General features: G+C 39.6%; 2 protein-coding genes and 1 pseudogene across 7 annotated transcripts; 1 reads left to right on the top strand and 2 right to left on the bottom strand.

The window, feature by feature from the left end:
* The first annotated feature begins 30,998 nt into the window (after positions 1-30,998).
* LOC101126096 (C-terminal-binding protein 2-like) lies at positions 30,999-33,975 on the top strand (annotated as a pseudogene).
* Positions 33,976-74,632: 40,657 nt separating this feature from the next.
* HELLS (helicase, lymphoid specific) lies at positions 74,633-130,569 on the bottom strand. 3 transcript variants are annotated; one of them, XM_004049811.5, is made up of 23 exons: positions 129,944-130,130; positions 129,399-129,520; positions 121,690-121,812; positions 117,808-117,864; positions 113,709-113,745; positions 113,560-113,624; positions 104,851-104,889; positions 102,098-102,325; positions 101,547-101,729; positions 99,506-99,649; positions 95,144-95,340; positions 93,607-93,703; positions 92,547-92,684; positions 88,331-88,492; positions 86,182-86,321; positions 85,958-86,096; positions 84,425-84,508; positions 84,223-84,342; positions 83,120-83,236; positions 81,875-82,034; positions 79,756-79,852; positions 79,601-79,677; positions 74,633-75,202 (listed from the first exon to the last, which is right to left on the bottom strand). In XM_004049811.5, the coding sequence occupies exons 1-23, from the start codon at positions 129,972-129,974 to the stop codon at positions 75,108-75,110; spliced, it is 2,652 nt and encodes an 883-aa protein (XP_004049859.2). In that variant the 5' UTR covers positions 129,975-130,130; the 3' UTR covers positions 74,633-75,107. The 3 variants fall into 3 exon arrangements, with proteins under 3 accessions (XP_004049859.2, XP_004049857.2, XP_055208499.2); XM_004049809.5 differs by lacking the exon at positions 92,547-92,684 and having other exon boundaries at positions 129,944-130,569; XM_055352524.2 differs by lacking the exon at positions 92,547-92,684 and having other exon boundaries at positions 83,195-83,236.
* A 9,418-nt stretch (positions 130,570-139,987) lies between these two features.
* TBC1D12 (TBC1 domain family member 12) lies at positions 139,988-271,031 on the bottom strand. 4 transcript variants are annotated; one of them, XM_055352519.2, is made up of 14 exons: positions 269,844-271,030; positions 231,485-231,608; positions 200,769-200,884; positions 182,291-182,373; positions 178,567-178,684; positions 175,409-175,515; positions 168,119-168,199; positions 165,295-165,383; positions 163,814-163,885; positions 159,876-159,953; positions 153,683-153,811; positions 153,309-153,418; positions 144,244-144,502; positions 139,988-142,894 (listed from the first exon to the last, which is right to left on the bottom strand). In XM_055352519.2, exons 1-14 carry the CDS (start codon positions 271,025-271,027, stop codon positions 142,826-142,828), a joined length of 2,619 nt encoding a protein of 872 aa, XP_055208494.2. In that variant the 5' UTR covers positions 271,028-271,030; the 3' UTR covers positions 139,988-142,825. The 4 variants fall into 4 exon arrangements, with proteins under 4 accessions (XP_055208494.2, XP_030871515.3, XP_055208496.1 ...); XM_031015655.3 differs by lacking the exon at positions 159,876-159,953 and having other exon boundaries at positions 269,844-271,031; XM_055352521.2 differs by lacking the exons at positions 159,876-159,953; positions 231,485-231,608; positions 269,844-271,030 and adding an exon at positions 230,082-230,172.
* Positions 271,032-284,344: the final 13,313 nt, after the last annotated feature.

Raw genomic sequence — 284,344 nt, 5'->3', positions numbered from 1 at the left:
AGTCCCAGTGATATTCATTGTATTCATTTCAGAATCCAGTTTAGAATCCTGAATCACATTTTGCAACTAGTTGTCATGTCTCCTTAGTCAACCACAGCCTGACACAGTTCCTCAGTCTTTCCTCAACCTCCTTGACCTTGTCACTTTTGAAAAGCATAGGTTGGGAGTTTTTAAAATTTCTCTCAATTTGGGATTATATGATGTTTCTTCATAATCAGATCCTGGCTATGCAGATTTGGCAGGAATATCACAGATGATGCTTTGACTTCTCATTGCATCATATCTGGTGACAAATAATTCCAATCTGTTCCATTATGGGTGATGTTTACTTTGATTTTTGATTATAGTGTCTGGTGGTATCCTCCACCATAATGTCATTCTTCCTGCATTTGTAATTAAGAAATATGGGAGGCTGAGGCAGGAGAATCGCTTGAACCCGGGAGGCGGAGGTTACAGTGAGCCGAGATCGCACCATTGCACTCCAGCCTGGGTGACAAGAGCGAGACTTCATCTCAAAAAAAAAAGAAATACTTTGTGGGTAGATTCTTGATACTACATAACTATATATTCCTCATCAAGTTTTTATTAATGTATTCATGTATTTATTTATATCATTACGGAATCACGAATTCAGTTGTGTTCAATGGGTTATAATCCATTATAACATTATTTACTTTGGTGCTCAAATTATCTTCTAATGACTGGATTCTGCGTCCTTTTGTCATGTCCCCCTCAATCCTTAAGCAATTCCTTACTTCCTGGCACAGCAAGATATTCCAGGCTCATCTTTTCCTTTTTTTTTTTTTTTTTTTTTTTTTGAGACAGAGTCTCACTCGGTCACCCAGGCTGGAATGCAGTGGCGAGATCTTTGCTCATTGCAACCTCTGCCTCCTGGGTTCAAGCAATCCTCCTGCCTCAGCTGGGATTACAAGCACCTACTGAGGATTCTCACTAAAGAGGGAGGAAGACTTAGATTTGTGACTCTTTGCCTCTATTCCAACTCATCAGGAGACCTGATGGCCACTGGGGCCCTCAAACTCTTCATAAGAAAAATGATCCTATCCCAATATCACCTCCTTGCCAAAATGCTGTCTTTGGGCTTCACCTGCTAATGTTATCATTGGCATCTTCCACAAAAGCTTGGGTGTGGGACTTTGCTGCTTGAGGACAAAGTACAGAGGTAGTTCTGCTCAGCAGCCACAGGGGGCAAAAACAGAGTTAAGCAGATCCCCAGGGTTGGCATGTGGAAAGGTGTGGGAGAAAAAAGCACAGCTGAGGAATTCAGGCAACAAGTCCTGGGTCTGAGGCTCAGACTCTTCTTACACTACAAATGACAGATGAGGTTGTACTGATTCTGAGCCTGGTCCAGAGCCACAAACATTTTCAGCAAAGCAGCTGTCAGACTTCTCAGCAGAACTGTGTCACAGATCCTTGGTGTCAGCCAGATCAAAGTTTGTAATGAGACTGTAGAAACTGCAGACTGTTTGACCACCACAGAGTCTCAGGTTTCCTACCTGTATGTGGATGCAACATAGTAGTAGGCAGTTCTTCCATTGCCATAAAGAAATACCTGAGGCTGCGTGAGGTGGCTCACATCTGTAATCTCAGCACTTTGGGAGGCCAAGGCAGGTGGATTGCTTGAGTCCAACAGTTCAAGACCAGCCTGGGCAACTTGGCGAGACCCCATATCTACTAAAATACAAAAAATTAGCCAGGCATGGTGGCACGTGCCTGTAATTCCAGCTCCTTGGGAGTCTGAGGCATGAGAATCACTTGGACCCTGGAAGCAGAGGTTGCAGTGAGCCAAGATGGCACCACTTTACTCCAGGCTGGGTGACAAAGTAAGAACCTGTCTCAAAAAAAAAAAAAAAAGAAAAGAAAGAAAGAAATGCATGAGACTGGGTAATTTATAAAGAAAAGAGGTTTAATTGGCTCACAGCTCTTCAGGCTGTCCAGGAAGCATGGCGCCAGCATCTGCTTGGCTTCTGGGGAGGCCTCAGGAAGCTTTCAATCACGGCAGAGGGCAAAAGGAGGATCTGGCGTCTCACAGGGTGAAAATGAGAACAGAAGGGAGAGTGGGAGTTGGGGGGCTTGCCACACATTGTAAAACAACCAGACCTCACACAAACTCACTCACTATCACAAAGACAACACCAAGCCCGAAGCCATAAGGGATCTACCCCCATTACCCAAACATCTCCCACCAGGCCCCATCCCCAATATTAGGGATTACATTTCAACATGAGATTTGGGTGGGACAAATATCCAAATCATATCAATGCCTATCAGAGGGCTTGGGAAGCTTCCAATATAAATAGTCTTTGGAATTAGCGGCAGAGCTGCCCAGCCTAATTCCCAGTGACTCATTTAAGGGCAGACTCTTTGGTGCTGTTGAGCAAAAAGGGTGTTGTAGGCAAGAGGGGCCCTCTCATTTCTGTTCACTGATAACAGTATAAGAGTTTCACTTTCTAATAATGGTGCCGTCACTAGTCCAGCCTCACTTTCACACAGATAACAATTATTAAATCTGAACAACTCATTCATCAGAAAATAGTTCACAGAACGCATTCAAAAGCCACTCAAATCAAGCAGATCTTAGAGGGGATTACCTGAGAAGCAGAAACTACAAGAAGTGAGTTCTCTACATGTACAGCTTTTCAACTGAGGACAGGCCACAAGATGCATTAAGTATTAAACTCCACACAAATGACACAGGATAACATAGGAAATCTGAAAGCAATGTTGGTTAAAGAAACTGATTTTATAATCAAAATTGACCACACAAAGTCAACTTCAGCTTTAGATGAGTTTCCTCACAAATTCTATCAAATTGAAGGAAGTAAAAACACCAGCCTTACAACTCTCTCAGAAAGAGGAGGAAGAAAGAACACTTCCTGATTTGTTGTAGAACACCATTCCCACCCTGACACCAAACATGGCAAAGGCATCATATGAAATAACATACCAGTATGTCTCAAGAGCATGTTTATACAAATTGTTAACAAAAGGTACATATATTGATCCAGCAATATATGACAAGAACAAGACAACATAACCAATGGTATTTATCAACAGAAAGGCATGTTAAGTTTTTAAAATCCATATTTGAAGTCCACCTTTGTTAACTAAATGATAAATTTAAGCATAAATTCACCTCAATACACTCAAGAAAATCATTTGAAAAAATTCATCACCATTTCATTATGGGGGAAAAACTCTCAGCAAAATTAAAATAGAAGGGGATTTCCTGTATGTAATAAAGTTTATCTATAAAGAGTCTGAACTAGCTTTATCTTTAATGGTGAAGGATAGAAAAATTTCCCAACAGTTTTAAGAACAAGGTAAGCTCTCATCACTTCTACTCTACATTAGATGGAGGACTTAGTAAGTGCAACATGACAAAGAAAAGAGAAAACAAATCAGAATATTGGAAAGGAAGAAGTAAAATTTTCCCTCTTCACAAAGGCTTGAACTTACATGTAGAAAACTTAACCCATTTGTTCTTAAAAACTACTTGCAATAAAATGTGCCTGAGATTGGTTTTAATCAGGTATGGTAGGACACACAGACACAGAAACTCTTTTCATGAAGGAAGAGGTTTTTACTCACCATTCCCTACAAACAAGATTCCCCACATGATGCAGGCCACATGGGAAGCACCCATGTTGGTCAGGAGCCAGAAGAGGGGCATAGGAGAAGCAGGAGCAAAAGCCTTTGTTGCAGTTTCTGTGGGAAGGAACGGGCAAGACCAAGTAGGTAAGCTGAGTAAGTTTAGGACTGGCTAGTTTGAATTATCTCAGCAGGCTCTGGGGTGTAGGAACTGACCCTAGCTGCCCTGGGATGATTAGGACAGGAATATTGCGTCTTGGAGTGTAAGAGCCGGATAGAGAAGATGGGTGAGAGTATGGACTCAGGATTGCTTGGTCTGCATGGCATGCTCACAGGAAAGTCATTTACTATCTCTAGGAATTAGTTAACCCCGAGAGGGAGAAGCAATCTCTCCCTGGTCAGTGAGGACCCAGATGTTAAAACTTTGTAAAACATAAAAAATTAAAAGCACAATTAGAATGATTTGTCCTCTGATGGTTTGACATCACATTAAGGGAACTTTAAGGTGATAATAGTGGGGACTTTTAAAAAGTAGGGCATATGTTGCTCTCAACAGCACAGAAAATATTGTGTTATGACAGTAGAAAGGAGCAATACAACTAGAGGTATAAGGAGTCCTAAGTTCCCACTTATATGGCATTAGTCAATAAAATGGGTCTAAAATTTTGGGGGGTTTCTAACAACATCTTTGTGGAGCTGTAAAGTGAAAATATGAGTTTGACAATAATATCTCATTGTATTTCTCAAGTTTAGGTGGCAGGTCCAGCAGTTATATTGTTGGAGAGTATGAACCAGTAAGTCAGTAAAGTATATGTAAAGTGATGTGGTTGTTGTGTGTAACTAAGGGGAAAAGGGGGTTATAGTTAGAGATGCAGGGCAGAAGGCCATGGTGAAAGCTGGAGAAGTGCTAATGGGAGAAGGCATGGAGGAGTGCATGGTTCTCTCTCCAGGGACCAAGGGGTTAACTGAGATGAGGCAGGTGCTCCCTGGGGAAAGCCATAATCTCCTCTAATTTTTAGAATGGCAGATAGTACTAACCCTGTCTTAGTCCATTTGGGCTACTATAACAAAAATGCCTTAGACCAGATGAGTTATAAACAATGGAAATTTATTTCTCACAGCACTTGAGGCAGGGAAATCCAAGATCAGGGTGCTGGCAGATTCAGCATCTGCTGTGGGGCCATTTTCTGATTCATAGATGGCTACTTCTTGCTGTGTTCACACATAACAGGAGGGACAAAGGAGCTCTCTGGAGCCTCTTTTATCAGGGCATTATCCCATTCACCTCCAAGAGGCCCCACCTTCAAATACCATCACACTGGGGATTAGGTTTCAACATATGAATTTTGGAGGGACACAAACATTCAGTCAATAGCAAACCTCTACCTGATTTTCCTTTAGGCATAGGAGTGTTAAGGATGTACATTTTGGCAGACAGCAAGGAGAATACCAGTATCATAGGCTAAACAGTCAACAAGCTCAGAAACATAATAGGACCTCTAATACCAGAGAAAGAAAAGCGATAAATGTCCTGTGTTCAATTTGTGCCTTGAGAAAGATAATCCATGGGTGTTGCTGGGGCAGAGGTTTTAGTATCTAGGATGAAATCATCCCTGATAAAAGGGTGAAGTCATCTCCAATGATTAGGTCTTGGACTTGAGTGATGTCATCTGAGGTGATGTAATCTCCAGCAGTGAACTCCTGGGCCAAGGTGATGTCATCTGGGATGTGGGATCGTGGTGTCCCTTCTAAGGGCATACACATTTGAGAGAATATGGGTCTTCATATTTACCATGCTTGGTTGAAACAATGGCCTATGGCCAGGTGTAGTGGCTCACACCTGCAATCCCAGCACCTTGGGGGGCCAAAGCAGGCGGATTGCTTGAGCCCAGGAGTTAGAGACCAGCTTGGGCAACATAGTGAAACCCTGTCTCTACTAAAAATACAAAAATTTTCTGGGTATGGTGGCATGCACATGTGGACCCAACTACTCAGGAGGCTGAGATGGAAGGATCGCTTGAGCCTGGGAGGTCGAGACTGCAGTGAGCTATGATCATGCCACTGCGCTCCAGCCTGGGTGACAAAGCAAGATCTTATCTCAAAAAAAAAAAAAAAGAAGAAGAAGAAAAGAAAAAGGTAACAATGTCTTATTTGAAGAGCTCCATAATAGGCCCTTATAATAGGGCTCCATTTATAAACCAATGAAAGCACCCAGACTACTAGTAATAAGGCCAACAGTCACCAGAATCATATGTAGCTGCACTAGACAGGTTTTTGTTTCTTAGTTTTTCTGTAGTTTTTTTGTGAAAGTTTATGCTCAAATGGGTCCCCTATGAGATGAGCAGCTGCCCGGCCCGTGGGACAGTCTATGTTTTTTTCTTCATAAGTATTTCTATAATCTATATATTTATTTTTAGCGTAAAATACTTTCTTATATGAGTGGTTTTACTTTGTTCACTTTGCATTTTTCAAAAATGGAGTGCTGGAAAATTCCGTGTCTGGTGAGGGTTCACTTTCTGGTTCATACATGGCTCCTTCTCTCTGTGTTCACACATAACAGAAGGGACAAGGGGACTTTCCTCACTTTGCACTTTTTTTAATTAAAAAAATTTCTTAATTTTTTTTAAAAAATGCAAAGTGAAGAAAGTAAAACCACTCATAAAAGTATTTAAATGACAAATAATAATTGCATATATTTATGAGGTGCAATGCAATATTTTTATATATGTATTTGACATATATGTATATTGTGGAATGATTAAATCAAGCTAATTAACATATCCATCACCTCACCTACTTATTTTTGTATGGTGTGAATATTTAAAAATCTACTCTTGCAGCAATTTTGAAATATCCTGAATGTAATATAATTTTTAGGATAGTAATAGTAAATCAATATTATTTTAAGTTATTCTCATTTGTGATGGTTAACTTGATGCATCAACTTGTTTAGGCTGTAGTACCCAGGTTATTCAATCTAGCAGTAATGTGGTATTGCTGTAGAGGTATTTTGTAGATATAGTTAACATCTATAGTCACTCCATTTTCAGCAAAAGAGATTATCCTTGATCATGTGGACAAGGCTAATCCTATTAATTGAAAGGCCTTTAAGAGCAAAACCTGCCACCTTAACTTGAGAAATACAATGAGATATTATTGTCAAACTCATATTTTCACTTTACAGCTCCACAAAGATATTGTTAGAAATCCCCCAAAATTTTAGACCCATTTTATTGACTAATGCCATATAAGTGGGAACTTAGGACTCCTTATACATCTAGTTGTGTTGCTCCTTTCTACAGAAGTAGAAGGAATTCCACCTAGGAACTACAGCATCGTGTTTTTGCCGAAGAGTTTCCAGCCTCCATGGTTGCCCTATAGATTTTGGACTTGTCAGCCCATACAAACAGGTAAGCCAATCCGTGTGTGTGTGTGTGTGTGTGTGTGTGTGTGTGTGTGTGTGTGTGTGTGTGTGTTTCCTATTGGTTCTGTTTCTCTGAAGAAACCTCAATAACACAGATTTTAGTATGTAGAGTGGTTCTAAAGGAACAGAATCTTAAGGATGAGTTTTCTAAATTGGTTCTGGTCTGTCTGAAATTGGTTCTCTTATCTGATTAGATTTAAAGGCACTAATGACTTTATTTCCAGTGATAATGAAATCATTGGTCATGGCATAATGTGGCAATAGAAATATGCAAGATACTGCCATTGGATACTCATAATTAAATATTTATAAAGGGCAAGGTCTGAGTGCCACATATTTGATACCTTAGGACATGTTAGTAAAAATAATGAATATAATGACTGGCTGGCTGCTCCTAACTGCTCTGGAGAAAGTGGGGATAGAAAAGGATGATCTCAGGGCTTCAAATTCTCAACTCAGGGCTTCAATTTCCACATAAGCTCCACATAAATGACCCGAAAGTGTCTATGTCTGCCTTGAAAGAAATGCTTAAGGCAGGGTGCAGTAGCTCACGGCTGTAATTCCAGCAATTTGGAAGGCCAAGTAGGGTGTATCGCTTGAGCCCAGGAGTTTGAGACTAGCCTGAGCAACATGGCAAAACCTCATCTCTACAAAATATATATATATATATATATATATATTAGCCAGTTGTGGTGGAGTGTGCTACAGTACCAGCTACTCAGGAGGTTGAGGTGAGAGGATAACTTGAGCCCAGGAGGTTGAGGCTGCAGCGGGTTGTGATCGCACCACTGCCCTCCAGCCTGGGCAACAGAAGTGAGACTCCATCTCAAAAAAAAAAGAGAAAGAAATCTTTATCTCCTGTAGCTACAAGACTAAGATTGCTGAAAATCAAACCCAGACTTTCATCCTGTAAGTGGCAAAATTACAACACAAATTGAATTCCAAACATTTCAGGGTGTCTTCTGCTAAAGTGAGGGCCTGGACTTGGAAGGAATGGAATTGTGAACATTGGAATAGGAGAATACAGAGCAGATCCCAATGCAGCTGGGGAGACTGAACCTTAAAATCTGTTGTGTCTCCTTTGCCAGTAGAAGCAGCCCTTCAGCCCTGTCTGTGGAGGTTATTGTTGTTTTGCCTGAAGAACCTGTAATGGCCTCCCTTGAGGCCTTGTATGGCACTGGAGGGCCCCAACCAACCTTCTTTGCTTCTAGACCTACAATTAGACTCAGGCCCCAGCAGGCCTGGAAGGGTAACCCATGAAGGGGTAGCCTAAACACCAAAATGATTGCATGATATTTCCAATTCATGCAGATAGTAATCTGGGGAATATGTGTAAGAGTGGAAACTAAGAGTGTGGGATAATGGTGAATGGAATACAAAGTTAGATCAGGCCAGTTTATTGACATGAGTTCACTAAGCAGAAATTCCAAATTCAATGTTGTAGCTTGATGGGCTAGAAAAAGCCTAACAGTTTGTTTGGTTGGTGGTTGCTTGGCTGAAATACAGAATAAGAAATGGCCTAAACTAAACAAAGTTAATGTGCCAGAACTGCTTGGTACACTGTAGAGGAAGGGATTCAAAGACTTAGACTCAAATGTCAGAATGAATTTATCTTATCAGAACTGCTCACACATCCCCAGTGGGGTCCAGTGGATCACCATTCAGCACAGCTATGAGAAATAAATTTGTAAAGCGATCCCCAGCATCCTTGAAGAACTCTGTGGTTTTTCTTCTCTATAAGTCAGAAATTACAATGCGAACTGAACCAGAATCCTTCAATGCAATGAGGATAATTGAATCCCAGGTTAACAAGGGCCAAATTGTAGCACTTAGCCACCAAAGACAAAACGTTCGTAGTTATCACAATGGACAGTGGAGTTAAAGCAAGAATCAGAATAATCTGACTCTTATCTACTTATGGCACTGGTCACAGTGTCCCTACAAGAGGAATGGATGACCGGTCTACCAAATTCTCAGCTGGTCTGTATAGACAATAGGAGAGTTCTAGAGTGAGTGAACAGAAGTCTAACTTGAATCACCCAAACATTGAGTCATGACCCCTCAATCTATTCCCAGATTTGAGACAGTTTGCAGACCTAGAACCCGTTGAAGAGGCATCCAGTTCCCCTTAAAGAATTGCCCTGCTAAATTCCCAAAAATGTATACTGTAAATCTTTCTTCCAGACTTTCCCAAAGTCTGATGTTTTACCACAGTGAATGAAGTTACTGTAACTGGATCTAAATTGACAGTAATTCTGAGTGACCCCAAATACCACTTTGATCCACCAGTCAGAGTAAAGTCTTATGGAAGTCAGGTGATCAATGGAGGTTTAGCTCAGGTCTGTCTCCCAGTGAGCCCAGTAGGGTTTCAAAATCATCTTGTGTTTATTTCCCCTGTTCCAGAATGCATAATGTAAATAAATGTACTCAGCAACTGGTAGGATTCCCAAATTGTTTCCCCAAGCTATATAGTGGCAGCTATTATGGTAGGAAAGACCAAGTAGAAGTCCCTAGAACTTCCTCTACCTAGGAAAATGGAAACTAAAAGCAATACCACATTCCTGGAAGGATTGCAGTGATTATTTTCACCATCAGGAATTGAAAGATGCAGGGATGGTGATTCCCACCACATCCTCACTCAACTCACCTATTTGGCCTATGAAGAAAACAAATGGATCTGGAGAATGACAGTGAATTATCACAATCTTAACCAGGTGGCAACTCCATCTAAAGCCATTGTTCCAGATATGATTTCATTGTTTGAGCAAAATTAAGACATCCTCTGATAACTGGTATGCAGCTATTGACCTGGCAAATACTTTTTTTGATACATGTTAGTAAATACCACCAGAATCAGTTTGCTTTAAGCTGGGAAAGCCAGTACCAGCCCTTTCACTCTCCTACTTCAGGAGTCTATCAATTTTCCAAACTTGGGTCATAATTTAATCCATAGGTACTTCGATCACCTTTCCCTTCTCTAAGGCATCACACTGGTCATTACATTGATGATATTACATTGCCTGGACCTACATGAAGAAGTGGCCCAAATGCCCATTGTCCCCACTCCGGATACATTACCTTCTCTCTTCCAGCTTACTATGGCCTCACAGAGAGTTTCCTATGATCAGGTAACTAAGGAAGAGAAAACTTGGGCCTGGTTTACAGGTAGTTCAGCATGGCATGCAGGCGTCACCTGAAAGTGGACAGCTGAAGCACTACAACACCTTTCTGGAACATCCCTGAAGGTCAGTGATGAGGCAACATGCTCCAGGTAGGTAGAACTTCAAGCAGTGCACCTACTTGTTCATTTTGCTTGGAAGGCCAGAGGTACAACTCTATACCATTTCATGAGTTGTGGCCGGTGGTTTTACTGGGTAGACAAGGGTTTGGAAGAAAAATGTCTAGAAAATTAGTAACTAGGAGAGCTGGGGCTGAAGTATCTGGAAAGAACTCTCTGAATGGAAAAAGAGTAAGAAGATATTTGTGCCCGCATGTCAGTGCTCACTACAAGGTGACCTTGGCAGGGAAGGATTTTAATCATCGGGTGGATACAACGACCCTTTTGGTGAATACTAGTTAGTCTCTCCTCAGCTACTCCTGCTATTGCTTAATTGGCTCATGAAGAAAGTAGCTACAGTGGCAGGGACAGAGGTTATGCACGGGCTCAGCAACATGGACTTCCACTAACCAAGGCCAACCTGGCTACAGCCACTGCTGAGTGTTCAACTTGCCAACAGAGACCAACACTGAGCCTCAGCATGGCACCATTCCTCAGGGTGATCAGCCAGACATCTAGTAGCAGGTTGATTATACTGAACCACATTCATCGTGGAAAGAGCAGCATTTTGTTCTTACGATAACAAACACTTACTCTGGATACAATGCATCTGCCAAAGCACCATCTGTAAACTTACAGAATAGAGTGTCTTATCCACCCATCATGGTAATCCACAAAGCATTACTTCTGATCAAGGAACTCACTTCACTACAAATGAAGTGCAATGATGGGTCCATGCTTACAGAATTCATTGGTCTTACCATGTTCCCCATCATCTTGAAACAGTTGGCATGATAGAATGCTGGAATGGCCTTTGGAAGAAACCTACAGTGCCAAGTTGGTGACAATATCTTGCATGACTGGAGCAGTGTCCTCCAGGAGGATGTATGTGCTCTAAATCAGCATTCAACATACAGAGCTGTTTCTTCCCTAGCCAGGATTAATGGGTCCAGAAATCAAGGTATGAAAATGAGAATGGCATCACTCACTATTCCCCCTAGTGATCCACTAGCAAAATTTTTTATTCCTGTTTTTATAAACTTATGCTCTGCTAGTCTACAGACCTTAGTTTTAGACAAAATTGTTCCCACCAGGAGACACAACAATAATTCCATTAAACTATAAGTTAAAATTCCCACTCAGCCACTTTGGGCTCTACATGCTTCTGAATCAACAGGCAAAAAAGGAAGATACTACACTGGCTGAAGTGACTGATCCTGATTACCAAAGAGAAATTGAGCTGCTACTACACAATGAAGTTAGGAAAAACATGTATGGAATACAGAGGGTTCTTTTAGAGTGTCTCTTAGTACTACCATGATGAAAGTCAATGAAAAACTACAAAAGACCAATTCAGGCAAGACTCCCTATGGCTCAGACTGTTTAGGAATACAGGTTTGGGTCACTCCACTAGGCAAAGAAACACTGTCATTTGAGGTGCTTGCTGAAGGCAAATATGAGATGGATAGTCGAAGGAGGTAGTCATAAATACCAGTTATGACCATATAACAATTTGCAAAACTAAGGACTATAATTATGAGTGTTTTTTCCTTATTTTATCAAAAACTTTATATATACAAGTATTACTGTTTTTATTTTCTTCTCTCTCATTCCTTTATCATCTAACATAAGACATTTTTATAATAGTTCACTTTGTATCACAGTATTTAAGTTACAGAATATTAAAGAAGAGCGAACATCATTCAAATACATGTATCGTTCTCTGGGTGATGAATTAGCATGTTTACAGTTGTACACAGGATAGCTATGTCATGTTAGGTGGAAGTATGACTTGGTTGTTGTTATTATTTAGAGATTAGGTATGATTTAAGATGTGTATAGGTGCCAAGTTGATAAGGAGTGAACTGCAATAAAACTGAGATTTATGGGTCAATTTGGCTAGGCTATAGTACCGAGTTATGTAATCAAACACTAATCTAGATGTTGCTGTGAAGGTATTTTGTAGATAGGATAAATGTCTATAATCAGTTGACCTTAAGTAAAGATGTATTTCCTTGATAATGTGTTTGGACTTTATCCAATTCGTTGAAAGACCTTAAGAACAAAACTGAGGTTTGCCTGAGGAAGAAATTCTATTGTGGACTGTGGTGTCAGCTCCTGCCCAAAAGTTTCCAGCCTGTGAGCCTGCCCTACAAATTTTGGACTTACCTAGCCAGGTTGCACAATAATGTAAGCCAACTTCTTGCAATAATCACTCTCTCTCTCTCTCTCTCACACACTCTCTAGCTCTCTCTCTCTCTCAGTCTCTTTCTCTCTTTCCCCTCCTGGCCTCCCACTCACTCTCTATCTCTCAGTAGGAGATATGTATAATCTTCTACTGGTTCTTGGTTCTTTTTCTCAGGTAGAATCCTGACTGATAGAGAATATGTCAGTTCTCTAAAAAAAGGTAATACCACAAATGGATAAATTTATGGAAAATAATTAACCTTAATGCCTACCTCACACCAAATACCAAAATTAATATTAGGTTTAGACATGAATGTTAAATTTATGCATTTCCTAGAAGAAAACTAATAATATATCTTCATAATCTTGAGGCAAAAATGTCTTTAAAAGTTTATTGCATAGAAAGATCCTATTTAAAAAATGAAAATATAAGTCATAGTAGGCTGGGAGAAAATATTCCCAAGACATATATCCAACAAAGGACTTATATCCAGAATACATACAAAGAATCTTTTTTTTTTTTTTGAGATGGAGTCTTGCTCTGTTGCCAGGCTGGAGTACACAGGCACGTTCTTGGCTCACTACAACCTCCACATCCCAGGTTCAAGCAATTCCCCTGCCTCAGCCTCCCAAGTAGATGGGACTACAGGTGCATGCCACCACGTCCAGCTAATTTTTTTGTATTTTAGTAGAGATGGGGTTTCACCATATTGGCCAGGCTGGTATTGAACTCCTGACCTTGTGATCCTCCTGCCTTGGCCTCCCAAAGTGCTGGGATTACAGGTGTGAGCCACCACACTCAGCCAAGAATTTTAGTAAATCAATAGTGAAGAGACAAACCATCCAATTTAAAAATGGACAAAAGAAACAGATGCTTCACAAAAGAGGATATATGAATGGCCAATACGCACAAGAAAACGTCATCAACAGCACAGATTAATTTCAAAAATATACTGCTTAGCAAAAAAGGTCGTATACCTAGGATACATACTATATTATTTCACATAAATTTCAAGAAATAAAAATTTTAATTTATGGTAATATAAATCAGACAAGTATTCCTTTAGGACAACTGGGGACAGCAATTGACTAGAGGGAACACAATAGAACTTTCAGAGGTAATGAATGGTAATGTCCTCTATCTTGATTTGGGTGGTTGTTACATGAGTGCAGACACTTTTTGAAACTGATCAAATTGTACACAAGATATGTACATTTTCAGGAAAAGGAGAGTATCTTCAATAAATGGTGTTGGGAAAACTGGATTTTCACATGCAGAAAAATAAAATTGGACCCTTATCTCACACTATAAACAAAAATCAACTCAACATGGATTAAATACTTAAAAAAGACCAGAAACTCTAAAACTACTAGAAGAAAACATAAAAGAGTTTGAGACCAGCCTGGGCAACATAGCAAAATCCCATCTCTACAAAAACAATATAAAAATTAGCCAGGTATAGTGGGGTGCACCTATAGTCTCAGCTACTCAGGGGGCTGAGGTAGAAGGATCACTTAAGCCCCGGAGTTCATGGCTGCAGCGAACTGTGATGATGCCACTGCACTCCAGCCTATGCAACAGAACAAGACTCTGTCTTGAAAAAAAAGAAAGAAAGAAAAAGAAAGAAAGAAAGAAAAAGAAAGAAAGAAAGAAAGAAAGAAAGAAAGAAAGAAAGAAAGAAAGAAAGAAAGAAAGAAAGAAAAACAAACCTGAGGCATCCAGTTTCTCACAAGGACTCACTAGGCAGATGGCTAGACCCATGAAAAGTGAGGAAAGCAGGATGGGGTGACAGCCCACCCAGGAGTGGCATGGAGCCAGGGGAGCCCCCACTCCCAGCCAAGGGAGGCAGCGAGTGACTGTGCAACCTTGCCCAGGAAACCATTCTTTTCCTAGGGATCTTTGAGACCCAACAGAGCAGGAGATCCCCTCATGAGCCCACATCACGAAGACCTTGGGTCCAAAGCACAGAGCTGTGCGGCATCTCAGCAGAGTAGCCATTCATTCATTCAGCATGCAGAGAACCCCAGAAGTTTTGCATATTCCAGCCCCAGGAATTCTGACAAGGCAGGAGATCTCATGCACGCCCCTAGGAAGGAGCTGAATCCAGGGAGCCAAGTGCCATCATTCTGTGGGCCCAACTCCCATGGCATCTCACAAATCAAGGCCCACTGGCTTGAAATTCCAGCCAGCCAGTGGCAGCAGGCTGGAGATGGCCTGACATGGACTGAGTTTATGGGAGTGGGGAGAGGTGGCTGCCATATCTGTGGTTGGAGTTGGCCACTCTAGCCTGCCAGTATGGGGGTGCTGGGAGAAATTCCCCACAATGCAGCACAGCTGCTGTACCTGATAGCGGGCACTCTGCTTCTTTAAGTGGGACCTCGATCCATCCTTCTTCACTGGGTGGGGCCTCCCTGCAGGAATTTCAGCAACTCCAGCCAGGGTTATACAAAGAGAACTCTGATGTCTCCCTGAAACAAGAGTTCCCAGGGGGAGGGGCAGCTGCTCTCTCTGCAATTCAGCAGACTTAGTCTTTCCAGACTGCTGGCTCTGGAGAAACTGGAGGTCAGCACAGCACACTTGCTCTGCCAAGGGGCAGTCAGACTGTTTCTTTAAGTGGATCCCCAAGTCTGTTTCTCATGTCTGTGTGAGACCACCTCCTACAGGAGCATTCTAGCCAGCAACAGGTTGGTGCCCCAGGGACAGAGCTCCCAGAGGAAGGAACAGGCTGTCATCTTTGCTGTTTCACAGGCTTTACCAGTGATACCTCCAGGTGCAGGAGGGTCCAAGGTGACTAGGGTCTGGAGTGGACCACTACCTAGGAAACTGCAGCAGTCCCACAGAAGAGTGGCCTAACAGTTAAAACACACACAGTAGGTGGGTTCCAAGATGGCTGAATAGCAACAGCTCCAGTCTACAGCTCCCAGTGTGAGTGACACAGAAGACGGGTGATTTCTGCATTTCCAACTGAGGTACCAGGTTCACCTCACTGGGGCTTGTCAGACAGTGGGTGCAGGACAGTGGGTGCAGCCCACCAAGCAAGAGCTGAACAAGGGTGAGGCATCACCTCACCTGAGAAGCACAACGGGTCAGGGAATTCCCTTTCCTAGCCAAGGGAAGCTGTGACAGACAGCACCTGGAAAATTGGGTCACTCCCACCCTAATACTGCACTTTTCCAATGGTCTTAGCAAACAGCACACCAGGAGATAATATCCCGCGCCTGGCTCAGAGGGTCCCACACTTATGGAGCCTTGCTCATTGCTAGCACAGCAGTCTGAGATCGAACTGCAAGGCAGCAGCAAGCCTGGGGGAGGGGTGCAAACCATTGCTGAGGCTTGAGTAGGTAAACAAAGAGGCCAGGAAGCTCAAACTGTGTGGAGCCCACTGCAGCTCCAGGAGGCCTGCCTGCCTCTGTAGACTCCACCTCTGGGGGCAAGACAGCTGAACAAAAGGCAGCAGAAACTTCTGCAGACCTAAATGACCCTGTCTGACAGATTAGAAGAGAGTAGTGGTTCTCCCAGCATGGAATATGAGATCTGAGAACTGACAGACTGCCTCCTCAAGTGGGTCCCTGACCCCCGAGTAGCCTAACTGGGCGGCACATCCCAGTAGGGGCAGACTGACACCTCACACGACCAGATGCCACTCTGAGATGAAGCTTCCAGAGGAACGATCAGGCAGCAACATTTGCTGTTCTGCAATACTCGCTGTTCTGCAGCCTCCACTGCTGATACCAAGGCAAACAGGGTCTGGAGTGGACCTCCAGCAAACTCCAACAGACCTGCAGCTGAGGGTCCTGACTGTTAGAAGGAAAACTAACAAACAGAAAGGACATCCACACCCCATCTGAACGTCACCATTATAAAAGACCAAAAGTAGATAAAACCACAAAGATGGGGAGAAACCAGAGCAGAAAAGCTGAAAAATTCTAAAAACCAGAGCACCTCTTCTCCTCCAAAGGAATGCAGCTCCTTGCCAGCAATAGAACAAAGCTGGAAGGAGAATGATTTTGACAAGTGGGGAGACGAAGGCTTCAGACAATCAAAATTCTCTGAGCTAAAGGAGGATGTCCCTTTGAACCCACTGCAAAGAAGCTAAAAACCTTCAAAAACGATTAGATGAATGGCTAACTAGAATAACCAGTGGAGAGAAGTTCTTAAATGACCGGATGGATCTGAAAACCATGGCACAAGAACCATGTGACACATGCACAAGCTTCAATAGCCAATTCAATCAACTGGAAGAAAGGGTATCAGTGATTGAAGATCAAATGAATGAAATGAAGCGAGAAGACAAGTTTAGAGAAAAAAGAGTAAAAAGAAATGAACAAAGCCTCCAAGAAATATGGGACTATGTGAAAAGACAAAATCTACATCTGATTGGTGTACCTGAAAGTGATGGGGAGAATGGAACCAAGTTGGAAAACACTCTGCAGGATATTATCCAGGAGAACTTCCCCAACCTAGCAAGGCAGGCCAATATTCAAATTCAGGAAATACAGAGAATGCCACAAAGATACTCCTCGAGAAGAGCAACTCCAAGACACATAATTGTCAGATTCACCAAAGTTGAAATAAAGGAAAAAATGTTAAGGACAGCCAGAGAAAAGGTCGGGTTACCCATAAAGGGATGCCCATCAGACTAAGAGCAGATCTCTCGGCAGAAACTCTACAAGCCAGAGGAGAGTCAGGGTCGATATTCAACATTCTTAAAGAAAAGAATTTTCAACCCAGAATTTCATATCCAGCCAAACTAAGCTTCATAAGTGAAGGAGAAATAAAATCCTTTACAGACAAGCAAATGCTGAGAGATTTTGTCACCACCAGGCCTGCCCTACAAGAGTTCCTGAAGGAAGCACTAAACATGGAAAGGAAAAACTGGTACCAGCCACTGCAAACACATGCTAAGTTGTAAAGACCATCGATGCTAGGAAGAAACTGCATCAACTAATGAGCAAAATAACCAGCTAACATCATAATGACAGGATCAAATTCACACACAATATTAACCTTAAATGTAAATGGGTTAAATGCTCCAATTAAAAGACACAGACTGGCAAATTGGATAAAGAGTCAAGACCCATCAGTGTGCTGTATTCAGGAGACCCATCTCACGTGCAGAGACACACATAGGCTCAAAATAAAGGGAAGGAGGAAGATCTACCAAGCAAATGGAAAACAAAAAAAACAGCAGGGGTTGCAATCCTAGTCTCTGATAAAACAGACCTTAAACCAACAAAGATCAAAAGAGACAAAGAAGGCCATTACATAATGCTAAAGGGATCAATTCAACAAGAAGAGCTAACTATCCTAAATATATATACACCCAATACAGGAGCACCCAGATTCATAAAGCAAGTCCTTAGAGACCTACAAAGAGACTTAGACTCCCACACAATAATAATGGGAGACTTTAACACCCCACTGTCAACATTAGATAGATCAACAAGACAGAAAGTTAACAAGGATATCCAGGAATTGAACTCAGCTATGCACCAAGCGGACCTAATAGACATCCACAGAACTCTCCAACACAAATCAACAGAATATACATTCTTCTCAGCACCACACCACACCTATTCCAAAATTGACCACATAATTGGAAGTAAAGCACTCCTCAGCAAATGTAAAAGAACAGAAATTATAACAAACTGTCTCTCAGACCACAGTGCAATCAAACTAGAACTCAGGATTAAGAAACTCATTCAAAACCACTCAAGTACATGGAAACTGAACAACCTGCTTCTGAATGACTACTGGGTACATAATGAAATGAAGGCAGAAATAAAGATGTTCTTTGAAACCAATGAGAACAAACACACAACGTACCAGAATCTCTAGGACACATTTAAAGCAGGGTGTAGAGGGAAATTTATAACACTAAATGCCCACAAGAGAAAGCAGGAAAGATCTAAAATTTACACCCTAACATCACAATTAAAAGAACTAGAGAAGCAACAGCAAACACATTCAAAAGCCAGCAGAAGGCAAGAAATAACTAAGATCAGAGCAGAACTGAAGGAGATAGAGACACAAAAAACCCTTCAAAAAATCAATGAATCCAGGAGCTGGTTTTTTGAAAAGATCAACAAAATTGATAGACCATTAGCAAGATTAATAAAAAAGAAAAGAGAGACAAATCAAATAGTTGCAATAAAAAATGATAAAGGGGTTATCACCATCGATCCCACAGAAAAACAAACTACCATCACAGAATACTGTAAACACCCTATGCAAATAAACTAGAAAATCTAGAAGAAATGGATAAATTCCTGGACACATACACCCTCCCAAGATTAAGCTGGGAAGCAGTTGAATCCCTGAATAGACAAATAACAGGCTCTGAAATTGAGGCAATAATTAATAGCTTACCAACCAAAAAAGGTCCAGGACCAGACAGATTCACAGCCAAATTCTACCAGAGGTATAAGGAGGAAATGGTACCATTCCTTCTGAAACTATTCCAATCTATAGAAAAAAGAGGGAATCCTCCCTAACTCATTTTATGAGGCCTGCATCATCCTGATACCAAAGCCTGGCAGAGAGACTACAAAAAAAGATAATTTTGGACCATTATCCCTGATGAACATCGATACAAAAATCCTCAATAAAATACCTGCAAACCGAATCCAGCAGCACATCAAAAAGGTTATCCCATTGGTAGAAAGCTGAAACTGGATCCCTTCCTTACACCTTATACAAAAATTAATTCAAGATTGATTAAAGACTTAAATGTTAGACCTAAAACTATAAAAACCCTAGAAGAAAACCTAGGCAATACCATTCAGGACATAGGCAAGGGCAAGGACTTCATGTCTAAAACACCAAAAGCAATGGCAACAAAAGCCAAAATTGACAAATGGGATTTAATTAAACTAAAGAGCTTCTGCAAAGCAAAAGAAACTACCATCAGAGTGAATAGGCAACCTACAGAATGGGAGAAAAGTTTTGCAATCTACTCATCTGACACAGGGCTAATACACAGAATCTGCAAAGAACTCAAACAAATTTACAAGAAAAAAAAACAACCCCATCGAAAAGTGGCTGAAGGATATGAACAGACACTTCTCAAAAGAAGACATTTATACAGCCAACAGACACATGAAAAAATGCTCATCATCACTGGCCATCAGAGAAATGCAACTCAAAGCCACAATGAGATATCATCTCACACCAGTTAGAATGGCGATCATTAAAAAGTCAGGAAACAACAGGTGCTGGAGAGAATGTGAGAAATAGGAACACTTTTACACTGTTGGTGGGACTGTAAACTAGTTCAACCATTGTGGAAGACTGTGTGGCGATTCCTCAGGGATCTAGAACCAGAAATACCATTTGACCCAGTCATCCCATTACTGGGTATATACCCAAAGGATTATAAATCATGCTGCCATAAAGACACATGCACATGTATGTTTATTGTGGCATTATTCACAATAGCAAAGACTTGGAACCAACCTAAATGTCCATCAATGATAGACTGGATTAAGAAGATGTGGCACATATACACCATAGAATACTATGCAGCCATAAAAGAGGATGAGTTCATGTCCTTTGTAGGGACATGGATGAAGCTGGAAGCCATCATTCTCAGCAAACTATCGCAAGGACAGAAAACCAAACACCACATGTTCTCACTCGTAGGTGGAAATTGAACAATGAGAACACTTCGACATGGGAAGGGGAACATCACACAACCAGGGCCTGTTGTGGGGTGGGGGATAGGGGGGAGGGATAGCATTAGGAGATATACCTAACGTAAATGATGAGTTAATGGGTGCAGCACACCAACATGGCACATGCATACATATGTAACAAACCTGCACATTGTGCACATATACCCTAGAACTTAAAGTATAATTAAGTAAAAATACAGAAAAAGAAGGATAAAAAAAGCTTATCCACCATGATCAAGTGGGCTTCATCCCTGGGATGCAAGGCTGGTTCAACAAAGGAAAATCAATAAACATAATCCAGCATATAAACAGAACCAAAGACAAAAACCACATGATTATTTCAATAGATGTAGAAAAGTCCTTTGACAAAATCCAGCAGCCCTTCATGCTAAAAACTCTCAATAAATTAGGTATTGATGGGGCATATCTCAAAATAATAAGAGCTATTTATGACAAACCCACAGCCAATATCATACTGAATGGGCACAAACTGGAAGCATTCCCTTTGAAAACTGGCACAAGACAGGGATGCCCTCTCTCACCACTCCTATTCAACATAGTGTTGGAAGTTCTGGACAGGGCAATCAGGCAGGAGAAAGAAATAAGGGGTATTCAATTAGGAAAAGAGGAAGTCAAATTGTCCCTGTTTGCAGATGGCATGATTGTATATTTAGAAACCCCCATTGTCTCAGCCCAAAATCTCTTTAAGCTGATGAGCAACTTCAGCAAAGTCTCAGGATACAAAATCAATGTGCAAAAATCACAAGCATTCCTATACACCAATAACAGACAGAGAGCCAAATCATGAGTGAACTCCCATTCACAACTGCTTCAAAGAGAATAAAATACCTAGGAATCCAACTTACAAGGGATGTGAAGGACCTCTTCAAGGAGAACTACAAACCACTGCTCAACGAAATAAAACAGGACACAAACAAATGGAAGAACATTCCATGCTCATGGATAGGAAGAATCAATATCATGAAAATGACCATACTGTCCAAGGTAATTTATAGATTCAATACCATCCCCATCAAGCTACCAATGACTTTCTTCACAGAATTGGAAAAAACTATTTTAAAGCTCATATGGAACCATAAAAGAGCCTGCATTGCTAAGACAATCCTAAGCAAAAAAGAACAAAGCTGGAGGCATCATGCTACCTGACTTCAAACTATACTACAAGGCTACAGTAACCAAAACAGCGTGGTACTGGTACCAAAACAGAGATATAGACCAATGGAACAGAACAGAGCCCTCAGAAATAATACCACACATCTACAACCATCTGATCTTTGACAAACCTGACAAAAATAAGAAATGGGGAAAGGATTCCCTATTTAATAAATGGTGTTGGGAAAACTGGCTAGCCATAGGTAGAAGGCTGAAACTGGATCCCTTCCTTACACGTTATACAAAAATTAATTCAAGATGGATTAAAGACTTAAATGTTAGACATAAAACCATAAAAACCCTAGAAGAAAACCTAGGCAATACCATTCAGGACATAGGCATGGGCAAGGACTTCATGTCTAAAACACCAAAAGCAATGGCAACAAAAGCCAAAATTGACAAGTGGGATCTAACTAAACTAAAGAGCTTCCACACAGCAGAAGAAACTGCCATCAGAGTGAACAGGCAACCTAGTTCAACCATTGTGGAAGACAGTGTGGTGATTCCTCAAGGATCTAGAACTAGAAATACCATTTGACCCAGCCATCTCATTACTGGGTATATACCCAAAGGATTATAAATCATGCTGCTATAAAGACACATGCACACATATGTTTATTGTGGCACTATTCACAATAGCAAAGACTTGGAACCAACCCAAATGTCCATCAATGATAGACTGGATTAAAAAAATGTGGCACATATACACCATGGAATACTATGCAGCCATAAAAGAGGATGAGTTCATGTCCTTTGTAGGGACATGGATGAAGGTGGAAACCATCATTGTCAGCAAACTATCACAAGGGAAGAAAACCAAACACCACATGTTCTCACTCATAGGTGGGAATTGAACAGTAAGAACACTTCAACAAGAGAAGGGGAATATCACACACTGGGGCCTGTCGTGCAGTGGGGGAGGGGGAAGGATAGCATTAGGAGATATACCTGATGTAAATGATGAGTTAATGGGTGCAGCACACCAACATGGCACATGTATACACATGTAACAAACCTGCACATTGTGCACATTTACCCTAGAACTTAAAGTATAATAATAATAATAAATAAATAAATACACAAACACACACACACACACACACAAACCAGAAAGCAACAACAACATCAATAGAAAAGACCCCTCAAAAATCCCATTCAAAAGTCAGCAACCTCAAAGACTGAAGGTAGATAAGCCCACAAAATGAAAAAGAATCAATGCAAAAATGTTGAAAACTAAAAAAGCCAGAGTGCCTCTTTTCCTCCGAGTGACCACAACACCTCCCCAGCAAGGGCACAGAACTGGGCTGAGTCTGGGATGGCTGAACTGACAGAAATAGGTTTCAGAAGGTGTGTAATAACGAATTTCACTCAGCGAAGGAAGCATGTTCTAATCAAATGCAAAGAAGCTAAGAATCATGATAAAACATTACAGAAGCTGATAACCAGAATAGCCAGTTGAGAGAGGAACATAAATGACCTGATGGAACTGAAAAACACAACATGTGAACTTCACAATGCAATCCCAAGTATCAATAGCCGAATAGACCAAGCCAAGAAAAGAATCTCAGAGCTTGAAGAATATCATTCTGAAATAAGGCAGGCAGAAAATAAAACAGAAAAAGGAATGTAAAGGAATAAACAAAACCTCTGAGAAATCTGTGATTATGTAAAATGACTGACCCTGTGACTGATTGGGGTACCTGAAAGAGACAGGGAGAATGGAACCAAGTTGCAAAACACTCTGCAGGATATTGTCCAGGAGAATTTCCCCAACCTAGCAAGACAGGCCAACATTCAAATTCAGGAAATTCAGAGAACCCCAATAAGATACTCCATGAGAAGATCAACCCCAAGACATATAATCATCAGGTTCTTGAAGATGGCAATGAAAGAAAAAATGTTAAGGGCAGCCAGAGAGAAAGGAAAGTGGAAACCTTATAAGCCAGAAGATTTTGGGGGACAATATTCAACATTCTTAAAGAAAAGAATTTCCAACTCAGAATTTCATATATGGCCAAACTAAGCTTCATAAGGGAAAGAGAAATAAGATCCTTTTCAGACAAGCAAATGCTGATGAAATAAGTCACCATCAGGCTGTGCTTTGTAAGAGTTGCTGAAGGAAGCACTAAACATGAAAGAGAAAAACTGTTACCAGCCACTACAAAAGCATGCTGAAGTACACAGACCAGTGACACAATGAAGCAACCACATAAACAAGTATGCAAAATAACCAATTATCATCATGATGATAGGATCAAATTCACACATAACAATATTAATCTTAAATGTAAATAGGCTAAATGCCCCAATTAAAAGACACAGAATGACAAGCTGGATAAAGATTCAAGCCCCATTGGTATGCTGTCTTCAAGAGACCCATCTCATGTGCAAAGACACACATAAGCTCAAAATAAAGGGATGGAGGAAAAATTACCAAGCAAATGGAAAACAGAAAAAAGCAGGGGTTGCAATCCTAGTTTCTGACAAAACAGTGAGAAATAGACACTTACTATAGATATGAGTTTGCCTATTCTCTGCCCTTTTCATGATGCTCTTACTCCGGATATGGATTTGCCAGACCTCTGCCCTTTTCATGATGGAAGAGGTCTGATATAATCAACCAGTCACCAGGTAGCTGGCTGATCACCCCGAGGAATGGTGCCATATCAAGGGCTCAGTGTTGGTCTCTGGTGCTGGCAAATTGGGCACTCAGCTAATCTCCATCCCTGCCACCATGGCCACTTTGTTTATGGGCTCATTGGGTGATGACAGGTGTGGCTGGGGAAAGAGGCTGAGTGGTATCCACAGAACGGGTCATCCTATTTACTTGATTATTAAACTCCTCCTCTGCTAATGTCACCCATTGGTGAGCGCTCACATGGAATACAAATATCTTCACAGTTTTTCACCACTAAGAGAGGCACATCCACATACCTCTTCCCCAAACTTCTTTGTCACCAATTTTTCAATCATGCTTCCTCCCTGACCACCCAGCCAAACCATTGGCTACAGCCCGTGAATCAGTATATAATTGCATATCTGGCCATTTTTCCTTCCAAGTAAGGTGCACAACCAGGTGCACTGCTCAAACTTCTACCCACTGGGAAGATTTCCCTTCACCATTGTCCTTCAGGGATGTCCTAGAAAGGGGCTATAGTGCTGCAGCTGTACACTTTTGGGTGGTGCCTGCATATCGTGCAGAATCATCTGTAAACCAGGCCCTACTCTTCTCTTCCTCTATCAACTGATCATAGAGAACACCCCATGAGGCCATCAGTGCAGGCTGGAGGAAAGAAGGCAGGGTGGCAGGAGTGGAGACCCATGGGCCTTTGAGCTACTTCCTCATGTAACTTACTTGTGCCTTCAGGAACTTCTTGAGCCTGGTCACATATATACCACTTTTATTTGATGATGGAATGCTGCTGTGCATGACCCACTTTAAGGCTAGATTGGTCAGAAAGCACCCAGTTCATGATAGGTAGTTCAGGTCACATTCATGTTGACTTGATGACCCATAGTCAAACGTTCAGTTTCCACCAAAGCCAAGTAACAGTCCAAGAGCTGTCTCTCAAAAGGAGAGTAATTGTTTACAGAAGATGGCGGGACCTTGCTCCAAAATCCTAGAGGCCTCTGCTGTTATTCACCTATAGGAGCCTACCAAAGGCTCCAAACAGCATCCCTATCTGCCACTGACACCTCAAGCACCATTGGATCCGCTGGGTCATATGGCCCAAGTGGCAGAGCAGCTTGCACAGCAGCCTAGACCTGTTACAGAGCCTTCTCCTGTTCTGGACACCACTCAAAACTGGCAGCCTTTCAGGTCACTCAATAAATGGGCTGGAGTAACACACCCAAATGAGGAATGTGTTGCCTCCAAAATCCAAATAGGCCCACCAGGCATTGTGTCTCTTTCTTGGTTGTAGGAGGGGCCAAATGCAGCAACTCACCCTTCACTTTAGAAGGAATATCTCAATAGGCCACACACCACTGGACCCCTTGAAATTTTACAGAGGCAGAAGATACCTGAATTTTAGTCAGATTTATTTCCCATCCTCTGGCACACAAATGTCTCACCAATAAGTCCAGTGTGTTTGCTACTTCTTACTCATTGGATCCAATTAACATAATGTCATCAATGTAATGGACCAGTGTGATATCTGTGGAAGCAAAAAGCTATCAAGTTCTCTTCTAATAAGACTATGGCACAAAGCCAGAGAGTTGATATACCCCTGAGATAGGACAGTAAAGGTATATTGCTGGCCTTGCCAGCTGAAGGCAAATTGCTTCTGGTGGGCCTTATGAACAGGAAGGGAGAAAAGAGCATTTGCCAAGTCAATGGCTGCATACCAGGTACCATGAGATGTGTTAATTTGCTCAAGCAATGAAACCACATCTGGTACAGGAGCTGCAATTAGAGTCACCACTTGGCTAAGCTTAAGATAATCCACTGTCATTCTTTAAGATCCATCTGTCTTCTGCACAGGCCAAATAGGAGAGTTGAATGGGGACGTGGTCGGAATCACCACCACTGGGTCTTTCAGGTCCTTGGTGGTGGCACTAATCTCTGCAATCCCTCTAGGGAAGTGATGTTGGTTTTTATTTACTATTTTTCTAGGTAGAGGCAGCTCTAATGGCTTCCATTTGGCCTTTCCCACCATAATAGCCCTCAACCTACCAGTCAGGGAGCCTATGTGGGGGTTCTGCAGACTGCTAAGTATGTCTACGCCAATTGTGCATTCTGGCACTGGGGAAATGACCATGGGATGAGTCCAGGGACCCACTGTAAGTCAGACCTCAGCTAAAACTCCACTAATTACCTGACTTCCATAAGCCCCTACTTTAACTGGAGGACCACAATGATATTTTGGGTCCCCTGGAATCAATGTCAACTCAGAGCCAGTGTCCAGTAGTCCCTGAAATGTCTGATCATTTCCCTTTCCCCAGTGGACAGTTACTCTAGTAAAAGGCTGGAGGTCTCCTTGGGGAAGGATGGGAGAAAGATCAATAGCATAAATTGTTGATAGTGAAGTGGGGCCCTTCCTCAAGAAGACCCAGGCTTCCGTTCATTCAAGGGGTTCTGGGTCTGTAAACTGGCTCAAGTCTGGAAGTTGATTGAGGCGCCATGATTCTCTGTTTTATAATTCAAATTAGTCTTTTGTCTATTTGACCTGGAAGTTTTCTGCTTATATAAATTAAGTAGGAATGGAGAAGGCTTCCTATCAATTTCACATCTAGGAACCATGATTAATTAGCCAGTGCCAGAGTGCTACATGAGTCAGATTATTCTGATTGCTGTTTTGCTTCTGCTGTCCATTACAGTAACTACACCCACCTTGCCTTTGATGCTCGAGTGCCACAACTTAGCCCCTGCCACCTCAGAATCTCATTATTTCCATTGTATTTAACTTTTGTAGTTGAGTGACTGTGATTCTCACTGTTAGATCTGACATACAGAGAAGAGCAATTACAGGGCTCTTCAAAGAGGCAGGTGCTGCCCTCACAAATCTATTTCACAAAGCACTGGTCAAGGGTATATTTTCTGCACCCTCCCAGCTGGGATGAGTATGTCTAAAGTAACTAATCCACTCCACCATCCCAATCTCCCTAAGCCTTTGGATCCCTTCCTTTACATTAAAGCAAGGAAGATCAGGCATGTCCAGCTTGCTCACAGTGGGCCATCTTTTAATCCATGTTTCAGCTAACCAAGCAAGTAAACTATTAAAATCTTTTTAACTTCCTGAGCCGCAACATTAAAATCAGAATCTCTATTTAGTGGGCCCAAATCAATAAATTCAGCCTGATCCAACTCTATGTTTCTTCCACCATTATCCTACACCCTTAATATCCATTCCCATGACTGTTCTCCAGATATCTGCTTATATAAATTTGAAAAGCCAAGCAGTTCTTTTCTATTGTAACACACCTCCTCATGGGCCACACTCTGAACCTGACTTCTAGGGGCCCACCAGAACTTTAGTCTAGTTATAGGTCTTGAAGCAAACAGGAGTATTGGGGGTGGCTACTGAGGAGAATCAACATTATCTTGCCCGGCCTCAGGGGAGGCCATCACTACTGCCTCAGACAGCACAGGGTTTATCTACTCAGACAAAGGAGGAAAGGCTGATGGCAGCATGGGTCACAGAGGGGATGTTGCCACTACTGGGAACAGAAGCTGTTTCTTGTGGCAAAAAAGACTTATCAGAGTTTACAAGCTTAGTGTCCCCAGCTTCATCAGGGTCCTCCCACACATCCCCATTCCAAATTGCAGGGTCCCATTCTTTTCCAATCAATGCCCTCACTTTAACAGTAAACCCCTGGCAAGGCTGTTCATTCACCTTTCATTGCAGGTTAGCCACTTGTATAAGAGCTTGTGTCTTTTTTTCCACAATTTCAGCTCTTTCTCTACAAGAGACAAGATTCCCACTCAGGGCAATCTTAGCAGATTTGAGGTTCAGTATCCACTTCTGAAGCTGGGAGTTAGAATCCCTGAGTTCATCATTTTGTTTCATCACTTTGTCTAGTGAACTTAGGAGCAACCAACCAACTTCATTATCTTCCTTGGTTCTCCACATGTAGTCAAAAGTATTATGTATAGAGTCACTAAACTCCTTGCATCTCACAAGCAGTGAATCAGGACTGTCAAATGCATCTATTTTGCATAACCCTCTAAACAGTTCACACCAAAGACTATCGGTGTTCTCCATACTATTAGAAGTAGAGTCATTAGCATTTTTGGGTCAAATCATATTAAGCAGTCAACTCCAGAAACCCCAAAACCAATGAAAGAACTCCATGCTTAATATTCTGTTCATCTAGAACCACTCCTGGTACCAAAATCTGTATCAGTCAGGGCTCTCTAGAGGGACAGAACTAATATATATATAAATGGAGTTTATTAAGTAGTATTAACACACACGATCACAAGGTCCCACAATAGGCCATCTGCAAACTGAGGAGCAAGGAAGCCAGTCCAAGACTCAAAGCTGAAAAACATGGAGTTCAATGTTCAAGGGCAGGAGGCATCCAGCACAGGAGAAAGATGTAGGCTAGGAGGCTAAGCCAGTCTAGCCTTTTCACATTTTTTTTTCCTGCTTTACATTCTGGCCTCACTGAGAGCTTATTAGATGGTGCCCACCCAGATTAAGGGTGGGTCTGCCTTTCCCAGCCCACTGACCCAAATGTTAATCTCCTTTGGCAACACCCTCATAGACACACCTAGGATCAATATTTTGCATCCTTCAATACGGTCAAGATTGGATTGTGTCTGAGTATCAGAATAGGGAGTGTCAACTTGATTGGATTGTGATTAACCATCACACCATCTGACAAAGGTCTGATATCCAGAGCCTACATGGAACTCAAACAAAATTACAAGAAAAAAAAAACCCATTAAAAAGTCGGCAAAAGACATGAACAGACACTTCTCAAATGAAGACATTCATGAGGCCAACAAATACATGAAAAAAAGTCCAACATTCCTGATTATTAGAGAAACACAAATCAAAACCACAATGAGACACCATCTCACTCCAGTCAGAATGGTGATTATTAAAAAGTCAAGAAACAACAATTGCTGGCAAGATTGTGGAGAAAAGGAACGCTTTTATACTGTTGGTGGAAGTATAAGTTAGTTCAACCACTGTGGAAGACAGTGTGGTGATTCCTCAAAGACCTAGTGCCAGAAATACCATTTGACCCAGCAATCCCAGTACTGAGTATTTACCCAAAGGAACATAAATCATTCTATTATAAAAATACATGCACATGTATGTTCATTGCATCACTATTCACAATAGCAAAGATATGGAATCAACCCAAATGCCCATCAATGATAGGCTGGATAAGGAAAATGTGGCACAAATACACCATGGAATACTGTGCAACCATAAAAAGGAATGAGATCATGTCCTTTGCAGGGACATGGATGGAGCTGGAAGCTGTTATCCTCAGCAAACTAATGCAAGAACAGAAAACCAAACACCACATTTCTCACTTATAAATGGGAGCTGAACAATGAGAACACATGGACACATTGCGGGGGAACACCACACAGTGAGGCCTGTTGGGAGGGGGCACAAGGAGGAGGGAGAGCATCAGGAAGAATAGCTAGTGGGTACCTAACAACAGGGTGATGGGTTGATCTGTGCCGCAAATAACCACAGCACACATTTACCTGTGTAACAAACTTAATCATTAGGGAAATACAATTAAAATTACAATGAGATACTTCACACCTGTCATAATAGTTTTTATCAAAAAGATAAGAGATAACAAGTATTGGGGAGGATATAGAGGAAAGGAACCCTGTACACTGTTAGTGGGAATGTAAATTAGTATAGCCATTACGGAAAACAGTATGGAGCTTCCTCAAAAAACTAAAAACAGAATTACCATATGATCCAGCAGTTTGGGTATCCACTTCTGGGTATTTCTCCAAAAGAGCTGAAATCAATATGCCGAAGAGACGACTGCACCCAGTGTTCTTTATTAGCACTATTCACAATAGCCAAGTTATGGAATCATTCTAAGTGTCCATGAACAGATAGATTTTTTTGAGACAGGGTCTTGCTCTGTTACCCAGGCTGAATGAAGTGCAGTGACACCATCATAGCTCACTGCAGCATTGACCTGCCTGGCTCAAGCAATCCTTCAGTCTTAGCCTCCCAAGTAGCTGGGACTACAGGTTGGGCCACCATGCCTGGCTTAGATTTTGTTAGTGTGGTATATACACACAATGCAATGCGATACTATTCAAACTTTAAAAAAGAAGGGAATTCTGTCATTTGTGACAACATGGATAGAATTGGAGAACATCATGCTAACTGAAATAAGTCAGGCACAGAAAGATAAATACTGAATGAACTCACTCATATGTGGAATCTAAAATGATTGAACTCGTAGAGACAGTAGAATGGTGGTTACAGAGGCTGGGGGATGGGAGGAATGGGGAGATAATAGTCAAAGGATACAAAATCTCAGACGGGAGGAATATCTTTTTTCATTTTTTGAGTTCTATTGCACAGCATAGTGAATAGTTCATAATAGAGTATCATACATTTCAAAATTGCTAAGAGAGTACATTTCAAGTGTTCATCATTAAAAATGCTAAGGATTTGAGGTGATGGGTATGTTAACCAGCTTCATTTAATTATTCTACATTGTTAATAAACTATAATTTCACTTTGTACCCCATAAATTTATACAATTGTAAATTGTCAACTTACAGTTAAAAGGTACATTTTCCTGTGCTAAATTTTATCTCAATAAAAAAGAAAGTAGGTGCTAGGTGGGCCAGCTCGGGCCAAGGTGGGGGTCTGACCCAGCAGGGCCTCACACCAGCTAGGTCGCTGGCGCCCCGCACGTTTGCAGGGCCTGGCAGAGGAGAAGCCACAAGACCACAAGATATTGGGGTGGACCCCTAGCCTGCGACCAAGGCTTAGAGAAGCAGCAAGTACCTGGCAGGACTGTGTATGAGCCGCCTCCACTGCCAGTGATTGCAGATTTGGGGTGCTAAACACCTGGAGTCATGGTGTTCCTGGCCCCTCTAGTGGACTCTCAAGGAGGTTTGCTGATTATGCAATGGTAGCAGAGTTGCAAGGAAACAGGTTTTGAACCAATGAAGCTGTATTTACTTAAAAAGACGGACCACCCATCATGCGACCTACAGCATTCGTGGACAGATTTACATTGGGTTCATTGTGCCATCAGGCATGCAGGTTCAGCCAAGTTTCCCTAAGCTCTCAGAGGGTTGCTTTAACTTTTGAATCTGAGTTGCAAAGTTCAATAAATAATGGCCCTATGGATAAGCACAAAGTCAAGAGACAGCGATTGAACAGAATTTGTGAAGGGTGAAGGTATCCGCTTTCAGACCGTGAACAGGCCCTTTGCACCCCAGCATCCCCCAGCCCCCAGTGGCACTGCTGGACTGAGGCCACTGCACCGTGGAGATGCCTATCCTGAAAAACAGCCACCGTGGCCTTCTGTGACACGCAGTCCACACAGGAGATCCAAGAGTAGGTTTAAACGAAGCGGTAGGCACCATGAGGCACCACACCACCACCCTCAACAGGGAGGACTTGGAGAGGTTAAAAGCCCTGAGAGTGACCGTGCAGATAGGCAGCAGCTACAACTATGAGAACATCAGGGCTGCCAGCAAGCTCAGGATCGCTGTGTGCAGCATCCTGTCCATAGCAGTGGAACAGATAGTCAATTCCACTTCCATCTGTACCGGAAGAACAGGTGGCTGTACCAGACGCTGCGGGAAGCGACGCGGGTACAGAGTATGGAGCAGATCCGCGAGGTCAACTCGGGAGGAGCCTACATCTTAGGGAGATGGTGGGCTCATCGGCTGCAATTGCAGGGGGCAGGCAGTTGCTGTTCTATCCAAGGCCTTTGGATTGAGTGTCATATTTTATGACCCCTACTTGCAGGATGGGACAGAATGGTTCCTGGGCCTGCAGAGGACCTACACCCTGCAGGATTTGTTGTATCAGAGACACTGCGTCTCCTTGCACTGTAATCTCAATGAACATCACCACCACCTCTTTGATGGTGATGGTGACTTTACTATAAAGTAGATGAGGCAAGAGGCATTCCTTGCAAATGTAGCCTGGGGCATCGTGTTGGATAAGAAAGCCTTAGCTCAGGGCCCTCAAGGAGGGCAGGAAAGCAGAGGCAGCCCTCCAAGTACATGAATAGGAGCCCTTCAGCTGTGTTCCTGGTCCATTGAAAGATGCACCAAATTCTATCTGTACTCCCCACACCGCCTGGTATAGTGAGCAAACATCACTAGAGACAAGGAAGACAGCTGTCACCAAGATCCGCGAAGCCTTCACATCCCAGAAAGCTTAAGAAACTGTGAAGGGCTGGGCGTCATGGCACAGCCCAGTAATCCCAGCACTTCGGGAGGCCAAAATGGGTAGATTACTTGAGCTCAGGAGTTCAAGACCAGGCTGGCCAACATGGTGAAACCCCGTCTTTACAAAATATACAAAAATTAGCTGGGCATGTTGGTGTGTTCTGGTAATCCCAGCTACTCCGGAGGCTGAGGCATGAGAATCGTTTGAATCTGGTAGGCGGAGGTTGCAGTGAGCTAAGATTGCACCACTAAAACAAAAAAAAAAAAAAAGAAAAAAAGAGAAAAAAGAAAGAAAACTGTGAACAAGGAATTCTTTGTCATATGAGCACCTTGGTCAGTAATAAACCAGCAAGCAATTTATCTCGAGCTCAATGGTGTGCATGCAGATATCGGCCAAACACGGTGGATCTGGCTCCAGGGGACTTCCTGCCACCATGGGAGGGATCATCCCTGGAGGCATTCCAGTGATTCACTATCTCCCCACCGCGGCACACCCTTCCCAAGCTCCCTCTCCCAACCAGCCCATAAAACATGGGGACAATCAAGAACACCCCAACGAGGCCAGGCGGTGGCTTACCCCTCTAATTCCAGCACTTTGGGAGGCTGAAGCAGGCAGATCACTGAGGAAAGAGTTCGAGACCAGCCTGAACAAAATGGCAAAACCCTGTCTCTACCAAAAACATACAAAAATTAGCTGGGTGTGGTAGCGGGCGCCTGTAGTCCCAGCTACTCGGGAGGCCAAGGCACGAGAATCGCTTGAACTTGGGAGGCGGAGGTTGCAGATAGTGCCACTGCACTCCAGCCTGGGCTATAGAGGGAGACTCTGTCTCAAAAAAAATTAAATAACACCTCAACAAGCAATAGCAGAGAATGCCGAAAGATAATCATTCAGATAAACTTGAGACCAACAGACAGTAAAAAATTAATGAAGAGAAAAGGAATTTGATGGTCTTTTTAAACTGATTCTGGATATATGCATCATTAATGTTGCAGTGTTAAAACTAGCTGGAAAGTTGAAGATGTCCTCTGCTTACAGAAGAGCTGAAAGACTATGATGTTATTTATTAATGACCAGCTGCTGTTATTGTATGTTAAGTTTTTCATCTGTGCATCAAGCCATAAAGAATAGAGATTTTTCCTTTATCAGTCCTTTGGGCACAGCAGGTCCTGAACATTCTGCTCTAAAATGTTACATCAGGAGTTTCAAACATCAAAATAAAAAATGTTAGGAGGAAATCCCCATTTTAAGACTCTAGTCCCTTCAGGCTACAGAGGCTGATTATCTCTTTTTGCTAATAGGAACATTACATTACTACAAAATGGAGACAAAATTGTTTGCCTGTGTTAGACATCTGCATGCATAGGATTGGAGACAGCACAGACTCCTGTACAGAGAACTGTCTTTCACATCTGAACTGCATACTGAATGGGCAAGTTGGTTTTAAGTTCAGTAAAACCTTCTGATGATGGGGAAAAATAGTATTAAGTTTCACAACCTGTTTTTACTCAAATATATTTTCTCAGTCTCAGATCCTCTGCTATTTTATTAAGTGGAAAGTCATTAACTAAAAGAGTTCAAGAAGATAATGTTGCATTTCCTTATATCTCAGGGAACACGTTTTATGATAACTTGTCAGATTTTCTATGAACAAACCCACTTTTTTAGACATTGATAAAGTCTTCTTTTCTTCCCATGACATTTTATACAGGTACACTCCAGATGTATTAGATATGACTAATTTTAACAAATCCTATCAGATTTGTATCAACTAGTTACATGCTTTATTCATAGTCTTTGTGAATCATTGCCTTTTTGTTTAAAAAGATGGCCTATTCTGAGCCTTTGTATAAGTATATTCTTGTTTTTGTGATGAAAGAAAAACTTAAAAACTGTTCCAAATAGAAAAATAATGGCTATCAGAAGTATGTTTTGTTTCAGTGTGAGTTACCATTACTATATTTGTTTATTGTAAAGGTGGACATTTAGCATTCAGTGCAATTCACAATAAAAAATTTTCTGTTAAGTTCTGAAATTCAGTTACATCTCACTAATGTAAAAGTTCTCTACTTGAGATGTTTAAGGCAACTGCATTGTCAATTAGCCAATTTCCAACCCTTGTTACTCCAGGGTTCTATCTGCCTAATACCATAACCAGACTCAAGAACACTGAAAATTACCTCATGTGATAGAAAGATAAATTAAAAATTAAAACCTCACACAAGTCCATCATTATCAAATCATGCCATCCTTAAGATATAATAGTGAGTTAGAGCTAAGTCAATTCAAAAAAACAAAGTTGCTCAACTTTTAGAGTTTTGATTTTAATTTAACCCAAAGCAAAATTACCTGGCTCAAGGGAGGGAAGTTGAAACTCTTTTGCCAATAACCAAACAATTGTGACATTTACAAAGAGGTGCTATAAAATAATTTACATCAGCCATTTCCATAGGTTAAGAACATTAAGTTAATTTCATGGATCTTCCTTTTTAAATAGCATTAAACCTTTTACTAAAAACAAAAGTATGTTTCTCCCTTGTATTTTTATATCAGCAGCAGCAAGCAAAAAATGTTTTCATTTTTTGCTGTTGTTTATTTTTTCAGTGGCCAGTTCTATAATTTATTTTTTTAAATTTTTTTGTTGAAAACAATGTTTTGTTTTGTTTTTGAGATGGAATCTTGCTCTGTCGCCCATACTAGAGTGCAATGGCGCGATCTTAGCTCACTGCAACCTCTGCCTCAAGCGATTCTCCTGCCTCAGCCTCCTGAGTAGCTGGGATTACAGGCACCCATCCGCTAATTTTTGTATTTTTAGTAGAGATGGTGTTTCACCATCTTGGCCAGGCTGGTCTCAAACTCCTGACCTCGTGATCTACCTGCCTTGGCCTCCCAAAGTGCTAGGATTACAGGCATGAGCCACCATGCCCGGCCTGGTTTGTTTTGTTTTTGAGACAGGGTCTGCTCTGTTGCCCAGGATTGAGTACAGTGGCACCATCATGGCTCACTGCAGCCTTGACTTCCTGGGATCAATCCGTGTTTCTCCCTCAGCCTCCTGAGTAGCTGGGACTGCAGGCGCATGCCACTGCACCCAGCTAATTTTTGTAGAGATGAGGTTTTTGCCCAGGCTGGTCTCTAACTCCTGGACTTAAGCAATCTGCCTACCTCAGCTTCTCAAAATGTTGAGATTACAGGCATGAGCCTGGCCAAAAATGAAATTTTTAAACTGTCATTTATAATGTCAAAAAATTATGTACCCATTAATCTAAGACATTACATGCAAAAATTCTCCAAAAAACTATAACACTTTATTGAGAGGCATTTGAGAAAATGAATAAACGAAGGGATATACCAAGTCCATTGATTGGATGACTCAATACTATAAATTCTCAATTCTTATTATAGATGGTTAATTCTCTCCAAACTTACCAGTAGATTCGGTGCAACTTCAATCAAAACCCTAACAGGCTTTTTTTCTTTTCCTTTTTGTTTTATTTTAGTTTGGGTTTTGAGACAGGGTCTCACTCTTTCACCCAGGCTGGAGTGCAGTAGTGCCATCACAGCTCATTGCAGCCTTGACCTCCTGGACTGAAGCAATCCTCCCACCTCACTCTCCCAAGTAGCTGGGACTACAGGAGCCCACAATCATGCCTGGCTAATTTTTTAATTTTTCTGTAGAGACAGGGGTCTCACTATGTTGCCCAGACTGGTCTAAAACTCCTGGGCTCAAGCCATCCTCCCACCTTGGCATCCCAAAGTGATGGAAGTACAGGCATGAGCCACCATGTCTGGCTTTTTTCCTTTTTGTAATATTTGACAAGCTGACTCCAAAATGTATTTGAAAATGCAAAGACAAGTAATAGGAGGAGGAGGAGGAGAAAAAGGAAGAGGAAAAGAAGAAAGAAAGTTTTACTCTGCCAGAAATCAAGACTTGTTATAAAACTAAGTAATAGGTGATAGACACCGTGACAGAACAGACTATGTGGATTCTTGATTTATGAAAATGGCAGCATAGTCTCTTCAATGAATAGTGCGGGGAAAATTGTTAAATATGTATCATTATAAAAAATGAAATGGGCTGGGTGTGGTGGCTCACACCTGTAATCTCAGCACTTTGGGAGGCTGAGGCGGGCAGTTCACAAGGTCAGGAGTTTGAGACCAGCCTGGCCTATATGATGAAACCCTGTCTCTACTAAAAATACAAAAATTAGCCAGGTGTGGTGACAGGCCCCTGTAATCCCAGCTACTCAGGAGGCTGAGGCAGGAGAACTGCTTGAACCCAGGAGGTGGAGGTTGCAGTGAGCTGAGATCACTCCACTGCACTCCAGCCTGGGTGACAGAGTAATACTCCATCTCAAAAAAAAAAAAAAATGAAATGGACTACTACGTGCTACCATACACAAAAATCACCTTCAGATTTATTATAGGCCAAATATAAAAGGCCAAATTATAAAGTTTTTAATAACATAGAAGAAAATCTTAATAATTTTAAGAAAGGGAAGAATTTTTTTACATAAGCTATGAAAAGCATTAACCATAAAGGGAAAGAAGGGCAAATTTGATTGTACTAAAATTAAAAATGTGTATATGTGTGTACGTGCATGTGTACCAGGGTAAATGCATAATTATTTTTATAGCGTCATTGTTCCCAACAGCCAAAAGCTAGAAATAACCCACATGTGTATCAACAGTAATATAAAGAAATTTTTATATGCTCATACAATGAAATACTGTATAGGAATGAAAATCAATAAACTTGAGATACATGAAACAACTTAGAAGAATTCTAAAGACAAAATGCTGATGTAAAAAGTCAGACACAAGGACATACAGACTGAATTATTCTATTTCTATAAAGTTTGTTATGGGCTGAATTGTGCCTTCCAAAATTCACATGTTGAAGTTCCAACCCCCAATACCTCAGAATGTAAACATTTTTATCATGCCTTTACTGCTACTCATACCCATGCTACTCTGCTATTTTATCAGATTCAAAACTGTCATCCAGAACTCAGATTCAACCAGTTGCCTCTGTTAATTACACCCAATGTTGGACATACCTTCCATGCCCATTCATGTGGATCCAGCCAACCTCTTTATCCGCACTATTCTTCTGTGTCCCTGGCCCAGGATTCCCTGGATTGTCTGTGATCGTCAGTCTCTCATTCAAAGTTAACATTTCCTCGGGTGATTTCTTTGATGAATCCTTTCCAGATTCTAATCAGCCCAATCTAATCACATTTGTTAACCTAATCAGCCGAATCTAATCACAATCTTCTGTGATGACTCATTTAAATATGACAGCACATTGCTTATCATTATCGTGTGTGTGTGTGTTCTGTCTAGCATCAAAGTATAGGCTTTTATGTATCAGGAATCATAACTTCTAAATATTTTATTTTTAAATTTTTAATGCTTATAAAGCATGAAAATCACATGTAGTTCTTAGGTATTTAAACATCTTTCAGATATCACGTTTGTGGCACACCGAAATATCAGTGGGAGAAACAATCAGCCAGTGCCTTACATAAGCAGTGAGAACCAAGCAGCCACTCAATGGGTCACATTCTACCTGTACCCTACTGATCAGGAAACAGCCAATGAACTATATATACATAACATATATTTACATATCCCTGCCACTAAAAAATATATAATCTGCATGAAACATAATACTTTATTTCAAACATATTAAGCTTAGCATTTAAGGTAAGAGCTTAGAAAGATAATCAAAGGTAATATTCATCTTTTATATTATATTCCATTTTACTGTTTTAAAAGCATTTCAGTAGTACCTCGATCCAGTTTGTTTTCTCACCATATGCCTCCACGGAAATCCAGACACATATTTCTGCAATTTCTATTTTTCAGCAGAGGAAATGACAGTTAAAAAATGTCAGTCTGATTTTCTGGCAAGATAGCCAAATAGGAACAGCTCCAGTCTGCAGCTCCCAGCAAGATTGATGCAGAAGGCAGGTGATTTCTGCATTTCCAAATGAGGTATCTGGTTCATGTCATTGGGACTGGTTGGGCAGTGAGTGCAGCCCAAGGACAGTGAGCTGAAGCAGGGTAAGGTGTCGCTTTACCCAGGAAGCACAAGGGGTGGAAGAACTCCCTCTCCTAGCCAAGAGAAGCCATTAGGGACTGTACCGTGCACTCTGGCCTAGACACTTTTCCCACAGCTTTCGCAACCCACAGACCAGGAGATTGCTTCCAGTGCCTACAACACCAGGGCCCTGGGTTTCCAGCACAAAATTGGGTGGCCATTTGAGCAGACACTGAGCTGGCCTCAGGAGTTTTTTTTTTGTACCCCAGTGGCACCTGGAACACCAGCAATACAGAACTGTTCACTCCCCTGGAAAGGGGGCTGAAGCCAGGGAGCCAAGTGGTATGTCTTAACAGGTCCCACTCCCATGGAGCACAGCAAACTAAGATCCACTGCCTTGAAATTCTTGTGCCAGCACCGCAGTCTAAGCTCAACCTGGGACACTCGAGATTGGTGGGGCGAAGGGTGTCTGCCATTGCTGAGGCTTGAGTAGGCGGTTTTACCCTCATAGTGCAAACAAAGCTCCAGGAAGTTTGAACTGGGTGGAGCCCCCTGCAGCTCAGCAAGGCCGCTACAACCAAACTGCCTCTCTAGATTCCCTCCTCTCTGGGTAGGGCATCTCTGAAAAAAAGGCAGCAGCCCCAGCCAGGGACTTACAGATAAAACCACCACCTCTCTGAGACAGAGCACCTGGGGGAAGGTGCAGTGGTGGGCACAGCTTCAGCAGCCTTAAACATACCTACCTGATAGCTCTGAAGAGAGCAGTGGATCTCCCAGCACAGCATTCAAGATCTGAGAAGGGACAGCCTGCTTCTTCAAGTGGGTCACTGACCCCCGTGTATCCTGGCTGGAAGACACCTCCCAGTAGGGACTGACAGATATCTCATACAAGAGAGCTCTGGCTGGCATCTGGCAGGTGCCCCTCTGGGACAAAGCTTCCAGAGGGAAAAACAGGCAGCAATCTTTGCTGTTCTGCAGCCTCTGCCAGAGATACCCAGGCAAACAGGGTCGGGAGCAGACCTCCAGCAAACTCCTGCAGACCTGCAGCAGACGGGCCTGACTGTTAGAGGGAAAACTAACAAAAAAGGAATAGTATCAACATCAATAAAAAGGACGTCCACTCAGAGACCCCATCCAAAGGTCACTGACTTCAAAGACCAAAGGTAGATAATTCCACAAAGATGGGGAGAAATCAGTGCAAAAAGCCTGAAAATTCCAAAAACCAGAATGCCTCTTCTCCTCCAAAGAATCAGAACTCCTCACCAGCAAGGGAACAAAACTGGATGGAGAAGTAGTTCAATTAATTGATGGAAGTAGGCTTCAGAAGGTAGGTAATAACAAACTCCTCCAAGCTAAAGAAGCATGTTCTAACCCAATGCAAGGAAGCTAAGAACCTTGAAAAAAGGTTAGACTAATTGCTAACTAGAATAACCAGTTTAGAGAAGAAAATAAATGACCTGATGGAGCTGAAAAACACAGCCCAAGAACTTCGTGAAGCATACACAAGTATCAATGGTTGAATCAATCAAGCAGAAGAAAGGATATCAGAGATTGAAGATTAACTCAGTGAAATAAAGCAAGAAGACAAAATTAGAGGGAAAAGAGTGAAAAGAAATGAACAAAGCTTCCAAGAAATATGGGACTATATGAAAAGACCAAATTGACGTGTGATTTGTGTACCTGAAAGTGATGGGAGAATGGAACCAAGTTGGAAACACTCTCCAGGATATTATCCAGGAGAACTTCCCCAACCTAGCACGGCAGGCCAACGTTCAAATTCAGGAAATACAAGGACCATGACAAAGATAATCTGCAAGAACAGCAACCCCAAGACACATAATCATCAGATTCATCAAGGTTGAATGAAGGGAAAAATGTTACGGGCAGCCAGAGAGAAAGGTCAGGTTACCCACAAAGGGAAGCCCATCAGACTAACAGCAGATTTCTCTGTAGAAAACCTACAAGCCAGAAGAAAGTGGGGGCCAATATTCAACATTCTTAAAGAAAAGAATTTTCAACCCAGAATTTCATACCCAGCCAAACTAGGCTTCGTAAGTGAAGGAGAAATAAAATCCTTTATGGACATGGAAACGCTGAAAGATTTTGTCACCACCAGGCCTGCCCTACAAGAGCTCCTGAAGGAAGCACTAAACATGGAAAGGAACAACCGGTGCCACCCACTGCAAAAACATGCCAAATTGCAAAGACAATTGACGCTATGAAGAAACTGCATCGACTAATGGGCAAAATAACCAGCTAACATCATAATGTCAGGATCAAATTCACACATAAAAATATTAACCTAAAATGTAAATGGGCTAAATGCCCCAATTAAAAGACACAATTGGCAAACTGGATAAAGAGTCAAGACTCATCAGTGTGCTGCATGCAGGAGACCCATCTCACATGCAAAGACACACATAGACTCAAAATAAAGAGATGGAGGAATATTTACCAAGTAAATGGAAAGTAAAAAAAAAAGGGTTGTAATCATGGTCTCTGAAAAAACAGACTTTAAACCAGCAAAGATTAAAAGAGGCAAAAAAGAGCATTACATAATGTTAAAAAGATCAATGCAATGAGAAGAGCTAACTATCCCAAATATATATGCACCCAATACAGGAGCACCCAGATTAATAAAGCAAGTCCTTACAGACCTACAAAGAGACTTAGACTCCCACACAATAATAATGGGAGACTTTAACACCCCACAGTCAATATTAGATCAATGAGACAGAAGGTTAACAAGGATATCCAGGACTTGAACTCAGCTCTGCACCAAGTGGACCTAACAGACATCTACAGAACTCTCCACCCTTAATCAACAGAATATACATTCCTCTCAGCACCACATCACACTTATTCCAAAATTGACCACATAGTTGGAAGTAAAGCACTCCTCAGCAAATGTAAAAGAATAGGAATCAAAACAAACTATCTCTCAGACCACAGTGTAATCAAATCAGAACTCAGGATTAAGAAATTCACTCAAAACTGCACAACTACATGGAAACTGAACAACCTGCTCCTGAATGACTACTCAGTAAAAATGAAATAAAGGCAGAAATAAAGAGGTTCTTTGAAACCAATGAGAACAAACACACAACATACCAGAATCTGGAACACACTTAAAGCAGTGTGTAGAGAGAAATTTATAGCACTAAATGCCCACAAGAGAAAGGAGGAAAGATCTAAAATCAACACCCTAACATCACGATTAAAAGAACTAGAGAAGCAAGAGCAAACACATTCAAAAGCTAGCAAAAGGCAAGAAATAACTAAGATCAGAGCAGAACTGAAGGAGACAGAGACACAAAAAACCCTTCAAAAAATCAATGAACCAAGGAGCTGCTTTTTGAAAAGATCAACAAAATTTATAGACTACTAGCAAGACTAATAAAAAAGAAAAGAGTGAAGAATCAAATAGACGCAATAAAAAATGATAAAGGGGATATTACCACCCACTGATCCCACAGAAATACAAACTACCATCACAGAATAAACAGCTCTTTGCAAATAAACTAGAAAATCTAGAAGAAATGGATAAATTCCTGGACACATACACCCTCCCAAGACTAAACCAGGAAGAAGTTGAATCTCTGAATAGACCAATAACAGGCTCTGAAATTTAGGCAATAATTAATAGCCTACCAACCAAAAAAAGTCCAGGACCAGACAGATTCACAGCCGAATTCTATCAGAGGTACAAGGAGGAGCTGGCACCATTCCTTCTGAAACTACTCCAAACAATAGAAAAAGAGGGAATCCTCCCTAACTCATCTTATGAGGCCAGCATCATCCTGATACCAAAGTCTGGCAGAGACACAACAAAAAAAGAGAATTTTAGACCAATATCCCTGATGAACATCGATGCAAAAATCCTCAATAAAATACTGGCAAACTGAATTCAGCAGCACATCAAAAAGCTTATCAACCAGGATCAAGTCAGCATCATTCCTGAGATGCAAGGCTGGTTCAACATATGCAAATCAATAAACGTAATCCATCCCATAAACAGAACCATCGACAAAAACCACAATTATCTCAAAAGATGCAGAAAAGGTCTTTGACAAAATTCAACAGTTCTTCATGCTAAAAACTCTCAATAAACTAGGTATTGATGGAACGTATCTCAAAATAATAAGAGCTATTTATGACAAACCCACAGCCAATACCATACTGCATGTGCAAAAACTGGAAGCATTCCCCTTGAAAACCAGCACAAGGCAGAGATGCTGTCTCTCACCACCCCTATTCAACACAGTGTTGGAAGTTCTGGCCAGGTCAATCAGGCAAGAGAAATAAATACAGGGTATTCAATTAGGAAAAGAGGAAGTCAAATTGTCCCTGTTTGTGGATGACATGACTGAATAGAAAACCCCATCGTCTCTGCCTCAAATCTCTTTAAGCTGATAAGTAACTTCAGCAAAGTCTCAGGATACAAAATCAATGTGCAAAAATCACAAGCATTCCTATACACCAATAGAGAGCCAAATCATGAGTGAACTCCCATTCACAATTGCTTCAAAGAGAATAAAATACCTAGGAATCCAACTTACAAGGGATGTGAAGGACCTCCTCAAGGAGAAATACAAACCACTGCTCAATGAAATAAAAGAGGACACAAACAAATGGAAGAACATTCCATGCTCATGGATAGGAAGAATCAATATCATGAAAATGGCCATACTGCCCAAGGTAATTTACAGATTCAATGCCATCCCCATCAAGCTACCAATGACTTTCTTCACAGAATTGGAAAAAACTATTTTAAAGTTCATATGGAACCAAAAAAGAGCCCGCATTGCCAAGACAATCCTAAGCCAAAAGAACAAAGCTGGAGGCATCATTCTACCTGACTTCAAACTATATTACAAGGCTACAGTAACCAAAACATCATGGTACTGGTACCAAAACATCATGGTACTGGTACCAAAACAGATATATAGACCAATGGAACAGAACATAGGCCTCAGAAATAACACCACACATCTACAACCATCTGATCTTTGACAAACCTGAGAAAAACAAGAAATGGGGAAAGGACTCCTTATTTAATAAATGGTGCTGGTAAAACTGGCTAGCCATATGGAGAAAGCTGAAACTGGATCCCTTCCTTATACCTTATACATAAATTAATTCAAGATGGATTAAAGACTTAAATGTTAGACCTAAAACCAGTAAAAGCCTAGAAGAGGACGTAGGCAATACCATTCAGGATACAGGCATGGGCAATGACTTCATGACTAAAACACCTAAAGCAATGGCAACAAAAGCCAAAATTGACAAATGGGATCTAATTAAACTAAAGAGCTTCTGCATAGCAAAAGAAACTACCGTCAGAGTGAACAGGCAACCTACAGAATGGGAGAAAATGTTTGCAATCTACCTATCTGACAAAGGGCTAATATCCAAAATCTACGAAGAACTTAAACAAATTTACAAGAAAAAATCAAACAACCCCATCAAAAAGTGGGCAAAGGATATGAACAGACACTTCTCAAAAGAAGACATTTATGCAGCCAACAGACACATGAAAAAATGTTCATCATCACTGGTCATTAGAGAAATGCAAATCAAAACCACAATGAGATACCATCTCACACCAGTTAGAATGGCGATCATTAAAAAGTCAGGAAACAACAGACGCTGGAGAGGATGTGGAGAAATAGGAACACTTTTATACTGTTGGTGGGACTATAAACTAGTTCAATCATTGTGGAAGACAGTGTGGTGATTCCTCAAGGATCTAGAGCTAGAAATATCATTTGACCCAGCAATCCCATTACTGGGTATATACCCAAAGGATTATAAATCTTGCTACTATAAAGACACATGCACACGTATGTTTATTGCAGCTCTAATCACAATAGCAAAGACTTGGAATCAACCCACATGTCCATCAATGATAGACTGGATTAAGATAATGTGGTACATATACACCATGGAATACTATGCAGCCATAAAAAAGGATGAGTTCATGTCCTTTGCAAGGACATGGATGAAGCTGGAAACTATCATTCTGAGCAAACTATCACAAGGACAGAAAACCAAACACTGCATGTTATCACTCATAGGTGGGAATTGAACAATGAGAACACTTGGACATAGGGTGGGGAACATCACACCCTTGGGCCTGTCTTGGCATGGAAAGCAGGGGGAAGGATAGCATTAGGAGAAATACCTTAATGTAAATGACAAGTTAATGGGTGCAGCAAACCAACATGGCATATGTATACCTATGTAACAAACCTGCATGTTGTGCACATGTACCTTAGAACTTAAAGTATAATAAATAAATAAATAAATAAATAAGAAAACTTACAATCATGGTGGAAGGGGAAGCAGGCACATTTTCACATGGTAGAGCAGGAGATAAAGCAAGAGCTGGAGGAAGTGCTACACACTTTTGCAACAACCAGATCTCATGAGAACTCACTCACTATCATGAGAACAGCATGCAGTAAGGCTGCCCCCAAGATTCAATCACCTCCCACCAGACCCCTCCTGCAACACTGTAGATTACAATTCAACATGAGATTTGGGTGGGGCCACAGAGCCAAATAATTTCATTCTGCCTCTAGCCCCTCCCAAATCTCATGTCCTTCTCACATTTCAAAACACAATCATGCCTTCCCAACAGTCCCCCAAAATGTTAACTCATTCCAGCATTAACTCAAAGGTCCAAGTCCAAAGCATCATCTGAGACAAGGCAAGTCCCTTCCACCTATGAGCCTGTAAAATCAAAAACAAATTAGTTACTTCCAAGACATAATGGGGATATAGGCACTGGATAAATGCTCCCATTCCAAAAGGGAGAAATCAGCCAAAACAAAGGGGCTACAGGTCCCATGCAAGTCCAAAACCCAGCAGGGCAGTCATTAAATCTTAAAGCTCCAAAATAATCTCCTTTGACTCCATGTCTCACATCCAGGCCACACTGACACAGGGGGTGGGCTCCCAAAGCCCTAGGCAGCTCTGCCTCTGTAGCTTTGCATGGTACAGCCCCCTTGGCTGCTTTCATGGCTGGCACTGAGTGCCTGCAGCTTTTCCAGATGCATGGGGCAAGCTGTCAGTGGATCTACCATTCTGGGGTCTGGAGAACAGAGGCCCTTTTCTCACAGCTCCACTAGGCAGCCCCAGTGGAAACTCTGTGTGAAGGCTCCAACCCCACATTTCCCCTCCACCCTTCCCTAGTAGAGGTTCCCCATGAGGACTCCACCCCTGCAGCAGACTTCTGCCTGGAAATCCAGGCATTTCCATACATCCTCTGAAATCTAGGCAGAGGTTCCCAAGCTTCAATTCTTGCCCTCAGCCAACCCACAGACTTAACACCACATGGAGGCTGCCAAGGTTTGGGACTTGCACCCTCTGAATCAATGGCCTGAGCTGTACTTTGGACCCTTTTAGCCACAGCTGGAGCTGGAGTCACCAAGATGCACGGCACTGTCCTGAGATGTCCTGAAGCTGCACAGAGCAGCGAAGCCCTGGTCTACAAAATCATTTTTCCCTCCTAGACCTCTAGGCCTGTAATGGGAGGGGCTGCTGTGAAGGTCTCTGAAATGCCTTGGAGGCATTTTCCCCACTGTCTTGGCTATTATCATTTGGCTCCTCTTTACTTATGCAAGTTTCTGCAGCAGGCTTGAATTCCTCCCCAGAAAATGGATTTTTCTTTTCTACCATATGATCAGGCTGCAAATTTTCCAAACATCTATGCTCTGCTTCCTTTTTAAATATGAGTTCCAGGCTGGGCGTGGTGGCTCACACCTATAAGCCCAGCACAATGGGAGGCCAAGGTGGGCAGATTGCCTAAGGTCAGGAGTTCGAGAACAGTCTGGCCAACACGGTGAAACCCTGTCTCTACTAAAATTATAAAAAAATTAGCCAGAAGTGGTGGCCTGCACCTGTAATCCCAGCTACTCAGGAGGCTGAGGCAGGGGAATTGTTTGAACCAGGGAGGTGGAGGTTGCAGTGAGCTGAGATGGCACCACTGCACTCCAGCCTGGTTGACAAGAGAGAGACTCCATCTCAAAAAATATATATATGTATATATATACACACACACACATATTTATATATATATTCCAGTTTCAGATAATCTCTTTGGGCATGCATATGAGTGTATGCTGTTAGAAGCAGCCAGGTCCCTTCTTGAATGCTTTGCTGCTTAGAATCTTCTTATCTCCGGCTCCTAATAAGTTCCTCATCTCCAGCTGAGACCTCCTCAGACTGAACTTCATTTTCCATATCACTATCAGCATTTTGGTCACAACCATTCAACAAGTCTCTAGAATGTTCCAAACTTGCCTTCATCTTCCTGTCTTCTTCTAAGCCTTCCAAACTGTTCCAAATTCTGTTCATTACCCAGTTCTGAAGGTGCTTCCACATTTTCAGGTATCTTTGTAGCAATGCCCCACTTCTCTGGTATCAATTTTCTATGTTAGTCTGTCCTCACATTGCCATAAAGAACTACCTGAGGCCAGGTGTGGTGGCTGACGCCTGTAATCCCAGCACTTTGGGAGGCCGAGGCAGGCGGATTACAAGGTCAGGAGTTCAAGACCACCAGGGCCAACATAGTGAAACCTCATCTCTACTAAAAATACAAAAATTAGCCAGGCATGGTGGCGGGCACTGGTAGTCCCAGCTACTTGGGAGGCTGAGGCAGGAGAATCACTTGAACCTGGTAGTCAGAGGTTGCAGTGAGCCGAGATTGCACCACTGCATTCCACCCTGGGTGACACAGTGAGACTCTATCTCAAAAAAAAAAAAAAAAAAAAAAAAGAACTACCTGAGACTGGGTAATTTATAAAGAACTACCTGAGACTGGGTAATTTATGAAGAAAAGAGGTTAAGTTAACTCATAGTTCCGCAGGCTGTACAGGAAGCTTGGCTGGGAGGCCTCAGGAAACACAATCACAGCAGAAGGGGAAGCAAGCACATCTTCACACTGTGGAGCAGGAGACAGAAAAAGAGATGGGGGAGGTGCTCCACACTTTTACGACAATGAGATCTCATGAGAACTCACTCACCAAACAAGAACAGCAAAGGCGAAGTCAGCCTCCATGATTTAATCACCACCCACCAGGCCCCTCCTCCAACACTGGAGATTACAATTTGACATGAGATTTGGGTGGGGACACATAACCAAAGTGCACCCATGTTCATCACAGCATGAATCACAATAGCCACAATATGGATGTATATTATTCAACCTTAACAAAGAAGGAAATTCATAAAAAATAATACTAATATACTAAATATAAATATTTATGTGAATAAATATATTTATATATTATATATTTTCTTATATACATTATTCTATTATATATATCATAAATACATATTTATATTATATATTATATTGATATCAATATAATATATATTTATATTATATATTATATTTATAATATCAATATAATATATATTTATATTATATATTATATTTATAATATCAATATAATATATATTTATATTATATATTATATTTATAATATCAATATAATATATATTTATATTATATATTATATTTATAATATCAATATAATATATATTTATAAATAAAAATATACTAAAATAATACAATTAAAAATAATACATAATAAAAACAAATTATTTAAAAAGAAGGAAATCCTGCCATTTGCCACAACATGGATAAACCTAGAGGACATTATGCTAAGTGAATAGTGAATGAAATAAATCAGACACAGATAGAAAATACTGCACGATTTCACTTATACATGGAAACTTAAAAAAAAAAAAAACTCGAATACATAGAAATAGTAGAAAGGTGGTTGCCAAAGGTGAGCGAGAGGGAGATGGAGAAATGGAGGTCAAAAAGTACAAAATTTCAGTTATGTAAGATAAATAGCCCTAGAGATATAAAGCACAGCATGAGGAATACAGTTCATAATACATATTGTATTGTATACCAGAAATTAGCAAAAAGAGTAGCTTTTAGGTACTTTACCACATACAAACAAATGTAACTGGCTAGGTGCAGTGGCTCACTCCTCTAATTCCAGTACTTTGGGAGGCTGAGGCAGGAGGATTGCCTGAGTCCATGAGTTCGAGACCAGCCTGGCAACCTAGTGAGACCCTCATCTGTACAAAAAATAAATTTGAAAAAAATAGCAAGCATAGACATGCTTGTAGTTCTAACTACTTGGTAGGCTGAGGTGGGAGGATCACTTGAGCCCAGGAGATAAGAGGTTGCCATGAACCATGATCAGGCCACTGCACTCCAGCCTGAGACAGAGCTAGACCTTGTCTAAAAAAAAAAAAAAAAAAAAAAAAAAAAAAAAAAAAAAAAGTAACCATGTGAGATGAATCTGTTAATTTGCTTGGCGGAAATCATTTCACTATGAACATGTATATGAAAACATTATGTTGTACACCTTAAATATATAAAATTTAAAATATATATGTAATAGAAGAATTTAAAATTTTCCCTTCCTGCTACAGGTACAGAAGTTAGTAAATTGTTGTTTTTTCTCTTTTCCAACAGGAGAAACAAAATAAATAAAATTGAAATCTTGCCCTGTAAAGTCAAAAGACTAGAGGAAATCCAATTTGGAACCCTGTAAGTCAGTTTTAATGAGGAAATTATGCCACCTCGTGGTAATTTAGTATATTGCCACATATAACCGTTTTCAGGATACAGTATTACTAAATTTTGAGATTGTTCTCCAGCTTGCAAGTAGAGGACCTCCTATGATTTCATGTCAACTTACTTGAGGGAAAGAAAAGTGTTGCCTATTAAAGGAGATAGTTATCATCTGATCTTTGACGAACCTGACAAAAACAAGCAATGGAGACAGGATTCACTAATAAATGGTACTGGGACAACTGGCTAATCATATGCAGAAAATTGAAACTGGACCCCTTCCTTACACCTTACACAAAGATTAACTCAAGATCACTTAAAGATTTAAATGTAAAACCCAAAACTATAAAAATTCTAGAAGAAAATCTAGGCCATTGGCACAGGCAAATACTTCATGAAGAAAATACCAAAAGCAATTGCAACAAAGACAAAAACTGACAAATGGGACCTAACTAAATTAAGGAGCTTCTGCACAGCAAAAGAAACTATCATCAGAGTGAACAGACAACCTACAGAATGGGAGAAAATTTTGCTATCTATCCATCTGACAAAAGTCTAATATCCAGAGTCTACAAAAGATTTAAACAAATTTACAAGAAAAAAATAAACAACCCCATTAAAAAGTGGGCAAAGGATATGAACAGACACTTCTCAAAAGAAGACATTCATGTGGCCAACAAACATATGAAGAAAAGCTCAGCATCACTGATCATTAGAGAAATGCATATCAAAACCACAATGAGATAGCACCTCACACCAGTCAGAATGGCAGTTACAAAAAGTCAAAAAACAACAGATGCTGGTGAGGTTGCAGAGAAAAAAGAACACTTTTACACTGTTGGTGGGAGTGTAAATTAGTTCCACCATTGTGGAAGACAGTCTGGTGATTCCTCAAAGATCTAGAAGCAGAAATAACATTTGACCCAGCAATCCCACTACTGGGTATATACCCAGAGGAATATAAATCTTTCTATTATAAAGATACACACACATGTATGCTCATTGCAGCACATTTCACAATAGCAAAGACATGGACCTTTGTCCTCCCACCATGATTCTGGGCTTGCCCCTGTGACTTTCTTTAGCCATGGGAAATTAGCTGGGATGCAAGTAGAGGCTTGAAAAGTACTTATTCAATTTCACTTACTTTTGCGTCTCTGCCTTTGTCATGAGAAGATCATGTCTGAGCTAGCTCTTTAGTGGCAGAAGGATGAGAAAACCTTCTCAGCAGTCTCCTCAACCCCATTGAGTCTAAATCAACTGAATACCAGCTGGCCACAGATGTGAGTCTAACCAAGGCCAGCTGAGCCAATCATTCAAGCCCTGCCTAGACCAGCTGACCACAGCCAACTCACAAACTCAGAAATAATAAGCATTTTAAGCCACTGAGCTTTGAGGGTGGTTTTGTACCTGGCAGTGGCTAACTAGTACATTCCATAATTACTAGGGCATTTTGCTTATTTTATTCTTGTTCCATCTTCTTGGTCAAAAAATGACTTTTATTCTGATTTATAAAATATGTTTTTGAGATCAAGATAGCTGACTGAATGCCCTTGTTTACTTCTTCTCCCTCCCAATATCTTCTTTTAAATGACAAAATAAATATAAAAATTAATCTATAGCAGCATCGAAAATCCAGGAGGTGAATAACAGATCATAAAATTGAGAAACTTCTAGAAGACTAAGTATATGGAAATAAATTGCCAACAAAATACAACCAACCTAAATTTCAAAACATCAGATATGAAAAAAGAGATTTCTTTAAAAAATAAGGGTTTGGCAAGGTGTGGGGGCTCACTCCTGTAATCTTAACACTTTGGGAGGCCAAGGTAGGCAGATCACTTAAGCCCAGGAATTTAAAACCAACCTGGGCAACATGGAAAAACCCCCTCTTTATAAAAAATACTTTAAAAAATATAGCTGGGTGTAGTGGCACACACCTATAGTCCCAGCTACTCGGGAGGCTGAGGTGGAGGATCACTTGCCCAGGAAGTGGAGGTTTCAGTGAGCCAAGATGGTGCCACCGCACTCCAGCCTGGGTGACAGAGCAAAACTTTGTCTTAAAAAGAAAAAAAAGATCTAGTTGGGCATAGTGGCACATGCCTGTGGTCCCAGCTACTTGGGAAGGATCACTTGAGCCCAGGAGACTGAGACTGCAGTAGGCCATGATCATGCCACTGTACTCCAGCCTGGGCAACAGAGCAAAACCCAGGCTCAAAAAAATAAAATAAAATAAAATAACTGGACTACTAAATTTAAATATATTTGTTTATGCATGATGCTCTACTATCACTGTTGTGCTTCAAATACACCTTTAAAGTCCTCTGACCATAATTCCAATTTGGGGACAGGTGGAAAATATGTGTAACTTCATGATGACAAAAGCTGGGCAAGCAGAAAAAAATATAGAATGTCTTGTTAAGAGGGAGACTGTTCTAAGTGTCAAAGACTACAGGTACAAGCCCTATTATCATAGATAGTTGTGTGATAACCTTCCTGTGAGTATCTTCTTGTCAGCCTCCCCCATCTCCAACTGAATCTTTGACAATCAACTTCCAGGCAAAGACACAAATAAGACCCACAGACAGGTTCTTCCTACTATATGATATAGCAGCGTACCTGGAGTTAGACTAACTAAAAAGTGAGGGCACAATTCTCCAGACTGCAAGCCTTCTGACACCAACTATAAGTTTTGAGTTTCCCAAAATCACCCTCAGATTCAATAACTTGCTTGCAAGATTCATAGTACTGAAAGCTTGTATATTCTCAGTAACCAGCCAAAGGAAGAGATGCATCGGGTGGAGTTGTGGAGGGGTCCAAATGAAATAGGAGAGTTCCTTGACCCCCTCTCAGGACGTGCAACAGGGGTGTGGCTCACCTGTTTGGTGCTCAAATCCTTGACAGGTGGGGGAGCATGCAGACAGGGAGGTGGAGTACCTAGGGTGAGTGATGTGGACTCCGGCCCCATAGTAGTCTCTAGGGGTGGGTGCCTGCGGCCCCAGTGTCACAATGCTCTTTTAACCTTGCCTTCCTCAGATGGCTTAAGTGTTAACCAGCTCAATGGGCCCTCTGCCTTTTCACAAGAGCAGAGGGCTAGTGTGACAGCTTTCTGTATCCTGAGCTCTTGCCCAGTGTCCTGAAAGAATTGGGTCACACACGGGCTTGAAGGATGAATGCAGAGGTTTTAATGAGTGGTGGAGGTGGCTCTCAGCAGGATGGATGGGGAGCTGGAAGTGGGGATGGAGTGGGAAGATGATCTTCCCCTGGAGTTTGGTCATCCAGCAGCTGAACATCTCTCGGACTGCCCCCAGCCGAACTCCTCTTGGTGTTCAGACATTCCTTCTCTTCTTTCTCTGCTGTGCCATTCTGCCATTTGCCTCCTTATCTCCTTGTCTCTTTGTCTCCTCATCTGCTTCTGGAGCCTGAGGTTCGGGGTTTATTTGGGTACAGGATACAGGGGCAAGGCAAACCAAAAGGCAACTTATGGGGCACAAAAACAGAAGTGCCTGTTCTCAGTTAGGGCCATGGGTCTCCAGGCTTGAGAATAGGGCCTTTGCTAGGGAAACACCCTTCTTCTACCCAGTATTTCCCTGTCTCCTGTCCACATCGCAAATGTTGAGCTTTCCGTTAACCTCTACCCATGGATCCATGGCCAGTGTTACTTCCTCCCAGCCACAGTGGGCTACAATACCTGTACAAGGCAAAGCTCATCCTACTGTCTATGTCCAGGGGTTTTATTCAGGCTTAATGGTTAACTCATTGGCCACAGGTTAAATGTAGGCATCAGCTCTCCCTTCTTCCCAGGAGGTCAGTCTGACATCATGGGGGCCCACTATTACACACCTTATTTTATTTTAAGATAGGGTGTCACTCCTTCATCCAGGCTAGAGTGCAGTGGTGCCATCATAACTCACAACAGCCTCAACCTCCTGGGCTCAAGCAATCCTCCCACCTCAGCTTCCCAAGTAGCTGGGATCACAGACACATGCTGCCATGCCTGGCTAATTTTTTTTTATTATTATTTTTAGAGATGGGGTCTCATCACATCAGCCAAGTTGGTCTCCAACTCGTGGGCTCAAGCTATCCTCCCACTTCAGCCTCCCAAAGTGCTAGGATTAGGGGCATAAACCACAGCACTCAGTCCATGAATCACCTTATTAGCACTAACTAGCCTTGTGGTCTGAGAGGCCCACCAAGAATAACAAAGACATTCCTATCACTTAGGAAATTCCAATAGCTTAGAGATTACCTCCTAGGAGCCAAGACAAAGGCCAGGTCTCTCCTTGGATGAGGCCAGATTCTTTAAGAAGAAACTTCTCTGTTGACCAGAAAAGGTTCTGTGATTCTTATTGGGGAAGTAGGGTAAATATATGGTAAACAAAAGGCCAATATAATGATCTGCAGTCATGAGTTAACTGAGGGATATCCTTGTTATCTACAACAAGTGATAATAATGTAAGGAAGAAAAAATAATTTTCTCTACCATTCATAGTTCTTCACTGGGACTCCCTGTAACAAAAGATAAGTTAACAGGAGAAAAAGTTTATTAACATGTATATTTTCATATATACAAGAAAGACATGTAAGGAATAAGTAATTTTTTAGAGTACAGAGAAAAAGACCGTGGGGAAAAAGCCTGGTTAAGATGAGACAGCCAGGAAAAGCACCTTACACAAAGGTAAGATTTGTTATCTGAGGGCACCTTCTCCATTTAGTCATCCCTCTCTTCTTTGTGCAAAGAAGATATCCTTACTGAGGAGAGGAAAGATCACCTCGGCCATCAAGCAGACCATCTGGAGGCAAAGCCCCTCATCTGAGGAATTCAAGAAGTAATTACACTTCCCTATTATCTTGTGAAAGGAAAATAAATCTCAGGACCCCAAAATCACAAGTCAAGGGAAAAGTCAAGCAGGGAACTACAAACCTGCCTCCCATTTTATTCCAAAATAAGATAGCTAAAAAGATAAAAGAGCTACATACCTCCCTCACAATTTGCCCACAAGGAAATTCCTTGTGGGCCTCAAGATCTTTACCCTAAAGGAGTTCTGTTGAATTTCACTCTGACAATAAACTGATAGCTTATCTTCACAGGTGCAGCACAGAAAGTCATCCCTCTGCTACCTGAGACAAATGCATATCTGATTGCTTCCTCTGCCCTATTGTTTATGTAAAAATACAGATTCATTGAGCCATATTAAATTGTGTATTCTGTGGAAGGCTGATCAAGGACTCAAAAGAATGCAACATTTTGTCTGTTATTTACTTATGACCTGGAAGCCCCCCCATGCCCTCCCCTCTTTCAAGTTGTCCCACCTTTCCCAACCAAACCAATGTACATCTTATACATATTGATGATACATATATATATGTATAAAATGTATAAAAGCAAGCTGTAACCCAAACACTTTGGGCACATGTCATTAGGACCTCCTGAGGCTGCATCACAGGTGCATCCTTAACGCTGGCCAAATAAACTTTCTAAATTGGTTGAGACCCATCTCAGATATTTTGGGTGCACAATCTAAAACACGCTTGTCCAGCCCACAGTTCACAGGCTGCACGTGGCCTGGGACAGGTTTGCATGCAGCCCAACACAAATTCATGAGCTTTCTTAAAACATTATAAGAGATTTTTTGTGACTTTTTTAAAGCTAATCAGCTATCATTAGTGTTAGTGTATTTTGTGTGGCCCAACACAATTCTTCTTCTAATGTGGCCCAAGGCAGGCAAAATATTGGACAACGCTAATTGAATATCCGTTATTTCTTTCTTTTGCCTGATTGCCCTGGCCAGAACTTCCAATACTATGTTGAATAGGAGTGGTAAGAGAGGGCCTCCTTGTCTTGTGCCAGTTTTCAAAGGGAATGTTTCCAGTTTTTGCCCATTCAGTATGATATTAGCTGTGGGTTTGTCATAAACAGCTCTTATTATTTTGAGATACGTTCCATCAATGCCTAGTTTATTGAGAGTTTTTAGCATGAAGAACTGTTGAATTTTGTTGAAGGCCTTTTCTGCATCTATTGAGATAATCATGTGGTTTTTGTCATTGGTTCTCTTTATGGGATGGACTACGTTTATTGACTTGCGTATGTTGAACCAGCCTTGCATCCCAGGGAAGAAGCCGACTTGATCGTGGTGGATAAGTTTTTGATGTGCTGCTGAATTCGGTTTGCCAGTATTTTATTGGGGATTTTCGCATCAATGTTCATCAGGGATACTGGCCTGAAATTTTCCTATTTGTTGTGTCTCTGTCAGGTTTTGGTATTAGGATGATGCTGGCCTCATAAAATGAGTTAGGAAGAATTTCCTCTTTTTCTATTGTTTGGAATAGTTCCAGAAGGAATGGTACCAGCCCCTTTTTGTACCTCTGGTAGAATTCGGCTGTGAATCTGTCAGGTCCTGGATTTTTTTGTTGGTAGGCTATTAATTACTGCCCCAATTTCAGAATTTGTTATTGGTCTATTCAGGGATTCGACTTCTTCCTGGTTTAGGAAAAGAAGTCAAATTGTCTCTGTTTGCAGATGACATGATTGTATATTTAGAAAACCCCATCGTCTCAGCCCAAAATCTCCTTAAGCTGATAAGTAACTTCAGCAAAGTCTCAGGATACAAAACCAATGTGCAAAAATCACAAGCATTCTTATACACCAATAACAGACAAACAGAGAGCCAAATCATGAGTGAATTCCCATTCACAATTGCTACAAAGAGAATAAAATACCTAGGAATCCAACTTAAAAGGGATGTGAATGAACTCTTCAAGGAGAACTACAAACCACTGCTCAATGAAATAAGAGAGAACACAAATAAATGGAAAAACATTCCATCCTCATGGATAGGAAGAATCAATATTGTGAAAATGGCCACACTGTCTAAAATAATTTATAGATTCAGTGCTATCCCCATCAAGCTAACATTGACTTTCTTCACAGAACTGGAAAAAACTACTTTAAAGTTCATAGGGAACCAAAAAAGAGCCCACATTGCCAAGACAATCCTAAGCAAAATGAACAAGGCTGGAGGCATCACGCTACCTGACTTCAAACTACACTACAAGGCTTCAGTAACCAAAACAGCATGGTACTTGTAACAAAACAGATACATAGACCAAAGGAACATAACGGAGGCCTCAGAAATAACACCACACATCTACAACCATCTGATCTTTCACAAACCTGACAAAAACAAACAATGGGGAAAGGATTCCCTATTTAATAAATGGTGTTGGGAAAACTGGCTAGCCATATGCAGAAAGCTGAGACTGGTTCCCTTCCTTATACCTTATACAAAAATTAACTGAAAATGGATTAAAGATTTAAACATAAGACCTAAAACCATAAAAAGCCTAGAAGAAAACCTAGGCAATACCATTCAGGACATAGGCATGGGCAAGGACTTCATGACTAAAACACCAAAAGCAATGGCAACAAAAGCCAAAATTGAATAATGGGATGTGATTAAGCTAAAGAGCTTCTGCACAGCAAAAGAAACTATCATCAGAGTGAACAGGCAACCTACAGAATGGGAGAAAAATTTTGCAATCTATCCATCTGACAAAGGGCTAATATCCAGAATCTACAAGGAACTTAAACAAATTTACCAAAAAAAAAAAAAAAACCCATCAAAAAGTGGGCAAAGGATATGAGAACAGACACTTCTCAAAGGAAGCCATTTATGCAGCCAACAAACATATGAAAAAAAGCTCATCGTCACTGGTCATTAGAGAAATGCAAATCAAAACCACAATGAGATAACACCTCATACCAGTTAGAATGGTGATCATTAAAAAGTCAGGAAACAACAGATGGTGGAGAGGATGAGGAGAAATAGGAATGCTTTTACACTGTTGGTGGGAGTGTAATTTAGTTCAACCACTGTGGAAGACAATGTGGCGATTCCTCAAGGATCTAGAACTAGAAATACCATTTGACCCAGCAATCCCATTACTGGGTATATACCCAAAGGATTATAAATCATTCTACTATAAAGACACATGCACACGTATGTTTACTGGGGCACCGTTCACAATAGCAAAGACTTGGAACCAACCCAAATGCCCATCAATGATACACTGGATTAAGAAAATGTGGCACATATACACCATGGAATACTATGCAGCCATAAAAAACGAAGAGTTCATGTCCTTCGCAGGGACATGGATGAAGCTGGAAACCATCATTTTCAGCAAATTAACACAAGAATAGAAAACCAAACACTGCATGCTCTCACTCGTAAGTGGGAGCTGAACAATGAGAACACTTGGACACAGGGAGGGGAACATCACACACCAGGGCCTGTTGGTGGGAAGGATAGCATTAGGAGAAATACCTAATGTAGATGACGGATTGACGGGTGCAGCAAACCACCATGGCACATGTATACCCATGTAACAAACCTGCACATGCTGCACATGTACCCCAGAACTTAAAGTATAAAAATATATATATATTGGACACCTCTGACTAAAGCCACATCTGGTATCAGGCCTCTTTCCCAAAAATGTATAAGTAACAAGAATTTCAATACATCTCCAGAATGCACACATGTTGAAACCCATTGTGCAAACTTCGCTGACATCAAGGCACCAAAATGTCTACACATGTAACCATTTATCATGACCTACATTACTAATATGGTCCAAAGTACCCTTAAGCTCCTGCTTTAAGGTCCATAAATACCCCTAAGGAAAATCCACAACTACACACTCAGTCCTCTCTTGCTGAAGTGTCCCAGTACACTCTGCTGCAGTGTTCTTTCTAATAAAACTTTCCTTTTCAAACCTATACTATTGTTGGTAAATTCTTTTACCAGCAGGGAGCCAACCAGTCTTCACTGCCCGGGCTTTGACACCTTGCCTGGCACTTAAAAGTGGAGATTTCCTGTGTAAATTTATCTTACAAATGGGCACCTTTTCAGAACTACTCCTGCATCTGCAGTTTCTTAAAATAAGCAGTTCAAAATAATCAATTCATCAAAGAGGCATATTTTGGGGTGGTATATTACGGTCTCCTGCAGTCATAGAGACTTTGGGGTGATGTGGCCTGATCCCAAACAATGACTAGATTCATAATACAAATATTAAATTACTAGTATGTCAAGTTACATTATAAAATCATTCCATCTTTCATAAAGCAAAACTTTGTTTATGGAATTTTTGTTTTCCAGCAAGGAACCAAGAAGACTACTTAACCTCTCTAGCAGAATTTCTTAGCCTGGGCAACATAGCAAGACCCGGTCTCTACGAAAATTTAAAAATAAAAAAATTAGTTGGGTGTGGTGGCACACAGCTGTGGTCCCAGCTACTTCGGAGGCTGAGGCAGGAGGATCACATGAGCCAAGGAGGTTGAGACTATAGTGAGCTATGTTTGCACTACTGAACTCTAGCCTGGGAAACAGTGAGACCCTCTCTCAAAAATAATAATAATAATAATAATAATAATAATAATTTCTTGAGGTTTTGAAGAATGAATAAATGAAAGGAAAATCATTGAATATTTGTAGGGGACAGTATTCCAGGCTTATTCAGCATTCTTCCCTACCTACTTTTTCCTTCCTAACAGAGTAATACCAATGTAATTCAGTTATCCACCCATTTCCCCAGGCAGCTAAATACCTTGGTGGAAGCTGATCCAACCCCTACATCCAGGGAGCAGCAAAACATAATTTTGCATATATTGCCAGAGATTGCCTCAGGAATTTGACACAAAGATTCAGGATGGGAACTCTCATGGCAAGTTTTGAGGGAGTTATCTTGTTCCTAGGAGAGCACCAAAAATGTAGTCTCTCTTCATCCTCTGGATGTGGTTGTTTCTGGGTGTGATGCCTGGAAACACTTGCTACCAGTATGAGAATGAAGCTGCCACTGAAGAAAAGCATGATGAGAGCTAGAAATACCTGCATGACGTCACTGAACCAGAGTCAAACAGCTCTGAAGCATGTCCAAATGTAGACTTCCTATTGTTACAGTAGGTAGCTAGACAGGCATAAGTGGGGCAGGAGAGGGTTCCCCCCACATCCCAGGTGGCCATCAGGTGATGATCAGGTGGTTAACTGTCTCCATAAAATAACTGGTCACAGCCAACACCAGGGAAAGGCAGTCTCCCAACATATAGGAAACACCTAAGACTAGTGATCAGCAGCTTCCTGATAAGATCTCAGGAGTTGGGCGAGTAACCTCAAGCATGCACATTAACAGGCAAAACGGCAGAGTTTAACTGGTATATTACCTTTCAGAGGCATTCCACCAGAAAAGCAATGCAAGATGCCAGATGTAGGCCAGCATATAAAACCCTAAGTCCAAGGTCAAATAGTGCACTTGACCGCCAAGATATTCACTTGGCCCTCTTCCAAGTGTACTTTACTTCCTTTCATTTCCTGCTCTACAACTTTGTAATAAATTTTCACTCCTCCTCTAATATTTGCCTCAGTCTCTTCTTTTGCCTTAAGAGGCAAGAATTGAGGTTGCTGCAGAACTGTATGGATTCACCACCAGTAACATATTTGGGCCAACAGGAATTGTTCTGGGGGTTGGTAAGCAAAAGGGGAAAAAACCATATATGGGGGTTGAACACCTCCAGACAAAGAAGGTGAGGCATAGAGATTTCTTACCACTAGGGAACATATCTGAGCCACATGGCTATTGTAACACTATTATGTGAAGTAGTAAATTATCCCTTTATTTAATTAATTTATTTTTTTGAGACAGAGTCTTGTTCTGTCGCCCGGGCTGGAGGGCAGTGATGCGATCTCGGCTCACTACAACTTCCGACCCTGGGTTCAAGCGATTCTCCTGCCTTAGCCTCCCAAGTAGCTGGGAATATAGGCATGCACTAGCATGCCCAGCTAATTTTTTATTTTTTTATTTTTTGAGACAGAGTCTCGCGCTGTCACCCAGGCTGGAGGGCAGTGGCGCAACCTCGGCTCACTGCAACCTCCACCTCCCAGGTTCAAGCAATTCTCCTGCCTTAGCTTCCCGAATAGCTGGGACTACAGGTGCCCACCACCACGCCCAGTTTTTTTATTTTTAGTAGAGACAGGATTTCGCCATGTTGGCCAGGTTGGTCTTGAATTCCTGACCTCAGATGATCCACCCACTTCGGCCTCCCAAAGTGCTGGGATTACCGGCGTGAGCCACCGTGCCTGGACCAATTTTTGTGTTTTTAGTAGGGATGGGGTTTCACCATGTTGGCCAGGCTGGTTTTGAACTCCTGACCTCAAGTGACCCACCCAACTCGGCCTCCCAAAGTGCTGGTATTACAGGCATGAGCCACTGACCCTATTGTTTTTATTTTATTATCCCTGCCTAGAGTAAGTGCTGAAATTTCCCTATTTTTTAAACCAGCCTGAGTTGAGGCTCTCCCAATCAAAATCATCTTAGTTGATAATAGCAATGAATAGAGATGAAGAAAAAAATCTCATAGAACTCCAACAAAAGGAAAATCTGAGCCACAAGAGTGAAAAATATAAGTCATGAGAAATCTATAAATCTTCTTGTTAAAACTAAAATAATGCTGTTTATAACAGATGTAACTAAACAAAAGTACTGAAAATTAAGAAATGAAAAAATATATTTCTGATAAAAACTAACAAAGTGAAAATGGGATAACAATACTACTATTAAGCAAATTAAAATGAATAACATTAACAAGGCCTGAGAGAACTATGGCTAGAGATTGTTTTCTCAATTAAATTATATAACAATTATGTGCCTTAAAGCATCTGACAGCATGACTTCAACATACAAAAAGCAAAAAACTGACAAAATAAAAATTTTATAAATCCATAATCATGATAAAATATTTTTAAAACCTCCCTCAAAATTAAGCAGTTCACATAAGAAATGATATAAAGGATTTGAGTAAGTTTGAACGTGTGCGTGTGCATATGTGTGTGTGTGTGTGTGTGTGTGGATCAGGCAGGCTTGGTCCACATAGAGGATCTCTAGAAGAGAAAAAAAGATCAGCAGTGTTTTTGGCTGCTTCTGAGTCTGGCATGACACATTTAAACTTTGACAAACCCCTAATACATATAGTTTTCTCCACAGGACATTTGCTGAATTCTGTGGCTACAAATGAAAAGGTGAGTAGACTGGTGGCCTCTAAAAAGAGTGAAATTTCCCATAATCTCAAATTACTTAGAAAACAAGATTCTACTAAGAGTCCTCCACCTCAAGACACTTGCCAGATTTTGAAGCTGCAGGGGAACCTGAGGCTCAAGAGCCAATTAGATCAAAACCTCTAAACGGCAAAACTAAATTAGTCCTTCAGGGATAAGGAGCCAGAGACTCACAAGACTATAAATCAAAAGCCAAGGAGAACCATGCTCATAGAAGACATAAACTAGGCCGGGCACGGTGGCTCACGCCTGTAATCCCAGTACTTTGGGAGGCCGAGGCAGGCGGATCACAAGGTCAGGAGATCAAGACCATCCTGGCTAACGCAGTGAAACCCCCCCTCTACTAAAAAATACATAACATTAGCCGGGCGTGGTGGCGGGCGCCTGTAGTCCCAGCTACTTGGGAGGCTGATGCACAATGGCGTGAACCCGGAAGGCGGAGCTTGCCGTGAACCGAGATCGCGCCACTGCACTCCAGCCTGGGCGACAGAGTGAGACTCCGTCTCAAAAAAACAAAAAGAGAAACTAGAGGTGAACTAAGGTTTACCAAGATTTCAACATAGCCCAAACCCAATAACCCTGATGGGATTGAAGAGACCAACCCCTCGTGATTAATATGTTGTTTAAAAAAAGAGGGAAAGGAATTAAAAGATAAACAATTTCAGCTGGTAATATTACAACGAATTAAATAAGCATTCTGGAACTGAACAATGCAGCATCTGAAATTAAGAACTCGCTGAATGGATTTTACCAACAAACTGGAAGATTATATAACTCCCAGTTATATATGAGACTAGAAAACTCAAGACGGGTCAAAAATCTCAAACTGAGCACAGAGAAAAAAAAATAATGAGAAGACTAAAGTAGTGAATGAAACATGTGGGATATATCCAAAAGATCTAAAGTTAGAATCTCTGAAAGAAAGGAGACAGAGAATGGGGTATGTGGCAAACAGACTTGAAGACGGCCTCCGTGATTCGCACCTCCTTTGTTCACACCTTTCTGTGACCTCAAACGATCCTGTTGGACTGCATCATTCTTTGTTGTAAGGGGTTGTCCTGTGCTTTATGTTTAGCATCTCCAGCATCTACCCACTGGATTACAATAGCACTCTACAGTTTTAACAACCAAATGTCTCCTGATCTTGACAAATGTCCTCTGGAGGACAAAATCACCCAACTGAGAATCACTGATCTATACTGGGGGAAAAGAATCCCATCAGTGGCTGCTCCTGAAGCTGGAGGTGGGGCAGGGATTGACTAGGCTATAACACAAGGAAACAACTGGAGATAACAGAAATGATCTGTATCTAGGTTTTATCAGTCGTTATACAAACATATATACATATGTAAATATAAATTATAGGTAGCTTATAGACATTTTATATATAAGTAAAATTACAAGTAACGTAGATATAAAAAACTGTCAAAATTCATGTAATTGTACACTTAAAATGCACTTATTGAGGGCTGGAGGGGGTGATGGTCTCCTATGACATCAGGAACAGGAGGTTGTCTGGGGAGGGGACCTCTGGGACTTGAGTCCCACAACTCAAGACTCAAGCAGGATTTCAGGACACAGAAGTTCAGGACAGAGCCCAAAGACCCAGGAAGTACCGTGGGGTCTTTTGGGGCCTGAATCTATCCCTGACTCTGGTGCCCAAAGAAAGAAAAGCTTCAATGATGCGTCCACCTGCACATGAGCAACTGTTTAAGGATGGAGGGTTGGACCCAAGTGATGGATGAGCCAGCTCTACTTTCTCTATACGTCGCCCATTACTAAAAAGACCTTAAAATGAGCAAATACCAGGTAACAGTTGTGTACAGAAATATGGAGTCTTTAACACATATATTTCTCAAAAATAACCGAGCAGTCAAAACATAAGCACATAGCTACACATTTATTAAACAGGAAAACATATATAGAGAAATTTACCCTCAATAATGAGAAAATATACATTCTTTTCAAGTACAACTGGAAGCATTCACTAAATTAACTATGTACTAGGCCACAAAGATGCAACAATATACTCCAAAAAGTTAATATCATGCAAATCATGTTCTCTGACAATAATCCAATACAGAAAGAAATGAGACAATTTTAAAATATACCAGCAAACTAAATATCTAAGAAAACCTTCAGTTAAAAGGAAATCATGAAAGAAGTTAAAAAACACAAAATTAAATAACAATGAAAACAGTACCAGTCAAAACTTATGAGAAAAGTCTAATAGAGCATTTAGGGAAAAAATTATATCTTTAAATACCTTATTAGAGAATAAACATCGAAAGCAAATCAAGCATTTAAGATGTTGCTTATTTTATAGCGAACACAAATTAACAACAAAGAAATGTTTAAGATGAAAGCAGGAATCAACGAAACATGTCAGAGATTTAACAAAACTAAAAGCTGATTCTGGGAGATTAATATAATAGGCAGAACTGGCAAAGCTAACCAAAAGAAAAGCAGAGATGCAAAAAAATAAAATGGAAGAAATGCAAAATTGAACAATTGCCACATTATGAGAATGGCAAAAATTAGGCAAATGAAGTACTGGCAAGGATGTGAGGAAATGGGTACTCAACTCAGTCCTGCTGGTAGGGGTGTAAACTCATACAATCGTTCTGAAAAGTACGTAAGTACTTAGTGAAATTTACCAGAGAAATTCTTGCATAGTTCTGTAAGTGAGTAAGTTAAATGTGGTGGATACACACTGAAGAATTAAATGTACACAGAGCAATATGAACAAATCTCCAAAATATAGTAGTGAGTGAAAACTAAGTAACAGCATGGAATATTAGAGGTAGCACATCCTACATACCAAGTTGTCAAATATACAATCCCTGTACACCTTTATTTTTTGAGATAGTCTCACTGTCGCCCAGGCTAGAGTGCAGTGGCACAATCTTGGCTCACTGCAACCTGTCTTCTGGGTTCAAGTGATTCTCATGCCTCAGCCACCAAAGTAGCTGGGATTACAGGCATGTGTGCCACCACATCCAGAAAACTTTTTGTTTTAGTGGAGACGGGGTTTCACCATGTTGACCAGACTAGTTGCAAACTCCTGGCCTCAAGTGATCCGTTCGCCTCGGCCTTCCAAAATGCTGGGATTACAGGCATGAGCCTCTGAGCCTGACCCCACCCCCTTTACATTTTTAAAAATGTCTGAGGTCCTCAAATAACTTTTACTTATGAGGATTACACTGATCGAAGAAATTGGAACTAAAAATTTCTGAATATACAAGCACACATTCTATTACCCATCAGTGATGTCATGACATTATGTAGCTTCTGGAAAACTCCACTGTTCACTTGTGAATATGAGGAAAAGGCAAATAACATCATAGTGTCAGTATAAAAATTTTGATCTCACATATTCCCTGAAAAGGATCTTGAAGGTTCAAGACCACATCTTGATGGTGATCAAGAGATACATTAACTTCCTTTTTTCTGTCTGTGACTCTTGGTTAGGGCAAATTTCAAATCCATTATAATATATACATTTCAGCAACACTGAGTTTCTTATAATAGGTACTATCCAAAGCTTTCTTTTTTTTACATGTATCACTTAATCCTCACAACCACCTGAGGATTAATACCATTTACCTGTTTTACAGATAAGGAAAACAATCATTTTTCAATTATGACTATGCCCCCAAACACTGGTTTGGATGGAGCCTTCATTGGTATAGAGAATGACCTTCCTCCCCTAGACTAGACTCTGGCTATAATAAAGGATGGTTTAATCATCCCCTGAAGCAATGCATGAGATAATCTGCAATGTATCTTCACATACTGTACTTTGATAGGCAAGAGACCCATAAAGGAAGCTGAGCATGGATTATCAGCTTCATCACAAATTTGAAGAAACTGACATTTATGTTATGTTGCCTTACCCAAGTTGGGACATCAGACAGAGCAGCAACTAAAATCCAGGTCTTCTTCCTATTACATGCCGTAAAAGGTATTGTTTCTTTCCCTCCCCTCAAAATTTTCAGTCAAATGTCAGCTTTTAGGAAGAGCCAATCACTCTGAACTAGAATTGTTCACTTCACTTAAAATTTCTCAAGCCTAACTTCTTTTTGGGTCCTACAAGCCGGGAAAATACCTCAGAATTGGAACCACATGTTTACAGTATAAGAAATGAAACAAGTGTGACTTGGGCAAAAAGAGGATACCTTTCCCCTTCAGAGAAATAATCCCTTTATCCAAGGCCTGGAGATTAGTGTTTGAGGTAGAATAAAAGCACAGTAAAATGATTCTATGGTTTGAATTTTGGCTCTTCTGCTCAAGTACTTTCTTTGGTAGTATACTAATTACCATTGAATTACTAATTATTAATTATTAATTACTAATAAAAGTAAAATGTAGTAGTGGTGGTGGTCTCTTTGACTTATTGAACATTAAGTAGCAAACATTACATGAAGTACTTTATGTACACTCTTTCACTTACCATGTCCGTGAGATGATTATGACTAAATTTAATAAATGTCCTTTTGTGCATTAACTCATTTAAACCCCACATCCTTGAGATAGGAATAACTATCACTTCCCGCACTTGCAGAACAGTTTATAACTGCTACAGCCAGGCCTTAGCTACTATGCAATATTATAAAACTAAGAGTACAAAAACATGAAGAAATCATGAAAGTCCCTTCAGTACAGCCAGAAAAGAACACTTCTAATTACTCAGAGAAATACATGTTGTGCCAGTCGCTTTATCTCCTTTAGCGAGGGAAATCTTCTAAGGTCTTCAATGACATAATGTCACTGAAACTATTCCCTCACACTTAAATAATGTACATGAAGATAAAATTCTAGGCTGTAATTTTCTTCCTTCGACACACTGGAAATTTTACTTTTTATCTTACTATTAAAACATCTGTTATCGGCCAGGTGCAGTGGCTCACACCCTGTAATCACAGCACTTTGGGAGGCCGAGGCAGGCTGATCACCTGAGTTCAGGAGTTCGAGCCTAGCCTGGCCAACATGGCGAAACCCCGTCTCTACTAATTAAAATACAAAAATTCTGGGCATGGTAGTGGGAGCCTGTAATCCCAGCTACTTGGGAGGCTAAGGCTGGAGAATTGCTTGAGCCTGGGAAGCGGAGATTGCAGTGAGCCAAGATCGCGCCATTGCACTCCAGTCTGGGTGACAAGAGCAGAACTCCATCTGAAAAAAAAAAATCTATTATCTGATCGATGTTCCTTTGTAGGTGACCTTTCTCTGAAAGATTTCTAAGATTGTCTTTGATGCTCTTATTTGCTCTATAATGCATACAGGTATAGGGAATTTCTTGTTTTCTGTTTAACAGTTAACAAATGAGGTCTTTTTTTTTTTTTTTTAAGTAAGAAACAAGGTATCGCTCTGTTGCTAGACTGGAGTGCAGTGACGCGATCTCGGCCACATGATCCACTAGCCTCAGCCTCCCAAAGTGCTGGGATTACAGGCGCCACCTCACCCGGCCTCATTTATTTCTTTAATTCTAGGAAACAGTATTTTTTTTAATCCAGTGTATTCGCTTGGTTTTTCTAGCTTTATTACTGCTTTGTTTCCAACATGCTGTTATATAGTGGTGACAAAACAAACAAGATGCTCAATCTCATGTAAATTATGAGCCAGACAGATTAGCAACAGTGGGATATTTTGTAGGGGAGAGATCATACATTCTAGGTGAAATGTGAGCTAAGACCAAATTAGCAAGCAGCTATCATGCACATATCTGAGTGAGGAACACAGCTAAACGTCAATTCCAAACAATAACGAATTGATCAATGATGAATTTAATCTCAGAGTTGCTGGATGCCTCTCTTCAGGTCTGCTCAGACCTCAATTTTCCAATCTTGTCCCCCAAGAAAAAGATTAAACCTCTCTTGTGCTGAGTAGTGTATGGCTTCTCTTGCGCCCTAGTACTAGTACGAAATCAATGAAAAATGTAGAAACAAGTTTGAGTACAATAGGAACAGGACAAAGCAAAGCTTCTTGCCACCCCATGCTCCCAAATGTGCCTGTGTCTGATTCTCAGCACTAACTACTCATGTGAGACATCTCAACTTGATAAAACATTAAAATGGATTTTTGTCTCATACCATTCAAATACCCAGACAGAATAATTTTAGTGTTCAGTGGCACTTCCAAATCCTAACTCAAGTACAGTAATAAATGGTAGAGACTTAAGAGAGGCAAGATATACATGTAACTGATCTGATCTCACGAGGGATTCTCTTACGATGTATTTCATCTACAGTAAGAGAAATCATCTTATTAACATTCCCCAAACTTCATTACTTAACACACCTATCATAGTTTTTGCTAAGCAGAATTAACCCATGGTAATACGGATTATGAAAGTGAATCACCCTGAGATGGGGTTATTAACTAAAAGGGCAAAGAGAAGCTTATGAAATGCTAACGTGGATGGTAAAGTGGTGGATATATACTGGACGCAGTGGCTCATGCCTGTAATCCCAGCACTTTGGGAGGCCAAGGCGGGTGGATCACCTGAGGTCAGGAGTTCGAGACCAGCCCGACCAACATGGAGAAACCTCGTCTCTACTAAAAATACAAAACTCGCCGGGCGTGGTGGCACATGCCTGTAATGCCACCTACTCGGAAGATGGAGGCAGGAGAATCGCTTGAACCTGGGAGATGGAAGTTGCAGTGAGCCAAGATCACACCATTGCACTCCAGCATGGGCAACAAGAGCGAAACTCCATCTCAAAAAAAAAAAAAAAAAAAAGAGGTGAATACAGACAAAAAGTGTAAATCAAGCTAGCGCTTGCAAGATGTTTGTATTGTACTGAAAGAAAATTATGGGCTGGGTGTGGTAGCTTATGCTATTGCGAGGCCAAGGCAGGAAGATTGCTTGAGGCCAGAAGTTGGAGCCGCCTGGGCAACAGTTTGCAAACAAGGCTTTAAAACAATTAAAAAAAACACCTCAATTCTACAAAAAATTTTAAAAATTAGCCAGGAGTACTGGCACACGTTTGCAGTCCCAGCTGCTCAGAAGGCTCAGTGGGAGGATCCCTCAAACCCAGGAGTTGGAGGCTGCAGCGAATTATAATCACGCTACTGCCTGGATGACATAGCGAAGAAAAAGAAAAAAAAAAACTAAAAAACTGCCATATCTGTGTTATGACTATACTGTTTTACAAATAACATTTCTTTTTAAAGTGAAAAAAGAAATGAAAGAGACCTTTCTTTGACCACTTTAATTGTATGAGTTGTGGTAGACAGTATTTAGCATGACAACCACTCATATATTATTTTAAAAATGTCCTAAAATACCTTAGAGAAGAGCAACAGTTCACATGCTACTCTTTTAGGGTGCTGTAAGAAAGACAGTGAAGGATATAGTAGAATTTAAAGTGCTGAGACTCAAGAAGACATAAAAGATACAGTGACATGCTTGCAGGGCCAATCTATAGATTCATTAGGCTAAAGGATATGTAAGATTTCTAAAAAGGACAATAGGAAAAATTATTAACAAGTTCATACTGTCTTTAGACCTCATTTATCCTCAAACTGGAAACTGTGGAATAAGTTTTAAGAATACATTTCAACCAAATGTAAATAAATTTATAAACATATTCTAGACTAATTTAAATAGAAATTCAGAACGAAATAATTCTTTGAAATAAAGACTACGGAACTTAAAACTATCAGAAGCACTTAATGTTCTTAATGTAAAAATTAGGGCTTTGTAGGCTTCTTATAAAATCTTACCTCAGGCCACGCACAGTGGCTCACGCTTGTAATCCCAGCACTTTGGGAGGCCGAGGTGGGCGGATCACCTGAGATCAGGAGTTCGGGACCAGCCAGGCCAAGATGGTGAAACCCTGTCTCTACTAAAAATACAAAAATCAGTCGGGTGTGGTGGCGTGCACCTGTAATCCCAACTACCCAGGAGGCTGACGCAGGAGAATCGCTGGACCCCGCTCGGAGGCAGAGGTTGCAGTGAGCCGAGATCACGCCACTACACTCTAGCCTAGGCAACAGAGCAAGATTCCGTCTCAAAAAAACAAGACAAAAAAAAAAAACTTATCTAAAATTGCTAAGACTAAAAAAATCATATACCATTGCTAAGACATTGATGAAAGATTTCATCACACGTTTGCTTGGAAATGTTCAAGTACCACCTTTACCATACCTCTTAATTAACACCTTCAAAATATGGAATAGTGACTCACTAAAGAAATAAAGCTAAAAAGTATTTTTTATACTTTGATCAGGTTCTCAAAGACAAGGCCTCGTTTAAGAATAATTTTTCATGTAAGACAAGACAGGGAGTATTTGTTTCTACATCATGAAATGAGTCCATCTATTCCCCTCTGTCCCTTACTAAAATCTGGAAACTAAAATGACTGTAAAAAATGAAACAGGTGTTAAACACCCCCAGACAATAAAACAGAAGCAATGGCAAAGCAAAATTTTGGGAACTGAAAAATAAATGGATCAGTGTTAACTGACTCAATAGACAACAGAAATGAAAGTATCAGTGTTAGATAGAGGTTTTCACTAAAAAACCCAGAAGTGGTTGAAAGAAGAGTCAAACACCATGGCCCCATACCTCCCTGTAAAGTAATTACCACTCCCCCTCACAATGTAAGAAATGTCATGACTAACTCCCTGAAAAGGGTGAATCAGTCTGGAATAGGGGAATCCACATATAGACAGGGTAGAGTATTTTACTGAAAACTGAGGAAGTCTACATTTTGAACAGTAAAATCTCTAATACACTGTCCCTCCTCCTCACCCCAAAAGAAAACTGGCAAAGTACATATATTCACACAGGACAAGTGATTAGAGAATTTATCTCAGATATATATGTACATATTCTCTCTCATATACATATACTGACAATTGGGTGACCCTCAAATAAATGGTCTAGTGAAATCACATTGGAGTAAAATCCACCTGTTGAGAACCCTCATGCATGGAGCTTAGAGAGATTTCTTCTAGCTCTTAAATTTGAGGAACAGTAAATGATCCCAAGGCATTTGAAGAAGCATCAAAATACAGACTAAACTTTAAAAAGGGAAGAATAATTTAATGAAACAGACTATGCAGATGGGGGAAAGAAATTTTGTTACGAGTTTTAGGCAGAAGTGCTAGTGGTGGTGGCTCATACATATAATACCAATGCTTTGGGAAGCAAACATAGGAGGATCCTCTGAGGACAGGAATTCAAGACGAGCCTGGGCAACATAGCAAGACCCTGTCTCAAGAAAAAAAATTTTTTTTTTAAATTATCTGGGCATAGTGTCACATGCCTGTAGCCACAGATATTCTGAAAGCTGAGATGGGAAGATGGCTTGAGCCCAGAAATTCAAGAATGTAGTGAGCTATGGTTGCACCACTGCTCTCCAACCTGGACAACAGCAAGACCATATCTCATTCAAAAAAAAAAAAGTTCTAGGCAGAGAAGGGACCACACATTCAAAAGACAAAACCCTCCAAGAAGTCATTCTTAAAAATCCCCATGAATTAAAAGATTTTCAGACTGAGCTGACTCAAGAGTAAAACAAAACAAAGATACACAACATAAAGATGGGCATGGTGTCACATGAGTGTAGTCCACATTACTTGAGTGACATAAGGGGAAAGATAACTTGAAACCAGGAATTCACATCAAGTCTGTGCAACATAGGAGTCTCTTTAAAAATGAAAAAAAAAGAAAAAAAAAAAAGACCCATACCAAGACACATCACTGTGTTATTAATTTAGAATACAAAAGACAAAGAAACACTGGAAGCTCACATTAACAAAAGGCTGGTTCCCCCCACCTTCAACAGACTGGAAATCAAAGTGGCATTCGGGCCAGGTGCAGGAGCTCACACCTGTAATCTCAGCCCTTTGGGAGGCCAAGCCAGGGGGGAATTGCTGGAGCCCAGGAGTTCAGGACCAGCCTGGGCAACATGGTGAGACCCTGTCTCTACAAAAAATTAAAAATTTAGCAGGGCATTTGGTGCATGGCTGTGGTCCAAACTAAATTGGTGGCTGAGGCAGGAGGATCACTTGAGCCCGGGAGGTCAAGGCTGCAGTGAGCTGTATTCATGCCTGGATGACAGAATGAGACCCTGTCTCAAAAAAAAAAAAAAGTACCATTAATTTTCTCTCCCACAACACTGGAAGTTCTGAGACAACACAACAACTTTCGAAATTCTGAGAAGATAATAATTCCTACTCTAAAATCCCACACCAGAACTATCCATCAAATGTAGGAATCCAACAAAAATACAGCCAGATATGCGAGTTCTCAAAAAATTCATTTCCCTTGAATTCTTTTCTTGGGAAAACACAAGACAACATAATCCATCAAAGTGAGCAAGTAAACCAAGGAGGAAAAAAAGTTAGATCCAGCCAGGCGCAGTGGCTCACACCTGTAATATCAACACTTTGGGAGGCCGAGGAGGGTGGATCACCTGAGGTCAGGAGTTCGAGACCAGCCTGGCCAACATGGTGAAACCCTGTCCCTACTAAAAATACAAAAATTAGCTGGGCATGGTGGTGGGCGCTTGTAATTCTAGCTACTCAGGAGGCTGAGGCAGGAGAATAGCTTGAACCCGGGAGGCAGAGGTTGCAGTGAGCCGAGATCAAGCCATTGCACTCCAGCCTGGGCAACAAGAGTGAAACTCTGTCTTAAAGGAAAAAAAAAAAGAGGGGGGAAGACACAAGACACAGTAAACAGTAATTCCAAAACATGAAACAGCCAACAGGAATACCCAAGAGTATGGTAAAGGAAGGTTCCAGATGGAATCAGTTCTACAGTACAAACTAGAAGAATGTAGAAGAATGTTCCAGGGAGTAGAGGTGATGGGATTATATTTGGAGGGGGAGGTTTATTACTGAATCATGAGATCTGTTTTAATATACTGAGGGGCTTATACTTCCAGAGTGATTAGATATAAATTACTGGTAGGTAAAAAACAGTTAAGTATTAACTTCAGGGAGAAAAAAAAAGCTGCACAAGAATGAAAATAAAATCACAGCATATTCCATGGCTTATCTAAAGTTTTAATAATACTTACACAGCCATAATAAAAGTAATTATTGAGCCAATCAAAAATTATATAACTACACTAAAAAGATGTAAGGGATCATTTCATGTTGAAGTGGTGAGAGGTGGTAGGAATGCAGGCTTTTGAAGAAGGTATTTCTAAGAATTTTTAAGCATTTGCTCTTAAATATGAGGAACAGTAAATGATCCCAAGGCATCTGAAGAAACATCAAAATAAAACACTAAACTAAGGGAAAAATCAAATGAAACAGACTATGTGGGGGGCGGCGGGGGGGCGCGGGGGGTGGGGGCAGAGACATGACGACTTTTATAGAAAGTAGGCTGGGCGCATTGGCTCAGGCCTGTAATCCCAGCACTTAGTCCGAGGCAGATGATCAATTGAGGTAAGGAGTTCGAGACCAGCCTGGCCAACATGGTAAAACCACGTTTCTACTAAAAATAAGAAAATTAGCCAGGCGTGGTGGCGCACACCTCTAGTCCCAGCTACTCAGGAGGCCAAGGAATGAGAATCACTTAAACCCGGGGGGCAGATGTTGCAGTGAGCCAAGATCACGCCACTGTACTTCAGCCCAGGTGACGAAGTGAAACTGTCTATATTAAAAAAAAATAAAAAATAAAAAAAATAAAAAGCCAGATGTGGTGGCTCACGCCTGTAATCCCAGCACTTTGGGAGGCCAAGGCGGGCAGATCACGAGGTCAGGAGTTGGAGACCAGCCTTACCAACATGGTGAAACCCAGTCTCTACTAAAAATATAAAAATTTGCCAGGCATGTTGGCATGCGCCTGTAACCCCAGCTGCTCAGGAGGCTGAGGTAGGAGAATCGCTTGAACCTGGGACACAGAGATTGCAGTCAGCTGAGATTGCACTACTGCACTCCAGCCTGGGCGACAGCACGAGACTCAAAAAAAGGAAAAAAAAAGAAAGAAAGAAAAAGTACAGGCAACAAGATTTCCTTTAGAATCAGACATGAAATATGAGGGAAGGAAGAGAAGAATGACTCTAAGATTTTTGGTTTAAACAACTGGAAGAATAAAGTTGTCATTTATTGAACCAAGGAAAATGCAAAAGTAAATTTGGATTAATACAAGATGAAAAGTACAGATATAGTTATCAAGCACCTAGTAAACAGTCGGATATGTGAATCTGGAATTCAGGAGAAAGGTTCTGGCTGGAGATATAAATTTGAGTCACCAGCACAGTTCCCATTAAAGAAATGAAGACCATCAAGGGAATCCCAAACTAGGCTTAGGATATTCCAATGTTTAGAGGATAGAAAAGGAAACAGCAAAGGAAACTGAGAAGACAGTCAGAGAAATAGGAAGAAAAAGCAGGAAAATATGTTTGCTAGAAGCCAAATAAAGTAAGTGTTTTAATGGAGAAGAGTCAACAACTGTATGAAATGCTGCTAATAGATCAAGTAAAATGAGGTCACTGACGTCACGAGACCTTAAAAATACCAGCTCCAATGGAAATGAATATCTGATTGGAATGGGTTCAGAAAAAACAGAACAAACTAAAAACAATGAATACAGGCAAGGAGTTTTGCTATAATAGAACTCTTTTTCAAGGAGCTTTGCTATAAAAGAAATGAGACATTGCAATTGGCTCAAGCTAGGACAAACAATATATCCACAGTATATAATAAAGGGCAGATGGGGACAGATGGGCACAGATGCTAGGTTTACAGATGCAACGGTGACAACTTTTAAAGATTCTTTTCTGATTGCATCTATTTTCTCAGGGCAACAGGGAGCAAAGTGAGAGGGAGGAGATATGAGACGTGCAATGACAGAGTAAAACTATGAAACCAGTCATTTAGGACAATGTAACAGGAAAGACTGGGTCACTAAGGACAAGATCACGAGTTTCAAGCAAGCCTAGGTCAGCATGCTTATGTAATGGGTTAACATTTTGACTTAAAAAACAAATAAACCTGCTCTATAGTCTTTTATTTAACCAAATGTTCTATCTGAAGTTTTTCTTCACCACCAAAGAACTTATCCATGTAACCAAAACCCACCTGTACCCCAAAACGATTAAAATAAAAATTTAAAAGAAAAGACCTGTGCCAATAGGACATAGGAAAAAAAAAATTAAGTTTTTCTTAAGTGACGGTTCCATTATCCTTAACAGATCATCTGATCTGCATTTGAATATACATGGCAACAGCAATATTTTTCCATGAAATAAACACTAACACAGAAATGTATGGCTTATGGAGTACGTCCCCTCTCCAGGGTACATTCAGGATTTCTCTTCCTCATTGTGTGATATCCTTTCACACAGGGTCTAAATTGTGCCCCTTTTGGCCTTTATGCTGCTGTTCTATTACAGATTGTGCATTACTTACATATTCCTAAGGCCTATTCTCTTATATTTGGTTCTAGTTAACCCACTACTATAAATTTTCAGGGTCTGTCTTGTTTTGCATGATACACTACCATTTCCAATTTCTAGTCATTTCTCAAGACCCTAAAGTTTCATTCAGAAACTTCTCTTGTGCTAACACAATGTCCACTTGAAATCTCTATGACACACTCCTATAGTACTAGTGAATGAAACCAAGAAAACAAAATAACCAAATCCTACCGACAGCCAAGTCTTTTGCTATTATTGCACCTAAGCTATTCCTGAAGAAATAATTTAATGAGATCATCTTATAAGGAACATTTATTTGGTAAACTATCTCATAGAAATAGACTCTAAAATCAAACAATTTCTTAAACAACAGAGAGCATAATCCCAATCTCTCCCCATGAAAAGCCTACTTCATAACCGAAGTACCTAAAGCCCATAACTGCATTACTAGAAGAAAGGAGGGAAAAAGACATTTACTAAACTTCCACAGGAAGACTGTATAAATCTGGAAGTGGTTAAGTACACATCAGCCTGTATCCAAGAATCTACTCAGTCTCAAAAATTAACTGAAAATCTAAACTTAATATGGATACTTCTTTGTTCTTGGTAAGGTTCAGAAAATTACCATCTATTTAAGTACGCATGGTACTAGTTACATGTCAACTGATATAATAAAAAAGGTGAAGTGGACAATCAGTATTTCAAACCCAATACAGGGAAATCACTAGACGTAAACAAGAACTTTTAAAAGCTATTCTTGAGCTCCAGTTTAAAACAAACATTCAGGACTGGAATCTTCAGAATTTTCTAATATCTTGAATATCCCCGTCTTCTCTTTAATTGGTCCTGAAGCATTCATTTGATCTAAGGGAAAAACATTAAAACAGGTACATTTTAGAAGTATAAGAAGAAGAAATATCGTAAAAGAAACATCCAATATGATGTTACGAGAAGTGATTCATCTGTCCAAAATTATAAAACTCACAGTAATACAGGGCACTCTCTTCCTTAATCACCAAGATTTAATAGCAGTGAAAGCAAAAAGGTACACTATTCTTAATACAACAACTAGAATCAGACTCTTGGGAGCATACAATCTAAAGCATCAGTTTGCTAGTCAAAATCGCTTTTGCTGAATTTAAGGTAAGATAAACAAGTCAAAGAGCAATAAATAACATCAATTTGAATCATGTTGTCAGAAATGTTTTAAAAAGAGGCCCAATCACGGTTCGTTTAAGAGCTGAAAACACACCACAAAAAGCTTACCTTGAGAAACATTTTGAATCAATGACAATATGTAGTCTCCTAAATTTTTATCAACATGACAGCTGTGAAATGAAATCTGATTTTAATTTATATTACTGATTTCTAATCATCCTTGTCTGTTCATTAGACATTTCTTTCTCTCTTGGTAATAGCCTGCTCTTATCCGTTTTCATTATCAACTTTTATTTACTTGCATATCCTAAACACTTCCTGTTATATGTTGCAAATATTATTTGTGGTTTGTCTCTTATCTCTTTATGGTGTCATCTGTCTTACAGTAGTCTTTCCTATTAATGTAATTAAAATCTATGAAACCTATCATATAATTTGTGATTTCTGTATTATAAAGAATTCTAATTCTAAAATCATAAATATATTTTCCTGTCTTTTTAGGTTAAAATTCTACCTTTAATATTTAGGTTTTGAACACATGGATTGTTAATTTATCTGAAGTTTGTAAGTGCAGTGTGAGGAAAGGAGAATCTAAGTTAATTTTTCCCCTATTAATTACTATTTCCCCAGATCATCTATTGATTAATAGGAATTTCCTATCAGTGGTTTGAAGTTCCATTTCACATTTATTAGCTTTTTGTGAACGTTGTCTTTCTAGATTCACCATATTGTACTTCTAGCCAATATATCACACCATGTGCTAATTCTACCATCTTGATTATTATGACTTTTAAATTTTTAATAAGACTTTATACCTGGTATAGAATATCTTGTGCTTCAAAACTGTCTTGGTTCTGGTCCTTTATTACTCTCTCATATAAATTTTAACAACAGTCTGTTTTACAAAAAGTCATTCTGGGATTTTTTTTTTTTTTTTTTTTTAAGAGACAGAGTCTCACTCTGTCACCCAGGCTGGAGTGCAATGGCACAATCTCCATTCACTGCAACCTCCACCTGCCGGGTTCTAGCAATTCTCCTGCCTCAGCCTTCCGAGTAGCTGGGATTACAGGCACATGCCTCCATGCCCCGCTAATTTTTTCTATTTTAGTAGAGACAGGGTTTCACCGTGTTGCCCAGGCTGGTCTCGAACTCCTGAGCTCAGGCAATCCACCTGCCTCAGCCTCCCAAAGTGATAGGATTATAGGCGTGAGCCACCACACCCAGCCATCATTCTGGGATTTTAATTAGAAGAAAAATTCAAGAATATAAGTTAGTTTTGGGGAACACTGACTTACACTTTGTAGTAACCATTCATATCCACAAATACAGCTAAATCTGCATGTTTACTCAGTCTATTAACGTCCTGCAATGTTTCATAATTCTGTCCTTATATAAACATGTTTAAAATTGTTAAACTTTAATTGTAGGCATGATAATTTTGTAGCTGTTGTAAAAACCTTCATTATTAAACAATTATTGCTGTTACACATATTATTAATAAGCAATCTTCTTAAATTCTATTTTAAAAGATTCTGGATTCCCTTGGACTTCCTATGAAGATGATCAAACCAGACCACTTGCAAATAAAAGCAATTTTGATAATGCCAGCACTTTAGGAGGACGAGGCAGACAGATCACTTGAGCCCAGGAGTGTGAGACCAGCTTGAGCAACATGGCAAACCCCTGTCTCTACAAAATACACAAAACAGAATTAGCAGGACACAGTAATCACACCTGCAGTCCCAGCAACTTGGGAGGCTGAGGTGTGGGGATTGATTGAGCCCAGCAGGTTAAAGCTGCAGTGAGCCATGATCACACCACTGAACTCCAGCCTCGGTGACAGAACGAGACTTTGTCTCAAATAAAAAAAAATTATGAAGATGATTATGATATTATGGCAAGTTGGTTTTTGGTATCTAATTAGGTGATCATCTAGTTCTCCATTATTTAATTAATATGAATTATATTATCAGATGTTAAACAGTCCTTACATGCCTCACATAATGTTGTTTTTTAATATAGTTAAGATTTGACCATGATGCTGTATTTCTCATATTTCTCCCTAAACTATTTCAAAGTTAAAATTCAAATAAACATGCAAATAATCCAGAATATCTAAAACAATTTTGAAAAAGAACAAAACTAGAGAAAGTACACTTCCCATAAAGCTACCTTAATTAAATCAGTGCGATACTGGCATAGGAATACCACAGAGATCAATGGGACAGAATTGAGAATACAGAAATAAACCCTTATATTTATGATCAAATGATTTTCATCAAGGATGACAAGGCAATCCAATAGAAAAAGGATCATCTTTTTAACAAATGAATATTGACATGCAAAAAGATGAAAATTCATTGAAAATAGATCATAGATCTAAATGTAAGAGCAAAAACTATAAAACTATTAAAAGAAAATATCAACACCTTGAATTAGGCAAAGAGTAGTTAGAGATGACACAAAAATCATGAGTGACAGAAAAAATTTGTTAAAATTGGAATTCATTAAAATTTAAAACTTTTGCTCTTCAGAAGATACTAAGTAAGTAAGTGAAGAGACAGGCCAGAGTAGAAGAAAATGTTTGGAAAATACATCTGATTAAAAAAAACTTTCAACCACATATATTTTATTTTGATTCAATAAGACACAGAATTGAATTTTAAAATGAACAACATATTTGAAAATAAGATATCATGACACTGTAGCCAGTGCCACGCAGGTAAATGTTTAACAATTGGGTCTCAAAAAAAACAAAAACCGAGGCACAATGGCTCATGCCTATAATCCCAGCTTACTCCAAAGGCTGAGGCTGGAGGATCCCTTGAGCCCAGGACTTTTAGGCTGCAATGAGCTATAGTCGCACTCCTGCATTCTAGCCAGGAATACAAAGCAAGACCCTTTTTTGTTAAAAACAAAGACTGGGGTTTCTAGTTTCTGCCTGTATCCGTGATATGAATGTTACTGCCATCACCAATTTCAAAAGACCAAAATGTCACGGAATACAGTTGGGAAAAAAAGATTATACAGTATCTCCACCATACAGATGCAACAGACAAATAATCAATAGCCTAGACAACAGTAATATGTTGTAAAATAATTAGGAAATTATGAAGTACAAAATATTATTTTTGTGTTCAAAATAATTCATGGTCATCACTGTAGGCATCAGATCATAAGGTGGTATTCTAAAAAACTGATTAAAAAAAAAAGAAGCAATATATCCTGGCTCTCTTCTATCTCAGGGAAACTGTAAGGGAAAGTTCTTAAATAACCCAGCTAATAAAAGAATGACAGAACAAGAAAAATCACCATTTTGCAATGATTAAGTTAATAATGGTTCTAATCAGCCACTTTCAAGGGATACTAAAAATCACCACGTTAGGCTTGGTGCAGTGGCTCATGCCTGTAATCCCAGTGCTTTGGGAGGCTGGGGTGGGCAGATCACCTGAGATCAGGAGTTCAAGACCAGCCTGGCCAACATGGCGAAACCCTGTCTCTACTAAAGATACAAAAATTAGCCAGGCGTGGTGGCAGGCGACTGTAAGACTAGCTACTAGGGAGGCTGAGGCAGGAGAATCCCTTGAACCCAGGAGGCTGAGGTTGCAGTGAGCTGAGATCGTGTCAGCGCACTCCAGCCTGGGCGAAAGAGCAAGACTCTGTTTCCAAAAAATAAAATAAAATAAAATAAATCATCGTGTTAAGTAAAGGATGAAGGCTGACAAGACACTTTATAATATTATCTTGATTAATCTTAGCTCACTGGAAATAAGAAATCCACACATGATGTGCCTCCTGGTATGACGAAAAATATGAGAACAAAGCACTGGTATTCTCAACTAAGACAGGAACTTGAATATATTCATTTACAAGTGTTATTTACCAGTTTACAGAAAATATCTGAATTATGGAAGAAGTTAAAGATAATGACATTTATGGGCAAAATGTCATGTCTGAGATTTGATTTTAATACTCTAAGAAGAAAAATGACAATAAAACAAGATTTGATACATGTGGCTGAATGAATTGCACAAGGGGTTCATTACATTATGCTAATTAAGTGTATGTTTCGAAGCTTCCATTAAAAAAAAGCATAATACTTACCAATAAGATCACTTCGATCTAACAACAACTCTAGATCTTTATCACTAATGACCTTCTCTCTTGATCCTTTTATTTCCCTATAGAAAACAAAATATTCAAGTCTATGTGAATAATTCAAAGCTACAAATTAAATCTTTCTAAAATTAAAAACTCACCTTTCATAATCTCTAGATTTTAATAATTCCATTAATTCCTTAGGATCTAAGAAATTCTTAGACAGATTTAATCCAGACTGACCACCTTTGAAATGATCTAAAAAAAAAGAGAAATTAAAAACATTAAAATTCCTTTTAAAATTACAATACAACATATTACAAACCAATCACAATGGCCTGCATTAAGAAGGACGGCAAAAAACAAGTGTTGATAAAAAATAAAAGCAAATGAAGCTCTCAGGCTTCGCTAGTAGGAGTGGAAAATGATATGTCCACTTTGGAAAAGGCTGGTAGTTGCCAGTAGTTAAACACGCACCCTCCCTAAGATCAAGAACCAAAAAATGCATTATGTCCACAAAGACTTGTACAGGACCAACTTATTCATAATAACCAGAATCTAGAAATAATTTAAATGTCGACCAACAGGAGAATGGAAAAAACAAACTATTCACCAATTAAAAGAAAAACATTCTACTAAAAACAACACAGATGACTCTGTGTTGAAAAAATATATTCAACAAAATAGCTAAACAAAAAAAAGACTCATCAATGTGACAAAAATCAGAATACTGGATGCTTCCTAGTGATGGTAAGGGGAGCATAGGAATTACTGGAAAGGGTGAACAAAGAAAATTTCTTGGATGATGAAAATGCTACCTTGATCTCGATGATAGTTACATAGGAGTACATAAATCTGGTCAAACTTCATTAACCTGTACATTTAAGATCTGTGCATTTTGCTGTATGTATGTAATAACTCAACTGAAAAATGTCAGCATTTAAAAAATCCCTTCAAAATTTTCTACAAAATTAATCTACTAAAAAATCGAAAATAGGGCTGAGCACAGTGGCTCACACCTATAAGCCCAACACTTGAAGAGGCTAAGGCAGGAGGATCACTTGAGTCCAGGTGTTCGAGAACAACCTGGGTAAAAAGTTAAACGGTCTCTTAAAAAAAAAATTATGCTTTTTCCCCAATGCAAGTTCCAATTACAATCTAAATGTTTCACCAAATTAATTTTGTCTAAACCTTAATACACTCTTACCTCAAAACCCAGAGAAAGTATTTACAAGTGGAAAAGGAGTATAAAATAAATTATTAGTGATTTCCAACATTACTTTTCACATTAACATTATCATGTTCCCATTTCTCTAGGCTTGATGATTTACATAAATGATTTTCAACATTTCTTCAGGTAGCTATCAAGCCATTTATTCAAAGAAAATTTTATGGTGAATGGATAGAAGTATAACTTCTCTAAGGAATCTCAGGAACAAAACTTTTTCACCTATGTCAGTTCCCCACCTCCTCAGAATTTTTTCTAGATTAAAAAGCATTGTTGAGACCCATCTGGCTATGATAAGGAAATGAAAAATGAAAAAAAAGTGTCCAAAACTATAAAAAGGGCATTCTGCAGTGAAATATTCTGTGAAACAGTGCGTTCAATAAATAAATAGATTTTTATAACACTTAAATACACTTAATATTTTAATACATGGAACTTGCAAAATATTTATCTTAAAACTTTTAGCAAGCCAATCTGTTATCAGGAACATGTAATTATCCTTGACCCCTTTTCTCTGCCCATCTGCTCTTCATCTACATATCTACATACTCGCTAACATTCTTTCTTTTATGTCTATGGTGACCAACTTAGTTTAGGCTCCCAAATTCCCCACTGCTTATTTAAATCCTGTCATATCAGGCTGTTAATATTTTTTTTTTTTTGGAGACAGAGTCTTGTTCTGTCACCCAGGCTAGAGTGCAGTGGCACGATCTCGGCTCACTGCAACCTCCTCCTCCCGGGTTCAAGCGATTCTCCTGCCTCAGCTTCCTGAGTAGCTGGGATTACAGGCGCCCGCCACCACGCCTGGCTAATTTTTGTATTGTTAGTAGAGACGCGGTTTCACCATCTTGGCCAGCCTGGTCTCGAACTCCTGACCTCGTGACCTCCTGATGTCGTGATCCACCCACCTTGGCATCCCAAAGTACTAGGATTACAGGTGTGAGACACAGAACCCGGCCCAGGCTGTAATATTTTATAAAGAAAATAAAAACAAAATCCACAACACACAAAGCACAATTTAAACAATAAAGCACTACATAAGTGTTATTTACTTTTATGGATGATCAACTTTTCCAGTTTCCTTTTAGCAGCTGCTCTTTCCACAATTTTCTGATCGATAGTATTTGCTGTAACAAGGCGATAAACAACAACTGGCTTTGTCTGACCAATTCTATGACATCTATCCTGGGCCTGAAGATCCGACTGGGGGTTCTTAAAGTTAAAAAGAAAAATAATATTTAACGGTATTAGGTTAAAATTAACATAAACTCATGTGGATAAAGTCAACATGAATGATCTAGCCAGGAACTTTTAAATAGTGGTGTCTTAATTTAAACTTCCAGAGTGGCTTCATAGACAAAATTATCATTCCACAGATCCTTGACAATATTAACAAAAAAGTTTAAATACCCTAAAGAAAACATTTCAGGATGGGCACGATGACTCACTCCTGTAATCTCAGCATTTTGGGAGGCCAAGGCAGGAGGATCATATGAGGATAAAAGCTCAAGACCAGCCTGGGCAAACAGTGAGACGTGGTCTCACTAATTTTTACATTTTTTGTGGGCATGGTAGCACACCCATAGACCCAGCTACTCGAGAGGATGAGGTGGGAGGATCACTTGAATCCAAAAGGTCAAGGCTACTGAGCTGTGATGGTGCCCCTGCACTCAAGCCTGGGTGACAGTGAGACCCTGTCACTAAAAACAAAAGTAAAAAAAAAAATTTTCAATTTTTACTTGCAAAAAACTTTATGAAGAAATAACTCTTAACTGAAAATGGGTATCTTTTCAAAATAGATAAGTAAATTTGTAACATGTACCATTAAAAATTAAAAATTCAGAATAGCCGGGCGCAGTGGCTCATGCTGGTAATCCCAGCACTTAATCCCAGCCTGGGCAACAAGAGCGAAACTCCTTCTCAAAAAAAAAAAAAAAAAAATCAGAATGGAGGCTGGGTGTGGTGGCTCAAGCCTCTAATGCCAGCACTTTGGGAGGCCGAGGTGGGCGGATCACCTGAGGTCAGGATTCAAGGCAGCCTGGCCAACATGGCAAAACCCCGTCTCTACTAAAAACACAAAAATTAGCCAGGCATCGTGGCACACACCTATAGTCACAGCTACTCAGGGGGCTGAGGCAAGAGAATCACTTGAACCCAGGAGGTGAAGGCTGCAGTGAGCCGAGATCGTGCCACTGCACTCCAGCCTGGGCAACAGAGTGAGACTCCATTTCAAAAAAAAAAAAAAAATTCAAAATGGAAATATAATCAGCATATTCCTTGCTATACTTCCAACTTACCCAATCACTATCATAAATGATAACTGTATCTGCTGCAGTCAGATTAATGCCCAGGCCACCAGCTCGTGTACTCACTAAGAAGATAAACACCTCTGGATCCGTGTTGAAGCTGTGCATCTAAAAGCAAAAAGGATGTAAATACAACAGATTAAAATAAATTAACCAACAAGTTTGAAGGAGAAAAATGTTTTCAATTACAACTATTAAAGACTTAAACAAAGGAGGCCAAACAAATCATTCAGATCTATAAAACAATTATGTTAACAAAACCTGTGCTGTTACCTTTATCATCCAAGCACCTATATTAAAGAGATCTTAATTTTGTTAAAAACCATGTATCACAACAATGTTTAAATAAGAAAAGCTAATATCAAAAAATGATGAAAAAATTGTAGTTGTTGTCTAACACATGGGGTGGGTGGGAGGGAGAATTGACTAGAAGGGGGCACAGGAAACTTTCTGGGCTGATGGGAACATTCTATATCTTAATAGGGGTTAGGTATAAATTTACATATGCATTTGTCAGAAAGATTCAGCAAATGTATACATTATTTGCTTCAGTATGTGTAAATTTTACCCCAAAAGATAAAATATGCTGAAGTCATTATGGAAAAGGGTAGTATCATCTATATTTTATTTTTAAATGCACCAAAAAACCAGGATTAAATGCCGAATGGATACAGCAAGGCTGCTATTACAGGAAATGTGTTTTCAAAAAGGTATAGTCAAATGTTAGCAGCAGATTGTAGGCGGATTTACAGTTGCTTTTTTTTTTTCAACTTTGCCATATAGTTGATATTTTCATAATAGAAAGTTGAGGACAGGGCAAAAAGGCAAAAAATTTCCTGCTATCCCAATATTCTTACAGTGATGGTTAAGTAGGATATTATTAATAAGATTGTGCCAGAAGATATATATATTTGTGAATCAAAAATTAAGACTTCTTAGTACTAAATCAAAATGTTTGTTTTTGATAAAATCACAGGGTTTCTGGCCATTTCTATCTTTTTATCAATTTGTGGGTCTATTTGGAATATTACTTCAGAAATCAAGATAGGAATTATAAAAGAATAGTTTGGTATGTATGACATAAGTAGTCTTACGTTTTTTTCTCTCTCTGAGTAAGACATGGACCCATCAAGCCTGCTGAAGTTGAAATCTCTGAGATGGCAGTAATCCATCAAAATGTCCAACATGCTTGTCATTTGTGAAAAAAGCAGCACCTGAAATTAAACATATCTTAATATTTCTAATGATTGATAAAAAAATAATTGAACAATCCAAAATTCCAATCAAAAGTACCACCTTGTGACCTCTTTTTTTTAGTTCTGGCAGCATTCGATCCAAAATCAAGAACTTCCCAGAATTTGTTACCAATTCTTCATCGATCTTAAGAAGGGGCAAAGGAAGAAAAAATAGAGAGAAAACTGTTATTTGCTTTGTTAAAACAAAAGCCATTTGGAAAGTTCAATTTTCAAAGCCAAGTCACTTAAAAAACTTAAAAACTGACCTGTTATTCAATCTTTGTAAAATCAGAAGATAGTTATTACTCAAAGACATACTCTAGAATGTAAAACCCGCAATTTCACAAAAACAAAGTACAAATATAACTTTGATCTAACCTCAACACTCCTCTCTCAAAGTCATTGTGAAAGAAAACAATTATGTCAAACTTAATGGGTACATACTCAGGTTTATTCTTTATAAGTGAGTTATTTCCAATCAAATGTATACGTAAACTACTGCTAGAATTCTTACCAGAAATTAAGAGAAAATACAGGAGCTGATAAGTAATCTAAATATTGTGGACAAAGACTTTTTCACCTTCTGGTGAAATTACCTCATGAGAGAGCTACTTTCATTTGAGTGGGAAAGTTTTGTCTTCTTTCTTACTCTAATAAAGATGTAAAGCAGTGCCTCTCAAATGGGGACAATTTTGCCCTCCACCTATCCCCAGGGTATATTTGGCAGCGGCAGCAAACTTTTTAGTTGTCATAACTGAGGGAAGTGAATACTAGTGGCATCTAATGGGTAGAAGACAGGGATGCTGCTAAATGTCCTAAGTGCACAGAACATTACCTCCTAAGAAAGAATTATCTGGCCCAAAATGTCAAATTGCCAGGAGTGGAAAAGCCTATTGTAAACTACCTTGAAACAACTGTGACTGAGGGTTACTAAGAATTTATTTCTATTGATATTATGCTATCATTCTATCAACTACCCAAGAAAGCAACTTCATTTACTTAATTTGAAAACCTCCAAATCAAAATTAGTTTTATTCTATGGCAACCTGCTGATCTTTAAGCAATGAGCAACCAGGCTGATTTTGATAAGCCAACTATTAATGATAAAAGAAATAGTGAAAAGACCACTCTCTCTAAAATATAACAAGTAAACATGCAGAGTACAAATCAATTACTAAATTTAGAATTCTTAGCTGTTCACATAAAATATGTAAATAAAAATATTAGTTGCATAGAGGCCAGGTGTGGTGGCTCTTGCCTGTAATCCTAGCACTCTGGGAAGCTGAGGCAGGATGGCCTGAGAAACCAGGAAGTTTGAGACCAGCCTGAGAAACATAGTAAGACCCTGTCTCTATAAAAAATAAAAAAATTTAAAAAACTAGTTGCTCATAGAAAGTGACCATTTTTCTAACCCTGATAAGGTTCTCTGAAATTTCGGAAAGAAGACTGTCTCAGCTTACTGAAGGATTACAATCTTCATGACAAATAGCACCATACTTATTTTTAATAATTATAATCAAAACAAAGTAACACTTTTCGCCAATATAAAAGTAATAGAAATCAAAACAGTAAATTAGAATTAAACAGTATTCACCTTAAACTCTTGTGTAACAGGGTCTATAGGATACTCAATCAAATATGGATGATTACAACATTTACGAAGTAGCATCATTATATTCTGCAGCTTCAGATTAACTTCAGATTCTACAGGGATATTCACTTCCACAACAGTTCTACCAAAACAAATAATGCATATATGGGAAATGCAAAAAATGGTCACAGTTTAAAGAATACTTAAATTCACTTTTGAATTCAAACCTTTCTCGGTCCACCTCTGGCTGTATTTGACTGATCAGTTTTTCCAATTCATTAGGGAAATCATCTATTTTGCTGTAATTTATTGATTTTCTAGTTCGTCGTTTTGGTCGACCAGTAGGACTTAACTCAATTGTTTCTTTCTAAAAGGGAATGAATTAAAAGAAATTCAGGTTATAAAGCTATGTCCTTAGGTTCTAAATGTAAACAAAATAAGGCATATTTTATGTACAAAATGACAATCTATAGACAAATACGAATGTTGTAGGAAATTAGTTTAATTTTAACATGGACGACAATATCTGAAAGTAAGAGGAAGGGCCTTCATATCTCAATAGGTAAAAATGAAGGGTGTATAAAACTACTTTGAACTTACACAAAAGGATTTAATACCTTAAAGTTGAAATATGGCTCCGGAAATTTGCAGTACAGAGGATATTTCTTCAGACTGGTGTAACACTGCATGAAACTGCTCATTATGAAATTGCTCATTAACAGACAAATAATGTAAATTTGTAAATGGCTAGACCCTTCCTTTAATTATAATTAATTATTAAAAAGGGAGAAGAGGCCGGGCACGGTGGCTCACGCCTGTAATCCCAGCACTTTCGGAGGCCGAGGCGGGCAGATCACAAGGTCAGGAGATCGAGACCATCCTGGCTACCATGGTGAAACCCCGTCTCTACTCAAATATAGAAACAATTAGCCAAGCGTGGTGGCCGGCGACTGTAGTCCCAGCTACTCGGGAGGCTGAGGCAGGAGAATGGCATGAACCCGGGAGGCGGAGCTTGCAGTGAGCCAAGATCATGCCACTACACTCCAGCCTGGGCAACACAGCGAGACTCTGTCTCAAAAAAAAAAAAAAAAAAAAAAAAAAGTGGGGGGGAGAAGAGAGTCTGGTGGTCCTATTGTTAAAAAATGCATGACAATAAATATTTTGAAAAGAAAATACATAGGTTTATAGTGTACAATAAAAAACCTGGACAGTTAAACAAAACTTAAGGGTCTCCTTCAGTTACATGATAATAACATCCCACCTCTATCTCCTATAATATGGTGGGTGATGAATAATAATCATCAAATTGATTATTAATCCTTTTGGTTATCAATAACCTTCTGTAAGGAAACTGTACAGGTTGAACATCCCTAACGGGAAAATACAAATGCTCCAATAAGCATTTCCTTTTAGTGTCATATCAGCACTCAAAGTTTCAAATTTTGGAGCAACTCAGATTTTGGATGCTCAATCTGTATATCTGGAGATTAGTCTAGTTGCCAAGTCCTTAGTACAGGGATTCTCAAATACCTGTGTGCTTGTTAAAAATGCATTTCCAAGTTCATGATTAGAGTTAATCTGTACGGAAATATAAATTTTTATTTTATTTATTTTTTTTTGAGACGGAGTTTCGCTCTTGTTGCCCAGGCTGGAGTGCAAAGGCACAATCTCGGCTCACCACAACCTCCGCCTCCCGGGTTCAAGTGATTCTCCTGCCTCAGCCTTCCTGAGTAGCTAGGATTACAGGCATGAGCCACCACGCCTAGCTAATTTTGTGTTTTTAGTAGAGACAGGGTTTTCTCCATGTTGGTCAGACTGGTCTCGAACTCCCGACCTCAGGTGATCCATCCGCCTCGGCCTCTCAAAGTGCTGGGATTACAGGCACGAGCCACCGCGCCTGGCCTAAATTTTTAGTAAGTATTCCAGATGACTGTAAAGCAATTAATACAAAGATTATCACTTACATTTTAGCAGGACTCCAGATACTAGGAAACAACTTTTGCCACTAAGCCTTATGCCTTATACCCCAGTTAGAAATTCACCCAAGTCCTAAAAATGAACAAGGGGACATTAAAACTGGAATTTAGGCCAGGCGCAATTGCTAACACCTGGAATCCCAGCACTTTGGGAGGCCAAGGTGGGCGGACTGCTTAAGCCCAGGAGTCTGAGACCAACCTGGGAAACATGGCAAAATGCCAGTCTCTATAAAAAAATACAAAAAATTTAGCCAGGCAGGTAAAGGCTGCAGTGAGCAGTGATTGTGCCACTGCACCACAGCCTGGGTGACAGAGCGACACCTTCTCTCAAAAAAAAAGGGAAAAAAGAGAAATTTTATATGTCAAGTTTCATTTACAGTACATTTCAAAACCACCATACCTCACTGGATCCAAACATGTTTGCAATTGTACGGTTCACAATGGCTGTATAAAAGATCTCCTGCTTCTTTGAAAGTGGAGCATAAACGACTACTTCTCGTTTAGGAGGAACTTCAAGAGCAACATCAGACTTCAGTCTTCTCAATAAGAAAGGTGTTAAAATCTAAAATTAAAACATGAACAGAAAAATATGAGTATTAAACATTCTTTTTTTTCAAGGAATACTGTCCCCATATACTCCTTTAGCTTATCTTTTTACTTCCTATATAAATATCAAATCTCAAAAGGTGAAAATATCTTGAGATTTTCCCAGACCAGACCAAATGATAAACTCACAGTTGTCCGCAGCATTTCAGAATTTATTGTTCTTTTAAAAACTGTAAGAATCTATCTCAAATAATTTTAAAAGTAAAAATATAAAGGTAGCATTTGTATTTCTTAGGGTTGAAGTTTCAGTTATATTATAGCCCACAACTTTTAGAATGAGATGTTATCAGCACCATACAAAAGGGGAAATAATAAAAATGAATAAAAATTAAAAATATTTGAAATAATGAGTACAAAAAGTAGAAATAATAAGACCTAGTATTTGGTAGCACAACACGGTGACTACAGTCAATAATAATTTAACTTTTACATTTTAAAATATAAAGAAGAGTATAACTAGAGGCCAGGTGTGGTGGCTCACACTTGTAATCCCAGCACTTTGGGAGGCCGAGGCGGGTGAATCACCTGGGTCAAGAGTTTGAGACCAGCCTGGTGAACATGGTGAAACCCCATCTCCACTAAAAATACAAAAATTAGCTGGGCGTGCTGGCGGGTACCTGTAATCCCAGCTACTCAAGAGGCTGAGGCAGGAGAATTGTTTGAACCTGGGAGGCAGAGGTTGCAGTGAGCCAGGACTGTGCCACTGCACTCCAGCCTGGGTGACAGAGCAAGACTCTGTCTCCACACACACACACACAAAAGTGTGTAACTGGATCATTTGTAACACAAAGGATAACAAATGCTTGAAGGGATGGATACCCCATTCTCCATGATATGATTATTATGCATTGCATTTCTGTATCAATATCAAAACATACACCTCATAAATATATACATCTACTATGTACCCAAAAAACTAAAAATTTTTTTAAAAATTAAAAATTTTTTAATAGAATGAGGTTTTAAGACTCAGTAAAAAGCCAGCTGACCTAGGGATGCAGACATACAAGTTTCCTTCTATAAGTTCTAAAGTTTCAGGCTTAAAATTATTCTCTTTCATTAGCTGGGGTGGTTACAAATGATTATCACATTTATAAAGAGAACACAGAAGCAACAGACAATAATTATGCATTAAAATATTCGGGTCACTAAAAGAACACAAATACTTGTTTAAAATCATTGTATACTCTAGGTCGGACGCAGTAGCTCACACCTGTAATCCCAGCAGTTTGGGAAGCCGAGGCGGGTAGATCACCTGAGGTCAGAAGTTTGAGACTAGCCTGGCCACCATGGTGAAATCCCGTCTCTACTAAAAAAACAAAAAAATTTAGTCAGGCGTGGTGGCGGGATTACAGAATCCCAGCTACTCGGAAGGCTGAGGCAGGAGAATGGCTTGAACTTGGGAGACGCAGGTTGCAGTGAGCCAAGATCGTGCCACTGCACCCTAGCCTGGGCGACAGAGACGTTGACTCAAAAAAAATACTACTACTAATAATAATAAATAATTGTATACTCTTTATACCCCTGCCATTAAATACTGACAATGGTTTACATATAGTAATCATATATAATAAAGCTCATTTTCAGGACTCTGGACTTAAATACCCAACAAGTATAGAGCTAATCATAGACAGACTATTACCAAAGATAGTAAACACATTACCAGTGTTGGTATCTACCAACCCAAAAACAAATATGCCGACAGGCAATCAGGAAAAATATGTAAATGTTTCATAAACATGTTAAAACATGTCCGGCCGGGCGCGGTGGCTCACGCCTGTAATCCCAGCACTTTGGGAGGCCAAGGCAGGCGGATCACAAGGTCAGGAGATCGAGACCATCCCGGCTAACACAGTAAAACCCCGTCTCTACTAAAAAATAGAAAAAATTGGCCAGGCGTAGTGGCAGGCGCCTGTAGTCCCAGCTACTCGGGAGGCTGAGGCAGGACAATGGCGTGAACCCGGGAGGCGCAGCTTGCAGTGAGCCGAGATTGTGCCACGGCACTCCAGCCTGGGCGACAGAGCAAGATTCTGTCTCAAAAAAATAAAAATAAATAAATAAAATTTAAAAAAACATGTCCATGTCTGTAAGGAAAACATGAAATAACCAGATATTTTTCTACCACATGCACTGACAAATGTTATAGTTTGATGTTAACTGAAACGGCAAATATGTGGAAGAAGAGGCACACTATATCGCTGAAACACATATATAAAAAAGGTATTTATATATGTTTTTCCTACTAAACAAGCTTTCAAAGCAGACAAAAACAAGAGTTATACCAGACCCATCTACCAAAAATTAGCTGGACCTGGTGGCATGCACCTTTGGTTCCAGCAACTCAGAAGGCTGAGGCAGGAGGATCACTTGAACCCAAGAGTATGAGTTGGAGGCTGCAGATAACAACCCAATAACCAACGATGGCACCACTACTCTCCTGCCTGGATGTCATAGTAGGACATTGTCTCTTAAAAAAAAAAAAAAAAATCTGTTTCCCGGGTGCAGTGGCTCACACCTGTAATCCCAGCACTTTGGGAGGACGAGGCGGGCAGATCACTTGAGGTCAGGAGTTTAAGACCAGCCTGGCCAACATGGTGAAACCTCGTCGCCACTAAAAATACAAAAAAATTAGCCAAGTGTGGTGGCACACACCTGTAATCCCAGCTGCTCAGGAGGCTAAGGCAGGAAAATTGCTTGAACCTGGGAGGCAGACGCTCACTGCACTCCAGGCCTGGGCAACAGAGTGAGACTCTGTCTCAAAAAAAACAAAACAAAACAAAAAAACTATTAGTTATACTTTGGAGATAAGAAAGGAAGTGCAGAAGGAAAACAGAAATTTTTACTTCTTACTTTTTATTTTCTAAATTTTTATAACATTTAAAAATATCTTACAGTGTACGCATAATTTTAAAATAAAAAATTTTAAATAAATAATTTGTAAAGGTTATACTGCTTTTGGCCTTCAATATGGGGTGGAAATAGAAAAGCAGCAAGCTTAGAGAACTTTAAACGGAAAGTAAAAAAAATTTTTTTTACTATGCAATGTTTATGCAAACATTGCATAAAAAAAAGGAAAGGAATTCTTTCATATAGAAAATAGTTAAGAAAATATACTAGCGATTTAAAACAATCTCCATCTAATCTGAATTCATTTTGAATGAAAACTTTTTCCTGTAGTAATGCATTAAAACATAATTAGGACAAAGCATAAAAGTAATACAAACTCAAATTTAAGTACAGTATTACAGAGAATATTCTTATTGCTAGAACATTCAAAACTGCCCCTATTTTTGATAAACTGTTGAATTTGGATATAATAAAAGTTCATTATCATATCTTAATATTAATGGAAATCTGAAGTTATCTATAGTAAAACAATTCCAGTGAGCCCTCTTATGGAATTATCAACTATGACAATTACTACAAATGTTCAATCAAAAGGCAGATGATCATTTCTAAGGAATATCTATCTAACTGTATACACTGTGAGGTAACGTGTAAGAGACAAATTCTATAAATATTCATTGTCTTGACTCTCTAATTAAATTTCCTAAGAACAGAAACTTAATCCTTTGCTACACTATATGGATGTATACACTACTGACGAGGATGTGATGTCCAAACACATCTCTTCCTAAATAAGTCATTTACTCCAATAATTCAGACTGGGACATTTAAAAGCTTCTATAATTATTGGCGCATTGAAATTTCTGTCATTGCCCAGAGTCACAGTGGGAAAAAAAGAAAATTTTAAATATAAACACACACGCTTGTGCACATGAACACACACAAAGACAAAAGACACCATAAACAAATCCCAAAAAGTGAGGGGAAAGAAATTATTTGCAACGTTAAGTTATTTTTAACATATAGTTATTATAAACCATTAAGAAATAAATATTCCAACACATGTTGGAATATGGTCACAAGGAACTACCAATAGTCAATAAACATCTCAATTCAGCAATAATCATCTTTTAATCTCTGCAACACTGAAAAGGACTTCTAACCTCAAAATTGGTATGAAGCTTGAGTAAATAAGTATTTTCATATGGACGTATATCATATAAATCTTTTCTGGAGGGCAATTTGCCTTCAAAGAAGCCCTCATCTGTAAACTCTGACACATACATTCTAGGAATTCTTTCCTAAGGAAATAGCCAGAAATGGGCAAAGGTGTAGTTTTAAAGTACAGATACTACAACCTTGTTTATATTGTAGAAAATTTTGAAAAGAGGAAGAGATAGATATTATTAATTATAGTAGAACAGGACAATGGGATAATAAGCAGCTATTAAAAACTGATTTAAATCAACATGTAGTAAAAGGAAAATAATTTTCTGATAACTGTTTAAAAGACTATCTTAAGGAACAATTTTATTTTTAAAATCCTTTTCTTCATAAAATATAGATAAAACACACGTGTTTACACAAAGAAAAGAGTTTGGATTGTCATATAACACAACATCATTCCACATACACTGCTAGGAAATACAATTTTAAGAGGAAGCGATATTTTTACTTTTCACTTCTCTCCTGCTTCACGTTTTTCTCATGAACATGCATAAACTTTAATATCAGAAAAAACGATAAAGACTTTGAATAAAATTGCTAAACCACAACTGAGAAGCTTTTCAGGCCCATATGACTAGATTACCTTTGAAAGATAATGGTTCTCTAAATTAAAGATAGGTAGGATGGGGTAGGAATTACAGGAAGCAATAAAAATAGATGAGACAGCAGCCATGCAAGGATGTAAATTATAAAAGTATTATTGGCAAGCATTCCATAAAAACCACATACTTCTGTTTTGTGCTTGACAAACTTATCAGTAACCATTAGGGGTAAAATGAGTATACTATCTGAAAAGGACAAAACTTAGGTAAGCACTTGAGTTCTGTCATAAAACCACGTGACCTCTGGGAGAAGAAAGGACAAAGGAGTCATTTAAATGTAGGAGGATCTTCATTTTTCAAATCTCTACTACAAAGGGTTAGACAGGTGATCTCCAGAGTTCCTTTTATACTCTATCGAGCCTATGGTTAAGCAGAATAAGAAAACATGGAAAACCTGGTGCAGCATATGCAATACATTCTGTTCTCTTTCTTTAGCAATAATATCTTCAGCAGTTTCAGAAAGACTAGTGATGTCAAACCAAGACTCAAAGCTGGAAGAGAAAAATGTTTAAGTTAACCATCACATAAATTCAATTATGTCAACATGATACATGATTTATCATTTACAGTAATAATCTGTGATACTGAAACGTGGTATTGTTGCATCAAATCCTTAGGTGCAATTTTTAAAATTTATAATGGAAAAGAACACATTCCAACAACAAAGATAAACTGATTGCATTTTTGAACCATCAAGAACTGTGAGCTTAAAGGGAACACTTTTCTGATTTATAAATAGATTAACAATTGTACAGTAGTATAAAAATCAAAAATAAGATTAAGGTATACATTTATAATTTTACATTACAAAAGTGAGATCTCTGAAAACCAAAACCGTATGATTTTTCTCCATCAGTCTAAGTATGGCCCACTACAATAAATATTTTAAAATTCAACATATACGTAACTTGACAATAATATACATGCTTATTCCTTCCCAATGTTAAAAATATATATATTACAATGAGCAATTAAGTATGAGCATGCAGATTAATAATATAGAATAGGTAACATTATACCCAATTCTGGAAAATGCTAGTAACATTTATGCAGTAGACTAGAAGTTCCCAAACTTGGATCACCAGAAGCATGTTCAAAAAACTCAGATTCTCAACTCCTACCTTGACACTGTAACTCAGTATGTCTGCATAGGACCTGGAATTCTTGTCTTTCAATAAAAGCGCCCAGAGTCACAATAAGGTAGCCTGCCTTGAGCCACCATTCGGTAACCAGATTTGAAATAAATTCCCAAAATTTAAAATTATTTTTCCACATCCAATTAGCTTACTTCCTTCACTGATGCCAAAACAAGTATAAATTATTTTTTGCCCAAGTTATATTTCCATTGTAATCAGTTTTAAATTATGTCAACATTACCTCCTCCTCCATTCTGAAGCTACTACTTTCTGAAAACTACTTTTATGTCTGATTTTATTATATAAGCTAAGATTCAAACATAGTTTCCAGAATTAAAACACTATGTTTACATTGGGAGACCATGGTTTTAACTTTGGCTCTGGTGCTAACTAACTAGTCTTATCTTGTAACAACTATACACCTAGGTTTTCTTTTATGTGAGATAGGAAATAATTTAACAACTCTATTGTCCCTGGTTGTTTAATGAGGATATAGTGAGAAAAATCCATCTTAAAATGTTTTACAAAGGTAACACATAAAAGAAGCTTAATATAAAAATATTATCTTAAAGTAGCATTCAGCAGTCTTCCTTTAATCAATGCAAGTAAGTTTTAAATAATCTTTTCTTAATCTGCTCTCACATAATTTGTGGCAGGAGTAGAACATACAATATACACCACAAAGAACTTGCCAAATATTTGGCGTTTTAATTCAGTTACTGAAAAGAAAGTAATTTTAACTAACAGCACAGATTTTTGAGGTTAAATCATTAAATAAATAACTGGCTTACCCACCTTTTCAAGTCATCAAATACATCTGGCAACAAAAAGTTTAGCAATGACCAAAGTTCTGATAAATTGTTTTGCAAGGGAGTACCAGTCAAAAGAAGTTTGTTATCAGCATTGAATCGTTTTAACTCCCTGATTAGACGGCACTTCATATTCTTAATCCTGTGTCCTTCATCTACTATTAAGTATTTCCAATAGCAATGCTAGAAAATGAATTGAGGAAAAATATTTTTAAACAATGATCTCACAATTTTTCTAACAAGAATTCTAAAAATAAAACCTCTATTACGAGGGATGGATGTTGAATTTTATCAAATGTAATTTCAGTAACTACTGAAATGATCATGTTTTCATTTGATCCACTTACGAGGATTCCTAAAACTGGTAGATATTTCTGTTCCTGGAAGAGACCTACTAAAATATGCAATAAAGTTTGAACTCCACCTATTTTGAATTTAAGATTTCCCTATTCACACCTTAGTCAATGCAGTTGTAGTTTTCTTTTCTAATATTTTCCCAAGTTTTGATATTAATGTTACACTAGACTACTAAAAATTGAGAGCTTTTATTAGTTCCATATGTGCTGAAACATCAAATAGCACTAAATCCCTTATTTAAGCAATTTATATTTTCACAGAAAGTCACCCACTCACTTTCATAAAGTTATCAAGGAAATTGTTTTAACTTTCTCATTTTAATATCTGTGATTTCTCATATATCTTAATCAGGAAAATTTATAATTAATCTAATTTATATTAACATACAGAAATATGAAGTATTTCTGGAAATATAAATAACAATCTGAAAAATATAACTATCCTTAAAAAAATGGGACTGACAAATTGAGGAAAAAGTATAGAGAACGTTTTGCATTTTGCTTTATACATCCCAAAAGAATGAAAAAAGTTTATAGTACTGTATCTTCTTTATTAAAATAACCAAGAAGGGATTTATTTTCCTGGCAATATGGTAAACCAAAAAACCTGAATTCTCTCTCACTGTAAGACAGCTATCTAAAAATCCAGATAAAAATATAAAATATCCTTGGCCGGGCGCAGTGGCTCAGGCCTGTAATCCCAGCACTTTGGGAGGCCGAGGCAGACGCATTACCTGAGGTCAGGAGTTTGAGACCAGCCTGGCCAACTTGGTGAAACCCCGTCTCTACTAAAAATACAAAAATTAGCTGGACGTAGTGGCACATGCCTGTAATCCCAGCTACTCAGGAGGCGAGGCAGGAGAATTGCTTGAGCCTGGGAGACAGAGGTTGCAGTGAGCCGAGATCGTGCCACTGCACTCCAGCCTGGGTGACAGAGTGAGACTGTCTCAAAAAAAAAAAAAAAGTGTGTGTGTGTGTATATATATATATATATATATATATATACCTTTATAATGGGTATGTGAGAGAAAAGAAAACAAGGAAATAAATGATGAGGAATCTGAAAGCCAAATTAGCAAGTGAACTCAGTCACTTCCACTTGCACTCAGCAACAAAAGTCCTGGAACCTCACACTCCGTTACCAGGGTAAGCTAAGATCCTTGAAATGATAACATAAGCTCACTTAAAGGGAAAAAGTCAAAAGTTTCTAGCCACTGGCAAAGGACATGGACAAGGAAGCTTAACTATTTCATTACAGGAAGGGTCTTCATGTTATACTACTGAGTAGAAAACACAAGTTGCAAAAGTGAATGCAGGCCGGAAGCGGTGGCTCACACCTGTACTCCCAGCACTTTGGGAGGCCTAGGCAGTTGGATGGTTTGAGACACCCTGTTCCTACAAAAAAATACAAGAATCAGTCAGGTGTGATGACGGACGCCTGTAGTCCCGGCTACTCAGGAGACAGAGGTAGGAGAATCACTTGAGCCCAGGAGGTTCAGGCTACAGTGAGCTGAGATCGTGCCACAGGACTCCAGCCTGGGCGACAAAGTGAGACCCTGTCTCGGACCAAAAAAAAAAAAAAAACTGAATGCATAGTATGATCATATGTGTAAATTATACCTACATGTTAGCTATAATTATTTAGTATAAAAGTAGTAGTTCTCTGGGAGGCTGAGGCGGGCGGATCACGAGGGCAGGAGATCGAGATCATCCTGGCTAACACAGAGAAACCCCATCTCTACTAGAAATACAAAAAAATTAGCCGGGCATGGTGGCAGGCACCTATAGTCCCAGCTACTCGGGAGGCTGAGGAAGGAGAATGGCGTGAACCTGGGAGGTGGAGCTTGCAGTGAGCCAAGATTGCGCCACTGCACTCCAGCCTGGGCAACAGAGCAAGACTCTGCCTCAAAAAAAAAAAAAAAAAAAAGTAGTAGTTCTCAGGTAGAATTACAGGTGCTTTTACATCTTCCTGTACACTACCCTTTAAAAAAAATTGGTATATGTTACTTTTACTGTAAAGAAATGCTTTAAATCAGGAGTCCCCAACCCCCAGGTCACAGACCTGTAGGGGTCCATGGCACGTTAGGAACCAGGCCACACAGCAGGAGGTAAGCAGCTGTGAGCGAGGGAAGCCTCATCTGTATTTACAGAAAAGGGAAGCTTCATCTGTATTTACAGCCACTCCCCACTGCTCATATTATGGCCTGAGCTCTGCCTCCCGTCAGATCAGGAGACATTATATTCTCATAGGAGCATGAACACTATTGTGAACTGCACATCCAAGGGATCTGGGTTGTCTGGGTTGTGCGCTCCTTATAAAAATCTAATGGTGGATGATTTGTCACTGTCTCCCATCATCCCTAGATGGAAAACAAGCTCAGGGCTACCACTGACTCTACGTTATGGTGAGTTGTAAAATTATTATTATTATTATTTTGAGACACAGTCTCACTTGGTTGCCCAGCCAACCAAACGGCACGATCTCAGCTCACTGCAACATCCGCCTCCCGGGTTCAAGCAATTATCCTGCCTTAGCCTCCCAAGGAGCTAGGCCACTATGCCCAGGTAATTTTTGTATTTTTGTAGAGATGTGGTTTCACCATGTTGGCCACCATCTTGGCCAGGATGGTCTCAAACTCCTCACCTCAAGTGATCTGCCTGCCTAAGCTTCCCAAAGTGTTGGGATTACAGGGGTGAGCCACTACGGCTGGCCCTATTATTTCATTATATATGACAATTTTATAATAATAAAAATAAAGTGCACAATAATTATAATGCACTTGAATCATTCTGAAACCATCCCCCACCCATGGTCCATGGAAAACTTGTCTTCCACAAAACCGGTTCCTGGTGCCAAAACGTTGGGGACTGCTGGTTTAAATTTTTTTTTCTTTTTGAGACAGACTCTCACTGTAGCACAGGCTAGAGTGCAGTGGCGCAATCTCAGCTCACTGCTACCTCCACCTCCTGGGTTTAAGCAATCCTTGTGCCATTAAACATGTGCACCACCACACCCAGCTAATTTTTGTATTTTTAGTGGAGACAGGGTTTCGTCATGTTGGCCAGGCTGGTCTGGAACTCCTGGCCTCAAGGGATCTGCCCGCCTCAGACTCCCAAGTGCTGGAATTACTGGCATAAGCCTTCACGCCCGGCCTGGTTAAATACTTTTTAATGCTGTACACATTCATAAACTTTGCTAAACTCCTAAACTGAGATTTCTGCAAATCATATTCCAAAGTTTTACCAGCAGACACATAAAACCTGACAATACTGGTCATAATTATGCAAGTCATAATTATTCTATTTATGACTTATGTGTTTTGATTTTATGTTGAAACCATTAAATACTTTCCTATTTCCAAGCAAGCAAGATAAACCTAAGGGGACTGCACTAAGAGGGTTCTCACATGGCCAGAGAAAGGAAAAAAAAAGCAGTCAAGAATTATAAATGAATGAGGTAGAGCAGTGAGGAAGAAGTTCGAAACACCAATAAATGAAAACAGAAGGCACGAAAGAAAAAAGGTCAATCTTTCAATTCTGTTATGCTAACTGGAAATTATTTAAATAAGTAGCTAGAACATCAAGAAAACAGAAACGAAAATGCTACCAAATAGTCCAATAAGATACTCTAAAAATAACTTGTCTTCAAATACTCTTATTTGATTAAAACACGATAAGTAAATTCCATATATTCAAAGTACCTGTCACAAATATATCTGTAATACATTCAGAGATTAGGTCTATTTCTGGATGATTCTAAGCCATAGGTTAAACTGCCATAAGCTTTAATTATATTGTTACAAATGATGGCCTTCATCCCAATCATTCTGTTAATAAAAGTTTCCAGCTTCTACAGGTATATGCACAATATAATCTATTATTTCGACAACAAAAAAAAATTAGACAAATGCTCCCAGATGGTGAGAAAGTGATATAAATGAAGAAAAACATGTTTTATGTATTACAAAGAAACCAATGAAGATCATTTGTACCTGTAACGCATTTCGGTCTCTCATGGCTATTTCAAATGACGTGATTACCACAGGATGAATCTGCAAAGTCCCTTTCCGTTTGTAAATATTTCTTACCAATTTTTGACGTTCCTCCTGGGTTCCATGATATAACATTGTAGGGATCTGAAAAATTTTATATTGATTTTTATCAGACTTAAGAACAAAATGTAAATATTGACTATTTAGAAAATATAAATCATTTTGAGGGAAAAATATAATTTTTAAAAATTTTATTTCTATTTTTCTATAGCAAAAAAAGCCAAGCAATTCTAACAAATCATTGAACTATTATGGGAGAAAATGAAAAAAAAAAAAAAAAAAAAACAAAGTCAGGCCCAGCACAATGGCTCACACCTATAATCTCAACACTTCGGGAAGCCAAGGCAAGCTGATCTCTAAAGTCCAGTAGTTCAAGATCAACCTGAGCAACATGGAGAAATCCCATCTCTACAAAAAACACAAAAATTAGCTGGTGTGGTGGTACGCACCCGTAGTGCCAGCTACTCACCCAGTGGAGTGAGATGGGAGGTTCACATGAGCTACTCAGGCGTGTGAGATAGCAGGCTCACATGAGCCTGGGAGGTGAAGGCCACAGTGAGCCAGAATGGCGCCACTGCACTCCAGCCTGAGCAACAGAGCAACATCCTGTCTGAAGAAAAAAAAAAAGGCATAAAAACAAATACACGGGCCAGGCAGGATGGCTCATACCTGTAATCCCCAGCACTTTGGGAAGCTGAGGCGGGCAGACCCCCTGAGGTCGGGAGTTCCAGACCAGCCTGACCAACATGGAGAAACCCCGTCACTACTAAAAATACAAAATTAGCCAGGCTTGGTGGCGCATGCCCGTAATCCCAGCTACTTGGGAGGCTGAGACAGGAGAATCGCTTGAACCTGGGAGGCGGAGGTTGCAGTGAGCCGAGATCGTGCCATTGCACTCCAGCCTGGGCAACAACAGCAAAACTCTGTCATACACACACACACACACAAACACAACCCCCCCCCCCAAAAAAAAACCTACAAATACATAAAACACATATAGGCTGGGTGCAGTGGCTCACACCTGTAATCCCACCACTGTGGGAGGCCGAGGTGGGCGGATCACAAGGTCAGGAGATAGAGGCCATCTTGGCCAACATGGTGAAATCCTGTCTCTACTAAAATACAAAAAATTAGCCTGGCCTTGTGGTGTGCGCCTGTAGTCCCAGCTACTACACTCCAGCATGGTGACAGAGACAGACTCCATTTCAAAATAAATAAATAAATAATATATATATAAAAATATATAAAATGAGACAGATGGTGATACTACGTCTAGAATATACATATTTCTCATAAGGCAAAAATGTGCAGAAGGGCTGGGCCCGGGGAGTACAGTGGCTCATGTCTATAATCCCAGTACTTTGAGAGGCCAAAGTGGGCAGATCTCTTCAGGCCAGGAGTTCAAGACCAGCCTGGCCAACATGGCAAGACATCGTCTCTACTAAAAACATAAAATTAGCTGGGCATGGTGGCACATGCTTGTAATCCCAGCTACTCCGGTGGCTGAGGCACAAGAATTGCTTCAACATGGGAGGCAGAAATTGCAGTGAACCAAGACTGCATCACTGCCCTCCAGCCTGGGCAACACAGGCTCCATTTCAAAAAAAAAAAAAAAATTGCAGAAGGTAACGTGTATAGAAAAAACAGAAAACTCTCTTCTCAGCCTTTTGGCAAAGATCAAGTGAAGAACAAGCAGAATTTTTAATAAAATCTCTACCTAAGTCTGTCTCAGTCAAATCAAATTAACCAATGCACTGAAAATCATTCAGGAATATTTTAGGAAAGATGTCAGGGATTTCCAAAACCTATACTATATATAAATTTAAATTAGGGTATTGTGCAGATTGAGTAAGTCAAATCAGACAAAGTATTTATACAGGAACCAATATAATTATAGGAGTTCTACAATTTAATTCCTACTACAACAAAGCATAAGAAAACATGCAAAATTATAATTTTAACATAAGGAAGCATGTCTTACATCTGGTGTAAATCTTTTGAATTCAGCCATCCAGTTAGGAAGTGTAGACAAAGGGCCACAGACAAGAAAAGGTCCTGGTACTCCTCTCTGAATCATCAATGCAATAGTAGCAATGCACTGAACTGTCTTACCCAATCCCATTTCATCTGCTAAAATGCCATTAATTCCATTTTCCCAAAGCATCTGGACAAAATAATAGATACTGTATTTAAACTTGGATATAAACAACTACAGGGTTACAATATTTTATTTCTTCTCTTTAAAAAATCATACCCAAAGATGAAAATTACGTTAAAGCTGATATATTCACACCATAAATTATAACAACACTGTGGAAAGTCCTTTATCAAAGCCATAAAAGTGCTGGAAGCCATTAACAAGGTAATTTCCACTTCTAAAAATTCAGGGTAAAGAAATCAGAAAGCAAGTATCCACATACAAATGTATAATAGTGAAACATGATAGAAATGACTCAAGTTGTGGTACCTCAAATCATTAGGCTACTATAGAAATAAAACCAGTATCTTGTATTAAAAATTCCAATTCATTACCCTAAGCCATTCCATGCCTTCTACTTGGTACCATCGCATCACTCCTCCAGTGAAGTGCTTTGGTTGTTGAAAAGGTACTGGCTGACCATTACACTTCCGGACTGGGTCAAAAAAGAATTTAGTATTCTGCCTAACCGTTTCAGACAATCTATCTTTAATTATACTATTCGAATCTTTATTTTTCTGAAGATCTTCCACACAGAGATTAGTAGAGGAGGAGTTTTCATCCTGTAGAGAAAAAAAGTTTAATAAGATGTGTTATATAAAATGCTGCTGTATGCCACCATTTATCAGAAAATGCAACTAACAAAATCTACCGAGTCCTATAATCATTAAGTATAGATGACTAAGATCACACCTGGATTAAAAAACTGGAGACATCGCCATCCCTCTACAAATGAAAAGCTACTAAAAAAATAAATAAACAACAGGCTGCAACAGTGGCTAATCCTACAATCACAGCACTTTGGGAAGCTGAGGCAGGAGGATCACCTGAGTCCAGGTGTCCAAGACAACCCTGGACAACATGGCGAAACCCTGTGTCTACTAAAAATACAAAAAATTAGCTGGGTGTGGTTGCACGCAACTGCCTGCATCCCAGCTACTTGGGAGGCTGAGGATCACTTGAACCCAGGAAGTCAAGGCTGCAGTGAGCCATGAACACAGCCACTGCACTCCAGCCTGGGTGACAGGAGACTCCGCCTCAAAAAATAAAATAAAATAAAATATAAAAATCTGAGAATAACCCTTACAAATTAAAATCAGGCACATACTTTTGAAAAGATCATTAGAATTGTCTCTCTCTTCCAAACTTCTAATATTGTGATACTCAATAATTTATTAAACTGTTACACAGGAAATACAGTACGCATAAATAAGACGGGCAAAAGATATTAACGATACTTTACAAAAGAAAACATATAGTCCGGGCATAGCGGCTCACGCCTGTAATCCCAGCACTTTGGGAGGCCAAGGCGGGCAGATCACGAGGTCAAGAAATCAAAACCATCCTGGCCAAAATGGTGACACATTGTCTCTACTAAAAATACAAAAATTAGCTGAACATGGTAGCATGAGCCTGTTGTCCCAGCTACTTGGGAGGCTGAGGCAGGAGAATCGCTTGAACCTGGGAGGCGGAGTTTACAGTGAGCCGAGATCGTGCCATTGCACTCCAGCCTGGGCGACAGAGTGAGACTCCATCTCAAAAAAGAAAAAAGAAAGAAAGAAAACATAGTTATCAAAGAACATAAAAATATACTCTACTTCAGTAGTAATTAGGAAAACGCAAGTTAAAAACCACACAAGTTACCATTTCTCACCTAATAAAATGGCTGAAATTAAAAAGACTATCAAATACTGACAATAATGTAAGCTGGAATTTTCAAACATTGCTGGCGAGAGAATAAAATGATGTGTTTACTTTGGGGGGGAAAATCTGTACTTCTTATGAACATACATTTGCCACGTAACACAATACCATTCCCAGGTACACAGGCAGAAAGTATGAAAACATGTCTACACATGGACTTGTATGCAAATTATCATAGCAACCTTACTCATAAAAGTCACAAACTGCAAACAACCCAAATGCCCATCAATAAGGGGATGGATGAGAAGTTGTAACATTCCTTCAACAGAATACTAGTCAACAATAAGAAGAAACCAGTTACTAATATGCTCAACAACATAAATGAGTATCACAGACATGTTGAGTGGAAAGGAAATAATAAGCCGTCCTATAAAAGGTGTACAAAGTGGCCTCCTCTGGGTTTGGGGGTGGAAAGACATAGAAGAGATCCCTTTACAATGGAAATGTTCTATACCTTGATTTGGATGGTGGTTACACAAGTGTATGCAAGTGTCGAAATTCATTAAAATACCATACTTAACAACTATTTCTTACTGACTGACTGTAAGTTATAAAATGAAGCCAAAATCCCATAGTAAATTACAGAAGATTACATCTAGACTTCATCTTAAAAATCCAACTAAATGTTTATCTAACTAAATCTTTAAAAATCCAACTAAACTGCACCCATAAACCAGTCCTTATACTTAACAAAGAATAAAAATCAAGACACTTTTACAATATAAATTTTGGACAAAATTATATGACCAAATAGATTATCTCTCATTTTATAAACATAACATTAATTTCCCAAAGGCCTAAAAATCTTTAATATGTAAATTAACTACCTGAAGTTCATATCCATTCATGAATATTTTCATGTCATCATTATTTTGCTTCCCTAGGCAACCTTGTAATTTTAAGTACTTGAACAATAAAAAGTCAGGTAACAAGGAACCTCTCTACATGAAATGGGGTAAGTGAAGAGGTGGCTCGGAAATCAAGCCTTCTCAAACAGAACTTTTAAGAAACTTAAAAAATCTTTAAGGTCTGAAGCAAGATTAAGGCATCCCTCACAGCTTCCATAAGATGACTGACGGTTTATATCCACATGGTTACGAGCACTTGTATCACTGCCAGATTCACAAGTTAAAAGCAACATTGCTAGACCCATAAATTAACATTTATACATCAAGAATCATGCAATAAAACACCTAACTAAAGTTGATACATAAAAAAGAAGAATGTTGGATATGGAAGAAGTGAATACATAGGTATTTTTTTTTAAAGCAAAGAAACAGGATAAATAGTGAGAAGAACGTATACTGCTGATTAAAGAAAAAGGACTAGTAACTGAGGAGTAAATATGACTTCTAAACTTAATCTTACATTATAAATTTCTTACCTCATTCTTTTTATTTTTTTTAGCCACAGACAAAATCTCCTAGTAGTTTGAGAAAACAAAAACAAATTAATAATGTATGAGGTTCATTTATTTATTTATTCAACAAGCATTTATTCTGTGCTCATTTTGCCAGGAAATGAGGATGAGATTCTCAAGATAAAACTAGTAGCCTTCAGGCAGAAATAAGCCTATAGACATTACTGGCTCATAATATTTCATAACATTCTAGGCTAATTTGGGAACACTTATACAATGGGATATTTCATCAAATACAGTGATTTTCCAGCTTTTCTTTCTTTTAATCTGAGTAGATTAAAAGTACAAATTCACACATGGCAACAAACCTCTAGTCCTGGGGTCAGCAAACTACAGCCTGTAGACCAACTCCAGCTAAGTGAATACATAGGTATTTTTTTAAAAGCAAAGAAATGGGATAAATTGGAACAAAGTCAGCCTCACTTGTTTACGGTTTGTCTATGGCTGCTTTCAAGCAACAACAGCAGAGTACAGGGTTGAGTAGTTGCCCACAAAACTACTCAAAAGCTAAAAATATTTACTATCTGGCTATTTACAGAAAAAGTTTGCCAAACCATGTTACAGCCCACTTTAGGCCTCTGTGGATAGACATCTGAGTTTGCATTCCTGGGTAAGAGGCAAAGACAGAAAAAAATAAAAATACAGAATAAAGTGCTCTGATTTTGAAGTACCTACTAGATGCTGATGGTAGGGAGACAAACAATACCCGAGTGTGTCACTGGATGACTTAGCAAATAATTATCTTACATAAAATTATCTAAAAAGTTGTCACCAGGCTTCATCATTCAAGATAGAGAGGATAGATTTTAAGCAGAAAGAATATAGAAGGCGTAGGGGATGAAGTAGATTCAAAACAGCAATATCAAATTTAAGATTCATAGAAGAGTAACAGGACATGTAAGTGGCTGACACACACACATATATATACACGGGAATATATGTCTATCGTGTGTGTATGAAGTATTATGTATGTATAGATATTCATATTATAAGGCTGAGGCTAAAAGGATTTTATACCAGGAACTGATAAAAGCTGTCCTGTAAAATGACTAGATAAAATGAAACTTTTGAAAGAACAATTTGGAAATAAAATCTATAAATACCACCAATGAAGTATTCTTATTAAAAATCAAGCATGGGCAACATGGTGAGATCCCATCTCTACAAAAAATATAAATGTTGGCTGGGCTTGGTGGTGCACGCCTGTAGTCCCAGCTACTCAGGAGGATGAGGTGGGAGGATTGTTTGAGCCCAGGAATCAGAGGTTCAATGAGCCGAGATGGCACCACTGCACTCCACCCTGGGCAACAGAGAAAGACCTTGTCTTCCAAAAAAAAAAACAAAAATAAAAAAACACCTTAATCACAAACTTCCGTATTTAACTTATAGTTACTATAGTTAACAGGAAACACAAGAGGCAGAGAAATCATGGGGATACAATCAGTAAAGTCTAGAATGTGGGGAATTCTACAGAATTACTCATTTTCTTCAACAAATAATGTTTCTTTAAAAAGATGAGAGACACTCTAGATCTAAAAGAGACCCAAGATACACATTAATCAAACACAATTTATGTAACTTTTTCGGATCCTGATTTGAACCAACTATTTTTTTAAAATGTATGAGCTAAGCAGATCACAGCGGGAAGTGCCTATAGTCCCTGCACTACTACTCGGGACACTGAGGCAGGAGGATCATGTGAGCCCAGGTGTTTGAGGTGTAGTCACTATGACAATACTCAGGAATAGCCACTGCACTCCAGTCTCGTCAATACAGCAAGCCCCCATCCCTAAAAATAAAAATTAGCCTATTGAGAAATTTAAATATTAAGGAATTCCCATCGACTTTCAAAAGTGTGGTAACTGTATTGTGGTTATGGTTCTAAAAAATAGTCTTAGCCGGGCATGGTGGCTCAAGCCTGTAATCCCAGCACTTTGGGAGGCCAAGTCAGGCAAATCACAAGGTCAGGAGTTTGAGACCAGCCTGGCCAACATGGTGAAACCCTGTCTCTACTAAAAATACAAAAAAGTAGCTGGGTGTGGTGGTGGGCACTTGTAATCCCAGCTACTTGGGAGGCTGAGACAGGAGACTCACTTGAACCCAGGAGGCAAAGGTTGTAGTGAGCCGAGATCACGCCACTGCACTCCAGCCCAGGTGACAGTGCGAGACTCCACCTTAAGAAAAAAAGTCTTGCTGAGCTTTTTCTTAAAATATCCCAGAATTAAAAAGCAATTGGCTGGGCGCGGTGGCTTATGCCTCTAATCCCAGCACTTTGGGAGGCTGAGGCAGGCGGGTCACCTGAGGTCAGGAGTGCAAGACCAGCCTGACCAACATGGAGAAACCCCGTCTCTAATAAAACTAAAAATTAGCCGAGCATGATGGCGCATGCCTGTAATCCCAGCTACTCGGGAGGCTGAGGCAGGAGAATCGCTTGAACCTGAGAGGCGGATGTTGCTGTGAGCCAAGATCATGCCACTGCACTCCAGCCTGGGCAACAAGAGTGAAACTCTGTCTCAAAAAAGAAAAAAAAAAAAGTGATAAAGGTGGACATTCAATTTACTATCCTCTAAACATTTGTAATTTTTGAGATTTTCCATAATACAAAGAAAAAGAATATACATATACCAAAATGTTAGTGATTATCTGTGTGACAGCTTTTCAGGTGATTTTCTTGCATTTTGTTTACTCTCAAATTTTTCTACAAGAAAATGCAATTCCTTGTGAAACCATAAAAAGTAATGGAGGTTATGAGTAATTATATTTGAGTTTCAGAAAAACCAATCTGGTACTCTTGACAATGAGAGTTAGACTAGGATTATAAAAATCAATTAAGAAACTACCATAAATAGGGCAGAGTAAGGGCATAAACACCAGAGTAGCAGCAAATGAAATGACTCACAGAAATCGATAAAAATCTAGATATATATGGAAATTCAGATAACCTCCTAAATTGTTTTAGATGACACAGTAGATACCGGTTCTGATATTAACACCAAAAAAAGAGAAAACTAAAGAGCAAGATTCGGAAGAGAGGAAAAGATAAATTGTTTGCTTTGTGCTAGGTATCAATTTCAAAGATACCAATAAATTCAACTGGTAGGCGTAAAACTGCTCGACTGCATAATGTGTAAGGAAATATGTACAGGCTACTCTTTAAAAAAAAAAAAAAGGGCCGGGCGCGGTGGCTCATGCCTGTAATCCCAGCCCTTTGGGAGGCCAAGGCAGATGGATCACGAGGTCAAGAGATCTAGACCATCCGGGCCAAAATGGTGAAACCCCATCTCTACTAAAAACACAAAAATTAGCTGGGCGTGGTGACGTGTGCCTGTAGTCCCAGCTACTCAGGATGCTGAGGCAGGAGAATCACTTGAACCCAGGAGGCGGAGGTTGCAGTGAGTCAAGATCGCAGCACTGCACTCCAGCCTGGCAACAGAGCGAGACTCTGTCTCCAAAAAAAAAAAAAACCAGGGTTTCATTCTCTTGCCCATGCTGCAGTGCAGTGGCGCAATCTCACCTCACTGCAGCCTTGACCTCCCCAGGCTCAGGTGATCCTCTCACCTCAGCCTCCTGTGTAGCTGGGACCAAAGTCATGCGCCACCACACCTGGCTATTTCTGTATTTCTTTTTGTAGAGACAGGATTTCGCCATGTTGCCCAAACTAGTCTTAAACTCCTGGGCTTAAGTGATCCTCCCACCTTGGCCTCCCAAAGTGCTGGGATAACAGGTGTCAGGCATCATGTCCAGTCCAGCCTACTCTTAAAAAGCTTGGAAATAGGCCGGCGCAGTGGCTCATGCGGCTATTTCTGTATTTCTTTTTGTAGAGACAGGATTTCGCCATGTTGCCCAAACTAGTCTTAAACTCCTGGGCTTAAGTGATCCTCCCACCTTGGCCTCCCAAAGTGCTGGGATAACAGATGTCAGGCATCATGACCAGTCCAGCCTACTCTTAAAAAGCTTGGAAATAGGCCGGCGCAGTGGCTCATGCCTGTAATCTCAGCACTTTGGGGGCCAAGGTGGGTGGATCACCTGAGATCGGGAGTTCGAGACCAGCCTGACCAACATGGAGAAACCCCGTCTCTACTAAAAATACAAAATTTGCCAGGCGTGGTGGCGCATGCCTGTAATCCTAGCTACTCGGAAGGCTGAGGCAGGAGAATCACTTGAACCTGGGAGCCGGAGGTTGCAATGAGCCGAGATGGCGCCATTGCACTCCAGCCTGGGCAACAAGAGCAAAACTCTGTCTCAAAAAAAAACTTGGAAATAAAGAATAGAAAACAGGGCAATCTGGAAAGACTGGTTCAAAAATTTTTGTTCTGCAGACAGGAAAACACAATGTATCTATAATTGAAAGGCAAAGACCCAGTGACGAAGGAAAAGGTGAAGAAACAGAAGGGATAATTTGGAGGAGCAGGGTCCACAGTGGCAGAACACTAAATTGGGTTATACCTCTCCAAATGCATTCACAGATTTAGAGATTCTTCAGCAAGTAAGGTGAGAATGAAACAATGGAAAGAATTTAGTTAGGCAAAGAGGAAAAGAGAGCAGGAAATTCAGTAAATATACAGAAGAAAGAAGTAACAGTAAATGAAAGAATAACTGGTATGGGGCCAAGCATGGTGGCTCACACCTGTAATCCCAGCACTTTGGAAGGCAGAGACAAGCAGATCACTTTGGGTCAGGAGTTTGAGACCAGCCTGGCCAAGATGGTGAAACCACCTCTCTACCAAAAAATACAAAAACAGCCAGGCGTGGTGGCACGTGCCTGTAGTCCCAGGCGCTGGACTACTCAGGGAGCTGAGGTGAAAGAATTGCTTGAACTGGGAGACGGAGGTTGCAGTGAGCCGAGATCGCACCACTGCACTCCAGCCTGGGCCACACAGTGAAACTCTGTCTTAAAAAAAAAAAAGAAAGAAAGAAAGAAAAACTACTATGCCCACGGATCTCTGAATACACTAGCCAAGTGATTTACCAAAATGGAAATTTGCTTAAAATCTTTCAATAGCTTCCTACTTTACTTACGGCAGCCTTAAACTCCTGACCATGCTTACATCGACAGCTTCATCCTTCCTTCATCACTCTTTTCACTTATATACAAATTGGAGGCAAATATAATTTACTTCAAGTTTTTTGAAACTGCCAGTCTCTCTTGACCCTGGATATTTGTTCAATGCTATTATTTCTTCCTAAAACACCTCCCCCACTATCTTCCCTGTACTTTACTCTTTCCCTATTAATCCCACCTTTAAATAATTTAACTTTTATCCTTCAAGTCACAACACAGATATCATTTCCTTTTCATAGATGAAAAGGTTCAGGAACTGCATGCCAGAGTGAAGAGCCCCTCTAATATGGTGTATAAACATCCAATTCCCAACCGGACACAGTGGCTCAGACCTGTAATCCCAGTACTTTGGGAGGCCGAGGCAGGAGCCCAAAAATTCAAGACCAGCCTAGACAACATGACAAAACCCCATCTCTACAAAAAAATACAAAAATCAGCCAGGCCTGGTGGCACAGGCATGTAGTCCCTGCTACTGGGGAGTGTGAGATACGAGGATCACTTGAGTCTGGGAGGTTGAGGCTGCAGTGAGCTGAGACTGTGCCAGCTGCATTCGAGCCAGGGTAATAGAAACATTGTCTCAAAAAAAAAAAAAACTCAATTTCATTGACTACTTACTCCTATATCTCTCTCTGTATGTAGGCTAAGGTGAAGACAGCGTTTACCTTTCTTTACTAATGGATTTCATCCACCTATGACAAAGTTTGCCCAAAACCGATATTCCACAACCATTTAACAAATTAAATAAACAGCTGTATGACTGGTTAAACTTCAGTATGGCATATTAAAAGTGGTTTTTCTTTTTCGAGATGGAGTTTCACTCTTGTTGCCCAGGCTGGAGTGCAATGGTGCCATCTCAGCTCACTGCAACCTCCGCCTCCGGGGTTCAAGCGATTCTCCTGCCTCAGCCTGTCCAAGTAGCTGGGATTATAGGCATGTGCCACCAAGCCCAGCTAATTTTGTATTTTTAGTAGAGATGGGGTTTCTCCATGTTGGTCAGGGTGGCCTCGAACTCTTGACATCAGGTGATCCTCCCACCTTGGCCTCCCAAAGTGCCGGGGTTTACAGGTATGAGCCACCACGCCCAGCCTAAAAGTGTTTTAAACTGCAAGTTGAATGGATACCATAATGAATTTCAGTGGGCCCTAAGTTTTTTTTTTTTTTTTTTGAGACAGAGTCTTGCTCTGTTGCCCAGGCTGGAGTGCAGTGGCATGATCTCAGCTCACTGCAACCTCTGCCTCCCAGGTTCGTGATTCTCCTGCCTCAGCCTCCTGGGTAGCTAGGACTACAGGCGCAAGCCACCATTCCCAGCTAATTTTTATATTTTTAGTAGAGACGGGGTTTCACCATGTTGGCCAGACAGGTTTCCAACTCCTGGCCTCACGGGATCCACCCGCCTCAGCCTCCCAAAATGCTAGGATTACAGGCGTGAGCCACTGCTCCCAGCCCCCTGACGATTATTTTTCAATGAAAAACTATCATTGCATCCCTAGAGAAAAGGAAAACTATTATGTAAATTTTTCTTCTGAAGAGCTAAAGTTTGAACTTCAGGTAAAAGAACAACAGTAGACAATAGAGTTGTGCTTTTTTTTTTTAAATATAAGAATGTGGCCGGGAGTGGTGCCTCATGCCTGTAATCGCAGCACTTTGGGAGATAAAGGCGTGAGGATCACCTGAGGTCAGTAGTTCAAGACCATCCTGGCCAACATGGCAAAACCCTGCCTCTGCTAAAAATACAAATAGGTGCCTGTAATCCCAGCTTCTCAGAGGCTGAGACCTAACAATCGCTTGAATATGGGAGGTGGAGCTTGTAGCAGTGAGCCGAGATCGCGCCACTGCACTCTAGCCTGAGGGACAGAGCAAGACTCTCCAAGAAAAAAAAAGGAAGAATGTGACACATTAAAAACATGCTAAGGAACTGGTTTGTCAGAACTGAAGATGCTCTAATTCATTCATTTTTAAGTAAAAAGTGAGAAATGAAAAAAAGAAGCTGGTTTTAGAAAAGCGCATATGATTTCAGTTTCGTAAAAGTCTTCAAAAAAGAACAAGAATAAAGTTCTTAAGACAAGGTTAGGGGTTACAAAGTTAAATTATAGTGACAATTTCTGACTAGGCCAGGCTCAGACTCCTTTAACAAAGAGCTGGTACCATCTTTTTCCCTAAAATACTTCTCTGCTCTGGTCAGACAGTGTCTTTACTACCCTACCCTTTCCCCCCAACTCTCCGCAACATATATGTAATTTTAAGCTCTATGCCCATGCCTGTTGTTTCCACAGTTCTTTGCAAAATGCTATACAAGTCCACTAGGTACTTAACAAGCACAAGACAACAGGTAGCGTCAAAGCTATTACTGTTATCTGTAATAACCCAAATAAGAAAACCAGCAAAGGCCGGTTGCAATGGCTCACGCCTGTAATCCCAGCACTTCTGGAGGCCAAGGCGGGTGGATCCCCTGACGTCAGGAGTTCAAGATCAGCCTGGGCAACACAGTGAAACCCCATCTCCACTAAAAATACAAAATTAGCCGGGTGTTGTGGCACATGCCTGTAATCCCAGCTACTCAGGAGGCTGAGGCAGGAGAATCGCTTGAACCTGGGAAGCAGAGGATGCAGTGAGCCTAGATCGCGCCATTGCACTCCAGCCTGGGCAGCAAGAGTAAATCTCCGTCTCATCAAACAAAAAAAAAAAAACCCAACAAAAAGCTGGGCACACTGGCTCACACTTGTACTCTCAGCAGTTTGGGAGGCTGCAGCAAAAAGATCATTTGAACCCAGGAGTTCAAGAGCAGCCTAGGCAACATATGACATCTCATCGCTACAAAAAATTTAAAAATTAGCCAGCAGTGCATGGTGTCACACACCTGTAGTCCCAGCTACTCAGGGGGCTGAGGTAGGAGGATCACTTGAGCCCATGAGGTCGAGGCTGCAGTGAGCCATGATTGTGCCACTGCACTCCAGCTTGAGTCACAGAGTGATACCCTGCCTCAAAAAAAGAAAAGAAGAAAAAAAAGAAAGAAGCTAGAAAGGAAGGAAACGAAAGAAAGAAAAGAAAACCAGAACAACCTAAAGGTGTAAGCCTATTTGCCACTTAAGTGAGGATGGGCGCGATGGCTCACGCCTGTAATGTGGCATTTTAGGAGACCGAGGCAGGCGGATCACCTTAAGTCAGGAGTTCAAGACCAGCCTGGCCAACATGGTGAAACCCCATCTCTACTGAAAATACAAAAATTAGCCAGGCGTGGTGGTTGGCAACTTTTATCCCAGCTACCTGGGAGGCTAAGACAGGAGAATCGCTTGAACCCGGGAGGTGGAGGTTGCAGTGAGCAGATATAGTGACACTGCAAGGCAGCATGGACCACAGAGCTCCATCTCAAAAAAAAAAAAAAAGTCTATGAAGGTGAGATGACATTAGTTTCAGACTACTCTCACGTCTACTGTAAGTTGGTAGATAGCTTCAAACATTTTGGCAGCTTCACCTATAAATGATATATAATATTAAATTCAAAACATATTTCATGTGATATTGAATATTCAATCTTTACAGATTTAAGGTGGTTTAAAAGCTACATTTTACTCAACATCAAATGTTAGGTCCCCTCTCCCTTTTATTTTTACCTCTTTTGACATGACCTCTGAAATACTGTATGATTCATCTTCTCTTCCTCTTTTTTTCCTCATAACTATAAAAAAAAATTTTATTTTTGATAGCAATTAAAATAGAAATATAAACGCATATTCTTCAAAACTAGAATAAGGATATTTACCTGGCTTCTCTTCACTTGCATCAATTGAATTTTTACCCTACAAAACAAGGATTCAGAATATTGATTTTACTAAGGACCTTTATAGTATTATACATTAAAAGGCACTGATTAACTTGAGAAAAAATGTTTCCTGCAATTGAGCCACATCCACAATTTTTCACTATTATACTTACCTACATGTAATATTTTTCTGTATATAATACAGTGGCTCAAGCCTGTAATCCCAGCACTTTGGGAGGCAGAGGCGGGCAGATCATGAGGTCAGGAGATGGCGACATCCTGGCTAACATGGTGAAACCCTGTCTTTACTAAAAATACAAAAATAGGTATTTTTGTAGGGTAGGGTATTGAAGGAATACCCTTCAATAGGTAGGGTATTGAAGGAATACCCTTCAATAGGTAGGGTATTGAAGGAATATTCATTGTGAATGAAATTCATACATTAAATATAACCCAAAGCAGAAATAAAAGAAAATACTAATGGAAAATTATTAGTGAGGAAGGTAAGGGAAATGAGATGTTAAGAAACAGTTTCTGGCCAGGTGCAGTGGCTCACACCTATAATCCCAGCACTTTAGGAGGACTAGGTAGTAGGATTGCTTGAAGCCAGGAGTACAAGACCAGCTTGGGCAACAAAGCAAGATCCCCACCTCTATAAAAAATGTAAAAATTAGCTGAGCATGGTGGTGTGCACCTGTAGTCCCAGTTACTCAGGAGGCTGAGGTGGGACGATGGCTTGACCCCAGGAGTTCAAAGCTGTAGTGAGCTACTATGGTGCTACTGGACTCTAGCCTGGGCTACTGAGACATCACCTCTAAAAAAATTTTTTAAGTTTCAAAATAGTTGACGCCTTTATGAAAAAAGCAGAGGGGAAAAAAATCAAAACCCTGGTATAAAAAGTTAGGTGGAATAAAGTGAAGGATATATTAACAGGTTAAAGAGCAGGCAATAAATGACTAAGCCAGTAAAATTGTCATATAAATAAAAACATGTTCTTCAAAACCCCTAGGTAAGGCCAGTTGTGCTAGCTCACGCCTGTAATCCCAGCACTTTTGGAGGCCAAGGTATGGGTGTGGGTGTGGGGATAGCTTAAGCCCAGGAGTTCGAGACCAGCCTGGGCAACATAGTGAAGCTCTGTCTCTATGAAAATAAAAATCTGAAAAGCCCTAGGTAAGTCTCTGAAATTAGCAAGTGAGTCAAGGATCAGAGAGGTTTTTTCTTGTTTTTTTGTTTTGTTTTGTTTTTTTGAGACAGAGTCTTGCTCTGTCACCCAGGCTGGAGTCCAGTAGCACGATCTCAGCTCGCTGCAACCTCGGCCTCCCGGGTTCAAGCAATTCTCCTGTGTCAGCCTCCCAAGTAGCTGGGATTACAGGTACCCGCCATCACGCCCGGCTAATTTTTGTATTTTTAGTAGAGACTGGGTTTCACCATGTTGGCCAGGTTGGTCTCCAGCTCTTGACCTCAGATGATCGGCCCACCTTGGCCTCCCAAAGTGCTGGGATTGCAGGCGTGAGCCACCGTGCCTGGCCCATTTTTATTTTTATTTTTTAATATTCTCTCTCAGTGACTCAGTATTACCAGTTTTATGTATTTATTTATTTATTTATTTAGGAACAGAGTCTCCCTCTGTGGCCCAGACTAGAGTGTGGTGACACAATCCTGGCCCACTGCAACCTCTGCCTACCGTGGTTCAAGTGATACTCGTGCCTCAACCTCCCAAGTAGCTGGGACTACAGGCACACACCACCACGCCCAGCTGATTTTTTGTATTTTTAGCAGAGACAGGGTCTCATCATGTTGACCAGACTGGTCTCGAACTCCTTGCATCAAGGAATCCATCTGCCTCAGCCTCCCGAAGTGTTGGGATTTTAGGCATGAGCCACCACACCTAGCAGTATTACCAGTTTTAAATAACGGGTTTTGTTGCAAAATAGTCTGCAAAATACTTTATCAGGCATTTTAACATCACCATTAACTAGTCTAAGAATCAAATAACTGGACTTAATCTCAGCACTTTGGGTGGCCAAAGCGAGTGGATCACAAGATCAGGAGTTCAAGACCAGCCTGGCCAAGATGGTGAAACCTTGTCTCTACTAAAAATACAAAAAATTAGCCGGGTGTGCTGGCAGGTGCTTGTAATCCCAGCTACTTGGGAGGCTGAGGCAGAGAGTTGCTTCAACCCGGGAGACAGAGGTTGCGGTGAGCCAAAATCACGCCACTGCATTCCAGCCTGGGTGACAGAACGAGACTCCGTCTCAAAAAATAAATAAATAAAAGGCAGTTTAGCACAGAAGCTAAGTAGAAGCTCTTAAACTAATCCTGGATTCAAATCCGTAATTTTCAGCAAATTAGAGTCAGCTCTCATTATCTGCAGTACACATCGTGGTTCGATAAAATCACTATGACTATTGACTTATTGCCCCCAGGAAAAATACAAGCTTGGGTCTCTGACTCTGGTTATGACATTTTCAACCAAACGATACACAACCCTGTTTTATTTGTGTTTCTGTTTTTAAAGATATCTTATTTAATATATATGTTGATTAATATTGAACTCAGGGCCAGCTGGGTGTGGTGGCTCTCGCCGGTAATCCTAGCACTTTGGGAGGCTGAGGTGGGCGGATCACGAGGTCAGGAATTCAAAACCAGCCCGCCCAATATGGTGAAACCCTGTCTCTACTAAAAATACAAAAATTAGCCAGGCATGGTGGCGCGCACCTGTAGTCCCAGCTACTCGGGAGGCTGAGGCAGAAGAATTGCTTGAACCCAGGAGGTGGAGGTAGCAGTGAGCTAAGATTGCACCACTGCACTCCAGCCTGGGCGACAGAGCAAGACTCTGTCTCAAAAAAATAAAATAAAATAAAATAAATAAATAAATATCGAACTCAGGGCCAACAGCACTGTACCTCATGCCTCAATGAAGCTTACCCAAGACACACTTTCTCCATATGGCACAGCTTTTTTGTACTTAGAAACACTAGACAGCACTTTGGTACAATAGTTGGGGGCCATTTTAACAGCAAAATCACCAGGAAAAAGCACAAAAAAATGCAAAAATTATGGTGCTAAATAAAGACCATGAAAAGGATATATGCTTGACATACATATGGTAGCTGAAAACAAAGCACAGCAACCCATGTTTGAGCTGAGCTTGGAACATATGTATTGGAGGACTAAAATTCTTTGCTGCTCTGAACATAAACATATCCAAAAATGACCATGACAGTGTCAGGAATCTTGACTCTGGAGTTACAAATAAATGTAAGTAGGCGAATTCACAAATATAGAATCTTCGAATATGATTGTTCTTTATCTCCTTGCATCAGCCTATTTATGTAAAATGGGGGAAAAAAGTACCTCTACCTAAAAAGAACTGTTGTGAGAGTAAGGGAAAACAGGCTGGGTGTGGTGGCTCATGCCTGTAATCTGAGCACTTTGGGAGGCCGAGATGGGCAGATCACAAGGTCAGGAGATGGAGACCATCGTGGCTAACACAGTGAAACTCTGTCTCTACTGAAAATACAAAAAATTAGCCAGGCGTGGTGGCGGGCACCTGTAGTCCCAGCTACTCGGGAGGCTGAGACAGGAGAATGGCATGAACCCGGGAGGCAGAGCTTGCAGTGAGCCGAGATTGCGCCACTGCACTCCAGCCTGGGTGACAGAACGAGTCCCCGTCTCAAAAAAGAAAAAAAAATAGAGTAAGAGAAGACATGATAGCACACCTGACACACAGTATGTATTCAATAAATTATTTCTCTTTTCACTAGCACAACTTCATTACAGGTTTCAAAGAAGGTGGCCACTTATAAAAATGCCTTGAAGTTTAAATTTGCAGATTCTTTCCAATTAAAGTCAAATTTTGCCAACGTCCAAAATAATCCATAGAATAAGAAACTAAAGTGGACCATACTTTGGCTCTTTTTCCATTTCTTAAATAGTGAGGAACAGACTTTACATGTTTCTGCATTGCTTGTAACAAAGTTAGGTTTATCACTAAAGAAAGTTAAAATTAAACAGATGATCAAAAAAGTCAGAAGAATACAAAAGTATTTCTTCAATATTTAAATGACATAAAAAATATTCTGGCTGGCTATATTACCTTTTTAACTTTTAAAGACTCCTTTTTTCTCTCCAATTTTTCTTTCTTCTTCTGTTCCTGTAAGACAATTTTTCTTATGTCACAAGTGGGAAGTGCAACATTAAAAAAAAAAAACGCATATCAATTCTCAAATAACTTATGTTTACAATGAGAAACTAAGGTCTATCATAATTAAAAAACAGGGCGGAACTTGTACTTCAAGCCTTTATGGACTAATGGGACAGATTTAGCCTCCTGCCTTAAACAACTAAAATCCAGATAAAATTTATTAAACAATGGTTTTCAGACAACATGCAGTAATGGACTGTAAACACTGACAAAAGGGAAACAAGGTTAATCTTCTGACTGCCCAGCTTACTGCCTGATACAATTTTTAAGTACAAATAATGGAGAAAAATCCAAACAGAGCCCAACAGTATCTTTGTGTTGAGGAGACAGAATCCAAAACTTAAGAGCGGTAGCATTCCCAGGGTCAAGTACCAGAGAGGACAAAGCTGCACAAAGGCAGCTGTTATCTCTCTCTCAGGCTGAGTACTGGTAAGTGCATGGTAACCAAGGCCAGGAGAAGAGTCACCAGAAAGAAGCAGGTGGAACCTCTCATGTTCCAAGGGGTCAGGCATAATAAGGTATACCTCACATTCTCTCAGCCAAAGTAGAAAGTCCTCTTAATATAAAGGGCATCAAGTAGAGTGCCCAGAAAAGGGATCAACCTATTCCTAGACTAAAAGCTATTCTAGACATACTCTTACAAATTTTTTAAAGACACCAAAAATTCAAACCATTTCCAAGAGGTGATGAAAGGGGTAGATGCTGTGTAACTCATTAAGTTGAATATTTGTTTTTCCATTTGTTTTACTTTACCATAAAAAAATAATAAAAGGGTTTCAAACAAAGGAAAAAGGAGATTTGACAAATACAGCAAAATTTAAAAATGGATAATTTTTAAATGTGGGTGATGGGGACACCGGGACTTACTGTATTCTTTCAATTTGCACAAGTTTTTAAATCTTCATAACAGTCTAGTGGAAAGACAAACAATAAATACAATAAATGATGTATATCAGATGAAAAGTGCAATGGGAAGAACAGAACAAGGTAAAGAGAATCAGGTGTGTTAGCAACTTTCTTAAAATTGTGAGGGCAGGTCTCATCTAGAAACCATTTAAGTCAAGGCTTGAAGATGAAGTTAAGCCATGCAGTTATTTAGAGGAAGAAGGTTCCAGGCATAAAATAGCAAGGGCAAAAGCCCAAGACAGGAAACACACCTGCAGACAGGTCTGAAAGGTAATGGGATTGAGGGAGGCAGTCAAATTGCTTACAGACATATAGACATTATCAGGACTTTCACTTTTCAGAAACAACATAAGCTAGGAGACAATGAAACATCTTTAAAGTACTCCAAGAAATAAAGTACTAAAGAAAAAAAATTCTTTACCCAGTAAAAACGTATTTCAAAAACGAAGGTAAGTGAAGACATTCAGACATATGAAAGCTAAAAGAACCCATCACCAACAGAAAATGCAAATGAACCTATAATAACAGAAAACAGATCAACTGGCTATCTGTGGATAGAACATGGGGTAGGGATGGGCGAGAAGAATTATAAATAAGCAGAAAGAATTCTTTGGAATCAGTGGGTATGTCCACTATCATGATTGTTATGTCTTCACAAGTATATCCATACATCAAAACTTAGGGAATTGTACATTTTAAATATGTGCAGTTTAGTGTATGTCAATTAGACCCCAAAAACGACATTTCTTAATGGAATCCTTCTCAGGAATAAAAAAAATAACCTACAGAAAAACATGACATGAATGAATCTCAAAAATACACTGAGCAAAAGTAACAAGACAAAGAGTGCATATGTGCAAGAATATTGAGAAAAAAACAAACTCAGTTTCTCCCTACACACTCAACAATCAACACAAATGACTTCCGTGACCCAATGTGTGGGGGTTTTCCCTATACACCAAACAAGCATTTCTGCAGTGACACCAGCTGGGTGTCCTCTATTGTAATTCAATTCTGACACTATCTACGGGGTGAAAGCACCATACCCCATAGGTTGAGGGTTCAGTCCCCAAGACTTTTAACTACCAGTTCCAGATGCCAATCGCAAGGCCCAAGTCGCCTTACCTGTGCTTCTTACTGAATAGCTATAAATCAGGGTTCCCACAAGCCCCTCTTTGGGTTTGACTAATTTGCTAGAGGAGCTTACAGAACTCAAAGAAACACTAAAGTTTATTGGTTTATTATAAAGAATATGACAGTCCAGGCGCAGTGGCTCACCCCTGTAATCCCAGCCCTTTGGGAGGCCAGGGTAAGCAGATCACTTGAGCCCAGGAGTTCCAGACAAGCCTCGGCAACATGGCAAAACTGCCTCTACAAAAAATACAAAAATAAGACAGACATAATGGTGTGCTCCTGTAGTCCCAGCTACTTGGGAGGCCAAGGTGGGAGGGCTGCTTGAACCCAGGAGTCAGTGGTTGCAGTGAGCTGAGATGGTGCACTGCACTCCAGCCTGGGCAACAGAGTAAGACTCTGTCTCCAAAAAAAAGAAAGAAAGAAAGAAAGATTACAACATATTCAGAGGAACACCAGAGAAAGAGATGTATAGAACAAGGTATGGAGAAAGAAGCGCAGAGCTTCCATGCCTTTTCTGGATGTGCCACCCTCTCCAGGAACCTGCATGTGTTCAGCTATCCAGAAGTTCTTCAAACCCTGTCCCCTTTTGGGTTTTTATTTATTTATTTATTTATTTTTGAGGCAGGGTCTCACTCTGTCATCCAGGCTGGAGTCCAGTGGTGCAATCTCGGCTCACTGCAACCTCCGCCTCCCGGGTTCAAGCGATCCTCCTGCCTCAGCCTCCCGAGTAGCTGGGCTTACAGGCACACACCACCATGACCGGCTAATTTTTATATTTTTGGTAGAGACGGGTTTTCACTATGTTACTCAGGCTGGTGTCGAACTCCTGGGCTCAAGTGATCAGGGTCTTGCTCTGTCACCCAGGCTAGAATGCAGTGGTGCCATCACAGTTCATTGCAGCCTCGATCTCCTTGGCTCAAGCCAACCCTCCTGCCTCAGCCTCCCAAGTAGCTGGGACTAGAGGCACATGCCACCTTATCTAGCTAATTTTTCTATTAGAGATAGGGTTTTGCCATGTTACCCAGCCTGGTCTCAAACTTCTAGGCTCAAGCAATCTACCCACCTAGGCTTCCCAAAGTGCTGGGATTACAGATGTGAGCCACACCCAGCCCTTTTTGGTTTTTAATGAAGACCTCATAACATAGACATGATTGATTCAATCATGACCACTGGTGAACAAGTTAACTTTCAGTCTCTTTTCTTTTCCTCAAAGTTGAGGGTGAGGCTAAATCCCAATCCTCTAATCCAGGTTTTGTCTTTCTTAGGCTCCCATCCTGAAGCTGCCTAAGGGCAGCTAGCCATTGATCATTAGCATTAAAAAAAAACAAAAACAAAAAACAAAACACTATTACTTTGAAGATTCCAAGGATTTCAAGAGTTGTATACCAGGAAATGGTGATGAAGACCAACTATTTACTCACTAGCACAATACCATGATTTCATTTATACAATTTTCTAGGAAAAAACAATACTGGTCTATAGTGACAGCAAATCAGTGGTTGCTGGACACCAGCCATGGGGATTACTGTCAGCACAAGACAATTTTTTGGAGTTCATGGAAGTGCACTGTATCTTGATTGTGCTGGTGGTTACACAGATCTATATATTTACTAGTCAAACTCAGCAAACTGTACACTTAAAATCTGTCCATTTTACTGTATATAATATACACTTCAATAAAGCTATTTTTAAAGTTTTTTAAGCTTTCACTTGTAGTCAATTACATATACATACCTCTAATTGTTGCTGTTCCATTTTCGTCAATAAAAATTTGGAGTAGATATTGCTTTTTTCAAGCAAATGTTGAAGTCTACGGTACCGAATTTCTGTCGACTCTCTATCCCAAGACATGCGAGCCTATCCAAAGAGAAAATTTCCATAATTATGAACACTTTCTGACATACCTTAATTTTTTTGGCATAAAGTTTAATAAAAATGGCTAAAATAACATTTTGTAAACCAAAAACTTTTTCAAACCAAAAACTGGAATAACTAAAAAAAAAAAAAGTTTTTGGGTTTAACAGGCAATCTGATAGATGCAGTTCGTATATCAAAATATTATAATTTCAAATATTGAACACATGGTTTCTGGCACTACTGAGTTGGAAGGTCCATTTAAAAAACAATTGAAGGCCGGGTGCGGTGGCTCACACCTGTAATCCCAGCACTTTGGGAGGCCAAAGTGGGCGGATCACCTGAGGTCAGGAGTTCGAGACCAGCCGGACCAACATGGAGAAACCCCATCTCTACTAAAAATACAAAATTAGCCAGGCGTGGTGGTGCATGCCTGTAATCCCAGCTACTTGGGAGGCTGAGGCAGGAGAATCGCTTGAACCCAGGGGAGGCAGAGGTTGCAGTGAGCCGAGATCATGCCATTGCACTCCAAACAAGAGCAAAACTCCGTATCAAAAAAAAAAAAAAAAAAATTGGGGCCGGGCACGGTGGCTCACCTGAGGTCAGGAGTTTGAGACCATCCTGGCCAAAACGGTGAAACCCCATCTCTACTAAAAATATAAAAATTAGCAGGACGTGGTGGCGCATGCCTGTAGTCCCAGCTACTCAGGAGACTGAGGCAGGAGAATTGCTTAAACCCGGGAAGTGGAGGTTGCAGTGAGCTGAGATGGCACCACTGCACTCCAGCCTGGGTGACAGAGTGAGACTCCATCCGGAAAAAAAAAAAAAGGTATGTGTAATTTGCTAAAACATTGATGTTGTGGTTCCGTGTTATTATATTACCTTGTTATGTACAGATAAGGAAAATTTTTGATTAATTTTGCACTTGACCCTCATAAAAAGTGATTGCCTAGGTGACACTAGAAAATTCTAAGACAAGTTTTCAGAGTCTCTCCCTATTTGAGATTAATAAACAAGCTGATTTGGATAGAACATTTTAGAAAAATACTACCAACACAATTCATCCTAACAATCAAAACAGACATCTAGCCAAGATTAACACCCCCACCTCCTGTTTTTTAAGGCATGGTCTCATGCGGTAATTGGTGCAATTGTGGCTTACTGCAGCCTCAAAATCCCGGGCTCAAACCACCCTCCCACCTCAGCCTCCCAAGTAGCTGGGACTCTAGGCAGATGCCACCATGCCCTGTTAATTTTTTGTATTTTTTTTTTTTGTAAAGACAGGGTTTCACCATATTGCTAAGGCAGGTCTCCAACTCCTAAACTCAAGAGATTCGTCTGCCTTGTCCTCCCAAAGTACTGGGATTACAGGCATGTGCCACCATGCCCAACCAAGATTACCAATTCTGTAACATGAATCCAGCCTAGTAAATCAACAAACATGTACCGCAACAATTATATAAATTACGTAACTGGTAGAAGACAGAAAGTCTGATTTATACTACAGATGAGACATTAGTGTAATATCTGAAAACAACAAGTATTAAAGACATATACATAGCAGTAAACTGTACAGTACTATCTAAATCCTGAAAAATTGTAAGAATTACTAAAATTGGAGAAGTCAGATTTCAGGAAATAGATGACATCTGAGGGGTCTGAAGGATGGATAAATGAGAGCAGAAAAACTCAAGTTTTGTCAATTACTGTAGAAGTTCCTGCATTAAGCAACACTGGCCTCAGCAACAGCACTAAAAATCACACTTAAGTTAACTTTAGAATTAAAAAGACTTTTATAGATTAGATAGTAGATATGTTTCATTTTATACAGTCTAGACAAACTCTTGACTTAAAAAGTCTAGTGGCAGATTTTTCAGTATTTTGTTTTCTCAACTAAACCAATTCCTCTACTTTTCAACAAGGATTAGTAAAAACACAAAGTCAACCAATAAAATCTAACTGCCCCTTTCCCCAGTAATTGGTGGTTTCAACTTAAGAGGAAAGTAACTGAGCATTGTTTACAGCGTGTTTGAAATGGGGGATATGAGGCCGGGCGCGGTGGCTCACGCCTGTAATCCCAGCACTTTGGGAGGCTGAGGCGGGCGGATCCCGAGGTCAGGAGATTGAGACTGTCCTGGCTAACACGGTGAAACCCCGTCTCTACTAAAAATACAAAAAGTTAGCCGCGTGTGATTGCAGGCGCCTGTAGTCCAAGCTACTTGGGAGGCTGAGGCAGGAGAATGGCGTGAACCCGGAAGGCAGAGCTTGCAGTGAGCTGAGATCGCGCCACTGCACTTCAGCCTGGGCAACAGAGCGAGACTCCATTTCAAAAAAAAAAAAAAAGAAAAGAAATGGGGGTATGAATTCATTTTTATACTCTAAATAATGCCCTAGCACTTGGATAGTTTTGCTGCTCCAGCTTATCAATATCTCTAAGATATCATTTTATATTGCCTTACATTTTCCTAGCTATTACATCATCACTATAGCTTTCTTTCAAAATATATTTCTTTTTCTTTTTTGAGATGGAGTCTCACTCTGTTGCCCAGGCTGGAGTGCAGTGGCACAATCCTGGCTCACCTCTGCCTCCGCCTCCCGGGTTCAAGCAATTCTCTGCCTCAGCCTCCCCAGTATAGCTGGGACTAGAGGCGCCTGCCACCACGCCCCGCTAATTTTTGTATTTTTAGTAGAGACGGGCTTTCACCATCTTGGCCACGCTGCTCTTGAACTGACCTCGTGGTCCACCTGCCTAGGCCTCTCAAAGTGCTGGGATTATAGGCGTCAGCCACCGCACCCGGCATCAAAATATATTTCTATTATAAAATAAGTGACTACAGTAAGATTCTAAGAATGGACCTAACAAAAGTAATGCATACTCATTACAGAAAAACTAAATGTCAAAAAATATATAAATCACCCATAATCCCACCTACACAGATAATTCTTAATATCTTGAACTCAATTTTCAGTTCTTTTAGGACAGCATTTCTTTTACTATTACCAATATACTACTGTGGTTACAATACACAACTAGTGAGGTGAATATGAAAACAGGGAGATGAAAATTATTTACACAATATATGGATTCTTAAATTTTTAACTTTTAAAATTTAAGTTCAGTTAAAATAACGTGGGTTTAACTTAGATATAGTTGATACCTTAAATCCTGTACAGAATTAGCACTTTTCTTTTTTCTGAGACAGGGTCTCGCTCTATCACCCAGGCTGGAGTGCAGTGGTGAGATCTCGGCTCAATGCAACCTGCGCCTCCCAGGCTCAAGCGATAATCCTCCTGCCTCACCCTCTTCAGTAGCTAGGACTATAGGCGCGTGCCACCATGCCGGCTAGTTTTTTAATTTTTTGTAGAGATGGGGTTTCACCCTGTTACCCAGGCTGGTCTTAACCCCTGGGCTCAAGCGATCTGCCCCACCTCAGCCTCCCAAAGTGCTGGGATTACAGGCATGAGCCACCGCGCCGGGCCAGCACATATTTTTAAAACAACTAAATACAGCCAGGCATGGTGGCTCACGCCTGTAATCCCGGCACTTTGGGAGGTCGAGGAAGGCAGATCACGACGTCAGGAGTTCGAGACCAGGCCGGCCAATATGTTGAAACCCCGTCTTTACTAAAAATACAAAAAAAATTAGCCGGGCTTGGTGGCACGCGCCTGTAGTCCTAGCTACTTGGGAGGCTGAGGCAGAAGAATCGCTTAAACCCGGCAGGTGAAGGTCGCAGTGAGCCAAGATCACGCCACTGCACTCCAGCCTGGGTGACAGAGGGAGACTCCGTCTCAAAACAAACAAACAAGCAAAAAAAACCTAAATACTTGCCTGGTGGCCCTGGAAAAATTTTTCTTAAAAAAAAAAAAAAATCGGCTGGGCATGGTGGCTAATGCCTGTAATCCCAGCACTTTAAGAGGTCAAGACGGGCGGATCACCTGAGGTTGGGAGTTCGAGACCAGCCTGACCAACATGGAGAAACCCCATCTCTACTAAAAATACAAAATTAGCCAGGCTTGGCGGCACATGCCTGTAATCCCAACTACTCAGGAGGCTGAGGCAGGAGAATTGCTTGAACCCCAGAGGCAGAGGTTGCAGTGAGCCGAGACTGCGCCATTGCACTCTAGCCTGGGCAACAAGAGTGAAACTCTGTCTCAAAAAAATAAAAATAAAAATAAAAATCACTAAAGCTTTAAGATGCCATCATGGAACAAATAATATACAATTAATATTAAAATAATACCATGTAAGTGGTTAATCCTTAAACCTGGTCTTCTGTATTTCAAATCTTCCTATCACTGTTTTTTCTTTATTTATCAATTTCATTATTATATTACAGTAAATTGCAACTCCATCTATTAAAAGCACTGAGTGCCTGGCAGGAAACAACTCTGGGTAACTACAGTACAGAGTATGCCAATGGACACCGAAGGCAGAAATTCCTCATTATCTACCCCATTATCTCTCCCAACACCAATCCCAGATTTTTTATTGGGGGGTGGGAGGAGTTCTATTTTAGCCTACACATATTATGATCCTTTTACCTCTCCAAGAAATCTCCTGACTCCAACTATTCCCCCTCCTCCACTTCACAGGCATTATCAGTACTCAAATCTCCTAGACTAACAATGACCTCTTTTAAAGGTAAATACATGTGAAAAGTCAAAGAAAATAACTGTAGCCAATGAATGTCAAAGTCATTTTCTAGGTTCCTCACAAACCTTAGGATTTCCTAAAGCCAAATGCTTCTCATTAAGGAGCTTAAGCTAGCTCTTCCTCTGTTAAGTACTTCTAAATACATGCCCATACAGACTGTATTCTCCCAAAAGAAAAGGAATCTCTACCTGTGTATAGTGAATTGTTTGGCCTCCAAAGACATGTTTATTAATCTCAAGTAGGTAGAGACTCTGAAAACTTTTCTTAGAATTTTCTAGTGTCATCTAGGCAATCACTTTTTATGAGGGTCAAGTGCAAAAAATAATCAAAAACTTTCCTTATCTGTACATAACAAGACAATGTAATACGAAACCACAACACTAATGGTTTAGCAAATTACACACTTATATTAAGATTGAAAACGGCTACATACTTTTTTTTGAGACGGAATCTTGCTCTGTCACCCAGGCTGGAGTGCAGTGATGCCATCTCGGCTCACTGCAACCTCCGCCTCCTGGGTTCAAGCAATTCTCCTGCCTCAGCCTCCTGAGTAGTTGGGACTGCAGGTATGCGCCACCACATCTGGCTAATTTTTGTATTTTTAGTAGAGACGGGGTTTCACCACGTTGGCCAAGCTGGTCTCGAACTCCTGACCTCAGGTGATCCACCCGCCTCGGCCTCCCAAAGTGCTGGGATTACAAGCGTGAGCCACCATGCCAGGCCATGAAAACAGCCATATACTTTTTTAATGGAAGGATTAAAAATTACTCTTTAGATTCTATGATGCATAATTATTAAATTTAGGACTAACTGCAAAATGTTTGTTCATAAGCTTAAAAATGTCATTAAAAGTAGCAGGTCATTTGACCTCAGCAAATATATAAAATACTACATATTTGACTTATCTTTTTTAAATGTAAAGTGTTTCTTCCCTTGAATGAATAATACCTTCTGAAAATGTACTGTTGTCATATCTCAGTCATATCTTTCTTTAAATGCTATTTCCCTACCCAACACTCATGATGGGTATATGAAGAAACAAGATAAAACTGAAGATACATTACTCAAGACAAAATTATCACATCCCTCTTAGACTTCTTCAGTTGATTCCATTCTGGGCACTTGCCCCAGAATTTATACTTTATAATTCATCTGGCTATATAGCTAATAAGTATATTTAGTATATGTATATAATCTTGTATATTATAAAATACCATTTTATCATCGTTAGCTATTCAATAAGCATTTACTGATTGCCTACTATATGCCAGGTGCAAAGCCTACAAAAACAAAACAGCAAGTGATGCACCCTCAAGAAACAAAGTGAGAAAGAATCAAAAAGTAGTATGAAGTATTTATCATTACTTATTTGGTCATGGTAAATTCTGTGTAATAAAGTACTATGAAAATTCAAAGAATGAGAAAAGGTGGTTCAGGTCAGACCTCTCAATTCTATTAATTCACATCTACCCTGAAGCAAAAAGTATTGATGTTACTTAAAGAAAATTTGTTAATATATTACCTTAACTGGTTATAGTCAACCAGAGATCATCAGTAATAACAGAAGTATTACTGGAGTGAAACTATAGCATGGTAGTTAAAAAATGTGCATTCTAGAACCACATGGCCTACACTGGAATGTTAGCTCTGCCATTTACTAACTGTGGCACCCAAACAACCTCTATGTGCCTCAGTTTCCTCATCTGTAAAATAAGATGACTAATAAAACCTATTTGGTTGTGTAGTTCAATAATAGCAATTGTTTATACTAGTAATTAAACTAGTAAGTTTAATAGCAGTAATAGTAATAATGAACATCTACTTTACAGAATAGTTGAGGAGTCAATGAGTAAATACATATAAAGCATTCAAAACAATGCATGACTCCTAATAAATGTTCATGAAGTATTAACAATGCTGACAAAAATATTATTGTTGACATAACAGGGAACCAACGGCCTCATTACTCGTTTTTGGAATGCATTATTTTCCAACTTAAGTAGTTTTATAATCATAAGTTAATTCACTATTATTAAGGACAGAAATTCTGCAGGCAGCCTGAGTTGAAATTTGACTTCAACACTTACTATGTGCCTTTCTCCCTCAGTTTCTTCATTTGTAAATGAAGATAACAAAAAATAACCTATATCATAATATCGGTAGAGTTTAATAAATTAATAAAGCACAAGAAAACCACGTACTAGGCAGTACTTAAGAGTCAACTATCATTCTTTTTCTTGCATATGAATCAAGCAGCAGGGTGGGGCTTTAGAATAAACAAGAATTTTTCAGGTTAAAAACTGTTTTTAGTAACTTACAAAATGCTCTCTACAAGAAAACTACAGCAACTTGTCATTGAAAAAATACAGCACATTTTTAGCTAAAGAATCTTATGTAGCAATACACAGGCCATGAAACCAAAAGGAAAACAAACAGCAAGTTGATCACTTAGGTGGAAAACAGCACTACAGTAAAAGGAAATCATTAGACTTGGATTCCAGCCCAGCCTTTGATTGATGCTAACTTCTCCTGCCCTCAGTCTAGTACATTACTTCTGCAGGTTTTAGCGATTCCTGTTTGCCATCAGACATACATTTAAGGTAATTTTTAAAGGAAATAAGGATGACAAACGAAAAACTCACTATCGACTTTGAAAGACTTTTCATGGCTAAACAAGCAATCTGAAATGCTCATTTAAAAGTGATGGGACTACCAAGACTACATCTCATAGAAACACACCATTCAAAGCACGTGCAAAAGGATTCTCAAAGGCAATATCTGTAAACATACAAAAAGGACAAGTAATAAAGCTGTTTTCTTTCAAGTTTATTAAAAAGCCCACTAAATAGGAAAGCAAAGACCACAAACCACACCTCCGGGTTAAAGCCGAGGTTACCACAGGCTTTCACGACGACGAACCTGATGCCTAAATTACCTTTTCCAGCATCTTCCGCTCTCTCTCTAGTCCAGCAGCTTCAAGCTGTTCTTCCTCTTCTAGCATGGCCGGGGTAATCACAGCAGTGTCCAGTTGTTCAACCATTGCTGGAGCCTCCGAGCCTGACGGGGGAGAAAGCTTTCAAATTGCAGTTTTAAAAAAATTACCAACTACTCAACTCCAACAAGAAACAGCCTTTCTCCCACCCGAGATGCACTGGAGCAAAAGCTGAAGACCCAGGGGACGCCAGCATCACCTCTCAGAAGACACCGTAAGTCTTCACAATGTCTACAAGTTGCCTGGACCACAGTTTACAACTCGGGATGCTCGGGAAAATGCAGTTGCCTATGTGAAATCTTCACCGGCATGCTAATACGTGCGATTCCGGGGTGTCCTCCCCTCACCGTTGCAGTTTCCCAACCCTCTTTTCCTCCTCAGTCCTTGCCCGGGTCGGCTCCCTCCCCCAAACTCCGCCGCAGCCTCCATGCTTGCCCACCTCAGCCCCGCAGGCTGCCACCCGCGCCCGAAAGGTTTTCCTCACTCACCGCCGCTGCCCGCAGGCCGTTCCGCTGGCATGCCTGGACACTCACCCGGGAACCGGGTCCCCTCCACTCAGAGCCTGCAATGCCGCGACCTAACTCCTCACAGCCGCTGCCGGCCCAGCCTTCTAGCCAAATCCCCCGCCAGGGAAAAAAGCGCGCTTCTCCTTCGCGGGAAAATCTTGTCATCTCGCGATACCTTACATTCCCCACCCGCCCTCCCGCCCCGCTGCGCGAGATTTGGCGCAGCTTGCGGTTTTCGTCAGGATCGACCTGTGGCAACCGTAAACCTTTACCTGGACCTCACTCAGGAGGAAACTGGGTCCCGCTGCCGAACTCAGCCTGTAACTATCCTGTGAGATTGGGCGAGGTGGCCGATCGTGGAGGACCCAGTTTCCTCACATATCTGGTTCCGAACTACGCAATTAAAGTTTGATAGTGCTGTTAATACTTTGCAAGGCGCCTTCCAACGCTGGCTGCTGTGATTGAGCACCCCCTAGCCCATGATCCTGTAGGTAGAGACGTCTGCGTATCTGCACGAGGATGTCAGAAACAGAAACATTTTTATAGGGCCAGCCTCGCCGCACCCGCAGCGCGCGGCTCACATCTTAAGTGAAAAATCCCCCAAAATGACAAAGAGGAGGGCTTTTTTGTGGGTGGGACGGGAGAGAGAAGGAACAGGAAATTAAGATTATGACTGGGTTAAAGAAAGCTGTTTAGGATAAGGGCAAGCTGAAAGCAGTGATGGACCAAGCGGAGTGGCCAGCAGAAGGAAGATTCAGGAAACCAAACAGGATTGATTCATTCGAGTGGGCAGTGAAGGAAGGAGCGGAGCTTTTCTTGTCCCTGGTTTTCACTTCAGCTTTCAATTCCTCCTTTTCTTGTTTGCATTCCTTTTCAACTATTTCCTTTGTCTCCCTCTCCAGGGCTCCCTTTCCCACCTCCAATTTCTTAAGATGTATGGCATTAAATATACCTGGCATGTAACCACCCGTTTCCTTCATTTTGACTCCCACAACTTGTATGATTGTGTCTATACAAAATTTAAGAGTTTACAAGCCGGGTGCGGTGACTCACGCCTGTAATCCCAGCACTTTCGGAGCCCAAGGCGGCTGGACCACGAGGTCAGGAGTTCAAGACCAGCCTGGCCAAGATGGTGAAACCCTGTCTCTACTAAAAATACAAAACAGCCGGGCACGGTGGCAGGCGCCTGTAGTCCCAGCTACTCGGGAGGCTGAGGCAGGAGAATCGCTTGAACCTGGGCGGCAGAGGTTGCAGTGAGCAGAGATCGCACCATTGCACTCCAGCCTGGGCAACAGGGAGAGACTCCGTCTCATAAAAAATAGAAACGAAACCTAGTCTCTGTATTTTATTTTATTAAGATAGGGTCTCACTCTGTCGTCCAGGCAGGAGTGCAATGGCACGATCTCTGCTCACTGCAATCTCCACCTCCTGGGCTCAGTTGATTCTCCACCTCCTGGGCTCAGTTGATCCTCCCACCTCAGCCTAGCAAGTAGCTGAGACTACAGGTGCGCGCCACCACGCCAGGACATTTTAGTGTTGGACATTAGCCCACACCAGGCTAATTTTTGTTGGTTTGGGGTTTTTGTGTTTTTGTTTTTTGGTAGAGACGGTTTTTCGCCATGTTATCTAGACTGGTCTCGAACTCCTAGGTTCAAGGGATCCTCCCAACTCGGCCTCCGGAAGTGCTGAGAGTGCAGGCGTGACACATTGTGCCTGGCCCCTACAAACATTTCCAAAATTAGCCGGCTGTGGCGGCACATGCCCGTGGTTCTAGTACTTGGGAGGCTGAGGTGGGAGAATCACTTGATCCCAGGTGGTCAAGGCTGCAGTGAGCCGCGATTGTAACACTGCACTCCAGCCTGGGTGATAAAGCTACAATTTGTCTCAAAAAAAAAAAAAAAAAAAAAAAAAACCATGGGAATAAAGGGAAATCTTGAGTTGCTTCAAGGGAAATTCCAGGAACCTAGCTAGCCCTGACAAGTAAATAAGCAACTTGATAAGGAAGAAGGTAATGGTAGCCTAAAACAATAGCCCAGGAAGTTAGATTCAGGAGATGTTTGGTTCCTTTATAAAAACTAGAGATAATATCTTAACACATGTCTCTGAGTTGTTTTTTAGAAACCCCAAGCCCCACCAAACACATGTGCTGGCACTCTGCTGCCTCATTTGTTCTAAATTTATTCCTAGGGGCCTGGAGGAGGTCACACACACAAGCAGAGCTAGCATTCTTTTCTGCTGATCCCAAATTTTTATTTTTTATTTTTTAAAAATTGACATGGAGTCTCATTATATTGCCTAGGCTGGTCTCAAACTCCTGGGCTCAAGCCATCCTCCCACTCAGCCTCCCAAGTCAAAGGGAAAGAAATTTTGGGATTACGGGCACACTCTACCACACCCAGCTCCCCAAATTTTTAGACAAAGCTTCACCTCCTGAACCAACTGCAAATCATAAAACCTTTTAATCCATCTATGACCTACCTTTTAATCCACCTTTTGACCTACCTACCCTTTGAGATGGCGGTCGAAACAATACATAGACTCCACGTATTAATCAATGACTTTGCCTGTAATTTCTGCTTTCTTGAAATTTACCCCTGCCTTTAAAAATCCTTACCTGCAAGCCATCAGGGAGTTTGGGTCTTAAGCATGAGCTGCCCCAATTCCTACAGCTGCAAAAGCTCAGTGTGGAAGTCTTGTCTTCCTGAGCCAGGCAAGTGGACCACAGTTCAGTTCTATAACAGTACCTTACGTTAAATGGTACAATTTGAAGCCCTCCAATCAGACCCTGCCAAGCCAACATTCCTAAATCTTTTCCCTTGCTCTCTGATCCCTTAAAATTTGCCGTAGACCTGGCCGGGCACGGTGGCTCACGCCTGTAATCCCAGTACTTTGGAAGGCCGAGGTGGGCGGATCACGAGGTCAGATTGAGACCATCCTGGCTAACGTAGTGAAACCCTGTCTCTACTAAAAAATACAAAAAATTAGCCGGGCGTGGTGGCACGCGCCTGTAGTCCCAGCTACTCGGGAGGCTGAGGCAGGAGAATGGCGTGAACCCGGAAGGCGGAGCTTGCAGTGAGCCGAGATCGCGCCACTGCACTCCAGCGTGGGCGACAGAGCGAGACTCCGTCTCAAAAAAAAAAAAAAAAAAAATTGCCCTAGACCCTAAATCAGGGAGACAGACTTGAGCCCACTCCTGTCTCCTTGCTGACCACTTGCAATAAAGCCTTTCTTTTGTCAAAGGCAGGTGCCATAGTTATTGGCTTTAGTGTGTAACGGGCAGTGAGCCCATTTGCTTGATAACATTTTTACTCCTAGTTCATTCAATATTATTTCAGGATAAAATGTAGCCTCTGTTAATAGCTACTCTTAAATCCTATCTCCTAATCGAAAACTTAGCTGTCAGTTTCATTCTACTTAAGATTTGCTTTTTGTTGTGTTTTGAGACAGGGTCTTGCTCTGTTGCCCAGGCTAGAGTGCAGTGGCACAATCATAGCTCACTGCAACCTCAAATTCCTGGGCTCAAGTGATCCTCCCACATCAGCCTCCTGAGCAGCTAAGTCTACAGGTGCATACCACTACACCCAGCTAATTTTTAAAAATTTTCTGTAGAGACAGGGTTTTGCTATGTTGCTCAGGCTGGTCTTGAACTCCTGGGCTCAAGGGATCCTCCCACCTTGACCTCCCAGAGTATGAAATTACAGGCATGCCAGAGCATGAGCCACTTTACCCGCCACCCTCACTCTACTTAAGGTTTTTGGGGCTGGGTGCAGTGGTTCATGTCTGTAATCCCAGCACTTTGGGAGGCCGAGGTGGGTGGATCATGAGGTCAAGAGATTGAGACCATCCTGGCCAACATGATGAAGCCCATCTCTACTAAAAATACAAAAATTAGCTGGGTGTGGTGGCACACACCTGTAATCTTAGCTACTAGGGTAGCTGGGGCAGGAGAATCACTTGAACCTGGAAGGCAGAGGTTGTAGTGAGCGAAGATCATGCCACTGCACTCCAGCCTGGCGACAGAGCAAGACTCCATCTCAAAAAAAAAAAAAAAAAAAAGATTTTTGACCTTTACCAACCTATCCTCCAAAATTTCTTTCCCTTTGACTTCTGAAACACTTTTTATGGGGGTTTTCCCTAATGTACTGAAAAATCTTTCCTTGTTCCTTCTTTTGAATTCTGATATGGTTTGGCTGTGTCCCCACCCAAATCTCATCTTGAATTGCAGCTTCCATAATTCCCACACGTTGTGGGAGGGACCCGGTGGGAGATAATTGAATTATGGCAGCAGTTTCCCCCATACTGTTCTTGTGGTAGTGAATAAGTCTCACGAGATCAAGATGAGATGGTTCTATAAGGGGAAACCCCTTTCGCTTGGTTCTCATTCTCTCTCTTGCCTGCCACCAAGTAAGACATGCTTTTCATCTTCTGCCTTCTGCCATGATTGTGAGGCCTTCCCAGCCATGTGGAACTGTAAGTCCATTAAGCCTTTTTCTTTATAAATTACCCAGTCTTGAGTATGTCTTTATCAGCAGCGTGAAAATGTACTAATACAAATTCAACTGTGGCCCACCTCCCCAAATCTTTCCTCCATTCATTGTTTTTCTCTAGAAACTTTGTTCCTTGGACCTTCTGCTCCACGGGCAAGAGAGAGAATTTGTCCAAATACACGAAATGGAGCTCAAGAAAATTTCATCTGATTCTCAAAGAACACACATCTCAACTGACATCTGGCCCCACACTTGGTAATAAAAGTGCATTGGTGCATTTCCTGGCACGTCTTTGCCATTGTGCAAACGCTCCCTTCAAAGTGGCTGTGAACACTCTTGTTCATTCACTTTTATTTAAGGGTCTACATTTATTTTGTTTTTTCTTTTTTTTTTAATGCCTCCTGGTTAGAAAGAATGAATAACACCTACTATTGATTGCCTAACAGGGTTACTATAGTCAATAATAATTGTACATTTTTAAATAACTTAAGGAGTATAATTGGATGGTTTGTAACTCAAAGGATAAATGCTTAAGGGGATGGGTACCCCATTTTCCATGATGTGCTTATTTCACAGTGTATGCCTATATCAAAACATCTCATGTACCCCATAAACATATACACCTACTGTGTACCCACAAAAATTAAAAATTAAATTAAAATGCCTCCTGGATACCAGGAACTATCACAGGAGCTGTACAGCAATGAACCAGACAGACTACGTCCCTGTTGATATGGAACTTACATTCCAGGAGTTGGGGTGAAAAGGGGGAAATTGTGAAATATTAGAATAGGGTGGCATGAGAGTGACTGGATAGTTATTTTAGATTGGGTAATCGGGTGTCTGAAGAAGTGATAGGCACTTTTGTGTGTGTGTGTGTGTGTGTGGGATGAAGTTTCACTCTTGTTGCCCAGGCTGGAGTGCAATGGCGCAATCTTGGCTCACCGCAACCTCCGCCTCCCGGGTTCAAGCAATTCTCCTGCCTCAGCCTCCCGAGTACCTGGGATTATAAGCATACGCCACCAAGCCTGGCTAATTTTGTATTTTTAGTAGAAACGGGGTTTCTCCATGTTGGTGAGGCTGGTCTTGAACTCCCGACCTCAGGTGATCCACCCGCCACTGCCTCCCAAAGTGCTGGGATTACAGGCATGAGCCACCACACCCGGCCGAAGTGATAGGCACTTTAAGCACAGAACCAAATGCCAAGAAGCTAGCCAGCCTGGGGGAAGAGCAATCCAAGCAGAAACTACACGTGTACAGAGAGTAAAGCAGGAATACACTTGGGCATGTTTGAGTATCAGAGAGAAGGCCAGTATCACTGAAGCCGAATTGGCAAGGGGGAATGGCACAAAAAGTCAGAGGCAGACCCTCCAGATGAGGCACTGGGGATTTTCTTCTAAGTATGATGTCACAAGTAATTTTTCCCTACCCACACAAAATGTCTTCCTCTTACAGAATCCTTTTCATATTAATGTGCATAACCATCCATCCAATCATAGAAGTTAAAACAAAAGAAAACCCCGGCTCCCTCCTGTTACAGTAGATGGCCCCACTTCTGGCCTACCTAACAAAGGAAACAATAGCTACAAGACAGAATTCCCCGTTCAGCTTACCAACATCAAATTTACAAACCCATCTGCATCCTGAATACCTTTCTCACTCTCTCATCTTGTGCTCTGGATCCAACTCCCTGCTGCTTATTCAGAAATTATTTTAGATTAGAAATCATTATTCCCTCTTTTTAAAAGATAAAATCTCACTCTGTCACCCAGGCTGGAGTGCAGTGGTACCATCATAGCTCACTGTAACCTTTAATTCCTGAACTCAAGGAATCCTCCCACCTTAGGCTCCAAGTAGCTGGGATTACAGGTGCAAGCCACTGCACCCAGCTGGAACCTCCTATTTCCCTACCAACTATTATCAGTTCTCTCTTCCCCTTTAAAGCTTAGTTTTATAATTATCTACACTAGCAATGTTTAATTCCTTGCCTCCCACTGATTCTTCAACCCTCTGTCTCATGGCAACATTCAGCATACATCAAAGTAGCCCACTAAGGTTTAATGACTTCAATGTTGCTAAGTTTAATGGACATTCTCAGTTCTTATTTGAACCTCATTGCAACATAACACTGTTAATCACTCCTTTATGGAAACACTCTTGTCCGTTGTCTTTTCTGACCCCACATTCTCTTGATATTCCTATTCCTGACTTTTACTAGTTCATTCTCTTCTACCCAACCTTTAAATGTTTAACTTTCCGAGTGAACCAGAAACTATTTGAGTTTCTGGTCAACTGCATAATATCTATAATAGAAAAAAATTTAAATGAAAAGGTAAGTGCAGTGAGGAATGGACCAAAATAAAAACAATCCAGTCATCCATATCCACCATAGGTTAGTGCCATGCACTATTTTGGGTACTAGCGCTTCAGTAGTAAATAAGACAATGTTTTTGACCTCAGAGTTTACACTGTAGTGGAAACAATAGACAGCACTATAAAACAGTGTCAGTTGGTGATATATAATAGAAATTATAAAGAAATATGAAGCAGGGTAAGGTCATGAGAATAGTGGATACATGTTTATAGAGAAAAGTCCTCTGAGGAAGTGACCTTAAGCAGCGGTATAAAGTATAAGCCATACAAAGACCTAGACAAAAAACACTTCAGAGGGAAGAAAGACCTCAGGTAGATAGAAGGTTGACAAATTGAAAAATGGCAGTAAGTCCACTGTGTCTACAGGCAGAATGTTTATAAATTGCAGCTGAAATTGGAAAGATGCACAGTGACCAGATCAATTAGGACCATGGAGACTAGGATAAAGAGTGTGGATTTTTATTATGAGGAATGCCATTAGAGGATCTTGAGAAAAAAATGATAGAAATTAATTTACTTTTTTTTTTTTTTTTTTTTGAGACGGAGTCTTGCTCTGTCGCCCAGGCTGGAGTGCAATGGTGTGATCTCGGCTCACTGCAACCTCCGCCTCTTGGGTTCAAGCGATTCTCCTGCCTCAGCCTCCGAAGTAGCTGGGATTACAGACACCTACCACCATGCCCAGCTAATTTTTGTACTTTTAGTAGTGACAGGGTTTCACTATGTTGGTCAGGCTGGTCTCAACTCCTGACCTCAAGTGATCCGCCCACCTCAGCTTCCTAAGGTGCTGGGATGGCAGGTGCGAGCCACCGTGCCCAGTTGATTTACACTGTTAAAAGGTAATAAAACATGTAATCTAATTAAAAATTTCATAAGATGTGTTTGCTTTTCAAGGGCTCACATAAGAGGCTTTTTTGTTGCCTAACTTACCCCATTTTTTTTTTAAGATGGAGTCTCGCTCTGTCACCCAGGCTGGAGTGCAGCGGGCGATCTTGGGTCACTGCAAGCTCCACCTCCCGGGTTCACGCCATTCTCTTGCCTCAGCCTGCCAAGTAGCTGGGATTACAGGAATACCCCACCAAGCCTGGCTAATTTTGTATTTTTAGTAGAAACGGGGTTTCTCCATGTTGGTAAGGCTGGTCCCGAACTCCTGACCTCAGGTAATCTGCCTGCCTTGGCCTCCCAAAGTGCTGGAATTAAAGGCATGAGCCACCGTGCCCAGCCCAATTTTTTTTTAAACGTTTTTGAGAAAGTGTCTCACTCTGTTACACAGGCTGGAGTCCAGTGGTGTGATCAGTGTAGCCTCAACCTCCCAGGCTCAGGCAATCCTCCTACCTCAGCCTTCCAAGTAGCTGAGACTACAGGCACATGCTACCATGCCCAGCTAATTTTCAAATGTTTTGTAGAGATGGTCTCACTATGTTGCCCAGGCTAATCTGGAGCTCCTCAGATCAAGTGGTGCTCCTGCCTCAGCCTCCCAAAGTGCTAGGATCACAGACATGAGCCACCGTGCTCAGCTGTGACCAGAATTTGAAGCTTCACTTTCTGCTTTTATACCATTGTGTATAGCATTATGCCTGAGGATGAAAAATGAGAACATATATACCCCATTGTTGTCAATTTTATATACTCCTTCAAGTCTATATTCATTTATCATTTACATATTTATTATAAAAATGATTTTTCAAATACATTGCAATAATACAAAAGTCATTTTACTTTAAATTTAATAAAGTCATTATTGTTTACGTAAATGTTCAAATGAAACACTTTCATAATGTAATTTTAGTCAAATTTCCTTCCTGGTGTTTACTAGAAAATAAATTGAATCTACAAAATAAAATGCACATAAGCAAATTCTCATTAATTGAGATCAAGGGATGATCACTATGAACAGCAGAATATCTGGAAAGAAAGGCAATTTTGGAATTTCCCAAACCTTAAAACTTTATGTAGCCTAACAAAATATTAAGAGGCAGTGCTTGGCAATAATCAGGGCTTAAGACATATAAGTGTATTAATTCAAATTTCCCCATGTTTGCAATTACACTCTTACCAAGCAAACAATATTTTTAAAGAGCAGGGCTTTCTCTGGAGTGGTTAGTTTCCCTGAAATCCTGGATTTCATTTTAGTTTTTACATGTTGTAAAGCAGTGACATTCTAGTTAATGAGGTTTTATTAGAGTTGATAATTCATATTTTAGACAATGCTTGTCAAACAGCAAAATAATACGATTCCATACAAAAATAACATTTTTTTCCTCTCAGAAGACTGTTTTCTGACCCTATCAATTAGTCATGACAAATTTTAATTTTAATGTAACTTACTGTCCAATGCTACCTTACACTTTTTTGACTCTTTTTTATACTAGTCCCTGCTGTCTGAATACACTCTTGGAATATAAAATAATTTTATCTTACCCAAACAAAAACATAAAATGAAAAATAAAAATAAATCATATGACATTATGAAGTAAGATAAATTATTTCATGATTATCTGCTTTAGAATTATACCCTTCAGTAGTGTAGACTCTAAAGAGTTGACTGGCCTAGGTCAAAATAACATTAGTTCCTAAGCTGCAAGGAACGCTATTATCTTGAAGTCAGAGATTTTGAAAATGTCAATATCATTTTGCAAATGCTACCTAACTATAAAGTCAGACAAATATACTCAAAGGTCACATATGCAAAAGACATCAGCAAAAGCTGACTATAGAAAACTATGCGAGTTACTGGAGTCTTCTAACAGCATTTTTTTTTCTAACAGCATTTAAATAAGGCATTGTAGACCTGGACTAAAGGAACATTAAGTAAGAAATATATATATTGAGTAGACAAACAAATGAAACACCATATTAAATTTCACATTATTTTGAGTATTTTAGGAAAAGTTTTTTTTTAATTGAAAATATACTGTAACAACAACAACAAAAACTGCCATATACTGACCATGTGAATTATCACATATTTCCTACATACTGGGCTCAAGAGAAGATACAGTACAATATTTTAGCTGCCAGTACTGCCAGTCTAAAAAGACTGAAGGCTTAGTGCATTCCTTGGAAGACAAATTTGGCAAACAAAAACAAAGATTATTTCCTTTGTTTCCTTGAGATGCAGTTAAATAAAACAGATATCCCCAAAGTAATGAAGACTCATTTCAAGTAATTACTCTGCTTACCAGTTTTATTTACACAGTAATTGTTATGAGTGGTTTTTAGTGAATTCTTTGTATTTACATTTTATATACACATTTATACTTGAAAGGTAAAGAAACTGTACAATAATAAAAAAATAAGAAAAACAAATACAGTAACTTAGGTCCAACTGAGGAAACAAATACATGAAAGTATGATTAAATTTAGTCAGGTAGTATAACCTGAATGAGATTACTGCCAGAGGTTATATTCCCTCTATCAAGGATACCAATACCAAGGAAGTAGTTACTGGAGTTAAAAGGTCATTCTAAAACCTGCTAAGACCATGGCCACTCCTTCAATATTTTATTATATTTCCAGTCTCCAATAAGTAAGTCCCTATAATAGCAATTACCTTTTGAGGGTTCTACTAGTAGTCCTTAGACTAGAATGACCCATGGGGTAAAAATATATGGGCACCCTAGGGCCCCATACTCCTAAAGAGGCAGTCACTACACTAACAAGGATCGCAGGCTTGTTAGTTTGAAAACTATATACACTAACAGAAATAGCGTGCTTAAGTGTTGTTTCAAACTAAACTGCAACATAAAAACACACTGTAAATCTAACCAAACAGCATGTTATATAGCCATCACTCATAACACTCAAGTGATTTAGTTTAGGTTCAAATTTAAACATAATAGGACCATAGCAATATGTCATTAGAGATCAGAGATCTCTGTCAATCAGATATAGCCTTGCCGCCACCTAAAGATGCGTTCGCTCCCTCATGTATGTCTCTAGTAGCAGTTCCGAAAGCCAATGCATTCACTCTTGGAAAGACAATGTCAATTGTTCTGACATTGCTGTTGGCTACATTTAACTAATTCTATGATATGGTACTAGAGCTCAGGAAATACATCAAGCCAGATCACTCTTTTGAGACCTCCCAAGGGAAACATGTTCCCTGGACAGCACCTGACTGGGAAAAGACTGTTAATGTTGCTATAAAATGCAAAACAGTAAAAGCAGCATTTTCCCCAATTTACTATTCAGTGAGAAAGCCAAGCAGAAACCCAATGCAGCACATTGTGAAGAGTTTCAATGCTCTATTTTCAGCAGTTAAGCCAGGCATACCACCTCCTTCATCTGACCTGGATCCTGCTCTGGACTTCAAGGAAACACACAACTGATTAGCAGTTCAAGAACTCGACATAAAAATAATTCATGCTATGTTTCAATTGGAGGGTCATGACACTGTTGGGCCCACAGGCAAAGCATTCATAAGTCAATTTAATTTAAGCTCATATCTACCTTTTTGGAAATGACTCCCTATGTTACAATGAAAGAATTCATCAAAGAATGATTCAATCATGCAGCACTACTTCCTAGAGTTGGCAGGGAAATCATGCATTTCTTGGCGGTTGAGAGAAGGCTGATCCAAAAACACAGTGAAGAGATGTTCCCATTCCTCAAAGTATTTCACCTCCATGGGCATGATGATTTAAAACCTGCTAAGTTCCCGAACCTATGCAAAGTGGCCAGTGTGAGGAAGCAGAAGTTGGATAACTCATTCAGAGGCTACCAATCTTCCAAAGAGTCACTATCTAGACTAGCAGATAGTGAGGTAGACGAGGCAGTATCAAGACCTTCCTTGAAGAAAGCAATGATGAGTAAAGAAGACGAGGATGGGTTATAGGCAGCATTTAGTGTACCATGTGAAGAGATTAAGATGGCACTGACACACAAAGGAATCAATAACAAGACTAATCTCCTTACACAGCTTCTTCAGGCAACTGAATCAAGAGATAGGATGTAGACTTAGAAAAAAAATTAACTTTACCTTTTTCTTTTATTCTTATTTCCACTGATTAGGAAAAATTATGCATAGAGTTTTACAAGTCACAGATTTAGCTACATATTAGATTTCAAATTTCAAACTGGAGTTAAACAGTGGAAGAATTGTAACTAAAAAATATGAAGTCTTGCCAAGTAGCATGCTGTTTAAGAACTCTCAGGATTCATTACTTTTTACTCTTATCACTGAGAAACATCATATATGTTTTTGGACTTACTCTCAAAGTCAAGTCTTCAATCCACTAAAGTGCAAAGAACTTTCCTTCTACCAGTTATTTATAGCTTTCTTAATGTCAAATTATTAGATGAATAATTTGTTAGACTAGAACCAGAATGGCTAAAATTCTCTGAGTGATAGGAATTCCTTAAGGAAGACAAAAAATTTCCCTTAAAAAACGAATGGACACAATACTATGGAAAAACATCTAAACAAACAATAAACAATCTCCCACCAACATTTCCAGTTCCTAGGTAACTCGAATTTGCCCCAACTTGTGAATGAAAATAAATGACATCTTCAGTGACTTAAATAATTTACAACCAAATTTGTTCATTACTGGTCTATAATATCTTCAAAAGGTCAGAACTGGAAACAATGTCTGTACTATAGTACTTCGGAGGTTAACAGTAGTATTTAACAATCCTACTCTAGCCTCCAGAGTATCTCTGTGGTAACTGTTACAAAAGAAAAGATGTAAAAATTTGAAGTATCTTCAAAGCTATTTTAAAAATTTATTGCATTTTGTTTACTCCAAATTGTGGAGTATAAACTCACCATTTAAACTTTTTCCTTTGAAAAATGACTCTACCTACAAAATAATAGTTTATTAATACTGTCAGTAAGTTACTTATTTCATTTACTTCAGTCATAAAATGTAAAATCAGCAGTTTTCCACCTCTTGATTCTTTTAGGTATCTCCAACATTTTCTTCCACACCTTTTACATAGGAAACAAAAAACCTTTATCCAAAAACCACTTTTTCTATGTCAGTTAGTCTGTCAATTTTGAAGACTAGCTTTTCAAAGCAGGACTACTGTTCTTGTCTCCTTCTTTAATATCCTTCATTACAGATGCAAAGACCTGAAAATTATATGAAATAAAGATTAATCCTCAAAAACTACCACCCAGATTAAAGAGATTTAAATAACTATAGTTCATAAACATGAAAAAGCTTTATTATACTTAACTCTGTCCCCAAAAGTGTGCCATTCTCAAATCCCCTTTATTTTTTTCTGATCATGAAATATGATTAGATTCCAATTTTTACCAATTGCCAACTATTCTGAAATTACTATTTGGTAACATAACATTTTCTGAACCAATAAGACTGTGAATTTAATAATGCCAATTGTTTATATCATTCATGGATTGAGTGATACTGCTATCCTTTTATGTCACTTAACTTAGATTGCCAATGCTTTTACTTTCCTAACAAGACTAAGCATCTAAAAGCCAGGACCATACATTATATATTCTTTCAACTACAAACCCTAGTACACAGTAGGTATTTAATATAATAAAATTGTTGTCTATTTGAAATACCAAAGTAATAACTACTCTGGCAAATAAATGACTACTGTGGGTTGTACTTCACTAAATTGATATTATTGGACTTAAATAAAATAAAGCCCAGCCAGGTGCAGTGGCTCATGCCTGTAATCACAGCACTTTGGGAGGCTGAGGCGGGCAGATCACAAGGTCAGGAGATCAAGACCATCCTGGCTAACATGGTGAAACCCCGTCTCTACTAAAAATACAAAAAATTAGCTGGGCGTGGTGGCACGTGCCTGTAATCCCAGCTACTCGGGAGACTGAGGCAAAAGAATTGCTTGAACCCGGGAGACGGCGGTTGTAGTGAGCCAAGATCACACCACTGCACTCCAGCCTGGGCGACAGAGTAAGATTCCGTCTCAAAATAAAATAAAATAGGCCAGGCGCGGTGGCTGATGCCTGTAATCCCAACACTTTGGGAGGCCAAGACAGGTGGATCACAAGGTCAGGAGATTGAGACAATCCTGGCTAACACAGTGAAACCCCATCTCTACTAAAAATACAAAAAATTAGCCGGGCGTGGTGGCGGGCACCTGTAGTCCCAGCTACTTGGGAGGCTGAGGCAGGAGAATGGTGTGAACCTAGGAGGTGGAGCTTGCAGTGAGCCGAGATCACACCACTGCACTCCAGCCTGGGTGACAGAGTGAGATTCCGTCTCAAATAAAATAAAATAAAATAAAATAAAATAAAATAAAATAAGCCCTATGTTTGGATAGCTGCAAAGTGGGCAATTTGATTTAACCTCTTGCTTCTCAGAAGTCAAAAATTAGTTTTAAAAGACATATTTTTAAGTACTAACTTTTAAGAAATACCTAACTTTTTTACAATAAGTCAACTGCTTTAACACGTCTATTAAAGATAAGAAAATGTCACTCTACCTGAGCCCATTTTTTGGTGCTATTCTGCATCTGAATGGCTGCAATACAACTGAACAGCTTTTCCGATGTGATATCTTCTGGCAATTTAGTTAGAAACTGTGCTATATGAATAAAGTCCATCTGCAGGAGAATATCTTCATATAATCGGAGGATTCCTAATCCAGTCCTAAATAAAAATTCTTCCCCATCTCTGCAAAATACATCCCAGACTCGACAGGCCAGATCAAGTGGTAGTGATTTGCTATATAGTGTGAAGATCCTAAAATTAGAGGGAAAAATGGTCACTGAAATTTTTCATTCATTGACTCATTTACTCAGTAAGCATCTCTATAAAAAAAGAACAGTGCTTAATTAGGGATAAGAAGGCAAATAACATATGGCTTTCCCATCCTGGCCAACATGGTGAAACCCTGTCTCTACTAAAAATACAAAAATTAGCTGGGCATGGTGGCACACACCTATAGTCCCAGCTACGTGGGAGGCTGAGGCAGGAGAATCGCTCGAACCCAGGAGGCGGAGGTTGCAGTGAGCCGAGATCATGCCACTGCACTCCAGCCTGGTGATAGAGTGAGACTCCATCTCAAAAAAAAAAAAAAAAAAAAAAAGGCTTCCTCCCTCAAACTTGAGTAGTGGGAAATTAAATAATAAATAACAAAATTATGTGAATTTACAACTTTATGTAGAGGAAAGGCCTAATATATACTAGAGTGGTAGAACAGTCTGGTAGTTAAGGGTATGAGCTATGAAACCAGAATGCCTGAATTTGAATCCTGAATTTGCCACTTATTAGTTGTGTTACCTTGAGCAGGATAGTTGTCTTTACTGTGCCTCAGTTTCTTAATTAGTAAACTATAAGAAAACTACCTACCTCTTAGGATTGTTTTAAAAATTATAGTAGTTAATAAACGTAAAAGTGTTTACATCAGCGTTTGGCATGTAAGAAATGCTAAATAACAATTATTATTATTGTATGAAGAACTCAAATATCATCTTTTAGTAACCTAATATAAACTCAAAGTCTGACTTCTCTCTTTTCTCTTCCCCTTGCACAAACATCCATTGTTTTGTTTTGTCTTTTTCCTCCACCCAGCTTTATTTACTACTTCTTTTGAAGCATGTATACCTTCCAATAGAATCACCAAAATGGTTTTTCCCAACCTTTCTGACAATGTCTGACCATGTAATTCTTTATCCAGTGGTTCTCTGGGAGCCATTCTGGTTGGGGGAAGTGGGGAGAGTAAGTATTACAGGACTTGTCTTGAAGTTGCCTTGGCAAAGAAAGTATACAATTGTTTACACTGATTGTGTGTTTATTTGAGGTAGTGCTGATGGGGTTTGAGGAAGGGAACTAAAAGCTTCCTCGCCAAAATAATTTTTTAAAAAATCCTTTTGCACTGCCACTTATTCATTCCTATCCCACAAAAATGTCTCTGGGATTTGTATATAATAAACTCAACAGAGACATGAAACAAAAGTCCATCCCTACCTCTTAAATTACAAACACGTATTTAATCATATGACAAAAACCACTTTTGGTAGTATAAAACTCACTGTTCAAAATGAGAAGTGCCTAGGCTCAGGTTCTAGTATACAGTACTTACTCTTTATTAGTTCTCTCCTGTCCGCCACATCAGTTGTGATCCTGCTATCCCCCATGCTCACACTTCTCAAGACTGACAATGGAGGATTTTTTTTTCCTTCTTAATGGAATTAGTATTTAAACTTGGATCTCAGTCCCATAATATTAAAAAACCCTTCTCCCATTTTCTTGGGTCCTTCCCTGAGTAACTCTAATGTTCTTGGGGGACGGGAAGAGAATACATTGAAAAATAACTTAAATTTTTTTTTTTTTTAATGGAGTTTTGCTCTTGTTGCTCAGGCTGGAGTGCAATGGCAAAATCTCAGCTCACCGCAACCTCCACCTCCCGGGTTCAAGCGATTCTCCTGCCTCAGCCTCCCGAGTAGCTGGGATTACAGGTATGGACGACCACGCCCGGCTAATTTTGTATTTTTAGTAGAGACGGCGTTTCTCCATGTTGGTCAGGCTGGTCTCGAATTCTCGACCTGAGGTGATCTGCCTGCCTTGGACTCCCAAAGTGCTGGGATTACAGGCATGAGCCACTGTGCCCAGCCAATAACTTAATTTTTAAAAAAGCCTAAATCAGTCGGGTCTGGTGGCTCACGCCTGTAATCTCAGCCTTTGGGAGGCCAATGTGGGAGGATTGCTTGCATCCAGGAGTTCAAGGCCAGCCTGGGCAACATAGTGAGACCCCATCTCTATAAAATAGCAAAAATTAGTTGGGTGTAGTGGTTTGCCTGTAGCCCCAGATACTCGAGAGGCTGAGGTGGGCAGACTGCTTAAGCCTGGGATTTTGAGGCTGCAGTGAGCTGTGATCATGCCACTGCACTCAGCCTGGGTGACAGAGTGGGAGCCTGTCTCAAAAAAATTAAAAAAAAAAAAAATCCTGAACCAAAGAAGACCTGAGAAGACACATTTGACCAATGCCATTATTTATTTTTCTACATTAAAGCTTAATACCATTTACGTGAAACCCACTGGTTGTGAATTGTTAAGAATTAAAGTTTAAATATGTCATCTGTACTCTTCCCCCCTCCTCAAATTATCATGTGAATTCTTTTTTTTTTTTTTTTTTTTTTGGAGACACAGTCTTGCTCTATTTCCCAGGCTACAGTGAAGTGGCAGGATCTCGGCTCACTGCAACCTCTGCCTCCTGGGTTCAAGAGATTCTCATGCCTCAGCCTCCCGAGTAGCTGGGATTACAGGTGCCTGACACCACACCTGGCTAATTTTTGTATTTTTAGTAGAGACAGGGTTTCACCATATTGTCCAGGCTGGTCTTGAACTCCTGACCTCAGAAGATCCACCCGCCTCGGCCTCCCAAAGTGCTGGGATTACAGGTATGAGCCACCTGTAACAGGATTACAGGTGTGAGCCTCTGCACCCATGTGTATTCTTAACAACAACCTGTCTTAAGATCAACTGCTCCATCTCTTTGGCAAAATTCACCCACCATTCTATAATCTACTGGGTATTGCTTGAAAGGCAAACTCTCCAAGTTAAAACAAAAGATTTTCAACAGAAAAGATGATAAAAGACATTAGTGCCTAAATAAGGCATCATTCTTCTATCAGAAAACTGGATACATTAATAATAGGTACAAAAATAATAAGGAGTAAACTTAGGAGTAAATTTAACCAAGGAGGTGAAAGACCTCTACAAGGAAAACACTGATGAAAGAAATTGAAGAGGATACAAACAAATGGAAAGACATCCCATGTTCATAGATTGGAAGAATTAATATTGTTCAAATGACAATACTACCCAATATAATCTATAGATTCCATAAAATCCCTATCAAAATACCAATGACACTCTTCACAGAAATAAAAAAAACCATCCTAACATTTATATAAAACCTCAAAAGACTTCAAACAACAAAAGTAATCTTGAGAAAAGAAGAAAAAAAAAAGCTGGAGGCATTAGACTACCAGATCTCAAAATACACTACAAAGCCATAGTAACCCAAACAGAATAGTACTGGCATAAAAACAGATACATAGAAAAATGGCACAGAATAGAGAACCCAGAAGTTAATCCACACTATCTATAGCCAACTGATTTTTGACAAAGATGCCAAGAACACTAATTCAGGAAAGGACAGTCTCTTCAATAAATGGTGCTGGGGGAAAAGCTGGATATGCATATGAAAATTAAACAAAACAAAACTAGACCCCCACTTCTCACCCTATACAAAAGTCAACTGAAGATGGATCAAAGACCTAAATGTAAGACACAAAACTGTAAAACTATCAGAAGAAAACATAGGGGAAATGCTTCAGGACATTAGTCTTGGAAAAAATGTTATTAGTAAGATCTCAGAAGTATAGGCACCAAAACCAAAAATAAACAAATTCCCATTTTTAGATTATATCAAACTAAAAAGCTTCTGCACACCAAATAAAGCAATCAATAGCATTAAAAAAAACCCACAGAATGGGAAAAAATATCTGCAAACTATTCATCTGACAGGAAATTAATAGGCAAAATATATGAGGAACTTAAACATCTCAACAGCAAAAGAAAAAAAAAAAAAAAAAAAAGGCCAGGCACCATGGCTCATGCCTGTAATCCCAGCATTTTGGGAAGCTGAGACGGTGGATCACTTGAGGTCAGGAGTTCCAGACCAGCCTGGCCAACATGGTGAAATCCCATCTCTACTAAAAATACAAAAATTAGCCAGGTCTGGTGCACACCTGTAGTCCCAGCTACTTGGGTGGCTGAAGCACAAGAATCACTTGAACCCTGAAGGTGGAGGTTGCAGTGAGCCAAGATCGCCCCACTGCACTCCAGCCTGGGCGACAGAGAGCAGAGAATGACTCCGTTACACACACACACACACACACACACACAATCAATCCAGCTAAAAAATGGGCAAATGATCTGAACAGACATTGCTCAAAAGAAGACACACAAATGACCAACAGATATATTTTAAAATGCTCAACATAATTAAGCATCAGGGAAATGCAAATCAAAAGCATAATGAGGTATCCTCTTACCCCAGTTAGGATAGCTATTATCAAAAAGACAAAAAATAACAAATGCTGGCAAGGATGCAAAGAAAAGGGAACTCTTATACACTGTTGTTGTGAATGTAAAGTACAGCCACTATGGAGAACAGTATGGCGATTCCTCAGAAAACTACAAATAGAACGACCATATGATCCAGCAATGACACTACTGGGTATACACCCAAAGGAATTGAAATCAGTATGTTTAAGATAGGTCTGCACTCCCATGTTTACTGCAGCACTATTCACAATAGCCAAGATATGGAATCAACCTGAGTATCCAACAACAGATGAATGGATAAAGAAAATGTGGTACATACACACAATGGAATGCTACTAAGCCACAAAAAAGAATGAAATCCTGTCATTTGTGGCAACATGGATAGAACCAGAGGACACTATGTTAAGTGAAATACTGCATGTTCTCATTCATATGCAGAAGCTAAAAAATGCTAGTCACTCTCTTTTTCTTTCTTTTTTTTTTTTTCTCAGAGACAGGGTCTGGTTCTGTTGCTCAGGCTGGAATATAGTGGTACAATATCAGCTCACTTGAGCCTCCTAGGCTCAAGCCAGCCTCCCACCTCAGCCTCCCAAGTAGCTGGGACTACAGGTGATGCCACCATGTACCATACAGCTAATTTTTGTATTTTTTGTAGAGATGGGGTTTCGCCATCTTGCCTAGGCTGGTCTCAAACTCCTGAGCTCAAGCATTCAGCCTGCTGCAGCCTCCCAAAGTGCTAGGATTATGAGCATGAGCCATCGCACTGGCCAGGTGATCTCATAAAAGTAAAAAGTAGAACAGAGGATACTAGAGGCTGGGAAGGGTGGAGAGAAGGAAGAGATAGGCTGAAATTTGTTAAAATATACAAAATTACAGCCACATAGGAGGAATAAGTTCTAGTGTTCTATAGCACTGTAGGGTAACTATAGTTAACAATAACATATGGTTTCAAATAGGACAACTATACTGAATGCTCCTAACACAAAGAAATGATAAATGTTTGAGATGATGGATATGCTAATTACCCTGATCTCATCACTATACATTATATGTACAGAAACATCACTATGTACCCCATGGATATGTACAATTATTATGTGTCAACTAAAAAAGAATTTTAAAAATTCAAAAGAGTGAAAAGAAAAAAATCTTAATTCCATTAAACCACATAGCTTAAGAAATTAACTTTTAGAAAATGTAATATACATTGTTACATTGTTGCAATTACGGTTTTTTTGTTTAGCTTTTTTTTTTTTTTTTTTTTTGAGACGGAGTCTTGCTCTGTAGCCCAGGCTGGAGTGCAGTGGCGTGATCCCAGCTCACTGCAACCTTGGCCTCCTGGGTTCAAGCGATTCTCGTGCCTCAGCCTCCTGACTCACTGCAACCTTGGCCTCCTGGGTTCAAGCAATTCTCGTGCCTCAGCCTCCCGAGTGGCTGGGACTACAGGCATAGGCCACCACATCCGGCTAATTTTTGTATTTTTAGTAGAAACAGGGTTTCACCATGTTGGCCGGGCTGGTCTGGAACTCCTGAGCTCAGGTGATTTGCCCACCACGGCTTCCCAAAGTGCTAGGATTACAGGCATGAGCCACCATGCCCAGCCATTATATTTTCTTTAAAAAATGTTTATTTATATTGTATAATACTTGAACAGCAATGATTCGACCTTCACTATGACATTCTACTTCCGCATCTCAATTTCTTCGGCTCTAAAATGATGAATTTGGATTACTTCCAGTTCTAAAATCCCACCTCTCTTACAACGAAAAAAACCCTAAATATTCTTCTTCAGTAAAATCAGTGTTGGTCATGTTGTAGTTAACTTTATAAAGAATATGGTTTCTGGAACTGGACTGCTGAGGTTTTAGTTTCTATTCTGCCATTTATTAACTGTGAAATATTAGGTATGGTACTCAAGCCTATCAAAATTTCAGTATCAATTATCCAGGCATGGTGACACATACCTGTAATCCCAACTACTCAGGAGGCTGAGGTGGGAGGAATACTTGAGCCCAGGAGTTCCAGGTGGGAGGAGCTGTGATTGCGCCACTGCACTCCAACCCGGGCAACAGAACTAGACTCTGTCTCAAAAAATAAAAAATAAAAATAAAATTTTTTAATGAAAGAAAAAATAAAAAACAAAATTTCAGGTTCCCCATCAGTACGTGGTATAAATTACAGTATATATCTTTTTTTTTTTTTTTTAATGGAGTCTCGCTCTGTCTAGAGTGCTGTGGTGCGATCTCAACTCACTGCAACCTCCAACTCCCTGGTTCAAGAGATTCTCCAACCTTAGCCTCCCAAGTATCTGGTACTGCAGGCATGCACCACCATGCCTGGCTAATTTTTGTATTTTTAGTAGAAATGGGGTTTCACCATGTTGGCCAGGATGGTCTCGATCTCCTGACCTCATGATCTGCCCGCCTCGGCCTCCCAAAGTGCTGGGATTACAGGCGTGAGCCATCACGCCCGGGTTTACAGTACATATCTTATGTGGTTGTTCTGATTAAACAGAAAAAAAGTATGTGTGGTAGAAACTGGCTGTTTACCAAACCATTTCTTTTTCTTTCTGGGCAAACAGCTAAACCACATTTTGCATCTTCACTTGCAGTTAGTTGTGGCCACATGACTGAGTCCTGGCCAGTGGAATGTGAGAGGAGGAGACGCGTAATACCTCTAGGCTTAGCTTCCCAAAATCTCCCCTTGTGAGTCTCCTTGTTCTCTCCCCTTCTGTGAAAACCCTGGAAATGCCTTGTTAAAGATGGTGGAAGTAAAAAATGGAAGGAACGTTGGTGCCTGGATTACAGGTTGTAGGAGAGCTGTATGCCTATTAGGAACACCATTAATATCATTAGTCTTAATATGACAAACAAAAAGTCTAAAAAACTTTGAACTTTAAACGCAAGTAATAAAATGGTGATCCTGTCTGCAGTATACATGATTTGGCAACATACGTAATTTTTTTTTTTTAATAGGATCTCGTTCTGTCACCCAGGCTGGAGGACAGTGGTGCAATCATAGCTCACTGTAACTTTAAACTCCTGTGCTCAAGCAATCCTCCCACCTCAGCCTCCTGAGTAGCTGGGACTACAGGAATGCACAACTATGTCTGGCTAATTTTTTTATTTTTATTTTTTGTAGAAATGGGGTCTTGCTGTGGTGCCCAGGCTGGTCTCAAACTCCTGGCCTCCAGCAATCCTCCCACCTTGGCCTCCCAAAGTGCTGGGACTACAGGCGTCAGCCACTGCACTTGGCCTTTTTTTTTTTTTTAAGCGAGAGGAAGTCTAGGAAATAAAATTGTGTGTGGAACAGTAAAAAGCTGAGCTATTCATATGTGTAACTTGGAGAAAGTATATCGTATTTACATTTATTACATTTTTTAAAAAAATTTCAGACAATATGTAAGAAGGGAGATCAAATTAAAAAATTCAAACTGGTGTCATCTTGGGGGAAAAAAAGCTGGATAAAGCCTTGAAATAAAAAGAAACAATATGAAGCCCTTAGTCAAGAAACACTATTATAACTACCATAAGCCCTTGTGTGTTAATAATAAAATAAATAGCAACTAACTCTGAGAGCTTAGTATGTGCTAGGCATTGAATGAGATAATCCATGTAAAACACCCTCGCTACAACTCAAGATAAAGATAATATTATTCCCAGTTTATAGACAAAAAACTGAAACACAAACTGAGAGAGTCTGATTTCAACCCAGAGTCTATGCTCTTTTTTTTTTTTTTTTGAGATAGAGTTTCGCTCTGTTGCCCAGGCTGCAGTACAGGGGTGTGATCTCGGTTCACTGCAACATCTGCCTCTCAGGTTCCAACAATTGTCCTGCTGCAGCCTACAGCGACTACACCCAGCTAAGTTCTTTTTTTTTTTTTTTTTGAGCTGGAGTCTCGAGCTGTCACAAGGCTGGAGTGCAGTATCGCAATCTTGCCTCACTGCAACCTCCCGCCTCCTGGGTTCAAGCGATTCTCCTGCCTCAGCCTCCCGGGTAGCTGGGATTACAGGTGCATGCCACTATACCTGGCTAATTTTTGTACTTTTAGTAGAGACAGGGTTTCACCATGTTAGGCTGGTCTCGAACTCCTGACCTCGTGATCCACCCGCCAAAGTGCTAAGATTACAGGCATGAGCCACCGTGCCTGGCCAAGACTAAGTTTTTGTATATTTAGTAGAGACGGGGTTTCGCCATGTGGGACAGGCTGGTCTTGAACTCCTGACCTCAGGTGATCCGCCCACCTCGGCCTCCCAAAGTGCTGGGATTACAGACATGAGCCACCACACCCAGCCGAGTCCATGCTCTTAATCATATGCGTCCCCACAAAAATTTGGAAGTTTCTAAATTTGTAAAAGAAGGCTCTTTATATGTAAAATCCTGCACGAGATTTACTCTAGTTCCTAAAACACACAAAAAGTTATACTTTATTTCCTTTTCATTATTATATATTATGTATGTTATGACTTACCAGTCTATCAAGTATATATCTGGTGTAAGACTGTAAGATTTGAAGTGAAGAAATAATTTGGAGAGATTTTCTTCAAAGAATACTTCAAATGTTGCAAAATATTTCAACATCTAAAGATTAAAAAATCAATAAAATTATGAAAGTATATAGTCTAGAAATAAAGAAATTAAACGCTTAAACACTAACAGGAAGTCTTGCTCATTAAGAATCTCATCTTTTTCTGAGTCTTCTCAGCAAACATTCATTAATAAACTATAATATAATGATAAGTTTATATTAGATTAGATTATCTTAGCCTTCTAATTATTGTTTTTCACTCTAAGAGGGCATTCAAACTACAGAAACAAACAAAGGAAAACATGATCCATTCATACCATGCTGTGATCCACACGAAAAAAGGCCAACTGGCATGGCTTATTCAGGAGATTGGCAAATGCGATAAAGGCATCTGCCTCTTCCAAATTGAGAATGAGTACTGCTGCAATGAAGGACATCCCTTGGACCTTCAAACGGAGAAAAAATTAGTCAAAATGGACTTACAATAATAAATCTATATAGTTTATTTTATTGTACTCCTGAAAAATTACAGTGACATTACAAAGTAGAATTAACCAAGATTTCTTTTTTCCTTCCCAGCAAAGGTAAATACAGAGAGCCCCTAATGATTATGAAATCTCCCTAATTTCTTGTTCATATGGTGTGGTTTTTCAACATTAGGGAGACTTTTTGAAAAAGAAAAAAGTATCAGATTTTACTGCTACAAAAGGCTATCTCAGTGTATTACCTAGCTTTCATTTCCTCTCAGTCTGAATTCTTTCAAAATAGAGTACAGAATCACAAAATTTAATAAAAATCAGGTGATTATTTTCATTGTTATAACACATCTGAGTAAAAAATGAAGAACTCAGAATAAAGGAGATCTCTCAGAAGTGCTGCTGAAATACCAAGAAAGGAGACGTTGTGGGGGTTGAGCCTGGAGTCCTGGAAAAGCAAGAGACAGAAATAGAAAAAAACCTAAAATGGAAAAGAAGCATGAACTAAGACACAAAAATGGGAACAATAGGACCAGCTCAGCTGGAGTAAGGAAAGGCATTTAAAGAAGGTAGGATGTGTTTATGTTGTGAAAGACCTTGAGTAAAAGGCTAAGCTGTATAGATGTTTGCTTCTTGCTTGTAAGTTATTGGCAGCTATCATATACTTCTTCTCCTGTGTTTTTTTTTTTTTTTTTTGGTTTCTTTTTTTTGAAGCAGGGTCTCACTCAGTCACCTAGGCTGGAATGCAGTGGCATGATATCATCTCACTGCAACCTCTGCCTCCCAGCTCTAGCTATCCTCCTGCCTCAGCCTCCTGAGTAGCTGAGACTATGGGTTTGTACCACCACGCCTGTCCAGCCCATACATTTCTTTAATTAAAAAAAAAAAGTTATCAAACACTTACTTCTGGAAGAGATTTGTATAATGGACTTACGCAGTGAGACCATTAAGAATAACTGCAATGGGCCAGGCGCAGTGGCTCACGCCTGTAATCCCAACACTTTGGGAGGCCGAGGCGGGCGGATCACCTGAGGTCAGGAGTTCAAGACCAGCCTGGCTAACATGGTGAAACCCTGTCTCTACTAAAAATACAAAAAATTAACCGGGCGTGGTGGCAGGTGCCTGTAGTCCTAGCTACTCGGGAGGCTGAGGCAGGAGAATGGCGTGAACCTGGGAGGCGGAGCTTGCAGTAAGCCAAGATTGCGCCACGGCACTCCAGACTGGGTGACAGAGCGAGACTCGGTCTCAAAAAAAAAGAACAACTGCAGTGATAACTCTGTCTCTTGTTCCCAGCCAAGTGTTTTGAAAGCGATGCCTACAATCACTATCTCTACTTTCTCAGCTCCTTTTTATTTTTCTATTTTTTTGAGATGGAGTTTCGCTCTTTTAGCCCAGGCTGGAGTGCAATGGTGTGATCTCAGCTCACTGCAACCTCCGCCTCCCGGATTCAAGCGATTCTCCTGCCTCAGCCTCCCGAGTAGCTGGGATTACAGGCATGTGCCACCACCTCGGCTAATTTTGTATTTTTAGTAGAGACGGGGTTTCTCCATGTTGGTCAGGCTGGTCTTGAACTCCCGACCTCAGGTGATCCACCCACCTCGGCCTCCCAAAGTGCTGGGATTACAGGCGTGAGCCACTGCACCCGGCTCTCAGCTCCCCTTTCACTCTTTAACACACTTCAGTATGTATTCCCACTCCATTACCATACTATTTTGAGATTTCTCTTGCCAGCATGACCAATGATACTTATTGAAAAACCCAGTGGGTGCTATCTCTCTTAACAGCATTCCCTTAGCTTCTGCAATCCAATTATTTCTTTGTTCTCATCTTATTTGTCTCTCTTCTTCTGAGTACTTTTTGCAGATTCTACAGTAATTGCCTATTTGATTTTCTAGAACTTAAGTTCCATGAAGACAGGGACGGTAGTAGGCATAATAATTGCCCACCAAAGATGTCCAAGTCCTTATTAATAACCAGAAGCTATGAAAATGTTGCTGGACATGGTAAAAGGGACTCTACAGATATGATTAAGTCAAGGATCTTGAGATAGGGAGCTTATCCTGAATTATCTGGGTGGGCCTGAAGTAATCATTATGAGGTTCCTTATAAGTGAAAGAAGAAGGCAGGTTAGTCAGAGAGAGATTTGAAGATGCTACACTGCTGGCTTTGAAGATGGAGCTATAGGCCCATGAGCTAAGGAATGTAAGCAGCCTCTAGAAGGTAGAAAAAGCAAGGAAATGGATTCTCCCCTAGAGCTTCCTGAGGAAGCACAACCCTGCCAATACTTTGACTTAAACCCAGTGAAGTCTATTTCAGACTTCTGACCTCCAGAATTGTCAAACAGTAACTTTGTGTTGTTGTTGTATGTGTGTTTGTTTAAATTTTTTTTTTTGTAGAGACAGAGTTTTCCTATGTTGCCCAGGCTGGTCTCAAACTCCTGACCTCAAGTAATCTTCCCACCTCAGCCTCCCAAAGTGCTGGGATTACAGGCATGAGCCACTGCGCCTCGCCTAATTTGTGGTGTTTAAAGCCACTAAGTTTGTGGTAGTTTGTTACAGTATTCATAGGGAACTAGTACAGAGACCACACCATGTTTGTTTGTTCATAGTTGTATTCTTAGTACCACAATATTTGCTGAATGAATACAAGGGGCAAAGTTATTAACCATCTGTAATAGAATGGTAGCAAAGTAAATATAAGGAATTAAAATTACATTTAATTGTACCTAAGATGGTGTTTAAGTAACATTATTTTACATACTGCTAAAAAAGAAAAAATGCTGCCAATTAAGCAATGGCATAATACCTTATCACTTGGAATATTTATTTACTTAATTAATTTTTTTGGAGACAGAGTTTAGCTCTTATCGTCCAGGCTGGAGTGCGGTGGCACGATATTGGCTCACCGCAACCTTCCCCTCCCAGGTTAAAGCGATTCTCCTGCCTCAACCTCCCGAACAGCTGGGAATAGAGGCGCCTGCCACCACACCTGGCTAATTTTTGTATTTTTAGTAGTGACGGGGTTTTACCATGTTGGCCTGACTGGTCTCAAACTCCTGACTTCAGGTGATCCGCCTGCCTTGACCTCCCAAGTTGCTGGGATTACAGGCGTGAGCCACCATGTCCAGCCTGGAATATTTATCTTATGCATATTTTTAAAGCTATTTATAGCTCATTCAGATTTATCATATATCACTCTTGTGCATATATGAAAAGAAAATAAGAAAAAGTTATTTCTATAATTTCTTCAGAGTCCAATTCTTCTAAATATTTTGCATTATTTATTGACTCATGGTGTGATGCACTGAAAAAGATACATTGTTTATGTAGTATTGCTGACAAAACTGTCTAACCTGAATCTAATCATGAAAAAATAATCAAATTCAAGTTGAGGGTCATTCCACAAACAACTAGCCTTAACTTTTGAAAAGTGACATTGTTACGACACACACAAAAGGCTGAGGAACTGTTCTGTTTTAAAGGAAACTAAAAAGAACAACTAAATACCATACATGACCCTGACTGGATCTCTACTAAAAATACAAAAATTAGCCAGGCATGGTGGCATGTGCCTGTAATCCCAGTTACTCAGGAGGCTGAGGCAGGAGAACTGCTTGAACCCAGAGGGTGGAGGTTGCAGTGAGCTGAGATTGTGCCACTGCACTCCAGCCTGGGTGACAGAGCAAGACTCTATCTCAAAAAAAAAAAAGAAAAAGAAAAGAAAAAAAAGAATGCATAGTCCTTGAGGGAGAGTCCCAGGAGATCCAAGAGAACAGCAATTGCAGTACAGAGCTCCATCACGCAGGCTGGAGTGCAGTGGCGGGATCTCGGCTCACTACAACCTCCGTCTCCTGGGTTCAAGCAATTCTCCTTGCCTCAGCCTCCCGAGTAGCTCGAATTACAGGCCTATGCCACCACACCTGGCTAATTTTTGTATTTTTAGTAGAGATGGGATTTCGCCACGTTGGCCAGGCTGGTCTCGAACTCCTGACCTCAGGTGATCCACCTGCCTCGGCCTCCCAAAATGCTGGGATTACAGGCATGAGCCACCGCACCCAGCCTGTGGTTCTTTTAAATAAATATAACTGAAATGTGAACCAAGATTACCAAATTTTTTCAAGAATAAAATCTACAGATAAAACTTTCGTGAGTTATTTATAGATTCAGCATATGTTATTCATTAATGTAGTTAAAAATGTATTTTGTCAAATCATGACATGAAATAGATATTCCAATATAGTCTACACTATTTTTAACTTATAAAGTAAGTGTGATTTGACTGACTGGTTTGTCAGTGAGCCTTGATACCACCAGTTAAGTTATATGGTGGTCACTTTACATAAATTCAATGACCTAACAGAGCTCATTTCAGCAGCAAATATACGGTGACCTAATAAGTCTGCAGCCGGGGTAAAAAAAAAATATTTAAAACATATTCTAAAAAATCATTATCATAAGTGTAATAAAAGTAACAGTATTTTAATTTTCCCTAATTTTTCTCAGTATACCAGGTTAAACAAGTGCCTTTAAGTGAGGATTTTTGTTTGTTTGTTTTGAGACAGAGTCTCGCTCTGTCACCCACGCTGGAGTGCAGTGGCACAACCTCAGCTCACTGCAACCTCTGCCTCCCGGATTCAAGCAATTCTCATGCCTCAGCCTCCTGAGTAGCTAGGATTACAGGCATGCGCCTCCACGCCCAGGTAATTTTTGTATTTTTAGTAGAGACAGAATTTTGCCATGTTGGCAAGGCTGGTCTCAAATTCCTGGCCTCAAGTGATCCGCCTGCCTCAGTGTCCCAGAGTGCTAGGGTTATAGGCATGAGCCACCGCACTCAGCCTGAAGATATAATTTTAATATTTTTTTTTCTTTTTTTAAAAGTCTAGTGTAGGCTGGGTGCAGTGGCTCATACATAAACCCAGCACTTTGGGAGGCTGAGGTGGAAGGATCACTTGAGCCCAGGAGTTCAAGATCAGCCTGGGCAACATAGTGAAACCTTGTCTCAAAACAAAAAACACAAAATAAAATTTAGCCTAAAATGTCAGTAATTGATATTTTGACTAGTCTCAATAAAGGCTTTTGGGATACTTTATAGAAACTGAGAAAGTGAACAATTCTAATGATTGGTAACAAAATGTTTTTGCATCTCAAGTAGTTAACAGTCTTCTGTATTCAATAAAGCTAAAGGAGAATCTAATTGAGTTACTGAGATAATTGAACCATCATTCTCAGCAAACTGTTCACAAGAACAAAAAACCAAACACTGCATGTTCTCACTCATAGGTGGGAACTGAACAATGAGAACACTTGGACACAGGAAGGGGAACATCACACACGGGGGCCTGTCGTGGGGTGGGGGAAGGGGGGAGGGATAGCATTAGGAGATATACCTAATGTAAATGACAAGTTAATGGATGCAGCACACCAACATGGCACATGTATACATATGTAACAAACCTGCACGTTGTGCACATGTACCCTAGAACTTAGTATAATTTAAAAAAAAAACAAAAAAAGTTGATTGAAAATTTATATATGCCCAACCAAAAAAAAAATTTGTTTTGTTTTTTTCATTTATGTAGTTTCTCTAATATATTTGTTTTGATCAGTTATACTAATAATTGTAATAACACAAATTAGAAAAAAACGTTTAATATTTAGAATATTATGTATATCAGAAATAAAGCTAATTTTTAATTTTTTATTAATTTATATATTTGTAGCAGAAGTATAATGAGATTACCAAAAGACTTTTGGGCAGAAAAGTGTTACATTAGAATAAAATTCTGTGAGAGAAATGAAATAAAATATAGTAGTCCTCCACTTTCCCCAGTTTTGCTTTCTGAAGTTTCAGTTTCCTATAGTCAACAGTGGTCTGAAAATATTAAATGGCAAGTTCCAGAAATAAACAAGTCATAAGTTTTAAATTGCATGCTGTTCTAAATAGGGTGGTAAAATCTGGAGTGGTCCTGCTCCGTCCTGCCAAGGAGGGGAATCATCCCTCTATCCAGTGTAACCATGCTGTATATGCTACCCACCTGCCTAGCAGCCATCTCGGTTATAAGATCAACTGTTGTGGTATTGTAGAGCTTGTGTTCGAGTAACGCTTCTTTCACCTAAATTGTTAGAATAGTGTTATAATTGTTCTACTTTATTATTAGTTATTGCTGTTTATGTCTTATTGTGCCTAATTAATAAATTTTATCATAGGTATGTATGTATAGAAAAAACATAGTATATATAGGATTCTGCACTATCTGCAGTTTCAGGACAAGTACAAAACCCTATATAGGCCAGGCAGGGTGGCTCACACCTGTAATCCCAGCACTTTGGGAGGCCGAGGCGGGTGGATCGCCTGAGGTCAGGAGTTCGAGACTAGCCTGGTCAACACAGTGAAACCCCGTCTCTACTAAAAATACAAAAAATCAGCTGGGCATCGTGGTGGGCGCCTGTAATCCCAGCTACTTGGGAGGCTGAGGCAGAAGAATTGCTTGAACCCAGAAGGTGGAGGGTGCAGTGAGCCAAGATCATGCCATTGCATGCCAGCCTGGGCAACAAGAGCGAAACCCCGTCTCAAAAACAAAAACAAAAAACAAAAAAAAACAAATCTATATATTCCACTTGGTGTCTTGGAATATATCCCCTGAGGATAAGCGGGGACTGCTGTATATGGCTATTACCAAAAAGACAAAACATAAGTGTTGGTGAGGTTGTTGAAAAAAAAACTTGCACACTGTTTATAGGAATGTAAATTAGTACAGCTATTATAGAAAACTGTATGGAAGTTCTTCAAAAAAAAACTAAAAATAGAATTACTATATGGTCCAGCAACCTCACTTCTGGCTATTACCCAAAAGACTTGAAATCGGTATATCAAAAAGATACCTGCACTCCCATGTTCATTACAGCACTACTCAAAATAGCCAAGTTAAGGAATCAACATAAGTGTCCCTCAACAGATGAATGGGATGAGAGAGTGTGTGTATGTATACAAAAGAATACTGTTCAGCCTTAACAAAGGAAGAAATTATGTCGTTTGGGACAACATGGATGGAACTGGAGAACATTATGCTAACTGAAATAAGGCAAAAAACAGAAAAGCAAATATTGCAAGTTCTCACTTAAATGTGTAATCTAAAACCGCTGAACTCATAGAAGCAAAGAGTAGAATGGTGGTTACCAGAGGCTTGGGGGTGGGGAAGACGATAATCAAAGAGTACAAAAAGCTCCAGTTAGAAAGGAGGAGTAACTTTAATTTTTTTGAGACAGGGTCTCTATCGCCCAGGCACAATTTCGGCTTACTACAGCCTCAAGAGCCTGAACTCTAGCGATCTTTCCACCTCAGCCTCTTGAGTAGCTGGGACTACAGGTGCACACCACCACACCTGGCTAATTTTTTATTATTTGCAGAGATGAGGTCTCACTGTGTTGCTCAGGCTGGTCTTAAAACTCCTGGGCTCAAGCGATCTTCCCACTTTGGCCTCCCAAATGCTGGGATTACATGCCTGGGATTACAGGCATGAGCCACCATGCCTGGCCTGTTTTTTGTTGTTGTTGTTGTTGTTTTTTTGAGATCTATTACACAACATGGCAAATACAACTAATAATTGAGTTCTGTACATTTCACAGTCACTCAGAGAGTAAATCTCAAATTACTCTCATTACAAAAAATGTCAGATATTTCAGATGTTGGGCAGGTTAATTACTTTGTTTTAATTATACAACGTTATATTAAAAAAATCATAATATCAGCCAGGCACAGTAGGTCACACTTGTAATCCCAGCACTATGGGAGACCAATGCAGGCAGGTCACTTGAGCCAGGAGTTCAAGATAAGCCTGGGAAACAGTGCCCTGTCTTAACACAAAATACAGAAAATTAGCCAAGCATGGTGGCTTGTGCCTGCAGTCCCAGCTACCTGGGAGGCTGAGGTGGAAGAATCACCAGGGACCAGGGGACCAGGAGGTCGAGGCTATAGTAAGTCATGATCACGCCATTGTACTCTAGCCTGGGTGACAGAGTGAGACCCTGTCTCAAAAAAATAAAAATAAAAAAAGAAATACAAGTTCAGAGAAAAAGCAAAAATGTAAAATATTAATGAAGAGCTTGTTAATATATTTTTCTTTAAATGGACTATGATATATGTAAATTCATTACAGTATTTAAACTCCACTACAGACTTCTTTTCTTTTTTTTGAGACAGGCTCTTGCTGTGTTGTGCAGGCTGGAATGCAGTGGTCCAATCCTAGCTCACTGCTGTCTGGGAGTCCTGGGCTTAAGCGATCTTCCTGCCTCAATCTCCCAAAGTGCTGGGATTTACAGGTATGAGACACTGTGCCCAGCCTGGGGACACTTTTTTTTTTTTTTTTTTTTTGAGACAGAGTTTTGCTCTTGTTGCCCAGGCTGGAGTGCAGTGGCACGATCTTGGCTCACTGCAACCTCCGCCTCCCAGATTCAAGCGATTCTCCTGCCTCAGCCTCCTGAGTAGCTGGGATAACAGGCGCGTGCCACCATGCCTGGCTAATTTTTGTATTTTCAGTAGAGACGAGGTTTCACCATGTTGGTCAGGCTGGTCTCGAACTCCTGAATATGGAATCTGCCCGCCTAGGCCTCCCAAAGTGCTGGGATTACAGGCATGAGCCACCATGCCCGGCATGCCTGGGGACATTTTTAGAAAACTATAAGATGTCAACATTTAACCAGTGCTAAAAACTTAAATTATTTACAAGTAAACTTACGATGAAAAACTTAAAACTTCAACTTAAACATGTGAAGGGGATACAAGGTGTTCTTACAATTCATTCACAGAATACCTGAGTAAGAGAGTTTAAAGACTCTTTGCTCAAATCTAACTTTCTCTATAAGGACTATCTTACGATCTTTTCAAATACTACAACCTGCCCCACCCTAAACCTAGCACTTTCCCCCTTTATTATCTCACACTTTTCTACAGCACTTATCTTTTAATATAACATGATTTACTTATTTGTTTGTTTTTTATTGTCTGTTTCTTTCTTCTAAACTTCTAAACTGTTTCTTTCTTCTAAAATGTAAGGACAGAAATCATTTTGTTCACTGAGGTATTTCAAGTGCCTAGAACAATGCCTGACATAAGAGCACAATAAATATTTGTTGAGTAAACAAACGTAGAAATGAACATGCAACAGAACAAAGTAACTTGTACCAGACAGCCACCCTATAGAAAGGTCTAACATTCTTCTATTTTAAGGCAAAGGTGAGAAGATGAAAGTTCTGTAACTTCTAGTTAAAAATGGTAATTGAACATCACATCTTTCTTTGTTCTCCTGCAAAATCCAACTAAAAATACAGTAAAGAAAAAATAAATATTAACCCACAAGGACTACAAGAATGAAAAATTATACAGTAGATAGTTAATAGTATTTTAGAAATTGTAAATTAAATAAGTGTAGAATGTTAAAACTAAAATATCTACAGAGGAGGAAGCCAATAATCAGCAAGCCAATTCAGCTGTAAAACCCCGAAGGCTCAGAAGCTGAAGTTGTCAGGTACCTGTCAAATGGAGAAATAGAGCTAAAAATAGGATTGGATGAAAGTCTGTATAAGGAGCAAATCCCCTCCCCTATCCTTTAGGGACAGGTACCTATCCTTCCCTTAACCTGGTAGAACATAGGAGGTTTACTCTCTAGAGGCACAGTCATGGAAAAGAGGGTTAGGAAGAGGGGGACAAGGCATCACACTGATATCAGGGCATGAGATAAAAGTTTATAAATTGCATGGTGAAATCTCCCGCAGCTCCCCCAGAAAGCTGGCAGCCTCAAGTACATATAAGCTCCTGGCAAGAGATGGAAAGATTCTTCACTGGGTAAATTGATAAGCCCAAGAAAAACAGACATAGAAATACAGACATTTGGGAGCTAATACAACATAGGATATTTTGATAAAGAGTGTAGATAAAATGCTTATATTCAAAAAACAGATTGAAACAAATACTTACATAACCAACATCAGGTCTGTAGCATGTGTATGCCCCTAAAATACTATGTAAGACATCATGATATGGACCACCCTTAGGAGAGAAAAATGAAATTTGAAACTGTACAAATAATTGTCTCTAAGTTAATTTTCATATAACATGTTAATAAACTGTAGCATTTCCTAAATGACTAGTTTTAGCATATTTAATAAAAAATATTATAAATGTACTCTGCCAAGATGTTTTCCAAATTATTAATAAGAAATATTTAATACTGCAGATGGGTGCGGTGGCTCATGCCTGTAATCCCAGCACTTTAGGAGGTCGAGATGGGCAGGTCACTTGAGGCCAGGAGTTTGAGACCAGCTTGGCTAACATGGTGAAACCCCATCTCTACTACAAATACAAAAATTAGCTGGGCATGGTGTCATATGCCTGTAATTCCAGCTACTCGGGTGGCTGAGGCACAAGAATCGCTTGAACTCAGGAGGCAGTGGTTGCACTGAGCCAGGATTGTGCCACTGCACTCCAGCCTGGGCAACAGAGTGAGAATCTCTCTCAAAAAAAAAAAAAAAAAAAAAAAAAAGAAATATTTAGTACTAAATAACAACAACAACAAAAGGCCAAATAAACTTACTTGATGGATACAAGCGATATAATTTGTCAACAGTTTTAAAATCTTCTAGATTTGGTATAAGGGTATGATGAATACACACTGTTTCATTTTATGTAATACAGCATCAGCAGAAAAAAACCATCAAGCTAAACTAAACTGTGTTAATAATTTTAATCTTAATGGTAAAAATTTTTATCTCATTTTATTTTTATCAATCTAAAGATAGAAGAATTCCACGTATAAAGACTTGAATCAGCTGGGTGTGGTGGCACATGCCTGTAATCCCATAATCCCAGCTACGCAGGAGGCTGAGGCAGGAGGATTGCTTGAGCCTAGGAGTTTGAGTCCAGCCTGGGCAACACAGCAAGACCTGATCTCAAATTTAAAAAGAAATAAAAATAAAGACATGAGTCAAAGATAAAGTATATCTAATGTAGTCATTTCTCTTTTCATAAGGTATAAGCAACTTCATAATAGCCTATGTACAAAGAAAACCATTTCTTCCTATTTTAAAGATAATTCTGAAAATTTTTAAGTTTTGTGAAAAGTTCTTTATACTTTAACAATTTACTAGGCCAAAATATTAAGAATTCATATACCTTACAAAATAAAAAGCAAAATAAATTCACTGTAATAAAATTCATCAAGTGCCTACTACATAAAAGGTATTAAATGCTTTGCTAACTATAATCTATTTTGGTCAGTGGAATAAAATAATAGAAATTCCTTTATAATTTTATAACTAGTTTTAGACTTTTTATATAGGGTCCCCAATTTCTATAGTTTTGCCTTTTTTAAAGTAATAGCTATTCATTTAAAGAATCTGTTGCCTTGGATATTGATAGATTTTTTTTTAAGTAATTAGAAGCTGGTTAGAAACCCTCACCTTCTGAAAGATGTAGAGAGATGGAAATGTACGGGATATGTCCAACTTAATTAATTCCAGACTGGCCTCTCGATCAGCAACAGATACACCTGCATTTACCAAGCAGATACAATTTAAATGATCACTTGGCTCTAACAAGTCCAATTTTATAAATACAGAATGATCACACAGCATGTGTTATTTAAGTTAAAAGCTGAATAATCAAGAAATTATAAGAAATGTCACATAGCTTTTGTTAGAACTTGTTATTCTCTTGTACAAACAAAATAGCTATACATTTATCAGAAAGTTATATGGTAAATGATTTCTAATTCCAGTTTTTACAGAAGATAGGGGCAGACCATCATTTCCATGGTAACAACTAGGAAAAAAAATTACAAATATCACATTTAAAAAATCATCAGAGAGCTATGGACACAGAGAGATCAATAGGATTTAAATTCCAGAAAACTAAGAGTCTTTCCTTGGTGAGTAGACACCAGTGTCCATTTTTCTCCCTAGGGGTATCTGCCAGGTCTAGGTATGGGCTTAGGATCGAGCTCACCAAAAACAAAGTCACTCTAGTTGGAGGAAAAGAAACCAGAAGAGCTACACAGGGCCAAATAAAACTGACGTGATAGACAGGAATCTGGAGGAGCCCTGAATGTGGATCTGGTTTTCCCTATGGGACTTTTCTGAATGCAGAAGGCTGGGCTAGAAATGCAGAATAAAATCATCCAAAGTCACAAGGTCTTGAGAGGGCATATCATTGGAGGGAGATACCTGTAGTCAAAATAGAACACTTTGGGCCGGGTGTAGTGGCTCATGCCTGTAATCCCAGCACTTTGGGAGGCCGAGGCAGGTGGATCACCTGAGGTCAGGAGTTCGAGACCAGCCTGACCAACACGGTGAAACCGTCTCTACTAAAAATTAGCCGGGCATGGTGGAGTGCACCTGTAATCCCAGCTACTCAGGGGACTGAGGCAGGAGAATTGCTTGAACCTGGGAGGCAGAGATTGCAGTGAGCCAAGATCGTGCCACTGCACTCCAGCCTGGGCGACAGAGTGAGCGTCTCAAAAAAAAAAAAAAAACAAAACACTTTTTCCCATCAAGAAATTTGAAACTCAAGATAAACTAAGTCTATCTAAAGCTACAACCTTGCCCCAACCTAGATCAATTAATGGTTGAATTGACGTGATAAGCCCTTAATCGAACTGCCTAACAGGAAAGAGCAGCTTCCTCTGCAGGGGAAACCTCAGCTTTGGTTTCTACATTCTTTTTATATACAATGTCTGGCATACAATTTAAACATTTAAGATATACAAAGAAGCAGAAAATGTGACTTACAACCACTTTAAAGGGGAAATAAGGGGAAAAACAGCCGACAGAGGCAGACCTGCAGATGATGCAGTATTGGAATTAACAGGCAATGACACTATTATAAATATGTTAAAGAAAATATCTGGCTGATATGCGCTAGAGAAAAAAATAATAATAAATTTTAAAAAGAAAATAGAGGAAAAGATGGAGGAAGGAACATGGGATGGGAAGATGAATTTCAACAGAGAAACAGAATGTATAAGAAGAACCAAGTGAACATTCTACAATTACAAAGCATATCTGAAATTAAAAGCCCATTACACAGATTTAGATTTAATAGCAGACTAGATAAACCAGAAGAAAGGATTAGTGAATTTGATGATGGATCAATAAAAATCAATGAAACTGAAGCAGAGAAAGAGAGAGAGAGAGAGAGAAAGAATTGGCCAGGCACAGTGGTTCATGCCTGCAATCCCAGCACTTTGGAAGGCCAAGGCAGGATTGCTTGAGGCCAGGAGTTTGAGACTAGCCAGGGAAACATAGAGAGACCCCATCCCTATATGATGAATTAAAATTTTTTTTCAATTATATAAAATTATATCTATCCCCCACCAAAAAAAGAAAAAAAAAAGAGAGAGTGTAAGAGGCTTGTGAAACACTGTTAAATGGTCTACTATACATGTAATTGGAGTCCAGAAAGAAAACAAGCAAGAAAGGGCAGAAGCAATATTTAAAAAGACAATGACCAAAAAGTTAAATGACACATGCAAATTATACATATCCAGGAAATAAGAAAACAGTAATTTATGTAGACACTGCTTCTGACTAGAACTCTTCATTACATTCAATTAATTTCTACTGAAGTGCAATTTTCACCATTTATTCTTTTTCTTTGGAGATGAAGTCTGATACCCAGGCTGGAGTGCAATGGCGTGATCTCAGCTCACTGTAACCTCTGCCTCCCAGGTTCAAGACATTCTCCCTGCCTCAGCCTCCCAAGTAGCTGGGATTGCAGGCACCTGCCACCACGCCCGGCTAATTTTTGTTTCTTTTAGTAGAGATGGGGTTTCGCCATGTTGTCCAGGCTGGTTTCAAACTCCTGACCTCAGGTGATCCACCTGCCTTGGCCCCGCAAAGCGCCAGGATTACAGGTGTAAGCCATCTGCCCAGCCTCACCATTATTGAAAAAATATTTCAGAAGTGAATACTTATAATTTTAATTCTCATAATTTCAATGCTTCATAAAAATGAGTCAAAAATGATGAAATAGCTGCTGTCTGCCAGTATAAACTTCTTTACCTTTTACGTACTTTTAGTTCTCCACAAATAGCTGACATAGCTAAGAGGTCTTAGGATGATACTTACATGAACTTTTCTGTAAATCAAGTCTTTTTTCTAGCCTTGTTTACTGAAAGGGTTAATATTAAATAAGATGATATATGTAAAGCGATTACTACAGCTTCTGATACATGCTCAGTATCTGAATTTTCATCCTAAAATTCTTATTTAAAAAAAGAAATCACACCTTCTGTATCATTCTCTGAACTTGTTTCACTGAAACTTTTCCACCGTTCTTTTGCTCTTGAGAGGAAGATTTCATAAAGTTCTGGGGGGTGGGGGGAGAACAAAAATGTATGAATAATAGGAAAGAAATATATTTGCAAATTTTAATTTTTACTCTTTACCTATTACAGGTCAGGTCTCTCTGATGTAGCAAGCATCAAAAAAGTGGCAAATCTAAGTACTTGATTCTACCAAAACTATTCATTATATACCCAGAAAGAAAGTAAATAAAATTACTGCAGAGTAATCATCCATACAGAATGTACATATGAGGCAGAAAGAGACGCTTCTGCTAAGAAGTATCATTGCGGAACAGCAGGAAAAAATGATTTTTGGAGTCAGTCAGACCTAGATTCAAATTCTGGCTCTGCCATTTACTATCTGAGGGACTTCAAGAAAGTTATTTAGCTACCCTGGAACTCAGCTTTCTTTACGTGTAAACCAGAGAAAAACAACACCTACTCATAGGGTTACTGATGATTAAATAAGATAATATATGTAAAGCTCCTGGCACCTCATAGCACTTCAATAGATGCTCGATCTTGCTTTCTATCACTACTGAAACTGGTTTCTCCATTATGATATTGCTATCTAAAGCTACTTATATTTCACACAGACTTGGTGTGTGTCACCAACAAACAAAATCTCCACCCCTATCTTTTTAATTTAAGTGCCTAGTCACTGCACTCCCATATGCAGGGTCTCATAAAAACTTCAGGACAGGAAAGATTTCAAAAGTTTTCTCAATTCCCAAATTTTTTTGGTCTTTATTTTGTAACTAACTATTGCAGATATTTGAAACTACATAAAAATAGGACATTTCAGGGACAGAAGAATAGAAAAAATATGTCTCGCCCAAACACCAAAGTTTATATATTGTCCAAAATAAGTTTTTTGCTTCAATTAATTCTTTTTAAAATTTTATTCATTTTTAAAGGTAATGCAAGAACATGGTTTTAAAAAATTTCAAGAAGTAGGCCGGGCATGGTGGCTCATGCCTGTAATCCCAGCACTTTGGGAGGCCGAGGCGGGTGGAACACCTGAGGTCAGGAGTTTGAGACCAGTCTGGCCAACATGGTGAAACCCTGTCTCTACTAAAAATACAAAAAATTTAGCTGGGCATGGTGGTGCATGCCTGTAATCCCAGATACTTGGGAGGCTGAGGCAGGAGAATCACTTGAGCCTGGGAGGCAGAGGTTGCTGTGAGCAGAGATCGCACCACTGCACTCCAGTCTGGGCAACAAAGCGAGACTCCGTTTAAAAAAAAAAAAAAATTTCAAAAAGTACAAAATAGTATAGAGAGAAAAATAAATCTCCTTTCCTCAATGCAAGTGTGGTTATCAGAGCTCTAATTCTTCCAAGAATGAAAATATGCATGCACAAGCATATACATAAATATATAATCCTTTTTAAAAAAATTAAAGTGGCAACATGTTTCATGCACTGGTCTGTATCTTACTTTGTTATATTAGAGGTTGTTCCACGTTAGTAGATATAGATCTGCTTTTGTTTCTTTTAAACAACTGCATAATTTTCCAAAGTAATGACTATACCATAACGAGTATTCTTATATTGCCAAGAAGCATATCATTATCAAATATCTGACTAGATATATTTCAAACAGACTCTTACTATTCTAATCTTTTCTCCCTTCTATTTACTTTTCATTATTACTAATGGTTTGGAAAGATTAAAAAAAAAAAAACTTTGAATTCCTATTCTTCTTCTTCTTATTTTTTGAGACAGGGTCTTTCTCTGTTGCCCAGACTGGAGTGCAGTGGTGTGACCTCAGCTCATTGCAAACTCCCCCTCCCGGGTTCAAGCAATTCTCAGCCTCCTGAGTAGCTGGGATTACTGGCATGCACCACCACATCCAGTTAATTTTTTGTATTTTCAGTACAGTCAGGGTTTCACCATGTTGGCCAGGCTGGTCTTGAACTCCTGGCCTCATGTGATCCACCTGCCTCGGCCTCCCAAAGTGCTAGGATTATAGGCGTAAGCCACCACACCAGGCAAAATTCCTATTATTTATGCCTGGCTCCATCAGTGATTTCATAGAAGAGATTAATATAAGGTTAAAATTTATACATATAATTATTTGGGGGTTACTGGGTATAAAATTGTAAGTTTTTTTTAAAAAATTCAAACTGGTTCTAAGACAGTCAGCTTCAATATTATACCCAAATTTTAAAACTATCTAAAAAAAAGGGGGCTCATCAGACAAACCCATCAGTTTTATAAGTCATAAAATTGATCTAATAATAAAAATGTGGTAATGCACTTCAAAACATCAAAGGACATCTCTCCAGTAAGATTTACAGTTAAGAAGACCTGCATCTCAGTTCAATTTGATGTTTGGGTCCTCATGTCACACTTACTTTGCTTTGAATCTGCAAAGGGAGAGTTTGAAGCAGGCTTAAAGATGATACTTTGGACTTGAACAGAGAATACTTTGATTTCAGTGTATATTTTGCTTTCTGATTTTGTGACAATTATGATATTATCCATACTCTCAGCAAAATGCACTTTCACTATCGTTTTATATTATCACAAATAACTGTTAGAACAATCCTTTCATATTCTTACCCCTATTTTACAGGTGAAGAAAAACTAAGATTTCTAGATGTTAAGTAATATGCCCAAGGTCACAAACCTAATATATATGGTGGAACCAAGATTTGAACCATATTTGACTGACTTTAGAGCCCTTACTCTTAGCTACTATTCTCTAATGATTATAAATTTCATGACTAAAACAAGTCAAATTACTAAAGCCATTCAAAAGTAAACAAGATTAACAAAAATAAATGTACTTCAATCCAATTTTAGCATCTTTTCCGCACTAATAAAAAAGAAGAGAATAAACACACATTCCATTCTTGAATACATAAATGTTTAGTGAAGAAAATCAAAAATTATGTTGGAAATAAATGACTCAGCTATGTTACAAAACTACAAACTTCAAGCTAAAAACGAACCTTTTGATTATAGTATCACAAAACATTAACACCAATTTAACCAATATTTTAATGTCTAAGTTATCAAGATAACTCAGATTCTAAAGCCAGTTATCAATAAAAATTGCAAACAAAACTTCATATAACCATCAATACCTCATTACCTGTTTGCAAAATTGATTCTTAAGACTTTAAACAATTACAGTATGTTCAAAAATTCTTATTATGGATTTAGAAAATCTAATTGAAAGTTCTGACTATAATTTAAAAACATTCAATCTGTTCCAAACTCAGAAAGCAAAAGTAATCTCTGTTTATATTTGGAGAGAACAGTTAAGTCATATAAAATCTAACTTTTTCTAAGTTAAATAAAAACTTAATTCTTCCTTTAAATTCTATTCTAAAAGTTTTTAAGTTCTTTGAAAATAACATGTTGGCTGGGCACAGTGGCTCATGCCTGTAATCCCAGCACTTTGGGAGGCCGAGGTGGGCCTATCACTGGAGGTCAAGAGTTCGAGACCAGCCTGGCCAACATGGCGAAACCCCATCTCTACTAAAAATACAAAAATTAGTCAGTGTGGTGGCAGGCCCCTGTAATCTCAGCTACTTGGGAGGCTGAGGCAGGGACAACTGCTTGAACCCAGGAGGCGGGGGTTGCAGTGACCTGAGAGAGCACCACTGCACTCCAGCCTCAGCGACAGAGCAAGACTCCATCTCATAAATAAATAAATAAAATAATATGTTTATTACAGGAGACTTGTGAAAATCAAATTTTAAAATCATACATAATCATAATATCCAAAGTTGGCACTGCTTTTCAGACAAAGGGTAAACATTTAATTTTTGTTATAATTCTGTCCAATTATATATAATGCTGATTGCTGCAATGAACATTTTTGTAGAAAAGCTTTTGCATCCAATCCTGGCTATTTCCTCAGAGTAAATTCTTAGAACTGAAACAAACAGTCAAAGGTTATTTGTTTGAGACCTTTGGTAAATATTTATGAATGATTTTCAGTCATCCTCGTACGGGTAATTCTCATTCATTTTAATCTCTTTTGAGGGATGAAAAACAGTACTTGGATGTTAACATATATGTCTTTTTTATAGAATGGCAGGAAAAAATATATCTTTGATTTGGCTATCTCAAGGAAAACGGTTAAATAAATTATAGTACAGCCAAATTGTGGAATACAATGTAGCTATAGTACATATGAGGCAGACTTGTATGTACTAACATAGAAGATGTTCAAGATAGATTATAGTGTGAAGAAAGAAAGCCACAGAATAACCTATGGCATAAATTGTGGGTGAAAAAATAAAAAAGAAAAGCTTTAAAATTGATCATATGTAGATGCACACTTTATGTACATAGAAAAAAGACCAGAAAGAATATACACCAAATTGCTAACAGTGTTTACAGTAGGATCAAGAATAGCGGGCCGGGCGCGGTGGCTCACGCCTGTAATCCCAGCACTTTGGGAGGCCGAGGCGGGTGGATCACGAGGTCAGGAGATCGAGACCATCCTGGCTAACACGGTGAAACCCCGTCTCTACTAAAAATACTAAAAATTAGCCGGGCGTGGTGGCGGGCGCCTGTAGTCCCAGCTACTCGGGAGGCTGAGGCAGGAGCCAGGCTGAGGCAGGCGTGAACCCAGGAGGCGGAGCTTGCAGTGAGCCGAGATCGCGCCACTGCACTCCAGCCTGGGCGACAGAGCGAGACTCCGTCTCAAAAAAAAAAAAAAAAAAAGAATAGCGGTTCAGGTGGAAGAGCAGACACTTGTACCTTCTCATTACTTTAACTTTTTCCAATAAATATAAAAAGAAAAAATTTAGAAGTAACAGTGACAATATATTATTTCTAGTATTAAAGTCCTTAAGTCTTTATGTGGTGCCATTGTCTAGCATTAACATTATCATTTAGACCAATTTAGCACATTTTATTATTAACTATTTATTTATTTAGAGACAGGGTCTCACTCTGTCACCCAGGCTGGAGTGCAGTGGCACAATCACAGCTCATTGCACCTCCTGAGCTCAAGCGATCCTCCCACCTCACCCTTTCGAGTGGTGTGACCACATGCGGGCTGCCTGGCTAATTCTGAGATTTTTTTTGTAGAGACGGGGTCTCGCTATGTTGCCCAGGCTGGTCTCAAACTCCTGGGCTCAAGAGATCTATCCGCCTCAGCCTCCTGAAGTGCTGGGATTACAGACATGAGCCACCATGCCTGGCCTATAAACTATTTTACTTTCCTCTATTTGATATTATTCTAATTTTATCTAATTTTAAAAATTTATTTATTTATTTATTCTATTTTATTTTTGAGATGGAGTTTCACTCTTGTTGCCCAGGCTGGAGTGCAATGGCGCAATCTCGGCTCACTGCAACCTTCGCCTCCTGGGTTCAAGCGATTCTCCTGCCTCAGCCTCCCGAGTAGCTGGGATTACAGACATGTGCCACCATGCCCGGCTAATTTTGTATTTTTAGTAGAGACGGGATTTCTCCATGTTGGTCAGGCTGGTCTCAAATTCCCGACCTCAGTTGATCCACCCGCGTTGGCCTCCCAAAGTGCTGGGATTACAGGCGTGAGCCACCATGCCTGGCCAAATTATTTATTTATTAATTTAGAGACAGAGTCATGCTCTGTAGCCCTGTTTGGAGTGCTGCGGCACAATCATAGCTCACTGTAAGCTTAAACTCCTGGGCTCAAGCAATCCTCCCATCTAAACCTCCCAAGTAGCTAGGACTACAGGCATGAGCCACCATGTCCAGCTTAATTTTTTAAAAATTCATCAAAACTACTCAGCAAGCCAGGCACGGTGGCTCACACCTGTAATCCCAGCACTTTGGGAGGCTGAGGCAAGCGGATCACTTGAGGCCAGGAGTTTGAGACCAGCCTGGCCAGCATGGCAAAACCCCATCTCTACTAAAAATACAAAAAATTAGCCAGGCGTGGTGGTACACACCTGTAGTCCCAGCTACTCAGGAGGCTGAGGCAGGGGGATCGCTTGAACCCGGGAGGCAGAGGTTACAGTGAGCCGAGACTGCGCCACTGCACTCCAGCACGGCAACAGAGCAAGACTCCATCTCAAAAACAAAAACAAAAAAACTACTCTACATTTTGCTCCTATCCACCAAAGTTTAAGAAACTTAAGAAAATAATATAACTCTTTGAAAGTCTTATTTCTTCTTCTGTTCTTTAAAGGTTTTTTTTTCTTTTTTTGAGACAGAGTCTCGCTCTGTAGCCCAGGCTGGAGTGCAGTGGCTTGATCTCGGCTCACCGCAACCTCTGCCTCCCAGGTTCAAGCAATTCTCCTGCCTCAGCCTCCCAGCGCACGCCGCCACGTCTGACTAATTTTTCGTATTTCAGTAGAGAAGGGGTTTCACCGTGTTGCCCAGGCTGGTCTCGAAATCCCGAGCTCAGGCAATCCACCTGCCTTGGCCTCCCAAAGTGCTGGGATTACAGGCATGAGCCACCATGCCTGGCTAAAGTTTTTTCTTTATGCAGCTAATCAAGTTATAAACTTTAAAATTATTTATTTATTTATTTATTCATTCATTCATTCATCTATTCATTCATTCATTTGAGACAGAGTCTCGCTCTTTTGCCCAGGCTGGAGTGCACAGGCATGATCTCGGCTCACTGCAGCCTCTGCCTCCTGGGTTCAAGTGATTCTTCCACCTCAGCCTCCCGAGTAGCTAGGATTACAGGCATGTGTCACCACGCCCAGCTAATTTTTGTATTTTTACTAGAGACAGGGTTTCGCTATGTTGGCCGGGCTGGTCTTGAACTCCTGACTTCAGGTGATCCACTTGCCTTGGCCTCCCAAAGTGCTGGGATTACAGGCATGAGCCACTGCGCCCGGCCTAAACTTTTTAAATTAAAAAAAAAATCCCAAAATGACTGGTTTAGGTAAAGAAGGAGGAAAAGAAACTTTTAGCCTTCCTCCAGTATTTATGTTTTCTGTATAAAAGTGGAGCCTTTTCATAATTGACTATTTTCTTTTTTCTTATATATACTTATTATCCACTGCCAAGTAGAATCCCAGAAGTTTTTGATATTTGAATGCCAAGATTATTGATAGTTGTGAACTAAAGGTAAAACCATAAATCTTTATATAAAATGTAATAATTTATTAAATCATAACAGGTTTTGGGGGGATGAAGCATGCTTTTAAAATGACATTATATATGATAAAGGCCATTTATTTTAATGGTCACTATACTAATCTGCTATGTAACTCTGTAGATGGCTATTTGTACATGTGGGAGTAACTGAATGTAGAATACAAACCAGGAGTGATATTTAGTTCATTTCCTACAGCTAGACTCCAAACTTTCCCACGGACACTAGGGGGCAATCCCTGCCACCACAATTCTCGAACTCTTCTTGTACTACGCCTAGAATTAAAGGAGGAGAAAAAAGGAGAAAGTTACTTTTTATACCAAAAACACTAGTTGCATGATGGATTATCTTTAGTCTATGGCCAAGTGATCAAATCATTTTTAGGACTATAGAGAATTAAGTACGTAATGCATTCTTTTCTTTGAGTTCATGCTTGCAGGCAACAACAGCCTACAAGATGTATAGGATCCCAAAGGGGCAACAGTAATCTAAAGGGAACTGCGTTTTATAAATGTCAATGAGAGAATCAGAAATATGCAGTCAATTATTTAAAAAACAAAATAAAAGGGACATAAAAATGTATCACCAATTCAGCACCAAAAACAAAACAACCAAGAATCTACAGTGGGTAAGGCCCTAGTTTTTGAGAAGCAGTAAAGTCTGCTAAAAAAAACTGTCAGCTTTAAAGTCAGATAGATCTGAGATCCAATCTAGTTTAACCATTAATTAAATGTATAACCTTGGGCAAATCACTTAACCTCTCTGACCTTGAGTTTCCTTATAAGATAAATGGGAGTAAAAATACATACACTTTATAAAAGTTCTAAGAATCAAATGCAATTACTTATGTAAAGTGCCTCAGATAATATGTCACACTGTGCCAATATTCAACAAATTCCCAATGTACAAACTACAGTAAGCATTGCAGAAGATATCCCCAACCCTCCAGTCGAGAGGGAAGATAAGGCATATTTTAAAATGTTATGTAAAAAGGCAATAAGAAAGAAATTCTGTCACTTGCAATAACACAGATGAACCTGTAGGATATTGTGCCACGTGAAATAAACCAGGCACAGAAAAATCAACACATAACCTCACTTATATGTGGAATCCAAAAAAGTCAATCTCATAAAAGTAGGGGGTAGAATGGTGGTTATGGCTGGGGAGCGGGGAGTAAAGTGAATGGAGAAAGGTGAGATGTTGATCAAAGGGTACAAAGTTCCATTAGAAGAAATAAATGTTAGTGACCTATTACATAGAATGGTGACCATAATAAATAATAATGAACTGTATGTTTCAAAATTGCTAAATGAGCAGATTTTAAATGTTTTACCACAAAATACTGAGAAGTACGTGAGCTGATGGATGTGTTAATTAGCTTGATTTAATCATTCCATAATGTAAACATATACCAAAACATCACATTGCACCAGGCAGGTGGCTCACACCTGTAATCCTAGCACTTTGAGAGGCCAAGGCAGGCAGATTGCTTGAACCCAAAAGTTCGAGACCAGCCTGGGCAACACAGTGAGACCCCATATCTATAAAAAAATACAAAACTTAGCTGGACATGTTGGCACATACCTGTAGTCCCAGCTACTCAGGAGGCTGAGGCAGGAGGATCACCTGAGCCCAGGGAGGTCGGGGTTGCGGTGAGCCTTGATCTTGCCACTACACCCCAGCCTGGGCAACAGAGTGAGACCTCATCTTGAAAAAAAAAAAAAAAACCCCTCAAAAAACACATCACGGTAGGGTGCAGTGGCTCACACCTATAATTCCAGCACTTTGGGAAGTCAAGGCAGGCTGATCACTTGAGGCCAGGAGTTTGAGACTAGCCTGGCCAATATGGTGAAGCCCTGTTTCTACTAAATATACAAAACAATTAGCCAGGTATGGTGGCGGATGCCTGTAGTCCCTGCTACTAGGGAGACTAAGGCATAAGAATCGTCTGAATCCAGGAAGTAGAGGTTGCAGTGAGCTGAGATCGCGCCACTGCACTCCAGCCTGGGTGACAGAGGGAGACTGCCTCAAAACAAAACAAAAACAAAAAAAAAAACAAATCACACTGTACCACATAAATATATACAATTATTATTTATCATTAAAAAGATGCTGGCAAAATAACTTAAAAATGAATAAATAAATAAATGCTAAGGCAAGATAAGTATATTAGTCTCAAAGTATGATGATGGGACATTTACATAAGGGAAAGATCATACATATTTCCTTGATTATGAGATAAGCACTTTAAAAATCATTTTAATATTAATAAGTGCATCTTCTAATGCATTTATATATTTAATATTCTCTTTCCAAATAACTGCTATTACATCAATAGTGCATCTTACAATTGATGGTATGTTAGCATTAAGAAAATACAGTAACTAGGCCGGGCACGGTGGCTCACGCCTGTAATCTCAGCACTTTGGGAGGCTGAGGCAGGCAGATCACAAGGTCAGGAGATTGAGACCATCCTGTGAATGGTGAAACCCCGTCTCTACTAAAAATACAAAAAATTAGCAGGGCGTGGTGGCGAGTGCCTGTAGTCCCAGCTACTCGGGAGGCTGAGGGGGAGAATGGCATGAACCTGGGAGGCGGAGCTTGCAGTGAGCCGAGATTGTGCCACTGCACTCTAGCCTGGGCAACACAGCGAGACTCTGTCTCAGAAAAAAAAAAAAAAGAAAGAAAATACAGTAACCAAAGACATTAAAAGTTTCATAAATCAATTAGCATTTCAGTTGGGTCCCAAAGGATAGGTAAGATTTAGCAGACACCACAGTGAAACCCCATCTCCACTAAAAATACAAAAAAAAAAATAAAATTAGCCAGGCGCGGTGGCAGGCGCCTGTAGTCCCAGCTACTCGGGAGGCTGAGGCCAGAGAATGGTGTGAACCCGGGAGGCGGAGCTTGCAGTGAGCGGAGACCATGCCACTGCACTCCAGCCTGGGTGACAGAGCGAGACTCCGTCTCAAAAAAAAAAAAAAATATTTAGCAGACACAGAGGATGGTCAGTAAGGGAAGTAGGTGGTAGACACTGAGGGATTTATAAAAGCAAAGGCACAGATGCAAATATGGAAATTTTCAGGCATTAATTAATAGTATAATTTAGCCAAAGCATAAAATACATGCTGGAAATAATAAAAATACAGAATCAGAAACATGAGATCTCAGCACACCAGCATGGCACATGTATACATATGTAACTAACCTGCATATTGTGCACATGTACCCTAAAACTTAAAGTATAATAATAATAAATTTAAAAAAAAAAGAAACATGAGATCTTCAGAGACAAATGGGAATTTAGGAAAAGTCTGCTTACTTACATTACTTCCCAATTGGGCAGTATTTCATTGATCCAAATTACCATTGCACTTGCAATATTTTCTTCCTGCTTAAATCGTTCTTTCATGATTCTTTTTCTTTTATGTGCTTCCTTAATTTCTGTTTTAAACGAGTAAAAATTATTTCAATACAAATAAGCTAGATCAAAATCCTCTTCTCCATTTACCTAAACTCTACAAAATAGACTTTCTCAAAAAGAATATTATCGTAAGAGGAAGGAAGGAAATAAGGGAGGGAGGGGCAGGGAAAGAAAGGGAGGGAAAAAGTGAAAGTAAATGAACTTGATTAACATAATTTTCTATTCTTTGTTTTCTCTTTTTTTAGAGATGGGTCTCGCCACGTTGCTCAGGTGGCCTTGAACTCCTGGACTTAAATAAATCCTCATATCTCAACTTCCTGAACAGCTTGGACTACACATGTGTGCCACCATGCCCAGTTACTAACATAATTTTAAAATAACATCTCCTGTTCTACTATAAAAGTAAGTGGAATAAAAGGTCAGAAAAATAATTTAAGTAGATTACTTTATCACATATTTCTATTTACACTAAATCTATGAAGTCAAATTTCTTATGAATTAACTATATAAAAAACAAACAACTGTGGGCAACTAACCAATACCCATTTTTCCTACAAGGGTTTATAAATTTTCTGACATAACCCACATGACATTCCAAAATGATTTTGTCAGTAGCATTATTAGTAATATTAACTCTTTTTAATATGGTGTTTCACTTTACTAGTTTGAAATTTTAAAATGTCCCCCAAAACACATATATTAACAGTACATCTCTTATATTCTGAGGCAAAAGTTAGAGGAAGAAAATATATCTCTGAAAATCAAAGGTGACAATTTCAGAAGAAGAGATGTCTCAAATACAGAGGAAAGTGAGTCATAAATCAAAACTTTATGTAATTTTAGAACCAGTGAGGATATCAGAGACCAGCTAGCCAAACTGTTTTCAAATTGTTTTTTCAGATATGCCTCAGACCATCTTGAGGGGCAAGCAGAAGGCCAAGTAAACAATCTCTACTTTCTTTCTTTCTTCTTTTTTTGAAACAGAGTCTCTCTCTGTTGCGCAGGCTGCAGTGCAGTGGTGCGATCTCTGCTCACTGCAACCTCTACCTCCCGGGATCAAGCAATTCTCCTGCCTCAGCCTCTCCAGTAGCTGGCATTACAGGGTCACACCACCATGCCCAGCTAATTTTTTGTATTTTTAGTAGAGACAGAGTTTCACCATGCTGGCCAGGCTGGTCTCAAACACCTGACCTCACGATCTGCCAGCCTTGGCCTCCCAAAGTGCTGGGGTTATAGGCGTGAGCTACCGCATCTGGCCGACAATCTCTACTTTCTTTTATTTGTTTTATGTATTCATATTCTATATAAGATTTCTTGGGAGAATGTTCCACTGCTTTACCAACAAAAAAAAAAATGATGAAAGAGAAGCTTCAAAGCCCTGATTAAGCTGACCTGCCTCTCACACGTTACGCATGAGAAAACTAACACCAGGCCTGTTCAGAGTATCACACCAAGGTAGTATCAAACAAGGTTAAAGCTGTGGCCTTCTGATTCCTCAGTTCAATATCATCCCTATCATACCATGCTTTTAAGATCATCCAGTACCAATAGCTATCTTACATAGTAATCATATAGTAAAAATTTTAAAATTAATAAAAACTTAACTGGAGCCAGGCACAGTGGTTCATGCCTATAATCTCAACGCTCTGGGGAGGCTCAGGTGGGAGAATTGCTTGAGGCCAGGAGTTTGAGACCAGCCTGGGCAACATAAAGATACATCATCTCTACAAAATAACTTCTAAAAAATGAGCTGGGGCTGGGCATGGTGGCTCACGCCTGTAATTCCGGCACTTTGGGTGGCCAAGGCAGGTGGATCACTTGAGATCAAGAGTTCGAGACCAGCCTGGCCAACATGGCAAAACCCCGTCTCTATTAAAAATACAAAAATTAGCCAGGCCTGGTGGCGGGCACCTATAATCCCTGCCACTCTGGAGGCTGAGGTAGGAGAATCACTTGACCAGGCAGCGGAGGTCGCAGCGAGCTGAGATTGCGCCATTGCACTCCAGCCTGGGTGACAGAGTGAGATTTTGTCTCAAAAAAAAAAAAAAAGAGCTGGGCGTGGTGGCATGCACCTGCAATCCCAGCTACCAGGGAAGCTGAGGCAGAAGGACTGCTTGAGCCCAGGAATTCGAGGCTGCAGTGAGCTATAATTGTACCACTGCACTCTGGCCTAGGCAACAAGTGCGACTCCGTCTCTAAAATAAATAAATACATAATAAAAAATAAAAACTCAGGCTGGATGTGGTGGCTCACATCTGAAATCCCAGCCTTTGGGAGGCCGAGGTGGGTGGATCACTTGAGGTCAGGAGTTTAAGACTAGCCTGGCCTATATGGCGAAACCTGTCTCCACAAAAATTACAAAAATTAACAGGGCGTGGTGGTGCACGCCTATGGTCCCAGCTGCTTGGGAGGCTGAGGCGAGAGGATCTCCTGAGCCTGGGAGATTGAGGCCGCAGTGAGCCAAGTTCGCATCACTGCACTCTAGCCTGGGTGACAGAGCAAGACCCTGTCTCAAAAAAATAAAAATAAGTAATAAATAGATAAATACTTAATTGGATATGTCAGAAATATTTCGAATTCTGTATAGTAAAATACACTCAACTAATGTTTAAATACCTTCTAGAACAATATAACTAGCCTTATATATCCTATGTTTACTTAACATTAAAGAAGTAACTTCAATTCCAAAATAGCACCATAAAGCAGAACTGTATACTATTATAACGGTCCATTAACTTAAGTCAAAGGAAAAAATATCAGTTGTTAATAAGGTGTTAGATGTTAAGTCTAAAAATGTATACAGCTGTGTAATATCTTCTAAAAATGTACGTTTATCCTGAAATAACAATTGTCAGGAAATAAACACTGTTAAATTATCCTGATATTATTTTTTTGGTTGGAAAAGAGAATGAATGAATATGTAAATTTATACACACAAGAGTATACTTTTATGCACCTAATCAAATGACACAATTGGGCCTCTAGAGAGACTCTGTAAGTCACAAAAAAATTTTGAGTTTCTAATCATATTCTCACAGCCATAAAGTTAAAATTATTAAATTATAAAATAATTAGAAATTAATAATTATAAAATATAAAAATGGTAAAAAGTGAAATTCATTAATAGATTCATGAATTATTATCTTTATTTATAAACTAAGATAGTAGAAGTCCAAGTTTTATGACTGTAATTTCAAGATTCCTCCTATTCTGTAAAAGTATATGCAGAAAAACTATGATCCTGGTATGTCATCTTATTCCTCCTTTAGAACAAACTTAATTATAAAAATAGTAGAGAAAAATAAAAGCATGGGCAACATGGTAAAACCTCATCTCTACAAACAATACAAAAAACTAGCCAAGCATGGTGGCATGTGCCTGTGGTCCCAGCTACTTGGGAGGCTGAGAGGTAAAAGGACTGCTTGAGCCTGGAAGGTCAGGCTACAGTGAGCTGTGACTGCATCACTGCACACCAGGCTGGGCAACAGAGCAAGACTCAAAAAAGAAACAAAAAAAGAAATAAAAAAAAGAATTCAGTATCATCTTGAAGACAGACTTGATGAATTTTACCATCCATCTTCTTATTAAAATCAGAAAATTATATCATTTGGAGTTAAATTTTATACCTCGTTTTTTAGCCTCAGCCACCATCTCATCGTATTCTTGTCGGTGACGTAAAGCTTCTTCCACAGATTTGGCAGGAAGATTTCTGGAAAAAAAAATTACTTAAGTCAAGACAATTTTTAAAAGATTAACTTTAAACTTACTAACTTGTTTTTACACCCAGATGCAAAGAATTTCTAAACTAACCTCATTTCATACATTAAGGAAGTGAAAGGCTGAAAAGAACTGTGCATTTTAGAACAGAATCAGAATCCAGGTTGTTAATATGTGGTGTGTGTGTGTGTGTGTAGTTCTATGTCATGTGTATATAAGTTGGTATATATTTAAACATTTCAGATTAAAAAAAATAGAGATGGGGTCTCACTATGTTGCTCAGGCTAGTCTCAAACTCCTGGGTTGAAGCAATCCTCCTGACTCGGCCTCCCAAAGTGCTGGGATTACAGGTGTGAGCCACTGAGCCCAGTCCATTTCAGATTTCAGTCAATATTTTTAGGTTATTTGTTAAACTCACTTACTAGAGTTTCCTTTAGTCAACTTTTTTCAGATATAATTTTCATATAATAAAATGAATAAACATATTTTAAGAGTAGTTTGATGAGTCTTGACAAATGTATATACCTGTGCAGCTAACTAACCAATCAAGATATAGAACATTCCCATCATTCTACTAAGTTTCCTTGTGGTATCCCTCACAAAATTCCTTCTTTGATTTCTATCACTATAGATTAATTTGTTTCCTCTTCAAGAATTTTATAGACTCTTGTGTCTGGCTTTTCTTGTTTTTAATTTACATTGAAGGACTAATGTCTGGCTTCTTTTGCTCAGCACAGTTTTGAAAATCATTCATGTTGTTGTATTAGTAATGTATTCCTTTTAATTGCTGAGTAGTATTCCATTTATCCATGTGGGTGGACACTTGGATTGTTTCCAGATTGGGGCCATTATTAATAAAACTACTATAAAAATTAACATCAAGTTTTTGTGTAGACATTTGCTTTCATTTCCCTTAGTTAAACAAAAGTCTTGGGTTATATAGTAAGTGCGGATATACCTTTACAATAAACTGTCAAACTGCTTTCCATTAATTAGAGTTTTAAGACAACATTTTAACTAAAAACTGGATCATCCATCATTTGCATACATAGTAGTCCCCCCTTATCCTTAGGAGTTATGTTCCAAGACCTCCAGTGGATGCCTGAAACCTCAGACAGTAACAAACCCTATATATACCAGGTTTTTTCCTATACATACATAACTACGATAAAGTTTAATTTAATTGAGATTAAGTTAACCCAGCACAATATGTTGCCATCAATTGGAACACATTTTTGTTCATATCTTCCATCCATACATTTAATGTCTTTTCAATCATAACTAAACACCGTGCTCTATGGCAGTAACTTTTGCAATTTAAGGTGTGACAGTAACACTAGCATAAATTTCTTTTTCATTCTTCACAATTTCATGGATAGGAAACTGATTCTTACCACAGATCTTAGCAACTTCAGCATATGATTTTTTTTTTCTTATTAATTTGAAAACTTTCACCTTTTTGCTTAAAGGAGGAACTTTACAGCTTCTCTTTGGCATATCTGAATTGTCAGCACCACTACTCTTAAGCTTTGGGGGCATTACTAATAAAATAAGGGTTCTTTGAACACAAGCGCTGTGGTATCACCAACAGTTGATCTGACAACCAAGATGGTTACTAAGTGAACTACTAGGTGGGTAGTGTATATAGTGCAGATAAACTGAACTCATGTCCCTGGCAGGATGGAGCACGACAGTGAGATTTCATCATGCTACTCAGAATGGCACGCAATTTAAAAATTAAAAGTTATTTCTAGAATTTTCCACTTAATGTTTTCAAACCACAGCTGAGTACAGGTAACTGAAATTGCCTTAAGCAAAACCGCCAATAAGGGGTAACTACTACACCGTATTTTGGTTTATCAAATCAATGGCTTCACAGAGTCAGTGATTTAGATATAAAAAATGCAAAAAGAAATACACTGGTATATTATCACTTATCCAAATATAATCATAATAGTGTCCAGTTTTAGGAGTCAGTTTTTTCTTTTCAACAGGCTAGTGTGGAAAAAGGTATGTGACAAATTTCCAAATTATAAATTCTACCTCCTCTTCTCAAATTAGTCAACTGATCTGGTAGGTTGTAGGAGGGAGGAATAAAAGTTAAGACCTCTGCTTCAGGCCATAATGGAATAAAAGAAACCAGGTTTACCCTTTCCCCTTAAATCATTAGAAAATGGACAAAATATATTAAACTATAGTTTCCAGACAACAGACACTGGGCAGCACAAGAAAGTGATCTTTAAGAGAAAAGAAATAAGCAAGGTAACCCTACAAGTACCTGACATTTCCAGGTCTCAGTGGTCCATCAGTCCTAAGGTGAGGAGAAAGTTTAGAGTTGGAGAGTCCAAGACAGCTAAAAGTTACAAACCAGAAAACCAGAAAAGAAGGGAGCTGCAGAGAGTCCTCTCAAGGGTTTGGCTGAGTACTGATCTGTGCATATGTGTGATTAACTACAGCCAGAGAAAGAACCACCAGAGAAAAAAAAATAGGACATTCTTAAAGTTCACACAAGACCAGCCAGAGTGGAAAGACCTCCTGATAGATAAGAGTACTAGGTAGAGTGCTTACAAGAATAATGCCTCAGTAGTGAGGACAAATTACTCCTAAACTAAAAGCTATTCTGGAACCACTCCAACAAAGATTAGGTCAAAAGGATCAAACCATTTCCAAAAAACTGCAAACCAGACTAAAGCCAAAAAGTATCTAAAAGAACACACAAAAAAGTTCAGCATCCACCTATGTAAACCACAATGTCTGACATTCAATAAAAACAGAGATGTGAAGCAGAAAAATATAATGCATAATGAGAAGAAAAATTAATCAACAGTCACAATATAAAAATGTCACAGATAATAGGATAACACAAGGATGATAAAATAGCTGTTATAAATATACTATAGGCATACCTTACTATACTGTGATTTGCTTTATTACATTTTGCAAATATTGCATTTTTTACATATTGAAGGTTTGTAGCAACCCTAATGTCAAGCAAGTCTGTGGGTGCCATTTTTCTAACAATGTGCTCATTGTGTGTCTCTGTATCACATTATAGTAATTCTTGCAATATTTCTTTTTTTTTCTTCTTTTGAAACAGAGTTTCACTCTTGTCACCTAGGCTGGAGTGCAAAGGCGCGATCTTGGCTCATTGTAACCTCCACCTCCCAGTTGGTTTCAAGCAATTCTCCTGCGTTAGCCTCTTAAGTAACTGGGGTTACAGGTGCCTGCCATCATGCCTGGCTACATTTTTTGGTAATTTTAGTAGAGATGGAGTTTCACCATGTTAGTCAGGCTGGTCTCAAACTCCTGACCTCAGGTGATCTGCCTGCCCCAGCCTCCCAAAGTTCTGGGATTACAGGGGTGAGCCACCGCACCCAGCCAATTCTTGCAATATTTCAAACTATTTCATTATCATTGTATCTGTTATGGTGATCTGTGATAGGTGATTTTTGTTGTTACTATTCTCATTGTTTTGGGACACCACACACAGTGCTAATATAAGATGGCAAATTTGTGTGCCAAGGCAAACATGTGTGTCTTACTGCTCCACAGACTGACCATTCCCATCTCTCTCTATCTCTTCAGGCATGCCTATTTCTTGGGATACAACATTGAAATTAGGCCAATTAACAACTCTACAATGACATCTAAGTGAAAAGAAGAGTCCCATATCTCTCAATTTAAAATCAAAAGCCAGAAATAAATGAGTAAGCTTAATGAGGAAGGCATGCCAAAAGCCAAGATAGGGGGGGTGAAGAAAGATGGCAGAATAGAAGCCTGCACCAGTTGTCCACCCTGCAGGAACACCAAATTTTAACTATCTGCACACAAATAAGCACCTTCATGAGAACCACAAATCAGGTGAGCAATCACAGTACCTAGTTTTAACTTCATATCGCTGAAAGAGGCATTGCAGAGGGTAGGAAAGACAGTCTTAAATTGCCAACACCACCCCTCCCCCAACCCTTGGCAGTGGCTTCTTGGCTAGGAGACAGAACCCATGCACCCAGGGCAGGAACAACACAGTGACTGAGGAACTTTGCATTGAACTTAATGCTGCCCTAGCACATGGAAAGCAAAATCATGCTGAACTCAGCCAGCACCTGCCCATGGAGGGAGCATTTTGAACAGCACTAGCCAGAGGGGAAGCGCCCATCCCAGCAGCTGAAACTTGAGTTTCAGCAAGCCTCGCAATCGCAGGTTAAAGTGCTCTGGGATCCTAAGTGAACTTGAAAGACAGTCTAGGACACAAGGGCTGCAATTCTTAGGCAGGTCCTGATGCTATGCTGGGCTTAGAGCCGGTGGACTGGGGCAGTAGATGACACAGTGAGACACCAGACAGGACATTTGGGGGAGTGCTTACGCCACTCCCCTCTCAATCCCAGGCAGTGAAGCTTACAGCAACAAAAGTAACTCCTTTCTTCTTCCACTTGAGGAGAGGAGAAAGAAGGGTAAAGAGGACTTTGTCTTGCATCTTAGATACCAGCTCAGCCACAGTAGGATAGGGCACCAGGCAGTGGTGAGGCCCCCATCTCAGGTCCTAGCTCCTGGATGACATTTCTAGAGACACCCTAGAATAGAAGTGAACCTGCTGCCTTGAAAAAAAGAATACGGTCCTGGCAGGATTCATCACATGCTGACTAAAGACCCCTTGGAGGCCGGGCCGGTAGCTCACACCTGTAATCCCAGCACTTTGGGAGGTGGAAGCGGGCAAATCACTTGAGGTCAGGAGTTCGAGACCAGCCTGGCCAACATGGTAAAACCCCATCTCTACCAAAAATACAAAAAATTAGCCGGGTGTGGTGGCATGTGCCTGTAAGCCCAGCTACTCGGGAGGCTGAGGCAGGAGAATTGCTTGAACCCAGGAGGCGGAGGTTGCAGTGAGCCAAGATCGCACCACTGCACTCCAGCCTGGGCTACAGTGCGAGACTACATCTCAAAAAAAAAAAAAAAGACCACTTGGGCCCTGAATAACAAACAGCAATACCCAGTGGTGCAATCTCAGCTCACTGCAGCCTCCGCCTCCCATGTTGAAGCGATTCTCCTGCCTCAGTCTCCTGAGTAGCTGAGATTACAGGCACGTGCCACCATACCCAGCTAATTTTTGTATTGTTTTAGTAGGGACAGGGTTTCACCATGTTGGCCAGGCTAGCCTGGAACTCCTGACCTCAAGTGATTCACCTGCCTCAGCCTTCCAAAGTGCTGGGATTACAGTCGTAAGCCACTGTGCCCAGCCTACTCTTATCTTAAGTAGAAAGATTAAACGATGAACCAATAAAAAATAATACCTGAAACAGCTTTTCAAGAATAGGCAGTAAAATAAGACATAAAGACTAACAACAAGTCAGCCATTATGGTGGCTCCCATCTATAATCCCAGCACTTTGGGAGGCCATGGCAGAATTGCTCATGCCCAAGAGTTCAAGATCAGCCTGGGCAACATAGCAAGACTTCATCTTTACTAAAAAAACAAAAAAAAAAACAAAACCCAGCTGGGTATGGTGGCATGCACCTGTAGTCCCAGCTACTCGGGAGTCTGAGGTGGGTGGATCAACTGATCGCGGGAGATAGAGGCCACAGTCAGCGATGACTGCACCACTGCACTCCAGCTGGGGCGACAGAGCAAGACCTTGTCTCAAAAAAAAAAAAAAAAGAGAAACAACAGAAGTTAAAAAAAAGAAACAACAAAAAGTTTTTTAAAAAAAGTGAAACAACAAAAAAGCAGGAGGATGAGGTTGAAGTGTAAAGTTTTTATTAGTTTTCTTTTTGCTAGTTTGTTTGCTTATGCAATCAATGTTGTCATCAGTTTAAAATAATGGGTTATAAGGTAGTATTTGCAAGCCACATGGTAACCTCAAATAAAAAAAATATGACAAGTAACACAAAATAAAAAGCAAGAAATTAAATCATACCACCAAAAAAAAAAAATCACTTTCACTAAAAGAAAGACTGGAAGGAAGGAAAGAAGAGAAGACCACATAACAACCAGAAAACAAATAACAAAATGGCAAGAGTAAGTTCTTACTTACCAATAACACTGAATGTAAATGGACTAAACTCTCCAATCAAAAGAGATAGAGTAACTGAATAGATTTAAAAAAAAAAAAAAGACCCAATGATATGATGCCTCTAAGAAACACCCTTCACCTATAAAGGATATATAGACTGAAAAGAAAGGTACAGAAAAAGATATTCCATGCCAATGGACACCAAAAAGGAGAAAGAGTCGCTATACTTATGTCAGACATAATAGACTTCAAGACAAAAACCATAAAAAGAGACAAATAAGGTCATTATATAATGATAAAGGGGTCAATTCAGCAAGAGGATATAACAATTGTAAATCTATATGCACCCAACACTGGAGCACCCATGTATATAAAGCAAATATTATTAGAGCTAAAGAGAAAGATGCACCTCAATACGATAATAGTCAGAGACTTCAACACACCACTCTCAGCACTCGGCATATCTTCCAGATAGAAAATCAACAAAGAAACATTGGTCTTAATTTGCTCTATAGAACAAACAGACCTAATAGAATATTAACAAAATACTTCATCCAGTGGCTGAATATGCATTCTTCTCCTCAGCACATGGATCATTTTCAAGGATAGACCACATGGTGCTTCCTTAGTTAAAAACAAACCAAGTCTTAAAACATTCAAAAAAATGAGATAATATCAAGCATCTTCTCCAATCACAATGGAATAAAACTAGAAATCAATAACAAGAGGAATTTTGTAAACTATACAAACACATGCAAATTAAACAATATCCTCCTGAATGACCAGTGGTGGGTCAATGAAGGAATCAGGAAGGAAATTTAAAAATATTTTGAAACAAATGTTAATGGAAATTAAACATACCAAAACCTACGAGATACAGCAAAAGCAACACTAAAAGGGAAATTTATAGCTATAGGTGCCTACATCAAAAAAGAAGAAAAACTTCAAATAAGCAACCTAAAAATGCATCTTAAGGAACTAAAAAAGCTAGAGCAAACCAAATCCAAAATTAGTGAAAGAAAAGAAACCCAAAAATTAACTGGGCATGGTGGCATGTGCCTTTAGTCCCAGCTACTCAGGAGGCTGAGGTGGGAAGATGGCCTAAGCCTAGGAGGTCAAGGCTGCAGTAAGTCATATTCACGCCAATGTACTCCAGCCTGGGTGACAAAGTGAGACCATGTTCAACAATAACAACAAAAAAAAAAAAAAAAAGAAGAAGAAGAAGAAGAAGAAAAAAGAAAAAGAGCACAAATAAATGAAATTGAAAGAAAACAATACAAAAGATCAACATAACAAAAAGTTGGTTTTTTGAAAAGAAAAACAAAATTGAGAAACCTTTAGCCAGACTAAGAAAAAAAGAAGACTCAAATAAGTAAAATCAGAGATGAAAAAGGAGACATTATAACTGATATCACACAAATTCAAAGGATCGTTTGTGGTTGCTATGAGCAACTGTGTGCCGATAAATTGGAAAATCTAGAGAAAATGGATAAATTCCTAGACACATACAACCTACCAAGATTGAACCATGAAGAAATACAAAACCTGAACAGATCAATAGCAAGTCACAATGGAACAAAACATTTAATTACAGAGTTGTAATTAAAAGTCTACCAGTAAAGAAAAGCCCAAGACCTGATGACTTCACTGCTGAATTCTACCAAACATTTAAAGAAGAATTGAACTGACAACAATCCTACTCAAATTACTCCAAAAAATAGAGGAGGGAATTCTTATGAACTCATTGTATGAGGCCAGTATTACCTTGATACCCAAACAAGACAAAGACACATTAAAAAAAAAAAAAAAGGAAAACTACAGGCCAATATCCCTGAGAAACATGGATGCAAAAATCCTCAACAAAATACTAGCAAACTGAATTCAACAATACATTGAAAAGATAATTCATCATGACCAAGTGAGCCTTATCCCTGGAATGTAAGTATATTTCAACGTATGCAAATCAATCAATGTGATACATCACCTCAACAGAAAGACAAAAACCATATAATTTCAACTGACACTGAGAAAACATTTGATAAAACTCAACATCCCTTCATAATAAAAGCCCTAAAAAACTGGGGACAGAAGGAACATACCTCAAAATAATAAAAGCCATATACAACAGACTTGCAGTATCATATTTAATGGGAAAAAACTGAAAGCGTTTCTTCTAAAATCTGAACAAAACAAGGCTGCAGATTTTCACCACTGTTATTCAACATAGTACTGCAAGTCCTAGCTAGAGCAATCAGACAAGAGAAGGAAATAAAGGGTATCCAAATTGTAAAGGAAGAAATCAAATTATCCTTGCAGATGAGATAATCTTATATTTGCAAAAGTCCAAAGACTCTGCCAAAAAACTATTAAAAAAGACAAACAAATTCAGTAAAGTTGCAGGATAAAAAATCAACAGACAAAAATCAGTAACATTTCTACATGCCAACACTGAACAATCTGAAAAATAAAAAAGTAATCCCATTTATAATAGCACAAATAAAATTAAATACCTAGGAATTAACCAAAGAAGTAAAAGGTCTTCTTTTACTTAAAACAATAACAACTGTAAAACACTGATAAAAGAAATTGAAAAGGACACCAAAAAATGGAAAAATATTCCATGTTCATGGATTGGAAGAATCAACATTGTTAAAATGTCCATAATACCCTAAGCAATCTACACATTCAATGCAAACCCTATCAAAATACCAATGATATTCTTCACAGAAATAGAAAAAACAATCCTAAAATTTATATGCAACCAAAAAAGACCAAGAATAGTCAAAGCTATTTTGAGCAAAAAGAACAAAACTGGCCAGGCGTGGTGGCTCACGCCTGTAATCCCAGCACTTTGGGAGGCTGAGGCGGGTGGATCACCTGAGGTTGGGAGTTCGAGACCACCCTGACCAACATGGAGAAACCCCATCTCTACTAAAAATACAAAATTAGCTGGGTGTGGTGGCCTGTAATCCCAGCTGCTGGGAGGCTGAAGCAGGAGAATCGCTTGAACCCAGGAGGTGGAGGTTGCGGTGAGCCGGAGATCATGCCACTGCATTCCAGCCTGAGCAACAAGAGCGAAACTCCACCTCAAAAAAAAAAAAACAACAAAAAAAACTGGATAAATCACATTATCTGACTTCAAATTATACTACAGAGCTACAGTAACCAAAACAGCATGGTACTGGGATAAAAATAGACACATAAACCAATGGAACAGAACAGAGAACCCAGAAACAAATCCATATATCTACTGATAATCTGTCATTTTTGACAAAGGTGCCAAGAATATACATTTGAGAAAAAACAGTCTCTTCAATAAATGATACTGGGAAATTTGGATTATCATGTGCAGAAGAATAAAACTAGACCCCTATCTCTCACCACATACAAAAATCAAATCAAAATACATTAAAGACTTAACTGTAAGATCTCAAACTATGAAACTACCAGAAGAAAACACTGGGGAAACTCTCCAGGACACTGGACTGGGCAAAGATTTCTTGATTAATACCTCACAAGCACAGGCAGCCATAGCATAAATGACAAATGAGATCACATCAAGTTAAAAATGTTTTGCACGGCAAGACAAACAAACAAACAAACAAACAAAAACAAAACCAATAAACAGAATGGGAGAAAATATGTGGAAACTACCTGTCTGACAAGGGATTAATATAATAACTAGAATATATAAGGAGCTCAAGCTTATATATCCACAGGGATAAAGCTAATAATCCAATTTAAAAATAGGTAAAATATTTGAATAGACATTTCTCAAAAGAAGACATACAAATGGCAAACAGCCATATTCAAAGGTGCTCAACATCACGATCAGAGAAATGCAAATCAAAATTACAATGAAATATCATCTCAACCTAGTTAAAATGACTTTTATCAAACAGACAGGCAATATCAAATGCTGAAGAGGACATGGGGAAAAGGTAACTGTTGTACACTGTTGGTGGTAATGGAAATTAGTACAACCACTATGGTGAACAGTTTGGAGGTTCCTAAAAAAACTAAAAATAGAGCTACCATATGATCCAGCAATCCCACTGCTAGGTATATACCCAAAAGAAAGGCAATCAGAATATCAAAGAAATATCTGCACTCCCATGTTTATTGCTGCACTATTCACAGTAGCCAAGATTTGGAAGCAACCTGTGTCCATCAACAGATGAGTGGGTAAAGAAAATGTGGTTCACAGGAGGTGGAGGCTGCAGTGAGCCAAGATCGTGCCACTGTACTCCAGCCTGGAAGACACAGTGAGACTCTGACTCAAAAAAAAAAAAAAAAGAATATGTGGTTCATACAGACAATGGAGTATTATTCATCCACAAAAAGGAATGAGATCCTGTCATTTGCAACAATATGGATGGAAATGGAAATGATGTTAAGTAAATAGCCAGGCACAGAAAAATATCACATGTTCTACTTATTTGTAGAGCTAAAAATTAAAACAATTGAAATCATGGAGATAGAGAGTAGAAACATGGTTACCTAAGGCTGGGAAGGACAGTAGTGGGGCAGGGAGAAAGTGGGGATGGTTAATAGATTTTAAAAAATAGAAATAATGGGCCAGGCACTGTGGCTCATGCCTGTAATCCTAGCACTTTGGGAGGCTGAGGCAGGCGGATCACCTGAGGTCGGGAGTTCACAACCAGCCTGACCAACATGGAGAAATCCCATCTGTACTAAAAATACAAAATCAGCCAGACGTGGTGGTGCATGCCTATAATCCCAGCTACTCGGGAGGCTGAAGCAGGAAAATTGCTTGAACCTGGGAGGCAGAGATCGCAGTAAGCCATGATCGCGTCATTATACCCCAGCCTGGGCAATAAGAGCAAAACTCCGTCTCGAAAAAAAAAACCCAGAATGAATAAGACCTAGTATTTGATAGTACAACAGGGTGACTATATAGTCAATAATAATGTAATTGTACATTTAAAAATAACCCTGTAGCCATAAAGAAGAACAAGATCATGTCCTTTGCGGGAACAAAAGCGGGAACCATTGATGGAGCCAGAGGCTATTATCTTCCACAAACGAATGCAGGAACAGAAAACCAAATACCACATGTTCTCACTCATAAGTGAGAGCTAAATGATGAGAACTTCTGAACCCAAAGAAGGAACAACGGACACTGGGGTCTACTTTAAGGGTGGAGGGTGGAAGGAGGGAGAGGAGCAGAAAAGATAACCATTGGATACTGGGCTTAATTCCTGGGTGATAAAATAATCTGTACAACAAACCCCCATGACATGAGTTTACCTATGTAATAAACCTTCAGATGTACCCTGGAACCTAACATAAAATTTGGAAAACAAAAAGAAAAATGAGAAAATAAAAATAACTAAAAGATTATAACTGGATTGTTTATTACACAAAGAATAAATGCTCAAGGGGATGGACACCCCATTTACGATGATGTGATTATTATGCACTTGCATGCCTGTATCAAAGTATCTCATTTATCCCATAAATATATTTATCTACTACGTACCCACACAAAATAAAAACGAAATTTAAAAAAAAAGCCAAGATAGGCCAAAAGCTTGGCCTCTTCAGCCAGTTAGGCAAGTGGAGAATGTAATGGAAAAGTTCTTGAAGGAAATTAAAAGTGCTAATCAATGAACACACAAATGATAAGAAAGCAAAACAGCCTTATTGCTGAGAAAGTGTGAGTGGTCTAGATAAAAGACCAAACCAGCCACAATATTTGCATAAGCCAAAGTCCACTCCACATCAAGGCCCTAACTCTCTTCAATTCTATGAAGAGTGAGAGAAGTGAAGAAGTTACAGAAGAAAAGCTGGAATCTAGCAGAGATTAGTTAATAAAGTTTAAGGAAAAAAGCTGTTTACACACATAGAAGTAAAAGATGAAGCAGCAAGTGCTGATGGGGAAGCTGCAGCAAGTTATCCAGAAGATACACTAAGATCACTCATGAAGGTGGCTACTCTAAACAACAGATTTTCAATGTAGACAAAACAGCCTTCTACTGGAAAAAGATGCCATCTCGTATTTCCAAGCAAGACAGAAGTCAATGCCTGCTTCAAAGGACAGGCTGACTCTCTTCTTAGGGGCCAATGTAACTGGTGACTTTAAGTTGAAGCCAATGCTCATGGACCATTCTGAAAATCCTAGGGCCCTTAAGAATCATTCTAAATCTACTCTACCTGTGCTCAATAAAGCCTGGATGACAGGACATCTGTTTACAGCACAGTTAAATGAATATTTTAAGACTATTGATGAGTCTCACTGCTCAAAAAAAAAAAAAGATTCCTTTCAAAGCAATACTGCTTATTAACGATGCACCTAGTTACCAAAGAGCTCTGATGGAGATGTACAAAAAGATGAATGTTATTTTCATGCCTGCCATCACAACATTCATTCTGCAACCTGTGGATCAAGAAGTAATTTTGACTTTCAAGTCTTTTTTTTTTTTTTTGAGGCAAGGTCTGGCTCTGTTGCCCAGGCTGGAGTGCAGTGGCGTGATCATGGCTCACTACAACCTCTGCCTCTCAGACTCAAGCAATCCTCCCACCTCAGCCTCCCAAGTAGCTGGGAATACAGTAGTGTGCCACCACACCTGGCTAATTATATATATATATATAAACATACATATATATATATATAAACATACATACATACATATATATATATATATATATATATATATATATATATATATATATATATGTTTTTTTGTACAGACAAGGTCTTGCTGTGTTGCCCAGGCTGGTCTTGAACTGCAGTCACTGAACTGGGAAACCTAAATGCAAAGGGAATAATTGAATCCTGGGGTGGCAGGGACCAAGTGGCAGCACTCAATCATTAAAGCAAGGCGAGCAGAATTACCATAATGAACAGCAGAGTCAAAGCCGCAATCAGAATAGTATGACTTGCACAGACCTATTGTGTTGGCTAGTTGATATGGTGTTGTTAGAAGTGAAAAAAAGAAGCCTACTACATTCTTACTTGATCTATATAAGCAGAAAAGTGCTAGGTCAAGAGAACAAAAGTCTATCCTGAATCATGAAGACTAATGGCCCCTCAATCACTCCCCAGACTTGAGCCAGCTTACAGACCCAGAATCCTTTGAATGCGGAAGATGATGGGTCCCCTTGAGAGGACTCCAGTACACTACCAAAAATTTATACTATTAATCTTTCTCCCAGCCTTCCCCAAAGGGGCTTACAGCCTTTTACCAGGGTAACTATTCATTAGGTAAAAGAAAACAATCAGATCGTTCGGGGACTACTGGATATCAGCTCTGATCTGACACTAATTGCAAGAGACCCAAAATGTTACCATAGTCCAGAGTCAAAGTAGAGGTATGTAGAGGTCAGGCGATTAGTGGAGTTTTAGCTCAAGTCTTTCTTACTGTGGGCCCAGTGGGTCCCCAAGCCCGTTCTGTGGTTAGCATAAGGTCAGCATGAAAATGAAGTTTTTTCTCAATATGGTGAAAGATATCAACCCTTGTCTTTGATGCATGGAGCCACCATACTAGCACTGAACTACTTAATTTGGGCTACTTACATACTTAAATTCTTGCATATTTAGGCTACTATTTGGGGAGTCTCTTATGTGTAGCTGAATGTAATTGCTTAATCATATACCAATAAATCAATGATGGTGCTCTAAAGGTCAAGAGCCATCACAAACTCCAACCACATTTAAAATCCATGGAGTTTAGTCCTCACATCCAGATCCATTGAATCTTATAATTCCTAGTATTGCCTACACATACTAACTGCCTTAAATCTTGCAAATCGATTCTGTCCAAAGCTGCTTTCTACCTACGTCATAGCACCAACTATTAACTCCAAAATCCTAGCCTTAAGTCTCTCTTATTTCCTTTTACAAGCTATTCTGCTTGCCTCTCTGGATTTCTGCAAAAGAATAATGGATTTAACTGTTCCTAAATTTCAGAAAAAGTACTTCCTAGAATTACAAAGAATTGTGAAGATAAAAGCAATGATGGATTCCATATAGTTCCATATAAAATAATTACAATATCCCTTTTCATTATGTTAATACTTAAAAAAAACTTTATTTACTGTAAAGAAAATAAGACCACAGGAAAAAATAGAAGCTAAATATAAATCCAGTTTTCAGGTAAATAGTGATATTGTACTCTGGGTGATATTATTTTTTTCTTTTGCTTCTACATCCCAGAGCAATACACACCTTTCTGGAATTATTAATCTTTTGAACCTGTATTCCCTTCTTTTGCTTTTCTAGGCCTTTTAACAACCTTGCAATGAATTCCTCTATTAAAGTTCCTCTGTTTGAAATTACTACATTGATTTGTTTTTCTGACTGGACTCTGAGCCCTTAAGATACAGAAAATTGCTTGATTGATAGCTGTATTTCATTTACCTTTAGAAATTTTCATTTTATCATTGGAGAAACAGCTTAATTGAAATCACATTTCCAGTTTTTTTTTTGAGACAGAGTCTCGCTTTGTCACCAGGCTGGAGTGCAGTGCACAATCTCCGCTCACTGCAACCTCCACCTCCAGCGTTCAAGCGATTCTCCTGCCTCAGCCTCCTGAGCAGCTGGGACTACAGGTGCACACCACCATGCCCAGCTAATTTTCATATTTTAGCAGAGATGGGGTTTCACCATGTTGGCCAGGATGGTCTCGATCTTTTGACCTCATGATCTGCCCCCGCCTCTGCCTCCCATAGTGCTGGGATTACAGGCATGAGCCACCACGCCTGGCCTACATTTCCAGTTTAACTACAAATCCCGCCTTTAAGATTTCTAACCACCTACTGGCTTCCACCAAATAGGCCTGATCCTTCTCTTCACATAAGATGAAATGCTGCTGGTGTGAAGCTTAATCCCTTTTGCAATTGCAATCTCTGTCATCTTATTTTATTTTTTCTGAGACAGCGTCTCACTCTGTCACCCAGGCTGGAGTGTAGTGGCACAATCACAGCTCACTGTAACCTCAAACTCCTGGGCTCAAGAAATCCTCCCAAGTAGGCTAGGACTACAGGTATGTGCCACCACACCCTGGCTTATTTTTGGTAGAGACAGGGTCTCACTATTTTGCACAGGCTGGTCTTGAACTCCTGGCCTCAAGCGATCCTCCTGCTTCAGCCTCCCAAAGTCCTGGGATTACAGATGTGAGCCACCATGCCTAGCTCCTCTGTTTCTTTTCTACAAGTCATGGCAAATGATTTGCTGGGCACAGTTTAGGAGATCTAGTCTTCTATTTAATAAGGTGAAATTTGCAGATCTAAATAGACCTCTTCTCTGCACAACCTCACATCCCACATCTAGACCTCCCACATGGTCTAGATCCCACTGCTCACCTCCTGCTGTGCAGCCCAGTTCCTAACCAGAATCAGTCTGTGGCCTGGGGTTTGGGGAACCCTGCTGTAGAATAATTTCTATCTTCTTCCAGATGCCACCTCATAGTCGAAGTAGTGGCATTACCAGTAGATAAGACACAAAAGCAGAACAGGCCTCTTGAACCTGCCTGCATCCATAAACAGAAGAAACCTAAGATTACTCAGACCTCTGTTCTAGCTTCTTGGGCTATAACTAGATAGATGTTAGCTGGCCCAAGTCTGCTAGAAGAGTATTCTGAGGGAGATAAAGTACAAAGTTCCACTTTAGTACTCAGGTTGTACCCAGGTATTCCCATGTACAGTTTTCTTCCCCTCATCTGGTTTTATACTCAATAAAATTGAAGGTTTCATTCTCTTCTGTTCTCCATTATCTATTTTTCAATTGGTTGAAGTAGAAGAAGAAGAAATAAGTGATTAAACACCCTCATACTCCAATACCATGAAGACACTTTGTTGGTTTGTTTTAGTTACATAAATGTAAGTCATACAAATAACGTCCCCCCACCAAAAAGGCCCCTTCAAATTTAAAAAGGTGAACAAAATTGTTAATTAACCACAGCATCTCAGTGTTGGGTGGAACACTAGAGACCAAATTCAGTCTCTATATTACAAAGGAGCAAACACACAGAAACAGAATAAAAGCTATAACATATAGTATAATTAACTATAGATAGTTCAAAAGAGTGAAAATAAAAGTACTTTTTTCAGCTGTTTATATATTTTTGTACACTGAGTTCTTTTCATAATGTTATTGTACCTACCATATTATTTCAAGCCAATTCCATTGAACATTATTTCAAGGAATTGTTTGTGTGTGACAAGAAAGGTACAAGAGAAGTAGATACAACAGAAGGCTGAAGAAATCACCAAAGACTTGATAGAAAAGATAAAGCCTAATCCTTAAGGATTGAGTAAGTAAGAAGTAGAAATAAGATAAAAGCCTTCCAAGAGAGGGGAATAACATGAGCAAAGGCATGGAGGCAGAACCTAAAGAGGCAGATATGATACGAAATAGAGTATGGTGTAAAGAAAGATTTGTCCCCAACACCGTCTAGAATAGAACTTTTTGAGTGATATTTTCATAAACGCTTTCTGGGAAGAAATTAACATTCCCGGTAAAAAGCATAATCCATTTCGGATAAATTTTATCAAGCTTAAGCAAGCTCTTCTGGGAACTTATCTACGTACTCAGCTGACAGCTGCAAAGTCTAAAGATCTTTAACAAGTTATTCTTTTCTTGTTTATCTAACCACTCTTGTTTTCCTATAAATGTCTCCACCAAGAAAGGAATCTTTGAATTGGCCTGGTTCATTTTCATCCCTGGCAGCAAGTCTGAAATAAAATTTCACATGTTCTCATAACTAAGTTTCTAAAATGCTTTTTTTAAACAATGAAAAGACGATTATAAACATATTCATCAAATCCTAAAAGAGGAACATTGGGACCACAATTCTTTAGTATGAGGGAATGTAACCAGAATAAAAGAATAATGTACTTAATAAGTCCAGCTTTTTTTCTCTTGCAATGTCCAAAAAATATTCTACGCTCTTCTATTTGGCTCCAGACTCTTTTATTATGTTCATCAGGAAAATGGGTAGAAAAAGGTCCAGATCAGGAAAATGGCAAGAAAGGCTAGGAAGTTTTACATCTAAAAAAAAAAAGAGAGAGAGAAAGAATTCTTTAGCCAGGTGCGGTGGTGTGCGCGTGTAGTCCTGGCTACTCGGGAGGCTGAAGTGGCAGGATTGTCTGAGGCCAGGAGTTCGAGGCTGCAGTAAGCTATGATTGTGCCACTGCACTCCAGCCTGGATGTCAGAGCAAGACTCTGCCTCTACAAATTAAATTAAATTAAAAAGAAAGAGAGGGACAGAGAGACAATTCTAGTAAAAGAAAAAGAATTGATCCAGAGAACCCAAGGAGGAGAACAAGAGCTAAGAACCAAGTGGTCTTGCTTTAGGATGTGTTTTGTTTAATAATAAATCAGACAATGTTCTGAGGTACAGCAGAAAAAGAACAATTTAAGATGTTTTGCTGAGCATTAAGAATGTATTCTTAGGCTGGGCATGGTGGCTAACACCTGTAATCCCAGCACTTTGGGAGGCTGAGATGGGTGGACCACTTGAGGTCAAGAATTCAAGACCAGCCTGGCCAACATGGCGAAACCCTGTCTCTACTAAAAATGCACACAAAAAAATTAGCCAGGTATGTTGGTGCATGCCTGTAATCCCAGCTACTCAGGAGGCTGTGCCAAGAGAATGGTTTGAACCCAGGAGGTGGAAGCTGTAGCGAGCTGAGATCGCACCATTGCACTCCAGCCTGGGTGACTGAGCAAAACTCTGTCTCAAAAATAAAAAATTAAAAATAAATAAAACAAAACAAACAAACAAACATAAATAAATAAATAAGAAATGTATTCTTAATAATAATAGTAGGCTCCCAGCCAGGTCAGCTCACTCCTCTCTTGGGAGTGTACTCTTACTTCCTTAATAAAACTTTTACTTACCTAAGTAGTTACATAGTACAAAAGGCAAAGACAAGCACATCTTAAATACATACTAAATGTCAAGAAAGGAAAAATAACTGCCCTATCATGTTAAGATGGAGGAGCAGAGAGTTGAAATAGAAATAGACATAAAGAGCCAATACTTTATTATGTTTCGTATATTAACTCACAGAGACCTCTAGAAAATATGCGTAAGTCTTAGACGACAACAATATACTCTCTACTAGGGCCAGCAGTGCATGCCTACAATCCTGGAAGGGGAGACTGAGGCAGGAGGATCACTTGAGTTTGAGAACAGCCTGGGCAACACAGCAAGACCCTGTCTCTAAATAAACAAAAAACCCAAGAAAAATATATTCTCCCCAAATAGTTTTAGGATAGACAACGGGGATTAAATTTTGTAAAAATTAAATCCTTTCTCAATATCTTTCTCGCTATCTTTTAAAATAGTGAACAAAATTAAATTTAACTTTAAAATATAAACAATGTCACTGATTATCACTAAAATACTTACGATGGTCGATCCTCAAGAATCAAGGCAGTGGTAGAAAGCGGCTCAAATTCAAAATTCTTGCGTCTTGAAGACTGAGGTGGTGGTTTACAGGTCCTCCCCGTTCGTGCTTCATATTCCTAGAGTAAATTAAAACATACCTTATGCAGAAACTGCTCCAACATAGTTTGTATTATTAAATCTGTATCATTAAAAATATTATGCTATAATGAGGGATACATACAATTCAAAAAATAATTTGGTAAAAATATCAAGCAGACAAAAAATAAAAGTTTTTTTTTTGGAGGTGGAGGGGAGCTGGGAGCAGTGGCTCATGCCTATAATTCCAGCACTTGGGAGGCCGAGGTGGCAGGATTACTTGAGCTCACGAATTCAAGACCAGCCTGGGCAAGGGTCAACACCTCACCTCTACTAAAAACAAAACATAAAAAAAGTTGGTTTTTTTTTTGTTTTCCTGAAGCAACCTAAACTATAAATATATATTACATACAAAGTATCAAAATGTAAGAGAAGACAGAAATACACTAGATTAATTAAAGTTTTAGGGAGACATTCTTAATTGCCTTCTATGACATCAGCTATCCAGGCCATCTTTGAATAATCTACAACTAGATAAGCCTACTTCCTAAACTTTCAGTTAGATCAGTGATTAAAATGTTGAGACAAGATATAGATGCCACTGTATTGCTCTGAAGATCCCTCTCAAGGGTGACATTCAACCTCTAATGAAATGATAGTTTTGGATTTCAATCTAGTATTACAAATAGATCTACTTACTCTAAATTTAAACAACAGTTTGCTAACACATCTTATTCAAAAATATAGCCACAGACTGTCAAACATTTCACTAAAATTAAGAAACTTTCTATAGTATTCTTCTAATTCATCCAACCTGATAATTCTAATTAAAATAAATTAATTTAATATATGGTAAACACATTTAAATTTATCCATTCAAGTATTCTTTCATAAATGTTCCCAAACTTCTGAAATTTATTTACAGAAATTTGCCAAAGATCAATACCAAATTTACCAGCTTGCAAGTTTCAGTACCCACATTTTTTCCTTTCTAAAAAATCAAGCTAGCATCTGATCATCTCCAGGCACTAGTTATATTTTTCATTACATTCTCAAATATTACTCAATGATTTCATGAACTATGCAAGTCCACTGGTGGCTAGAGAAGACACTGATTTATATGAAGAAAATAAAATGCACTTAAAGTGGTCAGATATTTCACTTTTTAGTTGCTTAACTACAATTGCCTGTAATTCTTTTAATACTATTGTTACATCTTTTCCAACTCAAAGCCTATTTCTCCTTACTCAATTGGGCAATCGTAAAATGAGACCTGATAGTTCCATACCTCTTAAAAATTTGATAATCTTTTTTTTCTTTTTTTTCTTTTTTTTTGAGATGGTGTTATGCTCTTGTTGCCCAGGCTGGAGTGCAGTGGCATGGTCTCGGCTCACTGCAACCTCCGCCTCCCGGGTTCAAGCAATTCTCCCACCTCAGCCTCCTGAGTAGCTGGGATTACAGGCATGTGCCACCACGCCTGGCTAATTTTTTTTGTATTTTTAGTAGAGACAGGGTTTCTCCATGTTGGTCAGGCTGGTTTCAAACTCCTGAACTTGTGACCCGCCCACCTGAAACTCCCAAAGTGCTAGGATTACAGGCGTGAGCCACCGCATCCAGCTTTGATTATCTTCTTGAAGCTTAACCTTAATTGAGATATTACTTTTAAAAAACAACTTATGTTGTCTTATAAACTTCAGCTTACCTTGTGGTTCCAGCCACTGTTTATAAAGTTTCATATTCATCTTTAGTTCTGCATCTTCCCTTCCATCTACTATATCTATGCTCTGCTTATCTGAGAGCTCCCTTGCATCACCACATTGGGTTTTTAGAAACTTCTCCTCTATCAAATTTAGGATTGTGTGCACTTATGTTTATTAACTGTCATCTCAAAGAACCATACAGCCGTTCATAATCAAAAACAATAATGTCACTCATTTCTTTTTGTCTTTTCCAATTTTCTTTCCTAATATCTAGAATATATAATCATGCTCAATGTTTCTTTTCTTCATTACAAACTCCAATGTAATAAATCCCTTTTCTGCTCACATTTTTCTTACTAAAAATTATAGAAAAATAATAAATTTGTTATAATTTAAATGGTGTTTTATTTTCCTACAAGGTAACCTGGTTTCACTGCCAAACAGAATACCATGAATATTATCCAATAAAACATTTTCCATGCAAACAAAGGCCAAGCACACAGACAGCAAAATCAAACTTTTAAACCAATATATTAATAACAACTAACATTGACTGACACTGTGTAACCATGCACTGTTAGAGCCCTCCCAGTGGAGAAAAACTGAGGCACATAGATGTATACTCACTTGCTGAAGGTCATTACCAGCAGGCAGTTTGGCTCCATAGCCTGCCTTTTAACAATCTATTATCTTGCTATATTAACAGGCAGTAAAGTAGCTATGTATGACATAAAAAAAATTTTTTTTGTAGAGATGGGATCTCCTTAGGGTTGCCAAGGCTATTCTTGAACTCCTGGGCTCAAGCAATCCTCTCGCCCTGTCTCCCAAAGTGTCAGGATTATGGGTATGGGCCACTGTGCCTGGCTGATGAAAATTTAAAAGAATGAGATTCATAAAATCATTCAGTGAAAGGCTCATCGGGGTAGATCAGACTGACAATGCCTGAATCCCCAATCCACTTAAATATCACAAAAGGAGACCCCCAGACAGTATATTTCTTGTATGATGCAATATGAAGTATACACTACCATTCTTGAAATATTCTTGCCAAAAGAAAAATCAAAGTTAAATATAATTAAGCCTATAGAATTGTGTTCTCCAATATTGTGGCCAAAGTTAGTAATAACCAAATAAGCTAATACATATTTAAATATGCATAAAATTATCAAGGAAGTATTAAGAGGTTCTCCTCTGGAGAGTGAGACTAGAAATGAAGGGCTTTTGGTTCACCTTATGAAACCAGTGTTGATTGGCTTTGTAAACAACAAAAAATAAAGTATATCTTATGAGAGATCACTCATGGCCATGGTGGATGACGGACAAAGATCTTACTAAGAGGTGGGATCGGAACTGGAGCAAAAATGATGGGTACTGATAGGCAGAAAGAATTAAAAGAACAGGTCAGCAGGAGCAAACAAAGGCATGGATCAGGGAAACACAATAATCTCACTGAATAGGAAAAATGATGAGAAATAAGATTAGAAAGGTGTGGGTTAAATTACAGGGCCTTTCACTGGCTAAAATGTTTGGACTTAATCATGAACAAAATGGGAAACCACTGAAAGTTTGGATAAAGCCAAGTTTGATGAAAGCTGTCCTTTATAAAATGTGAACTAAGTATACATTTAATATATAAAGCAACTCAAAATGAAGCAGCTAGAATATAATTTATGTATCTATGAGAGGAATGAGCTTTTTTTTTTTTTTTTTTTTTTGGAGATACAGAGCCTCACTCTATTGCCCACACTGGAGTGCAGTGGCACAATCTCAGCTCTCTGCAACCTCCACCTCCAGGGTTCAAGCCATTCTCCTGCCTTGGCCTCCTGAGTAGCTGAGATTACAGGCATGTGCCACCATGCCCGGCTAATTTTTGTATTTTTCATAGAGACAGGGTTTCACCATGTTGGCCGGGCTGGCCTCGAACCCCTGACTTCAGATGATCCACCCACCTCAGCCTCCCAAAGTGCTGGGACTACAGGCATGAGCCACTGCACCTGACCTAGGAATAAGTTTTGTACAGAATCGTCACTCAAACATCGTTCACATAAGAAGTTGTATTCTAGCACTTTCCACATACATCCTTGTCATAAAAGTGCTGTAAATTTCTAGAGTAATAATAATAAAAAAGCTTTAAAACATTGTATGAGCTCATCTTTATCAGAAAATAGCACAGATTTCCATACCAAAATAACTTAAATATTTGCTGAATAAATTAAACATGCCATCCTAATGCAATCAGAATTACAAATTATATAGCAGCACTCCTGGATAAAAAAAAAAAGTAAAAAAAAAAAAAACAGAATTACAAATTGTATTAGAAATAATATGGCTGGGCACAGAGGTTCACGCCTATAATCCCAGCACTTTGGGAAGCCAAGGCTGGCAGATCACTTGTGCCTAGGAGTTCAAGACCAGCCTGGGCAACATGGTGAAATCCTGTCTCTATAAAAAATACAAAATTAGCCAAGTATGGTGGCATGCGCCTCTAGTCCTCAGCTACTTGGGAGGCTGAGGTGGGAGATCACTTGAGCCAGGTTGTGGAGGCTGCAGTGGGTCATAATCATTCCACTGCACTCCAGCCTGGGTGACAGAGTGAGACCTTCTCTCAAAAATAATAATAATAATCAGATATTAACACTAGTACTTTCAAAATTCATCACAAGATTATATGCTATTTATTAAGATGTTTTTGATTATATATAACAGAAAACCCAACTCAAACAGGTTTAGGCAAATTTATGAGCTCTTAAAACTGAATATTCCATACAATCAGTTAACTTTGGATTCTGTTTGACCAAGAGGTTCACAGCATAAACATCAATCAGCAACTCCATTTCTCTACTGTTCTCTCAGTTCTCCCCTCCTCCACGTGATCTGAAGATGTAATGAGAAATTTAAGTAAGTACTGATTTTTATCTACATTCCTAAAAGTTAGGTATATACAAATTGGCAAAAAAACCAAAAATTCTTCAGAGACATAGGGTAGACTCCCACTTGGTGAACTGGGTAACTCACACCAACTTTCTTGCTGCAAACAATCTCTGCAGTCCCTGACAAAGGGGGAACAACTGTTATGCCTGGAGGCAATACTGAACATCAGGGCAGGAAGGGGGACCCCAAAGGAAGCTTGGCTGTTAGTTTGGAAAGGCCAAAGGGCTCGAATTTTGGGGACACAGTAGTAGAAAAGAAAGTGCCCCATCAAGAAAGAACTCCAGGTCCTGCACAGTGGCTCACACCTGTAATCCCATCACTTTGGGAAGCTGAGGCGGGTGGATTACTTAAGGTCAGGAGTTCGAGACCAGCCTGGCCAGCATGCTGAAACTCTGTCTCTATGAAAAATACAAAAATTAGCTGGGCATGGTGGCATGTGCTTGTAGTCCCAGGTACTTGGGAGGTTGAGGCAGGAGAATCACTTGAACCCGGGAGGCAGAGGGTTGCAGTGAGCCAAGATCACCCCACTGCACTCCAGCATGAGTGACAGAATGAGACTCCATCTCAAAAAAAAAAAAAAGGAAAAACTCCAGAAACCAGCATAGCAGTATTCTTGAATCTTCAGCTGAATACTGATCTATACATGTGTACAAGAAAACCCTACAAAGCTGGGCAAAGAAGAACTTTTGGGAAAAGAACAATAACCTGAGGAGCTATAAGCAAAACACTTCCCAGAGCTTACCCAGGTGTGAGAATTATTCGCATTATCACCACCAGAATAAAAAGTCATCACTGGGAATACACAAAACATTCAGGAAAAACCCAAAAGGTCTCTTCTTTGTTGGATGTAAGACATTGTGAATTTTAGATGGCTGAGGGCTGAATAATATTTGATTTTGTTCTGTCCAGAAGTTAAGCTTCTTGTGCATCAGTTTGACTCTTTAATGGCTTATTTATAAACATTTTTAGTTCACATCTAACGTAATTTTTTCTTTGGAGCTAATTTATCCCATAACTAAGAAATTATCAATGAACTTACTTTCTTCTGCAATGTTTAATCTGTGATTAATGTCACCCAGTAAAATATTCACATCAGATCTTGCATATTAAAAACTGTAGCACTGTTATCAATCAACTTGAGAACAGAGCAACAGAAACTATCCAAAATTAAGCAAGGAAAGATAAAAAATTGAAGAAATATAAGCAGAGCTTTAGGGAACACTATGAAGCAGCCTAAATTATGTGTAATTGGAGTGTAGGTACGAGGGAGAACAATATTTAAGACAATAATGGCTGAAATGTTGTCAAACTACACCCAGAGACCCAAGAAGTTCAATAAATTCTAAATGGAATACAGATAAAACCACACCAAAAGACATCATAATTATTTGCTAAAATATAATGGTAAGAAGAATATTTTAAAAGCAGCCAGAAAAAAGCACTTATATTGAAAAGACTGAATGTGAAAAGGATTACAGGACTTTTCCCCTAAAATTATTCCAGTCAAAAGACAATAGAAAAATCTTTAAATTGCTGAAGGAAAAAAAAATGGAGAGGGAACATCTATTAACTTAGAATTCTATACCAGAGAAAATATCTTTCATAAGTGAAAGCAAAATAAAAATATTTTCAGACAAGCAATAGCTAAGAGAATTTGTTGTCAGTAGACCAGCAATATAATTTCAAGGAAATTATTCAGGCAGAAAGTATGTATCACATGAAAACATGAATATACACAAAGAGATAAAAAGCACCAAAAATAATAAATATAGACAAACAAAAAAGACAGTTTTCTCATTTCTTAAAGTTAGAGAATATTTGGTCATTTAATACAGAAATATACTGGTAAATGTAAATAAGCAGTTTACAGCACAAAAGTTAGAAAGGAGGTAACAGCAGTACACTGTTGTAAGGTTCTTCCATTATACTCAAGTGCTATAAAGTTATTTGAAGGTAGACCATGATAAATTAAAGATAAATATCATAAAAGCCCTAGTGTTGCAGTTTCTCAATGTGTAATCAGAAGACCTAAGTGTTCAGGAGATGCTTTCATGGGGTCTGCAAAGTCAGAGCTATATTCCTAATAGTGTTAATAGTTTGTCACTGCATTGACATTTGTACTAATGGTGCTCAGCAATGTTGAACAAAACTGTAGGTAGCCTGGACAATATAGTGAGACATTGTCTCTACAAAAAATAAAAACATTAGCCAAGTATGGTTGTACGTGCATGAGAGTGGGGAGCTATGAGCTCACTGCTGCACTCCAACCTGGGCAATAGAGACCCTGTCTCAAAAACAAAAACTGTCAGTGCCCTATCACGAATCAAAGCAATAGCACTCTGATGACTGTATTCTTCAGGACATGCATTGAAGGTTTAAAAAAAAGAGGGGGAGTGGCCAGATTAATTTAAGTATGTCTATGACAAAACAGTAAAAATTATTAATTGTATTAAATATTTATATATGAGTAAACATCTTAACATTCTGCGTGACAAAAGGAGAAGTACAGGGCTGGGCACAGTGGCTCATGCCTGTAATCCCAGCACTTTGGGAGGCCAAGGCGGGCGGATCACCTGAGGTCGGGAGTTTGAGACCAGCCTGACCAAATGGAGAAACTCCGTCTCTACTAAAAATACAAAAATTAGCCGGGCGTGGTGGTGCATGCCTGTAATCCCAGCTACCCGGGAGGCTGAGGCAGGAGAATCGCTTGAACCCAGGAGGCAGAGGTTGCAGGGAGCTGAGATAGCGCCACCGCACTCCAGCCTGGGCAACAACAGCAAAACTCTGTCTTAAAAAAACAAACAAACAAACAAACAAAAAACTCGACTACACACTTGTGCAAAGGAAAAGCACTTGTGCAATTATTTGAGTTCTAAACTGAACAAATGTCTTTTTCAAGAACACTATTTTTATTTAAATGAAAAACTGCAAACTGCAGTGGCAGTCATTTTCTAAAAATTAGACAAAGTGGGCCCTTTATCTCCATGATATTTCTCCCAGAAAACCATAAACCCACTCAAGTCATAAGGAAATCATGAGAGAAACCTAAATTGAAGACCATTCTAGAAAATAATAGACCAGTACTCTTCAAAAGTGTCAAGTTCATTTAAAAAAAGGAAAGATGACAAACTGTCAAAGGCCATAGAGACTAAGGAATTGTGATTGCAAAATATAATGTGATATTCCGGATTAGACACTGAAAGAGAAATAGGACTTTAATAGAAAAATTGGTGAAATCCAAGTGAAGTCTGGAGTTTAATTAATAGTAATCTACCAAAGTCAATTTTCTGAGTTTTGACAAATGTACAGGGTAACAGATGCTAACATTAGAAGAAACTGAATGAGAGGTATTTATGAATTCTCTGTATTATTTTTTCAGTATCACAATAATAAAGTTATTCCAAAATCTAAAGTTATTCTGTAAATCTAAAGTTATTCCGAAATAAAAAGCTTATTAAAACAAACAAAAAAGGATGAAGTGTGGCAGTGATTTTAAGGAAAGCAACTGAAAGTAAGTGTTGCTAACAATAAAATCCAGCCTTTCAGTAAGAATTAAAATGCTGTGAACTTGTAAATGCCACTATATATGTGTGTGTATGTATATACATACACACATATATATATGTTGTCAATAGACAGCAATATAATTTCAAGGAAATTATTCAGGCAGAAAGTATGTATCACATGAAAACATGAATATACACAAAGAGATAAAATGCACCAAAAATAATAAATATGGACAAATAAAAAAGACAGTTTTCTCATTTCTTAAAGTTTTAGAGAATATTTGGTCATTTAATACAGAAATATACTGGCAAATGTAAATAAGGAGTTTACAGCACAAAAGTTAGAAAGGAGGTAACAGCAGTACACTGTCGTAAGGTTCTTACATGTAAGGTTCTTACAAAACTAAGACCCAACTATATGCTATTTATAAGAAACCCACTTTAAATATAAAGACAGATACGAGAATAAAAGGATGAAAACAGAAATGTCTGCAAAATATTAACTGCAAACAAGCTCTAGTGGCTAATAAAGTCAGATAAAAACTTCATAAAACGAAATCTTACCAAAGCAAAAAAGACATATCATTGATGACATAGGGACCAATTCACCAAGAAAACTTCAAAACAAAGCTTCAAAACACAGGAAACAATAATTGACAGAAATGAAAGGAGAAATAACCAAGTACATTATGGTGGAGATTTTATCACTCTTCTCTCAGTTAGTGGTAGAAAAAGCAGAAAATTTAAAAAATATAAAAAATTTAACGCTACCATCTAACATGACCTAAACTGACATTTATAGAATACTTCATTCAACATCTGCAAAATACACACTGCTCTAAAGTACACAAGGAACGTCCAGTAATGCCCCTATATTTGGGGCAAAAACAAGTCTCAATAAATCGAAAAAAACTAAAATTGCATAACATATATTGTCTGACTGTTATGGTTTGAATATTTGTCTATTTGTCCCTTCCAAAACTGGTGTTGAAATTTAATCCCCAGTGTGATAGTACTGGGCGGGGGTGGGAGAGCCTTTAAGAGGTAATTTGGTCAGGAGGGCTCTGCCCTCATGAATGGATTAATCTGTTCACGGATTAACATATTATCATGAGAGTGGGACTGGTAGCTTTATAAGAAAAGGAAAAGAGACCTAAGCTCATATGTTCAGCTCCCTTGCCATATGACGCCCTGCATCGCCCTGGGACTCTGCAGAGTTCCAACCAGTAAGAGGACTCTCACGAGATGAAGCCCCTCAACCTTGGACTTTTCATCCTCTGTAACTGTAAGAAATAAATTCCCTTTCTTTATAAATCACTCAGTTTCCAATATTCTGTTATAAGCAATGGAAAATGGACTGAGACACTGACCATCCATATTAATCATTTATGAAAACATATCCGTAAAATCCCAAGATATTTTAAAAGTAAAATAACATACCTCTACATAATCATAAGTAAAGGCAGTAACAAAAGAAAAGGAAAAGTATCTTTCATTGACTGAAAATGAAAACACTGAAATTTATGGAATGCAGCTAAAGCACAGTTAGAGGAAAATTTGTAGCTTAAAATACATTAAAAAGATAAAAGGTCTAATATGAATGATCCACCTTAGAAAACTAGAAAAAAAGCAAAATAAATCCAAAGCAAGTGGATAGTAAATAATAAAGAACAGAAATCAATGAACAGAACACACAAAAAACAAGAAGTAAAAATCAGCGAAACAAAAGGTGTTTCTTTTAAAACATAATAAAATTGATAAACTTCTAGTAAAACTGATGAATGAAAAAGATAAAAATTGCCAAAATCAGGAATGCAAGAGAGATCATCACTATCCACATTTCTATCACATACCTAGCAGACATTAAAAAGATAAGAAAATATGAATAATTTAATTGCAATAAATCCAACAACATAGATGACATATAAAAATCTGTTGAAAGACATGTTACCAAAACTGACTCAGGAAGAAACAGAAAACTTGAATAGCCCAGCCTGATGTCAAGAAAAACATTAAATTTATAACTAAAAATATGTTCAACAACAAAAAACTTCCACACTTCACTTAGATCAGTAATTCTCAACTGGGGTTGGCTTTGCCCCCTTAAGGACATCTGACAATGTCTAAGACATTTCAGTTGTCACAATGAGAAGTGAAGGGGGATTACTACTGGAATTCCTAGAGGCCAGGGGTACTACTAAATATCCTGTATTTCACAGGAAAGCCCCTCACAATATCTACATTTAGGTCATATAAATATGTAATATGTAATATTTACATGACCTAAAATGTCAAAAGTGCTGAGGTTGAGAAACCTTGGCTTAAATTATTTCACTAGTAAATTCTGTCAAACATTCAAGGAAGAAGTAACACCAATTCTACACAAATTATTTCAGAAAATAGAAACAATCCTCCACTTACTAAATGATGATTGTGTTATCCCAATACCAGAATCTGACAAAAGCATTAAAAGAAAATTATAGACTGACATCCCTCATGAATATAGAAGCAAAAATCCCTAACATAGTATTAGCAAACTGACTTCCGGATTTCCACTCCAGCATGTACACAGCTTAGAAATTGCCATTCCAGGACAGGTGTGGTGGCTCACGCCTATAATCTCAATATTTTGTGGGGGTCAAGGTGGGAGGATCTTTTGAGGCCAGGAGTTCAAGAAGTTGCCACTGCATCCTAACAAGCAAAAACCTAAGCAAACTGAAAAATTAATAATTATTCTTAGATTCACCAAAGACATGAAGCCACAGAGCAAACCACTGCCCCAAAACTGCAGAAACAAACACGTAAAGAAGAATCACAACTTAGCAGAGCAGAAACCCAGAAGCTGAAACCTCTGGCAGTGCTGCAGTAGGAAAACATAAACTGTAATTGACAAACTGATAGAGGCTGAGTGTGGACAAGTCTGAGTGTTAGAACTCCAGGCGGGTATGCAGCTATTTAAAAAAGGAAAAAAAAATAAAAATAAAACAAAACTCCAGGAGGACCCAGTTGCATACACTTTCGTGAGTTTTATTTCCAGGAACTCTACCAGGTCCTCAGAGTGAGTACTGTGGGGAAGAAATCCCCTTGTGCTTTCAGCAGGAGAGGAAAAGTAATTATTTTGAAATAGTCCTTTACATTCTGTTCTTAACAAGGTCTGCCCTCGGGAGAAACTATTTTACCAGAGCCTAACCTGCTCTAACCTAACTAGGAGAAGGGAAATACACAACTGCAGCTCCCTCTGGCCATTCTGTCCTGTCAAAGGGGGAAAAAAAACAAAACTGAGAAGCACTATGAAGCGTACCATTCAGAGGTACAGGTTCACCAAAAGATTAAGACCTAATCATAGGACTATAGAATGCTTCCCCTTTTCCCACACCTTACCACTACCTTACTAAAGTCCTATTTACCAGTTCCTTTTACCCACCACATTTATATCTACCTTTCAGCAAAACTTGTATGGCATACTAAATGGTAAAAACCACAGTCTAAAGAGATTAAACAAGCATTAGAACCAGAGTCAGATATGATAGGAATGTTGGAATTATCAAACCAGAATTCATTTTAAAGAGAACTATGCACTAAAGGCTTCAATGGAAAAAGCAGACAACATGCAAGAATAATGTAAGAGATGAAAAATTTAAGAAATAATCAAAAAGAAATACTAAAGATTAAAAAAACTGGAACAGAAATAAAGAATTCCTTTGATGGGCTGATTAGTAAATTGGACATGGCTGAGACAGAATCTCTGAACTTGAGGATATGACAACAGAACTTTCAAAACTGAAAAGCAAACAGAAAAAGACTGGGAAAAAAAGTACAGAATATCCAAGAACACTGGGAAAACTACAACGGACAAGAGAGAGGGGAGGAAAAGAGAGACAGAGAGAAGGAAGAAGAAATATCTAAAGCAATATGGACTGAGAATTTCTCCCAAATTAATGTCAACACCAAATCAAAGATCCAGGAAGCTCAGAGAACATCAAATAGGATAAACATAAAAAAAAAAAAACTACTTCTAGCCATATCATATTCAAATTTCAGAAAATAAAATCAAAAAATCTTCAAAGGCAGCAGAGGGAAAAACACCCTACCTATAGGAGCAAAGATATGAACTTATCCTCAGAAATGCAAGTAGAGAGTGGAGTGAAATATTTAAAGTGCCAAGAGAAAAAAAAATTGCAAACCTAGAATTCTGTACCCTACAAAGTTATCCTTCAAAAGTGAAGGAAAAAAACTTTCTGGGACAATTATTAAGGCATTTGTTTGCCAGGAGACTTGCCTTGCAAAAAATTTTAAACGAATTTCTTCTGAAAGAAGATATTTTTCTTTCTTTTTTTTTTTTTGAGATGGAATCTTGTTCTGTCACCCACGCTGGAGTGCAGTGGCGTGATCTCATGATCTCAGCTCACCTCAACTTCCGCCTCCCAGGTTCAAGCGATTCTCCTGCCTCAGCCTCCCAAGTAGCTGGGATTACAGGCATGTGCCACCATGCCCAGCTAATTTTTGCATTTTTAGTAGAGACAGGGACTTGAGAGGTGACAATGTGCTGGCAGCCCTCGCTCGCTCTCGGTGCCTCCTCAGCCTCAGTGTCTGCTCTGGCCACACTTGAGAAGCCCTTCAGCCCACTGCTGCACTGTGGGAGCCCCTCTCTGGGCTGGCTGAGGCCAGAGCTGGCTCCCTCTACTTGCCAGGAGGTGTGGAGTGAGAGGTGCAGGCGGGAACCATGGCTGTGCGCGGCACTCACGGGCCAGTGCAAGTTCCGGGTGGGTGAGGGCTCAGCAAGCCCCACACTTGAAGCAGCCAGCCGGTGCCACCGGCCCCGGGCAGTGAGGGGCTTAGCACCCAGGCCAGCAGCTGCAGAGGGTGTGCCGGGTCCCCCAGCACTGCCAGCCCGCCCGTGCCGCACTTGAATTCTCGCTGGGCCTCAGCCGCCTCCACACGGGGCAGGGCTCAGGACCTGCAGTCTGCCATGCCCGAGCTCCCCCCAAACCCCTTGGTGAGCTCCTGTGCAGCCCGAGCCTCCCCGACGGGCACCGCCGCCTGCTCCATGGTGCTCGGTCCCATCGACCACCAAAGGGCTGAGGAATGCGGGCACACAGTGCAGTACTGGCGGGCAGCTCCACCCGCAGCCCCAGCACAGGATCCACTAGGCGAAACCAGCTGGGCTCTTGAGTCGGGTGGGGACTTGGAGAACTTTTATGTCTACCTAAAGGTTTGTAAATGCACCAATCAGCACCCTGTGTCTAGCTCAGGGTTTGTAAATGCACCAATCAGCACCTTGTGTCTAGTTCAAGGTTTGTAAATGCACCAATCACTGCTCTGTGTCTAGTTAATCTAGTGGGGACTTGGCGAACTTTTGTGTCTAGCTAAAGGATTGTAAATGCACCAATCAGCACTCTGTGTCTAGCTCAAGGTTTGTAAATGCACCAATCAGCACCCTGTCAAAATGGACCAATCAGCTCTCTATAAAATGGACCAATCAGCTCTCTGTAAAATGGACCAATCAGTAGGCTGTGGGTGGGGCCAGATAAAGGAATAAAAGCAGGCCAGCTGAGCCAACAGTGCCAACCCGCTTGGGTCCCCTTCCACGCTGTGGAAGCTTTATTCTTTCACTCTTCGCAATAAATCTTGCTGCTGCTCATTCTTTGGATCTGTGCTGCCTTTATGAGCTGTAACACTCACCGCAAAGGTCTGCAGCTTCACTCCTGAAGGCAGCAAGACCATGAACCCATGGGGAGGGACGAACAACTCCAGATGGAAGGAACAAACAACTCCAGACGCACCACCTTTAAGAGCTATAACACTCACAGTGAAGGTCTACAGCTTCACTCCTGAAGCCAGCGAGACCGCGAACCCACCAAAAGGAAGAAACTCAGACACATCCAAACATCAGAAGGAGAAAATTCCGGACACACCATCTTTAAGAACTGTAACACTCACCACGCGGGTCCGTGGCTTCATTCCTGAAGTCAGCAAGACCAAGAACCCACCAATTCCAGACACAGTTTCACCATGTTGGTCAGGCTGGTCAAGAATTTTTCTTATTCTTAATTGATCTAACAGAAAAAAAGTTTTCTTAGTCTATTTTCTGTTGCTTATAACAGAATACCTAAAATTCAAAAGAATTTATTTCTTACAGTTACAGAGGATGAGAAGAACAAGGTCAAGGGGCTACATCTAATGAGAGCCCTCTTGCTGATGGGGACGCTCTGTAGAATCCTGAGGTGGTGCAGAGCATCATGCGGTGAGGGGCTAAGCATGCTAGCTCAGATCTTGCTTCCTCTTCTTATAAAATTACTAGGCCCATTCCTATGATAATCCTATAATCCATTAATGGATTAATCCTATAAAATAGATTAATCCTCTTAAAGAATTAATCACCTCTTAAAGGCCCCCTCTCTCAATATTGCCACAGTGGGGATTGCCTTTCACCATAAATTTTAGAGGGGATAAACAATCAAACCATAGCAACAGTTTACTCAAAATAATAACATCAATAATGTGTTCAATTATGTATGCTCATGTGTGCGTATGCTCATATGTGAGTAAAACGAATGGCAGTAATAAAAGGGATGGGCAGAAAGAATTAGGAATGTTTTGTTGTTATAAGGTATTTGCATTACACATGAAACTCCACTTTCAGGTATAGTGTTGCCTGAAAGTGGAGTTGGCTTAGCTATAAATACATACTGCAAACTCCAGGACAACCACTAAAAAAAGTTTTAAAAAAAGAAGTATACCTGGTATGCTAAGAAATGGGAGAAAATGGAATCATATAAAATGTTCAATTAAAACTAAAAACTGAAAAGATGTGGAAGACAAAACCGGAAACAAATTATAAAGGCAACAACTAACAAACAGTAACAGAAATGAGAGATAATAATCCAACTATATCAATAATCACTTTAAATATCAATGGTCTAAATGCACCAATTAAAACACAGGCCAAGCATGGTGGCTCATGCCTGTAATCCCAGCACTTTTGGAGGCCATAGCGGGAGGACCGTTTGAGGCTACAGTGAGCTATGATTGCACCACTGCATTCCAGCCTAGGCAACAGAGCAAGATTCTGTCTCAAAAATAAAACAAAACAAACAAACAAATGAAGAAACAGAGACTGCCAAAGTGTATCACAAAACAAGACCCAGCCATGTGTTGCCTACAAAAAACCCACTTTAAGTTGAACAATGAGAACACATGGATACAGGGAGAAGAACAACACACACAGGGGCCTGTCAGGGGGTGGGGAGACAAGGGGAGGGAGAGCATTAGGACAAATATCTAATGCATGTGGGGCTTAAAACATAAATGATGGGTTGATAGGTGCAGCAAACAACCATGGCACATGCATACCTACGTAACAAACCTGCACGGTCAGCACATGTATCCCGGAACTTAAAGTAAAATTAAATTAAATTAGGTTAAAATCTTAAAAACCCCACTTTAAGTATAAAGGCACATATAGATTTTTTAAAAAGGGATGGAGAAAGATATACCATGCCAATGCTAATCAAAGATAACAAGAGTAGTTATAGTAATCTCAGACAGAGCAGACTTCGGAGCAAGGAAAGTTATCAGGAATAAAGAGGGGCATTACATAATAAAGGGGTTAGTAATCCAAGAAGACACAAAAATCCTTATCATGTATGCAACTAAAAACAGAGTGGTCAAGATACATGAGGCAAAAACAGATAGAACTACAAGGAGAAATAGATGAATCTACCATTACACTGGAAAACTTTAATGCCTCTATCAGAAATGGACAGATCCAGCAGTCAGAAAATCAGTAAGGACAGAGCTGAACAACAGTACCATCAGTCAACTGGATGTAATTGACATCTGTAGACTACCACATCCAACAACAGCAGAGGAAACATTCTTCTCAAGCTAACATGGAACATTCACCAATACAGACTACATTCTAGGTCATAAAATACACCTTAACAAGTTTAAAATAACAGAAATCATAAAATGTCTGCTCTCAGATCTCAATTAAATTAAACTAGAAATTGACAGAGATAGATAGCTGAAAAATCCCCAAATACTTGGAGATTAAACAACACACTTCTAAATAACACATGTGTCAAAGAAGAAATCTTAAGGGTAATTTAAAAATATTTTTAACTATATGAAAATGAAAATACAACTTATGAAAATTTGTGAGATGCAGCAAATACAGTATTAGAGGCAAAAGTATGGCTTTGAATGAATACATGAGAAAAGAAGATCTAAAATCAATCATCTAAGCTTCCACCTTAAGAAACAAGAAAAATTCAAGCAAATTAATTACAAAGTAAGCAGTAAAAAATAAAGAGCAGGAATCAATAAAATTGAAAACAGGAAGTCAGTAGAGAAAAATCAACAAAACCAAAAGCTAACAGTTCTTTAAAAAGATCAATAAAATTTATAATCCTCTTGCCACGATAACTAAGAGAAAACAAAAAAGACACAAATTACTAATATCAGAAATGAAAGTAGAGACATCACTACAGAGCCCAAGGACATTAAAAAGGATAATGAATAAGTATTATGAACAATTCTTTTTTTTTTTTTTTTGAGATGGAGTCTTAAGCTCTGTTGTCCAGGTGCCATCCTGGCTCACTGGAACCTCTGCTTCCCGAGTTCAAGCGAGTCTCCTGCCTCAGTCTCCCAAGGACTTGGGACTACAGGCGCATGCCACCATGTCCAGCTAATTTTTTTGAAAATTAATATTTTTAGTACAGCTAATATTTTTAGTACAGACAGGATTTCACCACGTCGGCCAGGCTGGTCTCGAACTCCCAACCTCAAGTGATCCACCTGCCTTGGCCTCCCAAAGTGCTGGGATTACAGGCCTGAGCCACCACACCTGGCTTATTACGAACAATTCTATGCCCATAATTTGATAACCTGAACGAAATGAACCAATTCCTTGAAATATACCCAAACTAACATAAGAAGAAACTGAATCAATAATTAATAATCTTCCAAAACAGAAAGCACAGACCCAGATGGGTTCACTGATGAATTCTACCAAACATTTAAGGAAGAAATTGTATCAATTATCTATAATCTCTTCCGCAAGACAGATGCAGAGGAAATACTTCCTCACTCATTATCTGAAGCCAGCATTACTCTAATACCAAAACTAGACAAAGGCATTACTAAAAAAGAAACGTACAGACCAATATCTCTTATGAACATAAATGCAAAAATTCCTCAAGAAAATATTAGCAAATCTAATCCAACAATGTATAAAAAGAATTCTATACCATGACCAAGTGGGATTTATCCTAGGTATGCACAACTGGCTCAATGTTTTTAAAAAAAAAAAAAAAATCAATTAATTTAATCAATTGCATCAAGAGGCTAAAGAACAAAAATCACATGATAAAACATCAATAGATGTTGGAAAAGCATTTGACAACATCCAACACCATTCATGAGAAAACCTCTCAGTAAACTAGGAATAGAGGGGAACTTCCTCAACTTGATAAAGAACATCTACAAAAAACCCACAGCTAACATCATACTTAATGGTTAGAAACTAGAAGCTGTCTCTCTAAGGTCAGAACAAGGCGAGGATATCCCCGCTCACCACTGCTTCTCAACATTGTTCTGGAAGTCCTAGTTAATGCAATAGAAAAAGGAAATAAAAGTTACATTAATTGGGAAAGAAGAAATAAAATTGTCTTTGTTTACAGATGACATGATTGTCTATGGAGAAAGTCCAAAAAAATCAACAGAAAAACTTCTGGAACTAATAAGCAATAACAGCAAGTTTACAAGCTAGAAGGCTAATGTACAAAAGTCAGTCACTTTCTTACAATATAACAGCAATGAACAACTAAATTTAAAATTTAAAACACATTACCATAAAAATGAAATACTTAGGTATAAGTCTAACAAAACATATGTAAGATCCGTATGAGGAAAAGTACAAAACTCTAATGAAAGATAACAAAGAAGAACAAAACAAATGAGATATTCCATGTTTATGATTAAGAAGACTCGCCGGGTGCAGTGGCTCACGCCTGTAATCTCAGCACTTTGGGAGGCCGAGGCGGGTGGATCACCTGAGGTCAGGAGTTCAAGACCAGCCTGACAAACATGGAGAAACCCTTTCTCTACTAAAAATAGAAAATTAGCCCGGCATGGTGGCACATGCCTATAATCCCAGCTACTCAGGAGGCTGAGGCAGGAGAATCGCTCGAACCTGGGAGGTGGAGGTTGTGGTGGCGCCACTGCACTCCAGCCTGGACAACAAGAGCAAAACTCTGTCTCAAAAGAAAAGAAGACTCAATGTCATTTAGATGTCAGCTTTTCTCAACTTGATCTATATATTCAACACAATCCCAATCAAAATCTCAGCAAATTATTTTGGGAATGATAAACTGAGTCTAAAGTTACATGGAGAGACAAAAGACCCAGAATAGCCAATTCAATATTGAAGAAAGACAAAGTCAGAGGGTTGACACTACTCGAATTCAAGACTTACCAGAAGGCTACAATAATCAAGACAGTGTGGCACTGGTGAAAGAACAGACAAATAGATCAATGGAACAGAACAGAGATCCCAGAAATAAGCCCACATAAATATAGTCAACTGATCTTTGACAAAGGAGCAAAGGCAATACAATGGAGCAAAGATAGGCTTTTCAACAAATGGTACTGGAACAAATGGACATCGACATGAAAAAAAAAATCAATCTACATACAGACCTTACATCCATCACAAAAATTAACTCAAAATGGTTTACAGACCTAAATGTAAAGTACAAAACTATATAACTCCTAGAAGATAACACAGAAAATTTAGATGGCCTTGAGTACGGTGATGACTTTTTAGATCAACACTAAAGGCATGATCTACAAAAAAATAAAAAGTAAAATAGAGTAGTCCCCCCTTATCCTTGGGAAATATGTTCTAAGACCCCCAGTGGATGCCTGATACTGAACCCTCTATGTGCTTTTTTCCTACACATATGATAATGTTTTATAAACTTTATAAATTTATAAATTAGACACAGTAAGACATTAACAATAATAAAATAGAGCAATTATAACAAAATTCTATAATAAAAGTTATACGAATGTGTTCTCTCACACATGCTCACATATGCACACACACAGACACACATACATGCACACAAAATATTTTTATTTTTTATTTTTATTTTAATATTTTCAGACTGCAGCTGACCATGGGTAACCAAAACTGTGGAAAGTGAAACTGTGATAAGGGGAGACTACTATAATTGATCAGCTGGAGTTCACTGAAATTTAAAACTTCTGCTCTGTGAAAAGACAAGCCACAGAAAGAAGATATTTGCCAAAGGCATGCCTGACAAAGGACTGTTATCCAAAATATACAAAGAAGTCTTAAAACTCAACAATAAGAAATTGAACAATCTGATTTTAACATGAGCAAAAGACCTGTATATCATCAAAGAAGATATACAGATGGCAAGTAAGCATGTGAAGAGATGTTCAACATCATATGTCATTAGGGAACTGCAAATTAAGACAACGAGACACCACCACACAGCTATGAGAATGGCCAAAATTCAAAACACTGACAGCACCAAATACTGGAGAAAATGTGGCACAAGAGGAACTCTCATTCAATGCTGCTGGAAATGCACAATGGCACAACCACTTTGGAAGATATCTTGCTACCTTCTTGCAAAACTAAACATATTCTTATGATCCAGTAATCACTTCCTTTGGTATTTACCAAAATGAACTGAAAACATAAAACCACACAAAAAATTGCACGCAGAAGTCTAGAGAAGCCTTATTAACAATAGCCAAAACTTGGAAGCAACTAAGACGTCCTTCAGTAGGTGAATGGGTAATAAACTGTGGTGTTCCTAGACAATAGAATATTATTCAGCACTGAAAAGAAATGAGCTATCAAGCCATGGAAAGGCATGGAGGAAATATAAATGTATATTACTAAGTGAAAGAAACCAACCTGAAACAGCTAAGTACTGTCTGGTTCCAATTACATAATAGTCTGGAAAAGGCAAAACTATGGAGACAAGAAAAAGATCTGTGGTTTCCAGGGGATTGGAGGAGGGAAGAATGAATACACACAGCACAATTTTTAGTGTAGTGAAACTATGCTGTGTAATACTACAATGGTAGATACACGTCATTATACATTTGTCCAAAGCCATAAAATGTACAACACTGGGAATGAATGATACTGTAAACTATGGACTTTGAGTGACTGTGTGTCAATGTAAGTTCATTGGTTGTAAAAAATGATCCACTGTGGTGCAGGATGCTGACAGTGAAGGAGGCTGTGTGTATGTGGGGACAGGAGTTATATGGAACTCTCTGTACTTTCTCCTCAAATCTGCTATGAACCTACGACTGCCATAGTTTTTACATTTAAATACATATATTTAAATATATATGCATTTAAATACATATATTTAAATATATATATGCAGATCTAATCCAGAAATATGCAAGGTGAATAATAACTGTGACTGATCATAGTTTATTCCTGGAATGCAAAGTTGGTTTAACAACCACAGACTAACTTATACAACTTAATAATTTAAAAAAATGATCAAAAGAGTTGGCACTTGAGTTTTGCCTCACATGAATGGACCAAAAGCTAGACATATAATGCCCAAGAAACATTCATCAAATCTCTGAAGGATGACATCATGTTAGCCTTCAAACTGTCTTCCATACATGATGTCTCAAATACTATATGTTTTCACACCCAGTACTCAAGCAAAGGTAACTGGGCACACAAAGAGATAAGATATCACCTGTTAGCAAAAACTAGCAGAAATAATATTTGATATAAGCAGACCTATAGGAGTTCCAGATGCTGGAATTTCCAGACATATGAAACAGCTGTACTTACTATATTCAAGGAGATAAAGGCCAAGCTTGAAATTTCAGCAGGGAACAGTAAACTGTAAAAAGTGATACAGCAGATTTGAAAAAGAACCAGCTAGGAACACAAGAATTAAAAACACACAAAATTGACATTAAGAACTCAATGTATGGAGCCAATGTATTCTTAACACATTCTCTAGGTAGTTCTAATCATCCAATGTGTTTGCAAATCAGAATAGATTATTATTTAAAAAATCTTAATAAACTTGTCCTCAAACCCACTGTTTTTTATAACCTTTTTAAGATTTTTTATTTGTTTAATTTACATATAATAATTTTACATACGTATGGGATACATAGTGATGTTTTGATACATATAATGTATTGTGATCAGACCAGGGTAATTACCATACCCATCATCTCAAACATGTATCATTTCTTTGTGTTGGGAATATTCAATATCCTCCTTCTTGCTATTTAAAACTGTATATTATTGGTAACTATGGTCATTCAACAGTGGTATGAAACACTAGAACTTATTCCTTCTATCTAGCTATAATTTTTTATCCTTTAACAAATCTCTCCCTAACATGCACTCCCCACCACCACCTTCCTCCTACCCTTTCCAGCCTTTAGTATCCTCTGTTCTATTTTTTACTCCTATGAGATCAACTTTCTTTTTTGGGTCCTACATGTAAGTGAGAACTTGTGGTGTTTAACTTTCCATTTCTGGCTTATTTCACTTAACATAATGTCCTCCAGTTCCACTCATGTTGCCACAAATGACAAGATTTCATTCTTTTTCATGGCTGAATAGTATATGATTGTGTATATATACCATATTTTCTTTATCCATTCATCTGTTGTTGGGATACCTAGGCTGATTCCATATCTTGGCTATTGTGAATAGTTCTGCAATAAACATGGGGTTGCATATGTCTCCTTGATATACTGATTTCCTTTTGTGTGGATAAATGTCCAGTAGCGGGATTGCTGGATCGTTACTGTTTTCTAATTCAGCTCCTATAATGCCTCCAGAATTATTTTTCTAATACATAAATTTGATATCTCAGTACCTCATCTAAAAGTATTTTAGATAAAACCCAATTCTCTAGCCTCGTGGCTAATGAGCCTTCACCATCTACCCTGTATCTTTGATATACTGTCCTATTAGCTAAACAGATCCCATTCATTCCTGTTTGCTTTTTCAATTTCCTCTATCTAGAATGGCTTTCCCCATCTTGTCTGCCTGCTTAGTTCCTACTAATACACTTAGGAACACAATTTGCATGTCATCTCTGAGAAAAATAAATCACTCTTTCAACTGTACTCTCATACCCTGTCACAACTCCACTAAAGCACTTACAACACAATATTATAGTTACATATGAAATTCTCTTCTACCCCTTGTCCCCTGCATTTATACTGAAATAACTCAAAGGCTAGGATATAGATATAGATATAGATATATGCACCAAGAACCTAAATTATACCTATTGCATTATACATAGTATTTTTTCAATAAAGAATTCATGGAAATAAGCCAGAAAATCTTAAGAAATCTAAGATCAATTCAAGAATTCTGTCCTTCAAGTTCTGCTATAGAAAAAGCCTAGAGTTTGCTAATATCAGGTCACACATTGAATTGGCAGCAGAATGGTATTCTACCACACTTCGATGCCTTGCGTTTTGTAGTGAAAGCGATTTACCAAAGAAATGTACCAGGACGGAAATATGTGAAAAGATCAGACTGGATTCAAAGGGAGGGTGGCAAGAATCTTTGAATAGCTGCCTAAATAAATAAAATATGGGGATTGACAAGAAGAAAGAACAGTAGCATAGAAGCTTCTCCTTCAAAGACAAGGAGACAGCCAAAATTGCCTGATATATACACTGATATAACCATTAACTGACTTGACTTTGAGGGTCAATGGACAGTAGGAACACTCCCCTTAAAGGGGTTAGTGTTAAACCACATTAGTGAGTAAATCCTTCTATTTCTATATGCTGTGAACAATTTATAGAGAGTCAGAATAATGTCTCAGAAGCAGAAAAACTCCCCACCTCTACTGTCTCAAGACCATGTCTGCCCAAGATAAAGAGAGTCTCTTACACAACTTGATCTAAGAGCTGAGGAAACCATTATGCTTGGGATAGACAGGGTTTAGCTGATTATGATGTCTTTATAGATTATAAATTTTATTCCAGATCTATGAATTAGGAGACAAAAAACCCATCCTATATTTCAAGCTCAATTGCAGTCTCGGGGCAAAGTATTTCATCACTTTCTGGCATATAAGAGTACCGCAGTAAACTTCATTTTTGCAAAGTTACCAGCACAATCTTGTTTGTTTAGTCTGAAGCCTGCTATAATATACAAGTCTGAGATAAAGACAGGATGAATACAACTTTTAATATAATGTTGATAAGCAAAACAGTATTCCTGTAATCAAATATAGATATTCAGAGTATTTTCAAACGTAACCCTTTCCAAGTCTCTGTTTCTGATAAAATGAAAAAACGTACCCTCAAATTCTACCCTGTTTAATTTGTGAAAACTTATCTTTATTCTTTTAATTTTCTTTAATAATTTAGGCTTCTCTCTTGAGGCTCATACTTCTCCCTTCTCCCAGAAGCACAGGCCCAGAAATATTACTAGTACCTCCCTAATCTTTAGACCACACAAATTATTTTTTATGAAATCCATTTATACATAGAAATGCATAATAATTTATCAACCATCAATAAAGAACACACACGCAACTAGAAATGCAGTTATTCACTACCTTTTCAAGGTGACAACAGATGAGGTAAATAAAGGTGAAAACAAAACATGCAAGAGTGTAACAATTTTTTAAACTTTTCGGGCCAGGCATGGTGGCACATGCCTGTAATCCCAACACTTTGGGAGGCCAAGGCAGGAGGATCACTTAAGCCCAGGAGTTCAAGACCAGCCTGGGAAACACAGTGAGACCCTGTCTCTACTAAAAATAAAAAAAATTAGCCAGGCATGGTGGCATGCACCTGTAGTCTCAGCTACCAGGGAGGCTAAGGTGGGAGGATCGTTTGAACCCAGGAGGTCAAGGCTGCAGTGAGCCATGATTGTGCCACTGCATTCTAGCCTGGGCAACAGAGTGAGATCCTGTCTCAAAAACAAAATTTTTAAAGAATAACTTCTGAACACAGTCCAGTCCCCCTACAATTTAACATCAGTGAAAGAATTGTTTTGTTTTTGCAGTACTTAATCAAATTTTACAGCAAGAATATCTATACTTAAGCATAATTAAAACCAATAAACTTTTCAAATACTCTATTACACATACCAATAAAATCAGAAACCAGAAAATTAAGCTCTAACATGTTCTAAGTGTTATGTATTTAACATTTAACTACTGCTCACAAAACACATGTATGCTAGTCCTTTCCATAATGTTGTTCCTGCAGTAAAAAATTTCAAAAGCAAAGCCTTAACTGAGGAAAGTCATCTATTCTACTTTTAGACAATTTGAAGCTCTCTGATTAAGAAATCAGTATCTTACAACTTTTTTCCTTGCCTGTCAAAAGTTATGTGAAACTGATTCAACCACTCAACTTAAACTTTACCAGAAAATGGCATGTGTATTGAGGAAAAACTTGATCATCTAAGCACTACAATTTCGTTTTCACATTAAAGATGCCAATATAAAAGCAGTGCCTAGCAAAAAAAAAAGTAAGTTTCACTGAGAGATTATCAGTTTGACATAAATATGCATAAATAGTGCATATTCAATCTAGTATGCAATTGTATCATAATTATATATAACATGGTCCATTTGAAATCATTCTCACTTGCAGTTTTGAGTTCCTAAGACAAACCATGTAGCTGTATTCCAACTTTACCTACTAATTTGGAAAAAAAAAACAAAAAACTCAGGTCAACTGAACTACGATATAACTGAAATACTATTTATAATTAACAGATGCAATTTTTAACATGGCTCACCAACTGGTTCAAAAGGCCAGAAGCGGAATTTCACATCTGCAAGAGAACACATGTGATAATCCTCAAAAAGTAATACTAGGAATGTTCTTGTGATTTTGGAATTGATCATCAAGTTAAATGCCAAACTTCAGTCAGTTTGACTTTGCTATAATCCTAAAACGTTTTTTATGTTTCTTTACTGTTAACATGGAAAGCACTAAAATTGATTAGACCTGTAATAAAAGTTACTGCAGGAATAAAAAGTTTTAAAATATTTAACAGATTCTTTCACTTATGAACCCAAGCATCTCTGAAAAGCTACAGGTACAAAACATGTAAAGTTAAATTATATATATACGTGTGTGTGTGTATATATATATACACATCTATATAATTAAATATGGTGACATTTCATTCTTGAAATAGAAAAAAACATATAATACCACATATGCAAAATATATACAGGCAAAAATAATTACGTGTTTTTTCCACACAAAAAATGAATTTTAAAAGGCCTAAAAATGTGAAAGGAAAGTGAACTGAGATTATCATTCTATGTTTTATATTTTATAAAGAGAATATAATCATGTGTTATTTGTGTCACTAATAATACATAAAAAAGGTTTGTTTTGTTTTTTTTTTTTTTTGAAACAGCTCAGGCTAGAGTGCAGTGGCACGACCTCGGCTCACTGCAACCTCTACCTCCCAGGTTCAAGCGATTCTTCTGCCTCAGCCTCCCAAGTAGCTGAGATTACAGGTAAGCACCACTATGGCCATTAATTCTTTTGTGTTTTTAGTAGAAATGGGGTTGGCCAGGCTAGTCTGGAACTCCTGACCTCAAGTGATCCACCTGCCTCAGCCTCCCAAAGTGCTGGGATTATAGGTGTGAGCCACCGCACCCGGCAAAAACTTTGTAAATTAAATCTTTTCTTCTTTACTTAGTGTGTAATCTTACAGATGTCTTTCCATTAAAGAAATGTTTGGTTTAATAACATATTTAAAAATATAGCAACTCTGAAGGACACAGTGGTGTGCGCCTGTAGTGCCCTGTACGCAGGAGGCTAAGATGGGAAGACTGCTTGAGCCCAGGAGTTTGAGGCCAGTCTGAGCAACATAGTGAGCCCTATCTCCCAAAAAAAAAAATTTTTTTCAAAAAATGTTTTAAAAGAATCAACAACTTCTTTCTGAAGACCTGCTGTAAAAAGTTATTAGCCAATGAAATACTACTACTCTAATCTCCTAATAAATCTTACTGCTTTACCATTCAAAAAGCAAGTGAGGCATCATTTCTCCAAGCAGTTTTTCACACCTAAATTAACAGCTACCTCTTCATTTCCTAAAGCCTTAACAGCTTAAGACCCTATCCCAAAACATGACAGAAGTGTCCTAACATTCCTCATGGCTTTACTGATACTATATTCACTTTCGGTTTCTGATTCCAAACGTAATAACATCTATCTGAAAGCATACATGGTAAAGGATCTCAGATACAGTTTTATATTCATAATCTTCTAGAGAATTCAAAAATCAGTGCTATGAAAAAATGTTTCTAAGTTAAAACAGAGACATAAAATTGTAAATTTACCATTAGTATAAAAAGAAAATCATGCCCACTTTGCAAAATGAGAATTGCAGGGAAGAGGACAGCAAAATTAGACAAATAGGGAGTAGAGGACACACACTGAAGCAGAGATAGTAGAAAGCAAGAGGTAGAAACATGTTCCATCACATGGTAAAAGTAATACTTTTTTTTTTTTTTTTGAGACAGAGTTTTAATCTTGTCACCCAGGCTGGAGTGCAAGGGCACGACCTTGGCTCACTACAACCTCTGCCTCCCAGGCTCAAGTGATTCTCCTGCCTCAGCCTTCCGAGCAGCTGGAATTATAGGCACCTGCCACCACACCTAGCTAATTTTTGTATTTTTAATAGAGACCAGGTTTCACCATGTTGGCCAGACTGGTCTCGAACTCCTGACCTCAGGTGACACACCAGCCTCAGCCTCCCAAAGTGCTAGAATTAAAGGTGTGAGCCACCGCACCCAGCTGATACATATTTTGAAGGTGGAAAAGGGTCAGAAGAAAAATGACTTGACTATACATAATGCCTCCCAGAGAACAAACATAACCACAAAAAGGGCACTAAAACATATACTAATAGCTGTGACATAGCTGGAAAGTTCAAAAACTAAAATAAGTGGCGCAGAGAAATAATCGTCAGTTAAAGGATCAGAGAAGGGGCCGCAGAGGCAGAGGCAGCAACTACATTTCAACTCTACCCCTTCTTCTCAAATGAAAAAGAGCTGTTCTTTTCCTGACCACTCATGAAGTTCTATTGCTGTTGTTGCTGTTTTTTGAGACGTAGTCTCGCTCTTTTGCCAGGCTGGAGTGCAGTGGCACAACGTCGGCTCACTGCAACCTCCACCTCCCGGATTCAAGTGATTCTCCTGCCTCAGCCTCCCAAGTAGCTGGGACTACAGGCACGTGCTACCACGCCCAGCTAATTTTTATATTTTTAGTAGAGACGGGGTTTCACCATGTTGGTCAGGATGGTCTCAATCTCCTGACCTCGTGATCTGCCCGCCACAGCCTCCCAAAGTGCTGGGATTACAGGCTTGAGCCACTGCTCCCGGCCCACTCATCAAGTTTTTATACCACATATATAAAAAAGAGAATGTGAGGGGCCGGGAGCGGTGGCTCACGCCTGTAATCCCAGCACTTTGGGAGGCTGAGGCAGGCGGATCACGAGGTCAGGAGATTGAGACCATCCTGGCTAACACGGTGAAACCCTGTCTCTACTAAAAATACAAAAAAATTAGCCAGGCGTGGTGGCGGGCGCCTGTAGTCCCAGCTACTTGGGAGGCTGAGGCAGGAGAACGGCGTGAACTCGGGTGACCGGAGATCGCAGTGAGCCGAGATCTTGCCACTGCACTGCAGCCTGGGCGACAGAGCAAGACTCCGTCTCAAAAAAAAAAAAAAAAAAAAAAAATAGAGAATGTGAGGTCTTGGCTTTCCAAAATGAAAATAGCAGATTAAAGGTATACAGCGTATCAGCAAAGATAATTATCCAACCAGTAATTTATTCAGAGACTTATGGTAAGAAAATATCATAGAACATTAGTTTATATAAAGATATAAAAATGTTATGTGCATGCATATTTAAACTACCATAAAAAATCAAAAATACCTGTATAAACCTTCAGTAGCAAGACCACTGTTTTGCCTCTAGAGGGCGAACTTGGTCTTCCGAAACTTTCTAGACGAGAGACGTTACTTTCAGACTTTACCAAAAGAAAAAAAAAGGAGCTAAAACTTAAGATGTCACAATAGCAGAGGTTCCCAACCTTTCTTGGTCAATGCCTTTAGTGTCTCTGATTTTTTTCACAGTAACTCTTAAGCCAAAAGAAATACCTAATGATTCTGTTTAATAAGTAGCTACGTCCAAACAATTTAATAAGGATACATTTCCTAACACTTAGTAACTGCTAAAAAAAATACACATAAATTGAAAAAAGAAATATGTTTTCTTTCATTCTTTTTTTTTTTTTTTTTTGAGATGGAGTCTTGCTCTGTCACCCAGGCTGAAGTGCAGTGGCATGATCTTGGCTCACTGCAACCTCCACCTTCCAGGTTCAAGCGATTCTCCTGTCTCATCCCCCGAGTAGCTGGGACTATAAGCATGCACCACCATGCCTGGCTAATTTTTTGTATTTTTGGTAGAGACAGGGTTTCACCATGTTGGCCAAGCTGCTCTTGAACTCCTGACCTTAAGTGATTTGCCTGCTTCTGCCTTCCAAAGTTCTGGGATTACAGGCGTGAGCCACTATACTCGGCCTCATTCTTAAATAACCGCAATTAATTACCAATTTGGGCATGTGTGGCTTTGTGCATTGTATACAATTTCTCAAACCTTAAAATCAGATTAGACATAACCCTCATTCCCAGTCCCACGCTGACTTTTGTACAGTATCTGGTTTTTATCACAGCAACCTCAGAAAAAACAGATTCACAAAGATATGATGCCACAGAAAAGTATGTAGTAGCACTTAATGTTGGAACTGTGTACTGCTTCAAATTACCAGTCTCCACCATATCCAACTGATGTGCAATATCACTGTTTGCCTCAAAAAATTTAAATATCCCACAGTACCCCCCAGTGTGTTAAGTGCAGCACACCAGAGTGTCTGAGCACATGGCTTGGGGATCACAGCACACAGTTTTAAGTACCAATAGATAAACTATTCACTATTTTCATCACTTGTAAAGAAAATTAACTACAAGCCAGGTGTGGTGGCACATACCTGTAGTCCCAGCTTCTCAGGAAGCTGAGGCAGGAGCATCATCATTTAAGCCCAGGAGTTTGAAGACAGCCTGGGCAACATAGCAATACCAAGTCTCTTGAAAAAAGAAATTAAGTTAGTTTACAGGGAAAGGAGGAGGCACATGGTCTAACTACTGACTAGCTACATAGTTCAGGCAAATCCTTCAAAAGGGAAAGGGAGGGGCTACTTAGAAAGACGGCTCTCTCAGAGACTTCTGTTTGTCTTATGCTTCTCTCAGGGACAAACATGCAGTCCTCTAGTGCCGTGCATGTACATTCTATGGGGGTGAACATCTTGGTTCTGGTTAAACAGCTAGTGCTTTTGACAGCTGTGCCAGGAAGGGTTAGGACCAACTACAAAAGAATATGGGTTCTAAAAGCATAGTGTGTGTCCCTAACTTTGTTTTTCCTGAGGAAAAAAATAAACCTTTTATTCAAATGCAAAAAGAAGAAAAAAAGAATTAACTACAATAATGTTTTTAAAGATCTAAAATTATTTTCTCATATTACTTGGAAAACCAGTTTTTCTTCTGAGCAATAAAAGGAACACTATTAAATCTTTAAAGGAAGATATCTTTTCCAATTTGAATGATGATTATTGCCTTCATGTGATTGTTTTTATAAATGCTAGCTGTGTTAAATTTGGTAAACTACAATTGGGAAGGATAAAAATAGGAAATGTAGTATATGTCTTCTTCTGAGCAATAACTTCTCTGAACTTTAAAACACTGCAGATTGATCCAGTCTCACTGCTTTCCATTCTCACTTATCTAGTACTGAAGAGCCAAAGTTCAGAAGTCAAATAAGATCAGAAAGTCTTAAGAACTCAAGAATACAGATGTTAACAGAAATATCAGAAGAAATAGCTTCTAAATTACTAGAAACAGATTGTGTACCAACTCTTCTCATTTACAAAGTCCTTGGTTTAGAGAGGACACCAGAAAAGTGACAAAGGAAAGAGTTCACCCTCATAATCTACTCAGTTTTTGCTTTTTAATATTTCATCAGTTCACAACTACCAATATTCAGAACATCTGTGCCACTGACAAATGCTACCAACTTCAACTGGAAGTCAAACAGTATGTGGTGAGAGTGATTAGCTAAGTTTTTAAAAAATCTATTCAAGGAATAACTGGTTAAAAAAAAGTCTATGTTCTATTCCTTTGAAGAATTTTCACAATTATAAAAGATAACAGAAAATATATGACCTGTTTTTCTAGAAAATTTAGCAGGTCCCTATAAATACTTATAATCCCAAAAGTCTGTATCTAGAAAAATAAGAATAAAAATAGAATATGGTTAGTTAAAAAAAAAAAAAAAGAAGAAGAAAAAGAAGAATACTTGAAAAGCTAGGGTAAACTACATGGCTATGTCAGTACTTACCTGCTGAATGATTTTGGATGTTTTCTGAAGATTCTCTCTAGGAGGGACTTTACCAAATAATTTCCAACCAGGAGCACTATGGACAACTGATTTGAGTTCCTTTGTCCTTTTTGGAAAAAGATTTCTGAAACACAGAAAAGTTACATGAATTGTGTTTTTTGTAACCAGAGAGCTATTTAACAGTAATTTTATAATAAGTTTGTTCCCAAGGCAAAAACAAAAATACTTTTAAATAAAACTATTTCTACTACTTATACCACTATCACTTAGAATAATAAGGCTCAATTAAGAATATGTGGCTTAATACCTAATGCATGCAGGGATTAAAACCTAGATGACAGGTTGATAAGTGCAGCAAACCACCATGGCACACGTATACCTATGTAACAAACCTGCACATTCTGCACCTGTGTCCCAGAACTTAAAGTAAACTACAGACTATCTGGCTTATATAGAGGTATTAGAAGAATCATCAACAGAAATAATAAAAAGATAAACAAATTGGAAGGAAAATGATAGCCATAAATAAGATGCAAACATTTGTCTAAATCAGCTACAAAGTATACTAGAATTGACTGTACATGTACTTAACAATAAAAGCCAAAATTCTGAAAACAAAAACATTTAAAAGAATCTATATAACAGTTAAAGGATTAAGTAATACAATATTTGGATAAATATTATTTACAGTAATTTGTTATTTATAATAAAATTATATCTACTAATGCCCTGTTGCTATAATATATATACATAACCTGTCTTTCCTAGGCCAGCTATGTACAAGAAAGCTTACTACAAAAGAGTCAATATATAACCAAGGAAGAAAGTATCTCTCACTGAAAAATCTAGAAAAAAAAAAAAAAAACCCAGGCCAGGTGTGATGGCTCACACCTGTAATCCCAGCACTTTGGGAGGTTGAGGCGGGCGGATCACGAGGTCAGCAGCTCAAGACTAGCCCGGCCAACATGGTGAAACCCCGTCTCTACTAAAAATACAAAAATTAGCCAAGTGTGGTGGCGGGCACCTGTAATTCCAGCTACTCGGGAAGCTGAGGCAGGAGAATTGCTTGAACCCTGGAGGCGCAGGTTGCAGTGAGCTGAGACCGCATCATTGCACTCTGCGTCATTGTGCACCCTGCACAAGTATTAAGGATTTTACCTATTATCTCCATGCCCTAACCAACCAAATTAAGTACCTATTTTTTTATGTAAGCAGGGATGATACTCAACATATGTACCCATCAAAACAACATGACCAGGGCCCAATGAACCAATTAGAAAGGTACTGATGAATTCAACTCAATATAAACCCTTTGCATAAGCTATAAGTGAACAGTAAGAAAATTCTTAATTCACACATATGATTAATTACAAACAGTTCCAAATTGAAGTCCCAAATAATTAGATTTATCTATACTCAAAATGCCATATCAATATATCTTAAAAGTGCAGATTAGTGATAATAGAAAATAAGTTTTTAATGAAAAATGTTAAGGGACTCCTACAAAAGAATGCAGGCTAATCAATAATAAAGAAAAGAAATGGCCAGGCATAGTGGCTCATGCCTGTAATCCCAACACTGGGAGGCCAAAGCAAAAGGATCACTTGAGCCCAGGAGTTTGAGAACAGCCTGGGCAATGTAGTGAGACCCTGTCTCTACAAAAAATAAAAATTAAAAAAAAATAGCCAGGCATGGTGGTGCATACCTTGTAGTCCCTGCTACTTGGGAGGCTGGGGTGGGACAATCACTTGGGCCCAGGAGTTAAGGATGTAGTGAGCTATGATACTGCCACTATACTGCAGCCTGGGCAACAGAGCAAGACCCCGCCTCCAAAAAAAAAAAAAAAAGAACGGGAAGGAAAATAAACACTCTTATTTCCTCAGGTGTATAACAGAAATAAACATATGACACTAGGGTAATTTCTACTTTAAGATACTCTGGAGGTTTCACCTCAGAGACCATGTACAGTGACTTAATTCTCTACTTCATAAGATCACTAAATAGGTGAAAGTTTTCAATAATGAATATGCTGAGGACTAGGAATACTTCTAAGAAAAAAATTTGAAGCCTCAAAGGACGGTCTATTAATTTAAACAATGTTTGATACGCTGTGTACCACTTATCAAGAAAACATTTTGTAGCTGATTTAAACAAATGTCTACATCTTATTTATGGCTATCATTTTCCTTCCAATTTATCTTTTTATTATTTCTGTTGATGATTCTTCTAATACTTCTTAACTCCAAATTCACCTTTATGCTCTAAGATAACAGAAAAAATTCCTTTAATCATTTCTCCTTTAAAACAAACATGAAATTATTAAGCTTTCTGGGTAGAGGGCACCAAAGGGACACTGAAGGAGAAAGGGGCTCTCCTGTGGTTTCCAGCTGCTGCAGAGTGGATCGGGTAGAAGTGTGAGGACATCCAGTAAAATTCTTCTTAGCTTGATGCCCAGACTGCAGCCCCTCAGCAAACTTGCAGCCTTGGTGAACCTGCAGCCTCAACCTGGAGATGGCGTTCCTGCAGCCTGCTCAACAAAAAAACTGACTCCACCAAAGGCTTCCTGCCAGCAACAGTGTGCCAATTTCCTCTGCAAGCCCCACACAGGCCAGACAGTTCTCATCAAGTCATACTCCCTCTACAATTCCTACGTGACCTGCCTGCACCCTAAAGGTTTCCTATCTACCCACACAAATAAACACAAGAAAAAATCTTTGTCACCATGGTTTAAGAAAATAATTATTGGATATGACACAAAAACATGATCTACAAAAGAAAAAGTTGATGAACTGGGCTTAACTAAATTTAAAACATTTGAACTTCAAAAGACATCATGGAGGCAAAATGACAGAATAGAAAGATCTAGGGGTCAGTCTCCCCACCAAAGTAAAAGTTGAGCTAGAAAGAGTAACTGGAGCGGGGCATGGTGGCTCACATATGTAATCCTAGCACTTTGGGAGGCTGCAGCGGGTGGATCACCTGAGGTCAGGAGTTCGAGACCAGCCTGGGCAACATGGCGAAACCCTGTCTCCACTAAAAATACAAAAATTAGCCAGGCATGGTGGCGCAAACCTGTAATCCCAGCTACTCAGGAGGCTGAGACAGGAGAATTGCTTGAACCCAGGAGGTGGAGGTTGCAGTGAGCTGAGATCGCACCACTGTACTCCAGCCTGGGAGACAGAGCAAGACTCTGTCTCAAAAAAAGTAAGAGTTAAAAAAAAAACTAAGAGTAACTGGAATCAAGTACTTTAGTAGAACTCTAGGAACTGACCAAACCCTTTTAACAACCAGGGGTGTGCTTGATGAAGGAAGAGGCTACCGATCTTTCATAAGTATGAATAAGCAGCATGCATAAACCAATTACCCTCCCCTATTCCTCACAACCACCACCACCACACCCACCACCTCTTGTGGCAGTGGGGATAGCAGCCCATGTTTCTGGAGTTGCTAACTGGTGCCAGGAGGGACAGTAGGGATCATGTCCTTCAAAATTTAGGGTTGTACATTTTGGTTGGTCTGGCCCTAAGGGAGTGATGCAGGCACATGCATCAGTTTCACTACTCTCCACAGCAGTGGCTTTCACTGTAAGTATTTATTAGAACAATAAAAAAGGTAAAACCTTTTTGGTCTCCTTTTTTGGAGCCAGATATCTAAGAAAATCTTTGTCAGGTCACCAGCTAGCCACAGAGACAACAGAACAAAAACTTGTGATCATACACAATATGGAATACATACTTTGTGAAAATAGCTTGTAAAGTCACAAACAGGTGGCTTCAGCCCTCAACAAGCAAAAAACAGCAATCACTGAGGAGTGGGAGAAACAGATTTATAGTTACCATACTATAATACTCAGAGTATCCAGTTGTCAACAACGAAAAATTACAACACATACCAAGAAACGGGAAAGTATGGCCCATTCCCTAGAAAAAGGAATTTGACAAAAATCATCCCTGAGGAAGCCCAAAGTAATTACTAGTCAAAGACATTAAGTCAATTTCATAAAAAAAAAAAAAGCTCCAGGAGATTGAAAAAGAAAAAAACCCATGGACAAAGAATGAAAGGAAATAAAGGAGGATAAAGAGGGAAAATGTATGAACAAAATGAGAATACCAGTAAAGGCAGAAATTATAATAAGCAACCCAACAAATTCTGGAGCTGAAAAACAACTAAAATAAAAAATTCGCCAGATGTACTCAACAGCAAATTTGAGCAGGCAGAAGAAAGAGCTGGCAAATATGATGATAAGAAAATTGAAACTGTCCACTCTCAGTAGTAGAAAGAAAAAAGAATGAAGAAAAAGGAACAGAGCCTGAGGGGCCTGTGAGACATTACTAAGTGTACCAACTATGTACCATAAAAGACCAAGGAGAAGGGAAAGACAAAGAGGCAGAAAAAATACTTGAAGAAATAACTCACTTTGGGAGGCCAAGGCAGGTGGATCACAAAGTCAGGAGATCGAGACCTTCCTGGCTAACATGGTGAAACCCCATCTCTACTAAAAATATAAAAAATTAGCCGGGCATGGTGGCGGGCGCCTGTAGTCCCAGCTACTCCGGAGGCTGAGGCAGAAGAATGGTGTGAACCCAGGAGGCGGAGCTCGCAGTAAGCCAAGACTGTACCACTGCACTCCAGCCTGGGTGACACAGCAAGACTCCGTCTCAAAAAAAAAAAAGAAAATAACCAAAAACTTCCCAAATCTGAGGAAAGACATAATCTACACATCCAAGAAACTCAACAAACTTTAAGCAGAATAAACTCAAGGAGGTTCACACTGAGATACATTATAGTCAAACTGCTGAAACTCAAAGACAATTTTGAAAACAATAAGTGAGAGGTACCATCAAAACCAGAGATCCTCAATAAGATTAACAGCTTATTTCTCTTCAGAAACCATGGAGGCCAGAAGTAAGATTACATATTTAAAGGTCAGAAAGGAAAAAAAAAATTGTCCACCAAAAATTCCATATCCAACAAAACTATCCTTCAAGAATGAAGGAGAGGCCGGGCATGATGGCTCATGCCTGTAATCCCAGCACTTTAGGAGGCCAACGCAGGTAGATCATGAGGTCAAGAGATAGAGACCACCCTGGCCAACATGGTGAAATCCCGTCTCTACTAAAAATACAAAAATTAGCTGTGCATGGTGGTGCGCACCTGTAGTCCCAGCTACTCGGGAGGCTAAAAAGCATTAAAGCATTAAAAAAAAAAAAAAGATTTTTTTCTTTTTTTAAAAAAAGCAATTTTGACTTTGTATCATCAATGACAGCTGGAAATTTTTTACAATCTAAAGAGATATAATAGCAAGAAAATACAAGGTATGTGAGAAGAAATCTAGCCAAAGTTTTATAAAAATTTAGAGAGAGAATGAAATGATACAACATTGTTGAACCACATTAAAGAAAACCTAATTAAATAGAAAGATAGTTCACGTTTATAGAAAGGAAAACACTACCATAAAAATATCAATTCTCCCCAAACTTATCTATCAATTTCATCCAATTCCCATCAGAAACCCAACAAGATTTTTTAGGAACTTGAAGGAAACTCAAAAATTTGTTAAAGAATAAAGGACCTGGGCGGGCACAGTGGTTCACACCTGTAATCCCAGCACTTTGGGAGGCTGAGGCAGGTAGATCACAAGGTCAAGAGATCGAGACCATCATGGCCAACATGGTGAAACCCCATCTCTACTAAAAATACAAAAATTAGCTGGGCGTGGTGGCGCGCACCTGTAGTCACAGCTACTTGGGAGGCTGAGGCAGGAGAATCGATTGAACCCAGGAGGCGGAGGTGCAGTGAGCTGAGATCGCATCACTGCACTCCAGCTAGCAAAAAGGTGAGACTCCATCTCAAAAAAAAAAAGAATAAAGGACCCAAAATAAGACATTTTCAAGAAGAAAAAAGGCAAGGCTGAGTTGCCCTAACAGATATCCAAATTTACCATAACATTATAGTTTTTAACACCATATGGTATTGACCCAGGGATAAAGAAATTAATCAATGGAGAAAGAATAAACAACTCAGAAACATACCCAAGCATAAATGGAAACACAGGTGGCACTGCAGATCAACGAGGAAAGATTGTGTAATAAATAGTATCAGGACCTCCGGCTAGCAATGTGAAAGAAAATAAATTGGATTCCTACCACATACCACAGTCAGTTCCTAATGTATCAAACAGTTATATACGAAAGGCAAACTTTTGAAAGCTTTAGAAAGAAACACAGGAGAATTTTTCTTCTAATCTCACAGAGAAAATCTAAAAATCAGTCCCAAAAGCATTAATTTTTAAAACTTGATAAAATCACCAGCATAAAAATTAATGAGTTCTGTTCAAAGAGCACTATAAACAAAGTAAAAAGACATAAATTTAGAGGATAAATTCCAACACACATAAATGACAAAAAATTAGTACACAGAAAATACAAAGAACTCCATTAACCACTTTCATAAAAGATAATCTAATAAAAAATAGATAAAAGGTATGCAGAAAGAGGGAAAACAAATGGCAAATGAGATCTATCATACAATATTTAGCCTCATTAGTAATAAGGCAGCTCACAAACTAAAAACAGAGTAACATTTGTAATGTATTGACCACTGTATATAAAATCTTAGCAAAACCTAAGAAACCTGATAATACCAAGTTTAGAAGGGGAAGAACACTGTTAGAAATTTACATGATATAAATTTGTTTTGATATTTACATGATATAAATACAGTTGTTTCTAGCTTATAAAGTTGAACAGCTGCATAGCCTACCATCTAGCAATTAGACCTCTAGCCACGAATCCTAAGCAAAGTCCTGGACATGTACATTTGGAATACATATATAACAACATTCAGGACAACACTGTTCAAAAGAGCAAAAACCTACTCAAAATCCAAAAATCCACTGACAGAAGAATAGAAAATCTAATTGTGGCATATTTGCAAATGTAATAATATTCCTCCGTGAAAAGCAACAAAAGCTAATTCATCACCATGAATGAAACTTGAAAAAACAATGTTCAGTCCTATGATCTGAATGTGTTCCCCAAAACTCATCTGTTGGAAACTTAATCCTCAATGCAACAGTATTTGGAGGTGGGGCCTAATGGGAGGTATTTAGGTCATGAGGGTTCCACTCTCAGAATGGATCAACGACACAATAAAAAGAGCTCGACCTCTCAGGCTCAAACAGTCCTCTTGCCTCAGCCTCCTGAGTAGCTGGGACCACAGACACACACCACAACACCCAGCTAATATTTTAAATCTTTTGTAGAGACGAGGTCTCACTATGTTTCCCAGGCTGGTCTCGAACTTCTGAGCTCAAGTAATCTTCCCGCCTCGGCCTCCCAAAGGCTGGGATTACAGGTGTGAACCATTGCATCCAGCCCCAAAATACTAGTTTTTATTACATCATGCAATCCTAATGTCCCAGTCAGGACTCCCTAGTAACTGGAGAGCCCTAACTAAAATGGTTAAAAGATTTTCTTTTTTCTTTCTTTTTTTTTTTTAAATGGAGTCTCACTGTATCGTCCAGGCTGGAGTGCAGCAGCACAGTCTTGGCTCACTGCAACCTCCGCCTCCCGGGTTCAAGCAATTCTCCTGCCTCAGCCCCCTGAGTAGCTGGGATTACAGGTGCACACCACCACGCCTGGCTAATTTTTGTATTTTTAGTAGAGACAGGGTTTCACCATGTTGGTCAGGCTGGTCTCGAACTCCTGATCTCAAGTGATCCACCTGCCTCGGCCTCCCAAAGTGCTGGGATTACAGGCATGAGCCACTGTATCTGGCCAATTTTCATATTTTTAATCCATAGCTGAGGAACTATCAATTTATCCTCTGCCTACACTGCATTGGGCATCATCTTCTGCCACAAAGCTTAGGTACACTTACTTGAGCCAAAATGGATAAACATTTCAGACTTCAAGTACCCTTCTGAGGGTCAATTCACATTTATATACAAATCTGTCTCAATCATACTGAGGAAGTTACTGGGTCAGAAACCATACTAACAATAAGCCCTTGGGGAAAAAAATTTACAATGAACAAACTTTATTGTTTTTTTTACAGCTATTATCAACTCTAATCACTGACCAGACTGCAAGAACAGGTAGGCAGTTCTTATGAGAAGAAAAAAAAAGAGCATTCCATTCTTTATATTAGAAATGCAGAGTTACATGTATAAATAATTAAAGCAGAGAAACCATAAAATAGAAGGGCTTAAGCATATTTTTTAACTTAGTGAAGCATAGCTTCAAATAATGTGACCTGGCTGAGAAAACAGACATAGCAGCAGACGGAGAAAACCACAAATATAAGACGAAGTTATACCAAAGGAAAGTAATAACTACAAATCAGAAAATTCTTCATGTGCAGAATTCTATAAAGGGCCTTGGGGGTATTTATGTCTCTATAGCTTTACCTACAATTAGACATTGTAGTCCTTACCAAACATATTCTTATATGAAAAACTAGAGGCTACACATATTGTCTATCAGATCTCTATAAGTTACAGAATTTTTTAAAATCACACCTAAAATGCTAAATATACATAAATCTTTGATTAGGGACTGTTAAAAATTATCTTGCATTAGCCAGGTGCAGTAACTCATGCCTGTAATCCCAGCACTTTGGGAGGCTGAGGTGGGTGGATCACCTGCAGTCAAGAGTTCAAGAACAGCCTGGCCAACATGGCGAAATCCTGTCTCTACTAAAAATACAAAAATTAGCCTGGTGTGGTGGCACGCACCTGTAATCCCAACTCCTCGGGAGGCTGGGGCAGGAGAATCACCTGAACCCAGGAGGGTTTCCGAGACGAAGTCTTGCTCTCTTGCCCAGGCTGGAGTGGCACAATATTGGCTCACTGCAACCTCCACCTCCAGGGTTCAAGCGATTCTCCTGCCTCAGCCTCCCAAGTAGCTGGGACTATGGGTGCACACCACCATCCATGGCTAGTTGTTGTATTTTTAGTAAAGACAGGGTTTTACTATGTCGGCCAGGCTGGTCTTGAACTCCTGACCTCAGGTGATCCACCCGTCTCAGCCTCCCAAAGTGCTGGGATTACAGGCATGAGCTACCACACCCGGCCACTTACAAGGATATTTCAGACTTCCAAAATTAACTCCAAGAAATACTAACTTCTTAAATCAAATAACAGTAGGTCTTTCAGTGGATGTGGTTTTTGTAGAATCTTGCTATGATCAGCACAGATGAAAAGGAAAAAAAAAAAAACCTCCAAAATAAAAAAGCCTGGTTCTAATTATATATTATAGTCCTGACAATACAATAAGTTCAGAATGAAGTTTAAATTCTTGTTAAATCATAAAAAAACAAGCCAAAGCCAAATAACTTAAATGTATGCATCCAGGAAACATTGGTTACTACAAGAAATTTCCATAAAAGAAATATGAGCCCACAGGTATCCAATTGCTAAGAAAGGCCATCAGATATTGTTCCACATTAATTTCTTATGCCACTAGGAAATTTTGGATTGGGTTTTCAGGTTATTCCCTGCCACAAACACTATTTATAACATAATACAGCAAAATGGCATATACCTGCAATGAAAAGTAATTTTAAAATATCATTACAAATATTGTATATGGAATTGTGTTAAAACATTACAGATGTAACAGGCTTCACTGGTCAGCCTAGGAAAACAATCACTACTTTACTAAATATTAAGGGGAAAAACCCAGTGAAAAGGTACATAAATAGGCCAAAAATGTGTCATCTTTTCACGCCCCATCCCTTGTCTCGCGATCTACTGTTAGTAAGCCTGAAAAGCTGATGTCTCAATGGAGATAAATGTGAGACCACATTCCTCTGTATCACCTTTTCAAATGAAAGACAGACCGACAGACAGACACACACACTCACTCTCTCTCTCTTCCCTTTCTCCCACCCCCCAAAATATTAAAATTTCTTAAATATAAATCAACACTAAAGGCTTCTTAGCAAAACAAACCAGATGTGTTCAAGCACACCCACACAAAAGATAGAACAATTCTTTCAGGATTCCAGAGGTAGTGTCTGACTATTTGAATGACATCTGTAGGGCACTTTTGGGGAAGGGGTCACTCTTGTGCTATGTTGTTCGTGTTGAAGGGAGGGGAAGCAGAAAGGAACATTCCTAGCTTCTCTCTGCCCCCTTATTCATCTCCACCTGAGGGACCAAATTTTGGCAGCAGACACTGCTGCTGAAGATAGTCTGTTCTGCTCTCCTGTTAGGAGGCCAAGTTACCTCTGTACCTCTCTGCTCCCCATCCCCACAGGAAAGACCTGCTGCTGTGTTAATGTTTTGCTGAGTAAATTGAACACAAGTGAAATATTAGGAGGCCGACTATAGTCACGCAACAAACCCACATCTTTTGATCCACAATGTATCTGTATTAAGACATATTTTGAGGTACCATTTGTTTTCCTATCTTTTCTCTATTGAGTCCAAACTTGAATGGGTTGCTAAAGGTGTTACCTATTAGGCCTTCCCAAACCCCAAGTTTTTATTAATTGAAAAGTACCTTATTGCTTCAGGTATGGTAGAAATATTAAGAACAACTAGTGTTTTCAAATTGTTTTCTTTCTTCTCTTTTTTTTTTTTTTTTTTTTTTAATAGAGTCTTGCTCTATCACCCAGGCTGGAGTGCAATGGTGCAATCTTGGCTCACTGCAAACTCCACCTCCTGGGTTCAAGCGATTCTCATGCCTTAGTCTCCCAAGTAGCTGGGATTACAGGTGCGTGCCACCACACTCAGCTAATTTTTGTATTTTTAGTAGAGACACGGTTTCTCCATGTTGGCCAGGCTGGTCTCGAACTCCTGACCTCAAGAGATCCAACCACCTTGGCATCCCAAAGTGCTGGGATTACAGGAGTGAGCCACCACACCCAGCCTTCAAATTGTTTTCTTTCTTCATTCTGTGATACATCTTGTTAGCACATATAGAGAATAGGGAATGGTAGTGTTAATCCATCTTTCCCCCTTTAAATTCATCCTCCACCCCAATCAACACTATATAAATACCATGTTCATGTACACGCCCATCTATACACACACAGACACAAACACACCATCTTCCATTCTCTCTACTAATTTGTGTCCAATCTTTTTAGCAAAAAGGAGTTGAGCAATAAGTTGCCCCAGTTAGGAAATAGCATCAACTGAGAAACAGCAGTCTAATGTTTCTTCATTGTTGAAAACATATAGTTGAAAAAGAAAAGAGGCACACTAAGAAAAGGCTAATGTGGGGATTAGAAGAGAAAAGAGGGGAAAAGGCCTACTAATACAACCATTTCCCTGCCTTCTCCCTTAGTGGCTTTTATAATACAGGTTGGGTAAATGACTCTAGCTTATTAATACATGTTAACATTTGCTTCACATATCTGTGTGCTTGTATTCTCCTAAAATTTCTTCATTTCTTTTATCACACACACAAAAAGCTACATAGGACCTAAGAGTCAGACCATTTGCCTACCATACCTTATCAAAGGCTAAAGCTCACTAAAAAGGGGCAAAATTTATTGATATCATGCAAATTCTCCACTAATGCTTTTTTAAATAACAGAATTAGAGTGCTTGGATCTTTAAGAATTGCCAAACCCACTTACGTATCTGAGATAAAGCAATGTAAATCCCATAGTTTCTCAGACTGTGGAATTTGACACTATAGAAAATTGTGACTACCTAATCCTGAATCTTCTTACTGCCAACAGTAATGTGGGCTCCAGCCCTCCAAAAAATAATTAATTTTGCTTAACATTTACATCAATTTGACTATTTTAACCTTTTAGACTCATTGGATAAATTCTAATAATCATTTCAATAGACTTGTATATTAAAAGGGGATTCAACACTGGGCACACACATGTAGTCTTGGCTACTCAGGTGGCTGAAGAGGGAGGATTGCTTGAGCCCTGGAGTTCGAGGCCAGACTGGACAACATAGCAAGACTCCATCTATTTTTTTAAAAATTGGGGTGGGGGGATAGAATACCTTTCGGCTGGGTGCGGTGACTCACACCTGTAATCCCAGCACTTTGAGAGGCCAAGGCAGGCGGGTATCTTGAGTCCAAGAGTTCGAGACCAGCCTGGGCAACATGGCAAAACCCCACCTCTACAAACAAAATGCAAAAATTAGGCAGGCGTGGTGGCACGCACCTGAAGCCCCAGCTACTTTGCAGGCTGAAGCGGGAGGATCACTTGAGCCCAGGAGGTCAAGGCTGCAGTAACGCAAGATCGTACCACTGCACTCTAGCCTGAGTGACAGAGCAAGAACCTGTCTCAAAAAAAAAAAAAAAGTGGAGGGGATAGAATCAATTGAAAGAGTAAAATCAGGTTTAAAAATTAGAAATCATAACAGAGGGGAAGTTGGATGGCTGAAAACATAAAAACTTCCTGGACTTTAATTTCCCCAAAGAATAAAAAGCCATAAAGAAAACATTATCTAGTGACCATGGAATGCCACAGCTGACTACATAATTCAAAGAAGTATAACTACTGTCTCTAAACTCAGTACTTTGGTTACCCTTGAGTATTCTGGATTAAAGATCTGGCACAAAGATTACTAACATTCTTTACAAGCCTCAATCATTTTTCACTTGGAAAAAACTTTCAGCTGACTATATGCAAAAAAAGTAGGGTTTTTTGCCAGATAACTTAGGCTTTTTTAATTCCAAGAATTTTCTTTTTCAAGCTGTTTTTGGATCTTGTCTTTGTTATTACAAATCCTAAAAATTAAAAAAAAGTAGAGAATTTTTATTCAATAAACATTACTTAACTAACCAGATATTTTCTGAGATCAGAGCTATCAAAAAGGGAAATTCAACATCACCCACTCTGTCAAAACAACAGAAACTACAAGGCTGAAAGGCTACAGTTTTTCAAGTAATAAATAATATTTTAGAGCTTCTAGGGACCTTAGAAAATAGCCGTAACATTGGAGAGTGTTCAGAGAAAAAGAAAATTAAAAATTAAATTAAAAAAAAAAAGACTATCCAGGTCAGAGATTCTTTATTAAGAGTCAATCAACCTGCCGAGCATGGTGGCTCACGTCTGTAATGCCAGCACTTTGACAGGCCAAGGCGGGAGGATCACTTGCATCTAGGAGTTCAAGACCAGTCTGGGCAACATAGCAAAACCCCGTCTCTACAAAAAAAATCAGCCACGCATGGTGGCATGCGTCTGTAGTCCCAGCTACTCAGAAGGCTAAAGCGGGAGGATCATGTGAGCCTGCAAAGTCAAGGCTGTAGTGAGCCTGATGGCACCACTGCACTCCAGCCTCGGCAACAGTGAGATTTTTGTCTCAAAAAAAAGTCAATGAACCTACACAAATGGGCCACAGGTTGTCTACAAGCATTTTCAAATTGTGTGCACAATCCAGTAATGAGGTCAGGTAAGAAAAAAATATTGTCTGCACAATTTTAAGTAAATGATTTACTTACAGGCCAGGCATGGTGGCTTACACCTGTAATTCCAGCACTTTGGGAGGCTGAATGAAGCAGGTGGATCACTTGACCTGAGGAACTGGAGATTACCCTGTGTAACATGGCAAAACCCCATTTCCACAAAAAGTATAAAAATTAGCCAGGCATGGTGGCATGTGTCTATAGTCCCAGTTACTCGAGAGGTTGAGGTGGGAGGTTCACTCGAGCCCAGGAGGTTGAGGATGCAGCAAGCTGTGATTGTGCCACTGCACTCCAGCCTGGGAAACACAGTGAGACCCTGTCTTTAAAAAAAAAAAAAAAGAAGAAGTTCCAAACATTTCTCTTGGCCAGCTTTCATCAAATTCTCCTAGGATTCAATACACCAACCTACCACTTCCAAGACAGACTGATGACCCCAGAGAGTCTTTGCCAAGGTCACACTAAGTGTTTGAAACAGGTCTCTCTTGCATAGTTGCTTTTCTTTTTAATCACATTCATATTGTTCATGTCCTCTATACAACAATCAAGATGTAAGAGCTTCACAACTAATCCCTAACCTTTTCTATCCTACACATTGCCAAAATGCCTTCATTTTAAACAATTCAAATATACAAATTATTTTCTTATCCTTCCAGAATACAGTCCAAGTGTACTCATGTTAGCAAGTCACCTTATGTCTTATTTCTTATGGTAAATAAATTTCAGGCAATGCCTTACTGATAGAGATCTTCTTTCTTTTCTTTCCTTTTTTTTTTTTTTTTTTTGTGAGACAGGGTCTCACTTTGTCACCCAGGCTGGAGTGCAATGGCACAATCTTGACTCACTGCAACCTCCGCCTCCCAGGTACAAGCAATTCTCCTGCCTCAGCCTCCTAAGTAGCTGGAATTACAAGCATGCACCACCACACCCGGCTAATTTTTGTATTTTTAGTGGAGACAGGGTTTCGCCATGTTGGCCAGGCTAGTCTCAAACTCCTGGCCTTAAGTGATCCACCTGCCTCGGCCTCCCAAAGTGCTGGGATTACAGATGTGAGACACCATGCCCAGCTGAGATCTTTTTCTTCTTTTGCAGCAGGAGAGAACAAAACAGAATACATTTAAGGATAAAAGAAAAAAGTAATTATAAAAAGTCTTGCTTTTGAGCTGCATACTTATTACACCATGCATGAAATGTTTTATAAATAAAGTCTCTGTTGCTTTAGGACCAATGGTAGTATCTAAGATATTCAAAGGGAAGTTAGAAACCACCAGAAGAAAAGAGGAAGGATATAGAAAAGAACTTTTAGGATAAGCACACAAGCGGTAATAAGGAAAAACATCAGCAGAACATGGGCAAAATATTTGTCACCAGAAGGTAAGATACCTTTTAACATAGGAGAAAGGTGGGAAAGACAGGCAAGATGACTGATGAGGAATGATAAATGAAACTAACCATATGTGTAAATACCTTTCCATTTATGCCTATTGTATAAATACAACAGAAACTGACAGTGTTTTTGTTTACAGTAAGAGTAAAATACCTTCATATGTATTTCATCTTTATAATAGGTACAGGGTTTCTTTTGGGGATGACAGAAATGTTCTAAAATGGATTAGGGTGATAGTGGCACAACTCTGTGAATGTGCTGAAAACTATCAAATTGTACACTTTAAAGGGGCAAGTTGTGTGGTATTTTAATTATGTCTCAATAACACTGTTAAAATATTTAAATAAAAAAAATCAGGCCACCTGTGGTGGCTCACGCCTGTAATCCCAGCACTTTGCAAGGCCGAGGTGGGTGGATCAAGAGGTCAGGAGTTCAAGGTCAGCCTGGCCAAGATGGTGAAACTCTGTCTCTACTAAAAATGCAAAAAATTAGCCGGGTGTGGTGGCGAGCGCCTGTAATCCCAGCTACTCGGGAGGCTGAGGCAGAGAATTGCTTGAACCTGGGAGGCAGAGGTTGCAGTGAGCCGAGATCGTGCCACTGCACTCCAGCCTGGGTGACAAAGTGAGACTGTGTCTCAAAAAAATATATAAAAATAAAAATAAAATCTGACAATATGTAAAAGGAAAAACAACAAGACCAAGTGGGGTTTATCTTGGGAATATAAGGCTCATTCAACACTTGAAAGTCATCGATGTATCCAATTATATTCACAGTCTAAATGAGAAAAATGCACACAATTACATCAATGGACACAGAAAAGTCATTTGGCAATACTAATAAAATAAAAAATCCAAAGAAAACTATGAATAAAAGGGAAGTTCATTAGCTTAATTAAAGGCATCTACCAAAACATAAAAATAAAAAATAATTTTAAAAACCCTACAGCTAACATCATACTTAATGATGGTGAAACATTAAATGTTTCCCCTGAGAATGGAAACCAGATAATGATGTCCACTTTTGCCATTCCCTTTGAAAATCATACTGAAAACCCTAGCCAATGCAGTAAGACAAGAAAAATTAAGTTAAAAGTCTCAAAGAGTAGAAAGGAAAAAATAAAATGTTCTCTTATTTGCAGACAGCATGACTGTCTACAGTCACCTCATAGAATCTACAAAAAAGTTCCTAGTAAGTTAAGCAGGATTACAAGATAAAAGGCAAGCACACAAAAATCAATCATATTTCTATGAATTAGTAATGAATAGTTAGAAAGTAAAATTTTTAAGAAGTATCATTTATAATAACACAAAAAAACTAAATATTTAATTATAAATGTAACAAAATATGACAGGATGTGTATGCTGAAAATGTCAAAACATTGATGAAGGAAATCAAAAATGACCCAAATAAATGGCTAGATATACTGTGCTCAAGAACTGAAAGATTCAACATCATAAAGATGTCAATGCTCCCTAAGTTAATTAACAAGAATTATCTGTAAATAAAAACAAGTTGATTCTAAAATCAATATGGAAAGGCAAAGGAAATAAAATAGCCAAAACAATTTTGCAAATTTAATTAGCTGTCTTCTGCATTAAAATGTGAGCTCTTACTAGTTGGTTGAGTTGCGGAACAAAAAAAAATATGAGTTCTATGATGTCTCCACTGCATTACAGTGTGAGCTCCAAATTTATTATTGTAACTTCAGTGCTGCGACTTCACACAACGAATGAAAGTCAGCTAATTTCAGAGAAATTAATTGAACATGATACATGTAACCTTCACAATGCCCTGCACTCACTGAATATTTTCTTTTTTAAACTGACATAGAACAAAATTGACCATTTTTCTTTTGGTGTGTAGTTCTACAAGTTTTATCACATGTATAGATTTGTGTAACTACTATCACAACTGAAGTATAGAACACTCCCAATTCAAGTATAGAACACTTCCATCACCCCAAAAAAACTCCCTCATTTTGCATCCACTGAAGTACAGAGAAAACAAACAAAAAACTCCCTCATGCTATCTCTTTACAGTCACACCCTCTACTAACCCCGGAAATGAACTTGAAGATGGACTTGCAAACCAGAGTTAGTGCCAGAGGAGTAATTCTTGCTTGCCCCATGAAGTGATTCCCTATAATTTTATGTTGCCTTGGCATCAGTTTTTAAATATAAGTTTAACTTTCTCATACTAGAAGCAGGGCTCAGTCATCCTTGACAGTTTCCAGTTCTACACCTTTTCCCATTTCCTCAAGGTGGACCTCCTGTTGATCACCTCCCTATGGGACAGCTGAATACAACCTACTTACTTGGCCCCATTGACTGCCAAACCCTGCATGAATTGTGCAGACATGCCACAGTGACCTTCTAGAACTCTTACCAGTCTACTTTAAACCCATTAATTAGAATTCCCCCACAGGAAATCTGCTTAGATATGCCCTGGATGCCAATAAAAGCTTTGGCCCATGGGTCCCCTCTATCCTTCCCAGCACTGACCCATCTCCATGTGGCCTTCAGACATGCCAGGTACTCCCAGGGCCTGTAATGAAATCCTTATTCCATTTTGTGTCTCTTTCTGTTGCTGAAGGGCTATTCTTTATTTTCAAAGAATTTAAAACACTCCATCTCATGCTCCCTGAGCTAGTATCACAGCACAGTGTTTCAATTCATGTTTCCATCACTGGTTTCAACAGAAAGGCCTTATTCTAGCTCCTTCTTTCGTTGGAATATAGGTGGTGCTCAAATATGCTTACTGAATGAACAAAGGGAGAATTTAGACAAACACAGGAGAGAGGAAGAAAATGACAGATAAGCCATTACAACTAGAAAACACTACCAAGTATAAGCAGAAAATAACAGAATATTTCACTTCCTTGTCCCCAAATCCTCAGTAACTCCCTACTATTTATGGAAGAGTTTTAATTATTTACCCTAGCATTAAAAGCTCTCCACAATGGGGACACAAATTATCTTTACAATATTATTTCCTACTACTCTCTTTTTACAACTAGGAAAAATATACAGTTGTCCTTTGGCATCTGTGGGGGACTGATTCCAGGACTTCCCTCAGATACCAAAATTCTCAGATGTTCAAGTCCCTTATATAAACTGGTGCACTATTTGCATATAACCTATACACATCTTCTTGTATACTTTAAATCATCTTAGATTAATTATAATACCTAATGCAATGTAAATGCTATGTAAATAGTTATATTTTTTAGGGATAACAAGAAAAAAGTCTGTACATGTTCAGTACAGACTAAATATTTTTTCTGGACATTTATGATCCTAGGTTGGTTGAATCCATAGATGTGGAACCCACAGACAGAAAGGGTCATCTGACTGTACGTGGTTTTGGCATGCCTACAACCTACTCCCACTCTGCCATTCCTTCTCTGAAACAGTAGCCCAAAGTGGCTATTTTTGTAATTTATGATCCGGGCCCTCAGTCAGAGCTGATTAAACTGTACCACTGATAAAACAGAGAAAAATTCATACACAGGCTAAGACAAGCAGACCCCCCCAAGTTTTTTAATAGAAGCCTTAGAGATTGAGAAAGTTAAAAAATGGTGAATGAGGCCAGGCACAGTGGCTCACACCTGTAATCCCAGCACTTTGGGAGGCTGAGGCGGGCAGACCACCTGAGGTCAGGAGTTCGAGACCAGCCTGGCCAACATGGCGAAACCCCATCTCTACTAAAAGTAAAAAAATTAGCCGGGCGTGGTAGCGGGCACCTGTAATCCCAGCTACTCAGGAGGCTGAGGCAGGAGAATCACTTGAACCCGGGAGGCGGAGGTTGTAGTGAGCCAAGATTGAGCCACTGAACTCCAGCCTGGGCAACAAGAGTGAGACTCCATCTCAAAAAAAAAAAAAAAAAAAAGATGGTGAATGCTTGAACTGATAATTCGTGTAGAGCTGGTACAGCTTTACAGAGCCTTTGTAGGTAGAAAGCATGCATTGAACAATCAGGAGACAGAAAAGAGCTGAAAAACCAAGCATCTCTTGGAAGGCAGAAAAACCACTGTTCCTGGCACTCTGTAATCCAGGTATAGTTTATTTTCTTATTTTACTTATTTTCTTTTTTTGCTTTCCTTTATCTTTCTCTCTCTGCTTCTCTTTCTTTCTTTCAAGACAGGGCCACATTCTGTCACCCAGGCTAGAGTGCACTGGTGTGATCATGGCTCACTGCAGCATCAAACTCCTGAGCTCAAATGATCCTCCTGCCTCAGACTCCTGTGTAGCTGGGGCTACAGGCTTGAGCCACAGTGCCCAGCCTAGTTTATTTTTTATCTTCAAAATGCCCACAAGATGCCTATTATATGCTAACAATAAATTCTCCTTTGTTTAAGGTAGCTTAGCCAGGTGTGGTGGCTCACATCCGTAATCCCAACAACTTGGGAGGCTGAGACAGGAGGATTGCTTGAGGCCAGGAGTTCAAAACCAGCCAGGACAACATACTGAAACACCCATCTCTAAAAAAACAGCAAAGAAAATAGCCAAGCACGGTACCTGTAGTCCCCACTACTCAAAAGGCTGAGGCAAGAAGACTGCTTGAGCGCAGGAGTTTGAGGTTGCAGTGAGCTATGGTCACGCCACTGCACTCCAGCCTGGCTATGGAGCAAGACTCCATCTCTTAAAAATTAATAAACAAACTGTTTCCTGATGGAAGTCCAGAAAAAAAAGAAAAAATAAATAAGGTAGCTTAAGTAGGCTTCTGTTCCTTGAAACTACATGAACCCAGCCAGGCGTGGTGGCTCACGCCTGTAATTCCAGCACTTTAGGAGGCTGAGGCAGGCGGATCACGAGGTCAGGAGATTGAGACCATCCTGGCCAACATGGTGAAACCCTGTCTCTACTAAAAATACAAAAATTGGCTGGGTGTGGTGGCACGCACCTGTAGTCTCAGCTACTTGGGAGGCTGAGGCACGAGAATTGCTTGAACTCAGGAGGTGGAGGTTGCAGTTAGCTGAGATCGCGACACTGCACTCCAGCCTGGTAACAGGCTCTGACTCAAAAAAAAAAAAAAAAAAAAAAAAAAACTACATGAACCCTAAGATATCAGCTAAACTCTGTACTCCTCAATACATTCTATACTTTCCTGCCTGTGCTACAGATAGCTAAATACACATCTTATTTCCCCTATTAAAGTACAAACTAAACTGGTTACACAAACTTAGAACTGTATATACATAAAATTTAAAACGTTGTCTACTTTTGTGCATCAAATGGTACTACCAAGAAGGTTTAATGACACCCATAGGAGAAAATAATTGCAAATCATTTATCTGATAAGGGTCTAGAATCCAAAATAGGTAAAGAACTCAAATAACAACAAAAACACACACAGCCCAATTAATATTAGGCAAAGGATTTGAATAAACATTTTTGCAAAGATGATATACAAATGCGCAACAACAATATGAATAAATGCTCAGCATCATTAGTTATTAGAAAATGCAAACCAAAATCACAAAGAAATACTATTACAAACCCATTAGGATGGCTGTAATTTTTTTTTCTGGAAGAAAATAACAAGAACATAGAGAAACTGGAACCCTCATTCATTGCTAGTGGGAATGTAAAATGCTGCAGCTTTTAGAAAACAGTTTGGCAGTTCCTCAATGAGTTAAACACAGAATTATCCTATAACCCAACAATTTCACTAATGGGCATAATATCCAAAAGAATTAAAAACCAGTGCTCAGGGAATATGCCAAAAGGAACTGTTATCAGTATGTTTAAGAGATCTCTACACTCTCATGTTCAAATGCAGCATTATTCACAATGGTCAAGATATGGAAATAACCCAAGTGTCCATCAATGGATGAATGCATTTTAAAATGCATATGTACACGACGGAATATATTCAGCATTTTTAAATTAGGAAATTCTGTCATTTGTGACAACATGGATGAACAGAGAGAACATTATGTTAACTGAAATTAGCCATGCACAGACAGACAAATACCACATGATCTCACTTATATTTGGAATCTAAAAAAAGTCAGACTAATAGCAGTAGAGAGTACAATAGTGGTTACCAGAGGCCAGGGGGTGGTCACAGGGGGAAGCAGGTGGAGGTGGGTGGAGGAGAGTGAAAGGGAAAATGGGAAATATTGGTCAATGGGTATAAAATGGGTTTCAGTTAGATAGGAGGAATAAGTTTTGGTGTTCTACTGCATAGCACAGTGACTATAGTTAATAATAATATATATTTCAAAACAGCTAAAAGAGGGTTTTTTAATGTTCTCAGGACAAATCAATGATACATGTTTGAGGTTATGATATGCTAATTAGACTGATTTGATTATTCCACAATGCATACATGTATCAAAACTTCACATTGTGCCCCATAAATATACATTCATCGATTAAAAATAAAACTTGAAAGAAAAAAGTGTTCAAACAAAAACTTGTACACAAATGATACTAGCAGCACTATCCATAACAACCAAAAGATGGAAACCACCCAAATGTCCACCAGTGGATAAATGGATGAACAAAATGGTATATCCAAGCAATGGACTATTACACAACCATAAAAAGTAATGCTGTACTGATGCATGCTACAATATAAATGAACCTTAAAAACATGCAAAGTGAAAGAAGCCAGACATAAACGGTGACAAACTATATGACTCCCTTTATATGAAATATCCAGACTAAGCAAATGCACAGAGACCAAAAACAGATTGCTGGGTTGGAGACAAGGCAGGATGGAAGTGACTGCTTAGTGAGTACAGAGCTTCTTTTTGGGGTAATGAAATGTTCTAGAACTAGATACTGGTGCTAGCTGTACAATATGGTGAATGTACTGAATGTCACTAATGGTAAATTTTATGTCATATGCATGTCTTAGCTCAGGTTGCTATAACAAAATATCATCGACTTGGTAGCTTGAACTACAGACATTTGTATCTCAAAGTTCTGGAGATGGAGAAGTCTAAGATCAAGGTCCCAGCAAATTTGGTGTCTGGTGAGGAGTCTCTTCTGTTTTCAGACAGCTACCTTTCTGCTGTGTGCTCATATAGCAGCAGGGCAGAAAAAGGCAAGCAAGCTCTCCAGGGCCTCTTCTTATAAGGGTGTTAATCCCATCATTAGAGTCCCACCCTGCTGAACTCATCTAAACCTAATTACCTCAAAGATACCACCTCCAAATATCATTACTGGGGATTAGGCCTTCAGCACATGAATTTTGGAGGGACACAAACATTCGGTCCACAGCAATATATTCCACTGCGATAAAAAAAATTTAACAGATTTATAAAACTGAACTTCTAGTTATCAGTTTTTAAAATATGGTTGCCAGCATTCATCAACAGATTAACTGCTTACTTCTTTCAGTAGGAGTAAGTATCCCAAACCAAAAGCCATATCTAAACCACACATTTTGGTAAAATAAAAACTACTTAGAGGAGATTCACTTTTTTCTTTGTGGCTCTGTTTGGTATTAAATGTATTAAATAGAAAACTAAATTACACTGGTTAAGGCTTTTTAAACAAAATACAAAAATGACTGTTCCTATCAAAAGCTGTTTATTCTATACGAGCTGCTTCTAAGTTTGTCTTTTTTTTCCCTGAGACAGAGTCTTGCTCTGTCGCCCAGGCTAGAGTGCAGTGGTGCAATCTCGGCTCACTGCAACTTCTGCCTCCCGGATTCAAGGAATTCTCCTGCCTCAGTCTCCCGAGAAGCTGGGATTACAGGCGCCACCACATCCAGCTAATTTTTCTATTTTTAGTAGAGACGGGGTTTCACCATGTTGGCCAGGCTGGTCTGGAACTCCTGACCTCATGATCCACCCACCTGGGCTTCCCAAAGTGGTAAGATTACAGGCGTAAACCACCACACCCGGCCTTTTAAGTTTTATTGAATCTAAAATGCAGGTTAATGTTAAAAACTTCACGATGATAAACAAATGTTATTTAGTATGGAATCATACTAAATAACCTATATACTTAATATACTTTAATATACATTAAATAGCCTGTATATGTAACACATTTAATAGTAAATGTACAAATCCTTAAGAATAAATAAAAGATGTATGTGTTTGCTATCAAAAAAATGGCTGGGAGGCCAGGCGCGGTGACTCACGCCTGTAATCCCAGCACTTCGGGAGGCCGAAGCCGGTGGATCACGAGGTCAGGAGATCGAGACCATTCTCGCCAACATGGTGAAACCCCATCTCTACTAAAAATACAAAAAATAGCCGGGCGTGGTGGCGTGCACCTGTAGTCCCAGCTACTCGGGAGGCTGAGGCAGGAGAATCACTTGAACCAAGGAGGTGGATGTTGCAGTGAGCCAAGATCGCGCCACTGCACTCCAGTCTGGGCAACAGAGCGAGACTCTGCCTCGAAAAAAAAAGAAAAAGAAAAAAGGCTGTGCACGGTGGCTCAGCCTCTAATCCCAGCACTTTGGGAGGCTGATGCAGGTGGATCACTTGAGGTCAGGCGTTCAAGACCAGCCTGACCAACATGGCGAAACCTCACCTCTACTAGAAATACCAAAAGTTAGCCTGGCACAGCGGCATGTGACTGTAATCCCAGCTACTCGGGAGGCTGAGGCAGGAGAATCACTTGAACCCGGGAGGCAGAGGTTGCAGTGAGCCGAGACTGCACCAGTGCATTCCAGTCTAGGTGACAGAGTGAGACTCTGTCTCAAAAATAATAATATAATAATAATAATAATAAAAGATCAAAGTATAAAAGACTGAAGGCAAAAGACATATCTAGTTCTACAGAAATTGAGAATAATCTGTCAGGCTGATAAGAAAACCTAAAGAAGGTATTTTCTTCAAAACTAGCAATAGCATTAAGGCAATAGTTATAAAACAAAATTCAGCACTTTCTTTATATTACAACATTTCAGTTACAGATGCTGTAATCTGGATTTTCTTAAAAGCTGTGCAGCTGCCACAAGTATTTTACCAAAATCTATATGTTTAGGTAGTTACTCCTTTAAACATGGACTGTTTTGCCAGCACATGGGTAGCTAAAGATTGTTGGGCTTTGTGAAAATTAATAGAGCTAGATTTACTTGGAGATAACCAAATTCAGGCGTGGCAGGGCCCAAGTTTCTGGTTTTATTATCCTTCAATTTAACCTATATCTCTATGCAGAGGTAAAAAAATGAACAAGAACATGGTCTCTGTCTCTGGAGGCTTTGCCATTTAGTAGAAGAGACATACATGGGCCGGGCGCGGTGGCTCACGTCTGTAATCTCCGCACTTTGGGAGACCGAGGAGGGCGGATCACGAGGTCAGGAGATCAAGACCATCCTGGCTAACACGGTGAAACCCCGCCTCTACTAAAAACTCAAAAAAAAAAAATAATTAGGCAGGCGTGGTGGCGGGCGCCTGTAGTCCCAGCTACTCGGGAGGCTGAGGCAGGAGAATGGCGTGAACCCGGGAGGTGGAGCTTGCAGTGAGCCAAGATCGTGCCACTGCACTCCAGCCTGGGCGACAGAGCGAGACTCCGTCGCAAAAAAAAAAAAAAAAAGAAGAGACACACATACATAAAGGTAATTATGGAAGTCTCCATTTTTTTATCTCTTTCAATCCTCAAAAATGGCTGATAAGTATACTGTCCCAGTCCACTTTTATAAAGCAATGTACAGAACTTTTACACTAGATGTGAAACCTTGATTTTGCAACAATTTTACACCTCCAGGGTTTTTCCTGAGGTTGTTTCCTTTCTGATCCACAACATCAAAACATGTAGCCAAATAGCTATTCTGGCTCTTTTCCCATCCTCATTAAATTCCTTACAAAATATGGTAAGCATAATTTTTCACATGACTCTATTTCCATATCATCTCAATTCCTTCAAAAACAAAAATCCAGTTCAAAGTTTATTTTCCTTAAAGCTTCACAAAAAGGCTACTGGTATGTCTCACTCAACTTATTAACCACCCCTTCTTGCAGAGATTGAAAGATTTATTTAAAGTTATTTACTTTTTTTCTCTAATCCAATATTACTAGTTTAAAAAATGTTATTTACATCAACTGTCTGGATATCACATTGTGAAAAGGAGACTGACAAACACCCATGAACTACCATAACTATCTCCATGCTCCAGTTTCTCAAGTCGCAAATCATCTGCCACACCGCTATGCAAGTCACCGTTCCGAAATGTAGTTCTAAGTATGTCTCCATTGTTTAAAAAACCCACAAATGTTCCCTGTACTGCCACCTCTCACTGAATGAGTTCAAATTTCTTCGTTCTGTCAGACAAATTTAGCTCCCCCATAATTTAGACCCAACCTTTTTGCCTCAGTTTTTGACACATACCTCATACACCCTAGAGGCAATCATACAGATGAGAATCTGCAGTCCCAAAAAGTGCTGAGCTATTTTATATATAATTCTATATATGTTATTTTTACTTGTCCTGTCATCACATTCATTCTAACCCAAACCCTCTTCTTTAGTAAAATACTAAGCTTTCATGTTTCATCTGCTGTAAAGTTCCTAACTTCCTGTCTCAAAGTTAATCACTCCTTCCTCAGTACTGATGCATCCTCATATCCTCTTTTATAACACTTATCAGGTAATATTGTAAACATTGATATTATAGGACTCCCTTATCTGAAACTTTTTAAATAAAATGTTCTGTTTACCTAATATCCTATGTGCCTAGTATACATAGAGGACTCACAATAATTTGCTGAATGAATAAATAGTAAGAAAATTCCAAACTAATTAATAAGAACTAAAAAGGGTTCTGTAGCAATCTTAAATGTCTGAAGGGTAATCATGTAAATGAATTGAATTGTATTTTGTGGCTCTAGGGGGGAAATTGGGACTATGAACATTACAATGAAATACACTGTACTTCAACATAGAACCTTCTAACAACTAATACCCTCAATAGGCTCTGTTGAGAAAACCAAGCTCCAAATTAGTAAAAGAATTCAAGCAAGACTAAATAACATCTATCAGATGTCTAAACCTTCTGAGAATAAAAAGCACACACTTAGCTGTATGGTAGTTGCTGGTGCTTTGCTTTGTTGACATTTTGCTCATGTCTGACGTAGAAGTACATCCTGAACTGATGATATGCATGATAGAACCTTTCTTCCAGTAGCACAGGTGAAACCCAGATCCTGACTAAGGTAACTGTATTTTTTTTCCCTACATAGTGTTATGTTTCTATTAAATGGACAACTAAATCAAAAGTTTATGTTCCAGTGGTGTTGTAGAAGAGCAATACAATCTTATCTACTCATTAAAATAAGTGGCTAGTTATTATTTTACTCAAGAAAATTTTATAGTGGTTATCTCCTAAAATTTTCCCTTCATGCAGTATAGTTCTCACCTGTGTTATTTGTACACCCAGTTTTGAAAGTAAATCCTTATCCTAGTATTTTTTACAGTATTACTGTGCTTCTGGGAGTATATCACAAAGATGGGCATTATCCTCCAGTTATTTGTTCAATTAGTGTGCTAGTTACCTTATATAATAATTACCTATCAAAAGTTTTATTAGTCTTTTTTTTGAGACAGTCTCGCTCTGTCGCCCAGGCTGGAGTGCCCAGGCTGGAGTGCAGTGGTGCCATCTCAGCTCACTGCACGCTCCACCTCCTGGGTTCACACCATTCTCCTGCCTCAGCCCCCCAAGTAGCTGGGACTACAGGCACCCGCCACCACGCCCAGCTAGTTTTTTTCTATTTTTACTAGAGACGGGGTTTCACCGTGTTAGCCAGGATGGTCTCGATCTCCTGACCTCGTGATCCGCCTGCCTCGGCCTCCCAAAGTGCTGGGATTGCAGGCATGAGCCACCGGGCCTGGCTAGTTTTATTAGTCTTTAACTCAAAAATTTTGGTGACCAAAACAGAATTCTGAACCACAAGTCCTTTGTTTTCTAAATAACATTCAAGGATTACCAATCTCTATAACTCTGGGTAGTACCAATAACGTTAAAAAGTCAATGAGGGGTTGGGGGAGTTAAGGCTTATGTAAGTACAAAAAAGCAACTTAAATGTTATCATTCTTCAAAAATACAGAAACTACATATTCAGTTGGGATGTTTTCCTTATTTAAAACTTCAATAACTTACTTTAGAACTTAAATTTCTATGTACTATATCTTCCTGGTAATGAACCATGAATTTTTTCCATGTGGGTAAGAGGGACTTTAATTCCGTTTGCTAGATTTACCCTGGTACTTGTAGGAAAAATTTTCCTTTCCTTCACTGGAACTCAAATAAGAATACAGTGTGTACAACTGTACATTGCATTTATTTTACCTTTTGATAAATGTACATTTTAGTACCTGAAACTATCATACTAACAACCTAAACTTTTAGAGCCTAAATTAAACTTTATATGTACGACCTGTTATTAAAAAATAGTTCAGTTTGCCTGTAATCCCAGCACTTTGGGAGGCCGCAGTGGGCAGATCACTTCAGGTCAGGAGTTCGAGACCACCCTGGCCAACATGGTGAAACCCCATCTCTACTAAAAATACAAAAAATTAGCCGGGTGTGAGGTGCACGCCTGTAATCCCAGCTACTCCAGAGGCTGAGATGGGAGAACCGCTGGAATCTGGGAAGCAGAGGTGGCAGAGAGCCGAGATCGCACCACTGTACTCCAGACCGAGAGACAGAGCGAGACTCCGTCTCAAAAAAAAAAAAAAAAGTTTCACAGTATGGCCTATTGAGAAGCCACTGGGAGACAGGGACGTTAGGGAAGTTAAGGAGAGATATACAAGATACTTTAAAGACACAAGTGGCTAGAAACATCCACAAAGGCACTGAGGTATGCCAAGTAGAAAAATTAGAAAAATATGGAAATAATCTGTGGTAATACTCTGAAACCAACAGGCCTAAGAACTAACTACATGGCTAACTTCTACCTAACATTATTTATTCTCTCCAGCAATTTCTCTCTCTACGAATATCTTCAAACTCATTCTCTAATAGTTTCTCGTAGTATACTTCCTTCCAAACCCTCAAATTTTCTTTATCATCTTCTTACCACCTTAACAAGAATAACGTGGAAACAATGTATTATCTTTAGCTTTATTTTATATTCCTTCTCCTGCTTTTCAAAAGCAAATAATGTGAACATTTTATGTTTTTCTAAAAAAAAAAAAGTAAACTATTATAGTATTTGAATGAATTTTTCCTGAGACAACAACAAAAAAAGTATTTGCCCTACTTGACTAAAACATGGCTACGAACAGTCTAGATGAAAACCAGATTTGGAAATTCTAAATAATGCCTAACGTATGATGGGTAGTTGTACATTACAGTACTTGGGAAAATATGAGAAAACAGCACATAATTTGATTTCAAAATTATTATGTTCAGTTCCAAATTTAAAGTGTTTTAATCTATGTGGGGTTAGAGACAAGCAGATGGAAATATTTTTTAACAAAAAAAGTATCTAACATAAAATTCAAATTAAAAAAAAAAACCTGAAAAGCCAAATTCAAAGATGAGTTAAACACCTTATCAAGTTCACTCTCAAACTAGCTCTAAGTAAGAAGCATGACTTGTAGCTTGATTTCCTAAGGTAAACTTCTCTTAATTGCAGGAAAGAGCATGCTGAAAACCCAGACAGTCACATGGGTTTCCCTCTCTTTCTTATTTTGGCCACAGAAATAAGAAGCGTAAGAAAGGCTGAAGCAGCAAATGTTGGAGGGGAGAAAACCATGTGCAGTGTGCAGGATTTCTTCTTAAAGGCACGGAAAAGAATTACAAATAGCAGCAGAAGGAAGGAAAAATAACACTTTTTTCATAGGCTATAAGAAAGGTAAAGGTATGCCAACAAACTGAGTAGACCTGAGGAAAATCTTCCAAGTTAAAGCTTTTCACAAGACAGGCAAGCATGGCTATCTAAACAGCATAAAATGAAAATAAAAGATTTTTCCCATTAATAAAAAGGAAGCCAAGATTGAATTTGTCCGAAATAATTTCTCATCCAAGTAAAGGCTAGCAAAGTACTTAAAGATTTGTATTTTGAATCTGTTCTCTATTATACACCTCTGTTTATACTCATCAATTACATAGTACCTGAATATGACCCAATTTTAAATCAGTAAAGCAATGTGAGCTATAAAGGTGCGTTGTACTTTCAGTCACTACCTGAGGAGACCTGCCTATTAACCAGCCCAGTATTTCAGTGGTTATAGTCGGGGAATCGCCTGCATCAGAATCACTTGGGGGTCTTTTTAAAAAGTTGGATTCCTGGTGGACCCCACCCAGGATCTACTCGGGTCTCAAAGAATCTGCATTCTTAACAACCCTCCCCCTTCCAAGTAATTTTAAACACCAAATTTAAGAAACACTGTAGTAGGGTCCAAGCAACTATCAGCCATAACTATCTGAAGATAACTCATAGTGTAGCTAACACAGTTCCTAGGGAGAAAAAAGCTGTCTCAAAAAGGACACACTTTGCCTTTCTGCATACATTTAGAGATGGATAACAGATGTATCATCTCAAAATCTCCAAATGTTTCCACTCTTTCCCAAAACCTTCCTACCACAACATACTAAGTATGAAATGCATGAGTAAGCCAAGTTAAACATTTCATGGACTTAAACTAAAAAATTGGCTTTGCCTGTCTATAAAAGTTCCTTAAGACAATAAAAGATACAAATATTTTAATCTTTCTCAGCATTCCTTTCAGTTCCTTCTCAGATTTGCTTTTTAGTCAAAGCTTCAAGACTTCGGGAAATGTCATATCATTACATCAGAATCTATTTTAACATCCATCCAATCCCATGTACAAATTATGTTTAAAAATCTTCTTCTGCACAAATTGTGTAACGTTTCCCCAGACAGGACACAAAAATTCATCCAGTATCTTCCTTTCTTCAAATCAGTGGATTTCAGTGGTGAAGTTGAGGAAGGTGTTATAGTAGTCTTGCTACAGTCTGAATAATAACATTTGAATCTTCACTATATGCCACATAGTAAAAACAAAGAATGTAAAATATTATTTAACCCTCATGGCAATCCCATGAATTAGGCATTATTATTATCCCCATTTTATGGATGAGTTGCCTAAGGTCCAGAGAAGTCCAGAATTAAAGAGCTAGTAAGCTAATTCAAACCCAAGCAGCCTAACTTTAGAACCAGCATTTTTAAGCACCATACCATCCTGTAATTTGAAGATGCCACCTAGGATTAAGCAATTCACTAAAACCTAGTTGACAATCTGAATCAACTGTGAGCAATTTTCTCTTTTTTTGGAGACAGTCTCACTCTGCCATCCAGGCAGGAAGGCAGTGGTGTGACCATAGCTCACTGCAGCCCCGACCTCGCTGGCTCAAGTGATCCTCCCACTTCAGCCTCCCGAGTAACTGTGGCTACAGGTGCACACAACCATGCCCAGCTAGTTTTTTTATTTTTTGTAGAGACAGCCTCTCACTATGTTGCCTAGGCAGCCTTGAACTCCTGGGCTGAAGCAGTCCCCCCACCTTGGGCTCCCAATGCAGGCATGAGCCACTGGGCCCAACCACGCAACTTTCTAAAAATGCAAATTCACCAGCCAAATAATAGGTCTCCTGAATCTGACTAGGTGGAGGCTGTGAATTAGAGACTCTAATTTTTTAAATGTGTTTTTAGGTGATTTTTAAATTTTTTTAAATAAAATGAGATGGGGTCTTGCTATGCTGCCCAGGCTGGAACTCCTGGCCTCAAGCGAATCTCCTGCCACAGCTTCCCAACGTGCTGGGATTGCAGGCATGAGCCACTGTATCTGGGTGCTTTCAGGTGATTTTGAAATATACCAAAAGCTAGAAACAACTGCACTAGTTCATCAAAGTGCCACAATGGCAACCTTCATGAAATAACTCACGGTCTGGAAGTTAAAGGCTTAAATTCCAGTTAATTAACTAAAATGTACTTATTACCCCATTCTCTCTCTCACTACTCCTCCCCACCTCAAAGAAATAAGAAAAAAATAGATCTAGAATTTGCTACAGAAAAGAAAGAAGAGCTGATGCACTGTGCCATCTTCACATGAAAAACTAAACAAAGATCACTGATATTTCTATCATGATTACCCTAAGGCAGAGTTAGACCTTTGCTAAAAGAAACATTAAAGGTGGAATTTAGAGTTGAAAGGAATAGTTCTATCTCTGGCATGCCTCTCATTTTACAGAGGGAAAAAAAATCCTGTTTTTTTTTCAGCTTTCTCTTTAACTCAGTTCACATTTGTAGTATTTAACCAGTAAATATTTGTGGTCCACTACTGTGTGTGCAACAGAATTGTGTATTATAATACCATGATATTAGAACTGAAGGGACTCTGAATCTCCCAATTTCATAGATAAGGAAACCAGTCCAGAAATTTAGTGATTTGCCCAAGGTAACAGAATTATTTAATGGCAGAAGTTGTTACCTAGGACAAAAACCAAGTTACTTATCTCTCAGGCATTGTATTTTCACTACACCAAAAGCTAAGCTTTTGCTCTTAAATTTATAATTCATAGAAATCAGTGTATTAGCTTCAAGCCCTAGGAACAGATCTATAGTCTAGTTGTAATTCTTACATTAATTAGCTATCCGACTTTGGACAAATAACTCTAAAATAAAAATAAACCCTACCCTTCCTAGGTCACAGTAATATGTCAAGAACAACAACCAAAAAAAAACTGTGGCTGGGCACGATGGCTCACACCTGCAATCCCAGCACTTTGGGAGGCAGAGGTGAGCAGATCACCTGAGCTCAGGAGTTCGACACCAGCCTGGGCAACATGGTGAGACCTCATCTCTGAAACAAAAGAAAAAAAACACATATGAAAATAATTTTAGAAAACTGTGAAATTATGTAGAACTAAGATACACTTTCGTATTTTTTCCCAGAGGCAAACAGGTACTGGTTTTTAAATCTTGTAAATACTGCCCCTAAATAGTGTGCAGTGAAAAGCTTTGAATATCATTGTTCTAGGTTAAACAATATGTTACCATGCATAACTCATTTCCAATATTAAATTAATACCACCTTGTTAGATCATATCTAGCAAATAAAAGATTATTTATCTGTCAACAGCATCATTGGCTTTCCATGGAGTATTAAGGCATGAATAAGGTGATCATAGAAGTTCCTTCCACTTAAAAGATCTAAAAACTTAAAAGTAAAAACTTTCACTTAAAAGTAACACAACCACTCCCCAAATAAAAACCTTTTAGTCAAAATCTCTATAATGAATAAAGTGTGAAGTTTAATTAATAACATTGTACAAATGTTAGTTCCTTAGTTGTGACAAATGTACCATAAATATAAGGTGATGTTAACCAAAGGGGAACTGGGGGAGGGGTGTGGAAACTCTTGGTATTACCTTTGCAACTTTTCTACAAATCTAAAACTATTTAAAAATAAAAGATTTTAAAAATTAAAAATTAATCTCTATGGCCATTTTGGATAATGTAGAGATTTCTATCAAACAAGTAACTCCAAGTTAGTATTATAATAATAGTCTGCTTTGCTTACAAGTGTGTAGTAAAAAATGTTAATTTGGCCAGATGCGGTAGCTCATGACTATAATCCTAGCACTTTAAAAGGCCAAAGCGGGCAGATCACTTGAGCCCAGGAGTTTGAGACCAATCTGAGAAACATGGCAAAACCCTGTCTCTACAAAAAATACAAAATAAAATTAGCAGGTCGTAGTGGTGCATGCCTGTAGTCTCAGCTACTTGGGAGGCTGAGCTGAAAGGATCAATTGAGCCCAGGAGTCTGAGGCTGCAGTGAGCCGTGCCACCGCATTCCAAGCCTGGATGACAGAATGAGATCCTGTCTCAAAAAAAAAAAAAAAAAGAAGTTAATTTAATTTAGCACTTCAAAGTAATATGTTTGAGTGCTTAAATAATCTTACTTCCACAAAAATCAGAGTTTCCGAATATGTTCTACCTAATTTGTATTCAGGTTATCACATCTCTAATCTGCCAACTGAATGAAAGCCACAAATTTCTAAGTTGAAGTCCTGAACCAATGCTGGATTTCCGGTGCTTTAGTGTAGGTCCCTAGAGTGTTGTTTTCTGGGGGGTTTTTAAAAGAAAATACGGGATCTGAGGTAGGGGAAGGAGTGAGACACAGGGAAAAGATATAAAAGGCTCTTGAGCTAGCTCCCCAATTTAACATAATGGTAGCTTCACAACATTCTAAAATCCTAATAGACTTTTGTGTTTATTCTAGAGCAATTAATTACGTATTATTTTCAGTTTTCCTAAAATTTTAAACATTAATTATAGTAGCACAGTAGCACAGTTGATCCTGAACAAAACAGGTTTGAATTCAATAGATTCTTCCTTCATTCTCCTTGTAAATAATTATATCAGAGTATTAAAAAGCTGCCCGCTTTGGGGAGCTTTTAAAATCTTTTAAAACATCAGAAGTTTCATATTTTGCCTTTTCTTTAGTGATTTGAGAAAGGAATTTTTTTTGGGAAACTCACTTTGAAACTGTCGTTTTTTATTTTAGTTGACTGGTGGAGGCACTATGGAACAAGTAAGGGAGACTTATAGGACAGAGATGTTTATGATGGCTCAGTCAGATGGATGAATTATGATTTTGTCAACTAGCACAAATTCTAGGTGGAAAAAAGGACGTGGCTGACTTTGTTGTTTCTGAGAACCTTAAATTAAGAAAAACTATACCTATAGGAATTTAGATTTTTCCATGTCATATTTAATAAAAACAAAAAAACTTCATTGGTTTTCATATTAGGGAGAATGGAGACTATCTAGATTTGAAAAGAAATCACTAAAAGAGCCTTTAGTTTTTCCTACTCAACCCAACCGTTGTAAAAAGAGCTCTGTGAAAATAGCTTTTGCCACAATATTTAGGAAGTTTCAGAAGTCAACAACTACAGAGAAAGCCACATGGATCTGTATGTTTCAAAATCTATAAAGTCAATTTTCTTTTCAGATAAAGGGAAAAAAATCTCCAATTATTCCTTCCCTACCTTAGCAATGCCCTTTATTCACCAAATTCATATAAAGACTTGGAAAAAAAAATCAGCACTACCAGGAAACACAGATAAGTGTCTATGTTTTTAAAAACAGTAACTATGCCAATGCAATCCTAACAAGCTTCAAAACTATTAAATGGCCTAAAAACGAACAAACAGAAAACTATGAAAGAGTCTATCTATGTAAAAAATAAACCATTCTACTTAGAAAACAAGACATGAATTTACTTGAAGGACCCACAAAAACGGTTTAGAACTTTTTTTAAGAGACATGGTCTCACTCTGTCACCCAGGCTAGAGTGCAGTGACTCAATCATGGCTCACTGCAGCCTTGAACTCCTGGACTCAGGCAATCCTCCTGTTTCAGCCTCCAGAGTAGCTGGGACTACAGGCACACGCTACCATGCCCAGCTTAGAACTATTTTTTAAAAAGAGTAACAAATGGATCTTTGGGGAATTAAGGCAAGCTTGGAAACACAAAAGACTTCAAAAAAGCTTTCACTCCTCCTTACTGCTAAGTGGTACCCAACTAGCATTTCAACTTTTTTTTTTTTTTTTTTTTTGAGACGGAATCTGTCTGTCACCCAGGCTGGAGTGCAGTGGCACGATCTCAGCTCACTGCAACCTCCCCCCAGGGTTCTAGCAATTCTCCTACCTCAGCCTCCTTAGTAGCTGGGATTACAGGCACCCACCACCACGCCCAGCTAATTTTTTTGTATTGGTAGTAGAGACAGGGTTTCGCCACATTGGCCAGGCTGGTCTCGAACTCTTGACCTCAGGTGATCCACCCGCCTCAGCCTCCCAAAGTGTTGGGATTACAGGCGTGAGCCACTGCGCCCAGCTGCATTTCAATTTTTATAGACAGGAAAGGGTCAAGGATCTGAGGGAATGTTACTTTTAGGGCTCTGACAGCCAAGTCACCATAAACACAGAAAGGTGTCCATGTGAAGCTGAAGCAAGCCCCCAGTAGGGACTGAAATAGAACTCACCTCATGTGGAAGGGAAGGAAAGTGAGAGATGACCACTAAGGCCCTCCAAATGAAAGCAGTCATATTCTAAATGAATTCCTGTATTTCCTATATATCTACCGAAATGATGTGTCTTAATTTAACATAATACTATGTAGTAATAGATACATTGCATAAAATGTTCCCCCCTCTTTACTTAAGTAAACATAAAACTTTTTTTTTTTTAAGGTTTCTCATATAGATTTTTGCCTAATTAAGGGAAAGAGAAGAACAAAGTGGGAAGGGAAGAAGAAGGAAAGCATGGAGGATAAATAGGTGGGAGAGAAAAGAGCCATAAAGTGAACAAAGGTTGTAGACTGAACATAAAATGGACTGGGAAATCAGGAATCCTGGTTTCAAATCCCAGCATGCCACTAGCTAACTAAATTACCTTCTTTAGACAATGAGATTCCTCATCTAAAAAAAATGAAGTGGGAGTAAGGGTTGCACCCAAGAACAAGATTCCATCCCAAACAAGCCACTTCCAAAGAGAGCCCTCACCTGGAGCTTCAGAGTTGAGAATAGCAACTATGCATTTAGGGGTAGGGTTGGATCTCTTGGGTTGTGTTGTGAGACAGGGGTAATTTCTGATTATTTTCACTGAGGATGGAGATTCTGCTCAAAATTACACTACCTAGCTAGAGCACAGTAAAAGGGAATCCATGAAAGCTACCTATTCAACCCAATCTGAATGGTGTTCTTCATACCAGTGGCTAGGTATTATAGATTCAGAGATGAATGTCACAGTTCCTGCCTTTAAGGTGTTCAGAATTCAGTTAAGAAAAACTGTGCCTCTCTGACTCTGCCCTTTCTTTCCCAAGAATGTCATATAAAGGAAGCACTGACTCCTAGAGTCTTGACATTCAGACCTCTATCAGGAAAAATGAGGCTTAGAGAAATTAACTTTAGGGCACCTGTTTTCTGACTTCAAATCCAGTGCTCTGACACATATGAATAATGTGGCCATATGAATGTCATCTAGCTATATTAAGTTCTATTAGTCTATAAGTAAAAGAAAATTTAAAAATTAAATCAAAATTCCTGCCTACTTAAAACACATGGGAAATGAAAGAAAAAATAAAATTCCTGCCTACTGTTAATAATATGAAAGCCTCCTATAAATAACATTGTTGGCTGGGCGCAGTGGTTCACACCTGTAATCCCAGCACTTTGAGAGGCTGAGGCGGGTGGATCACCTGAGGTCAGGAGTTCAAGACCAGCCTGGCCAACATGGTGAAACCTGGTGTCTACTAAAAATACAAAAATTAGCCAGGCGTGGTGGCGGGTGCCTGTAATCCCAGCTACTTGGGAGGCTGAGGCAGGAGAATTACTTGAACCCAGGAGGGCAGAGGTTGCAGTGAGCCAAGATGGCACCACTTCACTCCAGCCTGGGCAAAAGAGCGAAACTCCATCTCAAAAAAAAAAAAAAAAATTGTTCAGAAATTGCAATGTATATATATGCATCTGTCTTCAAACTTAAGCCCCACTAGCCTGCACCCCACCTGAAGGTAAGGGACAGTTGTCTGAATCATCTCTATTCACAATGCATGGCAGAGAGCAAGAACTCAAGAGTATACTAGTTGAATTTGTGATCTCCAAAGCCCCTCCCAGATCTAAAATTGCCTGACATCTGACCTCAAAACATGACCAAGATAGATATGACCAATAAACACCCAAAGGCCACACAGTGTCACAAATTTATAAACCTAACTCACCTTGAGATCTTTTAGAATACTGCCAGTACAAGCTTTAAATATATTTTTGCAACTATATTACAAATACAGATCTCATTGCTATATATATTGTCCTGAGTAACAAAAAATTAGGATTTTCCACTTTTGATTTAAGAAACTTTATATTTATAAATTTATACAAGCAAAAAAATAAGGAATAAACTAGAAAGAGGAATAAGAAATATCAATTATAATCAGAAAATTGTGCCTTTATGTCTACAATATGTATGCTAATTGTATAACCTGCTAAAACTTGAGCTAAGAATTTGCTTCTTTCACTTCTGGTTATAGTCAAGATCTCCGAAAAGGTAGCAAAAACAAAGTAGGGAGAACTCTGTAAAGGAAAGTTTTACAAGTTGGGAATATTTTCCTATTTGCCTAGGGACTTAAGAAAAAAAAAGAAGAAGAAGAAAAAGGCGTGTCAAAATCTAACTCAAGGAAAACTGCCTTTTTTTTTTTGAGAGAGAAGTCTAGCTCTTATTCCCCAGGTTTCAGTGCAATGGCTCGATCTCAGCTCACAGCAACCTCCGCCTTCTGGGTTCAAACGATTCTCTTGCCTCTGCCTCCCAAGTAGCTGGGATTAAGTCGCCTGCCAACATGCCCGGCTAATTTTTGTATATTTTAGTAAAGACGGGGTTTCACCATGTTGGCCAGGCTGGTCTCGAACTCTGACCTCAGGTGATCCGCCCACCTCGGCCTCCCAAAGTGCTGGGATTACAGGACTGCTCTTACAGTAATGTGTATTAAGTATTCTCTGCTACTCTTATTTATCCCTATTAAATCAACAAACCCCCATCCTGAAATCTGCAAAGTCCAGCACCATAATTTAATTTCTTTCTTTTCTTTTTTTTTTTTTTGAAAGACGGAATTTCGCTCTTGTCCCCCAGGCTGGAGTGCAATGGCGCGATCTAGGTTCACTGCAACCTCTACGTCCCAGGTTCAAGTGATTCTCCTGCCTCAGCCTCCCGAGTAGCTGGGATTACAAGCACCTGCCACCACGCCTGCCTAATTTTTGTATTTTTAGTAGAAACGGGGTTTCACCACCTTGGCCAGGCTGGTCTCGAACCCCTGACCTCAAATAGTCCGCCCGCCTCAGCCTCCCAAAGTGCTGGAATTACTGGCGTGAGCCACCGCGCCCGGCCCATAATTTAATTTCAAGAATATCCTGTCAAATCACAAATACAATACCATTTTTTAAAAAAACTTAAGTTATTGGGGGAAAAAAGGGGAGGCCTATCTGGGAGATTAGAGAAAAGGCTTTCCTTAGTTAAAGCGCTACTTTGGCTTAAAAAGTTGGGATAAAATTCTAAACACCAAACTGCATTTTAATAAAGACCACTGAAACAAACTATTAAACACTATGAAGCACAACCACTTCTAATTTCAAGAATTCCCAAACCACTTGAATGGATTTAGACGCTATGCAAGCACAGCAAATAAACAGCTCTACAAAATGACTTCCTTTTCTCTTTCACAACCACACCCGTACACACATACCGCCTCCCCCCACCCCCCAACAACCTAAATGTTTGTAGTAAAATTTTTAAAAATTGGGGACGGAGATGGTTATCTGCTTTTCCAGAAAAGGCAACTGCAGATGTGGCACTAACCAGCTGGCCCAACCTGACTGCTCAGAAGCCAGGTATGAATGGCAGGTACAGCCTCCCGCAGACAAGGCAACAGAAAGACTCGCTGTCCACAGAGCTCACAACTTCTCCTATAGAAACACAAAGCCGACCCAGTTCCTCTTCCTCCAGTGACAAATCAAAGCTAAGTCCTGACGCGTGTGGGGCTGGCACGGAAGCGGCCGACCAAGCTCTCCGCTCCGGCTCCGGCTCCGGCTCCGGCTCCCGCTCCGACTCCCACCCAGACCCTGGCTCCGGCCCCGCCCCGAGTCCCACGCAGCCTGCGCTGTACCTGGTGAAGAAGTCCGCGAAGCCGCCACTCCGTCGAGCCCAGACCGAAGTCCCCGCAGGACCCTGCTCCGCGGCGGGCAAGGGCACCGTCGGCCCCGCCGGGGACAGGTGATCGCGGGCGCTGTGACCGCGGCTCACCTGGAACGTGTTCCGAGAGCTGAAGTGAATGTCAGAAAAGCCCAGGCGCGGCTCCGCACCCCGACTAGTCCTCTCGGCCGAGGTGGCAGGGGGCGCGCCCTCCTCGGGACCCCCGGCGCCGACTCCCCGCTGCTCTGAGTCCTCGCTACTGCTGCAGCTGCTGGCCGGGCTGTCCCCCGAGTCGCTGCCCGCGCCCTCGGGCTCCTGGGCGTCCGCGGCCACCAGGCAGCAGCTCCGCAGCGGGTCCTCAAGCGGAGAGGCCCAATCGGACCGGCTTCCCGCGCCGTCCGCGTCCTCGTCGCCAGGCCCCTCCAGGCGAAGGTGGCCGTAGGGGCGGCGGCGGCGCGACTCCCGGCCGCCGGCGCGCGCCAGCCCGCGAGCCTCTTCCAGATCGCGACAGTCCCGGCCCGGCAGAAAACCCGAGTCGCCGTTGGTCATGCCTCCGTGCCGCGGCGCGCGGCCATCAGCCACCTCCACGCCGCGGTGTTTGGAGCCCGAGCCCAGCAGGCAGGCGTCCGATCGTGGGGCTGCCGAGGGCGGCGGGGCGCCGGCCTGGCCAGCGGGGAGCGGACAGTAGCAGAGCCCCGGCTCCAGCTGCTCCCCGGCCGCCGCGAGGTAACGCTGAAGGAGCTGCCGAGGCGGCGTCTCCTCCTCCTCGTCAGCCTCCTCCGGCGGCTCCACAGTGCCGACGCCTCCGCCAAAGCCGCCCGTGGTCCGGATTACCTTCCTGTCCTGGCCCACGGGGTCCGGCGCAGGCACGGGGAGCAACTTGGGGTTTCTTCCCGAGCAGGCTCCGGCATCCTCCGGACCCACCATCTGGGGGTGGGTGGCGGCCGCCCCAGGAGGCAAAGAAGGACTACAGGCGCAGGCTTGGCCAGAGAACAGCTCTGGGTGCTGGGGCCGCAGCGACAGCCGCCGCAACGTTCCCAGACCCACCCCTCCCACCCGCGGGGTCGAACAGTTGCTTGAGGGCGGGCACGCGCCAGGACTCGCGCACGCGCAAAAGTCGGACCGGTCAAGCCCCGACCTGGAGATTCCCCGAACCATAGAGACTGTAGCTAGAGAGACGCAGGCTGCCAATCTAGGATCCGCCATCTGGATGGTGGAAGCTGGTTGGCCCGCTCTAAGCGTGACAGTTCTCACCGAAGAGCGGGTATTGCTTGCTTAGCAAAAATTCACTTGATGTATTTCATTTATGGTAGTAAAATACTCCCATATTTGGGAGGTGTTAGCGTGGGTAAGTCCTTCCAGCTCTAATTGGTCACCAGTCGACTTTACGATTTTTACATCCTTCTCCGGCATCATTGCCACAGTTCAGGGCTTCATCACTTCATCCAGGAGGTTCAACACCCTCCCTTCTTCACTTCACCTAACACAAAAGAAAGATATCCTAAGTTATCTTGCTCACCTAGCACCATGTTTCATCACAGTCCTCTGTTTAAAAGATTATCAGCGGCTGGGCGCGGTGGCTCCACGCCTGTAATCCCAGCACTTTGGGAGGCCGAGGCGGGTGGATCACGAGGTCAGGAGATGGAGACCATCCTGGCTAACACGGTGAAACCCCGTCTCTACTAAAAATACAAAAAAATTAGCCGGGCGTGGTGGCGGGTGCTTATAGTCCCAGCTACTCGGGAGGCTGAGGCAGGAGAATGGCGTGAACCCGGGAGGCGGAGCTTGCAGTGAACCGAGATCGCGCCACTGCACTCCAGCCTGGGCGACAGAGCGAGACTCCGTCTCAAACAAGAAAAAAAGATTATCACCTAAGGAGGGAGAGGAAGTGGTCAGGCAGAGAGGAGCTATTGAAATAATTCCAGCACTCTGCGGTAGTGGATTAAAACGGGATGATTGACCATTGAGTGGAAATGAAGTATATTTAAAGTAAAAGACGAAAGACTTGATAACTGATCAGAAGTGACAGAAGAGAGAGTAACCAATGATTACTACAAAGATATGAGACTGAAACTGATATGGTTTGAAGAAATAGAAAAGTGGATAGGAAAAAAACGATTAATAGGGGAAATACATCTGGTAAAGTAAACGACTGAAAATATCCAGCATATAGAGTTCTAAAACTTGAGTTGGCTGGGCGCAGTGGCTCACGCCTATAATCCCAACACGTTGGGAGGCCGAGGCAAGTGGATCACCTGAGGTCAGGAGTTCGAGACCAGCCTGGCCAACATGGTGAAACCCAGTCTCTACTAAAAATACAAAAAAATTAGCTGGGCATGGTGGTGGGCACCTGTAATCCCAGCTACTTGGGAGGCTGAGGCAGGAGAATCACTTGAACCCAAGAGGCTGAAGTTGCAATGAGCCCAGATCGTACCACTGCACTCCAGCCTGGGCAACAAGAGTGAAACTCTGTTTCAAATAAATAAATAATAAAACTTGGGTTAGGGTTTAGGTTCAGAGACACAGATTAGGCGTCATCTGAATAATGCAAGTAGGTGGATGAATCATGAGTAACATTGTCTAGGAAGAAAGAATAATGATAAGGGTCGGGCACAGACCCAAATGTTTCATTATTTCAGGACAAAAAAATTGTATTGCAAGAGATTGAAGAGGCATCAGTTGTGGATAAAACGAAGCAGAAAATATAGACCACTCATTCTATAAAAGTATATAGAATATAGACCACTCATTCATTCTAAAAGTATGTTAGTGAATGCAAGAACAGAAAATAGAAAGTCATAGAGGAGACATTATTGTCAAGCATTTAAAATTTATTTCATATAAAAATACCTATACATACAGATATAAGAAAGAGGGAATATAACCTTTATATAATAAAATGTCAATAAAATGGGCATGCATGTACCTAACATTCAATTTAAAAAAACATCAAGAGGCCAGGCGTGGTGGCTCACATCTGTAATCCCAGCACTTTGGGAGCCAGAGGCAGGCAGATCACTTGAGGTCAGGAGTTCAAGACCAGCCTGGCCAATATAGTGAAATCCCATCTCTACTAAAAATAAAAACATAAAATAAAATAAAATTAGCCGGGCGTGGTGGTGGGCGCCTGTAATCCCAGCTACTCAGGAGGCTGAGGCAGGAGAATCGCTTGAACCCAGGAGGCGAAGTTTGCAGTGAGCCAAGATCGCACCACTGCACTCCAGCCTGGGCGACAGAGGGAGACTCTGTCTCAACAAAATAAAAACATCAAGTGTCTTCGAAAATGAGCATTATTGAAGGCCCTAGGAAAGGACTAAGTGGCAAGGGCATAGTCAGCAATGCATTTATTATCAAGGTATTTCAGAAGGAAAAAATGAGTTTCAGGACACGAGTGGAAAAAATATAAAAAGAGAGAAAATATTTGCAAATTGTATATCTGGTGAGAGTGCAGTATCCAGAATAAATAAAGAACTTGTATAAATCAACAACTGAAAAACAACCCAACTAAAAAAATGGGCAAGGGACTTGAATATACATTTCTCCTAAGAAACATATGTTAATGGAATATTAATAAGCATATGAAGTGATGCTCAACATCATTAGTCATTAAGGAAATGCAAATCAAAACTACAATGAGGTAGCACTTCACACTCACCAGGATGTCTATAATCAAAAAAATAGAAAACAAATGTTGAAAAGAATGTGGAAAAACTAGAACCTTCATACATTTCTGGTAGAAATGTAAAATGGTGCAGCTTCCATGAAAAACAGTTTGGTAGTTCCTCAATAAGTTAAACATAGAATTACTATATAAGCCAGCAATTTTACTCCTAGGTGTATACCCAAAAGAATTGAAAACAGGTGTTCAAACAAAAATGTTTTTTTTTTTTTTTTTTTTTTTTTTTTTTTTTTATTATACTTTAAGTTTTAGGGTACATGTGCACATTGTGCAGGTTAGTTACATATGTATACATGTGCCATTCTGGTGCACTGCACCCACTACCTTGTCATCTAGCATTAGGTATATCTCCCAATGCTATCCCTCCCCCCTCCCCCAACCCCACAACATTCCCCAGAGTGTGATATTCCCCTTCCTGTGTCCATGTGATCTCATTGTTCAATTCCCACCTATGAGTGAGAATATGCAGTGTTTGGTTTTTTGTTCTTGCGATAGTTTACTGAGAATGATGGTTTCCAATTTCATCCATGTCCCTACAAAGGACATGAACTCATCATTTTTTATGGCTGCATAGTATTCCATGGTGTATATGTGCCACATTTTCTTAATCCAGTCTAACGACATGATTGTATATCTAGAAAACCCCATTGTCTCAGCCCAAAATCTCCTTAAGCTGATAAGCAACTTCAGCAAAGTCTCAGGATACAAAATCAATGTACAGAAATCACAAGCATTCTTATACACCAACAACAGACAAACAGAGAGCCAAATCATGAGTGAACTCCCATTCACAATTGCTTCAAAGAGAATAAAATACCTAGGAATCCAACTTACAAGGGATGTGAAGGACCTCTTCAAGGAGAACTACAAACCACTGCTCAAGGAAATAAAAGAGGATACAAACAAATGGAAGAACATTCCATGCTCATGGGTAGGAAGAATCAATATCGTGAAAATGGCCATACTGCCCAAGGTCATTTACAGATTCAATGCCATCCCCATCAAGCTACCAATGACTTTCTTCACAGAATTGGAAAAAACTACTTTAAAGTTCATATGGAACCAAAAAAGAGCCCGCATCGCCAAGTCAATCCTAAGCCAAAAGAACAAAGCTGGAGGCATCACACTACCTGACTTCAAACTATACTACAAGGCTACAGTAACCAAAACAGCATGGTACTGGTACCAAAACAGAGATATAGATCAATGGAACAGAACAGAGCCCTCAGAAATAATGCCGCATACCTACAACTATCTGATCTTTGACAAAAATGTTTTACATGGGTTGGGCACAGTGGCTCATGCCTGTAATCCCAGCACTTTGGAAGGCCGAGGCAGGCGGATCACCTGAGATCAGGAGTTCGACACCATCACGGCCAACATGGTGAAACCCGATCTCTACTAAAAAAATACAAAGGCCGGGCGTAGTGTCTCACGCCTGTAATCCCAGCACTTTGGGAGGCCGAGGAGGGTGGATCACGAGGTCAGGAGATCGAGACCATCCTGGCTAACACGGTGAAACCCCATCTCTACTAAAAATACAAAAAATTAGCCGGGTGTCGTGGCGGGCACCTGTAGTCCCAGCTACTCAGGAGGCTGAGGCAGGAGAATGGCGTGAACTGGGGAGGCAGAGCTTGCAGTGAGCCGAGATCGCACCACTGCACTCCAGCCTGGGTGACAGAGCAAGACTCCGTCTCCAGGAAAAAAAAAAAAAATAGCCTGGCTCAGTGGTGCCCGTGCCTATAATCCCAGCTACTTGGGAGGCTGAGGCAGGGAGAATCGCTTGAACCTGGGAGGTGGAGCTTGCCGTGAGCTGAGATCGCACCACTGCACGCCAGCCTGGGCGACAGAGCAAGACTGAGTCTCAAAAAAAAAAAAAAAAATGTTTTACATGAATGTTCACAGCAGCATTACCAATAATAACCAAAAGGTGGAAACAACCCAAATGTCCATCATCAGGGGAACTGATAAACAAAATGTAGTATATCCATGCAACCAAATATTACTCAGCCGTGAAAAAGAAAAGAAGTACTGATTCATGCTACAAGGTGGATGAATCTGAAAAGCATTGTGGTGGTGTGTACCTGGATAGTCCCAGCTACTCGGGAGGCTGAGGTGGGAGGATCTCTTGATCCGAGAAGTTCAAGATCATAGTGAACTATGATTGTGCCTGTGAATAGCTGCTGCGTTCCAATCTGGGCAACATGGCAAGACCCCATCTCTTAAAAAAAAAATAGATAACATATAATTCCATTCCTATGAAATATCCAGAATAGATAAATCCATAAAGACAGAAAGCAGATTGGTGATTATCAATGACTGAGGGAAAAGACAAATAGAGAGTGACTATCTAATGGATATAAAGGTTTTTGGGAGTATAAAATGAATTGAATGAAAATGAGGTGAACAGGCACGTATTTTGAAACTAGATAGAGGCGATAGTTGTTCAACTCTGTGAATGTACTAAATGCCATTGAATTGTACACTTTAAAATGGTTAATTTTATATTAGGCAAATTTCACCTCAAGTGTAAAAAAGCAATATAGAAGATGTCTGGACAATTTTTATTTTTATGTACACATATTTTGATACTAGCTGGACAAGGTGGCACTTTCCTGTAATCCCAGCTACTCGGGAGGCCGAGAGGCACAAGAACCACTTGAACCTGGGAGGTGGAGGCTGCAGTGAGCTGAGATCATGAATAAGTTAGGAAATGTTTGGCAGCAGAAAGAAAATTGCAAGATAAATTCTTTAGGCAAACGACAAAGGTTGAAAAGATAAAAGATTGATATTAGACTCCTGCAGCTACCCTCATTTTTACCATCGTATTACAATCCTTATGTCCAGACATCTCGTATATTGTTTTTTTACACGAGGTGAAATTTGCATAATATAAAATTAACCATTTTAAAGTGTACAATTCAATGGCATTTAGTACATTCTGTTTTGTAAAGCAGTGGAATGTACAATTTTTATAAGACTATGCGAATTGGTTTGCTACTGAAATCTTCAACTTCTGTAAATAGTTTAAATTCCACTCGTGCCTGGTAAAACCCCAGCTGGTAAGAGAGGGTGACTAGACTAAGGTTGCAGATTATAGTTAGATAACAAGTACTGAAAGGATGCCTACTGCAGATTAACTCAGCAGGGTGAGATATGTGTGGGAAATGAATGATAGTAAGATCACGAGGCAGCTGCTGTTTGGTAAGCCATAGTGGGACTGCCACAAACCAAGAGACAGATGAATGGTTAAAAATGCACACTGATCCGGGCGGATGCGGTGGCTCATGCCTGAAATCCCAGCACTTTGGGAGGCCAAGGCAGGTGGATCACAAGGTCAAGAGATGAAGACCATCCTGGCCAACACGGTGAAACCCCCATCTCTACTGAAAATACGGAAAAATAGCTGGGCGTGCTGGTGCATGCCTGTAGACCCAGCTACTCGGGAGGCTGAGGCAGGAAAATCTATTGAACCCAGGAGGTGGAGGTTGCGGTGAGCCGAGATCGCGCCACTGCACTCCAGCCTGGCGACAGAGAGAGACTCTGTCTCAAAAAAAAAAAAAAAAAAAAAATGCTGATAGCAAAAAGTTTAAGAGTTAAAAGCTAGAAATCACCTAAATAATCAATAATATGAAACCGTAGGAAAAACTAGGTATATCAATGAAACATTATGAATACAATTAAAATGACAGAATGCAGAAATATGGAGATGTTTTACAAAATAATAATAAAAAGTAGAGATACACAATTGCATACCATAATTACAATGATGTATGAAACTGCATATCTAGCTTGATAAAGATAAAAAAAAGATAGACAGGAAAAGAAAATGATGGATTTTATATTTACACTTTTCCTTTCATAATTTAAATTTTTTAAAAAATTGTTTTGACTTTAGAGACTGAGTTTTGTTATGTTACCCAGGTTGGTCTGAACTCCTGGGCTCAAGCAAGCATTCTGGCTCAGCCTCCCAAATAGTTGGAATTAACAGGCAGGCATAACTGCACCTGGCTTGTCCTTTTGTGACATTTTAAAAATTGATGGTTGGGCCGGATGCTGTGGCTCACGCCTGTAATCCCAGCACTTTGGGAGGCTGAGGCGGGCGGATCGCCTGAGGTCAGGAGTTCGAGACTAGCCTGACCAATATGATGAAACCCCATCTCTACAAAAAATACAAAACTTAGCGTGAGCCACTATGTCCAGCTGTTTTTTTTTTTTTAGCCTAGTCTAATGGTATGATCTCTAAAGTTATGAGAAACCTGTATTGAAGAGTACTTATCAGAATCTTTTCCATGACTTTTCTTGAAGAAGCAGCAAATTTTAGACTGTAGCTATCTACTTTTGAGCAAGCAAATTTTGTTATTACTGTGGCATACAACAATTTAGAGCTAGGTGTGGTGGCTGACACCTGTAATCCCAGCAACTCAGGATATTGAGGCAAGAGGATCGCATAAGGCCAGGAGTTCAAGACCAGCTTGGGTAACATAGTGAGACACTTTCTCTACAAAAAATTAAAAAAAAAAAATCTTAGCTAGGCATGGTGGTGCATACCTGTAGTCCCAGCTACTCAGGAGGCTAAGGCAGGAGGATCCTTGAGCCCAGTAGTTCCAGGCTGCTGTAAACCATGATCATGCCACTGCACCCCAGCTTGGATGATAGGTCAAGACCCCAACTCTAATAATAATAAAAAAATTATAATCATCATAATTGATAACATATTCCAAGACACTTCAGAATTTTAGGAATCTCATACAATTTTGGAACACATATTAATAACATTAATAAAAATATAACTCAAAGAAAGTTAAAAACTTTTTCTTATTTGACAATGCTTTTCATATGATTTTAACATACTGATGGCAGTGGCCACTCCAAACAACCTGCCACTGCCATCACGCCGGCTGCAGCAGGGAGGCTCAGCCAGGGCTGCATGCTCCATGGAGCCCGCAGGAGTTGGGGACAAGTGGGAGCCCTACCCCTTCTGAGCTGGGGTGGGAGCAGCTCCCTGGGTGCCCGCTGCAGCCACCAAAACCGCTGCTGCAGACCCAGCCTACTGCTCCACAACTCAAGTTATGGCTGCAGATCAGAGCCTCTCTGTGCTCTTGGCCAGGAGCAGGCAAGAACCCTGCCCTGCCCGGCAGAGCTGCAGCCACCCAAACCACAGCTGCAGACTCAGGCATCCCTGCACTCTTGGGAGCATGAGAAGGTCCCCCCATCCTCCCAGACTCCGAAGTGCCTGCTCCCAGAGCACACTAGGAGCAAAGTGGGGCAGAGCCTGGGTGCCATGAACAGCAGCAGGAGGCAGACAGATTTTCTGAGCAGAAATGGGGAAGGGTCCTGGTGTGGCCCCACCTTAAGGCAAGGGAGGGCCTGAAGGCTGGGGGCTGGGCTGCTAGTCCCACGGACACGAGCAGGAACTTGTGGTGCTTTTTCCCGGCCTTCCCACAGCCACCCATGGACCAATTGGTGAGCACTTCCTCCCCTCTGAGGCCCATAAAAGCCCCCGACTCGGCTGGGCACAGTGGCTCACGCCTGTAATCCCAGCACTTTGGGAGGCCAGGATGGGCCAATCATGAGGTCAGGAGTTCGAGACCAGCCTGGCCAATGTGGTGAAACCCTGTCTCTACTGAAAATACAAAAATTAGCTGGGCACAGTGGCATGTGCCTGTAGTCCCAGCTGCTCAGGAGGCTGAGGCAGAAGAATCACTTGAACCTGGGAGGCGGAGGTTGCAGTGAGCCAAGATCGTGCCACTGCACTCCAGCCTGGGCGACAGAGTTAGACTCCATCTCAAAAAAAAAAAAAAAAAAGCCCCCAGCTTGGCCAGAGCCGAGCAGGTCACAAGATGACCAGCTTCAGAGAGGACTTATCCTCTTGGAACGACCTGCCTGCAGAGAGGAGCCACCCTCTCTAGGACGCCTCTTTGCTGAGAGCTGCAGAGATGACAGGGCGACCTGCTGGCAGAGAGAAGACACACACTGCAGGGCCTCCTCTCTGCTGAGAGCTGAACACTCAATGGGACGACCCATCTACAGAGAGGGGCAACCCACTGTGGGTCTCTTCCGAGCTGTTCTAACACTCCAAATAAAGCTCCTCTTCATCGTGTTCACCCTTCACTTGTCTGCATACCTCATTCTTCCTGCACACAAGACAAGAACTTGGACAAAGGTGCCACCAGCCACAGAGGTTTCCAGCCAGAGAAGAGACACCCCAAATATCCCGTAACAATACCAAATAAGTCAAATATGTCTCTCTTGGACTTCCAGGGTCCCTAATATCTAAAAATATCTAATCTGAGGTCAAAAAGACCAATTAGAATTAGAAATTTCATTTTGAAAAGTTTGTTAAATAACAAAGGTCTAAAACACTTCATATCACAAAAATAGGATCACAGATCACTGTGAAAAGAAATCATTCATTTATCCAAAGTGATCATTCAAAGATTCTAAAAAGCAAAATCCTTTTTCTGTGTTAGAGAAAAGACTCAGTTTTCTAAACAATAAAAAGGTCTAATAAAGACTGCATGAGACAGGCTGCACGCGGTGACTCACGCCTGTAATCTTAGCACTTTGGGAGGCCAAGGAGGGCAGATCACCTGAGGTTGAGAGTTCGAGACCAGCCTTACCAACATGGAGAAAATCCGTCTCTACTGAAAATACAAAAAAATTAGTCAGGCATGGTGGCGCATGCCTGTAATCCCAGCTATTCAGGAGGCTGAGGCAGGAGAATCGCTTGAACACAGGAGGCAGAGGTTGCAGTGAGCCAAGATCATGCCATTGCACTCCAGCCTGGGCAACAAAAGTGAAACTCCATCTCAAAAGAAAAGAAAAAGAAAAAAGACTGCATGAGACAAACTGAATCTATCTTTTCCTCTCCCCCCTCTTTTTTTTGTAGTTTACTCAAATGTTGAATAAAAATATTTTACTATCTCTTACTAATATTACATCAAAATCTTTTTTTTGTTTTTGTTGTTTTTTGTTTTTTGAGACAGGGTCCCACTCTGTCACCTAGGCTACAGTGCAGTGGCACAATATCAGCCCACTACAGCCTTGACCTCCCAGACTCAGGCAATCCTCCCACCTCAGCCTCCTAAGTAACTGGGACTACAAGCATGTGCCACCATGCCTGATTAATTTTTGTGTTTTTTTTTTTGTAGAGATGGGATTTTGCCATACTGCCAAAGCTGGTCTCAAACTCCTGAACTCAAGAAATCCTCCTGCGTCAGCCTTCCAAAGTGCTGGGATTACAGATGTGAGCCACTGTGGCCAGCCACAAATTTCATTTAAAAGAAAAAACCAAATTTTATCTTTGTATCAGTGTATTATTACTGTTAAAGTAAATTTTAATAAAAATTTTTTTTAACATAGAGTCTTGATCCATTGCCATGCTAGAGTGCAATGACATGATTACAGTTCACAGCAGCCTCAACCTCCCAGGCTCAAGTGATCCTCCCACCTCAGCCTCCTGGGACCACAGATGTGCTGGGACCACAGATATGTGCCACTATACCTGGCTAATTTTTTCCCTTTTTTGTAGAGATAGGGTCTCACTATGTTGCCCAGGCTAATATCAAACTCCTGTGTTCAAAAGATCCTGTCACTTCAGCCTCCCAAAGTGCGAGGCATGACACCACTCCTGGCCTAAAAAATGTGAACAGATTTATCTACTCTTAATCAGTTTTGACCACACAAAATAATATTTTTATAAACCTTTATAATCTCTTATAATTAAAAGAAGATGTCCCAACTTTTTATATCTACTTTCATTATTATTTAAATTTCAAACAACTTTTTAAACTTCTAAAATAGAAAAAATTACTTTTTCTTTAACAGAAACTATACTTTTATATCTTTATAAGCTCACAGACAAATTAAGTATATATTTAAAACATCATAGAGGCAACAGTTTTATCTTCTTAAAACATCTAGTAGAGACAGCACTGACTTATCAATAGACCCAGAAAAAATGTTTAAATTTTGAAGATGTTTTTATTTTACTTTATTAGGAATTTTAAAATTAGCCATATTTACTAAAGAGTATTAAATTCATGTTAACTTGAATAGCACTTGGACTTATTTAATTTATGAATATTTATTTATAAGCCAATTTGATATTATAAAAACAGACATATATACATGTACACAAATATATAGATAGACACAAATAAAGACTTTATAGCTTTAATTTTTTAATTTTAGCCATGAGACAGGTAAAGCTCACTAGTTTAAAAGGACAGTTGGATTCAAACTGTGCTTTTGTAAATAGAAAAGGTCTTGCTAAAGATATCACTGAGTTTTAGAGAAAATGGGGTAGCAAATTTACATCTCAAAGTACAGATGTAACAGGACAAGCTGCAGACAAAACCCCTCAGACACCAAGTTAAAGAAGGAAGGGCTTTATTCAGCTGGGAGCTTCGGCAAGACCCACGTCTCCAACAACCAAGCTCCCTGGGTGAGCAATTCCTGTCCCTTTTAAGGGCTCACAACTTTAAGGGGGTCCGCATGAGAGGGTCGTGATTGATTGAGCAAGCAGGGGGTACATGACTGGGGGCTGCATGCACCTGTAATTAGAATGGAACAGAATAGGATAGGGATTTTCACAGTGCTTTTCTTACAATGTCTGCAATCTATAGATAACATAACCGATTAGGTCAGGGGTCAGTCTTTAACTACCAGGCCCAGGGTGTGGCACCGGGCTGTCTGCTTGTGGATTTCATTTCTGCCTTTTAGTTTTTACTTCTTTCTTTGGAGGCTGAAATTGGGCATGAGACGATATGAGGGGTGGTCTCCTCCCTTATTCCCCTCCTTTGAGAATCTCACTCAATAGTGGGAGTTCTTACTTTCCTTCTCACTACCCATGTCTTCTTGCAAGACAGATCGATAGTGATTCATATAGTACACTTGTGCTGAAGCATTTTGTTGAACTAAGGTAGCGATGAAGCTTTTTATCATTTGAAGAAGTACAGGTAGCAAACAAGGGAGCAGTAAGCAGGTTCCTATTACTATTATAACTCCTATTATAAGAGTTTTAATCTTTTTAGCACTGGAAACCATTTTCCAAACATGGCCCCAGGATCCATCCCACACTTGCACGGGCACATGTGCCAGTTTTGTCATATTTCTAACCGTGTCTTCAACTACTTGCCCTTGATCATCTATGTGTAGACAGCAATTAGTAAGGTCAAATTTTCTACAGACCTCTCCTTCAGCTGCTAGCAAGTAGTTGAGAGCCAATCTATTTTGATAGACAGTATTTCTCATCTGAGTTTCTTGCCAGGCCAGAATAGTCAAGGCTCCGCCTGTCTTATTAGTGATTATTTCTGAGACAGCTTGTAACCGTTATGATTTGGTTGAGCATGTAAATGGGGGTTGGGTATCCCCACAAGCTGTCTTGTGCCCAAGTACCAGGCCCATAATATTGTATGATTCTCTCAGGGGGCCATTCATCATCTTTTTAATTTTCTATAGCTATGCTTCTCTTTTTGTGGGAAGCACAGAGAGGGAAGCCCAGGAATTAGCCTGTCTTTATGGGCAGTAGGAAGAAGGATGGTTTAAAAGTGCCAATAACACAACTACCTGCCCACTGGTCGGGTAATTTGGTGTAAGCTCTATGTCCACATATCCAGTATAATCCAGTGGGGGCTGTCTAGTCCCAGTGGGACTCTGGGTGGGTTCACACAGTTTGCAACTTTGGGAATTTGCTAAATGGATTTTTCTTAGTGTAGTTTGAACTCCACTAGGTGACTGTTTTTGTAGTATTTTGCCCAAGACAGCTGAGTCTTCCCACAAGAAGGGTAAAGTCCTTCCTCACCCTTGCTATACAGTATTGTCTAATGATTGAGGCTTTTAGGACCCAGAAGTTATTAGGGTGATTCTTTTGAGCCGGGAATTCATTAGGAACTGGGTCTATAGGTATTAACTCTCGGGCTTCCCATGGCCATTGATCTCCCATTACAGTTCCTCCACATACATAACATGAAGTGACATTGAGAGACTGGGCTACATGCTCAGCTAATTGCAAAAACAAATTTCCTGTTTTTCCTGGAATTTCTGGTACTGGTACATTCAGTTTATCATAGAAGTTTTGAAATACTGGCTCAGGAGAGCGTTTATAAACTTCTCCTCAAACCATGATACTTACTCGATGATCCAGTCCAGCCCTATTGATTCCTAGGGTTACATGCGCCCCTTTTTTTCAGCGAGGATCAAGGAGATTGGTTATTACTAGTTCTAAGGGGTTACACTGACCACTGGTACAGGAAGGGCCACTTTTCCCTTTCTGAAGGTGGACAGAATACATTTTATTTTTTATCCAAGTAGCCTGAATGACACAAGACCAGTATCCACATTCATTTCCACACAGTTCTAATTCATGACAAATGTACTTATTTTCTGCCATATAGCCTCTTTCCTAATTAAAAGAACCACATCCTATTCCTAACTTATTATTATTAATGACAGCACAGGCATCAAACTTCAAGGTGATTTGTTTGGGCACCCCTTTTTCTTTTGTTTTGGCTAACACTTTACTCGTATCATTTATAAGCCACCACCAGTCCTCAGTCCTTAATCTTATTTCAAAAACTGTGGTCATGGGAGGCTCGGATGGGTCATAACACACATCAGGTTGGTCATTTCCTGGGCTACATACTTTGCATAGAATAGCATTATACAAACAAGTTTTTTTTAGAGTCCTGGTACACTCATAATAATCATAAAATAATAGGACTGTAGCAACTTTTTGTCCTATCTCAGTGACTTGATGTATACACTGGAAACAGTCCTCAGTCTGAGGAAGG

The sequence above is a fragment of the Gorilla gorilla genome, chromosome 8 (assembly GCF_029281585.2).
Source record: "Gorilla gorilla gorilla isolate KB3781 chromosome 8, NHGRI_mGorGor1-v2.1_pri, whole genome shotgun sequence".
Taxonomy (NCBI): Eukaryota; Metazoa; Chordata; class Mammalia; order Primates; family Hominidae; genus Gorilla; species Gorilla gorilla.
This window is presented reverse-complemented; position numbering and strand designations above follow the sequence as displayed.

Coding starts and splice junctions, on each gene's coding strand:
- TBC1D12 (XM_055352519.2), bottom strand. CDS start 271,027: ATGGTTCGGGGAATCTCCAGGTCGGGGCTTGACCGGTCCGACTTTTGC. Junction 231,609..269,843: donor TTCGCGGACTTCTTCACCAG/GTACAGCGCAGG, acceptor TCTGTGTTTCAG/AAATCTTTTTCCAAAAAGGA. Junction 153,812..159,875: donor CCGAGATGGCTGCTAGGCAG/GTGGGTAGCATA, acceptor CTCCGTTTGAAG/GTCCAAGGGATGTCCTTCAT.
- HELLS (XM_004049811.5), bottom strand. CDS start 129,974: ATGCCAGCGGAACGGCCTGCGGGCAGCGGCG. Junction 117,865..121,689: donor TGGAACAGCAACAATTAGAG/GTATGTATATGT, acceptor ATTGTCTTACAG/GAACAGAAGAAGAAAGAAAA. Junction 99,650..101,546: donor TCAAAAGATTTACACCAGAT/GTAAGACATGCT, acceptor AAAATTTTTCAG/ATCCCTACAATGTTATATCA.